This window comes from Poecilia mexicana, unplaced genomic scaffold, assembly GCF_051168715.1.
Source record: "Poecilia mexicana isolate PSO_F unplaced genomic scaffold, ASM5116871v1 scaffold_2, whole genome shotgun sequence".
Taxonomy (NCBI): Eukaryota; Metazoa; Chordata; class Actinopteri; order Cyprinodontiformes; family Poeciliidae; genus Poecilia; species Poecilia mexicana.
In genome coordinates, this window is record NW_028263371.1 from 39,887,883 (window position 1) to 40,125,146 (window position 237,264).

At 38.2% G+C, this 237,264-nt stretch overlaps 4 protein-coding genes across 8 annotated transcripts; 2 read left to right on the forward strand and 2 right to left on the reverse strand.

The window, feature by feature from the left end:
* Positions 1–6,802: 6,802 nt before the first annotated feature.
* On the reverse strand, positions 6,803–113,810 carry igsf3 (immunoglobulin superfamily, member 3). 2 transcript variants are annotated; one of them, XM_014990470.2, is made up of 9 exons: positions 112,420–113,810; positions 83,140–83,517; positions 49,429–49,848; positions 43,580–43,966; positions 37,738–38,145; positions 33,500–33,919; positions 15,876–16,286; positions 11,092–11,538; positions 6,803–9,303 (listed from the first exon to the last, which is right to left on the reverse strand). In XM_014990470.2, the coding sequence occupies exons 1-9, from the start codon at positions 112,457–112,459 to the stop codon at positions 9,053–9,055; spliced, it is 3,162 nt and encodes a 1,053-aa protein (XP_014845956.1). In that variant the 5' UTR covers positions 112,460–113,810; the 3' UTR covers positions 6,803–9,052. The 2 variants fall into 2 exon arrangements, with proteins under 2 accessions (XP_014845956.1, XP_014845955.1); XM_014990469.2 differs by having other exon boundaries at positions 83,140–83,520.
* Positions 113,811–143,822: 30,012 nt separating this feature from the next.
* LOC106919841 (immunoglobulin superfamily member 3-like) lies at positions 143,823–154,910 on the reverse strand. 2 transcript variants are annotated; one of them, XM_014990472.2, is made up of 9 exons: positions 154,550–154,910; positions 151,867–152,238; positions 151,358–151,777; positions 150,816–151,211; positions 149,165–149,539; positions 148,215–148,586; positions 147,733–148,125; positions 146,028–146,411; positions 143,823–145,934 (listed from the first exon to the last, which is right to left on the reverse strand). In XM_014990472.2, exons 1-9 carry the CDS (start codon positions 154,617–154,619, stop codon positions 145,741–145,743), a joined length of 2,976 nt encoding a protein of 991 aa, XP_014845958.2. In that variant the 5' UTR covers positions 154,620–154,910; the 3' UTR covers positions 143,823–145,740. The 2 variants fall into 2 exon arrangements, with proteins under 2 accessions (XP_014845958.2, XP_087872500.1); XM_088016374.1 differs by lacking the exon at positions 154,550–154,910 and adding an exon at positions 153,446–154,023.
* klhl6 (kelch-like family member 6) lies at positions 153,290–175,276 on the forward strand. Of its 2 annotated transcripts, XM_014990475.2 has the most exons (9): positions 153,312–153,351; positions 163,118–163,214; positions 163,299–163,596; positions 163,674–163,839; positions 167,328–167,777; positions 167,879–168,116; positions 168,586–168,788; positions 169,812–170,025; positions 174,648–175,276. In XM_014990475.2, exons 1-9 carry the CDS (start codon positions 153,349–153,351, stop codon positions 174,944–174,946), a joined length of 1,968 nt encoding a protein of 655 aa, XP_014845961.2. In that variant the 5' UTR covers positions 153,312–153,348; the 3' UTR covers positions 174,947–175,276. The 2 variants fall into 2 exon arrangements, with proteins under 2 accessions (XP_014845962.2, XP_014845961.2); XM_014990476.2 differs by lacking the exon at positions 163,118–163,214 and having other exon boundaries at positions 153,290–153,351.
* A 1,021-nt stretch (positions 175,277–176,297) lies between these two features.
* On the forward strand, positions 176,298–193,876 carry LOC106919843 (uncharacterized). 2 transcript variants are annotated; one of them, XM_088016382.1, is made up of 14 exons: positions 176,298–176,970; positions 178,478–178,783; positions 180,279–180,548; positions 180,787–180,882; positions 181,594–181,653; positions 182,037–182,159; positions 182,537–182,590; positions 183,031–183,207; positions 186,743–187,033; positions 187,731–187,784; positions 188,217–188,393; positions 189,221–189,511; positions 190,869–191,066; positions 192,056–193,876. In XM_088016382.1, exons 1-14 carry the CDS (start codon positions 176,922–176,924, stop codon positions 192,382–192,384), a joined length of 2,475 nt encoding a protein of 824 aa, XP_087872508.1. In that variant the 5' UTR covers positions 176,298–176,921; the 3' UTR covers positions 192,385–193,876. The 2 variants fall into 2 exon arrangements, with proteins under 2 accessions (XP_087872508.1, XP_087872511.1); XM_088016385.1 differs by lacking the exons at positions 188,217–188,393; positions 189,221–189,511.
* Positions 193,877–237,264: the final 43,388 nt, after the last annotated feature.

The following is a 237,264-nucleotide window of genomic DNA, read 5'->3' on the forward strand; positions in this document are numbered from 1 at the left end:
AGCAGAAAACCACATTTACTTATTTTATGTCTGGGGGAAAAAAAGGCGCAAAAACCAAACAGATGAATAAAAAGCAACATGAACTGATTTCTTGCAGTTAATCGTCACAATTTCGCTTCAGATTCACCATGTATTGCACTACCCATTGGGAGACACCGGAGTCAAACTTTGGCTCAAACGCATAAAGCTGAACTCAAATCCAACTCAAATTCCTTAGCTTTGTATGAAAATCCACAGAAAAGCCAAAGCAGTTTTCCTTTTCCTTCAGTGCGCTGTTTAAAACCTTATTACTTTCTGAAATTACAAAGTGAAAATTCTCAGTTCTTTATATTCTCTAATAAAATATCCAACAGGATAGTATCTTTAACTAACAAACGCTTCACTACACGTACTATGTTGATTGTGTTTTCCGACATAATCTACAAGGATGGCACAGCAAAAGAGATTTCTGCCCGCCGCTGTTACGTCCTCGCCAGATTGTAGGGCCATTTCTCTCAGAACAGTTTGTCTTTAATCATCACCAGAGAACCTTGGGTATTGCTTGAAACATGTACATTACGGTTTATTCATCAGGAGTGCTTCTCTGTGGTTTGACTCAGCCTTACATCACTCAGTGAGTCACTCCCGCACAAAGCGGTGTGGTATCATACTGTGGGTAGTGCAACAAGCTGTGCACACAGGCCTCAACCAGCAGTCACACTTCACTTGCTGATAATTTTGCCGCTCTGCCTCGTGCATCTCTAAGAACAAAGCAGCCCATCTGTCTCGCTGACGTGCAATGTGAGGGGGGGGTCAACGCGTTTTGGAACCCAAAACGATATTAACTTTACGGCAGTCCACTGCACAGAGTAAGCAGGGGGAGTCACCCGTCGAAACGCCTTCACCACATTCCCTCTCGTTTCGAAGTAAATTAGGCTCCCGTTGCCTGTCTGCTATACTGCCGTTTCGGATTGCTGAGCACTGTCTATGGGAGTGTGCCCTCTGGTGACTGCGTCCTCAGCAAGAAGAGCTGTGGATTTGTGAGCATTGCTTACTTTTATGCAAATCTTCTTTCCTCAGAGGGGGTGGGCTTTAAAAAAAAATGGAGGCAGAGCAAAAAAAAAAAAAAAAAATCAGCCAGAAAGTGAAAGGGAGAGAGCTCTTGCATTTTATGAGGATGTGACATCTTAGTCTAAAAAAAACCCCAAAAAACATCTGTAGTTAGCAGATGCTATTTCTGAGTATAGGTTTCTTTCAGATTGGAGAGCACGATGAGTCCAAGCTAAAGCACATGTAATTCAACTTAAATGGATAAAAGAACCCGAAAAAGAGCCATAAGGTGAGCGGTAGTTGCGGTGAATGAGGTTTCCCACTGTGATTCATTGTCTTAGCCATGCTGATTACAGTGCAGGCCATGTTTAGCGGCACCGCAGGCAAAGAGATGTAAAATACCTTAAATCATATTTTTACTGCAGTAGAATAATCTCATTGAAACACTTGGAAAATCTAACCTTCAATTTACGTTTTTTTTTTTTTTTCAGTAGGGAAAATTTTATTCGCAGTTATTTATACGTTACTGCGGAAATTAATTTCACTGAAGAAAGTTTCTTATGTATCCCTTTTAGAGTAAATTCATCATAGTTTCTTGGAATTAGGGATTCATTACTCTGTTTCCCTGAAGTATGAATATGATAAGACACAGAGGCACATTCCTCTGAGTCACTGGCTGCAAGGCTGAAAGAAGACCAGATTTTACTGCCACCATACTGAGTGAGGTAAAAGCAGTGGTGAAATCTCCACATAAGTGTGAAAACTCGTGGTTACCAAGTCTCGGGTAAGCACAAGCTACCTGAGACTTGTAATCAGGTTATCAAAGCTGCTGTTAGACTGTTTTCTAACTTCTCATATTTGCTGGTGTATCAAATAACCTTTAACATCCTTGCCATTTTTATTGTACCAATATTTGCATGTTTTTTTAAGATGGGAGGTGTGGGGGTGGGGCTTAATTTAGCATTTTATTGCTTCAGGACAGGATGCATTACTTTTACTGCGACGTCAGAAGCCTTTTCATGCTATATTTAGGGATCAACTTACCATCTGAGACTTCAAGTTTAATGTTCCAAATGATTATTCATAGCTTTAACCAGAAAGTGTTGAAATTTGTTATTACAAAGATTCAGTTATCAGGCATGATGGAGTTTATCCTGACAAAAACCCCCTTCAGAGTTCAACAACAAATCAGAATGAGACACAGACGATTATACCTTTTAACGATGTCAAGTCTTGGTCTATCCAGACTGACATAAGGAGAATTGACAAATCAGTTTGCTACAGCAGGAATTTTCGTGTTTTGTGAAGAAAAAAATAACATGTTTTGCTTTGCGTCTGCTGCTTTGGAAACAGATCGGTCAGCTGTGCATTTTAACATCTCCTTATCGGCGCAGACCCTTGGTGTGACCCTCAGATCAAGTTATTATTGAGTAACTGCTGACATAAATATGTGACTTACATAACTTTTGTATCTTCATTTGACACGGCTGAGATGGAAATGAAGTTTTGTATGAGGTGTTGTCCAATGCATAGCAAGAGGGAGCTGGAGAGGACGTAACCATAGGCAGTGTAGTTGCGTCCAACACAACTGAAATGTAAGGCAGGTAAGAAGCAGCGTGATGGAGGTATAAAATGGCATGTTATTCACTGAATGCCGTTTTAAAAGCTCACTAGCTGCAAGTTGAAAGTGCAGCAGAAAAAGTTTCAACAGCCTTGAGAGCCTAGGTGCATATCGCCCAACTCCACTGAAACACACGGCACCGTATAATGGACGTATTACACAGAGCTTTTCACCACAAACACTCCAAGTGAGTGTCTCCTAAAACAAAGGTTAACTTTGTGGAAAAACACCTCATGCCCACTTTTAAGCATGGTGGAAGATGTGTGATCATGTGGCGCTGCTTTTTTCCTTGAACCTTGTTCGAGTGCATGACATGAATATGTTTCGCCCCCCACTTAATGCTCACATTATTCTGTAAACACTGGATTTTTCTAGCATTTTCAGTGACAGCCAGTGCAGTAAAAGAGGGATTTATTAAAAGTGTGCTTCCCACACTTTTAACTGTGCCTATAAACGTGACAGCCACTGCTAGCGCATAGCGTATAAGTGAATATCAATTCAAAGTTGCTGTAAATATTACACGTAGATAATGCTGTTTGAGGCGAAAATCCCACAAAAGCAAAACAGTAGACGACGAGTTTTCACACCATTAACCATTGAATGTATGGGTTTGAGCAGAGCTGGGGGATTGAAAATACTGCTAGCGGCACATTAACTTTTGTGAGAAAACTCCATCCACAAACTGTTTTAAAAATCGCTTTCAAAATAAAGCCAAATAAAACACAAAGATGCATCAAATTAGCTAACTGAATGTACCTTTGTTGAATAGACCCAACAGATCATATCAAGTCATGCTTTTTTTTTTTTTTTTTTTACACCAAAATATGAAAGCTTTTCAGCCATGAAAATAAGGCTACAACACCGCCTGGAGGAATCTCAGGAGGCAGCTGTGGATGGTATTCATATCATTACCACAAAAAAAAAAAAGAACTCTGTCTGTACAGACCCAGTGACAGTGGTAGCATCGTGACATCACACCTCAGCCGCATTCTCTCCTTCCTGGCACAAATCTGAGGAGATGAAATGAATTTTACATGAACTCTGAGGGATTTCAGAGCCGCAGCTGAAGCAGCTGTTCTGACTGTGGCACAGTTTAACCAAACTGCATCTCTGGGAATGTTTAAAATTTATGAATTTTAAACAAGCTAGTCAACCAACAAATACGCTTTATGTAATTATTTTTCACATCAGCTTTCACTCAGCATTCCTTGCCAGTGCAAGTCAATAACGCTTCTGTAAAGCTGTCAAACAACAGTAAAAACAAATTGAGCAAATGTTCCCAGAGACTTTAAAATGCAACGTCTGACTGTTCTCTGGCTGGTTCCAGATATTTATACACCCTGTATCGCAGTTCTATTTACTGACATTCTGAGTCATTTCATCTGTGAAGTTGAGATAATGCTAGAATAGACAGAATACTAATATTTGTGGTGAACAGAATAACATGGTACTGAAATTAGACACATGCACATTTTGTCGATGCATACATCATAGATGTGAGAACATTTCTGTCATTGTGCATTTGTCAAAATGTGTATTACTCGAGATATACAGCCTTAAAGATCCATTATTCTTTCACATATATCAAAGGATGAACATATTGGCTCTTCATAATAAGGAGCCCTGCAGGAGGGCAATGTGGGCCGCAGGCACCCGGCATGCCTTTATTTTCTCTTGCACAGACCTATTTTCAAATACGATGGGGAAAAAGATGGATCTATCTTTTTCATATAAGGAAAAACTAAAGATTAAAACATACATGAAAAACGCATGAAAAATATGCACTCTGTTAATACAATGAAATATTAAAATGACAAATAACAAAAGCATCTTAATAGTAATAGCAAAGAACAAAATCGATTACAGTTATGGATACATAAAAATTCTCAGTAAATTAGGTAAATTAATGCAAGGGGAAAAAATATAATTTACTCTTAGTCTTATGTCTTATTTATGATGAAATTTAAAATAAAATAAGATTAAGGACAGTGAAATCTTTTAATACACTCTTCGACTCAAATTCAAGCAAAACTGAAACCCAGATAGCGCAATAGAATTATTTCTCTAAAACAACATAGACAAATTCTAAATGCAGTTTTTAAACACTTAATTTTCTTTTAATTGTGATTTTCATTCATTTTCAGGTCTGAGGGTTGCGCATTCTCAAGGTGAGCAACATAATGAAATACAAGGATCCTCTTATGTTTTAGTTCACACAGCAGGGAAAGCTAACAGCCCGTGTCCAGAAGGCCTGAGCTTTCTGGAGGGTTCATAACATAAGAAGAGTTCCATCAAATAAGACGGATTAACACCATTGAAAGCTTTGTGAACCAGTATAAGATCTGGAAATTAATCTTGAAGATCAAAGATGGCCACTCTAGGGACCAACATGATGTGTGCTCTTGTGCCTTTTGAAAAATATTATCACCACTCTGTTTCATCACTATTTTACGGAAAGTGTTTTTAAAACCATATAATATGAACTTATCACTGAGTTTTCCTCATCTAGCTTGAAAAATAAGTTTAATTTGCTCACCCAAGTATAGACCCAAATACAGTATATTTCATGTTTCAAAAATAATCCGCATCTTTTCTTTTCTTGTTTGTAACTTTGCATTGAAATTAGTGGCTTTTAGTCATTTGCAAATCCTGTTTTAAATTCTGCAAAAGCTTTTTGAAAATATTACTTAATTTATTTTTTCTGTGTATGATCAATTTATTATGCAGCAACATGCCATGAAAATGGCCAAAGGCGTGTCCTCCTCCTAACTACCTGATTTAGAAGCATCTGATGTGTAATTCAAGTTGTCTCCATATTGGCTTGACCTATAATTACAAATGAACACTTTATTAGACTATGAATCTTAGGAAACTATGCACAGCTAAAGGGTGGTGGCATCTGTCACAAGTGTTTTATCGTCCATTGTGTTCTAAATGTCACCCTAATTATATGCATTACCATCTTGTTATATCAAAGAAAACTCAAAATTAGCCAATAATATTCCGAGCCTTATAAGGTTATCCATCAAGGAAGAATGATCTATTAATAAACTTATTCTATTATAATAATGGTTGGCAGGCAAGTTGGCAATGTTCCTCTTGCTCTAGGACAGTGTTTATTTCTCACTTGAAGAACTACAATGCAATTTTTATTCAGTTTATTCTTGAGGACAAGGAAAACCTCAAATGATGTATGTAAGATAATACATAGTTTAATATAGAGGATGCCTGCTGAGAGGGTATTCATCTAAACTGAGGTGAACAGGGGAGGACATACAAAATGCAATGTGCTTGCAGACAGAAACTGTGGAGAATTCATAGCCCACCTCTACATAATATTCATTATATTCTTTTACAAACAGCTGGAACATGTTCCAGGGATCAAAGTAACAGCACCAGTCCAGATGATATTTGACAGATTCTAGTTTGTTAATATGATACATTTTGCTCAAGCCTGAAAGTTATGGAGCATCACAGGATTCAATGCTTTGGGCCAGTTCTCTGAGTTACATTGTTGTAAACAATATGAGTTTCTTATTTGAATTCGGAGAAGACAGACATTTTTATCTTCCAACCAGAGAATCTGAAAAACAAACTGCTTGGTCAGTAACTGACTCATTCAGAAACATTGTAAAGAACCTCAGGGTGCTGTGGTGGTGCAGGGGCAAAGCACAACCCACATATTGACTAAGGCCACATATTGAGGCCTTAGTCCTTGTGCCAGTGGTTGCAGGTTCGATTCCTGGCCTGGGGACATTTGCCACATGTCTTCTCCCTCTCTCATTACCCTATTTCCTGTTGAACTGTCACTCAAAATGACCCAATGCAGTTTCTGGGGTTCCTTAGAGAGAAAACCTTATGGCAATTGATGTATTACTTTTTAAAATTATTTTATTACTAAGACTGAATTGAAATGGATGTAAATCAGTCAGATTTTGTCCGTATACCTGTAGTGGTATTTAATTGAGGCTGTTCTGTTTGTGATGTTTGACCGGCTCTTATACTTACCTGCTACAGAAATGAATCACATTTCCAAGTCTTATATATGGGACCTGGAAATGTCCCACAGCTTCATTCAAACTCAGACATTGTCCAACTTTAAATGAACTAAAATCATGTCCATTGCATCAGTGCTGGGAACACAACTTGGCCTTTTTGACATAAATCTGTTTAATGAAGTGCTGCATAAAAGCAAAGCATTAAAAAGACAGTTATGAGCAATAATATCAAACACAGTCTCCACAACACCCATCCTTAAAATCAGCTATTTAAACAGGTTCAAAGGGCATCTTGGACTAGTAGTCAAATATTGGAGATGACCAGGGGCACCGGACACTGTGTCAACTCTTGGCTCAGGAAGTTCGGGAGGAAGGAGAGAGAGAGAGAGAGAGAGAGAGAGAGAGAGAGAGAGAGAGGGGAAGGTTGTCAGCTCCGTCACAAAAACACAAGGTTTAAAATGTTCAAAACTTTACAAAACATCAAAATTCCTCCTGTAATATTGTCATGCAATATACATGTTGACACAACTGAGACAGGTTTTTTTTTCCCCAAGAGTTCTCATGTCCAGTCTGGCAGTGTACGGGTTACGCAGAGGGATTCACCTCTCTGGGCTGACAAGGTGGCACAGCTTTTCCAGCCCTCCTGCCTTCCATCACGGTTATGCTGGAACCAGCTTCCGTGACTTAAAAAAACAAAAACAAACAAACAAAAAAAAAAACTAACCAAAAACATCTCAAGTTTCAGTTGAAACATCCTACATAGGTGTTACATCACATTTCACTAAATAAACGAGCAAAAAAAGCGTATAAGTGAATCAATTCTTGTGACTTATTTGTTCAACTATTGTACACATAAAGCCACAGCATATTATTATATGTATAGATATACAGTGTTCTGACACTGAACAAACCTGACAGCCTGGTAATGAAATGCTACAAACTGCAACGCGCAGGACGGATCTAGCATTTCTACTTCTACCACATTTTCAACACACAGGCTATTGATATAATGTGCTCAATGCACAGATTTTTAAGAAATAAAGAGGCAAAAATGAGAAAATCTTACAAAGCAATGCAAAAAAAAGTATAAAACAATAAATACAAAATATTGTAAACTAAACATTTATCCTCGTCAAATCATGTGCAGGTAGCCTTTTTGTGTTATATTACACCTACCACACTACACATTAATAATCTTCATTGTGGCCTTTGCATTAAAAAAAAATAAATAAAAGAAGTGGTGATACAGGGCAACTAAGGAAAAGGTGCAAAAATTAAATTTCATTCAGTAACTCAGTTAATTTAATCAAAAAAAGAAAAAGTTGAACTTATTTAAGATTTAACAGCCAGCAAGGCCCATAAATCCACAGCGGGATATATGCAGACATATTAATCGACTGCCTCTGAACCCATCAGCTTCCCCACTGTCTTTCAAAACTTCAAACATTAGCTGCAGACAACAGCACTGAAAAGGAGCACTTGGCACTGAAAGAAAAAAAAAATATAATAAAATCACTTATGTTTAAGTTCACACGTCTTCAGTAAAAGAGACCTTTCCCATATATTCCCCATAATTTTCAGCCTCCTTTACTTTCCCTTGCTGTCTCTTTTTGGAGAGAAGGGTGGAGAAGACGAGTGGGGCAGTCTTTCACTCGGGCCAGAGTGTCTGGCAGTGTTTAAGTGGCACACCAGGACTTGTTTCAGTCTGCCAAGGCGAATCCATTGTGGAGGCAGGTGGGCCAACACACATCCTCGCTCAGGACACAGACTTGTGTGTCCTAGCCTTTGTCTCCATGCAGCCTGGCAACGGAGCCGGCGGCTATGAAGTCAGTGGGTGCAGAGCATTGCTATGGGAACCAGCATAGTAGGCTAGGCTGTGGCTGCACTTGGATCAGTTTGAAGACTTTTCTGCATACCGCTTAACGCTGGAATCGCCTGCAGAGTTCACTCTCTTAAATATTCTTCCCAAGACTGGCCTAAGATCTTATCTGCAGTTTTTCTTCCACTCGCTATTGAAAAATAGATAAATATTTATTGTAATAAAACTCAAAACGCAATTATGGGGTTAGGCTTTACAGAAACCGGGAGAGGTTCACGGTACTCTCTCGCCCTTCAGTTTGCCCTCGCGCAGTTAATTGTGCTGAAATGGTACATCCATCCGTGTCAGCACGTTGACACACACACACACACACACACACACACGCACACACACACACAGTCGTCAACATAAAAACAAACAGCCGCTGGAGTAGAAATCTTAAAACTCATTGACTATAATTCAACACGGCATCGAACAACAGTAAGGTCTGAAGGTGGAGTCCTCAAAGGCTCCCTGGCATTGTGTCGGCTGAGTCCACAATGTGCGTGAGGCGGAAAAAAGGGCGGGGGTCCGACCCTCCCTCGCTTAGTCAACCGAGCCGGGGTGCAAGCTGAGCGCTGGGGGGTCCAGACAGGTGGGGGAGTAGCTGAGGTGAGGCTCCTTAATCCACAGCAGGGGGGCGCCATTTTTGCCCTCCTGGCTCTTGTTGTTGTTGCGACCTTTGTAGCGTACGACCAGCAACGCGATGAGAAGGATGCCAAAGATGGGGAAAGGGTAGAAGAAGAGGAAATAGAAGAGGGACTCGTTGGAGCACACCACTGAATGGATGGTGGAAACTGGGGGCAAAGAACAAACAATTCATAGCGGTTAGCATTTTCTAAACTTGCAGTAAAGTTAAAAACTTCCATTTTTTTCAGTTTATCTTTTGCCATCTTGGACTCCTTTTCATGTCCCCGTGTCATTTTTTGTTCATACTTCCATTTTGTACCCACAAAATAACTTTGTACCTGAAATCCACACAGCTTGTTTTTCTTTGTTCTTACGTATGTCACAAATTATAAGAATAAATAGTCAAAAGTCTGAAAATCTCATGAATATTAACACTTTATTGTGTGCATTTATTTTGGTATTAGTACCTAATCTTAGCCAACTGACTTATATAAAATGACAGATTAAACCAAATCAACCCTAAGCGACATCCTACTGTTAATATGTTTTTGTCTAATTAGAATTAACAGCATGTCCTCTGGTTCTGAAGACAATATGAGACATCCACATGGCGGGTAGAAACTGAAATTTAGAAAGAGCAAAATGTCCTGTGGCAGATTTCTCCATATTATATCTAGAAAAGTCAGGTACAATAGAGCAAATCTACTTCATAGACACAAAATGGAGGAGCGAGAGCGAGTGCACACTCTGGATAAGAGGTTTGAAAAGTTGGCATCACTGGGGGTTGAAATCATGACAAAAACAGAACATCATTTTAGAAAAACCCTATTAATGTTATAAATGTTACAGAGGTTTAGTTGACTCAGACCTGCTTGTCTACTCAACAAAAATAGTCAGGGTCACACGTGTTTCACCTTTTCGTTGGTCAGAAGACAATAAATTGGTGAGCAGAATTTTCGGCCTCTCAGAATCTACCTCTATATGTCCAGGAGAACAAAGACTCTCACCAAGAGTCTTAGATCTCTACAACGTTGACAGCAGTGACAGCGGTTGAAACTCAAAAGGGTAAAAAAAAATGCAGTCGGGTTTGCTGTGGCTGTGCAGGGGTTAAGTAGAACCAACATATAGAGGCCTTAGTCCTCGACGCGGCTGTCGCAGGTTCGATTCCCGGCCTGGCAACCTTTGCTGTATGTCTTCCCCTCGTCTCATTGCCCACTTTCCTGTTAATGAACTATCAAAAAAAGGCCACTAGAGCCAATAAAACTTAAAAAAAAAAAAAAAAATGAACAGCTGAAAGTCTTGCTCTCTTGCAGCCTGAATGAGCCATTAGGATGTTTCTATGACGACCTTGTGAATGGCTTTTTACATCCCTGTACTTAACATAACATCGTCTTTTTTGATTCATATTTAAGCATATCCCATTCATGGGTAATATCTAACTGTGGGTCTTCTTCAGTATCAGCTTCCATGTCTGAGTGTTGTTACTGTGACTTGATGGGTATGGTGCATTGCCTGACTGGAAAAGGTCCGATTTTTGAGCTTTCAATCATCCAAACCCTGGTCCAGTTGATCAAGCTGGAAAACGTTAAGACTTAACAACCCAAGAAGGTATCAGCCATGCAAAAGATTCAACTGGTTTATAAAAAATTAATATTTATGTGTTTTATGGTATTCGAATACAGCTAATTTGTTTTCTCTCTGACTGGTATTTGCTCACTAGATTGTTTTCAAATCAATTCTGAGGTAATTAGGAGATTTGCCCTCAATGTTAACTCTGCTTTTGATTAGCTGTTCAGAGGAATAACACAGACTGTGTAATTAACTACATTGTTTGAACTGCTTGTTTATAAATTTTCCTTCACCCTTTTCCCTGAATTAATCACCTACATTTTTTGCTTTTATCAGTGTCACAGACACACGCAGAGGCTCTGAGGATTTTGTTGCTAAGGACTCACCTTGCTGCAGTACATTGACGATGGTGACGCCAGAATTATTGGTGGCAAGACGATACCATTCATTGCGAGGGTTGAGGAGCCACTCCTCCACATGGCAATAGTAACGACCGGCGTCTGCTGGCCGGGCTCCGTGAATGGTCAGGCTGTACTGGTCAGAAGTAGTCCTCTCAAACTGAAAGCGGGAATTGGGCCCATTGTCGTCGGGGGGGCTGCAGTTTCCATTTCCAAAGATGGCGTCGTGGCCGATGGAAAACACACAGTCCCGCTTGTCGTCGTCTTCCCCCGGCTGGTCCTCGATGTCCTCGTCATCGGAGCGATCCACGTACCAGAATACAGAAAAGCGCGAGTCGGGAGACGACTGGCTGAAAATATTGCAGCCCAGCCGAATTGAGCTGGACTCCTCCACTGTCACGTTATTCTCAAGCTCATCAACACGCAGTTGAGGCTCTGCAGAAGTTCCCCAAGAGAGAAGGAACAAAGGAAGACAATTTATGTTAATAAAGGCACATATAGCTCAAACAGAGAAGGTGATTTACGTGAACTAATTCACAACTATCGGGCTAATTATGCAATGTTGTCAATTTGGCATTTCCAGAAGTGTTGCAAACGTGGATCCCGTTAAATTATACTGCAAAGCTAAGTTATTACAGTTATTAAAGCCAAAAGGGAAAGCTTCATATCATTTAGTTTAATTACAGAGTTATTGATGATGAGTACTTTGAGCTAATCAAAACCAAAAATAAAATGTCTTATAAATGACAATGCACTGCAGGGTATGCAGCATGGGATCCTTTTGCATTGATTGCTTCATCACAGGGCCGTGCCACATCTAGCGACCAATCGAGCACAGTGATACCATGTTTGGGCGTTTTGGCCATGAGTATAGGTGCCAGGTCCTGTCAGAAAAGAAAATCAGCTTCTTCATATGGCCCAGGCATCAGAGGAAAGAATAATATACCAGACAATCAAGTCGATAAAACACAGTGGACCCACAGCAGCAGATTTCATGCTTGAAGTCAAGGTGCTTGGATTATATTAATTTCCACTCTTTCTCCACGCTCTGGGAACTTGAATTTCATATTAAATTTAACATTTTCTTTCATCAGAAAAGTGGATTTTTGACCACTGAGCAAACAGTACAGTCTGTTTTCGTCTCAGCCCAGGTAAGAGGCTTCTGATGTCATTATCCGGTTTAGGTGAGGGTTGATACACGGAGCAACAGCTGCAGCCCAGATCCTGGATTTGGCTGTTGAAATACTAACGCCACACCTCGTTAAACTCCCCAAAACCTTTGCACCTTATTTTACTACACATTTCCCTTTCACTCAACTTTCTATTAATTAACTTGGACACAGCAGTCTGCGAAGCTTCTTCAGCAATTACCTTTTTTGTGGCATAACATTTTGTGAAGGGTATCAATAACTGTCTGCTGGACACCTGTCAAGTCAGCAGTCTCCATCATTATTGTGCTTGCCATAATATCATAGACTTTTATTTATAAGTATAGTTCTAATTTTCTGAAAAACTATATTTCGGGATTTTACTAGCTGTAAACCGTAATCGTCAAAATGAAAACACTTGACCTCAATTGTGTAATTAATCTATATAACAAAGCTATTTCATCTTTTGAACTGAATTATTCAAATAAATTAACTTTTCAATTGTTTTTTTTTATTTACTGAGATGGATGTATACAACAAGAAAAAAAAAACTTAAATTTTTAAATATTTACTTACAAAATAACAGAGATACAATAATTGCAGCCCTAAAATGAACCGATTTAAACATGTTAACATCATAAAATAGTCATTTCTGCATGTGTTACAGGAAGTGGAGAAACAAAAAGACAAAATTAAATCAGACTCACTATCCCTCCCTGCAGCGAGCACCAGTCTTTCCGCTTCCCAGCAGGGTTGGATCCAACCTCAAGGCTAGTTTGTCTGTCTGCATGGATGTGCTACAGCCCTTCAGGGGTGGTTCTATGACCCACTTCCCCAGCAATTTAGAAAAAATGGGGCAATAAAAACTTGGCTTTTAATGGTTCTCTCTCACACAATGTTTGGAACTGACTTCTTGTTAAACCAAAATGAGGTGCAGAAGGACAGCAGGGGTGGAAAAACTGCTAATTCCTGCAGCTTCAGAGGATGTTGTAACAATAAATTAAAACCCATCTCTCCCTTCAAAAGTTAAAATCTACAATAAATGGTTTTGTGTTACTGTAAGGCTACCATCCCGTTTTTACTTTTTTCTTCTCAAAATAATATGCTCAGCTCGAGCAACGTGTGAACGAATGAGTCCATACACAGAGTTGTAGATTCTGCTTCCCATACCTCCAGATTTCATTTATATGAGTGCTGCAGCAAAAAGAAATCTTCTAAGACTAGTGTTTGCTTACAGAGCATTTTACTAAGGAAGCATTTTCTTTACATTCTACTGAGCTGCTTTTTTGATCCTCCTATTTTAGTTATTTCCTTATCAGTGTTTTCTCGTTTTGACTTCTAAATAGATAAACGTGATAGAAAAAAAGGTTAGGGGGAAAAAGTCAGGGAAGACGGACCATTACTGAGGTTGTTCTGAAAACATCAGTCTACTGTTCAAATTCATTGTACTTCAATTAAGAAGTAAACCAAGTACCTATTCTATTAAATGGCTGTGGATTCTTGAGGAACAGTGCATTCACTACACGTTACTTTTTGCTTGTTACTTAACATGTAAGTAACAAGTGTTTACCAGTCATTAATTGGTTGTTTCATAAAATTGACACTACAATAAAACACATCTGAGTTTATCAGATGATTCACAATTCCACTTAACTACAGAAAACTAATTTATGCATCGTATTTCAGAAGATATTTGAAATTCTTTGCATACCACCGAAGGGTACCTGTAATTCTGACAGCTACTCGATGATAAATTCAGGAACAATGGGCCAAAAAGAGATATAACTTCTCTCAGAGAGATTAAGAGATACGAGCTGAATCATGCTCAAAATAACTCTGATGAGGTGGGATGTCACGGTGTGGGTGGAAGTAGATACATCATCACTTTAAATCACTATTTTTCAGTCCTGGACAAGTGGATTAGCTTGTCCATCAGTGACTGGGAGTTTTCTAATTTTTTTTTAATCTTCCTGAGCTCTGACTGGGGCAGATGTTAGGTTAAAGCCAATAAGGTGCAGAGCAGAACATGTTGGAGTCGGTTGAAAATCTGAGTGAAATAATTGCAACATTAAATAGGCCATTAATGTAGCACAATACTAAATATACTACATGTGCCAGAAACGTTTATCAGGAAAGAAGTTAATGTGAAATAAACCAAAGATCTCTCTCTGTTGTTAAATAGCGCTCTTATTGGTAGCGAACAAAATCTGTAAGCTAAAACGCTTTTCAGTCAGACTTTGACACTTTTTCTTTATACAGAAAACGAGTTCCAGCATTTACCACCTACAGTATCAGCTTGGCCTCTGTGTGCACATGTCAGTTTATGCTGATTAGTGAGGCAATTTACACAGTTTACATAAAGATGTGATTTGAAAGCAGTCCCTGAGATGCTGTTTCCACGAGTGGTGATGAGAAAAAAGACCCCTTCATCTTTCTGCTGCGGGCAGCCGCCATCTGCAAAGCTGTGAAAAGTTTTCTTCTGTGTTTTTTTTTTTTTTTTTTTTTTTTTTTGATGTCTGGCAAGTGACAAATTCAGCACTGTTATAACACTTAAGGAGATGATTGAGATTCAGTTCATTTCAACTTTTCTGTCCAAGGCTGTTTACTGTACAAGTGAAGTGATCATGTTGAGACAAAGCCATTTGTCTCATGGTGAGATGAATCAAGCCAACACCGCGCTGAAGGAGTGTCAGGCTAAAATGTGCCATTATTCCTAGCATACATGTTATGCTTTGTAGTTAATAAAAACATGAGCATTATTCGTTAGACTAGAGAATAATGATCAGATTGCATTGGGTCAAACTATGGAGGAGCAGAAACATGGGTTTGCATCGTATTCCTTTTGCAACACTGTTGCACCTTTTCACTTGATGCGGGCAGAAAATACGTTTTCCCAGGAAAAGAACAGAAAATCAGAAGAATGAAGTCACAGCTGAATGCACATCTCTTAAGACCGCAGAGTCACAGATGCACTTTCAACATTTGCTGTATTTATTTATTGAAAAGAAACATACACCTCATTATTTTTTCAGGGGTGCTGCAATCAAAATTTGACAAAGATCTAGCTGCATACTCAAAACCAAAACATCAAGAAATGTGAATGAAAGCAACTTTTAAGAACAAGAGCAAATGAAATTGATGGAAATGAGCTACCAAAGTCCACAATGCAAATGAAAGGAGATGACAAATAATGAATATGCAAACTGACAGATGTTCTAAGAATTATATATATAGATTTATAATATTAAAGATTTTATTGATTAATGATGAATGACAACTAATTCATCGTCTGACTGTGAACTCGATTTAGATTGCTTAGGTATAACTATGATTAGGAATAAACAATGAACATGAATTATTTGATTTTATTGCTCTTAACCAAAATTCTTAAAAAAGAGTGACTTGGCACAACAATTTTGATACTTTGCTATATTAAGTCTCTGCATACTGTCATGTGTAACCTGTGTCTTTGTTAATTCTACCTCTGCTTGGAACAAACATGATGGCGAGCCAGCCAGGTGTCAAACCTTGAATCTTCTGATCCTTGGAAATATTATCCATGGCAACACTGCTTCATTCACTCATTCAAACGACCTTGAACAAGAGGAGCACTTTTAGCCTCACCTGGTTGTTTGACAAGAACCCTGGTGTAGCCTGAGGTATCCCGGGAGAGTCGATACCAGGCTCCATCTGGGTCACTCAGCCACTCCTCCACCAGGCAGTAATATGTCCCAGAATCACTGCTCTCTGCCCTGTTCAGAGTCAGTGCGTAGAGGCGAGGTGAGAGCCTCTCTGCCTGGACCCGCCGTCTCAGTCTCTCCTCGTCTGCGTAGGCGCCGTATTCAAAGGCCCCTGTGCGTTCGATCCTCAGCAGGAGTTCATCGGTTTCTGACCCCGCTGCCCGTCTTATGTACCATAGCACAGCATGTTGGGAGTCCTGGCTGGTCTGGGAGGTGATCGAGCAATTGATCCTGACCCTGCTGTCCTCCTGGTACACCAGAGACTGGTTGTTCTTTTGCACCTTTAGCCTACTCTCTGCAAGGAAACAGAAAAAGCAGCGTTGAGGGGTGGAGAAGCCAAAGCCAACAGTCAACTCTCTGGTTATAAGGAATATGATCAGCAGTGACAGGTACACATTGAAATTTCTGTTTTGTGACAAATTACTTAAAATGCGGTGTATTTCTGGTGGCAGGAGGGCAGGAAATGACTGGCGATGCGTGGGCGAGTTCAAAAAGTTGACAAAGATAAAGACAGACAGTAAGAAGAGGTGAAGTGAAAGGAGAGGGAAATGCCAAACAAGTCAAAGTCAGGGGGATGGGAAGTCTGTTGAAGACGCAGACCAGAGAAAGAGACAAGGGCGGTAGATTGTAAGGAAAGATATTATTAGATAGGAAACAAGACAAAAGCAGGGCAGGAGGTCCTGTCAGTCTGCCAGAAAGAAAACGAAGAAGCAATGCATCTATAAAGTCAAGCAGGAGGGAGAGAGCAGGACGAGAGGAGAGGGAGACGACAGAGAGGTGTGACCAAAATGCCAGGAGGAAGCTGCATTTTTTCTGCGTGCTGTGACAGGATTGGTTACACTGACATCGGTTGCGGGATAGGATTAGCTGCAGGTACATCAGGTGTGACCGCCATGAGAGCCCCACTGTCAAATGCTCAGGGGGGAGAGGATTAGTTGAAAGCGTACAGAACACACAGAAGTGCACAAACACATACGTTCACACAGATACACACACACACACACATGCATACACACATCCTTGACACAAGACGTAGCAATAGAAGAAGGAGAAAATTAAGAGAAATTTTAAACAATATCTGGCTTATGATTCTAAGGCGAAATTATTTTCACCAGCTGTGCTTAGGTTTTGATTTTGTGACAGAAATTTTAAAAAAGTTCTTGAGGAGATGTTGGAAAAACAACCAAAATTAAAACATGAAACTTAATTTAAGTAGTGAATTGAATAATTGCAATAACCCAGATGTAAACTACCATGAGAACTTAATTAAATAAAGATGATCATATTTTTTAATCTTTACTTTGTGTAAAGCGAATAGGATTTAAAAAATACAAATATGATGACCTCCTTGAACTGATACAGAGTAACTTCAATACTGCGATAGGAAAGCATTGTAATTTAGTACTTTTGTCAAATCAGACAGCTGAGAAAAAGTTGTCTGCTGTCTGAAAAGAACTTCTAGATTTTAGAGCTCACACAGACACAAAACAGGCGCAGAAAAAAGAACACCTATCTTTAGAGCTAAAATATTATTTCTGCTACAACCACTGAAACAGACCTGAAATAGCACATTATTTGCATAAACATAAGTGGGAATGGGTAAATGTCTTACAGTCATCAGACTGTAAGACTGGCTGGTATTTTTTTTTTTTGTTCATGCAATGCATGGATTTGAGGTTTAAAGGTAAAATAAATAAAATTATACACCTTATTAGGAATTTATTGATAGATTATTATAAAGCAGTGGATAAATATCAAATGGAAGGAAAATAATAAGGAGGTTTTAGGTTTTCTTATGAAAGAAGAAGTGTGGCATGTGTTTGCATCCATTCCCACCACATCAGCACCTTTTTCCGCAGGTTTTTTTTATGGTATGTTCATACCAGCTGTTCAGTTATAAAAACTGAGTTTCTGCTCTTTCTTCTAAAAAAAAAACAAAAAAAAAAAAAAAACTGAAAATATGTAGACAGCATAAGTGAACATCAATCTCCAGGTCTTTACAACAATTCAGAGTTTCTGTCTGGACCTTTATAAGATCATACCAACACATCAGTATACTTTGATTTAAATCCTTCCATTGTAGCTCGGTCTGTATGTTTATGGTTGTTGTCCTGATCCAAGGTAAACCTCCATCCCAGCCTAAACTCTTCTGCCACAGCTAACATGTTTTCTTCCAGTTCTCTTTGTCTATTATTTTTCATTAACTCTGACCTGCTAAACAAACTCTGACCTGCTAAACAAAAGCTCCCACAGTGTGACACTGCTAATCTTGTTTAAATGTAGTGTTGAAGGATATGTTCACTGTTAGCATTCCACCAAACACAACATTTTGCATGAGCAGACGCCAGACTAGTGTGCCATGGCTCAGATGTTTGCCACGTGATCTGTGACTAACTGTGGCATACAGCCCTCTCTCAGCAATGGCTTTACCTTGATCCTCTTCCATAAAGGCTGAATTTATGATATGTGATATATCTCTCTGTACTATGTCCAGTGGTATCACAAATCTCTTGGCTGCTTCTCCAAACTCTTTCAGTTTCAGATGATGGACTGAACAGTATGCTCAAAGATTATCAGACCTGGGGATGATGTTTTAAAAACTAAAACTATTTTCCTACAACCACAAAAGTCAACTTTCAGTTGTGTTGGTTGGTCTTTATGCAGCTGCTTATTTAGCAATGTTATCCAACAAACCTTAGAGGCCTTCACAAAACAGCTGTATTTATAGTGTAAATACATTTTACACCGGTATATGTCGTATATAGTAATTAGATTACTTCTGATCAACTTGTGGTGAATGTCAGTAACGGAGATCAGGTTTAAGGGAGCTACATAGGAAGCTACTTTGAAAACTCTGTATCGACATTCCTTCACGTCACAGTCATGAACTACTTTGTGTTGGTCTATTTAAAGTCCCGGTAACAAGATGTGAAAAAGTTCAAAAGGTCTGAATACTTTTGAAAGTCACTCTAAATGCTTTGCTTGTTTTGCTACCTAATAGTTTCTCAGCTCCTTCTGCTGTAGTCCATGCAGGGTTTCGGCTATAACAGGCCGGCTGATCGACTGCCTACGGTCACAGCCATCTGCTGAGAAAACCTCATCTTTATCCACAGATTGGTGAGTGTGGTCGACTGACTCCTGTTTGTAGTGCTCCTCGTATATATATGTATGTATATATATATATATATATATGCATAGTGATAAATATTGCACAATTTTGGGTGCATTTAAAAGACACATGGTTACGAGGCATTGCCAGACCACCCTGTTGTGCAGCAGTATTTCAAGCTAGCATCTCAAATTACTCATCATCACCATTGCATCTCTACCCACCAGATTCAAGAAGCTGAAAACATCTCCATCTGGAAAATGTAGCACCCCGTGGAATCCTGGCAACCATTTCCCTCTTCTTTTTCCAGGAGAATTACCTCCGAACCTCCTGAAGTGAAAGCATGCAGAATGGGATTGGCACGAGACAAAGCAACGCTCTGCCGTTCCCATTTGAAGTTTGAATCCACAGCCAGGAGAGAAACTGGGGGCTGAAAGCCTGTTGCCGTGCACGAGTGTTTAAAAGAAATTCCCTTTCTAATCTAAAATAAGCAAATTACTTAAGCCTTATTAGGTGGCATCATGAGCTATTAAAAGTTATTATTACCAAGGACTCACTCAAGCACAGACTGATGGGACAAACTGAACGGAGAAACAATGAGCCAGTAAGCCAAGAGGAGACATAAAAGGGGAAGGAATGCTTTCCGTTTTATGCTCCAAAATGACTTCGGAGTCTCGGGTCCCTGCTGAATCCCACTGCTGTGAAAGCAGCTTCACAGAACAGCCTGTCAAATCTGGTGACATGTGTCCTTTTCCACAGAGAATGAAGTTTTTCCTATCAACTACAGTAGAGCCCATCAGCCCCTTACAAAAATGCAACTGTTGACAGGAGCAGCAATAACTCAGTTTGAAGCTAGTATAAATCCAAGTAAAGACTAGCTCTTCGTTATGATGAAGATGCTCCTAAAGAGCAAAATTAGCTCTGTTTTTGAAGGTCATCATGGCAGTCAATATCTGTTTCAGGTTCCATTGCGTGCATTGATGACTGTGCTGCTGTAGCATCCACAAAGTGACATCAATCCAATATCAACAGTGCTTGCTTTAACATCTAAAAGGTAGTTCCTGTGCGAGTCAAGCTTAATTAGACACATACGATGTTTGAAATGTACAAGCTTTGATACCTTTCAAGAAAACATTTTTTGTTTAAACTTTATCCTTGAGAATAATGGTTCAGAGCCTCCAGAATTGTTCACCTACTGTTTCCAGGGTAACCGTGAGTCTTAGATCAACCATTGCGAAGTAAGTTTGAGGAACTCACAGATTTCTTCCTCCAGCAGTAGAGAGGGAAGGCACAATTACCCAAGGTTAGAATTCAGATAGCATACGACAATTAAATATATACTTTTTATGTTACACAAAGCTGTTCACAAGTATGTTTTGAACAAGTCTCAAGTGTCTAATGACTAAAATTAGATTCACAGTGGAGGATAAATATGGGCTAAATAATAACATTGCATTCCAGTTGGTTAAATTTTAAAGCATGCAGTGTTTTGTACATATCACATCAATATTTAACAATTCTCTTTGTTTTCTGAATTTTTTTTTTTAACATGCAAAGAAGCTGTTTTGCATGTAAACAGACTTAAATATTCGTTTCCTGGCAGATATTAGTTTGTTTTGTTTAAGGCTTACAGTTCCACCCAATTCCTTTTTTTTTCTACCAAGGATTGTAGCACAACACTAGCAAAAAACACATTCTCTGCAAGTTCCAGCAGAAAACAAGTTTTCACAAGACTATCACCATTTATGCTCTAAAGTACGTGTTTAACGTCCATGTCATTATGTTTGTTTTAAAATAAACACGTTTTCATCAAAGACCATGATGCATTTACACAAGTTCTTAGTTTTGATGCATTTAATCAGTGGTGATATAAACAGTTTATAGACAATATGAAAATGCTGCTGCTTGTTATCTGTTACCCTCTAATGAAGCTAAAGTTAGCCTCTGGGAATTTTCCATCTGTGCTAAGCTAAAGGGCTATTTCACAGTTTTTAATGAGCTTGATGTGCCTTTGATCATCTTTCATTAAAAATCTAAAATAACAACACCAGACTGGTCAGACCTGAACCAGGTAACTACACTGAACAGAGATGATTTAAATCACAAATATTTATGAAACCTTTGTAACCTTTGGAATAAGACAAGCATAAAAACCACAATATATGGATAAGTCAAACCTGGACTAAGTTACCCAACACTGACAACACTGATTATAGATTATTTAAAACAAACTGTGATTTTTGAAACCCTTTTTTTTTTTTTAAATCCAATCTTAGCAAATGATTATGTACCTTCATCCTGTGAGCAGGATGTGTCATTATATCACTACCTAATTCATAAACTTAAAATACATCAGCTTCCTTTGATGGATTATGGGATGATTTAAGATGCAAAACATGTCATTATCCAACAACATTCCAGCTGCTTTTTGAGCTTGTTCCACAAACTTCCCAAACCTCTAATTGCTCGCTGAAGCTCGTCCTCACCCTGTTTTTATGTGTGCCTAATTGGTCCAGTGTAATGGCCGCAGAAAACAGCATGGCTGAAAACAAAGCCGTCCGTATTCCTCCTACAGAAGGAAAGAGCCACGGCAGATGCAAGCAATCATCTGCATTTGTTTGTCTGTGTGAAAGATTGCTTCAAAAGTAGCTGGTGAAATTTCGCACAACTGCTCTGCAAGGTGTGGCATCAACTGCAGAACAAAAACCAGATAGTTTCTTTGAAACTGAGAGACACAGTGTTCCCTGAATGCCTCTGTAAAAGCTTTATTTTATTTATTTATTTTTTTTATCAGAGGACTTGCACAAAATCTATAAATAACAATCCTGTCCGACTGTACCCAAACCTCAGGCTTATTGTTTACGAAGCCCAGTTGATGGAAAACAAGTCGGAGTCCTGGGGATGAAGAGGTGTTCTACGGTGCCACTTCAGAGCACACCAGTCACAGCTTTTACACTCTCACTCACACTTGTAACAAAATTTTAGGTTAACTTCAAAGGAGCTGTAAAACTTCCTGGCTGAGTGTTCAGAGGAGGATGTGGCCCGAAATGGTAAATCAAAGGCTGTGCTATCCTTTACTGTTTCCCAGGGAGGGGGGGAAAAAAGAAAAAAGAAAAAAAAGATTCATTTTATGTTTCTGTTCTGTGATGCCGCTACCGTTGAAATCTTTTAAAACAGGACAGGCTGTGGGTCTCACTTAAGCCTCTCATCTTTTGCCCCCATCACAGCCTGTCACTCTTGTCTAATCAGCCCTGCATAAATATTCAGGAGACTAACCTGTGGGTTCATGACTATTAACGAGGCCTAAATGAAGCGCGAACGTCAGAAATATGGTTCAGCGCTTCTAGTTTAATATGTCCTGAAACACCACGGAGCTGAAAATCCATCCACCGGGCAACAAATCTACTTTCATGTTTTCAATTTAAAAGATGAAATGACGTGAAGAACAAAGACGTGAATTAAAGAAAAGAAGAAAAAAAAACTGACAAGTTTTTCTAAAGAGGCAAAAATAAACAAAAAGTTATTCAAAAGCAAAAAGCAATGGGACAAGACCGAAGGTTTCAGTCACACCCTGATCCTCCAAGAGGACAGTTCACGTTGGCTTGGCGCTTACCCGCCGCAACTTCACACAATAAAACAAACAAACAAACAAACAAACAAACAAACAAAAAAGAGACACAATGACCTTACTGAACTTCTGAAACAGGAGGAGTACAGGGCAGGGCAGGCCGAACGAACGTCGGAAGTAATGAAAGACAGAGTTTCCTCTGAATGAAAAGTGGCTTCCTTTGGAGAGCTTGAAGTGTAATTTCTATGCTAATGACTGTGATGTATCTATGATCCCATTGTGTCAGAAGGATATTACCACGACTCATCGCCGGCTGAGTTAAATATGGATATCTAGAGGCCTTTTTCACTAAAAGGCCCCTTTTTGAGGCACCTCTGGTCATTCACAGACCACCAATCAAACTGCTCATGTCCTGTTTTGATGCCTATTAGACAAAGAACCACAGGAGATGCATAGCATGAAAAGTGTGTCAAAGGTCTTCTTTGTGTCATTCTGTTTTTGAAGGAATAATTCTGGATTGATTTCGTGTTACGATCCTTAAGTGACTGACTATATCGAACGCTTCAAATGCAAGCACATCTTTTTACCATTTGTAAAATAATTCACCTTATCTTCTCCATCTGGCCATAACACATGGTTGCTCACACTGAACCTGGTTGTGTACGAAGTTCCTCCATGTTAAAATGAGGCGGTTCATCTCCGGAGCCACCTGCTGCACTGTTGATAAGGATGAGTCATTGCTGAAATCTCAACGACGTCCAATCAGCCTTTTTACTTATGGGTATAATATGATCTGCTGAATTTGATGCTATTGTAGTATAATTTAAATTTATTGGCCTGTATGTAATTGGATCTTAATCCTGTACAAAGCTTTGTTGAAAGGACATGTAAAAGAAGCTGCCATCTGTCTTTGCAAGTTATAAATCCACTTGAGAAATAAAATGTAAGAAGTAATCCTCATAATGTCTGAGTCAAACTAAAAAGCTGTTAAACTTGATCAAATTTAATGAAAAATGCCCTTTTTCTTGTGTGTAGTCTAAAATCTTAACAAATAGACCTAAGAAATCCCCCCCACCCCTCACAAACATTTTTTATGCACTTTGCAAAAGGGATCATCTCCTTTGAACATTTTAAAGTAGTAGTCTGTTAATGCATATTAAAAAAAAGAGATAATTTAAAATTGTTTTGCAATTAAAATTGGGAAAGTATGGTGTACATTAATCCCCCATCAACCTGATACCCTGAAATAAAATTCAGTGCAAAGAAAACCCATAAGAAATTACCCCTTATTACATGGAGTCCATCTATACACAGTTCAACCTCAGTTTAACTGCAGCTGTTTGATAACACCTCAAAGGTTTGATAGAGAATGTCAGTGAACAAACTAACCAAATAACGGCAGAGATGTGAAGAATAACAAGTTTAAAAGAAAGTTAGGTCAAAACACCAACCCAAGCGTTGAACTTCTCAATGACCACTGTTCAATCCATTGTCTGAAAATAGAAAGAGTATGAAACAACGGCAAAACTACCAAGAAATGATCATCCACTTACACTGAAAGTCCAGGCACAGAAAGCATTCACAAGAATGCAACCAAGAGGCGTATAGTGTCTCAGGAAGAACTGTGGAGGCGCTCTGATGAGGTGGGAACATCTGCTGGACGATTAGTGATGCATTCAACAAATATGACCTTTATGGAAGAGTGCCAAGACAAAAGGCATAGCTAAAAAGCAACAAGAAGTCATGTTTCCGGTTCACCAAAAGCTACGTAAACATTACAACAAGCATACAGGAGATGAAACGCTGGTCAGATATGACCAAAATGTGACTCTGTTTGTGGTGGAAATCCAACCCTGGACATGAACAACACGTCCTTCCCACCGTGATACGGTGGTAGCAGACGAGGGGATGCTGTTCTTCAGCAGGAATGGAGAAGCTGGTCAGAGTTGGTGGTGACAAAATGGAAACCCTAAAAGATGAATTACATTACTGCCAAAGGGGGTGGAGTACAAATGCACTTTACTTTTTTTTTTTTTTTTATCTTTTTTATTTTTGTCTGCCAGTCTAACTGTTAGGATAAAGCTGGACGGCAGACGTAGAAGGAGTGGGCAAGAGGGAATTTTGCAGGGAAACTCTGGGAGACCCATGACCTAAATGAGGGGGGAATGTATTAGAGACAGATTAGACTGAGCTTGTCTGCATGACTTTTTGTGTGTTTTGGAAGGAGGTCTGCCAATAAGCATAAAACATAAAATACTCATTAATCACACAGAACAGTGGTTCTTCTGTCAGTGCAGTCTGCAGAATGACAACCACTGTGTGTGTGTGTGTGTGTGTGTGCTCAGGAAGAAGCTCTCCTTGCTCCAACCATTAGCCACTGATTTACATGGGGAGCAACTGTACTGTATCTGGCTCTGAGTTACGACTTCAATTACAGCAGCAGCAGGACTCAAAAACGTGCACACACGCACACTTAGGTGCTTAAGAGAGATAGAGGGGCACAGGGAATCTCATTGTGTTGGCAGATTGGGCCGAACAAGGAAATGAAGCCCAGATTGGATTAGCTTTGACAGAAAAATGTGCCTGTGTGAGGGTCATAACAGAGAAATGTTGGGGGGGTGGGGGTTGGTTTGGAGACAGGGAAGACACGACTAGGAAGGAACCTGACCTTGAATGCCTGAAACAGACATAATTAATCAAAAGCCTTTTATGAAATTATTTTCTGTTTCAGTGCACCCCCCTCCAAGCCTCTATTTATCACACGCCATGACCTTCTGTGCTCCTGTGCGCATGCAAAAGACTGACAGGTCTCTGAGTGCTTTCTGATTATTTGTATATGCGAAGTATAAACTGTAGGCAGAACAGTCAAGTGGTGTGTGCACTCGAGTGAACTTAGAGGAATGATAAAGAAAAACAAACTACATCCGTCTGCAACCAAAAAAAAAGAGAAAAGATTTACCACTCTGCCACGAACAATAACACCGGAGAAAAAAAAAAAACTGTATGACTGCAATACACTTATTATTCACGCAATAATGAAAGCTATTTGAGGAAAATGTAAATATAATAGAGAGAATGTTGCAGGGGAGGAGGTGGAGGAAAGTAGGGAATTATAAAATATTGAAAAATCACAGGAGTGAGAAAGAGGCTGGGGGCGTGAGGAGGGGAACATGGAGCTGAGTGGGAGTGAAGGGGAAGGAAGACATTAGGGAGCCTACAGAGGGAGTGAGGACAAAATATGGAAAAAGAGCGGAGTGGTAGCGAGCGAAGATGGAATAGATGAGGCCGTAATGAAGATCGACAGCGCCAATTCATGCCCTGATGAGCGGGAATCTCCAATTATTGCTTTGATGTAAACACCATCAATAAATGCTAAGTGGTAGCTACATCAGCGGCATGAAAGTAGAGCACATCTAGACGATATTATAGGAAGACACACTTTATTAACAGGGGAAAAAAAAGCATAAGAGAATCTGGGAAAAGATGGTGGGAGGATTATGTGACTAACTCAAAGCAGGAGTCACTCAAAGGAGAAGTAAAAAGAAGGCATCGTGATGTTTGACTGCGTGAGTTAAGGAAGTCGGCAGAGTGTAGGTGCGAGAGAAGAGATGAGAAAAAAAAAACTCAAAGTGGGACACCTCCCCCCCAGTTATAACCATCATCTTTCTAACTCAGCCAATAACCAGACTGTCTTAATATCTCGCTCCCCCTGCCAGACTCACACGCACTGACGTGCATTTGCACACACTCAAATGAAGATGAAAGAAAAAAAAACCCTCATTGATCTCCCCAAATCATCATTAATCCAAACGGTGCTTCTATTAGAGAAGATTCTGCATAATTAGTTTTGGGCATTTTTTTTTGTCTCTTGGTGTTCTTGTGCATCTCGGTGTGTGTGTGTGCGTGTGTGTGTGTGTGTATGCCTGTGTAGTTTGGGGTTATGAGTAGATGATATTAGATTGTGTACCAGAGACGGGGACTTCCCTGGTGATCTGCCATGCTGAACATGTGTTTGCCATTATTGCATTTCAGAAAGAGACAAAGAGAAAACTCAATCAGCTGAAATCTAATCATTCCTGCGCTGTATGTGAGGCTGCATATTGCGTTTCTGTGCATTTCTGGGTATCCTTTGGAGTGCTGGCTAATATTTAATCATCTTCCATCATGCTGGATAATTACACTTCTGCTTTACGAGGTAACCCCACCGTGCGTTTACACATTCTTGCAGGCAGATGAGGCTTGTACTCCGGTGTGTAATAGTTTTCTACAGCTAGCCTTTGGTGGATAATTCAAATGTCCAATTGCTGCACTAGGTTAACTTTACAATAACTGCAAAATAATTATTCAGTGCCTAGCACATGTATTTATATCCTTTCAACCTTTTGCTATATGTTACAATTTCAGACTTCAATGTGCCTTACTGGGAATGTATGCAACAGACAAAAAGCTGTGCATAATTTTGAAATGAAAGTACAAAGACATATGGTTTGGCTCACATTTGTATGCAGCAATTCTAAGTGAATCATTTTTTGCAACATAACACAAGTTCAGTAAGTTTAGGGTGTAGGCAGGCTGGCCATTGCCTGTCTGTGCTATTCTGCTTGATTCCAATCTCACTTAGAGCAAAGTCTGGGCTTTCTTACTTGGGTTCCCTCCTGAAGGAACTTCCACCTGGCCAATTAGTGAACAGAAGGAGAAGTTGTGAACAATGATATTGATTTTCTGTACCGTTTCAGAGTTGTAGTCTCTTCTCCCATTCAGCAATGGGATCAGAGAAAGTGAATGAAGTGGTTCAGTCCATGTTGGCCACTCTTCCAAATATTGAATTAACATTAACAGCAATCTTTATTATGTATACATCACAGGCAATTTCTGGTAAGCTTCATAGTATTGAATTGGCGCCTTGCATACTGGTGATTTCTGAATGCAATTGGCGGCACAGGTTTTTATTTAGGTGCCGGCTTTGGCCAGTTTGGTGCCCTCAGCATTATTATGACTTCACCAGTTTCCACCCACCAGAAATGTTAAAGGACAACATAATAAGAATCAGATTTATACGCCAGATTTGGCACATAAACAAGAAATCTGACATTAGTTCAGATTTCTTGTGGTAAATGTATCGGCATTTTTAACATAAATATATAAATAAACACATATACATGTTCCTTCCACAAACTTCATAGCCACACCTAATATAGTCTTAGTCAGTCACAGAAATCCCAATAAAGTATCCTGATATTTGTGGCTGTTTGGTGAGAAAATGTTCAAACAAGTTCAAGGGGTATGAAAACTTTTGGAAAGTATTGATAATGCAAACACAGCGGTGAGCTCCTCCTATATGACCCTTGGGACTTGGACGCAGGCAGTGTGCTGCTAATCCAATCTGGAACAGGAGGAAGCTCTGGGAGGCACAGTTTGAAGAAAATATTACGCTGACCAGCTGACTACTTTTGTGTGAGTTTGGTCCAGCTTTTATCTACATCCAGCACGTCTCTCCCGCTAATTTAAGAAGCGCAGATCTTTGGATCAGGGTTTCGGTTTTTAGTGCTTGTTTTCTCTGTTTGCTTTTGAAGTCCCATAATAATTTAATGAGGACGGTCATTATGCGATTTGAATCTGTATAATATTAGATGTATGCAACTTTCTCTTGAATGTTAGGTGGTGGTCCACAGTATGTGTTGAACCAGCATAACGCTGAGAGAAGCCGTTTGATTCTGGGTGTCGGGGGGTCAAAGAAGCATATGCACAGCAAGCACATTGCTCTCTGAGCCACATCCACAGGGCCACTTGCCTTTCTGCAATAAACTGAACATGCACAGTAATATGTATTTGCATTAACAAATTGCATTACCGTTTTTAAACTCCTTTTGTTAGCATCTGGTTACTTTTCCCTAGTTACGTTCTCTTTCTTTTATCACACAATTCTGAGAACAAGACAACATTTTAATGGCTTCATTGAGCCTGTACTGGTTTACCTTTGGCAAAAAAGCTAAACCAAAACAGATAAAATGGGAGACGCATGAGGCAAAGTGATTGATAGAGCGCCAACCTATTAATGTAAATATGGTTGTACTAGAATCGTGACCTAAGTACTAAAAAAATCAAAGTAAATCTTTCCTTTTATTTAAGAAACAGTTTCAGTGGAGAATACCTTCCACAATAAGAAAAATATAGTTTTATATTATCATCTGTGCTGCCTATACTTTTGCCCACAAGAAATAACTCTTAAAATTGATTTTACTCAGTGACATTGCAACAGTTTCTCTAACCCATCCTCTCTTATTCAACTTGTAACTTCAGTTCATCTCACAAGTTTCTGATGAGATTTAGGTCTGTGGCCTGCAAGGGAAATGAAAGAGTTTTAAATCCAATGAAACATTTCTGAATTGATTTTTCCACTTTTAAAATTTTGTTTTTTAAAAAGTCTCCTGGTATTTCTAAAAAATGTGAGGACCCCAAGTACTCACACAAGGTTTCCAATGGCCTTAGAAATGGAAACAGACCAACAGTGTGATAAATCTCCTGGGATGTTCGTTGCTGAAATATTCAATCTGAGTCTTATCTAATCAATGTACATGACTCCAGTTAGTCCAAGTAACTAAAAGGGGCATTGTTGTTTACATTCTTGATGGAAGGACAGAAAGGGCTTTTTTTTTTTTTTCAAAAATCCTTTCAACACAAGCATTTGAAGGAGTCTAATGCTTGATATGAAGACTTTGTTACTCATGAAGCTATGCTTTGCTGTACTTCTCCAACATTAAGCTTTGCAGACTTTGCAGCTTTTAACATTAAAATCACTATGAGTGGTGACAAGATGGATCTTCATCCGACCAAGTGGCCTATTGTTAAAAGGACTAGCCCTATATGTCATGTCATGTTTATCCCCAGGGAAACTGGAAGTAATGCCAAATACTCAGGCAAACATCAAAAAGTTAACTTCAGAAAGGACTTGGATACGGTTATTTTACAGAGATTATTATTGGTGCCAATGATTAATTTGTATGTGAATAATTACATCCAAAATAAGGTTGAATTTTTCCTGAAATCTTGCTGCGGTGACAAAAAGAGGATTTGTTTCAAAGTTTCTTGAACACCTTTACCCGAGGTAACAAATAATTGCATTCAGCACTTGTACTTCCTACATTTTGAGAAATGAATCACTCATATAATCGAAGGCTGAACAACAGAGGAGCACGGCACGGCCAGAACTGAACACGGCCTTGGTAAGTGTCAAGATAAAAGAATTACTCACTCACTCCCTGCTTGATGAGAAAGTGGCCTTACACACAGAATGATTGCGCTGTTACGGTAAATGATTGGATTTCTCCTGGCAACTGATCACATCGCCACAGAAACTGATGGCATTACCAAGGTAACAGATCACTTTGTCAAGAAGACAGACTGCTGGTAGAAAGGAAGGACGAAAGTCTGCCTGTGCGAGAAAATGTGCGTTTTCTTTAGATTTTTCTGCTTAAGATTAAACAAAGTAAGCTGTGTGTGTCGGGTTAAGCAGCGTAAATTAGCATTAAGCATGATTGCTCCTGAAGAGCTCAGAGGAGGAAGTCTGCTTTGGGTCAATGGTTTAGGTCAGCTGTTCATGAGTAGTGCTGTAGCTGTGGCCCTGTGGGAGTCTATTTGCATCCGTTTGTATGTGTGTGTAAGAATGTACATTGATGGGAAAAGTGTGAAGTTACTTGTCTGCAGGTTTTTATGTGAGGCATTGCGTACTTTAAATGTTAGAAATAAGTACAGCTTCTCATATTCAGGCTATCTGCAAAAATATTCTCCCCTTCGTTATGACAGAAAATTAACTGGATAAACCAGCAAAGCTTCAATCAAGCTTTCTGGAAAAAATGCTAAAAGAAGAGCAACTATCTGGTTGATCCCTTCCACAGTGATGAAGGCTAATTGTTTACTATGGTCTGCCTCCGAATGCTAAACATATTCTTGTACATACTCACTTAAATGAGCGCCACCATGTTTCACTTTAAGGATGGTGTTTTCAGTGTTGGTTTTGTCCCATAGATTTTTCTAAATAGCCCGAAAAGATTTCATCTGAGCAGAAAACCGTTCCTTCACGTTGTTTGCTTTCTATCAACAGTGAGCTTCTGCTTGCTTCTCTTCCATAAGAGCCAGATCAGCAGAGTGTACAACAAACACTTTTCTGGTGAGAGAGTCTCCAATAGTTCCTCTAGAGCCACCTTTGGCCTCCTTGGTTGCTTTTCTGATTCATTATCTCCTTGCCTGACCTGTCAGTTTAGCTTGACAACCTTGACATGATAGGTTTGCAGTTGTGCCTTGCTATTTTAACTTTAAAAATAAAATGGACTGAAGAGCGAGTGAAAGTGTTCAAATCGTGGGAAATGTATATATTACCCAACTTTACTTTAAACCACCTCTAAACTATTAACCCCTACTTGTTTGTTTCTTGGTCCACATGCTGAAAAGCTCTGGGTAAGACTGTTCAGGGTGAATGGCAAAGATTACAAGTACTGTACAGTTTGCCTTTATATTCCAGTCTGTTTGCATCTGCTTGAATCTGTGTGCACAGCCCAATCGATAGCAACATAGATGGGAGTCCTACCTTGGTGTCACACGTGACCAGACGGCCTCTAGTTCACTTCAAAAGTGGAATTGATCATTGAGGCCTGCTTCTGAAAGCTGTGCAGCGTCTTATACATCAGTACCTAAACATAGAGCGCCTGCCTGTGTGCATCGTTCTCGGTTATAAATAGAACACAGTGGGAAAACTGCTACATGACATAAATTACTGACATACTTCACACTAAATCCAACACGTTTAACCCCTACTACAACTGCAGGGGAGACTATTATATGCTGGTCTGATTTAAAAGCTTAAGATTTGTGGATATATTTTTATTAATAGAATGACTTTTTGCCCGAGGCACATTCACCTGAATAAGTGAAATATCACACTGCTGAAGCACAACAGGCTCTGCCAAATTGGGCAAATGTGAGTTCTGCAGCATGTTTTTGTGTTGTGTTCCTACTCTAATTAGGCTCTGTCTGTATGGGTTTGTGTGTGTGTGTGTGTGTGTGCGTGTGTCTAAAACACAGATCGCTCCCTCTCTCTTCATCACTCTTCCTAATTCTCTCTGTCTCTGTCGCTTGCTTCTGTCTTGCCCACTACTTTCGCTCAGTTTTCTCTTCCTGTGGGATATTTAGCAATCTATTCGCTGCACTCCATTAGAAGACTCCACCCTGCTCTATACACACAGGCAGACATCCAGAGACACTACAATTAGTTGCTAAACCAGAGACTAAGCGCAATTAGAGCCAGCAGAAATCCTCTGAGCTCTGGTAGATTCATTCTGTGTGTGCATGGGAAAGTCTGTGCATGTCAGTCTGTGGTTCCTGTGCAACCTAGCCTAACATTTATTGGTGAAGATCACTAAGAAAAGCAGCTTACCAATAATATGTTGATAACCAATAATTAAAGAGGACTACTAGAGTTCTGCTGCTGCTGGTGCTGCCGGTGCTCCTTTTAATCAAAAGACAAGTAAAATGTTCAGCTACAAAAAGCACTGAAACTGAATTGGTCTCAGGGCTGTTATTTAATGCTTTAAATAACTTTGACAGTGGTGCATCTAAGTATTGGATGTCAGGGCTGCATTTCTTACAGTTGATCATAAAATATTGATAGACCGACTGGAAAAGTGGGTAAGACATTCTGGTCCTCTGGTAAATACACTTGGTGGATTTGGAGAATTTAGAGCAATTCTTAATCTGAACTATTATCCTATGGGGTTCCTCAAGGCTCCGCTCTTGGATTACTATGCCCCCTGTGCTCATGTCAGATTACTACAGTATGCTGTCTCTTAGTGACTGGATACTGTATGTACGCAATCACAAAGAGGTCACAGTTGATTACATTTAGCCACTGTGTTTGTGTACATAAAAGCCTGCACCTTAATGCAGAAATATCTAAATTCATTTATTTTTTAAATTTTTTAATTAAAATAACTCATTTTTAAAGAGCAAGGATCTCGCTAGAATCAATGAGGTTAAAGAACACGGAGCATCCACAATTTATCCAAAATGCACCTAAAGAGACCTAATTAACACCAGAAAAATCAATCATATCACCCCAGACTCAATAAATCGGTCCCCTGTGAGAAAAAAGGATTCAGACACAGCTCAATGAATTGGAATATGGGTTGTGAAAAGACTATTTTGTTTTGATTAAAAGAACATTTTGAAAGTAGATTTGAACATACCTTTCATTAACCTCACATCTTTGTTTTAGAATATATATATATTTTTTTCCATTATTGTAATATTAAGATGAAATGTTCTAATCTCCTAGAAATGTGTTCTCATTAGCTGCAAAAGAAAAAAAAAAACCTCATCACAATTAACAGAAATAAAAACATCAGTGTGTTTATAATGAATTTATGTGTTTCACCAAAAACACATTTAAGTGTTGCTTGTCGAGTACAAACCATAAATACCTAATCAGTTAGATCATCAGAGATGTGTTTAGTGTTCAGAGGACCAAGTGAAAGTCTCATTTCTTTCCTATGCATCTTACTTCTGTTATAACTCCCTGAATACATGAAATGTTTTCAAATTTATATTGTTTCAGCTACTTGTTTTAAATCTGGATTTCTGTACTTTCATGTGATGCTTACTTTTTTCATATTTTTTTTATTTTCTTTAGTTTTATGTTTAGTTTTTATATTTTTTCCTTCATTTTACTGTAAAGAAACCATGTGTAAATTTGGCGTGGCAAATAAACTTGCCATGCCTTCATTACTGTTTGAGTAGCAGTTCTGTTCATTCTGCTAGACAAAGGGAAATAAAGCCTTACCTGGCTGAAGGACGTTGATGCCCAGTAGGTTGGAGGTGCGGTTAGCCACTCTGCTCCAGCTGTTATCATAGTTTTTCCTCCACAGGATGGCAGTACACTGATACTTGCCAGCCTCGCGGCGCCCCGCACGTGTCACAGACAATCTGAAGTTGGTGTTGGAGTGTGAGCGGTCCACAGTGGTGCGAGTGCCCAAACCAAGCAGTTGTTCTCCCCACTGCAGGGTGCCCTCGCGAGTGAACGTCACCAGGTCCTTGAACTCTCCCTGATCGTCATCTTGGGCACCTGTTGGCATGAAGCGCCAGGTGACCGATGTGGGGACCCTGGGGTTGTGGCGAGGCTTGACCAGACACAGGAGGTCAAAGGAATCTCCGAAGGAGATCGATGGCGTCCGCGATGAGGCCGACACCATAAAAGAAGATTCTGGGCAATGGGAGAAGAAGGGCACAGGAGGTTAAGATCACACATAGTCAAATGGCTTCTCTATTAGATTTATTGTTTCTGCTGAGTGGCTCTAATAGAGCCACACTGGCTTGTGCATGTAATTAAGTCTAGTCTCTACTGATGCAGGGGGTACAACCTCCTGCTGGAAGCAAGGATGCTAAAAGGCATAGGCCCCATACTGGAGGAACACAGACAGTATTGACACAAAGGACATTGACTTGTACTTAAAGAAGCTTTAAATCTTCACAAGTACTTCCCTATATTTTCATAGCCAAAGATTCTAGAAGCCTATGTACTGTCTAAGAGGCTTTTGTACTCATTTCTTAGTGTGCTTGAAAATGAATGGTAATGTAACAGAAGAAACCCGAGGGAGAGATTTCCTCTAAGCACCAATCTTCGATGTACACGCAGCTCCTGCCAAGTCTAAACTGTCCTCATTAGGCAAAAACATTTGCCCGACTCGATAAAGCCAAAACATACCTTTGTTGGATGCCAAGGTAGAGAACAAATAAATCAAAAGATAAGGCACAACAATGATAATAACACTGCTCTTCTCTCACTAGTTTTGAGTATGTTGACAGTTGCACGTTAAGTAAAGTAGATATATGGGTGAGAAAAAAAATGGGGGTGGAGCCAACTTTGGTCCTGTCAATGTACTTCCTTGAGACTTTGCAGATTCCCCCATTATGTTCTTGTCAACAGCCCTGTTGTTTCCTTTAGTGTGTCCTCACCCTGTGTCGTCCTCTGACAGCCATCCTCCTCGGTGCCCTTCAGGGTGTCTAATCAATGGCTCCCTGTCCAAACTTGGCTGCTGCTGCTGCTGGGACGACCGTCTGAGGCTATAATTCCCTAACAGACAATAAGTCTCTGCTCTCGCTCTATCTCTCATCTCCTGACAAACTGCTCCCATCCATCAGTCCATCTATCCACTTCTTCTATAAATCACTGTTGTGTGGAATATTGTATCTATGAGCACATATAATACAATAGGACATACCACTCGGTTGCCTGTTCACGTAGGTTTTACAGTGTCATTCTTATATTCAGGGCACCTGAATTTTTCCACATTTAGTCATACTGCAGCTGCAAATTTTGATATATTTGACTAGGATTTAAAATAAAAATGCTAATAAAATCTGCCATTGGTGCTAGGCAAACCACTGTGGTTGATCTTTCACATTGGTCTAACGTGGAAGACCAACACAAAGCAACACGACATGTTCACAAGTTGGTATTTAGCCTACTGGGTCGAAACTTTGTAAAACCAAATTTTTCCCTGCAAGTCTATGGTGGTATATCTCCAACATTTTTGCATATTCCTGTTGGCAAAATAGTTCAAGCTCAGTCAAGCTGAATGGAAAGTGGATTTTCAAGCTGTGCTACAGTTCCTTTCGGATCTAGGTCTGGATTTTGAGTGATTGATTTAGATTAATGAGCTAAGCTATTCTGTTGTAGCTGGGACTGTGTGTTTTTTGGCGTGCTGGAAGGGGAACCTTCTTACCAGTTTTTCTCCAGTTTCTTAAAGATTTTTCCTCAATGTTTCCCCTGTATGTAGCTCAATCCACCCTTCCATCAGCTCTAACCAGCATCCCAGTCCTCATTATAAAAATGTACTCCATGCAATGATGCTAACACCAACCTTTTTCAGCACTGGGGTGGTCGTGTCAGACCAAAGCAACTTCTTTTATGTATTTTCTTGTGGTAGACTGCAGACATGACATATCTTCAACAATGTACACAACTACTAATTGTTCTCTGGGCAAAAAGCTCTCCAGCTCTTCCAAGGTCATGAAGGCCCCCTAGGCTGTTTCTTTGATTAATGTTGTCTTGGCTGTCAGTTCTGATGGACAAGCAGGCCTTGAACATTTTGCAGTTGCGCCTCACTATCCATTTGACTGCTCATGGTTGTCGGTTTAACTGAATTTTGATTTGGGGAACCAAATTAAAAAAATATATAAACACACAGTATACTTTTCAGATTTATATTTCTAAAAAAAATGCTGAAAACAATATTTTACTTGTTTTTCTCTCTTTACAATGATCTACTGTATTGGTCTATTGCTTAAAATCCCATTAACATAGATTAGGAATTAAACAGGCAACCTCCAGACAATTCCCCTTTAAGCAAGTCAGCTGAGGTAAAAAAGAAAACTTTATGCAAAGCCTCCAGAGGATAACCCTCTATTCACCACCAGCAATCAGACAGAGTCCATTAATGAGGGTGCAGCAGCCATATATAAAATATGAAGATATACAGTCTTTAAGACTGGTTCACTCTGAGGACATGGTTAACATTGAGCCCAATCTGTGCTTAGACAGAAAACTTGAAGCAGGAGTTCTTTCCCTCCTTTTAGTAAAAAAAAAAAACAGGGACTAAAAAAGCATGCCAACAGTTGTACAAGAGCAGAAAGCTGGAGGAAAAATCAGACTTCTATTTGCATGGGAGGATTAGGTTCAATCAAGCTGCAGCTAGAGGGGTAAAGTGAGAAAAATGAGGGCCAAAGTAAAAAAAAAACAAAAAAACACATTGACCGTCACACAACAGTGCATATTCAGAAAATCCTTTGATCAACAAGCATGGAGGAGAAGAAGAGGAGGCACCGTTGAGGAGTCTAACTCAAGAACAATGAGCAGCTTTGGACTTCTCCCTCATTTGCATAATGTGTCTCTTGTTCCTCAGACTAATGTTGTTCTTGTTGCTCCAACTTGACAAATGGCCACTTAAAAACTGACATCTACTCTCCGCAGCGCCGCTCTGTGCTGCTGCAGGGAGTTAATCCCTCGATCGTGCGAGTGTGGGAGCGCCTGGTGCAGCGGCCTGCCAGCTCCAAACTGCTCCGCTCCAGTGGCTTCCTCTGCCTGAACTGTGAATGTTAAGCTTAACTCAGCGGTGACAGAGGAAACTCGCAGACTGTGAAACATATTGCTTCCGCATTTCCATTCTAATTATTCTAACTAATCCATATGTGTGTGTGTGTTAGTGTGTATAGGTTTATCCCTGGCATCATGGGAAGAGCACTGCTCTTGACATGAGGCAGGTAGTGTTAGAGTGTGTGTCTTTCATAATTGCTCCCTCCCCTAAACGGTGCATGAATAAACCATGGGATGTTCAAATGTGAGGACTGCATGTGTTTTCTGAGCCATTCACCAAATCACAAACTGCACGGCTCAGTGTGATTTGGTGTTGAAGTAGCAATCGTTGTGCTAGTCAGACTGTTTACATGCCTTACTGACTTCAAGACACTTTAAAAAAAAAGCAGACTATGTTGGAACTACATAAACAATGAGTTAACCTCCATTCCTGTAGCTGCACTTTGACTCAATCGGAAGGGAAAAAAAGTATAACATATTAAAGGCAATATTTTCCCATGTAAAATTTTGATGCCACATTTACTACTGCAATGTCTAGTTTAAAGTGTCTCACTTTTAATAGGTAAAAGTCATGTATTATATAGATTCATTGGATAAACATGAACATATTTCAAGTTTTAATTTATGTTATTCAAGGTTACTAATGCTGCTTTCAAATAAGAATTCCAAATTGTTACCCTATATATGTGCATTTATTGAATAGGACTAACAAATTGAAAATTGGCAGCCTAATAAGAAGCATGTCAATGTAATGAGCAGCATACACTGATTATTGGTCTTTTTCATTAATAACTCCATTAACGGGAGCAGCGTGGCTTGAAGTTTCACTTTTTGAATTGAATTGCAGATATAAATTGAACTTTTCCAATAATATTCAAGTTTCTCAGTGCACAAGTACACTTTGGGGCTTATATTGTATAACTTACCAACAGTCTTTACTGTGACCGTTTTGGTGGCTGATTGCTCGCCAACCTTCTCCCAGTTTGGCTCTGTTTCGGTGCCGATGTTAATCCACTGGGTGGCTGAGCAGCGGTACTGACCCTCGTCTCCGGGTAAAGCGTTGTAGAGGGACAGGGAGAAAATGTTGGCACGCACCCTCTCAACGCGAATTTCCCCATAACCGGAGCGCTCCCTGTAGCTGGGTCCGTGAGTAACAGTACCGTCCCGATCCACAGCGGCCACTTCCTGGATCGGTCCGGCTGATTGCCTGTCTGTCCACTGCCATACGACAGTCAGCGGGGCAATGGCAGAGTTGACTGAGCAGATGAGCTGGATCGGGTCTCCTTCTAGGACCTCAGAGGAGTTAGCAGAAAGCGACACTGTGGTGTTGTTCTCTGTATGGGAAGAAATAAAGAAAACACACAGACAAAAGGTTGAAGATGTGAATCAGTGTATTTCGGTATATGCATATACTGAAATGTTGCAAATTTACTAAAAATCATGATAAATGCCTCTTTGTTTACATGTGCACCCACAGTTTGACGCTCCATGAGGCTTACATTTTGGGTTTTGCTTGTCAGCTCAGGTTTACTACAGAGATAGTAAAAACTCACTGTAACTCAAGAAAAACCTTTAAGCTTTAGTAACACCTGATTACTTCAGGGAGACATAATTAGGTTTTCTGAATGATTAAGGAATTAGATGTTTTTAATTTAAGTTAGTAATAGATGACGGAATAGTTCAACTGAGACAAAAAGTCAAAAGGCATAATAAATGTATTTTTTGCAAAAATATCAGTCATGCCTCACTGGAAGAGAATGATTTTTTTTGTCTTCCTGTGGCAAAACCTTCACTAAATCACAGCCCACAGTATTTTTTTTTCCACATAGCCTGAGTGTCACAAGCAGCTCTTGTCTTTTTGAATGCAATGCTGTGTTCACTGGCTGATACTTCCAAATAACTACATAAACATGGGTAGATTTATTATAAATGTATCCATAATGCCTTACTTAAATGGAAGGCAATCTTGTCTATGCAAGTTTTTCTTTGCAGGCAGTTTGAGAATTAAACTCCCATATGAATTTTTGTCTTGAATCACGACGGATTTACTCGTGTCTGTCATTCAATCAGTGTAACTCAATCAATTACATCGAGTTACGTTCTATACAATCTATTTAAGACATACAACACTTGACTCTCACTGGTGATTGCTATTAATATGTGAATTGTTAATAGATTTCTGAATGTATAATGTGCTTTTAAAACTGTAAAATTCCTGCGTGTTTAGACTTCAAGGCCTGAGCTCCACATGATAATGAGAACAAACTACTTGCTTTTTAGAGGAAATGGCAACGTCAGTCTCTAATGTAGATTTGTTAACAGAGTGCATTCAACCTTAGAAAAAGGGGGTTTTGTGTGCAGCAGAGGAAGTGATGGCAAACTTGTGTTCATGTCTACTTCAAAGTGTCTCAGGGTGGCAGAGAGGCAGGTGTGAGGTGAAAATGGGAAACTGCCAAAAGCAGAAAATCATTTTGTCGCTGGTAATTTTATTGTGTCTGACTTCCAAAATGCATTATTCAGAGGAAAATGCTGCAATGCCTAAAATAAAACTGGCAGCTTTATTTCACTCTCTTCTAGGAAACATTCAATTTTATTTCCTTTTATCATATCTACTGTATATATATATATATATATATATATATATATATATATATATATATATATATATATATATATATATATATATATATATATATATATATGAATTAGCAGCAATTTAAGTAACAGCAACATTACTTAACACACAGTGCCAATGAAAGTTGAGTCTTTCATCGATCCCTATTATGATGCTGCTGCAGCCGTGCTTCATTGAGATACAGCTTTGGGTTAAGCTGACAGAACCAGATGGCCTTTACTGAACAGTAACGTTAGTCTGATTCAGGCCAGGGGACAAATTTGCGTTGATGGTTCTACTTTTCTTCAATTTTTTGGCCAATGGGCGTGATAGCGCCTTAAATCTTTTAAAGTGCTCACAATTTTTTTTTTTGAATGGATCCATAGAGCGGTCTGTGAGCTACAAGGCTTTTTTCATCCACATTTTTTCACAGAATACATTTTGACCTGTCACACTTCAGAAAAGCACAGTTAGCGGTAACACAACTGTAGATTTTACTCTGTTTCTTTCTGCTGGCCCCAAAGCCTTGATAAATGGAATTATAGTCAATTTTCTGTTACCTGGACATTGTTTTCCATGAAAAATAAAACAAAAAGCATTCCTTGAAATGAATCTGTTATTAAAGCTTGTGTAAACACGTGCTGTTCATGATTCAATTTCCAAGTATCAGGACTTGATTAAGGCTTTTTAAAATAATTGACAGTTGAGTCAGTAAGACCCAGTGCAGATGATGGACGTATTGTTTATATTTTTCTTTATCAGCTGTCCCCACAATAGACCATGTACAACCAATTTCACACTTGAAAGCAAAAGGTTGTGCATATCGTGCCTAAATAAAGAATTTGTGTTATATGAAATCTTCCAACTCCTATTGCCGCTGTCTACGTAAGCGAGACCTGCACGAAAAGCAGTTAAAATGCTGTTTATCAAATATTATGACATATAAAGCAAAGTTCTAAGTTCAAGATGCAAGAGAATAACTTGTAAGTTTTGGCACTACGTTTATGGAACCACAGTGAATTATCAATATCAATGAGTCATACCAAAGCAGTCAATAAACATGCTAGCATAAGTCTGGCATCTGAAACTGTTCTCAAGGAAAACATTGTGAGCTGAAGTGAAGGGGTGTTTTTGTAAGTGTTGAGTCAGACATATGTTTAAAAAGAAAAATGTGCCTTGCAAGCTCCTGTTGGAACAACATACCTTTACTAGTCCACCTGTCAGAATAGTGGCCTGGTGTCTTTAGCTTGAGGTATTTTGAATTTTCTATGGTGACCCGCACTCCACATTTCCTTTTGTTAATATGTCATTTTTGAGGTGGTTGGAAAATGGGCTGCATATATACTTTGCCATCCTGTTGGAACCATATTATTAACCATGAAGACAAGTCAAGTCAAGCTCCCAGTGAACACAAACGTCAACACTAATAACATTTTTCAGCAACAAAAACAAACAGAAAAAAACCGTAAGAGTACCTGAGGCCACCGTCAATAAAAATAATCACTTTTTTTTTTCTTAAATGGACAACAAATTTATGTAAAAGTGTGGCTCGTGTCCATTGTAATCCTTGTAAGTGAATATGGGAGCATGCATGTAGTACTAACTGGCCCCAGGCTTCTTACACTGACAGCTTTGAACGTGTGTGTGTGTGTGTGCGTGCGTGTGTGTAGGTGTGTGTGTGTGTGTGTGTGTGAGGGTTGAGATTCTCTTTCTGAACCCCATGAAGCTTGTTCACCGAGTCCACATACGCACAGGAAAGAAGACTCAGATCACAGGGCTCAGTGGCACTTCAGAGTGAAAGGTGAAAGGATAAAAGTCTTCTCTTCAGCTCTGTTTTTTTTTTTTTTTATCCTTTTTCTGCTTTGCCGAAGCTCACGTCACTTCTACGTCCATCAAACATCACGTACCTCTGGTTGGCGCATGACATCTCATCCCCCTGTGAGGAATTGCTTCAGTCTTGTGAGTGTTTCTCAGTTTTTTGCCTCCCCTTAGGCCAAGCTCTGCCTCATGCTTCTGCCATCCTCATTGCCGCTAATAAGCATGAGCCTTCACTGAAAATGGAATAAAATTGCTTCTTGTTTCTATCACACTCTAATGGATAAAGGGAAACCCTTTTATCTCTCTCTTTCCCTCTGTCTTTAATTTGAATAACTTCATCGCTTTTTTTCCCACAGCTTTATTGTATCACTTTTCCTCACTGATTTATAAAGTAAAGCGGCAAGTGAAATGTAGATGTATAATTTGCATCAGATAATCAAGTGTGCACTCTAGTGTTTCTTTAAAATTTTAGAACAAGTACTTCTTCAATAAACATTATGGTTTCCAAGGACAACTATGCTGTCATGTTTCTAAAAAAAGTACTAAATCAGGACTATTTCAGTTTGTTTTTACTATAAATTACTGTACAAGCTTTACTGTATGAGTGAAACTGGTTCTTTAGTATTTAATACATAAAATGGAAAATCCACAAACTCTAAGGAGTTTGTGAGTTTTTAAAAAAAAAAAGTGACAGAGCACGACAAAACCGGAAACAAGTCTGGTTTTGTGTTACAACAACTAGATGCAGTTAGTCAATATAGTGTACAACACTGCTAACTGCCTCATCAACAATATCTAGGTACCTTTTATTTAAACGCCTCATTACCAGCATGGATTGAGTGATGTAAAGGCAACTTATTTCTACTTTTTGCGTGAGGTGTCACAAATGTTTGAATTTTGATATGAGGATCACATCCAACACATTGGTGTTGTTTTGAATCTCGGGCAAAAATGAAAGATGAAATGAGTCGTCTTTTAATGTTTTATTTCTTAATTCTCTCTTTTTAACAAAAATAAAGAACGGTCGGAACCTTTCTAATGGCTACAAGCCGAGGACCCTTACGTATTTCTTCATTTACATTTTCAAGTCCCCTTTAAACCTTATATGTTTTAAATGTTCCTATTCTCTCAAATAACCTCTGTTCTCCACAACAGTCCATCTCTTCTAGTTTTCTTGAAACCTTGTTGTTCTATTAGTCTAAAACAGATTCGGTTGAGCAGGTGAACATGCTCCTGCGTTCCTATTGCAAATGTAAACTCATCCATCAGCTCTGATTTATCAGAAGCGTTTGCAGCTGTGTTTTTTTTTTTTTCTGTGCTGTCACCTCTGTCTACATCCCACTCATCAGCAGTAGCTCCTGCTGCAACCTAATACTAACGTGACGCATATTACACCAATTAGAGCAAGGAAGCACAAGCAAGATTGTACATGGGTTAGATAAATCAATCATTAAAGAATATTTTTTTGTGTGTGTGAAAGAAGACCCTCCCTCAACAGCCATGGATATTATCTTGAGTAAGCACAATAAACATCCTTTATAGGTCATTAGGGTCTTTTGTTAGAGAAGCTAACACTTCCCTTGCACATATATTCCCTCAGGAGCAACTGCAAGCTCCATACCATCTTTTTTTTTTCTCTAATTTAGCAGAAGGTGCAGCAGGAAAAGTAAGGTAACACTGGCTGTTTTGTAGGAGATCCCACTCAGTCTAAATTATACTTGTAGCAGCTGGCTCCATATTCACTGTTCCTGTCCTAAGGGACATGCAAGGAGAGTAAAAAAAAAAAAAGAAGAAGAAGGCAGCATATCCCCCCCCACCGAGATTAACCGAAGGAGTAGTCTCAGGGGCAGTTAACAGAATCGTCACCACAGTTTTAAAGGTTTTACTGTAACTTTGAATCAGTCAGCTGCAGCCCTGACACAACCCCAATGGGCAGCCCTGCTTGAGCCAGCTGAAGAGGTCTGCTCCAGCAGAACACATTAATTTAGCCAGGGGAACCACTTACATGGCCCTCGAGAACATCACGCCTTTCTCTGCTTCTTTTCTTTCTGCATACTTTCATTTCATGGCTGTTAGCTCTTTTTAGTCCAGACTCTACTGCTCTCCATTATCCGCCTATTGTGTTACTATCCTCCCATAAAGCCGAGCAAATGGGGAAGGACCACAGAGCAGCATTACCAACCCTAAACAATCCACTCAAGAAAACACGTCAGAAATAAAAGCAGCATTATCTTTTCCCCTCTTACTCAAAGCTGACAGTAGAGGCAGTGAGGCAGTCTGGTATAGATCAGTTTTGAGAAGAGAGAGGCGTCTTACGTAGTGGATGCAATACTTACTGAGTGGTTGGACTGTGATCTGGACATTGCGCGACCTTTTGCTGCGGTCGATGAAGTCTCCCGTTGGTGTCTTTTCCCGCTCCGTGACGCGGCAGATGTACTTTCCGGCGTCTTCTGTACTCAAGCGATGCAGCTTCAGCAGGTGAATATTGGGAGACTCTTTGCGCACGGTCACGAGTCCGGCTGCCTCACGGGCAACGTAACCCGGGCCCAGGACAGGCACGGCACTGGGGCCCACCACGGCCACCGGTGAGCTGCTGAAAACCCACGACACCGAGAAGAAACGCTCGGGGACGTTCTGCGCCTCTATGGTGCAGCGAAGCTCCAGCGACTCACCGGCCATGAAGGACCGCCGCTCCGTGCTCACCTGGATGCTGAAGTCTCGATCTAAGTAGAAGGAGGAGACATAGAGAAAGACAGCAGTCAGAAACAGACAAATATGTACTCAATTCTGATAAAGAAGCAAAAGGTGTGGGTGAGGTGAAGGTTCGTTCTCCAACATCCCAAACAATTTCCTTCTGATGTCTCAAACAAATTAAATATTTTATAATCGGCTACAGCTGAATAAACGTTTAAAGAAAAGAAACACAGGTGGGGAGGAGAGACTGGATGAAAAATGAAGCATTCAGTGCCCTGCTCTGAAGACAAATCTTTGGAACCATTTCCCATATTTCACAATCAGAACTAAGAATAAATATGTCTAATTAAAATATAATTTAGCCCTTCATCTTGCTGTTTTGCTCCAACCTCCTACACACACACCAAGTGAACAATTAGAGTTAACACTGATAGTTCCAACACTTCCACATGGCTAAATTAAGCTTGATCGTAGTTTTGTTTTGTTTTTGTTTGTGTGTATATGTCCATCTGTTCTGTTTAATTTGCTGTAATAATTTACTGCATCCAACTGACGTGGCAGCCTTGATTTTCTTAACTATAGTGAGTATAAACAGGGTTTCAAAAGAACACAATTATGAAGACAATTTCAAAGACTCCCCTGGTAAAAGAGCAATAGACATGGGAGTGAAAAATATAATAAGAGATCAAAGATAAATGTATTTGTTCACTAACCACTACTGCATAAAAAACACAACAGATGAGTGACCGACCAACTAGCAGCATCTGAACAAAAAGTATTGGCCAACTGACCAATAGTAATTAATGTCTAGAATTGCAATGAATGGAAAGAAATTAATGTCTAATCTTATATTTATAGCCAATGTTTCCTATTGATACCAACATGCTGATGCTTCCAATAGCATTTTACAAACTAAAGTCTTGCATTTCCAAGGTCAAATTATTTCCAATGCAGGTTCAGGATTCTCAATGGCCTTATTGGAGTCCAAAGGTTCAGTGGGTGAATAAGTTCCAGGGGACAAATGTTCAGGATAGAATAATGGAAACATGCCTTTAGCTGGTGCTTTACTATTTTATACATTGTTGTTTTATATTAAGTCAATAATACACATTATGTGGTGACCACGCCCACAGTGTGGTGGGTCTTCGGGTCCCCTGAGTCTAGTTTGTTCCCAATGTAGGTCACCATAAAGGAGACGGTGGATAGATGGCCCTACTAATGTCTAAATTAATAGCTCTAATGGCCTACTTAGAGTTGCATTATGGAAGAAAATGTTCAGTTTTTCACTCAAGTTCCAAAATTCAAACAAAATAATAAGGAAAAAAATAATTGAAGAAACAAACAGTAGTAAACAAGATATGCAAATGTATGAGTATGACATGATAAATTTAACATTTGGCTCATTGATTTATAGGTTTTTGCAATCTTTGCTTAACTGAAATAGACTCTAATAAGGTGATGTAAAGCTTTCAGCTCTATTAATGTGAGTGTAGACATTATTTATTGTAACCGTTCAACTTGTTCTTTTCACTTTTCACTACTGTTTTTTTCTTACTTAAAGTTTTGGGGAAAAAATGCTAAACTGACAGTGTGAGAGCACATAGTTGGCTGTCTGTGTGTTGACCCTGTGACCCTCTGCGAGATGAAGTGGACAGCACTAGCATCAAATACGCACACACACCACGCAACAGGAAAGAGAAGAACAACCAATGGATTCAAAAAATAGCTAATGTACTTCTATGAGGTCAGTGAAATATTTTGTTGGGATCTTTGAAATAGATCGATGTCATTGATTGGCAGGTGACCCAAATCCGGTCATAACTCTGAAAAGTGCTTCGATATTAGGAGGAGTTTACAGTAATGGGGCAGAGTACAGGGTGCATTTGGGGTGAGGTATTGCACTTTGTAAAGCAAAAGGAAACAAACATACAAAAATAATACGAAAAGTGTTCATTTGAGGTGGTCGAAGAGCAGCGAAGGAGGGTGAGAGACGTGAGAAGAGGAGATAAAATGAAAGATGCATTAGGATTCCGTCTGTTACTTCTCTCCCTGATGGCGGCTGTGGGTGATTAGCTAGTGATGAGGCTGTCTTGAGATCCACTCCATCTTTTATAATAGAAGCCTAATGGAGGAGCTGCTGCCTGTCTTGTCTATGTTATCGCACACACTGTCAAATATCCCCTTTAACAGGTGAAACATAAAACAGGCAACTTTACCCTGAAGGCATGCAAGCTGCACCCTCGTAATGCAATAGTCACACAAAAACAAGCTGAAAAAAAAAAAATATATATATGCACATAACAAAGTTTAAGCACTCAGATATACAGCTGTATACTGCCGAGCAGCTGCTTATTCTCTTTGTCGTGCAACAATAACTGCATCAATTATAGATTACAGGAAAGATGAAGCGAAGAAGTGTGTTGAGGGTTGAGCTTTTCATGCTACTTCCTCTCTGAAGTAGCATGATCTGATCTGAAACTCACGTAATGGAAGATCTCAACTCAACCCCTTGTTCTCATACATGTTGCACTAGCTGGAGCACCGTCGAGTTGCATCAGGCCACAGCGGATCAGCGTTTAATGGACAAAGGCAAAACAATCTTCACTTTGAAGTGATTTGCTGGCATCAGACAGTCACCAAAGCAAAAGGCAAAGCAGTTTATCACCCGAATCTTTGGCCTTTCCTTAGAAGCACATAGAGCCTCTTTATGTGCATGGAATACATTACAGTGGGTCTGAAGTGCTGGATAAGATCTATGTGCATGTGCAAAGCCATAAAGTGGCTTTTGTTACATGTCCTTCTGGTGTGTGAGGCGATTGATGGCCTTATTAGATGATTATCTAATGAGACATACTACAATGCCAGTCACCCAAACACATTCTTTGGCCTTCTTCGGTTTTCCAGAACACCCCCAAAGACAAATCCCTCTTTATGTCATCTCAGCTTATCGTGCTTCCGCCATATTGCAATGGTGTATGCCTCGGTGATGGTTCTGTAATCACGGAGTCTTAAAGTGCAATGGCCAGAACTTTGTCACAAGAAGGTGTGATGTTTCTTATCCTTATCCTAAGACCCTTTGGAAGGGCCATCATGATATACTTGTGCCTATTTATTTGATTGAGATGTCAACAGACTGCATGGTTGGGCAATTGTTAGTGTAATTGCTTTGCATAAAGCAGGTCTTTGGTGTAAACAATGTTCTTTTCTAATCGGAGTTTGCATATGTGAGGTACCTCAGGGTATCCCTAGAGGTAAATTGGGTGTGAGTCTCTCTGCCTTGACCTATATTGGGCGGGCAACTTGTTTGTCACCCCCTGACTTGTGGAGATCAATTATTGCTCATGACCAGACAAGATTAAGCAAGTACAGACAATAGATGGATTGACGGTCAGTGCATTAACTATTGTTTCTGCATAGTTAAATCATTCCCATCCCACCGCCGTTCACATTCCGACTCTGCCTTTATCTTATTTTCCTTCTCATTACTTTGAAGCTTCTTCTCTGTATGTATTTGCTTTCAACAGATTTGATGATGTCTACAATATTTCACATTAGTATGCTACTATGCAACTGCACAACAGAACAAAAAAATATTCATTTTGGCTTCTGAACCCTGGGCCATGTGCTGCCTGGGGATGTTGTTTATGTGTAAGCCATAAGTCTCCCATGTCAAACACCCACACTGTTTGGAGACATTTAAATTTATTCTTGGAATTGGTTGTAATGTTGCCCATCAAACAGACACAAATACAAAAGTGTGGAGTCTGTGGAGGTTTAACTAAGCCCTTTTTAGTAAGCTAATGAGCTTAACGTGAGATACTGATCAGCAATCAGAGGAACCCGGCCCACATGCAGGCGTGTGTGCCTGTCAAAAGGACAGAGGGGATCTAGACAGATGTGATTACCCATTTTTCTCTTTGGTTCCCACAGAAACGCTTGTCTCCAGTGTGTGGTTGTGAATCAGAAAGCAGAGGGGGCAGAACTGTTTACTGATTGGAGTTGGTGGTTCAACGGCCAGATTCTTGTGTCCATGTGTCAGTTTTCTTTGGTTAAAACTATGAACCACTAGTAGCTTTTGTAAGCAGGAGCTGCAAGGCAGTTCACATTGTTCTCCTAATATGACCTATTAGGGGAATAGGTCACATTCTCCTAAAATAGTAAGCAAAAGGCCAAAGTATGAAGCACTTACCTACTGAGACTGCATCTGAAGCAAGCAGGAGCCTTTTTGAAATCCATCTTTACATATGACTACCTTTTCTTCCTAAGCATGCCTCGAACCTGTATTAGGAACACAACCTGTACTATTCAGTTTCAACAATACTCATGTCCAGAGGAAAGTAGTTTTGTGGGTACGTTTTGTAATCATGACTAATCGATAAAGATTTAATAGAAAATGTTCTATTATATATTGTTCTAGAATGTAAAAAATATGAAGGGGAAGTGGGCTAGACTTTTTTTTTCCTTGGGAATACCAAATACAACAAAATAATCACTAGTCACTGAAGTTTAAAGACAGTGACTACAGCAACTACACAAACCCTAACAAACCTTGTTCTGTGAGCATAAATAGTTTTGACCCAAATTTATACCTATATTGTTCTCATCAAAATATTAAAAGTTAATTTGATTTAAAAGTAAGCTATTTGCAAGGTAAGCAGTGTAAAGACCTTGGGATCTTGCAGCCTTCCTTTAATGGATGTGCATGTTTTAAGTAATATATTTAAAGTGTCTGCCTTGTTTTAAAACTGAAGGGGATCTTTTATTACTGCTCATTAAGAATGAAGGTTTTCGTGTTTAGAAAGAGACCAACAGAAAACTTACTCCCACAGACAGTTTTAAATGCCTTTTAGGTGCTGCTATCGTGTCAGCTCCCTCTTCCAAAAGAGAAATTAGATCTCAACAATGTTTTTGTCTAGTTAAATAAAGATTATCATTTGATTCAGGTCCTTCTTTTGATGAATGAAAAACTTGAATTGAAAAAAAAAAAATCTATCTATTGTTTTGTCCATTAAATTGCTGAACTCTGCTTTAATGGCTTTCAGTTCACACAGCCTGAGTCATGGTAAATGGTAATTGGTCTGCACTTGTATAGCGCTAAATCAAGTCTGAGGATTACAAAGCTCTTTACACTGTAATCAGTCATTCTTCCATTTGTACACATTCACACAGTTATGGGGGTGAGTTGCGTTGTAGTCAGAGCATCACTGGGGCAGACTGACAGAAGTTAGGTTTCCATTTAATCAGCACCACCAGGACCTCTGACCCCTACCAGAAGTTCAAAGGGGTAAAAAGTCTTGACCACAGCCAAATTGGCAAAGTGGCTTAGACTGTCATAGCAAGTGTTTGAATTTACAACCCATTAATCACAATACATACCTTTACCTACTGAGCCACTGATATTAAACATCTCCTGTGTGACTTTGAAAAAGCTGCAATGGATTTGGTCTGGAAGAAGTCTTGAACCTCACATGAGGCTGGAGGGTTCACTCACCAGTCGGCTGTATGCGGAGCTGTGTTTTTTCACTCTGCTTGCGGGTCATTGCGAACCAGCTTCCATCTGGATCCTGAATCCACTCGACTGCCTGACAGTAGAGCAGCCCCTGGTCTACTGGCTGGAGCTTGTGAATGGTCAACCTGTAGGATGTGGCACTGGTTTTGTCCAACCTGAGATCTCCCGCTGCCATCCTCTGCCGATAAGGTCCTCCAGAGCGCAGAACAAAGTCCCTGGACAGAGTGACCAGTTCCTGAGGTGGGGCGGTTGCATTCTCAGGGGACCTGAGGTACCAACCGACCGACAGGTGTGTGTGCTGCATCGTGGTTCGGGACACCTCACAGTTGAGCTGTAATGTGTCACCCTCCACTTTGGACAGAGTCTGGGGAGGAGCTGTTACTGTCAACGAGTCAGGGATCACTGTAAAAAAAAAAAGAAAAAGAAAAAAAGGGAGAGAACGTTATGATCATAATCATTATAAGGCAAAAGATGTAGTAGTAACTTGCAAAAGTATTCACATTAATGTATGTGTGATCTTATGGGACAGACCAACAAAAACCAAAGTTCATTCGTAAAGTGTGAGGAAAATTATATGATGTTTACATTGTTATAATCAGGCTTGATAATAAAACATGCAAAACTTTCAATATCTCACAAGCATTATGTGATTCATGAATGCAGAGCATGGCACAACCGCAAACCTGCCAAGACAAAACCTTCCATCTAACTCAGGTCAGAGAAAATTTTATGGTAACCATTAGTCATGAACTCCACAAATATGGTTTTAGAGTGGAAAGTGCAAAGCAGAAGAATAACTGACCGAAGAAGATAAAGTCTTGTTTTCCACAAGCAACGTGGTGGACACAGGTAATGTGGAAGATGATACTTTGGTCATTTGAACCAAAATCCAACATTTTAGCTTGCAAGGAAAATGATATGTGTTGAACTCAATTAATGCTGCATGTTATTATACGACGTTATTATAGCACACAATCCACTATTATGAAACATGGGGACAGCATCATGCTGTGGGTAGGCTTTCTTTTTTGTTGATCGAAACAGGGATAGAGCAATCCTGACAGGAAACCTTTTAAAACTCAGCAGAAAGTTGAGATGGGAGGAGATTGACCTTCCAGCAGAACATCAGCCCTACAGTACAGCTACAATGGAATAGCTTAGTTAAAAGCCTGTTTAAGTGTTAGAATGAGCCTCTCAAAATCCAGATCTAAATCCAATAGAAAACCATTAGTTGTAAAATGTGGATTATTAAAAGTGCACGGATACTTCTGGAAGACACTGTACTTACAATGTGTCATTTCTCAAATCCTGAATGCTTAAATAGCATTTTTGATTTATCATACCATTATAGGGGTGTAAAAAATAAACACCCATGCAGCTCTAAGTGCCAAGTAATCTGATTCACTCTTAGAAGAAGGTGTGAGGAAAAGGCGTTAATGCAAATGGTCTTTGTTCAGATGAGACCGCCCTCTATTTTCTCATCCATATATGACTTTCAAATGACACCGCGTGTTGATGGCTTATTCTCTATCTCGCACAGTCAGATACCTCCGGGGATGCTCTTAGCATTGCTTTCAGACTGATTACATACCATATTGATTGCTAAAGTAAACACAACCCAAGATTCCACCTCAAAACATCTCAGACATTGTATTAATAGTGCATGAACTAAATATGCAAACATGGAGTTAAAAATGACTGTAATACATTCCGCTTAGTTCCATCTACAGTACAAGTAAGGGGTGGAGAAAAAAAATAGTACAGAAAACAAGCCAGATGGCTTGAAGAGAGGAGATGAGAGAGTGGGACACTCAGGTGCGAGGAAGGAAGAGAGACATCAAGATGTGAGAATTTCAGAAGGCTGGAAACGCTCAGCAGAGCGACAGAAATAAACATGTGAAGCTTTTTAAAGAAACACGTTTAGCTGAGCGAGTATTTTTGGACCGGTATCAGGGAGCCGCAGTATTGTATATTAAATGTGTGTGTGGAAGATGGAAAGGGAGGATTTCAGACAAGATTTAACTTCTTCCACTCCGGGGCTTAATGTATCATTGAGAGCAAAATGCTAGCAAGGTCAGAAGGTCGGCAGGTCACAAGGCACTGCATAAATATCAAGATTAAGATGTTTAAGGTCTGAAATTGACTAAATTTAGAAAAATATTAGAAGCTGGAACTCTACATGACAGTGATTTGATTATTTTGAGTGAATTTTCAGAGCCTGAAAACTAAAGTACTCCACATTTTTATTAACAAGTTGAATTTTCTTTTTCAGAGCTGTGTGGCTATTGGCACAATGACAGTGTGAATAATCTGCATGTTCTGCATTCTGCTCTTTTTCCATGTTTAACACTTGACCAAAGCCAGTTCAAGACATAACCAACTGCTTGGGGCCCTGCTGACCTGATGCCCATAAAGGTCTTGAAATAATGCATACAGGCTTAAAAATGTGCTAATTTAAAGACACAATGCAGATATGACAATGGATTAAAGTAAATGTGCAGACAGAAGTCCAATATATTGATCAGAATTGGCAGATCTTCAGGCTGATCTGACTCTGATCCGTAACCCAGTTGGAAGAAGTAAAAAATTCAGATCTTTTTTTGATCAATGAAAAAGATCAGAAAAAGGTCAATCACCAGATAGCAAAAAGACTTGCTGCAGGAAATAAGACAGATGAATAGAGTACAGCAAAAGTTCTCCATTTTTGTTTTATTCCGTGTTGAACTTTCAACTTTTGCTCATCATTAAAGAAACTGGATTTAGAAATATTGTCTGTGCTTTGGAATTTGCTGAAGAGGATTTACATTCTACACATAGAAATGATTGGTTTTGTCATATTAACTTTGCTGACAATGCTAATGGCTAAAATGATATTGTAATCCTTAACGAGAAATGTGTATCAGCTGGTCAAATGTTTACAGAAGCCATCAGAAATGGACAAAAAGGCAAAATTATTTTACATTTTCTTACATTTTCATGAAATAGTGCTCATGTAAACATTCAAGAAATTTTAGAGAATAGTTGTTTTATGGTGAAAGTCATTTTGCTCTGGCCTCTGAAAAGCTACTAGCTTCAGTCTGACCCAAAGTCTAAGTATGCATATATAACAAAAACAAGAAGATGGTAATAATGGACAAATAATTGAAATTTAGTAATATACCATTATCATGTAATTAGTATTATTGTTAGCATTACATAGTACATTGCATGATATCAGTTTGCAATAATACAGTAAAAATCCAATAATCAATTGTGAAAATGTAGCCCTTACAACTTTAGTACCAATTAGAGATGAAAGGAAAGAGCTAAATGCACCGTACTCAGTTCTAAATGTACATATTACACTAATTGAGATGAGAAAACCCCACATTTTCTTAAGTGTGTCTGGTTCTTAAAACACAGCGAGGTTTAATGACAGACGGATCAGGGATCGGTCACCGCTAATTAAACAATTGGAGGAACAAAGACAGGATGAAAGAAAACTCTGCAGCGTCTCGAGTGAAGAGGCTTGACATTTGGTTGCTTGAGCTTAACAAGCCTCTCTGAGACAAACAACATAAAGCAAAAGCAGCGGGAAATGAGCGTAAAAAAGAATCACGCGGGTCAGATGCAGTTGCACTCTAATAAGGTGTTGCACTCAAGAGATATATGAACTAAGTCAAGACAAGAGCAAACTGCTTCCTGCAATACTTTACCACATTCTTGAAAACACAGATATGCTCTGACTGAACACAATCCTAAAATTGCTCAAATTGAGTGTTTCAAAAGCCATCTAGCTGCAAGGGATACAAATGAAAGTTGTAGGCAGCAATAAAAAACTCATAAAACTGTCCTGCTGGTGCATTTATTTGTGGGCTACGGGATAAAAATGACTAACATGTGAATCACACGGAGATTGTGTTTGTGCCGTTTGAAAAGCTTTACATTTTCTACCAATTTGGGCTGAGCATTTGTTAGTAATGGCTGTGACGTCTGGGTGATAACAGCTCAATGCAATCTGCTCTTAAACTTGTTTTCTCCAACAGAATGATTTTAAAAAGACAGATCAAGCCTTTGGTGGTGTCGGAGCTGAAATTGAGCTACTCCCAAGCCTGCTGTTCAGCTCTTCTGAACCACAGCCGACTTTGGGTGTTCTTTGCTGCACTGGTGGTTTGCTGATGGCCTCTCTTTCATAGCAATCCTTCAATGCCCAGTGTGGTGAAAGCAAAGTTGAATCATGTGGCCTCAAGCCCTCTGCATCTTACCTCCAGTGGCAATCAATCTGCACCTCATACACATTGTCTGCCATGGGTGACTAATCTTTTATACTTGGGAGTATTTCTTTTCGAATGCCTTTAAAGGCCTTTCAGGAGTGGTAAGGCACAGTCAGCTCCAAAATTAAGTTGTGCTAGTTGAAGCCTGACAGAGCACTTTATTTAGCTTCAGACTAGCTGCCACAATGTGTTGTGGGATGAATTTTTCAGGGCTTGATTATGTTGTCAACTGTAATTTCCATCTACTGACGCATAATGGTATCTGTTGTTATGTTTCTCCACAATTTCAGGACCCTAATCTTCCATTTACTTTGAAAGTCGGTTCTGGAAATAGTGTCAAATTCAACCTGATAAAGTGTAAAAACAGCCAGTGTCATTCATCATCTTTTTTTTTTTTTTTTTTGTGCAATTTGATAGAGACGCAAATAAACGGTTTAATACTGAATCTATCACCAGCTCTTACAACCGGCGATAGATTTATGCATGAGGCAGCCAATGGATTTAAAAGTTGGGATTAGTGTGAAACTTTTGCAGTCAGATTATTTTCTGGGGTTTCTGATTGATTTTTATTGCTCTAATCACTGGAAACACAGCTTCAGAGTCAAAATCAAATGCAGCTTTAGTCCTGCTGACTATCATGTTAGAAGTCTGGTTCCATGAAGTCTTCATGCATCATTCATATTTATCCCGGCTACTTGGCTTACTCTCATTTCTCTTGCAAGAAACCATTAAAGGTCTTGTTTTTGTTAAAAGTATGGCCGCTCACATTTTTCACATAGACGTCATTCATTTCAGGTGGATTTTTGTCAAATTACTTGCGCTGCCAAAGCTTGAGGCGCAATGTTATAAGAGGGGACTAAATAAAGCTCAGTGTCTGCACACATTGTATAACAAATCAACATTTGAAAGCAGTGAAGTATCTTATGGTTCAATGACGTTGTCAGTAGTTCTACCTACATTTACTGTAGACAGAGCACTGCGTAATAAAGAGTAGAACAACTCAAAACAGCATTATAGAGATTTTAGTTGTTATTTTTATAATAAATTATAGTAGTTACGTCATTCAGCTCCAGAAACACTTATAAATGTCAAAGTACTAAGGTAACTCACCATTATCAAATCTTTTAATCGTCTGGTAAATATAATCAATTTGGATTAATCAGTTTTTAGCTATGTTTGGCATATCTTTCTTAAGCTGCTTTAAGTGAACAAGTCCCATTTAAAAAAAAAAAAGAGAGAGAGAGAGAGAGAGAGAAATATCCAGGTAGTAACACTGCCCTTGATATCAGTCTCTTCTGGCCAGCAGGTTGGACCCTCAATTTGCCCGAGGATTGACTCAGTTAGACATCAGATTAGCGTTAAGTCAGCTAAATCGATGTCAATCCAAGAGTCCAAAAACATTATATATTTTGTATATAGATTGTGATCTTAGTTTTTTAGTTTAGTTTTAGTTTTTAGTTTTAGTTTAGTTTAGTTTATTTCAGACAAACCTTTCACCGACAGTGAAAGGTTTGTCTGAAATATCTTGGTAAGGTTAAGGTTGTTAACTTCTCTCACTGAAGTCAACAATGAGTGAATGGCAGCCTCAAATAGACCTACAGTTACCGCAACGACACACCTACGTTACAACCTGCCTTTGCCATAGCAACCCTCCCACATGATGCTTCGCGGTGGCTGAGAATAGTCCAGAGTTACTATAACAACTATACCCACTAACACCAAGCTGATAACCAAACTGATTCACATGCCCCTCTCAGATACACCTGTGAAAAGCTAAAAAAAAAAAAAATAAATAAAACAAAAAGCGACATCACAATCGTTTGCTGCACTTCTTTCAAAGGATATTTAACACTTTTACTTTGCATCTTTGTAACAAAGCACTGCAGGAATCAGACCAAATCAGTCCATCTCTGCCTTTTTCTGACAGGCTAAGATGGATGGTAAACAAACCAAGATCCTCCAACAGCCCTGCTGACCTCAATCTGCAAGGGATTAGGAACAGCATGAGATGACAATCTTGGGCACTAACACTCATGTTTACCACTTGTGAGGACATTGTTGCGACTTATTCTACCTGCTGGGTGCTAAACTGTAACCATCAGAACAGCCTTAAAATATTACTTTGGATACATTTAATATCTGGCTTTGAGATGCTAAAAGCTTAATGTTGTGAACATTTTTGCCATTTCAAAGAAATTGTGAGTGCATGAGTGAATTCAATCTCGTCTGAAGTCTTTATTTATGCAACTTAAATGTGACTTGAGTTCACAGGGCATACTGGAATTTGCATCTTCACTAAGTTAAAAAGGACTTGACACAATTTCAAACAGGTCAAAAGCTCCTTTTTATGTTTATTTAAAATCAGCTTCACTTAAGAGAAAAAACCTGGAGATACTCCACTGGAGAGGTTTTATCAAATAATGATGGAAGCTGTTTTGATTTGCACATTTACAAATATATAATGCATGAAATTGTTAAGGTTATGAGAAAATGAAGTAAGTTTGTGATGTATTTCAGTGTCTTAACTGGAGAAACAGTTTCATCTGGAATAATGAACAGAAGAGCCTGTAAAGAGCAGATTGACACCGACATGTCAGGGGATTTGTTAACTTTGTGTGACAGATTGTAAATTCTATTGAACATATGGAAAACCAACAGAATTTTGGAGAGAAAAAAACTGTGGATAATTAAAAAAAAAAAAAAAAAAAAAAAAAGTAAATGACTGAACCAAACAGATCAACAAAGCAGAACCAGGAGATAAAAACAAAACAAAACAAAAAAAACTGAAACATCTATTTAGTTGAAAGGCATTTCTGTTTTCCACAAAAATACTCTCCAGTTTTTATAAAACTCATGCTATTATTTTAAGTTTTGTCAGTTTCACTTGAGATCTTGAATTTTTAAGTCTTTCCTCTAAAATTTAAAAGTTGCTCCAACAAAAAGATGCTTATTGGTATGCAAAAACTATCCTTCTGCCTCTCAAAAGACTCCAGCTTTCTGACTATTTAAAATCTGCTACTAATATCCAAGCTTTTGAAGGTCCCCAGAGACATCTTTTAAATATTGTTTACTTCTGACTTTAACACACAAAAACAAATGCATTTAAACTATAGTCTCTAAAATGTAATTAAATGTGATAACTGAAACAAAAACAATGTAAATTATAAATTGGGAATTGCACTATTTTAAAGAGAAAATGAATGTTTTCGGTTTCCCTCACTATTCCTGACAAATTCCAATGAAATGCAATGAACTTCCTTATTGGAATTACACATTTTAATGTACAGAAGAAAATTGCAACATAACAGTGTGCGCTTACAGATGCAGATCCAATGAAATTCAATCCAATAAAATGTTTTTTTTTTTTTATCCCAAAGGGAAATTAAATGATGTTGTAACTCTTGATATTCCACAATAACATATTCTGGATGGCAGCATCAGTTGTTCCCAAACACTGCTACTCCACCCCGTTTGCTTTTGCTGCTCCTCTTTAAATCTTTGTCTGGCTATATAGTTAGAAAGGAGGGCAGAGAGATGTTGGAGTCTGAGATTTTGCCCATTATGATTTATGAAAGAGATTGTTTAATTATAGAGATAATAGTGACTAAACCTAGCTCTAAATGCTATAGTTTTAGACTGGCTTAAAATATGAACATTTTAGACATTTTAATTATTTTCACTCTTTCTCACAGAGAGAATATGAGCTCAAAATAATGTTGACTGAGTTAGTTCACCAATAAATCAGGTGAAATCTGAAACTTGACCTGAAAACTCTCCATATTTATCAGTTATTTTGATTGGCACCGACACCGTCAGTTCGCTGTAAGTCTTTTAACCTTTCTTTCTGCTCTACCCCATCTTCAGCTTTAGCTTTCATCTCCCTATATTCCTGATCTTCCCTTACATTTTTTAGCTTTTTGAAGTGACTGACGCTTGTCAACCCTCCAGCTGGCCTTTTAAGTCTAAACACGCGAGGTGAGAAGTGTGAGGGGGCTAAAGGACGCCAAGACGAGAGGGGGGGGGTGGGGGGATTTTGCAAAAGATGACATGAAGAGGAAAAGATGATTATTCATGAAGTCTCATCTGTGCGCTCGGCATGCATGTGGCTCTTAGCATCTTTTCACACTGTGGCGTTACAAAAGCAGAAAGGATGGAGTAAAGTCAATGGAAAAATCAAATGGCTGTGTTGTGTTTTTAAGTATTAATGCTTGCAGAAATGTTGTGTTTTCCTTAAAGGATTGAGCATCTGAGAGTCAAGGTTAATCCCTTCTGTCTTCTCATAAGAGAGGTTGATTAGTGGAGGAAATGCTGTGACTCATGTTGGCTCTTTGCTGAGCTGAAAATGTTCAGCTTTTGTTGTGTTGGCTGATGCAACCTGCCTGTTCTTTCATTTAATAAGTAATGAATTTGTGTAATCCTCCCATAGTGTAGAGTAATATTATGAGTGGGAGTATTGGCACAATTATTCATAATAAAATTACTTTTCAAAAACTTGGTAAGAGATTACTGCGCAACATCTCAGCGTATGCAGGCTTTTTTCAGACTTTCAGGTCTGTTTCATGAGGTTTCAGGCAAAAGTTTATTGTCAGAAAAGACAACGATTGAGCTCCTTGGTCTCAGTAAAACAATAATAATGTGTGGAGGAGTTAAGGTCAGACTTTCATGTCTAAGAACACGGCGCCAGCTGCCATGCATGATTGTGTTGAAACTTTGCCGAGGGTCTGTTTCACTGTCAGTGATATTAGTGTGTTGTAAAAGTAGACGGTGCCGTGAAAGAGGAAGGACGGCCTCCAAATTCTCCATTCTTCATTTGCCGAGTGCAGTTATGACAAAATACCTCATAAATTTAAACAGGGGCCACCAATTCTTGAATTTCAACTTATTGCAGTTTTTGGTTGGATAATTATACCACAATAAGACAACATATTTAAGATAAATTATTATTATAAAATTCCCAAATTCTTTTGACATTCGCATTTGAGTATTTCTTACTTTAACTTTATATCCATATTCCAAAGTGACAAATATTCATATCTATTTTCTTTTAACCAATTTAACAGACAACCACTCCAGCTGTTCGGCAATGGTCAGACTGGGTTAAGGTCTTGAGTGTCTGTTGTGTGCATGTGTGTTGCTACAAAGCAAATGGCCACTTGGCAGAGCCAGCAGGGTAATTATTGTTAATTACTCTGTGAAACGAAGAGCACTACCGAGAGGAAAACAGAGTGAGTGGGTGAGATCCTCTGCTTCTACTTCATGTGAGTCCAGCCCCAAGACACAGCCGACATCACTCAGTGACCCAGAATGCCTGCAGCAAATGCAGATCTACTAGGTCGCAAGGTAAAACATAGAAAAAATAGGTACGGAAGCTCTGCCTACACCTGACTTTTGTAATCCAACATCATAGCCATTCACATCCTCCGTGGCTTTGTTATTTTCTGCGAGAGCTGCTGATGAGTCAGAGTGAGGGTTGAAGTGGTTCAGCTGGGATATAGGGAGAAAGAGGGAGGATGAAAAAAGACAGAGGAGGGAGACAAAGAGGAAGAAAATAACTAAGATGAACAAAAGGCCAATCTTTGTTTAGTTGATGCATCCGGTATGCACACAAGTCCAGGTAAAGGGGGAGGGGGGGGGAACACATTACACAAAGATTTTTTTATCACCTACATACAGACAATGTCCCTCACGTTGTCTGGAGAATACAAGAGGATGCTACAAATCTGTTAAATAAAAGTTTTTTTTTTCTCAAATCACAAGAAAAACTATTTCAAACATCTGAGAGCAAACTCTTGTAAGCTGAGGTCTATACGTTCTATGTTCCCAAGGGTGCCAGCTTAAAGCAAGGATAAGGAGGGAAACAAGAAAAAAAAAAAAAAAGAAAAAAAGGAGCCAATATCTGGATAATGACTTGGAGCCGCAAATAAGAGACATGTGGTAGCCTTCTGTAATAGAGAACAAAGGAAAGAGTCGGGGAAAAAAAGGACAAGAGTTGAACGGTTTCACTAGGGATCGGTGTCCGCAGCATGGGGTACATCCATAATAGAACATATGCATGTGATCAAATGCAGCCGTTCCCCTAATTTAATTTGAAATACAAAACAGTTCTTTTTTTTAAGTATTGCCCATCCAGTTGTACGAGTTTGTGTGTTGTTATGCAAAATATGTGCACAAAGGTTGATGTATGTGGGCCTAGAGAAACCACTTAAGCTGAAAGGAGAGGCAAAATGTTTCTTGTTTTAAGATGGCAACTGTCAGCTTGTCGGCTAAAATGAGGACTGATGTCAGCAGGTCTCATCAGTTGCAGCCATGCAGCAGCTAACAAGGCTCTATTAACGCAGAAGTGCCCAGAAAAACAATGCCACTGACCACTGATTATTGAGTAAAACAAACGCTCCCCTTTCAAATGCTGATGTCTACTCTCGGCAAGTTCGGCCCTCCACTAAATGTGCTTGTGGGCATTTTTCAAATCACATCTTCTTCCACGTGATTAAAAAACAAACAAACAATTGACTGTCATGTGTTGGTTTTCAGTTTTATGGAACATCACAAGAATATCACCCACTCCAGTTTCAGGGCTTAACCAGAGCATGTGCTGAAGCAAGTTTTAACTGATTCTTTCATCAGCTTGGCACAACTGATTACATGGAAGGAAACATACTCTTTTCCAAGCGTATTCAAAGAAAATTCACTTGACAAATATTGGATTGATGAAGGGGGATTAAAGAAACTGTTAAGAGGAAGACATTGAAAAAACAAACAAACAAACCCAATAGCACTGAGTCAGAAGAACCATCTGTAGGGGCGAGAATCACATCCGGAGCATCATATTGATTAACTTAAACTAATATTCAGACAGGACACTTCTACTTGTGGAAGTAGTGCTGCTCTTACAATAACATTTTTGGGAACCTCTGTGTATGAATAATTGCTTTCTTAATAACTCCTTTACAAAAAAACAAAAAAAAAAACAAACAAAAAAAAAACACCAACATAAAAAATAAGCCTTTCCACTGCTTTGGGAAACCTACCCCATAGAGTCAGACAGTCTGGGCCATGATAAACCTGAGAAGCCATGGTGGGCGTCCCTTATTTTAGTTTCTAAAAGGTGGCAACCCTACCAGTCAATCAGGTGTGTACATAAAATCAAAGGGTATTTCCACTAAATGTTTCTCTTGATTAAAAGAGGTCGGTTGTTTGTAATTTTTCAAAAAAAAAAAAAAAAGTCATAGCATTTTCAAAGTTGTAATTGTCCCCATCAGAGTGGCATTTGTAATCAGGTTTGACTGAGAAACAGCAAAGGTCACAATCAGAGTCTATTCAGGGGTACAACACAAAGACCACACTTCCTAAATTGTGCTGGTAGAACATAAAGCAATATATGATTGAGGGATGTCCTGTATTGTTGTCAGTAGACTGACATGCTGAGAAATTTTTCTCAGTAAATGATCATAATTTTCATTTCACAATTATCTCGTGATAAACTGCAATAAAATACGATGCAGAATATGCAATCAAAAAGAGTGCAGAAATGACCTTTAACTGAATATAAACCACAGCAATCAAAACATCAACAATCTGAGGAAAAACAATAGCCATTGTATATTTTGTTGAATTAAAATGTAATTATATATAACAAGTCCCTCTTTGACTCGGGTCTAAAGTTTGACACAGACGCAGCTGAAGGGTTTGTCAGAGTCAAGAGTAATTTTCACATTGCTGGATAGAAGTTTTAAAAGTTCTATTTTTATTGGCACAACATTCTCAAATGTAATTAAAACACCAGAGACCTGCATTTGCATAAAATCTTAGCTCTTTGCCATCTACAAAATTTCTTTGACTAATGTAAGGTTCCAAAATATGCCAGTCTTCTTATCTAATATATTCCATTTGCGTATGAAATCATCCAAGCAGAGGGCTGAGTTGGAAATTGGAGGTCTTAATTATGTCTCTTTCGTTGCATATTAAGCATTGCATTTTCCGTATGCAACTGTCAAATGAAGGTAAGACCACTGGTCAAACGGCAGAAGTTGTTTCTACTGTCTGAAAGCAAACCATTATCAGCAAAAGCGGGCGAGCGGGCGAGCGGGCGGACGGACGGGCGGATGCTAAAAGTACTTTTTATTTCACACTTTTCAAGAAAAACATGCCCTGCAACATTCTAAATCCTCAAGTAAAAAGCAGCTGGACTAGTTCTTTATTTCTTGAATCCATTTCACATCTCAACTCAACTCAGCTTTTTCAGCTCTAAATACAAGTTGGATTTATTGGGCTTAGAAGTTGTAGTTGGGAACAACCACACTAGTAGGGCTGTTAATGTCAGCACTGAGGTCAACAGGGTCCCATGACTCACTGGCACTGTCCACAATTTGGCTCAGAGTTTAGGTCTTTGTCACTTGAATATCCAAACAGGTCATCTTACCACACCAACAGTTCAGATGTCTCAAGGAGTGAAAAAACACACCTAACCAGACAAATCAGGATCAGGGCTGCATCCTCAGGCAAACCTGAGGATGCCAGCCCCTCAGTTTAGCACTGGGTTTTCATGCCCAATGTCGATGGCTTCACTCCAGCGTTAAACCCAAATTGAGCTCACTACAGTTCTAATTGCGAGTCTTGACCCACAGAGCTACCTATTTTATGTTGGGCCATTCGTTCTAGGTAGTTGTTTAAGTTATCTAGTATGCAGCTCTGAACCTTCCTCTCTGTTCTGGACAAATACCACACTGCTGAACTTCTATTTCGTTGTTTTATCCCTGGGGTGAATGTGTTCCTGTCAGAGAATGGTGTTATGTTGAAACTGTACCAGAATATTCCACTTGGAAAATATCCTTTTTGTTCAGTTCCCTTCTATTTGAAAACTTTGTTTTCAAATAGAAGGGATTCACGCTGGATTGTCATATCCCGCGTGACTGAGTATATATAATGCATCCAAAATTATTTTTTTTCTCAGTGGAAAATTGCAGAAATCCAGTCTCTGTACATGATTGTTTTCTATACACTGTTTTTAAACGGATTAAGAATGCATTTTAACCGTATAGCTAAAAGCAAGTCGCTCAAACGCCAGTGTTTTAAATGTGAAACTATAAAGTGAATGTCTGACGCTACGTTCAAATGATCAAGCAGAACTCCACACTGTAATATCACATGACTCCCAATCAAATCAAAAACTGTGAAAAAGAAATGAAACAGAAGATGTAGGTGAAGAGATGGGGTTATAGCTGAAAGGGGTGAGAGGATATGAGAGGTCTCAAAGTTGCTGTTATGAGATTTTAGCGTGAAGATGTGAAGTCTTCTGCCAACGAAACATCACTGCCAGTGGGTGCAAGAGTGTGTGTATATGTGTGTCCTGTTCTCGAACATGAAAGGTCACAGCAGCTGAAAGGGAAACTGGGCTCCACATTTAATAAAAGGATCTCCAAGTATTATTTTATCTCTTGTTGCACCGTCATTCATGCCCAGCCCACTTTTCTCCTCTCGTCAAGAAGTCCTTCCATCAGTCCGCCACCACTTAATGCAGTTCTTGGTTAGTGTATTTATTTTTTTTTTTTTTACTGTAAGTGAACTGACTTATCAGCTCCTAATTATCACTTCTTCTGTTTTTCATCACTTTCCTCCTCCAGTTCGTCATCCTCCTCCCGATGGCTTTGCAACACCCGATTCCATAAACACAGTGTGTGTTAAGGGAAAAGATGGGATACAATTCTCAATCTTGCTCTGTGAAGATAGACTGTTATAAAATCAGTACATTATATTTTATATATATTTTATAACAAATCTATGTACTGATTGTCACTGTAAAGACTCCTCAGTGTTGGAAATTGATTCATTCCCTTTAAATTTTTCACATTCTGTCACCTTACAGCCACTAACTTATACATACTTTAGATTTTACGTGATAGACCAACACAATGCAGAATGCCACCATAAGGGGTCCCAAGCCAGCGATTCCTTGTGCCAGCTCCAAGTGCTGATAAACGCAGAGGGTCCAGAGTCATTACTTACTATAAACACCTTTTTCTGCAAATACGGCCACAAATTTTGGGGGTATGTCTCTACCAGCTTTGCACAACAGCACCAACATTTTGCCTGTTCTTTGCAAAATAGTTCACACTCAGTTTACAGACTGGATTGAGAGCATTTATAAATATACATTTTTTTTAAGTCTTGACAGGCCCGTTCCTTCTAATCCGTTAATATGCTTTAATCTCCAGTTGAATTTTAGTTGTTTCGCAGCTTCTAGAGCCAGGTTCTAGAAGGAACCTGGCTCCTTCCACACAGTGACCAATAATCACTGTGTGATTATTGGTCCTCCAAGACAAAATATTTCCTTATAGAAAAATTGTGAGAAAATTTCAGGTCATGAGCCTACCTCTGTGATAAGTTGGTATTGGTATTTGTGAAGTTAGTTTTCCACCTTTTACATGGAGGGTAAAAGATTTCATTTCATCTGACCAGAGCGTTTGATTTGACCCCTGACATGGCAAGGGGAAACAGACATGTTGTATTTTTGCAGATGATCACAATATGGTCGACCCTTTACATGTGAAGAAACTTCTCGAGGTCCTTCAGTTTGTATGTGGGCATCAGCGACACTTCAAAGTTTGACTTATTAGAAATTTGATAAATCATGCCTCCTTTGTCCACTTGGCCTGTCACACAATACTTCATTAAAAGTCATGATGTTTGCGACTTTAGCACGAAGAGAAAATCTCAAACTTATTTTTGGGAAGCAGTGTCATCTTATGTTTCAGCAATAAAGAAACAAATCCAAGCTCCTAAAAGAGTCACAATAGGGATAAACAGTCAACCTGGGCGGTTTGTAAACCCAGCCAAACACACAGGTAGTTAAGTCTGAAGGAATGACAGCTCTCTGACCCACTCAGATTAGTTGAGTAGGCATTTCCACTACGGTGCAGAGGTATTCCCCCTTTTGCACACACACACAAACAACCCCTCACTGAGGGGTGTGAGTCAGCTACACTCTGCCCCACAGTCTCAAAGGATGTGCTGCTCATTAGCACAGAAATTTGGAGGAACACACAGGAGGTTAATAACAGAACAAACTGGAACTACACAGGATCTACTGCCATGCATTCCACTATAAAACAGTCAGGAGGCTGTACATGATCTCAGCATCACACGTGTTGTAAAGTGGTTAATCTTAATAAACCTATATTTTCTGAGTGTAATCTTAGCATCTACACAACCTCCTATACGCCTCTCTGACATAGATGCAAAGGATATAAAGTTGTCTTTAAAGAAAAATGCTACAATGATGTAGCATCTAAAAGACAAAAAGCTGTCTAAGAGCACAGATTAAATCACACACACACACACACACACACACTGAGCTTGGGAGGCCCGGGGGGGACCTTGAGTTATTGACCTGGTCTTTAAACTCCACAGATCTCCATCTGAAAGTGAAAATATGTGAAGTCCCAGAACAAGCTTGACCTAGACCAGTGCCAAATGATCCTTTGAGTGCTGTAGGAAACCTCCAGAGGCACTACTTTCTTTCCAGCCACGGATTACAGATTTTGCTGGCAGGTTGTTGGTTTATATCAACATGGCATTATAAGAGTTAAAAAAAACTTGAAGTATACAGGAGGGATCTTCAACTCCAGAGTTTGAGGGATGATGTCCTGCAGCTTTTAGATGTGTCTCTGCTTCAACAATAATTGAGTCAAATAATTAGGTCATTAGCACGACTCTGGAGAAATGAGGAGGTAATTCATCCATGTCATTCAGGTGCGTCGGAAAGTCCCTTGAGGTCTGGAGTTGAAGACCCCGGGTACATAAAGCTAGTTTAGCATTTTTAAAGTGATTTTTTTCTTAAATATATTATCAATACCTTCCAAAGAGAGATGCCATATCAGAGAGAGTTTGTAGAACATTAAAGAACTTCCCACAGCGATGGGAGGCAAGCCAGCCAAATTATCTCTCCATTAAACCAGATTTTTGTCACTTAAAAACAACTCAAACTGAAAAGGTTTTTTCCATGAGACCTTTAGCTGCATTGTTCTGCCTGTTTGGCTGATTGTCAGCCCAGCTGGATAGATTCCAAACAACTAGTAGACCAGAAAATGCAACAAAAAAACAACAACAAAAAAAATATAGCAAACATCCAAAAGTTTACTTCACTTTTGTCATGCCTCTCAGGCAGCTCTACACAGCCGGCTGCATCAACCAGCTTAACTTGGATAATAATAGGAATGTTGTTTGGCTTACAAAATGGCATGAAACTAATAGAGGGAGTGCATATGATTAATACTCATTGATACTGTGTTGTCTCCCATAGATATAGCATCTTCAGCTCCAGTTGTTTGAAATTGAAAGAATGCGCTAAGACAGAGGGTCCGGTAGGCTAGCTGGTAGCCTCCGAGAAGTTCTTTATTTCTTTACAAACTCACGGGCATTCAACATATTTTCACTACATTTATGATTTTACAGAACCTTATTAAAAAACAAACAAACAGTCAACTTAATATGGTGTAGCAAATAAGCAAAATAGCTCTGGGGTTCATCTAAATTCCTGGTCTAAACCAAAATTCAATGCAATCCTGTACAAATGATGTAAAATAGTCTCCTTATTCTTGGCTGCAAGCAGGGGGTTCCGACTTCCCATTAACTGCATACATAAAAGCAATAATTTTCCTGGTTGCTTCTGCACCCCAATTGCCACTGCCACCCTGGACAACTGCCCATATGACCCATATCTTAAAAAAAAAAAAAAAAAAAAAAAAACTGGTGATGTAGTCTTTCTTGTATAAGTTTTGAGTTGTACATTTTTTCCCATCAAGCTGTATACTTAATAAATTCTAAGAAATATAAATTCTAAACCAAAGAGAAATTAGAAATGATCCAAATATGTAAAAATGCCCCTCCAGAACAACCAATAAAGAACTCGGGGCTGCAGTGAACGTCTCCTCTTGGAAAGTCAAGATCAAGAGTTGGTGTCATGTCTCACCTCTCCAGCATCGGCGGAGTTGACTCTGCTCCCCAGGCAGTTTCACAGCTATTCAGTTGTGACAAAAAACAACCCACATGTTGTTCGGTAAACAACACGGTAATGACAACAGAAATGACTCACATTTTTGACAGGTGAGACGGTGACGCACAGGTTACTTCAATGACTAAGAGGCAAATGTCCTTCACACTGCTTTGAACACCTGACTTTCTAAACCACTAAAGTAGAACTGAAGGAGTTCTTTGAGATGAGATGGAACATAATGTCCATGTCTGCCTTTTATTCATATACTTGAGAGATATGTTCTCAGCTTTCCTCAGAAATAAACAGTTCCAGTTGACTGGTTTAAAGAAGCAACTTCCTTCCTTACACTGCGGATGGAGCTCGTTTCCATGAAACTCTACTGTTAAATTTAAATAATGTTAAAGTAATCTTGATCCTTGTTCTTTATTAAGCTCTTCACTGAACAACAAAATATTTTATTGTTGTTTTTATACACCGCACATGAGCCACTAACCGTGCAGAGTGCAACGCTTCCCAAATTGCATCAACTGTTCTCCGCGTCCCAATCCTTCTTGTAAAACAATTTTAAAAGTGAAATTGCTGGGAAAGTAAACCGTTTTTAATTTAGCCTTTAAAGAACACATTGTATTAAAATGAGGACAGACATTTGCAATAAGCACAATGATTATAAAGGTTTGTTTTTGCTCTAAGTGCAAATAGCATTTATAGAGTCAGCGTAGCATGCCAGTGATAAAAGGGAATAAATCTTTCTCGTGTGCCTCCAGAAATAACCTAAAACATAAAAGTAAACACACTTTACTCTTAAGAAAACAACTGCATTTACTCTTGCTTTAATATTCTAGCGGAGATGTCTACTAAGCAAAATGGCTGAGATTAATTATGATAAAAACACAATGCTACTTACATGAAAATAAAGCAATACAGAGCAGAAAAATCTTCTGTGAGGATGATCAACAATGACAAGACAGCGTTTAGTACACTTAATGGCAAGGGAAAGTTAATTATGGTAACTTAAATGGATACCCTGGATATGTTAAGCTTGTATTTTTGTAACTACTCCTTATGTATGAACAAAATGCAGATAACTTTGTGCTTGTGAAGCCTAGGTTGTCCTCGGTTTTATTAAAAGGAAAGTCAAGTAACATGATGTATTCTTCTTTCAATGGAATCAGCTCTACATTTGGTTGTCCTGCCCTAGTTGGACGATCCTGCACATTTTCTTCTACTGTTAACAAGTTATTTACTATCGATATAAACGACAAGGAATGCGAGATATTCTGACTGACATCCTGATATTTTCTAGCTTATTCTGACTAATAGTCTGTAGAGATGAATGGCAAACAGTAAGTACATCTTTTATACATGTCTATGCTTTTATGACTTTGGATGCTTTGATTATTATTATTATTTTTTTGGCTTCATTTTTACTCAAATAATGAAATAGAGAAATGTGTTTGTTGCGACTCTCTATGTCCTTGAGGGTTAGATTTAGTACCTGGAAAAGGCCAAATTATTTATAAGCCAAAATGCCAGGATTGAGAGATGTAGACTGAAAGTCATAAATGCCTTTAATATTATACAGCTAACCTTGTAAATTTTGTCTTGTTTCCTGCAGCAGCAAGCATCTATCTCATAATAAAACTTCACAGCATCAAACTGAGACTTTATATATATATATATATATATATATATATATATATATATATATATATATATATATATATATATATATATATATATATAGAAATGAAAAATAAAAATAATAATTCTTATTATTTTTAGACTTATTTTAAGAAGATTATCTCCAGAGGCAGAATGATCTAAATAAATACAATATATTAGCTGACTGTGCTTATTGAGCTGTAATGGGTTTCATCATATTCTCACTAATGCAGAATGTAAATACACAGAAATTTAAAAAGTCAAATCCTTTCATTCTAAGAGTCTTTGGGGTTTTACTTAATGTTTTAGAAATGTTTTCATTTAACCTTCCTCTTGATATAATTAATAATAATGGCGGAGTCTAGTCTAAATCATTTCATAACCTGGTAGAGCTTAAGATCAGTGTGACGGGCTGCTGACCTGTCTAAGGGTGTACCCTGCCTTTTACTCGATGACAATACATTTACATCTTTATAAGTTATAAATGTTTTGTTTTATATACACAAAATAAATGAATAAACAAAATGGAAAAGAAAAAAAAAACATATTAAGAATAGTTCTGCTACAACAAATATTAAGACTCCATTTCTTTTACAGATAACTGTCATTTTTCTTTTCATCATTACAATTTTCTCCTTTCTTAAATAGTCCACTAATCGGTAACACTTTATTTGAAAGGGGGTGAATAAGACTGTCATGACACTGTCATAAACATGACATAACATGTCATGAACATGAATAAGCCTTCATGAATAGTTATGACTGTTGTCATAAAGCGTCATTCGGTTAATTATGACACTTTTAATACAAAGTTGACATAATTCAAAATGTCTTTGTTATGACAACTTGACATTAACCAGGAAATCATTACTGTTTAAACTTTACCTTTAATAACATATAGTTACCTAATTTTTAAAGTGCAATCATATATAACAAATTTATATCAGTAATGATTTCTTGGTTAGGGTTTCTTGGCAGACCGCGTGATAAGGAAACATTGCTGCTGATTCCCTGATAACAGATATTTTGAACCTGAAAGTGAAGGAATTACAAGATTATGAGTCAAAGCACAAGCCCTAAACCTTTATCTGCTTTTATTAATCTCAAAACACAGTACATCAAAGAGAATGATGTCGGTGGGTTTTCACCTATGATGTCTTTAATGAACAGAAACAAATTTAAACCTTTAAGTATTTAACCTACCAATTACTGGGATCAAGGTAAACTTTGTCAATTTTCATCACTGACTAAACAGTAAATATGATTGACAGCTAATGTGGCAAAAAAAAGTAAAAGAAAAAATACTTCCACAGTTTTCACAGTGTATTTTACAGAGCTTTACTTTTGCATATGTCCATTCTTTCTCATTGTAGAAAACAATTCGACAATAGAGTCAACAAAAGCAAAAAAGGTGGGAGAGCAAAAGAAAAGAAAGGTAGGCAGTGAGTGAAGGCTTGAGCTTTGTTACTGGAGGACGGTGACGTGCAGTTAAAAGGCTGAATGTTGTGATAAGAGAGGAATCCGTGGCGAGGAGAGGCTTTCTAATACGAGACGCTGTTTACACAAAGGCAGAAGAGGAGGAATTAACTCTAAGTAACACACAAACACTTAGGAGCTCACATTCATATCTATACGGCATACACACACTCAATACGACACCGCGTCTCATTGAGGCCCAGCCAGGAAGAAGAGCTTGACTGAGTGTGCTGCGAAGATGGAGAGTATGCGAGAGATTAAAAAGGCAAAGTGTGAGAGGAGGGGTAGTCTGAGGAGAGGTGGGAGTATGAAAGACAAATCTTCCTAAGAGCCGTTGAGGAGTGCCGTGTGCCAAGCTATCGTTGACAGAAATCCTTTTGACTATCGAAGATGTACTCATCATACCTAAACACATGAAATATTCTTCCTGCCCCTCAAATCAGAATTGCACTCCTCCTCTTGCCCTCCTCGGTGTCTTTATCCCTCATTTCTCTTCATCGTCTTTTCAACTTTTCCATCATTTTTGATTATTTCCAGGATTCCAACTCATTTTTCACATCCAAAATACAAAGCTTTCTAGGTAATATGTTTGGTTTTTTTTGTTTGTTTTTTTTGTTTTTTTATTTGTATTTTGGCCATTTTTTACTGTAAAAGTTAACAGCGAATTATTGTGCATGTATTTCAGTTGTTTATGCTTTAAATATGCTCAAACAACTGGACGTTCGACTGCCTGGACGGAATAACCGTTTAGACATTAAAATACCGACTACAGTCTGCACATTATTTTTAGAGTTTCTATTTCCACAGTGCTCAGTTCTTGAATAAACAAATGCAGTTGCAGACATTCCCAGAATTCAAGAACTCTGAATACCCAATCTGCCCGCGTCTTTAACAAACACAAACTCCAACAAACACTGTTTACTCATAAAGACAGAGAAACAAACAGAGAGCTTCCAAGACACGGTTTATGTGTTTTCTCCATGACTGCGGTCCTGGAGGTTCTTATTACACGTTCTGCTCAGGCAGCCAATAACAGCGTGTATGCTCGCACAGAAGCACACAGATGCGGCCACGCAATACTTTGTCTACCTACAGGCACGGACACCACAGCCCAGCAATCGTTCATGCAGCCTCCCACTTGTATTATATAAACTGATTTTATCAGGTATACAACAGTCCAAATAATTCTTAGGTTATCACTGCCAAGCTGTGCAAAGTTGGATTTTCCTCTCATTTTTTTTCCCCCTTCTACACCCCTTCCAGGAGCTCTCACTCGTTACCTTCATCTCTCCTCCATTGTTGCTACAGCCCCAGATGGTAAAGCACTGTGACCAATTAAGACCTCCCTGAGGACAGGACCAGCTATAGCCCCAGCCATCTGACCATTTTTGTCAACTAGTGAGTGTGTGTGTGTGTGTGTGTGTGTGTGTGTGTGTGTGTGTGAAGCCTTTTATAGCAAATCACTGCATTTTAATCAGAGTACAAAGCCCCTTGGTTTTAGGCAAGTTCCACACACCTGCCTCCCTAAAAAGCGGCACATTGCCACGTAGATCCCAGGGCAGTCGTCGTAATGATTATAAAGCCAAAGCCAAGAGGATCTAGACTATCATTTCGTGTAAAGCTGAGGTCGAGTGTGAAGCCAGCCAGAGGTGGGGAAGCTAAGCGGCAGCACATGTGTTGTATCACTGTGAGAAACGGTGTCACCGAGGGACCGCGGCTAAGCGAGGGTGGCAGTGCTCTGTCACCAGGCATCCATCCAGCAGTACAGCAGCTGAGGGAGCGACTGTCTGTCTGAACTGCCAGCACTGTGGGGAATTAGGCATATGCCATCCCAGCTCCTCCCCTCTTACACGCAAATGCCTCGCTTTGACCACATAGCCCCTTGTTACCACTGTGGCATGACAGCACAGGTGCCAGCATATGTCTGCTCTCTCCCCCCGTCGTCGGTTGCCACGGGGTTAAAACTGGTTTTGCATCTGTCTGTGCGAAGTGATGTAACCACGCATCCAGGTCACAGAAGCTAAATTAAAATGTAAAGGTATCACAGAAATAAAATTGGTTCCATAAATGTGTGTTCTTGAGATTCTCTGTCTAGTAGACCTGTCCAGTTCGGGTTCAATCAGTTAAGTGTTTTGGATTTTGAACTACAGACGAGCAAAAGGCATAGCTGTCGAATTTAGAACCAGTGGGAAGGTGCAAAACAGATTTTAACTTTGGCATCACTGGGGGCTACCACAGAATAAGTTGCAGTATTTTCAAAGTGTTCTCACGGTATTAATAACTCGTCTGTCACTATTTCTATTTTCTTAGCAAACACCCAAAACACTGACGAACTATTTAAAATATATGGGAGCTTGTTAAAAACCTATATATATGAACGGCAAATAGACTGAAGTTATATTTAAACAGGTCCTTTTCTAACCATACTGACCCCTGAAACAACTTTTACACTGCAGTACATTAACATGAACCTAGGTGAACTCACAACACTGACATCCATTTACAATATGCAGATCAGTAGACCCTCTCGGTACCTTTCCTAAGGACACATTGACATGTGGTTGTGGAGGCTGAAAGCTTATTCACAATCTTCAGTTGGGTAGATGACTGTTATCCCCACTATCCCATAACCACCCATCTTTAACCAGATGTATTCAATCGATTGTACTAGATTAAAAAAAAAAAAACACACAAAAAAAACAGAGTAAAATAAATGAAACAAGGTGTCAAGCTTAAAGCACTCCTTCATCTCTGAATAACGGCTTTGGTTTATTTCACCTGGTAAAGTCACATGCTGATACCTACTGAATAACACTTCATGGCGAGAAATATCTGAGTAAATGTGTCCCTTCCTCAGTTCTTACCCACGTTTCAACCCGTCTTTCTTCGATTTCATTCCAGTAAGCAAACTATTTGCAGTATACCTAAAACATTTTGTGTAAATCTATTATTTATGTAGCCAGGTGTTTCATAAAATCAGTGAATAACGGACCCATAAACCCATACACATTATATGAAACTCACATATATTTTAATAGTGTTTGATTTTATTTTCTGCAAACTTTGTATTACACCATATTCCACCTATAGTGATCCTTGGCCAACATGTGAGAAATTATCCAACCCTGCTCAAACCTTATAACTGTGAGCAGCCACTAAATTGTAGACATTGTTTATAAGTACAGAAAATTGCAAGCATGATATAAAACATTACTTTAGATCGCTGAATGTCAAAGCGATGAGCGATACTGTCCCAAAAGATCACATGGTCAAGCAGAGACAAAGGTAATTCTTACTTTGGATTTTATTCATTTGCAGCAGCACCAGAACTTCTGACCCAGACTTTAGATGGAAATGTGACTTGCTTTCCCAGAATAACTTACCTTCCCGGGAGTTATTTTTATTTACCTTCTGCACGGCACTTTAAAAACAGCTTTTGGTTAAGCTTTACAGCCCACACTTAAAATCCTATACATCAGACATGTTAACTTAATCTCAGTAAACAGTGAGGCTGCATGTGTTTACTATGCAAATACGCTATGTTTGATTCTAATCTCTAAAGCTCAATCAGTGGAACTCTCTCCTCCTTGTGCCTTTCCCTTCCACAAGACTACCAATGAAGACAGCACGTGTACACCATGAAGACAACAGGGTGCAGTTGCAGGAAACCGGTGAGTGTGCAGATGTCCACGCAGAGCTGTGCAAAAACACTCTAGTGACATTTATGTCATGCACACACTTGCTGACTCTTGCATACTGGAAAACGCAAAGTCAATCACAAAATAACAGAGAAACTCCAGACCCTCAGTGAAATAACAAAAATGGCGCTGCACTTAACTGCAGATATCCATGGAATAGAAAGTGCTTACCACACTAAAGATCACGGTGGGACATAAGCCAGTGATAATGTACATCACTGGGGAAACTCGGGGATATCAGCAGCAAAGTGAAAGCAGACAGATTAATGAAAAATGTATATAAAAAAAAGCATACAAAAATAAGACTATTTATTTAAAAAAATGTTGTGCAAATAATATATTGCTGAGAGCATTGATGGTTATAGAGTCTCACACCTGCTGAGCAGAAGGACCTGAAATAATTCTCCACAACTACATGAGGACTAGTAAAAGCCAGACTACAATATTGTTTGCTGATTAGATCGATGATATATTTACTCTATTTGTGAAAACAACCACCCCACCTCCATATACTCATATTGTGTACCATCTTGTCTCATGACCCAGAAATATTGTTACACCCTTACTTCATAGCAAAGTGGATTTTTTCTGCAGCCTGAAGCCAACAAGAGAATTTGATTTATGTTTAATAACTGGCCCATTCGCTTCACAGAAGTTCTTTGGCCTGAGGACCCAAATTATTGAGTTTTGTATTTAGTGTTGCTGAACTTAACTAGCTCAGACTCAGGCTGTCCAAGGCTAGAGGTTAACCTTGTGTAGGACTTTACCACCAACACTGGACAACAAGTAAATATCTGCACAAAAGACAATACAAGTTAAGGCAAGAAAAGTCTGGTACTGGAAGCCGTCCCTCCTAATCGCTGCAGTCAATATTCCTTAGCAAAAATGATTTTTGTTGGTTTTTAAAAGCTTTGGATTATTTCTGCATATTTAACTTAGTCAAACTAGTCCTTAGTTGGGCTTGTAAATACATAAAAGTAAAAATTTTCATAATGAAAGTTTAAATAATCATAAAAAAAACTGTATTCTATTAAACAGATTTGTTTATAACAAGACATCATATCCTTATAAAACAACAAAAACAAGCAAACCGATCAAAACATATCAGGAAATCTAATGTCAAACTCAGGATTGGTAGGATAAATAGTTGAATGTCCTTCAGGATAACTTTTAATAAAAAAAAAAATCTTTTCTAACTTCATAGCATGACTGATAAGGTCAATATGGCTAGTTTTTTTTTTTTTTTTTTGTATTCTGCTAAAGTTAAACTGTATTTGCTTAATAAGATATTAGCTTAGCAGCAGAAACGAATACAAAAATCACCAAAGGTCCAACAAATTAAGACCTTATCTGAGCATCAAATCATGTTTGGTCCATTTTAGTGGGTTAAACTGAACACTTCTGTTAGAATAAAAGGACAAACATTTTGTTTTGAGATGACTGCAAATGAAGAAAAGTGTGTTCATAAAGACATTCTTTTTGATGAGGCCGTTTCTTTGCTTGTCTTTACTGTTGGCAGCGTTAATGTCATGTCTGCTTAAAAGCCCAGCGTGATGGATTAGATTTAATTATCTCTAAGCCTGTTACAATTGTGTGAGTTTTAAGATCCCGTTTTCAGAAAAGCATTTACTGATGACAGGTTCTTAAGGGTTATCAGTGGGTCACGTTTTTTGTATTTCTGTATTAAATTATAAAAGATTCAAGATTTGTAGCCTCGTTGCTTCGGTCCCCCATGACCTTTGCGGTATATGAACATCATTTGTTCAGTAACTAAGCTTCCTATTCCAGTGTTGTTTAGTGTTTCCAGGTCCCAAAGATGAACCACAGGAAGTCGTTTTACAGGAATAAAGGGGTGCGTATTTATCTAGCCATTTAAATGCATGTGATCAACACTGAATCTGTGCGCTGTACCCTAAGGAGCAACATAAAAAATCAAGTTACTGGTCATTAATGTGGCTTGGTGACTAGCCCTGAAAGTGTTTCCATTTGGATAATTTAACAAAAGTACTTAACTACCAAGATAAATTATCTGATATGCATTGGTTAAGTACTTTTTTTTGTTCAGTCAGTATGGGGGCGAAATGTGTAGTGTATGACCTGGACATTAGTTCAAGTCACTGCAGATAACATGAAGGAAGACCAACAGACGTCTTGAAGTGTCGGTGAGATAATCTACTCTAAGAAAACCACATTAGACTTTAAATCTCTGACAAGGGAAACCACATCTCAGAGAGTTAAACTGTAGCTGCCAGTTACAAATTTGCCGTAACATAACGAATAAAAAAATATATCAATTATAGAGTATTTTTAACTTCTCCCACCTTTTGGGTTATTTTTAGACGTCTCCCAGTGAATTTGGGCCACCGGCGAAGGGCAAAACCTGCACACAGCATTTAGGGCAGCTTGTTCCGCGGTAGTGAAGACATTAAGGTGTCTTAGTTTTCATTGTTCAGCACTCCTTTCTTCACAGCGCTACATGCTCTACCCAGGCGTTACATTGTCAACTACAGTGATCCACGGGTTGTTAAACCTCTCGTCAGTGCTGTTCCTTTGAAAGCGTGTCCTCCAATGGGAACACTTCAGCACCATCCCTCTTAGACTCAATTACGGGTGCGACATAGTTCCTGACTGACAGCTCACTGCTGTGTGTGACTGCGTTTGTGTTTTCCATTGAGTATAATTCATATATATCTGTGCATCTGTGTCCAGAAGGTTGAGTTGCATTAATGCTATTGGCAGGAAGCCCTTTTCTGCTAAAGTAGATGAGTTGTGCAAGGGAACAGCAAGCTAGACATGGCGATAAAAATCTCTTTCCATTTGGAGAGCTGCCTGGTCTGCAGCTTACAGCCAGATCGAGCAATCACACACACACAAACACACACACACACACACAAATCGAGGTAAAGAAAATGTAATTATAAAAGAAACTGAGAGGCGATTGTAAGGCCAGAGTGAAAGGTGGGACAGGAAAATGTAAGTGTCACTGTATGGAAAGATGAAAAAGATAAAGATGCTTCACAGACCTGTGCTGTCGATCAATAAGAGATACAAAAAATGTCTCGTCTCCTTGTTTTCCCGTTCTCTCTCTCGCACCTTCTCCTCTACTAATAACATCCTGTACGTCTTTCTTGCTAACACAAGGCATCATTGAAGATTTCTCTATTTCTCTGTCTTATTTAATCACTCCTTGGAGATCAATCACACTCATGTCTTTCCATTTCATTGACAAAGCCATAAACCAGCATGAGTAATGCCGACTTGGAGCTGATGTAAGGACCAAGGAATCAAATCCTGAGCAATAGGCTTAGGAAGGCAGTGGGATTCAGTGGAAACTGAAGAGGAAAACGGGAGGTGGGCTCCATGTGTCACCCGGTGTAACAGACAGAATGCAAGATGACAACTCTTCATTCGGCCCCATCTCATTAAGAGTAGAGGAAAGCAACTTTAACTCTCATGGGAAAAAAAAAAAAAAAAAGAAAAAGCAAGGGTGACACACAAATCAGGCATGAACACACGATGCTGAGCTCAGCAGAAGATTGTTTCAGCCTCTCTGGCTGGATGTTGAGAGGAGCAAAGCCGTGTCCATGCTAACTAAAAAAAAAAAAAACAAAGAAATCGCTCCTGTTAATTATCATGTTCAGAAGAACACGGATGTTAGCCGGTGATCTACAATATGTCAATAGACAAGGAAATCATTGAAAATTAAAGTCACTTCAGTTGTTCAAACGGTACAACTTGTATCAACTTATTCCACACGTGAAGTGATTTCAAGTGGTTATTTCTGGTCATGTTCATGAGCATGGCTTACAGTTGATTTCCATTAAAAGACAGTTTTTTAAGACAGAAATGTTATGGTCACAACAATGAGGACAACTACCAACATGGAGGTGGTTAAGCAGGCAGTTACCAGGAAAATTACCAAAGCTTAATAAAGAAGTTGGCAGTTCACAGAGTGCTGTATACAATAATAATAATGGAAAGCTGAGTGATAAGAAAAAGTGACCAACCAGAATTTGAACTATTTGACTCACACAGATGTCTAAGACTATCTCCTTCCTTAGCCACTTCAAGAACTGTCTTTCCTGGGTTAAGGAACCCAAGGCTGCTATTCAGTGGTTCATAATACTGATTTTTGTTGTTGTTGTTGTTGTTGTTATGAAAGTAGGTTTTCCATTTTATCTGGAAATCACAGTTCAGAAAAGATTGGAGAGACACAGAACCGAATTGTGTGAGTTGCAGTGTGAGGTTTTCACTATTGGAGATGATTTCAAGAACCTTTTCATCTGCTGGTTTTGGTCACACAGTTTTCTTTATCGAGTCCAAAGTCAGCATAGTCATCTTAGCAGGAAGTTTTAAGCTTCCCTCTGCTGACAAGCTCCATGGAGATGCTGATTTAATTTTCCACCAGCACTTTGTGCTTTCCCACACTGCCAACAGTATCAACACCTTATTCAATGAGAATGGGATCACTGTGCTTAATTGGCCAGCACTATAAGATTTAGGTAAAGAGAAAGATAAAAGACATCAAACTAAACTAGTGAGTAGCTTACCATCAGCGGCGTGCGCATGAGTGGGTGAATGACTGAATGTAGTATGAATGGCTACATTCAGTAGCGATGAATGTAGCAATTCTTGGACTTGATGAAGTCCAGAGATGTCATCAACTCTTTGGACTTGATGAATTGCTATACATGTATTTACCATATTAGCAATGCAGAAGAGCCGAAGGCCACTTCTTCTTTAATCCCTCAGCAGAGTCAAAGCCTGATCTCCTCCCCTCACACCACATTGCTGCATTAAATCATGCAAAAGTAGCCCCAGCCAAGAACTAAGTGTGAATGCTGCAGAGTACATGAATATACTATTCAGGAAGGTTGCATTTCTGTATTAAACATTATTTTTAATTAGTCTTGAGTTTGAAATAAGTGTTCTTTTTGTTCATATTACAACATATTTAAATTCTTACGTAAAAGTACCTGTTCAGAGTAAGGGCGTTTCACCAGTAAATTAAAACCCCCTTTTCTCTTCTTTTAGCAGAAGAATGAAATATGTAGGTCTTAAATGGAAAGAAAATGAAAACTAAGAGATGTGGTAATTTCCTGTGGCTTTTTCTAAAAGAAGATTTAAGTAACATTTTTTTCAGTATTGATTGAAATTCCTCTGTCTCATCTCACGCCTTTTTCCTCTGTTTCTTTCACCATTTCCTCAGTTTATGCCCGCTAATTGCATTTTAGAACATGCACGGCAGCGTGCAGCTACATTAACCCCAAGAGCCACATCAGGGAGAGAGAGCTTTTTAAAACGCACGCCAATGGTGCTAGCTGTCATGTGGGCTATATACCTGTGGGAGGTGTAACCAACCACAGTGGAGTGAGACCCCATCTTGTCATTTATTGGTCACAGACTCTATTTCACATCATTCGCCCTGCTCATCTCCAACGCTGTCACTTCTGTCCCCATTTCTCTCCTTTCCAATTTTCTCATCTCTGCCTCCTAATGCCATCCATCTCACTTTCTTTCTTCCACATCACTTTAAACCAAAGTTCTTTTTCCCCCTCATGTCTGACACCTGGAAATAGGGTTTCTCTCACTCGTCAGCAGTGAATAAGGAGAAGGACCAAGAATGCCATTACTGGAATTGTACCATTGTTGTCAGTCCTTTAAGGATGATATTTTTTAAAGAAATCATTATCGTTCAGGATACAGATAGCCTTACAATTCTTTCTATTTTCCATTAGAATCACTTTTATGGTGCATTCTTCTGAAGTGGGGGTTCACTAAAACGTCATGGTGTCTCTAGGCCGGGGCTTGTTGTTCTGCTAGCTGTTGGATAAGCTCAAACACAGGCTGGTGCGTAGGATAAGAACAACCATGATGGCCATGTCATGCTGTTGTCCTTTTTTTTTCTTGCAATCTGATGTGTAGGAGGAAGTCAAACACGCAAGCATCCACACAAACGTGCAAACATTACACAGAGAAACATACACTCAGACGGAGCAGATGGGAGCTCAGTCATATTTCAGCTTAAGAAAATTGATGTACGGACGTTGTAACTACAATAAGGCTTAAACAGCTATGACACTCCAAGGTTAAATGCGGACCGTGTATAGGACCTAACAACTTACACTGGACAACTAATAAATATTGCAGCGCAAGGACAAAGCAACTTACGGCAAGAGATGTCTGGCCTTCATAGGGATGTAGTCGTTATTGCTCTGAGTCTGGGGATTTAAAAACTCTAAACATTGTTTTGTTGCTACTTGCAAGAACTAAAAAAGTTTGCTCATCCATCCACTTTCTCAAATGGTTGCTGAAGTAACAAGTTCCAGCAAACTCTCCGACAAAACATACTAATAATGCTTAATTGTACTGAGAGGTGGAATGTAAACTGACCAATAAATTGAGATATTAGATCTTTGGTTCATCTCTATCTGTCCTCCCCCAAAGGCACTAAGTAGATTGAACCAAACTTTAATTTGTTTCAACTTTGCAACTTCATAGAGGGTGAAATACAGGGTGGATTCTGATTGCTGACTTTCTGTGAAAAGTATCACTGAGATACAGAAACAGGCGTCAGGCATATGGATGTGCAACTTCATGTAAATGGCATTACAACACATGACAGAAAGACAGAAAGGTGTCCAGGTGTGCTGCTAAAGCAGTTTTCCTCCTCAGGCTTCAGGTATTAGATTCCACGTGAAGATCACCATAATGACACTACAGAGAGAATGCAACAGAGGAGGAACTAGATCACTGTGAGTGAGGCTGAACCATCACTACAAACATCACTACAGAGACCTGAGCTAACCTAACCACACACAAACCTAAGGAAAAGTGAAATATGCATATACTAATATATAATCTGAAGGAGACTTTGGACCATTTTTAGCCAAAGAACTTCTAATATTGTCTTGTGTGCTTAAAAAACGTATGCAACAGTTGCAGCTCATGTCCTAGGTAAGCCTGTGTGGTGACTCTTAAAACTGAGTCCACATTTTGTGAACTCCTCCAAACTTTTAAATGGATTTCCTTCACAGTCCTCTTAAGAGTGTGGTAATCCCTATATTTTGATCAACCTTTTCTACCTTATTTTTTCTTTCCACTCAACTTTCCAATCACGTTTCCTAATTTTGCTCCGAACTTTGCCAATTCACTCAGCTTACCACTACCAAGCAGAGATACAGCATGCTGTGAGGGATCAACCTTTTATTGTAGGGGATGTAACCTAATTTTGACAGCTGTTCATGACAATTGTAGAAAAACTGTCAAGATCCTGTGACGTTTGTGGCCACAACTTGGCCATGAAACAACATTTCTCTCATGATATTGTTTTATTGGTCCTACATAGCATTTTAAATATCAGAGAAACTGAAACCTAGATTTGAATAAAAAAAATACAATAAAAATCACAAAAATTAAAACAAGAGAACACTTGATACAAATCTGTGTGTATGTAATCAAGCATGTTAAAAGATTCAAATAAATACATTTTTTGATGGTTGTGAAGATAGCTGCAGAACAGTCCTCTGGCATTGCCCTTTAAGTACTTTGTTTTTCCAAAAGTAAACCTTTTGCAAAAAGGGTCGACTGTGATGAAATAAGTAAGCAACCTCACAATAGGAAACACAAGATGAGTGGGAAAAGGAAGAACAGGGACAAGAGTGGAGGAAGGACAAGCTATTGTTTGCTCACACCATGAGCCACGGCTTCATGCATCCATCTGGGGATTCACAGCGGGTTTGTGCCATGGCACGGAGAAAAATATGGGAGAGACCCTGCAGTGGACCCCTGACCCTCGGAAGTGGGTTAAGAGGTTAGAGACACAGAAAGGAGCTTGGATAACAGTCCTTCAGTACCTCTGTTCACACACTCTGTCTAGCTCTCTCTGTCTCTCACACACACACACACACACACACACACACGGATCTATAAATACTGTGTGTTATCAGCAGCACTGTTTCACAGCGCCCTGCAACTGAGCCCTGCCCTACATTCAGATCGCACTGAACATACTAGAAATTATAACAGCTGAAGTCCAGGATCACTCATTCAAAGAAATAATAATAATAAAAAGAAAAAAAAAACTAAATTAATATGTAAGCCATATCATTTAATCACCTTTCAGACAGCAAGGACAGCTGGACGTGACGCTTGCCTAAAAAGAAAAGCATTGCAAATACTCATGTTTCATACGACTCCACGGATTTTTGTAATTCCCATTTTCAGCATGAGGCATTTGGTCTGAGCCTTGGCCTCAAGAACGGGGTCAAATATGTGACGGATAAAGCCATGAAGTTACGAAGGGAATGGAATCCACCACTGTGGCAGCTGTGACTTCAGAGCTGCCTTTTGTGGAGGGGGATTAGATCTAAGTATGCATCTGAAAATGAAGGAGTTGAAGGGGAAAACTTGTGCTGGCTGTTTGAAACAGTCACTCATCTTGCCAACACAGTGGGTATGCTACAGAAACAGCCCCAAGGCAAGAAACGAATAGGTGGGAAGAAAGTCCGTGTTGGCTTGTGTATGGATGTGTGTAAGATTAAGAGATTGGCTTTCTCCAGGCATTCGGGGCGGGACTGGGTGAAACTAGAGTGACAATTACATATACTTCAGAGAGACTTTCTTCTTTGTGTATTTCCCCAGAAATAAGAATCAAGGACCAAACAGTGCCAGGACAAAGTTTTGAACACACCGTCATTATTGAGAGTTTTGTCCAACATTTGCTCTTAAGCTTTTAAATACTAAATACCTCCTCAGAGAATCCTAAGTCCTCAAAGTACATTTACCATAATTGATAATAAAACAGAAGAAAAACTTTACACTTTCAAGATGAGTTTTTTTAAGACACTTAAAAAAAATGGCATTGATGTTTATTGTATAATAAAACTGACAGAAACTTGGAAATATTCTAATTAGCCGTTGACAATACAAAGGTTAGAATTGGAAACAGATTTAACCGAATTAAAAATAATTAACATAATTAACATTTTTATTAATACATTTGGACTGCATTTGATCTTCTCAAGCTCAGAATCTGAAATAACTGTGTCTGAAACCTACGCTGGATAATTGTACACCAAACAGCGACTTAAAGCTTTTGTGAATCCGGGTGTGTGTCGTGTCATCTTATGTGTCGGGTGTTTCACAACAACTAAATCCAAATTTCCAGTATCCCCTGAAAATGCTCCAATACAACAACTGGGGAAAAATGATGTCAAAAAGCGACAGGCTTTCACAAAGCCTTTTAAACAAATTTAAACAAATAACAATATTATTTGTTTAAATTGTAACTTTATTCTCCAGAATGTATTCAATTTCTGCAATATTCTTTTTTTATATACTAGTAAACTCTACTCAGAGCAAAGATTTTGCAAAAAGAATCTAATTTATAATTTATAATTCCAAATTCAGTGTGTAATAAATCAGTGTAATGCTAAAATTAAAATGTTTGCATGGCGCCACTAGAAGCTCAAACTTCCACAAGCTGCATATAGAAAAAAAAGCCATTTGTAAAAGTAGGCTTGTCATCACCTTAACAGTGGTGGATTTATTTTAGATTTCCTGTTTGTCACTTTGATGACAAATGACAATGTGTGTGTGTTCAGAGACTCACCGGTGAGGTTGGTGCGCGCGCTGTAGGATCCCAGGTACCGCCCGTCCGTGTTGGGGGTGTAACACTCAAACACGCCTTGGTCCCTGGCCTGCACTTTGGTGATGTGAAGAACCGCTGAGTCATCGCTCAGCCTCTCCACAAAAATCTCTTTACTGTTCACCCTCTGGGCATACACAGCATAAGCATAGTCTGACTGAGCTGTGCTTACAATCCGGATCTCCCGTTCTGGTACCGACGGCAGGTACATGGACCAGTCAAAGTCCTGTTTCACACCATCTTTGTAGCCTGTCACGTTGCACCAGATGGTCACATGGGAGCCTTCTGTCCGGACCAGGGGTCCGCTCTGGACTGTCACAACCCTCTGAGCAACTGCAACGCCTGCTGCAAGATAACAACGGGAAGAGAAAGGAAGCAAAAAAAGAAAGAAAGAAGAGAAGGTGGGGAGAAAAGAAAGGAAAACATGAGTTAAAAAGCTGCGATTTAAATATTTAACACTGACACAGTTTAGACGCCGTACGTCTCCCAGGAAATACAGAAAAAGACTGATGAGTGCAGCTAAGCCTTCTGGGAGCAGTTCTTGCTGAGGTAGAAATGCCCACAGACAATCACACAAACGCGGCTTTTAAAACGGCACTCGAAAAGATCACTGTGACTGTTGTCGCTCACTGCTATTACATGCACTCAGACATTAGCTCTTCACCTTACGCACACCAATAAGGCTGCACTACACTGAGGTTAGAGGGAGCCATCTGGGAGTAACGTGAGAGCTCAGCGTGAGCAGGTAAAACACAAACCCGTGAGACGCATTAAGGCTGTCAAGCTGCAAAGAGAACAGGTGCTTTTGAAGTGGATAATAAACAGTGTTTACCCTGATGCATCCCTAATCTTTTTGTCATGCCATGATTCCCGAGCACGGATGAGAACAAACCGTGGATTTGAGTCAAACTGAAACATCAGCCAGGCTGACACAAACAAGTATTTGTTTACTGGCAACACACTTGGCACAAACATGTCAACGATGAAATTCCCTCACAGAGTTCACTTTTATGGTCATTTTGGAAATGTATTTTATCAGGCGGACAGCACTGCTTCTCAACACAAGTTATGGAAATTGTCTTTTCTACATTTCAATATGGTATTTGTAGTCCTCAACTGCAGAAGGATTAAACTAAAGAGTCAATTTAAAATGATGTTGTTTTTTTTTATCTGGTAATTTCAAAACTTATTTTCTGACACAAAAATATCCTTTGTGCCCACAGCCCTCTAAAAAAGAAATGCAGTTTATTTTATGGATAGTGACTTGTTGTCTGAAACCACATAGCATAATTGTCTACTGCTGTAAAAGAATGATTTTTCTTACAATAGGACGCTAAATTGGTGTATGGCTTCTTATTGGCAACACAGGAACAATATGGAGCACTGTAAATTTCCCTAAAGATCATTGCTTTAGACAGCTCAATCCCTTGTTTTTACCTGTTATCTGTCCTGTGTCAAAATATGTGCTAACATACACAGACCTCATCATTAAACAAGTGCATTACTGTTATTTTTGAACACTCCTCCAATGATAATAATCTGCAACTGCAAAAGTCATTCTACTGTTTAAACCACATAAATGACAAGGGTTGTACGATCATGACCAACCCACATGTGTAACATCAGCTCGAGTCAAACATTAGCTAATGCTAATCTGTAGCATTAGCTCAAAGTGAAGTGACTTGAGAAAAGTAAATCGCATGAAAGAAGTTATTCTTGAAATAATATTTTGACAATGCAAACGGTAAACGGATGGAACTTATTTAATGCTTTTCTAGAAATAATGACCATTCAAAGCATTTTTACACCTGAGCAGCATTCACCCAAATGAACTCACAAATGAGCACACATTTCTTCACAGAAATGTGAATCTTTAAACAAACTGGGGTAAAGTGCCTTACTTGAGGCACATTGACATGTTGCTGGAAAGTTTACATGAACCAATAATTTCAAAAACCGATCAATAACCAATTTTAAGACAATTACGCTTCCCATTCAGCCCCAGTCGTCCCAAGGTAAAAGCTGATAAGTAAAATGTGAAATGATTATGTGTAGAAAAGTGGAACCTGTATCAGCATTACATAGTCTTCTAATATCTTCTGTGATATTGGTAAGTCAATCAATCAATCAATTTTTGACTGGGTCAATCAGAAATCGTTGACGTAGATTTTCTGCGTTGTTTTAGAATTGTACTCTGCCTGTAGTTTTAGCAGTGGCAGCGAAGGAAGTGGAGGAAGTTGTTCAGTCCACGTTGGCCACAAATTGAATTAACGATAACAGCTGTCTCGTTCAGATTGCTCCTTCTCTCTTTGCAGTGGAGGACGACTGTTTATAGCACAGGCAATTTTCAATACTCTTCTTAGGTCCAAACTGGTGCATTATATACGTCACAGGCAAATGTTAGCGACTGGGTAAAATTTAAAACCTTAATGCAGCCTGTGCCTCCGAGAAGCAATTGTTCCTCAATAGCCAAGAGCCCAGACTCTCTGTACAAAGCAAAGTCTAGTGCAAGTGGCTGGTTTTAACCAGACTAGTGGTAAAAAAAATAAAAAATAAAAAAAAGAGTGTACTTGTGCACATCAAAAGTTTTTGAAATCTTTTGTTTTTCAAATGATATTATTTTCAAGTGAGTATTTTTTACCGAGGTGAATTACAGACCGGCTGGAGTGCTTCTAAATCTCTGGGTAGGGTACCAGATTGTTAGGTCTCCAAAGTCCTGCTTCTCAGACAACACATTTCCTAACTTTCATCTTCTCACTGGACAAATTAGCATATAAAGATTCTCATCATCATGCTTCAGAGTTAAAAGGGAAAACTTGTAAAAATTAGATTATATTATCTTTTGAAAATTGCTGATATTGGATCTTACAGTTCTTTAAACTGTAAATGGAATAAAGCCTGGGCTTATCCTGAGAACAGACACAAACAGGCCGCTGTGTAAAAGCCCCTTTGTACAGTGATCATTACTCATCTTTGTAACCTATATTTAGGGATACAACATATGTGAATGTTGATTCAACCTTTTTCAAACATACACACACTCACACATCTACACACACATACACACATAAAATCCCCATTTAGGGAACAACTACAAACAACCCTCTGACTGAGGCCGGAGACAACAGAGCACTTACACATACCCCAAATCTAGACAGAGGGACAAGCGTGCCGTTTCCTGTCTGCACAAGCAACTGGGGATTGCAGCTGTTTAACAGTGTGTGCAGACGTGTGTGTGTGTAGGTGTGTGCATGTGTGTGTAGGTGTGTGCGTGTGCGTGTGTGTGTGTGTGTGTTTTAGAGAAAGAAAGTCTGTTTGAGTCTGAGTCTAAGTCTGTGGGCACAATGCTCAGGATTAATAATTCACCACAACAGCTTTTTAATGTTAACATCCTTGCCTCTCTCACACTTCCGCCTAAACCTACTTTGTTTCATTCAGCGTTTTTTTTTTTTAACTTGAGTCTTTTTCCATCCATGTAATGTGTGTCAAAGTGAGAAATGTCTCCATTTGCTTTGAGAAATACTTATGTTGTTTTAAGATTAAATATGCACACATGCTTTATTTTCCCAGTGTCAACAAAAAAACTGTAATTGGTGAAGAAGATATATAGTTCTGCATATATTTATGAGCAAATAATGTATGTGTTGTGTGTGTTGCTCTAACATTTTCTATTCTTTGCTTTTGAGATTCATGCAACTCATTGGTGAGCTATAAGGCATGTGTGTATACATTTTGCATAACACTTTTAAACAAGCTCTTTCACTAAAACATGACTGGGAAAGTTACAAAATCAATAGGTGAAAACTTACAGTAGGCATAATTCAGTATGATATGACTCAAATGTGATAAAATCAGGGCTGCCCATGTCGCCCATTTCAGAAATCGCCACTGATTGACTTTTTTTTGTTGTTTTTGTTTCAAGTTCCTCCCTCTCTGAGGTCTTTGTTTACTGTGAACCAAATTCAGAAAGATATCAAACCCTTCACATAAGTCATATCACTGTCACCAGATTCAGCATTATTATTGCAGGTTTTCCTAACATCATGCAGCCTCAGTTGACTTAAGCTACAAATGCATTTGATGATATTTCTGCTCACATGCACATTACTTCTATCTTCCATGAGGAAAATGCTGTTTTATGCAAAGGCACAAAGCAATTTTATTTTCATATTTTGTTGTTCCATAGAAAAGAAGCTGAAACAGATACCCCTGTGGGACATGTAAAAGAAACTGGGGATGCAAAATTAATTACAATTGATTTTATAATATTTATTCTATTTTCTTTCAACATGTATTCACAGTAAGAAAGACTTTAAAAATAAAATAAACTCAGCCATGGATGTCTCCCATGTCGAGAGTTCACTGGATCTTTCCACAGGATAATTCTTGTTTAGAAAATAAATGAAATTGACAAAAAAAATCCTGTATTCCAAAGGACATTGTACTTAACCCTCATATCTCTTTTTGCACTGTGTTTTCAAATAAGATATTATTTGCTAAATACTTCAATGACAAGAAATTCATTTAGAATTAAAAATTCTTCCCAATGGAGCAAATCTTGAACAATATTTATTGGTGCAAAAAAAAAAAAAAGCCTGAAAGGAATCTGGCTGTAAATGTTCTGGGATGAAGTTAAAAAGGACCCTGACTCTATCGCCTCTTTCCCTTTGCTGTATTGGCATCTTGCTGATCTGGCAGCGCCACAGCTACCAATTTCCAGCTCAGATCAGCTTATAACTGTACTGCTACATCACCGCTTCTCATGTTTCAGTCCATCTTCAAGACCTGCTGGAAGCCTATTACTCATACACCTCCAAAAAAAAAAAAAAAGAACTAATATTACTCATCTCTCACAGTGTTGGTGCTTTAAGAGCTTTCCCTCCGCTTGCCTGTCTCCTGTCATCCCTCTTAAAACGAGCCTCCTTACTTCTGATTACTCTCACTTTCCTTCCTCTGTGTTTCACCCGTCATCAATCCCTTCCCTTGTCCTGCCCCTGCAGTTTCTTTCTCTCCACATTCCTGTCTCTTTCCCCTGCCTCTCGGTTCCCTGCATCTTTTCAGGCGGGATTTAGGCAGCTCTGTGGAACTTCAAAGTGCCCATTGTTCTGCGGGCTGTTTAGAAAGGATGACAATGACATACCAAACCCTGCAGACCTTCAACTGATCTCTCTATTCCGCCACTCTTCCACAATAATCCTGCGCCCCCCCCCACACACACACACACACACAGCTTCTTCACCTCTGGCTGTGCCGGCTTGATCTCCAGGTGCCTGTGTTTGCTCAACAAGGCCTAAGTATTTTTTTTTTCTATTATCAATGCCCATCTCCATTTCTGCCAAATCGCTGATGTTATATGTTTGTACCTTTCTCTTGCACCCCACCTCATTTTTTTCCAGTTTCCCCCTTCCCCATGTCTCATCTCTCTTGTTTAACTGCCAGTTGCTTCCCACACACCTTCACTGGATGCAGGAAGTGTGATTCTAACGGAAGATGCTGCTGAGTGACCACAAACAAGCAGTCCTTGATGTTCATCAGTTGGAACAAACAGAAATGGGAGCAAATGATTTCAAACTCACAAACACAAACACACACACACACACACACACACACACACACACACACACGCACGCACGCACACACAAAGCTGCAAAGCGGATTAAGCTAAGTGGAAGTGGGGGTTAAACACTAATCCAATCATTTGTGGCCAGTGTCTTATTCTCAGCGGAAAAAGCAGCGAAACATGCCTGCTCCACAGACATCATCTCTACGCTGTGACACGTGATAATTATACACCTGGAAAGGTGTATAATAAAAACGCAGCAGGGGCAAAAGTAATATGGAAGACACTCACAGCAGCGGGGAAACGTGCTAACGTGGAGATTCAAAGTATTCATCAACTGAGCTCGCTCACTCACTCACACACATACATACGCACACTGCTGTTTTTTCAGATAGCTTTGTGCGGATTTCTATTAACTTAATGCATGCTGTAGTCCTTCATGATAAGTTTGACAAATGCAAATGGCAGCTAAAGTCCAAAACCTTAAAACAAACACTGACCTCAGTGAAAGAGTTCACTTTTTGCGCTCGAAGTCACAAAACTGATGGCACTTACATAAATAATGTCCCAAATTTAAGGCTTGGTGAAACAAATCTGAAGTGTGTTACCTTCAGTTTTTATTAAAAAAAAAAGGTAAAAAAAAAAAAAAAGCCATTTATGTCAAAAATAACTGACATGTAAGAAATTTGGACTATGCGATTGAAATCGGGACTCTGTTTCTTTTAGAAGCTCCTGCTCTTTCTGACACTCCCCTTTGAGCATGTCATCACAACAATGCTCCTCCATGATGCTGTTTACAACCATTCTTAGGAGCACTAGTCACTCATGTCACTGATGTCACAGCCTGAAATATCAAGTAGACAACATATTCCTACACAAGTAATATATAGGAATACTTTCCCCATTCCCAACTTTAACCCCCCACTAGATAATATAACCAGGTGGCCCAAGGATACAAGAGAAAAGGAAACCTAGGCATATCCACTCACTGGCCACCCTTGCTCTCAGAACCTCCTTCACTGTTTTTGGCCCAGATTCACCAAGCTGTCAAACATTCCTCGGAAACTGGGGTTTAATTTTAACACCTTTCTATCATCTCAAACCAGTCTACCCATTATCAGGGTTCTAACATCAACAGTGCATTTTCACTCACATCACTGCAACTCACTTGAAATATCCAGGCCATTTGCTCTAAACCTGAGAGATGGTTGTGGTTGAAAATCCCAGTAAATCGTCATTTTTGAAATGCCCAGGCCAGGCAGACACCAAAAACCATGACATAGTCAAAGTCTCTTAGATCTCCTTCATTCCCTTTTGATGCTCATTTCAAACTTCAGCATGTAAAGGTCCCTAACAGTGGCCATGCTATTGGTACTTAAAAGCAATTGAAAGATACATCTAGGTGACTGGAAGGTGCTCATTACCTAAATGGATGACACTGCCTTTGGACAAAAGCATGCAAAATGAAAATACTACCTTTAGCTTTAAACCTATCTGTTTACATTAAATGAAAACCTGAATAAAATTTGCTTGTGTTGTTCAAAACAATTAAGAGAAATGTCTAAAATGTCAATTATATTCTTATTCTACACACACAGACTGAGAAAATGAACCAGAGTGGCTTAATTATAATGAACTCATGTTACATAAAGTAAACAGTCAATTTTTCAAGCACTAAGTCTTTTTCACTAATCATCTCATTAATGAGTGCAATTAGCTCTGATGGAATACGACTTTTTAGCTCTTACTTCAATTTTGTAGCAAAATACTGGTAACAAATGTGTTTTTCTAGTGATTAACAATTTTTTTTTATTTAGCCATGAATATTTGATAATGTAACTTCATATTAATATGCAAGCTCAGCTGAGTTGTAGATTTTGTTTTGTTTTGAAGAGGTTCAATCCTGGCACACACTATTTAGCATGAACTACAGCAGAAGGCACATCCATTAATCTATCAACCAACTACTAACATGTCAAAGAAACATCACCGAAATAACGTCTGTTATTAAAACATGAACCAGTTTTGAATGGGATGAAATCTATTGTCCTATCTGCCCCAAGAGAAGTTCAAACTTATGCAGTGGTTCCTGTGAAGATTCCTAAAACTCAAGGAAACGGTGAAAAGAGCAGAGAAAGAAATTGCTTGGTTGGGGGGAAAAAAAGCGAAAACAGTAGGAGGCCGACAGTTACCTCCAGGGTCCCAACCACTCCTAAAAAGCACTGAGCTAAGTGAATATATGAGTGTGACACTCACTTACACTCTGCACATATGTAAACTGAGGGAAATAAACGGCACATCAGAGTATACTCCCCCCGCATCCCCCTCACTCCTCCAGAACCAGTTCAACATTCGCTTGCACCGCCCTTGATCTTTCTGCCCTCAGGCCACCGAAAGCGTTTGACCCCATTACCATCATTACCAGAAAGAGAAGGAAAAAAAGTCCAAAACAAAAGACAGATTCTGAGACGAGCAGAAAAAAAGATGAGACATAAAAAAAATAGGAATGTTAACATTCAATGATGGCCATATGAAACACAAGTACTTTCTTATTGACATGACAAGTGATTTTGTTCTTGTGCCAACATATAAGTGACAGGAAACGAGCTCTCGGAGGGTGAAAATGCCCATATTGTCTTTGAGGAACAAATGAGTCGGTAGATAACTCTGGGAAATCATGTCATCCTAATGGCTTGATGAGAATCCCCAGCATTTCTCTTTCACAGTGTTTTGGCCCTTTGAGTGGCTCTGGACAGCGTCAAACATTACAATTCAGGCAGCATCTTCCTTCTCTCTCTCTCTCTCTCTCGCTCTCTCTCTCTTTCTCTCTCTCTCCCTCTCTCCTTTTCCAGCCCTTGTCCTTCCTGCAGTGATAATCACCATCTGCGTCAGAATGTAAAAATCATTGTAACAGGCATGTTATTAACAACCCCTGACCCCGCTCCCAGCATCAGACTCCTCAACAAATCCCTTACTGCCTGACTAATTTATTAAATAGAATCTTTTAAATACACGTTTTGCAGACAAATATCCTTCTCAAGAGAGAAAAAAAAAAAAAAACCCTGACGTCTTAGGAGCTAACAGAAAACACTCGTCACTGAAAGCTCTGTCAGTTGAAAAAACAGGTGTGACAGTGAGTGCAACTTGAAGAAGGGCTGATACAAAGGGAGACTTAAGAGTTGACTTCCATTAGCGGCCGGTAAGACAGGCCGTCTGGTCACTTCAACAGCTGACAAACACTTGCAACAACTGCCCATTACACCCACGCAGCACTAATCGGAGCAAAAGCAACTGAGTACAAGATGTACAGGCAGCGAGTATAACAGTAATCATTGTCTATGTCAGAATACTGCATCTCCATATCAATGGAGCTTATAGAGTCTAGTCTGGTCATGTGTCTTTCATATAAATATTGGAAGTTAAGGTAAATATCAAGAGGATTTTAATTTTTTGGTATGTTTTGTTTTTTGTTTGCCAGCAGAATGACTCATCGTTGTACTTTTCAAAGCTTTCGAAAGCCAAAAACATCAGAAGGCATGAGATGAATCACTACATGTTAGACTGCTTTAATGTACTTTCTATTTGCTTCGAGACAGAGGGAAATGAAGTTTTTTCTTGTAAATACCTGAAGCATCCTTTTCAAACGTAAGACCTTGGTTTTCTTAATCTTTCTGTAGCTTTGCAGCAACTGGTAATGTAATACTAGCTGATGATGTAATACCTGCCTGTAGCATCATCATCTTTTTGGCCATTTCAAGAGAAAAATATCTTTCCTATAGTTATCTGAGTCAAAAACAACTTTTTGGGAGAGGGGTATTATTAACATTTCCACAATCAAGTAACTATGTCACCTTCAGGTGTTATAAAAAATACTGTAAACAATTTAAAATAAATTTGACTTATTTGACATATTTGACAGCTTGACATCGGCCTCTGCCTCTAAGAATTTCCTTCCCTTTTTGACACTCGCCCTTCATCATCACCTCATCACAACAATGCTTCAACCTACCATCCATTGAGTGCATTTCATGTCTTTCTTAAGAATATGACATTTCTTTTAGATATACGCATTCAGAATTCCCTTTATTAAGGAATAACTAAAGTGCAGTGTTCTTAGTAGTTAGGAAAAAATGTGCTAGAACTCAAAAAGAGAATAAAACATGTCATCAAAATGTTACCAACACAGAATATTACAAGAAAATAATTCAGTACAATCCATATCTTCTCTTTTTGAGCTTTTGATTCATTTGTATGTGTGTAACACACTCTGCTCTGCGGGACTTCAGAATTCATTCTCAAGTATATTTAACTATTTTAAACAGCATGGGCTCTGATTATGAAATATCAGCCTGATTAGCTGCTGGAATATATATATATATATATATATATATATATATATATATATATATATATATATATATATATATATATATATAAAAGAGAAACCTGAAAGCAAACTCTAAATAAGCCTGCTATACATACTTTCTACCAGTCATCTTTATCTCTGATTTGACACAAGGATGTGGTGCAGGACTCCTAATCTGGACACAAATATCCATCTTTGGGGTCTAAGAGCTATACATTTTCTAGCCAGTGACCTCAGGGAGAAACTATTGATTTGGTACTTCATGAGAAAAGTTAATGCTCCTTGAATGTATTTCAGACAGATATGCTAGATTTTACCTCTCCTTATATTTTGCACTTCAAAAGGCTCTTCACTTTAATTTCACATATTGCACCCACACGTAATCTACAGGGCTGGCACACAAAAAATGCCTGTTTCTCAAACTATTAAAAATGCTACAAAATTATCTCTGCAATAATTGTAGTATGTGATCCCATACTGGCCAGAGAGATCCGACATGAGATCAATTTGAATACCAAAATTTTTGCTTCAGTAGATCTGAATTTCTGCATACACCGGTCCCTTTTACTGATGCATTAAATTTTGCAATAAAAACAAAGCAACATAAAAATAATAAAAAAAGAAGATGCTCTTTAGTTTTAATGTCTGGCTTGTGACGCTGTGCAGCCTTCTGCCTAGTTTCCCATAATTCTGCATTTGCTGTCACCTCTAACGGTATTAGAAAACTTTCGACAAGGCCTCGAAGTGTAAGGAGAGCTCACGGCAGTCTGCAGAATGTCCAACTAAAGGTCCAAGCCAAAGGTGTGTTTGTGGAGCAATGTTAGATTTTTAAACTCCTCCACATGTCTAACATAACCTCCACGTTGTCAAGTCGGTTTATATTTTCTTTTACTGTGTAGCCCACTGCTGGAGAATCTTTTTATAAGACGAGACTGCCAAACTAACTTGTTTTTCCAGACATCGTTTACCTTATGTGACCTCGTTCCCTCTCCTCAGATAACTGCGAGCTTTCCAACTGAGGACCTCCCTTAAGATGTGCATTAAGAGCCCGCAGAAGAAAGCAAGGATTGCAACATTTCATTTAGTGATTCTTGAGAATAGGGACAAAATGGGTTTTAATTTTCCCATATTTTTTTTTTTTTATTATTTCTCAACCTTATGTATGCAAATATGACAAATAATGTTTAGAAAATATGAAGATGCTAAGGTACAGGCTCCCAGTTGCGAATTTTTTTTAAAAAATTACATTTTTAATCGACCTGACCCAGAACTTTGTCATCACCATCTGACAAAAATAAATCTAAAATGATTTTTAAAATACCCCATTAGTGATATTTTTACTCAATTTACAGACAAATCCTTCTCAGGAAATAAAATAAATATTATTTAAAACAAAAAACAAGAAAAAGTCCATCTGATGGAGTTGACAGTGCATGACGGAGTTGACACAGAACTGAAGGTGGTGACAAACTAGTGAGTAAAATGAAAAACTTGGTACATGTGAAGTAATGCAATTCATGTAAAATACATTAAAATGAATTAGTTGCGCAATTAAGTGAGATTTGACAACAATTTCACTGAAAGAGTCAGAAATTTTAACGGAGTTGGAAAATATCTAAAAATTATTTTTAATTCAATTTATCGATACTTTTATAATTATTTATATGACTACTTATACTTAATTGTCATAATATATAATTTTAGTGTTTCTTTAATTGTTTTAAACTATAAGAATGTGTTGAATTCTGCTCCTGGACAAGGGCTTTTACAGGCATCATCCACCGACTACAATGTTTAAAATAAAAAAATATTCAGCAAAAAAAAGAAAAATATACATTGTTGTGCTCACATGACCCAGGTTAGTTTAGTTAGATATTTGAAAAAAATATATTTTGTGTATATTTTATTCAAATTTCATGCTTTATCTATAGGACCTGTTTTGTCCCTATTCTCAAGAATCACTGTTATATGAATCACAAGGCGATGTGGATAAATGCCTTTGTTCACTAACTGGTGCCCTCATTCTATCCCTTCCTACTTCCATTGTGTTCACATAAAGCAGTTTGCACCCATAGATCAGCTTTTCAAATCCGTTTTCCCCCATTTAGTTATGGAGATCCATACAAATGATCAAATCAAACCATGATTTCACTTAGTTGTATAGCGCTTTGAAAAACTTTGTGAAACATTTATTTCAAATTGACTTGGTTCTCATTTCCATTTCAACCAGATGGCTTATATAATGTGACTGATTTGGATCTCTAATTAAACCAATATAACTCTGAGTGACCCCCAGCTAGTGTACAATGCTTCTCACAAAATAGTGAGAATCTCATTTTCTCTAGATCGATAGATCATCACTTGTCAAAGCAAACACAAAACATGTCCCTGGTGGGAACTAATTGATGCATGGTTGACAAGCCATGACAACTAGCTCAATTTTTGTATCTGAAAAAACAATAATAATAATAATAATAATAAAAATAATAATGAAAGGTCCGAAAAGGTGAATCAGTGAAGGAACCCATTGCAGGTTTTTTTTTTTTTTTCAATATCTAGTTGTTTTTACTTACATTTTTTTGTGACTCTTACCTACTGTTGCATGTGTTGTATGTCTTTTCACTGTTAAAAGCAGACTTTCTTCGGTATTAGCTGGTGCTACTTACCTTCATTCCAAAAACTAGCTCAGCCATCACCACTTCCATGTTTAACAGATAGAGGAGTTCCTCCTTCACAAAAAAAGCAGATGAACTAGAGCTGTTTTTTGAAAGCCTAATTTATGGCTTCCAGTCTACTTATTGTAAAGGCTTCAAGACATAAATTTCACTATGCCTTTTTTACCTACCTGCTAGTGTCCACTGCAACTTTCTACAGATGTCTGTGTGCATCTTAGACTTTTGAGATTGTGCCAATTCTGCACGCTGAGAGCAAAATTATTAGTTCAATTCAAAGGGAGACTCCAAGAATACGTTACTAGTGAAATCATGAGTACAAAAAAACCCGATATTGTCCAACTTTTAGGAAATGTCAGGTGGACAGATTTGCTGTTTTCTCCATTTTAACATTAAAGTTCTCTGTGAGACTGAAGTTTAGTATGTCTGTAAGTGAAACACTTTAATTTGGCTCAACCAAAAACAGCCTGAATAGGAGGCATGCCTTTCGGTGAGGTCCAGGCAGCTCAAGGCCATGGACAGAGAGATACATAAAGGCCTTACATTTTTTTTAAAAACCAGGAGGCACATTTCTCTGCTAAACAGACTCTCACTGCAAACAGGTCTATGCCAAATGCTTACATTCTGTCAGTCAAATCCAGGCCTCAAAAGCTTGCCTGAAATTGAACTCCCGCTGTGACTTCCACCTCGGTCATACTCGCTTCTGCTCTCACTATGCTAACCAGTTCTGATTTATGGCTCCCCTGGGCCACAGCAGTCATGACCCCACCTGCACTGTTGCTCATAACAGCTGGTGCACCCAGGATGGAAGCAAAGGGGAGTTTTCAGTGCTAAGTCACATGTCTGTGTTTGGGTTTTACTAAACACTATCCATTAGCAGTCATTGCCACAAAAAGGCCACTTACCGTAATGCCTTTTATGCCCAGTTTGGGACAATTCATATTCACTCCATTTTTATTCTTATGCTTTTTATCATTTTTTTTTCTTTTGTGTTAATTGCTTAGGTCAGATCACATCACTCCTCCTCTGTTCAACAGCTGACTCTTTATCCTCCCTCCCACACCCTCAGCTGCTTTGCCTTCCTGTTTGACCACAGAAAAAAACAGCAGCCTTTGGAATCAGATTTAATAAGCACGCAATGATTCCTCTGATCCATTCAAATAACAGCCTGAGCACAATTCCGATCAACATTCATTAGTTTTTCTCTTGCTCATCCTGCAAAGCAACCATTTATCAAATGCCACATGTTGCTTTATTAATCTGCCCTTCAACATGGAAATATTACAAAGTATGCAAGCTTGCTCTGGAACGCAGTTGGAAATACTGTGCACGACTGTGCCATTTAGCTTCGGAGCACTGCAGCAGAAGTCAACAGGGAGAGTCTGGGCAGAGCTGAAGCTCGTCTGCTGCACCACAGTCAAATGTGGCACAGCAAGAAAAACATCTTGTCATATAAATTTCATTAAAATCTAAAAAGTATGTGTCAAGTCAGCTCCTTACTAACCATATTGTCAATGAATAATTAAAAAAAAAAAAAAAAAAAAGAGTGAGTGACTGAGAAGCAGCAGCTTGCTAGTTAAGAAGAGCACCTCTCTGGCTCCAACGGAAATTTATTCAATGATAAAACAGACAGGCTTTCTGGGAGCTCGGTATGTACTCAAGAACATAACAGAGTTGTATATTTAATACAGGGTGTGATGAACCGAAGGACTGTTTATGCAACATGGTTTTGTTTAGGTCAGTGCTTAAAACCAGCAGTTATGTCTGGAGTCAAGGGTCGACTTCCAGGAGTAAGGTAAAGCAAAGTCTTAAACTGCTTCAAAATTTCACATTTATGCAACAAGGCAAATGTGGGTGTTTGGAAATGTTTTCAGATGTGAAAAAAACGTAAATATATTCTAAAGTAAACATCGATGAATCGCAGTCTGTCTTACCACTGTTTATCAAACAGAAAACATTTTTTTACGGGGATGGCTGATTCTCCATGGGAAAATCGTCTCGCCTTAGGATTATGACATTGATGCATGAACATCCAGGCAGCACTAGGTGTTACTTATTAGCATACATTTTTATCAGGTCGGAAAATGTAACAATGTTTCTCCGAGGCCAAACGAGGCTCAGACACCCGCGGGGAAACATTTGACTGCCCGTGCTGCTTTGGTAGTCTGAGTTTCCTCTGAACCACAGCATGTGTAGCATTAGCTTGAAGTGACTTTTTATGGCTGAGCAACATCTTGCTGTGACGAAACCGTGGACGGCCTTATAAAGTTGGAGAGGTTTGACAGACTGTGTCCGATGAGTGCCATTTTGACAGCTGCGCTGCTGTCGGGCTGTTAAACCCCCACGAGTAAAACACATACTGATTCCATGGAGAAAAGTGACACCTGCATAAAAATGTTTCTGGCATATGTGAAAAAAATGGGAGCGTTGACATCCATGAGCATTAGATTGACAGTGGAAGAGAGAGTCATAGAATAAACAATGTTGTTTATTTAATTAGCATCAGATTTTTTGCGTTTTAAGCTACAGCTTTTGTCACCAGCAGTCATTGGCCGTGGTAGTAAATTACATGCAGACTGGGCTCTCTACAGAGCTCTTTTAAATCCCTCTGCAGGGTGCTCTTTTGTTGCATCTCTAAGCTCCTGCATTCACAGAGCACCTGGACACAGTTGAAAAGAAAAAAGTTGTAAAATGGTGATGTATGCCTGTCAAGGCAACATTTTACAGTTTGGTAAGCTACACCCAGCATGTCTGTTAGGCTACTAAAGAACAAACTTCATCTAATTACCTATCTAATATCAGTTTAATTAAACGAACAGGTTTTCTTAAGAATGCTAACTTTAGCAGGTAATTATTTCCTACTTTTGTTTAAGTTTACATATTAAATAAAATGAAACTGTACATATTTTATTTTATTTTTTTAAATAGAAGCACCTAGCATCCTTTTTTTTTTATTTAAATGTACACAATGCTTTTTCTCATGGTTTTCACTTGTTAGTGTCAAATACTAACCGGAGATTAGTTATTAGAACTGGTAAAATAAAACAGTTTTAATGACTCGCTAATAGCTAGAAAGCTGGCAACACCAGTTTTGGTTTTATGAAGGGCTGATCCATTCATATCAGCCCTTTTACACATACACACACTGATACACGCGGGCACACACACACACACACTTTTCGAGTACATTAACAGCCTCCAGCTATACTCCCAGCACTTAGTCCATTAACTCTTTGTGGACACCTGCTACCCTACTAACCTCCAAACACCCCTTCCCCCAATAATCATCCTGACCTCACACACTTCCCCCGTATTTGGTCTGCTTGAATACTCACGCCAGTCCCACATCTATCCTAAACAAAAGTTTTGAGCTAAAGAATTAACCACCAAAATTAATCCATGTGAATAAATTATTCTAATAAAGGCAAGCAAGACCAAGCTGAGACGCAGCTATGTTCAGTCATTATCCATCTCAGGCTTGTGTACAATTATGTCTGACAGCTGCATCTACTTAATGTACAGTTGCTAGTTTTTGCATGATTGGCAACCCGCTTTCAGCCACGGCATTTGTACGTAAGGCCTCAGATTGGAAGACAAAAGTAATTAAGTATTAATTAGTCTACTTCAAACAGACTTTTTCTGCTTTTGTCTGTCATTTGCCTCCCCGGCTGTCAAAGAAACAAGCTGGGTAAAAACACGCATTCATGAATGCAAAATAAGGATGCACACACAAATGCATCCACCTTTTTTTTAGGGTTGGAGGAGTGAAGCGGAAAAAGGGATAGTTTTGGAAAACACAAAGAGAGCCAAGAGATTTTTGTTGTTGACAGAAAGTTAGGTGCACAGACTAAATGGGAAACGCCAGGCTGAGCGTTTGTCACCGCTCCTGGATCGGCAGTGTGTGTGTGTGCGTGTGCATGTGTGTGTGTGTGTGCTGGGAGCCGTAGCCATAGTTACGGCGCTTGGTGTGCATCCCACCAGCGTGGGATCTGCTTGGGTGTAGGATCAAGCGGGGAGCAGAGAGAGTGTAGCTGCATGCAGAGCTCTGTGTTTGTGTGTTGGTGTGGAGGAGTGAAGTGGAGTCCTCTCTCCAGCCAGCCACCATCATTGCTCCCACCACATAAAGGTAAAAAAAAAAAAAAAAAGGAGGAGGAGCAGACAAATTCCCAAAGGAGAAGAGAGGGGGGGGTTTGCTTTAATCTTTAAATCTTGAGAAGGTTGGAGATAAACGTGACTATTAAACACAAAAGCTCCCGTTTAAGGTGGATAAACCATCTAGTTTGCATCAAACTTACTATCAGTTTCTAATTAGTGCTCTTTGAAGAATGGGTGGGATGGGCCCTGCATTGTTTAAAAAAAAAAAACAGTGGGGGAGGGAGGTCAGGGGTTATTCACTGCAGAGGAGGGAGGCAGCTGGAGTGCCTTTAACGTGCACGAGGCAGAGAACCATGCAAATCAGCCCAAAAAGAACAAACCAGTTCACTAATAGCTAGAAGGCTGTTTTGGGGTTTGTTATCGGAAACACGCGAGATATAATCTGAAGAGATGAGCCGGCTCAGCAGCGAGATTCTGTGAATCTGTGGAGGAGTGTAAAGACCAGACGGTTAAACAGACGTCAGGGAGTAGATTCAAATGAGATACAAAGCAGAAGCTGCCCCTGTTCTGTGTCCGGCAGTATCTTCTTACTAAACTACTGCAGCAGGCCGGATGTCTCCTTCAAAAACTTAGGCCAGGATGCATTTCCACTGCATCCGTCAGGATAAAATACCCCACCAGTGAAGGTTGTTCTTTTTATTTACAATCAGCTTTTAGGCAGGGTTTCATGAAGGAAGGGACTTTTGAATATTTTACTTCCAACTCTCTGGCTCTGTGCTTAGAAGCAGACAGACTTTTCTCAATCAAACATGGCCAAAATGCCAAAAAAAAAAAAAAAAGCCTTGGAAAGGTTCTATTTGATGCGTTAACACAAACAGAATAATGGGTTTTCAAATCCCAAACTGTGTTTTAATCTAAATATTTTAGATTTACAACAAGAGAGTAACAAATGCAGTCAATATGATGAAAACATGTGAAATACTGTCCACAGTATGAACCAACAGTGTTTTCTTACAGCTATTACATTGTGTGTTTGGGGGGACTCAGTAGGGGGGAGCATTCCCTGTTGACTTGATATGCATATACACACATGATAAATTAAACAGTCACCTTTTTTAACAGGAATGCTGTAAATGTAACAAACTTACTATGCCAACTCAAGACATACACAGCAAAAAAAAAGAAAAAACACAAAAAAAAGAGAATGAGAAATGGTTTCCTTCACTCGATTTGCCAAGAACATAAACAAAGTTCTTGATGACTCAGTAAATATCACTCTTCACAAGAACTCAAATGTAGAACATTTGGAAATTGTTACGACAAAATGTCATAATAATTAGGTCAAAATTCTTGCAATATTTAAGCATGTGGCTTTATTATGGAAACTACAATAAAACCGCACACAAGAAACAACCAGGGTAAAATACAAGATTCTGGGAAAATATGTCCCTAAAGGAAAAACAGTGGAGGGCTCATGGTTAAAACCAGCCTTTTGTTTCTCGTCAGTCAATCATCTTCTCCATGTGAGGGGGAGAAAGAGAGAGAGAGACCACATCTCAAATCTGGGTCACAGGGGAAGATCATCATTTAAAAAGCAGACACTGTATGCTTGAGAAGACACTGTGATTACTCATAGCTAACTTTAGTTCAATCAGTTCCAACTAAAGAAGAACAAATGGCTTCATCTCTTCTGAAGCGACAACGGAACAACAGGTTACTGAGCTTTTAGCTTGAAAAGGAGACAGCGAGACGTTGGAGCCTGATTGGAGAATTCACCAGTAAAACCAGTAACTCGGTGTGAGTTTCAGTAGCAGACTGTGAAGCCTGTAGTACATGCCAGTTACTCGCCCTGTGGCTATTTGACACTAACTAGTATGTGCCTGAAGGTGTACCTGAAGCAAAAAAAAAAAAAAAAAAACCTTGCACAAAATGAAACCCCCCATTACTGCAATCAAACCCAACTGATAAAGTCCTATTGATGCGTACATGATTGGCACGGATAGATATTGACAAAGAGGGTTGTGCTTTTAATACGTACCAACTCTAACAGCTGTTTATTAAAAACTTTTTTTTTATGAGCTGACAGCCTTGTTTCTACTTTCCTATTGTCCTTTGTCAGTTGAGTCAACAAGTGGTATGATATGATAAAAAACAATAGCACAAAGGGGATGTTGTCATGAGGGTATACAAAGGCTGGTGTTTATTTTGCAAACCAGCATGTGTGCAACTACGACATATAGAAGACAGAAAAATAACAAGGAAAGCACACGGAGCAATAATCAGAGAGCAAGCTGCACGAGGCCATGATTCCCCTGACAGCCAAGAAGCACTGCCTTGGATTCTCATGACAACAACCAGCAAATCTCAGAGAACACGCACCAAAGATTTCCCAAGCCATATACAGAACACAGAACAGACGCAAACACCTAGACGGTGAGTTGTTATGTTCTGATATTGTGTAGACTGCAATATCTCATGCAAATGTCAAACTTGAAAAAAGCAAATAAACAAGAAACACATTGGAAGAGTTTTAAAAGTTGACCCAATAAGAGGACACGCTGGCTTGACCACATGTAGAATGTGTGTAATTTTTGGGCGGGACGCCTCCAGCTGTCCCTCTCATTTGGAACAGAGTAACGTCGGGGAGTGGCACCTCGGATGTTGGACCTTAAAAGCAGGTTTAAATAATTCAGCAACTACCAACAAATGGCCGGTAAAAGGTTGAACAAAACCTGAGATTAAACTAGTTTTTTTTATGTTTTGTATCATTACAACCACAAACTCAAAAGTATTTTGTGTGATTTTTACATTACACACAATAAGAGGAAGGAAAATTATTCTTGACTCTCATAAAACAAAAATCTCTATTCAGTTTCCTTTCATCTGAAAACGTGTGACAAACAACCTTATGAGTCACCTTATTAGTAAATAACAGTAGAGTTTACCTATGTGTAATTTAATCTCAGTGTAAACACAGCTGGTCTATGAAGTCCTCAACGGTTTGTTAGAGAACATTAGTGATCAAAAGGCATCATACAAACCGAGGAACAAAGCAAACAGGTCAGGGATAAAGTGCTGAGAAATCTTTATAAGGTAGAAGGGTTATCTCGTAAAACAAAAACTCAACTTTCAAATATCTTGGAGCACCGACCTGCCATACTGTTTCCATTTGAAAGTGGAAAGAATATGGCAAAGACCAACGTCTAGTCATCCAACTAAACTGACAGGCTGAGGAAGGAGGGCGTCAATTAGAGAAGAAAGCCAATGGGTGAAAGCAGCCGGAAACAGGAAACATTTAGGAGAAGATGCTCAAAAACGATCAGATTTGAACATTTTGGCCAACATGCAACTTATTATCTATAGCAAAAAACACTTAAATTGCTCATCCCCATAGAGAAACCCAGCACACATGCTAAGGGGATGGTATTTTTCAGACAGACAACAGTAAGCAACTCAGAGTTGATGGAAGCTGCAGTAGCAGAAAATAACAAGAACCTCAAAAAGGTTTTGATTAAAGCATATGTATGTGTAACAATACCCCAGTAGTCAAAGTCCAGAACTTAATCTAATCCATTTGAGACGATAGCTGAGCAATTTTGAAAAAAAAAAAAAAAAAAAAAAAAAAAAATCAGTCTTTGGAATTATAAAGCTGACAGATTTTCCATCAAAAGCTTGCAACTGTAATGGCACTTAAAAGTGGTTCTGCAAAGTATCGATTTAGTTGGGCTGATGCCCGTCAGACCTTTCAGTTGTCGTTCTCTAGAAATATGCACAATTATGCACTACTTTAGGTTGGGCCATCATATATAAATTACATTCTGGTTGCAACATGACAAAAAGCGAAATGTTCACAAGTTTGAGATTTTTTTTTTTTTTTTTAAGAACGGTTCATGTCAAAACTTGTTTTTATGCCATCTCTTTTAACATAGAGCTCCTGTCATCCATTGTTACCTCTCTCTAAAACTAATGCTCACAGTACCAGTTCTGTGCAGCAGATAATTAAACCAAATGCGACTGGTTTTTATTCACTTTCAGTTTTAATTATAAACTTGCTTCACATTAGGAAATGTACTAATTTAATGAGCTTTCCTGACAAGAAATGTTATTGTTCAAACAAAAGCCCTCTTAAAAATTTGTGGCATTTGCCAGAGAAAGACATAAAAAAAAAAATTAATGTATGCTTGAGTGGCTTCAAGTGTCATAACTTACTACACAGTAAAAATGTTTAGGAAGAGTACACATAAACACAGAGCAATAGACAGCAGCTAGTTATGCCTAGGTTGAAAATGAGCTTTTAACTACCGCCATGTTTTTAATTGCGCCAATTATGTAGCACTGGCTTTACACCTTGCTGATTTGCTCAAAGTTTGCTGGCATTACAACTACTCATAACTTTCCATTTTTACAGTCACTCAATAGCCCTGTAACGTAGCTCCTGTTTCAGCATCTTCTCTGACTTGAAACCAGCTATTAAATACACATGAAATGCACATTAAAGAAAGGCCCTCACATGTTATAATCAATCCAGTCTTTAAAGATGCATAATGTTTTTGAATAAAAGAAAGAATTCCAATGCAAATTCCGGAGTTTGTATGAATCCAATTTGGTTTCAAACATTGCACAAAGTCACGAGGCAAATTTCCTTTCAAAATATGCAGTTCCGTTTTTTTTTTTTTTTTTTTTTTTAAATGTGTGAAAAAGATATGGACTGCTAGGTCTCTCTGATCTAATATGAAGGCCAAAACACACTCCATAAGAAGAGAGAAATTGTTCTCTCTATCTCAGGGCAGCAGACATTCTTCTTTTCCTGCAGCCCTGGTTTGGGAGTTCTTGCAGCTTGTTATTCCAGGCAGAATTTTCTTCTTGCATGGTCTCCAAGAAATATGAGGTGGGTGTGTGGCAGAGAGAAAGTCCTGTGAAGACTGTCTGAAAGTTCTGCATTTTGGTTCTTGTGACGTATTGGCTATCAACAAGAAAATTTCTTGCTGACAAGGACATGTTAGGATTCATGTGGATAAATTTAGCTCGCTGTGTCTAAATGTGTTTAAACGTGCCAACCGTACGCTCACACTGATCCCCATCTTAAAAGTTGAAACTATTTAAAATCTGGCAACCAGAGTAGGAAGCTCTACTACGTTGTAAAGGTTTGTTTTTCTATCATGCATGGAAAGTTGTTTGTCTAACCATAGGGAAGACTTAAGAGGAAAATATTCACATTTCACTGAGGATTTACTTGGTTAGTCATCCCTGCTACTAAAACGTAGATAATTCCAATGTCATGTCCTTGTGTATTATCTGAAAATGTTAGAATTTGTTTGATAAAACTGAATCCACATTGAATATTCTACAGTATGTCCAGCTTAGTAAGAATCCTCACAATAATAACCTGAGGTGTTGAATTAGAAGGAGAAATATAATTTAAGAACAATTTCTCTATGCCATGCATTGCTTTACTTATATATACACTTCGTAGCTTGATCGCAGTTCTGCTAATATTGGATCAGACATATACTTTTGGTGAAAAAGCATAACGAATCAAAAATACCCTCCAATAATAACCTTGCTGCTCTAATGCAATGCAACCAAATGCAACACCTACCAAAGAGCCCAAGTCACTGCCACAGCGCAGCTGAACGTGCCAACATTTTGCCTTAATCTGCCCAACTGTCTTGGCTAGTACACGATCCAACACTATAGGTGTGTTTTGACTGCAGAAACCTTTTCCAGGAACCAAGGTTATTCCGAGGTCCTTCACTCAGCTGCCATAAATTGCGACAGTAGATACCATGAACCAAACAGCTTTGTGGAAGAAGTGAAGCTATTAAAAATGATCTTGGTAAGCAGAAAGTCTTGTTGACATTTCTCAGAACTTGTCTTAAAATGCTAAGCATTCATGTAGCTGAGCAACACTATTGTTTAAAACAGTGTCTTTCTTCCTGCATTGGGTCTGAAAACATGTTATAAACGTACATCACAGGAATGAGCATTTGTGCACACAGTTCCACCACATTGTGCTTTGGTTCAGGATGTGTGCAGCCTGGCCTTTGCCTTCCTCTCGCTTCTAGCACAGGCTGGCTTTCTCCGCTTTCTCCCCTTGACTTGGATTGTCTCTGGCAGATTTTTTACTGGGCCAATCAGCAAACAGAAGAAGTTGTGAACGATGACATTGATTTTCTGCGTTCTTTCAGAATTAAAGTCTGTTAATAGTTTTAGCAATGGCAGTGAACAAAGTCGTTCAGGTCACGCTTCCGAATATTGAATTAACATCAACAGCCGCCTTGTTCTGCAGGCAATTTCCAGTAAGCTTCATAGCATCAAAATAACACATTACAAACTTCACGGGCAGACGTTAGCAATTGGGTAAAAGCCACGCCTCCAGTAAGCAATCATTTCTCAACAGCTGAGAGCCCAGAGCCTGTGTACGAAGAAAATGGCATAGAAGAAGCGTCTTGCTTTTACAAGATCAGCATAGCATGAGAGTTTATATAGTGAATCTGAACAATATTGTAGCAATCTTGATTGTTTCATGTTTTTTTTTTTTGTTGTTGTTTTTTAGCCCATGTGCCCACAAACAATTTATAATTGTAACATTATCAACACTTTGTGCTAATACAACTTACAAGGGATGGCATTTTCTTAGATGAGGAACAGAAACTTAAAAACACAAGCAAAGACATACGGACGAAAAAAAAAAGTTACATAATGTGGTGTCAACTACGCCTTAATCCTAACAGCCATTTTATTAAGTTCACATTTCTAGCTCCACGTTGGACCAGATTTTGCCTCTTTTCATCCATACCGACTCCACAGCATCATGCAGTTGCAGCAGATTTCTCAGCTGCACATTCATGATGTGTCTCTCCCATGCCAACCTCATCTCAACGATGCTCTGTTGGAATGAGATCTGGTGACTACGGAAGGTTCAGTGAATTCATTGTCATGTTCAAGAAACCAGTATGAGGTGCTTTCACGTTTGTGGCATGGTGCGTTATCCTGCTGACACTGCGGTCATAAAGAGATGGATATAGTCAGCAACAAAACTAAAGTAAGCAGTGGAGTTTGAATGATGGACAATTGGTACAGAGGTGTTCCAAATATGTCAAGAAAATATGTTACACATCATCATGCTCCCACCACCAAGCTGCAGTTATTGCTGGGCAGGTTAGGCCGGTGCTTTTGTGTCAAATTCTGACCCCATCATTTGAACGTGGAGAGCCTGAATTTGAAACTCACTAGCACAGAAAACCTTTTTTTTTTTTTTTCCAGTCCATTATTGTCTAATTTTGGTGAGCTTCTGTTAATTGTAGCTTCTGTTTCAAGTTCTTAGGTACCAGGATTGGCACGGGGTCACTCACTATACCTGACATGACTCAAGTGTTGCTCTGTTCAGAGGTGGTATTCCACATACACTAATGTAATGGGTTACTTGAGGTACTGTTGCTTTTTCTATATCTCAAATCAGTCTGACCATCCTTCTCTGACTGGTGACATTTACAACACATTTTCATCCACACAATCACCGGAGACTAGTTTTTTGACCATGTTGTATAAACCAGAAAGATGGCAGTGTGTGGAAAATCTTCGTAGATCAGCAGTTTCTGAAATATTCAGACCAGGCCGTCTAGTACCAAAAACAATCCCACGTTCAAAGAGACTTAGATCCAACGTTATTTTTTTATTTTTTTTATTTCATGATGCTCGCTTTGAACTTCTGCAAGTCATCTTCACAACATCTACATGGCTAAATGCATTGGGTTGCCGCCATGGCATTGGAATATTTATTGACACAAATAAGATACTCCTTATTTGTGTCAACAAGTAACTGTGCTTAATGAAGATCAAAATAAAACAGACCCATAGCTCACATGCTATTCCAGGTCCCTCCGAGTTCAGGAGAGGCACTTCACTTCAAATGTATCCTGGCTTGAACAATTTCAGACCCCATATCTACATCCATGCTTTATAAACAATCCATCACCCTGACTGGCTGAAAATTGAGATGTAAATATGATGCTATCCGCAAGATTTTTTGCTGCATAGAAATACTGTGCTTATGATTCTCTTGCATATTACCAGCTTCACCAGCTGTGTGAAAAATGTTTTATTCTCTTATAAGTATCCACAACCAACCTTCTCAATCCAAGCCAGTAAGTAAACCTTGTCCTAAAAGTTGGCATATCTGGGCTGGCACACCATTATAGTGCCAGTAAGGGAAAAAAAAGTGCATGTTGTCAGAAGTAATCTGCAAAATCCTTAATCTGTATAAGGTGAAGCTGTCCTCAGACCAGCTGATATTCAGAACCAACAGCAGTCTACCAGAACTTAGAGAACTTCTGGCTGCTCTCTTGTCAGCCAAGTAAATGGAAAGCACTGATGCCTTTAACAGTTAAAGCAGTCAGCCACACACATCTTAAACTTTCAATTTAGTTAAATAAACTGGGACTTTGGGTTTGGCTTCCCATTTCAAGCCCCACTCTCACACAAAAGACACACAGTTACAGCACAGAGAAAGCGTGACATCTCTCTCACTCTCTGCGGGGGGAAAGGGAAGACATCCTGTTTGTAAAACTAATAACCATTCGTTCCTTTAGGCGACTCTTTTTATGTGCCTTATACCACACGCCCCTCTGCCACAAATAAACAGAAATGCATGCATGCGCTCTCACTTGCTCGCACCTGGTTGCAAGCTCAGCAGCACAAATAACGCAAAAAATAAGATTTACCTGCAAAAAAATAAACAAATAAAAACTAGAAAATTGCAGGTGACACCTCCAGGTCTAACGATGATGGATACTGTTTTCGACGAACGCAGCCGCCAAGAGCCTTTATTTTATTCATTCTGAACAAACAAAATTCAAGCACAAACATTTGGGTTGCCTGACGGGTGGCAAAAGAACAGGCAGCTGATCACACACATAAAGACTTTGGTACATAACTCTTAGAACCGTGTGCATGCAGTGCTTGGAAGATGGAAGAAAAAAAATGACATGGCAATTTATTGCAAAGAATTCTTTATATTTTTAGTGAAGGAAAAGCAGTGAGCGGTGCTATAGCTGGACTGCAGCAAGACTAAGACCCTGATGATCTCTAGCTGAAACATGCATATCTTGCCAATAAGTCAAACCCAGGATACTACTTTAAAGGTATTTATTCCAGTTGCTTCCATGAGCAATCATTAGTGAAATCACTTTGACTTCTGGAGATCATTTAAACACCCCATGGTTGGTGTTTTATGACCCACAAGTCGGTCTCAACTCCAACAACAATCTGTAAAGCAAGTAGCATTTGTGCTTGTTTTCTACAGGAGAGCAGTAATTGTGGAAATGATCAAATTCTCTGTTTAAGTGTAAAAGTATATAGTTTTCTAAAAAACTTAGTACTATAAGTACATTTATTCGGGGTATTCGGCCAGTTGATTTTTATGATCTGTGGAAACCAAAGCGACTTTTCTTTCTGCTGGCAGGAGGCTATGAGTAGAATATAGAAAATATCTTACATCAATGGTTGTCATAGCAGATGTGAAACATCAACCTTGTGGGTACAAACTGAAGCATCGTCTATTACAAAATATTTCACAACAGACGACTCAATTTGGTAAAAAAAAAAAGAAAAAAAAAAAAAGCTGAATAGGAAACACCCAAAACCAGGCAGGTACAAAACAGCAAAGTTGGCAAAGTGACCAGAATCTATTTGATTCCTTCCCCACTTTATTTCCTCTGTGTAACTGATGCGTAATATGTAAACAAACAAAAAATTGTTCTTTGTAGCCGACATTACCAAAACATTTTCAAAGTTGTATTGAGAAAATCTAAATTTAGAGTAACTAAAGCAGATTTGGATCTATAATGATGAGACACATCTCAGTCGCCTGTCAGAGGTTGGGACGAGAACAGTGTGGTAATGAAAACCATACATCACATTAATCAAATTCATCTTCATCCAACTCTCCATACTCTCCTACATCTCAGACTAGCTCAAGGATTCATAAGAATGAAACATTAAAGGAATAGTTCAGATTTTTCTTAAATAGATTCTATTAAAAACCTAAAAGCATAATACCTTATCTCTGTTATTTCATGCAGTATAAATCTATTGGTCCTGGAGGCTAATACCAATGGCAAGTCCAAGAGGGCCTAAAATATGACAGACTTATATTGATTTTAGCAATTTCAGTCTTAAAGATGTTTTTTTTTTTTTTTTTTTTTTTTTTGCAAATGATATCTTATGAATCTTTATTCTGTTGTCATGAATGCATTGCATGGTTCTTTCTTAAGAAGCTGATTATTTCTTAACACAAAATACTTTGAAGGAGGAGGGGGTGAACCACCAATGGTATTCCTGTCAAAAACACATAAAGTATCCAGGAACAGTCTAACAGAAAACAGAATGAAACTCAAAACAATACCACCTCACTTTAACTGGGATCATATTTAAATTTTTTATGCTTCCTTACTTTGATATCATGCACTTATTCCGACCTACAACGTTTTTAAATGTTCCATTCTTGGTAGGTTTACCAAGAATGGTGTTCCTGCCATTCAATCTATTTATGACAGTTTAAAGGTTCATAAAGTAGCTTTCACATAAACCCCTCTGACGTTTTTGAGACTGGAGTTGTTTTAAGACAAGAGAGGTCCGCTTTGGTCCTGGCCACTCTCTGAGTAGTCGTTAGCCTCTGCCTTTGGGACCAACAAATCTGGATTTACACCAAATGAGAACACTAAGTGAGTTATCCACTGCAGGTGAGACATAAACTGCATATAACCTTTTAACACACCCTCACTTCAAAACATCTGACACAATCCTTTAGTGCTTAGTGTAAAAGAGAGACGCATCTCTATTAGGACCAACAGATATTTGCACTTAAACAAAAGAAAAACAACTTTCTGTCGCTCCCCCTTTCTCCACCCCACCCCAGTGAAAGTGACTTGACATGCTAAAAGGGAGACTTGAGGCGAGGCACAGCCTGGTAATCCTCTTGGCTGAGTGGGGGCCTCCAGAGGGCCAGCTTCCACTCCCACCCCCAATCTCTGTCCACCACCCCCCAGCAGCGCTGACAGGCCACCCCATCCAGGAACAGAAAAGCCATCTGGTGTTTGTTTGGGACAGCTCACACACAGGATGTACGGCAAGAAGAGAGGCTGTGTTGTGTGTGTGTGTGCGTGTGTGTGTGCGTGCATGCGTGAGTGTGTCGGGGAGTCACGCCTGTGTGACTGTCACTGCTTCTGTGTGTGCGCTTCTGGGTGTGTGTCACCGGGATGCTCACGCTTCAACCCTGTATTTGTCCATGAAATTCAATAAATTACAGAAAAATGGTAATTGGAAACAGAACACATGGGAATTGTGGACAATGCTTTGCAAAATACTGATTGGACTTCACAATCCCAAACTTCAATACAATTTTGGATGATTTTATGCGATAGAAGAGCAAAATGTTTAAGTTAAATTAAAGTATTGATTGTTTTGGAAAGTGTAAATTGTATTTGTATTCAGCCTCTAAACTTTGTAAAACTACATTCCGCAGCAAAAAGAGCTGTCAGTCTTTTGGGCCATGTCTTCATCAGCTTTGCACATCTAAAGACCGCATTTTTGACAATTTTATCTGCAAAATAGCAAAATCAAAGTCGTATTGGATGGGGAACACCTGATCTGCCAAACTCACCTTTTAACTTTTGAGTAGCGTCTCAAATTACATTTAGGTCTTGACTTCGACCGGATTGCTTGAACACGTGCTTTGATCTACGCCAGTCCTTTGAGGTTCTGACTGTATGTTCAGGGTTGTCTTAAGTCTTTTGAAGACTAAGGGGTTTTCATCCAGGGCCACCCTGTATATACCAACTCCCATCTCGCCATCCTCCTTAAGAAAAGAATACTGTAATAACCTTATCATGATTCTCCCTCTACCATGTTTCAATGACCATTTGCCCATGCTGCCTCAGTCTGAAGTCTTTTGCAGCCCCATTCATCATCAAACCAACTATGACCAGCTTTCCGGTCTTTGGTAAAGAAAGACATCCCTATATCTTTGTGCTGCCACTACAATGTTCCAGCATGAAGATAGTGTTTACAGGGGATAGTTTTTTCAAAACCCCAATAAAATGTAGTTACATTTGGGGTTGTGACAAAACCTTCACAAGGCACTACACCTGTAAACATTTGCTCAGACTCTCAGATGGATTATGTGATTGTGTGTCTACCTTATTTATTTTTTTAAAGCAGTACCTGATTCATCATGACCACCGTCACCCATCTCTAAATGACCAGCCTTTAAAATCAGCGATCAAACAATATACCGGCTTAATGTGTGACTAAAGTCCACATGACATTAACCTACTTCACACAGAGACACAGCTGTTCTGAGACATCTGTTTTAATGCAGTGATCATAGATGTGATCTCTGCTGGTACCTGATTCATCATGACTACCGTCACCCTTTATCGTGTCTCATACAGGTGTCGTAAAAAGGATACAAAAAAAAAATCACAGAATGGTAACAAGATCAAAGCTTTTCTTTCTTTTTTTTTCTTTTTTTCTTTAGTGATCGGACTTACCAAGCAGCGCACAGGCAAGCAGGAGCGCACCGGTTGCCATTGTATGTGTTGGTCTGCGGAATCACCACCAATTCGCCCTCTTTTTTTTTTTTTTTTCTTTAGATGAGTATGCAACGGTCGAGGCAGCGTAGCCACTATCGCTGATCCTGGATCAGAGAGATGAAGAAAGGTGTACGGATCCCAGAAGAATCAGCTGAGGGGGGTGTCTGGACGGCAGAGTCTATAATCCAGAGCCGGCGAGTCCGGTGTGCGACTTTCTCCCCCCAACAACACACGAGCTTCTGGTGACGCGTATTCCCCTCGCCCTCACCCTCACCTATACGCTTTTCATCGCTGACGACGTGTGCGTGTGCCTGGCTCCAAGGCGACCCAACCCACTCCCCCGCTTACTACGCATCCGAGACTGCGGAGGCGACCCCCGCACACACACACACACGCACACACACACGCATACACACAGGCAGCTTGCTTGGAATAATGATATAAAAAAGAAGTCCGGCGTGACTTGTGCGTATTTTGGATACCTGATCCAAAAAATAAAAAGACTCAAAGAGCGTCTTGAGGGATGTAGGGAGTGCGAAGGAGTCTGGGATAAGTCCTCTTCGCTGATCGGAGAGCAGCTCTTTCTCTGGCTTTTTTCCACGGTAAATCCCGGAGACTATAATCAATCTCTCACCATCGCTCCGCAGAAAGCCTCAATGGGGCGGGCGCTCTAGACGAAGCAGATGCACGGCTTTGTGCTCTGTCATAACCCATCAGATTTATAAAATTGTAACACAGACTCAAAACCCTCCAACTATGCGACCTGACACAGTCTCCTAATTTATCCATCTAATTTCTAGCAACGAGTCCAAGAAAATCTGCGCGTTCGTTCAAATAAACTCGTTCAGTTATCTCTAATAAATGACTGCGTCCTGTTGTTATCCCAGTAGACGTACTTCCGATCCTGTTTTTTTTTTCTCTCTCTCTCTCTTCCAAGGTTATTTCCTTGTTTTTACTTTGGCCAGTTTGAAAACTTACGAGCGTGGCGTTTGCTCCCACCCTCTCGCAGAAACCACGCCCCGGCAGCGGGGGGTCAGCCACAGAATGGAAGAAGTTAGATTTGCATTTCTCAATTAAAATTCTGGAGCACGCTGCTCAAGGGCTGAATAAGTCACTGGTTCAAGTACCATCTCGGTGAGTAGCAAGTGCTCCAAGTGGACCACCACAGAGGAATAATTTAAACAGATGTGCAAATCAAAAAAAAAAAAGAAAAAAGTTATGGAGTACTGCAATAAGATTATGTACAGCTACATAAACCAAAATATAAAGATTTCAGTAATAAAAGTGATATTTCATATCAAAAATGTTGAAAAGGTTATGATTTACAAATAGTGAGGACCTCAGTAAGTTTTATTATCACATAACCCCAATAAGATAAATATATATTTTTTTAATAGAGAAATGCTATTCTAAGATCATGTTCCGGCCAACAATCACCAGGAAAGAATGTTGACTTTTCTTGGCTGTTAACAGAGCTGTGTACATTAGCATTTTAATGGAAAGTTGAGTGGAAGGAAAACTTTGTTTCTAAAAGGCACACACCTATCATGGATAAACTTCATCCTGACAGCATTGTGAAGGAAAGTTCAATAGTTTGGGAAAGATTTGAAAGCCATGACCTGCGGCTGGAGTCAGTGCTCTAACAAAAGCATAGTCTATCCCTACGTTTCATCTTTTGGGTCAAGCCACTCTTAAACTCGACACAGCAGAAATGCTTGGTGTCCACTCTGCCCTCTGATGTGTGTGGTGCCCTGCTGCCGTGCCTCAGCTCCCCTCCATTTTGCACATTTGAGTTTGTCTTTGTTTTTTGCACCTCAACACTTCCTTCGCACACATGCAACACATTCAAGCATTTGCATTACGCCACTGACACTGACTTTCACAATCCGTTGTAGTTTTCATTAATAAAATATTCATTTTCTCCACCTGAACCACTGCACGGTCTCCTGTATTTGTTATGACCTTGAACCAGTCCTAACAGTCATCCAAAGTTTTTTTTTTCTTTCTTTCTTTTTTTCTTTCTGGAGTAAAAGTGCAGAAACACTATTTAAAGTATTTAATGTATAGAATGTACAGTTGCAAAAATAAAATCATATGTGTTTTCACTCAGATGTGTACATTTTTGCATTTGAAGTTGGAAAAAAAACACAATCATCTCTTGAAGTCAGAATTCCAAGTGGGAATGTCAACCTCTTCCTCAAAATATAATATGGATGTCATGCATCCAGACAAAATTAGTTATGGCTAAATTTTAAAAACAGAAGCAAACTATCCACTCTTCTGACAATTTGCATCTTATTAAATTTCCCATACTTATAATGCTGGATTGTCTCCGTTAGTGAGTGTATGACAGTGTTTGATATTTTAAAATGGAGAAAATGTATTGCAATAGCATGTTTGCTAACAGTAGTTAGTATGGTCACTGAACTAAACATGGAGGTCGGGCACAGATTAGTTGGATTTGATGTCATCTCCAGGTCAAACCTCTGACCTTAGTGTTAATCAGAGCACAGCAAAAACCACCACCAGGACTTATTCCTGGTTCATTGCTTTGTTCTACAACCAGTGACACTTGTACCAGATTTTGAAAACCCTAGGAACAGGTTAACCGAAGCAGGGAAGCCTTTTAGTAAAATCTTTAAAGCTTACCATTTCTCCCATCTTTTTATTTGCAGAATAGATAGTAATCACCTTTCAGTGACAGCACAGATCACTTGCACAATATACTGCATATTATGTGCATGATGAAAAAGGATTCTTTTCATAAATGGGTTTCACTTGTCTTTCGCTCCTTGCAAAAAGTCACCTTCTCATACATAATTTGTCCAACCTTTTGTGATGCAGACAGGAAATTCCTAGCTCTATCCTCTTCGTTTATTCCCCCCTTTTATACTGACAGTGAACAGGAGGAATAAAGTGGAAGATGTTACAGACAAGTTGAAGCAAGATGAACTTTACCATGGACTTAGAGGATGATCCCCAAAGAAGAATCCACCGCCTCAAGAAAAGATCTTACTATAGTTTCTCTTCATCTTACACAGTAACAATATGTTTTTTGGGTGTTCTGTAGTTACATTTAATACATTAAGATATGTGTTCTAATGAAGGTTTGTTGTCTGCAAGTATCTTTTAAAAATAACAATCTGAAAGCAGGTATTAAACATAATTTTCATTCATTGGGTTAAAAATGTTTTTTTGTTTTTATTGCTCTGGTGTTATTTCTGTATCACATGTGTTTCACTTAGTGAATTTAGTTAGTGAAATGCATGAACTTTTCAAATTTAAAATTTATTGAATACTATTTTATACACTTGAACCTGATTAAAGTATTTGCACCCTGTGGGGATAACAGAAAAGTCCAACTGAATTCAAACACCTGCACCAAAGTTTTGTTTTTAACACTGAATTATCAGTTCAACCCACCCCGAAACGAGCCGTTGAATGTGACACTCATGTCTATGATGAGTGCGTGCAAACTTATGACCAGCACAGTAGCTATGGCTTTTTATGACTCTGCTGCATTATTAGCAAGATCTCAAAATAGACCTGCTAAAAGGAGGGTGGTTTGCAGGTAAACTGTGAAAAGCAAAATAATACTTCTTTGGTGTGAGGCTGCAAAAGGGAAAGGACAGACATAGAGAATGCAAAAGGCTGTAACTCTCAGACACAGAAAGTTCCTCTCTGTGTGATGCATAAATAAATGAACAAGCAGGCCTCTGCATGTGCCTACCAAAAGTAATTTCAGTAGACCCATCCTGTTTTCTCATTACCAGCTGGGAATTGCAAGTCCCGACCACTGCTTTAGTATGACATGGATGTCGGGGGGGTTGGGAGACAATGAAAATTATTATTTACCCTTTGCTTTGCTCATAGATTTTTGAGCTCAACTAAAACTTAAAAAAAAAAAAAACAAACAAACACAAATTAAAGCCAGAAGCACAGAGTGTCTTGTAAAGCTATTCTCTGTTTGGCTAAATACGTTTTCAGGGGAGTTTCACACAATATCCAAATAAAATTCTGAAAAGTCTGGCATGCATTAATCCGTTTTCTTCCACTTGAAAATTATGCACTACTTTGTTTATAAATCTCTATAAGATACTTAAAAGTTTGTTGTTGTAACATGGCAAAATGCATAAATGTCTACTATCTATGAACAGCTTAGGAAAAATCTATATTTAATCTGCCAATTATCCATGCAAAACTTAACTTAATAATCGATGGGGGTCAGAGAAAAATAAATTGTGTGCCTCCCTGTGCCCAGAAATGTGTCATACAATTGACATAAAATGAGAAGCTTATAGCATGTTTATATAAAGAAAACAAAGGCTTTAACAAGGAACAAAATGTAAATCTGAAAAGGGTTCAACATTGCAGGGTTCAGCCTCTCCTTAGTCTATTCAAGTCCAGTCCTGCTAAAATAAAAAGCAGCCAAACAAAGCTGCTAGGTAGGCCATGCTTGTCCACCTGGTCTACATATTGCTGCACCTAAAATTAGCTCAGTTCTCCACAGACCTCATATTGCAACTTGGCCTATTAGTGGCACAGTTTCCACATGTAGGGAGCTTAAAAGGCAATGCAGTATTTTATTTTTTTTTTTGTGTGTTGTTGCTATTTGATATTAGCAGATAATATAAGATCTAGTTTAATCCTGTGATATTTGTATACGATATAAACATACTCAGTATATTTGCTTAAAATGAAACGTATAGGTAGTCTTCAGAGAAACATATGGTGTAATATGTGCAACGGACCAAACAGGTTTCCATGGAAACAGAGTATTGCATTAAACATTTCATAATGGGATGCATCCTCAAGATAAAACATTTGTGTGATATCACACAGTTATTTGAGATAAATTAACACTTTGACAAGTTTAAAGCGACGCCTGAATGTATTCTGCAGTGACGTTGATCCTGCAGTGTGTCTTCACACGGAAGAGAAAGCGGTTGTAGCCATACACACAGCTCAAAATCAGAACTTTCACTCAGATGCAAGCAAATACTATTTTAGCTGCAGTGGTAGTTTTGCATTTTAACACATTAGCCTTAGACTGATGTTAATTTTGTTTTTATTGACCTCACAATGTCTGTGTTACATACAGGGCACAGTTGCATATGGTGAGACTTTTCATCCTGCCCAAAGAATTACCCAAAACAAAGAATCACAGCAATAAAACAATTTCTTTTCCTTTTTTTTTAGTACAGTAAAAAAAAAAAAAAAAAAAAAAAAGGATTTCTCGTTTTGTCACTCTTAAATGTTTCAGATACATTTTAATAAATACATCTTAATATCAGACTCCCCTAGAAAGGAGAATTTATGCTTCCCAATTACAAAAATTCACTATACCACCTGATGTTCTTTTTCTAAAATGTCACGTTTTGACAAAGTTCTCCCCTGTTAAATATTCTCCACTTATAAAGTTATTGGCTCTCACTTTGGTTTGCTGGGGGCCTAAAGCCTTAGAAATTATTTGGTAATCAGACTGATAGATGTCAATTACTTTGTTTTTTCACCTTGTTTGAGTAATTTCTACATGTCAGCCAGTATTCATGCCATGAACCTAAAATGGGATTCATTACAGCCATTTCATAAATATAACAAATGATGGCAGTTATTTTGCTCCTATTACTAAAAAATAGGGAAACAACCTCTTGTAGTTACTCAGGACTGTTTTTTGGTACCAAGGATTTCGCTGATGGTCTGAAACATTTAAATGTGACAAAAACAAATTACAGATGGAATCTGTAATGAGGCTATTACTTTACAGCACAAGATGATCTCTGTATTAGCCAGAATATGCAGAAGATGCTCTTTGGCTTGAAAAATGAGAGGCAGGGAAGTGAGAAAATGGGGCAATATTTTAGAGAAAACTCCAGAGAGAAAACAAGTCTACCTGGCAGTGCAGATAATTTAACTGTATATTCATTGCTACTAAATCTAGATTGTTATTGCTGCATTGTGAGGAACACGGTTAGAACATAACTTTAAGGTTATCCAGCAATAAGTGCTTTCCAGTTAGTCAGTGTGACGTCACATGCAACATACCCTTCAGTCTTAAATTGTACTTTTAAGGGTGATTCCTTCTGTTTGTGAGAATAAAATACCCAAACAAGGCTCTTGGAGATTGTATCTAATGATTTATAATCTCATGTGGCAAGCAAGAGAAAAAACTTCAGGAGCATAATAATGCGTTAATGCTGCACCCATTTACTTGGACTTTATGATACTGATAAAACACATTATAGTGACATTAATGTTGATCATTTATTGCTCTACTGCTTACCCCTTTATATATGTGCAGTACTTTTAGTTTTAGCCTACCAAATTAAAAAAAAGTAGAAAGTATGAAAGGACAAATAGGAGCTACTTTAACCCTCGTGTTTTATGGTTTCAGAAACCAGTTTGGTTGTGAAGGGACCACAGTGTCCTGATCATGATGAAAATGACCAGTCATAATATCCAGGTAAGTCCAGGTAGGTTTTGATTGGGATGCAGATATGAAACTTTGGGTCAGTATTGACGTTTGATATGATTGCTGTTCTGGCCAATAACTGATATTCACTGACGATAAATCGTATTCATGTCTGAACCATCTCGACAGTGAAAAATCTGCCACATCATTGGCATTGCTTTATTGCTTTAAACACAATCCTGTGTTGAATCACTATCATGCAACACAGCTAAACTAATACCTCCTGTTCCCGAAACACACACTCACACACCCAAAAGGCAACAAGAAGGAAATTAAAAAGTGTGCTAATAAAATATCCCCCTCACCATGACACCACCAGCAGCCTCACTTTTTTGTTCGTAGCTGACAGGAGTAGCACCAGATGTGGTCCTCGACCACTTCACCCAATCTGAACCCAATTTGAATCGGTCAACAACACAACATGTGTTGACAGATGTGAATCTGAATATCTTGGTTGTGACAAACCAGTTTGCCCGTCCTCTTCAGATATCAACAAAGCATTTTCACCCATGCAACTGATGCTCACTAGATGTTTTTTTTTTCTTTTTCAGAGCTTTCTTCATAAATCTGAGAAGTATTGTGTTAAAATCCAATTAGATGAAAAGTTTCTGAAATACCCAGACCAGTCCACCTGTTACTGATAACCCTGCCATGTTCAAAATCACTTAAATTCTCTTTTTTTCCCCCAATCCAGACGCAGCAAGCAACCACAGTTTGTTATTTTTAGGTGTTTCTTTTACGTTTATATGACATTCTGTTTTAGATACTCCGTATGGGATCATATTTTACGTGCATACATGTTGGTATGAACATGCTCTCCGAATCTACCCTCCTGCTATGTGAGCGCCACTCACCAAAACAATAGAACAGATCCCCTCTCAACAGGATCTGAGCTGTCCTTCCTGATGCCAGATGTTATTCACAAGGACAGAACGGCAGGCATAAATAATACTTTTTCAGTTGGTGATGACCCATGTCTACAGAAGGTAAGAAAACAACTTCTGATAATAATAATAATAATATTAAAAATAGCACAGAACCCTTATAAAAGTCTGGGGTAAAATATTTAATATAAATATGACTGCAAATCTAATAATTTAATGTCCTTGTAGCACTCTCTGTTGAGCTACTAACATTTAATGGATAAGAAGGGAAAAAAAAATATTTGTTCATTTATTTTATCATCCAAACATCCCAAAAGTACTTGAATGATTTATGGGATTTTTTTTTTCTTTTTCTCTTCTTCACATGACTGTTACATTAATATGCGGGGGATACAACAGAGACAAATCCCAAAGAAATGACTGTGCTTCCAGCATTAGATGTTAAGTCTAAAAAAAAAAAAAAAATCCCCCACCAATTGTCACCTCTGGTTCCCCATTCACACATCTTAAACTTTATGCTCACATGTACAAAGACCTAATGGATGAATATCAGCTTATCCTGTAATGGCACTCTTCTACCGGATCCACTCAGTGTCTTCCCAATCGCATCCACACAGCATGATGCCTCGCATACATGTTTTACTAAAAGATGCTCAATTCCAGGACACAGGCCGATCTCCTTCCTGAGCAATGTGAATGCTGCAAAGTCATTTGTTTGAAAATTGTACCAAAGTGTTAATCATACATGTAGAAGTCCACAATGTTTCCATTCCCAACAATGTCACACAAGGAAGCAGCTTGTTCGACATGTTTGCAGGTTTGCTTATAAAGACATGACACCATCATCCAAATTGTTTGAAAGCCTGGCAACACTGTCCTTGTGCATATATGTTTCTGAAATTGAAGAAAGTAATAGAAAAAGTCCTGAAATAATTCCATCATTGTTCTGGCATTTAGCCGAGAATACGTTTTGGAAACTGATATAACAAATATTTATTCTGACTCTATTTCAGGCATTGAACAAAAAAATGTTTTAAGCATACGCAAGAGTGTGGTTTCAATTGTCTTTTACAATATCAGTCTTCAATCATTTTTACAAAACTGCCAATTTAAAATATTTTGCAGGTTTGGTGACAGCGAATCTCTTAGATGTGCCTGGCTCTCTTTTGTTAAGGATCTAATGTGAGCCGAGTCACACGGCAAAAATACTTACTGTTTAACTTCTAACACCTCCTCTCATATCTGCTTGACAGATTAAGCAGTGCTTTGTCAGATAAGCTGCCATCATAAACAAAGCATACACCTTCTCAGCTAAAGATGATAATTTATGTCAAGCGCAAATCTTTTTTTTTTAAACAGATGAAAGTCAAACTCGGTTTCGTAAACTTAAAAACGCAACTTCAAAGTTTGTCTGTAAACGTTCATGATCAGATTCCCACATGTCCCGTAGCCTAGCTGGAGCATGCGGATCACCACAATTTGCCAGTAGATTAATTATTCATCATAAGCACTCCTGATGTGGAATATTAATATGAAACGAGTGTCAAGCTGATAATTTTTGGGGTCTTTTTTTTTTTTTTATCTGTATCCCCCTCTGCTTTCTGATTGGACATGTCGCTCCCTTTTCTTTCTTCTGTGCAGAAAGCTGATTGTGCCACTTTATGTTGTTGTGCTTCTTTACACCTGAGAGCTCTGATTAGGATGATTGCTTGATAATTATGTGCGCTGAAATATGTGGGTGTGTGTTTGAGGCTTACAGGGACACTTTCTGGCTTTGCAGGTGGTTAAAATACCACATAATTTAAATAGTATGTGCTTCTTTGAATTCCGCTTTTGTTGTCAAATTATAGCCAAGCTGCCACAGAATCAAGTACTAAACATTTATGTTTATTTTTTTATAATGGTTAACAGACAGGTGTTTATGAAAAATAAGCAACGGTAAACTGTAAAATGCAACGCTGACTCAATGTGGTAATTAAGGGCTTTAGAATGAAATATAAGAATGCTTGAACAGTGAAGAAACAATAGGCTCTTTCACTCTACCTGCCCCTGCTTACTTCACCCTATTTCCTTCTGCAACTCCTATGTATTCCTTATTTTGGAGTTATATGACCTCACTCTTTGTGTCATTTTCACAAAAGTACACCTGGCTCTCTGCTTCTCTGCTTAGTTGCATGTCTTTCCTATACAGTCACTGACAGCTGCGGCTGCTATCAACTATGTGTTACTCGCTTTGTTTTTTTTGTTTCCTAGTAGAGGCTGCTCTTGACTCGGTTCATTTATGTTGCTGTGTGTGTGTGTGTGTGTGTGTGTGTGTGTGTGTGTGTGTGTGTGTGTGTGTGTGTGTGTGTGCATTTGTTTGTAATACCTTGTGGGGACGATTTTCCTGACATATACTACGTTGTGGGGACCAATCGCTCCTCGTGGGGACCGGAGCCTGGTCCCCACGAGGGGAAACCCTGTTTTTGGGTCAGGGGTCAGAGTTAGGGCTAAGGTATGAATTGAGTTTTGGTTAGGGTTAGGGTTAGGTATGTGATGGTTAGGGTTAGGAAAAGGGTAAAGGTAAGGTTTAGGCTGTAGAAATGAGTAGAAATGAATGGAAGTCAATGGAAAGTCCCCACAAAGATAGCAAAACAAACGTGTGTGTGTGAGAGAGTGTGTGTGTGTGCGGGGGTGTGCGTGTGTGTTTTTCTGGACAAAATGACCAACAGAGGCTTTTGCTGTCATTACTTTCTTTTCTTATTATTCTTTACCATGGTAAGCACACCCAGCCTAGTGCTACTATTTGTTTTGTTGCTTTTTTCCTCGGGAAGAGTCAGTGACAGGGCTTTCACTGCCATAAACTCTGTTTTTCTCTTCATCAGAAGTATGCCTTGCTTAGTGCTTCTATATTCAGCATTGTCTTTGATGATTTTTGATTGATTTTTCATGTAATTTCTTTGTTTCTTTCCATATAGAGAGCCATCCTTGCTCAGTGCTTTTGTTTTGCCATGATATTTTGCTGGTTAGAGCTATTGATGGAGCTTTTTTATCAGTAATTCTGAGTACTTTTCTTTTCTTTCCTATAACAAGCACACCTGGTCTATTGTGTTTTTGCTTAGCCCTATAGTTTTTAAGATTCTCTTAAAATTTCTGCTAACATTTGCTGTTTGTACTTTCAGTTTTGCTTTCCTTTAGAACGTTCTCCAGGCTTAGTCCTTCTGTGTTCAGCTCCATCTTTTTCCTATATGCAGCCATCAAAGAAGCCACTGATCTTTTTTGTATCTAGTTTTTTGTTGTTTTTTGTTTTGTTTGTTTGTTTGTTGATCCCCAATAGAAAGTACTCGTGACTCTTTGGCTTTGTTGCTTTTTTTTTTCCTGTAAATCGTTCATGTCATCCAAGCCCCCAGCATCAGTGGTAGATGGTCATTCATGCTAATCCTGCTTGTAGAAGTGATTTAGTCTGGTTTAAAGTTAATTGTTATTCCTCCACTGTTCCCACATATTTTTTTAGGATGAGGAATTGCTGCTAAGGTAACAACTTAAAGCAATCAGCTGAGCTTCCTTAGAAGATATTTTGTCTGCACGCCGTACACGTTCTGGGTCAGATGAAACTAAAAATCAAATGTTAAAATTAAATCTTGCAGAGAAAGTTTTTTTTTTTTTTCATTTTATTTCTTAAAATCTAAATCAAAAATTTGAAATTACAAAAACAATGGATTTTTTTTATTTTTTTATCAGATTCAAAGTCAGTGTTTTGATCTGGTTTGTTAAACATGGAAAGATTGAGCACTTCACTGATGATTATAGTACAAGTGTTCATATTGACTTCTTGACAGTCCATAAAACAATTAGTTTGTGCATACAGATAAAACTCATTCGTTTTTACGAAAATGACTGCTACATATCTTTTGCTTCAGACCAGGAGAATAGTATTTTTTGGTTTAGTCATGTCTTAATTTTAGTAAGTGTCATGCATTTGAACTGCAATCATCTCTCCACTTCTAGCTGACTCCGTCTTTCTTCTCTTGATTAAGTGGGTGTTGCCCAACATGCAAACACAGATGAGCATCATGCATTATTCATTCACAGCTCTCTCTCTCTCTCTGTAACACACACACACACACGCACACACGCACACACACACACACACACACGCACACACACACAGTGGCACAATATTCTCAGGGAGTTTTGCACGGCTTGCTACTTGGATCGTTCATCTTTGTGTCGCAAAACAGCAACAACGTTACACAACACGTGTCATCATCATCCCTCACAGGTAGAGGGCTCGTCCTTTCTGCTGTTACCCAATAGCAGGAAAGCAGATGCTATCTATCAACTGGAGGCTTACATACATTAATTTTACAGTATGGTCATGCTTTCTAAAGCTTTCGATATTCAGGAGATAGTAACTCACTCACTCGCTCTGCCTCCTCATGTTAAACTGACATGCTTTATAAATGGAAGAGAATATGAGTGGCTAAAATACAGGTTTTAGATGTGTTTTTAATGAAGTAGCAGATTATTGCATGCATTGTCTTTGTTCTAATTTTACCGTAAACATAGTTAAAATCAATTTATGACTTGAAGACTTCTGTGATGGACTAAAGGCCTATTGAGGATGTGTCCCACCCCTCGTCCATGACCATAAGATATCGACACCAGCTGTGAATATCTCACAAATGGGAACCTACCAAGACGTGCCTGTCCATCTAAAATGACACGGCAGGCAAGAAGAGGAACCAGAGACACAGACAAAATCACACATGCAATTTGGCAGTAAGCAGAGAAAAAAACTGTATTAATTTAATTGATAATAAAAGAATATTTCCACAGACAACTGTTAACTTGAAGGTGCTATTTATGTGGCTACATAGAAAACTTATGCCAGACCGGATTTGGTCCCCAGACCTAGAGGTTGACCTATAGAGTAAGTATATACAACATCCTTGTCTATATGCAAAAAAAGTTATGTCCATCTTTAAGGCTGAGTTTCTTCAGCACCAATAGCAAAGCTGGCCAGTGCTGATAGAAAAATCGATACAGCTAAACACAGGAAAATCTTTATAGAAATCTTGTTAGAGACTGCACACAACTTGAAACTGAACAACAGACCTAAACATACAACCAGAGTTACAAAATCAAAGCCTATTAGGATTTATCTCTGAAAGCCTAGACCTGAATCCGTTGAAGAAATCTGTCAAGAGTAATTGAAATGTTCAGAGATTTGGAAACCTACTAGAAATATATCTCCAAAGACTTTCAGCCGTCTTTGCAGAAAAAGACGGTTTTACAAAGTGTTGATTCAGGCGTGGTGATTTCAAAATGTTGACTCGCTTTTCTTTTTCTTTTCAATTGGCATGGAAATGAAGAAAAAAAATATTCATCTAGGATTTTCTGTTGTGTTTTAATAATTAGTTATAAAAACTAGAAGACCAACCATTCATTAACTTGCAGTAAATCTGAAAAAAAAGTTTTGCAAAAGCCAAGGTCTAGAATAACTGAGCTATTTAACAGTTAAAATAGCTGTAGGGAACAATCGTGGGCATGAAAGTAATGCTGTTAACCACTGACTGGATCCTAATTGGTAAATGGGTCAAGCTTGTTTCATAATATGCCATCAAAGAAGGAGTCTGAATGTGAAAGTTGTTTACAGGCTGGAAATATGGCTTTAATTTGATAGCGGGGACATTAAGTAGTAATTATTTCCAACCAAATTGGGTTATAAATGGTGACTGTGAAGTGGAGGTTGGGTTTTTATAATAGCAGACTAGTTAGCTTTGTGTCTTTCTGTGTTGGGTTTGGATGTTTTCCCTGTGCCGCCTGCGTAGGTTTTCTCTGGGTGCTCTGGATTCCTCCCACAGCCCAAAACAGCTATGCTATGTCAGGATGTGTTGAAGTTGCCCAGAGCTGTAAGTAGAAACATACCATTTGACCCAGAAACTTGCTTAATACTAGGCAATACCACAAGACAGATATTTATCAAAACATGTCTATGTACATAGTTATATAGCAGGGAGATGCAAGGAGCACCCTGGCCCCGGAGTGAAATTTGTTTCCAGTATCGTACACACTGGGTTGTTTTGTCTGCATGGTGTATTTCAAGGTTAAAGAAAACTTAGGAAAACAAGTTAAACTGTTGGGCATAAATTAAATGCAGAATTCGATTAAAAAAATCTGCATACCATCTCTGAAGCATAAAGCGGGATGTCCTGGTTTGGGAATAATTTACTACAGGAGGACCTGGAAGTTTACGATCACAGAATCCACTCTGAAGTCCAAGATGCATGCTCAAGGAAAATGTGAGGCCATCTGTAAAATAACTGACAGAGGTCTTAGTTACATCTTGGACCTGCAACGTCTAAGTGTTGTCTTTCTTATACATTATTGCTTAACACCTGGCAGCTACTGCAAATAACATAATTTATTAATATTGTTAGCATTTCTGTTAGTGCTCCTTAGTAAATGTAATAACTTGTTGGAATCTTGTACAAAAGTTTTATCTTGGCCTGGTCATCCTTGTAAAGAAGGATCAATGGATTTATTTCCTGGAAAATGAAGGTAAATAAAGATTAAAATCGTATGAGGGCTAGACACTGCAATATGATAATGACCCAGTCAAAACATACCAGGGAATCCACCATGCACTGGATGAAAACTAAGATATCAAATGCGCAGGCTGTCAAAACCAGCCAGTGTTGATTCTTGCATGACTTGAAATATTCTGGCCATGCCAGAAACCCCTCAAACATCTCACAGATGAAAGCAAGGTTTTGGAGCAAACTTTTCTCAGACACATGTCAGAGGCTGCTGGAAGGATACAAGAAGCATCATACTGAAGATTTTCAGCTAAAGAGGTAAGAATAGATGTTAGGGACTAGGTTGTCCTATTGTGTTTTTCTGATAAAATATATTTTTTATTGTTTAGCTGAAATTAAACTACTCGCTTTTACATAGATAAGACATCAGCTTAGTCACTGACGTGAACATTTCTTGATAAAGAACTGGTTAGTGGGGTGCCCTCATGTTTTCACACAACAGGAACAGCCAATAGCTGAGGGGCGAACAACACTGCTGGAACTTCAGTCAGAGTGAAACAACCAGCCTATTAACATATCAACAAGCAAGTCTGAAAATGTATCAATGTCTTATTTTAAATTTTTACTTATTTTGAGGAGACATGCTTTAAAGCAAGCAGGTAGTTATTTAAGTGTGAATGCTGTGGTCAAAGAGAGAGATTCAAACCTCTAAAACAAACAGGACAAAATAGTAGAGTTACTCTTACTTCACGCTTCTGTATAGAGTAGTAGGCTAAGCAAATTGCCTTCCAGTTCTTGGTTTTGTATGTCAACAAAACCGGTATCTATTTTCCAATCTTCCCATCGCAGCAAAGAGGATACTCCTCAAAGTTGTCAATCTGTTGTCACCTTAAAGGTAATGCTGGTTGTCGCCGATATTCTTGTCGTTTCATCCATCCATCCATCCATCCATCCACCCATCAAGCTGATCCCAGATGACATAGGGCGAGAGCCGGGGTGCACTCCGGACAGACAACGCATCAATCAAAGTGCTGACACATAAACACAGGCAACCACTCAAACTGGCGGCAATTTTGAGTCACTAATCTACTTATTCACTGAGCAAGAAGCTTTTAGCCCTGAAGAGGTTGAATCAACCCCATTGTGACCTGCTCTGCCACCCTTACTTTATTTAGTTGGGTCAAATGACAAGCAGCCCTACTGTATATAAAGCACTAGTCATAATCAGAATCCAGTCATTAAAGAAAGCACATTCCACCTGGATGTCAACCTGTGACCCAGTTAGAAGAGAAATGGATTTCCTAATCTGCTACGAGTGTCCTTCATCCGGAGGAACTAATTGGTTGGAGATGAATTCTTATGGCTGTGTGTCTGCATCAGCACAGGAAAAAAAAAAATGAGAAGATCAATCAACCTACTGTGTCTTGAAGTTTTTCTACTCCTTGACTTTTCCCACATTCTTTTGAATTACATCAACAAACGTCAATGTATTTAATGTAGAGAATAATTATACATTTACCCACCTTTACTTTGATGAATAAAGTATCTATCTAGCTGATATTTATTGAAATGAGTCATATGTGTACAGTGGGACTTAAGTTCTGAGTTGGTTGCACGTTTGCTGGCAGAGGCAGAGTCCGTGGCTTCCCAAATGCTCTGGTCAGTTCGATCTTTCCTCTGCTTCCTGCCAGAAGAAACGTGAGCTGCCTGCCTACCTCTAGCTGAGTCACGTACTCCACTCTCTTACACAAACACACTTACATATTCATCGGTGCGGAGACACAAAGAGACACATACGAACACACACGTGTTTGGATGCACATAATGAATATCTACAATGAGCAACAGAAGCCTGTGACGCAAACTCTGTCTCGTGGTATCACGCCCAGGCAAAACACTTTCCCTGTCATACCTTCCAGCCTCCTCTGCTTTTTGTGTCCCTCTGGGATTAGAAACGAGCACGTGGGGTTACAGCTTTGTTCCTGGAGGCTGTAAGACCTTTGTTGCGTATACATAGGCTGTAGGGAGAGATGTAACAAACACCCTGCAGACATACAGACAGCAACACATGAAGGCATGTACTAGTATGTGTTGACTGTGCTGTAAATTTCAGCTTGCCTGAGCAAACACACCTCAATTTTCAATGTCCGTGTAAGCTCATGGGAAACAGGGAACCTTCATTCAGTGGATTATGACATAAAATACTTCACAAGTCTTGACTTTCTCCCTTGGTTGCATAAAACCACTAATAACTCTGGTGGCGCTTAGCTAAAGTGCCAATTTAATCTTGTTGTGCGAACACAGTTACTTTGTTATTGCAACATTTTTGTTTTGACTGTTAACTGTTGCTAATATTAACAACTTACATCAGACTTGTCTGAAAATTATTACAGCTGCAATTACAACTTTATTTGGTTGAGTTAGTCTTGTGGTTTTGGGTCCCATCTTTCCAGAAACAACCTTTTTGAGATTCTTTTCTTACAATTGTAGAAATGTGACTCTGTATTAAGTTTTAAAAGTAATGCTTGCTCCTTTAATTTGCATTGTTCCCCAAAAATCTATGCCATTTTTGTCAATCAAAAATTAATAGCAAACTATATTTCTTTTCTGCCTTTTTGGGCTGGTAAGTCTGGAGTAATTAGGAAAAAGTCCAAGAATTCAAAAGCTCGTAATTGTCACTGAAATTGTGCTACAAAAAAATGCATCAAATTTCAAAAGCCGAGCTTTCACATTGATCCAGCTGGACTACATTTCACACACGCACGTTGATTTGAGTGAATGTGGCACACGTGAAGTGAGACTCATTTTGCAGCAAAAGTTTCTACATTCAAGACTTTTCTCTCACTCCCTCAGGACCTCGTATCTCCACTCCTCCTGGTCCATATTCTTCAAATGATTTGAGCGTAGGTCTCAGGGAGAGGGAATTACTTTGGCTCCTTTTAAACCAGGCAGTGGCTGTTTTGCGAAAGGGTTTTAATTGATTTTGAAGTAGTAACTGTTGGGAATGCCTGTCACCGCCAAAACACACCAGACACACAGAAACCAAAACATCCTATTACCACATCAAAGGGCCAAGCGCCCTGCTGCCATCTATGTAAACCGAGGAGCCACTTTTGATAACACGCAGCGTTTAATATAATGTTAATTTATTACCTCCCGTTCAGTTAATGACATTAAGTATGCGACAACTATTATCCTTTTAGGGGGAGGTATTGTTGCTTCGTCGTCATACAGAGATGCTTCCGCTGCAGGACGTGTGACACAGACTGAACCAAATCTCTGCCAACAGAATGTACGATTGAATTCTGTTCCCTCTCTCTTTTTTTTTTTTTTTTTTTTTTTTTTATCACGGGAGGTGTTTGTCTGAGTGATAAGTCTCTTGCTGTAAAGGCTCAGTCAGGAGTTCTTTGCAGTTCTGATATCAGTCTCCAGCACAGCATGGAGCTCAGCTCTGGCAGGAAGCTGCTTACCAACAGAAATACCAATTACTGCACACTGCATCATGACGTCTAATGGGCCTGCTGTGGCAGAGAGAGATGCACGGGATGAAAGGCTTGTTGCGATTTCTCTCACTGTGAAACCTGTATCAGAGCTTCTTCTGCAGCTTGTTTAGACGGTGTGGTTTCACAGGATCTAATGGCGATGCAGCCTTTTAAAATGGTTCTTATTGTATCATGATCTTTTTTCAGCTGAAACACTGCCCTATAAGCCAACATCTGCCGTTAAGTGATCGTAAACAAGGAATTAAATTAGCATCCTGAATTGCTGGTGAGCTTTCTCCCAGACTAGAATAGCTGGGAGCAGAGGTAGGTAGCAACAGATTTTACTCAATTACGAGTAGCACTACTTCATTATTCTTTTATTGAAGTGGGGTAAAAAAAAAGGGTAGTCATCTGAAAATCATAGACAAAATATAACATTGTGTGCAGATTCTGGTGCTGTTAATAAAATGTAAAAATAAACCATCTCTTAATTCAAAGAACCCTCAAATCCTCAGTTTTTAAAACATTTGAAGCAAATCTTTAAAGGAGGTAATGCATGCATGTTAGAATAATAATACTTCCAGAGTTTGACCATCTTTGTATAAAGCAAGCAAATTCATCATTTTGTGAAGTGGGTACATGCAACAGTAAATGCAACCAGTTATTAGCCCTCTGCCTGACTGACTGACAGTTGCAGGTGGTCTTGAGGACTTCCTGAACATTGAGCATTTAATGTTGGAAGATCCTTTCCTGATGTTGTCATGTTTATGCTTAGAAAGGACCCCGCAAAACAACGATGAGTTGCTTTGCTGGGAAACTCAAAGCAGGAGCTTAAATACTGACGGAAGGGTCGGGAATGACAAAGGAAGCAGATTAACTAATCAGAGGCAACGAGGAACAGCTGTGACAGGAGGGAAACCGGGAAACTGAGGGAAAGGGACTAATTAACTAAAAAACAAATGAACTAAGACTCAAAGAAACTATTATAAATTCATATTTATTAGGAACAGAATGCAAGAATAAACAAAGAAATGAAACAAACGGATGGGTGAATGTGGAAACACATTTCTAACAGAGAGAAATTGGATGAGTTTGGAAAGATTCGTGCAACATAATTAAAACAAGGAAATAATCAAAACACAAATGAAAATTCTAAAGCACCCCTGGATCGTGACACATGTAGACTGATAATCAAAAGCTAAAAGCTCGATGAATAAAACTAATCAGTTGGGAAGTTATGAAAATGCTATAATCTTTGCAGCTTCTGAAAAAAAATAGACTCAAAAATCTGTTCAAATGTATTTTTTTTTGGTGATGTTTTTTTTAATAACCAATTACCACCGATGTGACAGGGAAAGAGGACCTGGATTCACAATCAGCCGCTGCAGCTCGGAAGCATGCAGAGTTGCCCCTAGCAGAGACTGCGTGACATTTTAAAGATGCAGGGACATCCTGAGCAGCAGCCATTTACAGGTGGGGGAGATGAAGCAGAGATGGAAGCATGTGTGGCAAGACAGCAGAAGTGAATGGCAAATAATAAGGTTTTCTTCCTCATTTTACCCTATTTTGAAGTAGTGTTCTGTTTTTGCCTTTATATTTGAAGGTTTTCTCCTCCAAAAAACAAATCAAGGAAAACATAAATTAAAATGTTCTTTTTACATCCTCAGCAAAAAGAGAAAACATAACACTAAAGATACACCTTTTGTGACATTAAAACCAAAAACATCAGCGCTTTTGTCTCCCTTTTGTTGTATATTTGGGTATTTATCAACCACTGTTGACTTTGTCAGCTTTGGTTGTTTTTAAAAGTGCTCTTGGATAAATATTGGCTTGACTTCAATAAATGTAATTAGGATTTGATGTGATAGATAATTAATTGCATGGTTTTATTTTGTTTGTAATATAAATACATATCTGAAATGTGCATCAAGCATTGTGTATTCAACTAGCCAAAGTCTGTACCATCCTTTCTTAAAGCTAAAGATGGATTCTTTGGGGCACATTTCTCTGAGCTTTGTACACCCAGGGACTAACATTTCCTGCCTATTGTTTTATTCAAAGCATGTCAAACTCATTCAGATTGTACTGAGAAGGGGACTTATGTGGATATGTTTCAATCTAAGCCATTACATTTAAGCTCTAACCCGTTTAGGGCAGCTGGAAAGGAAAACCAGTGTCCCACTTTTAAGTGGTTTGCAGATTTTCTTCCGGGGTTGTCCAGTATCTAGCTCCACCTGTCTCCCCATCATCTTTGATCAGCTTCTCTGTCCCTGCTGAAGAGTAACATTCCCATAACATTATGCTGCCGCTACCATGTTTCACTGTTGGGATAGCGTGTAGCATTAGTTTAATGTCAAATATAGCGTTTTGCATTCCCGCCAAAAATCTCAAATTTGGTCTCATCTGTTCAGAGAACCTTCCTCCACATGCTGTCTGTGTCCCCTACATTTCTTGTGACAAACTGCAAAGAGGTCTCCTCATTTCATCAGATATTAAACTACTACTTAATTTATTTTGTGTCTGTAACATGAGAAAATGTGATAAAGTTTAATTGTTCTGACTAATTTCGCAGAGGCTTGCTTGCTGCAGTACTTTTAAATAACACTCTCAGCGTCTGTTTCTCTAATTCTTTTAGATGTAGATGAGACACTAGACAGACTTGCAGTCCCTGACAGTGGAGCGGAAAAAAGGAAATGAACAGGATCAACAGAGGGGAAGCAGGAAAGGAGCAAAGGCATCTGTTGTTGAGTCATGCTCTCAATCATAAGTCTGTGGCTGGACCGAGTTCCTGAGATGTTGAAAGATGGGTGAAAATGTCAAACATCTGCACCCTTGGTGATAACCCAGTTAGCTTTAGCTTTAATTTCAATTAGCTGCAAAAAAAAAAAAAAAAAAAAAAAAAAAAAAAAAACCCACATGCATTTACAACTCAGAGTGCAGTGTGACTGGAGGCTTGAAACGATTCAAATTTTCAGCGTACCAGCAATTTTCTGCCCAGCTGAAATCGGAGTGGATTTTCCTTTGAATGGAAATTATGACAAATAGAGCAAAAATTGATTTATTGTGTTCGTTATGGCAAATAATTACAGTTTATAGTCTTCCAGTGTAGCTTGCATTCAATTTATTGAACAAAGAACCGCTAAACACTAAATAGCCTAATTTTAGATCCAAATGAAAGAATGCAAATTGTGCTTGTAGCTAAAACAGCTGTCTCTTCAATGCCTAGATCTGTTGTGAATGCAATCAACCAGAAACAGAGTGATGAATAGAAGAGGAAAAAAAATGCAGTATTGTGCAGATTATTGTTAGCTTCATTATACCTCCTACTTTGCTCTGCTATAGACCTAAAAATTAAATAAATAAATAAATAATACACCTCCATGCGGACTTGGACCAGACTCTGGGTCTGCCCTGAAGGCCCTTTCGGTGTCACCCTGCCAAACCTTTGCGATGTGACAGCCCTGCCTGCCACGGCATCCCACAAACCAGCTGCTCACAAAGAGCAGGAAGGTTGCCTGAGTGAGAATGAAAGAGACAGAAACGCTGACATTTCAACATGTGCTGTTTTCACCTGCCTTGATCGGTATCGTGAATGTCAGTCTTATCTGACGAATTTACATTCTGAAAATGTATTTTCTCACAAACTTACTTTTAACATGCCCATGGAGTCGGTTACCATGGCAACCTTGGAGGTCGTAGTCAGATTCTCCAGTAAACTGACATAAGCCTGACTGTAAACTGACTAGTGGGACAATATTAGGACAGGAGGCTCAATCTATTGCACCCACTTGTAATTTTTTTTTTTAATTACAGCTATCCCAAAACCTTCTAATAATGAAAGTTATAGTTCCCTTCCTTATTGTTGACAGTTGTCATATCACTGATAGCTTGTAGGAAAGTGAAGAAATACTCATAATCCTGGAACCAATAATCAGATGGACCAAACATTTTAAATGGTGAATCTGTACTTGTATAGCACTTTATCAAGTCCAGAGCACCGCATAGTGCTTCACACTACATTCAAGTCATTCACCCATTCACACGCTGATTATAACCAGTTCCTGGACAGCTGGCCACAGCCTCCCTGGGGCAGTCTGATCTGGTCCTCTGACCATCACCAGCACACGACACAAGTGAAGTGTCTTGCCCGAGAACACACTGAGAGAAGCGGACGGAGTGGGGATCAAACAGGCAACCCAACGATTGCTGGGCAAACTCCGACCATCGTCACCATCATTGTTACGATTGTTTAGTTCATTTTAGGTATTTAAAATAACGCAAATTGAATGTTTACGTCCTTGGAAAACAGTGCTATGCTAGTAGACGTTGACCAGCTAGACTTTCAGTACAATAACAGGTAACACACACACACACACAAAAATCATCTTTGGAAGAAATTAAGAAATTGTTAAATTGCTAAAATCACCAAAATTCCTTGATCTACTCTGAGAGCTTCTGATTTTTCAATATTACACTCTTCTACACCAGGAAAGTTAACTGTTAATGGTAATAACTTCACAGAGCTTCACTCTGAAAAAGTGGTGCTGCTACAGCGATCACAGCTGGTGTCACTATTAAGGATTTCACATTACTACGTGCACTATTGATAAGGTAAAAGCCAATAATATAAAAGTCAAAAAAATAAAAGCCGATCAAAGTGCAGGTACTAAAGTACTTATGCACATTTATGAACAAAACAGTCATTTTGGATGTTACAATTTGTTTGTATTTGTTCTTTCCAAATCCAATTTCTGGATTCTGAGGGGCAATTTAGGCAATTGTTTTAGACTTAGATTTTTTAAAAATCTCAGCAGAGAATATGCACGGCAGAAAATAGTAGAATCTACTGCTGATCACTTAACCCCAGTTGGCTCAATAAAAAAGTGCTTAAATGCCATAAACCAAAGTTTGAACTGCAAAAACAACGTCTTGCCAGAATCACCTTCAAGCATATGAAAGGTTTTGTGTGTCATTGTCTTCCAAATTGAGTATGTGTACACTTTAATTGTGTCAACTGTTCTAAATCTAATTGTTTTGGGTTTGTGTCAAAACAAACTTTGACAGCACTAAGCTGTTATTTATTTTTATTTTTATTTTTCTGAGAATCAGTATTTTCTAACTCAGAAATCATTATCTTTGTTATTTTCATTGGATTTATGTCACTATATTATCCGAAGTAGAAAAAAAATAAATAAATAAATTAGCATAGTACTTGCTGTTTATTTGCTCCTGCAAAACTTGCAAGAATAAAACACATTGAGATGTATTGTTACCATTGTCATGGCTAAACAGATGTTGACCCCTAAGCAAAAGTTTTGTTGATGTCCTTTCGATCTTCTCATTAAATCATCTTGAAGTAAAAGCAGATCTTATGTAGTGTTTAAGGCACGCTACCTCTTATTGCCGTATGAGTGCACAAAAATATAATGTGTTAAATCTGAATGCATATTTGCATATTTGTTAGCGGTTGCCCAAGTATACAAATATTATTGTGGTTAAATTGCCAGCTCCTCAGTGGAACTGTGGAGTATTTGTCAGCTAATTAGCAACATGAGTTAGTGCTTCAGCAGTTGGGATGGCGCCTCACACACAGAGTGAGGCTGATGGGCGCAGCAGAGCGTCGGTGCTGCTGGTGGCTCGGGAGGGAGGAAGAGAGATGCATAATCTAAAGCAGTGCTAATGAAGACATCAGCTATCTTATTTGGAGGCTCGTTGCCTGTCAAAACGGGCTTTATGGCGTGAATAAATTGCTCAGACAACAGAGAAACTGAGAGACTCAGCCGGAACAGTGAGGAATAATAATAATAATAATAATTAAAAAAAAACTTTAAATCATTTGAGACTGTAAATACACAATTATCCCACTCCTATTTGGGGTAATGAAGACTTTATGGCATCGGACAGCTATTCAAATGTACAGATCAGAACTAAAGAAAGCAGCAAACACAAACACAGATTGGTTCTGTTTGTTTGATGGATCTGTGTGATTTTAGCTTTGAGCTGATTTGTGTCATCTTAGTCTTTCCCTGCATAATTTGGCTGTGATGGCAAATACAGTAATCCACAGTAGCTGGGGGGGGAAAAAAAGTGGCTTAAAGCAGCAAAGGCAAGCTAGAGTTTGTATTCCTTTTTATTTTTCAGTCTTCTTTCATTGGACTTTCTTTTTTTTACTAGGGCAAAATGACAGATGCAGGACCAAAACAAGAAGCTGGGCTGAGATATTGGTCTACAACATCTATTAAAATAATTAAATGCTGCCATGCAAGAGACAAAAGCCCATTACAACCTCGAAAAAGTAGGGCACAATTGTGAAGTAGAAAAGTACACATGGTTTGATTTTTTTTTTATCAATAAAAATCTGAAGAGTATGGTGTAGATTTGTGTTCAGCACATTTGTGTCAAAACTCTGTAAACCCTTGTTTTGCTACAAGTTTTTCTGAAGTGCATCTCTACCAAATTTATGGCAGTTTGTCTTAGCAAGATATTTCTTGCTCAGCCAGACAGCAATTTGGAAGTTTTGCCACAGATAGTTGAATGGATTTAGCCTAGGACTTTGTGGACTGAAGGGGTACCAGTACTTTTGGAAAATCAGCGTAAGGTTGATTTTTCTTTTGCATGTTCCTTTCTTTCTGAGTCCTGCCCCTCTGTTATCACATGTAATCAAAACTAAATTATCTGTAACATTACTCTTTAAAAAAAATAAATAAATAACATGATGAATGTCAGAATCCCTTCAGGAACTGGCCAACCAGCCGCTTGCACTTGCACCGCAGATGGATTTCCCCTGCTTGCCAACATTTGTTGTCCTGCTCCTGATAACACAAGAGAAAGAATGAATTGTTCGGAAGCCGCTGACATTTTCCTCTGCTCTTGTCCCTTTCGCTAAGAGGCCTCCCGTTTGTGGCAGCTCTGCCAGATTCAAAACAAGATAACATCAAACTGTGCACAAACAGTGTTGGATCGGCTTAACTAGCAGTTTTCCCATTTCCCCCACACAGGAGAGTTCACATGAGCGGCTTCAGTCAGAAGTCACGGTTTATTTAAAAAAAAAAAAAAAAATGTTCTGCTGCGGGTGAAATCTCACACATCCTTTCAGAGCCCACTGAAGTTCTTCATATATTGTCAAAACAACAAACTTTCGTGCACTTTGTTCATATTTTATGGAATACAAGTCCTCTGAAATGTGTGACTGTAGTGTAAGACGAGCTAAAAAAGAACCAGGGACTCTTCATAATTTTGGAAGTCTCCATAGTGGTGCTGTATTTAGGTATGGGAAGTAACTCCCACCATGAGTCAGCTGGTATTCACACTTTTCACATGTTGCCGTCAATGTCGTGCCTTCGCTTCTGGTATGTTGTTATTCCTGCATGATGCTATTGTGAATTAAAACTGTTAACGATCAGAACAAGCAACACAGGAAGGCGTCGATTTCATGCTAAGAGCTTCAGCGGTTCTATAAAAGAAGCGCAGACAGGTTGTTATCATTTTATCAACTCTGGAGACTTGCTTTAAATCCCCAAATGACTAATCTGTTTCGTGTTTGTCAGCTGGATGGAAATATCTTTCCTGTCTTGTTAAGCTGTGTGGCCTCTGGAGACTAGGCAAGATGGAAGGAGAAATATGCTCAATCAAGACTCAGTTTAGCATCGTTGCTGTTCTTTTTTTTTTCATCCACCCACTGACACAACAAAGACAAAAACAAGAAAATAAAAAATCGGAAAAAAGGATAGCAGCGGAAAAAAGAAAAAAGATGTAGTGACACGTCTCTGTGCATGCGGCATGATACTGAGATTTGAACATTTGTTTCCTGTCTAGGAAAACGTGACAAAAAAAAAAGCCAAATTAATGAAAAATTTGAGTGGCAGCATGTGCATGTACACAGGTAAATGTAAAAGATGTGCTCACAATTGGGTCATCGTGACAGGAGGAGCCCAGACAAAGCAGATTCATTCAGTTTCCATCCGTGTAGTTGCGTCTGTGAAGACCAAAATTTTTTTTTTACTTTATTGAGAGCTCCCATGACAGCGAGGAGAACAGGCTATTACTTCATATTGCGCCATTTAAGGCTGTTTTTATTTTGGACTCTCAAGCTCATTCTTGCCACACAGCAGCAGCAGCAGCAGCAGCAGTCCTGGGGGATAACAATCAGGCCTCGACAAGGAAAAGCAGATGGCTCTGAACAGTTTATGGAGTAGTCTGTGAATTCATGAACTTGTGTGTTGTGGTGGAGTTCGACAAATGAAGTAATACTCTGGAGTGTTTGCTTGAACAAACCCGTCAGTCATGCTTAGTCCTCTCTCCCAAATGCCATTGTTTGAAATGGCATTTTCTCTTAAAACAGGAAGATGCGGGATTATAAGGCTTTTGTTATGACTTTTGTGTATGATCCCATGTGTCCAAATGTATGCAATTGTGAAGAGTAAAGCATAAAACAACAAAAAGCTTGCTATAAAAAGGACTTATCCAGATTTTCATGAAAAGTTTCTGAGTCCACAGCATGGTGGTGGCCTCATGCTCATCTTAAAGTAACAGAAGTTACTTCTTAGTTATACACAAATAGTAAAAAAAGAGAGTATGTGTAAGTTCAAAATACCTGAGTTTGAAGGTACTTTTACCTGTTTTTACCCATTAGTATTTGTACTGAGATACTTGGTTTGCTTCCTGACGCCACTTACGTCTTCCCACATCTCCTTGTGTGGAGTTTTTTGTTCTTTCTTGTGTTCTGGTCTGTATTTGGTTTAGGATCTTATTAGTTTAAATTCTTTTTTTTTTCTTTGATTAGCAGATTCATTTGCTCTGGTTTAGTCTGCTCTGTTTTTTCTAATTTTAATCACCTTCCTTCAGATTTCCAGATGTGTTTCTTCCCCAGCTTCACCACATTACCCTAATTAATCAACGTCTGCACTGGATATTTTCTGTTTCCTCACCTTCCCACCAGATTCTTCATTGTCGGTTTCCTCCGTGCCAGTTTTCTTGTTGCTTTGCTTTATCCGGTCAGTTATTCTTCAGGCCTCTCACACCAAGTCTAGTAGTTTAGAAACGACTGCAAGTAGAGTTCATTTAGTAATAAGGTAATGTCTGAAGGCAGTTGCAAAGGTATTTACTGAGGAGTATCAGAGGCTGAAAACAACTGCACACCACACGTTTTTAGATTATTTTATGTTAGTTTTTAAATAAATTAAAAAAAATCAAAAAATTTTAATTAATTTGTTGTTGTTTTTTTTACTTACTTACACATAATTATTCACTATTCTTTTAGTGACAGCATGTGATGACAGTGTTTGTTAAAACAGAAGGAACTGAAAACATTTCATGGTTGGAGAATTTTAAATCAGATGCAAAAAGTCAAGCTGGGAAACACTGGCTGCTTTTCTGTGGTTACAGAGCGTCAGTGCTTTTACTTTGGGAGAACAAGAGCGCCATCTGGTGTTCAAAAAAATGATGGAAGTGAAAAAAGTAAAAAACTGCAGCTTCTCATTCACGCTAAGAGCGTTGGGGAGTACTTCTAGGCCTTGTCATTTCTTTTAGAGCAAAAGTAGCATCAGAGAGAAAGATAAACCTACGAGGAAGCAGGATGTGGGTCTGAGTTTAAAAAAGAAAAACTGGATGAAGTTGAGGTAAGAGGAAGCAGCACCTCTGAGAGGCAGACATTCAGAGTTTAGCAGACGTGTTATGTAATTCACACAGATGGCAGATTGGGGGTTTCTCCTCTCTGAATGTTATATCACTATGTCTGCCTTGCATTATGCTCTATTTCAGAAGACTGTTTAGGGCAAACCTTGGTCGCTCATGTTGGCAGTGGTGGTGTTTGTCTAAGATGTGAGTTGGACTGGTCATTGTTAAACTAAGCTTGACTATATATCCATAACCAAAATGTCTTTTGAAAAGTGAAGGTTTTTCTCTTATCGCCTTTTGAATCGCATTGCAACCACAAACGTTAATAGAAGTTTTTAGGAAACATTTTACCCCATATGGGTCATGAAAGGTCAAGGGAAAACTTATTTCACTCATTTTAATTATATGTACATCATATATTTTGCTAGTATCAGCTTATGCAGGGCTTCATGGAGGATGGAGATGTTCTTAGAATCGTTGCCTCAATGCAGGACAATTTAACAAATTATTGCTGAGACATTTTAACTGATGCACCACATGATGGCGCTTTGGGAAAAGGTAGTTGATCACTGAAAAGAAAGTAAAATAGTTGGTACCATGTTCCTATCAGATAGTTCATCTAAACCAGATGGACAACTTCCAAAAACAAAACCTACCTGACATGTAAATCAGTTTTGCTTCCTCTGTAGCAGAACCTGTGTGTACTTCCTGACGTCATTGTTTTCTTTGTTTGAAGGCTTTATTTGCATCAGTGATGGTAAAGCGTTAGGTGGTTAAGCTGTCATTTAAGTTAGACCTTTGCTGTGTTTGAATTGAGATTTAACATTAGATTTACTGAACATCATTTTTGGTCTCGACACAGAGAGTTAAGAAATGTATTTTTTTGTATGTTTTGCATTTGGGTAAGATTTAAAAATTGTATTTCTTCCTACTGTGTTCCTGAAATTTACATGAACATTCAGATGAATAAAAAAAATAAGAACATATAGAAATACATCAAATAAAAGATTTCTTTTTTTTTTTTTATGTTGATCTAAACTATATATGTGGCCTCCTTTCTGAAGAGCATAAAATAAAAGGGTGTGTCCAGCATTTCTTTTCCTCAGGAAGACATTGACAGACATGAAAGAAAAGCCAATTTATCTGTTCCAGCTTGAAAAACTATTTCATCACAGCTTTCACTGATGATCAATCAGCACCTATGGGGCAGAGCACCAAGCAGCTTATGTGAAATCATATCTGGAAAGAGATCAGCAGAGATAACAACTAACCCGGTTACTTACCAGAAACATTCATGGGTTTAGAAAAGATGGCTATTACTGACACAGTGCTTTGTAAAATAACTTATTTTATTATATTTTTCCATTGTACAACTAGAAACGTCAATGTGTTTTATTTAGATTTATTGTGATAAAGTGTACAATTATTAAGGAGACGAACAATGGTCAAATGTTTGTTTGTTTGTTTTGTTTGTTTAAATATGAATAGTGTGGCATAGTTTTGTATTCAGTCACAATCTTTTTTTGAGCTTTCAAAGTTTTTTCTTCCGGAACAGCACTGAATTTAGTTCACACCCTGCTCTGGCAGGCCATAACCAGAGATTGTGGGCCACCAGAAATGGCATTTATCTGATTGTATGCAGTCACAATTCCAGTCGTTAGTACAAATGTGCACAAATCTTTATCTACAATGTCGAATGTCGAAGTTTCACAATTGTGGTGTTTCCATTTACTAATAAATGAAATTAATATCACATGTGAATAAGCTCGTTCATCCAATAAATCATACAAAAATCATGGCAGAGACAGATGCAAAAAGATATATAAAATATAGTCATAATTGAGTCAAGGTGCTAGAGCTCATCATCCATCAGCCATTAAAGGAGACACTGACGTCGTAGTTTGGGTTTGTGTGATGTTTTGGGGAAGTTGTAGTCTGTTATTTTACGTAAGAGCTATGGATTAAACAGAACTTTGCATTGCACAGTTCAAATAAGTTTATGAACTGTGCAATGCTGTGAGAGCTCTGATGGGGCCAGCTGCACATTGTCTGAAAAACAAACCATCATCCTCCTACTACTTGTTAGTATTGTTTTTGCCTGTAGTGACATCCGGCTATCGATCAAGTGACTCGTGTGTCCATTGCAGTTTTGAAAAATACATCCATTTTGATACGGTCATAAAACCACCTCATCTTAGCGTAAAAAAAAACATTTGATCAAAAAAAGTGAATTACTTCAAAATTGGTGCATTTCCGTTAAAGAAATGTATTTTTGTAATTTCAATTTGTGCAATTTTATCGTTAATAAAAGCCGTGGATAGTGTATAGGCCATAAATATTGATTATTGTCTCATCTGTCTGAGTTGGGATTGTCTCGAATAACCATAAAAATCGAGTTCAAATCTTCAGTCCAATTTATTAAGCCAAATAGGTGATAACCTTGTTTTGGAACAACAGAGAAACAGTTTATGGTACAGCGCTGGTCCATCACCATGCTTCCTTAAGGGACACACAGAAAATGACCCAGACAACAGTTTCTGGTTTCTTTTTTACTTGCAGATAAGCTATGACCTAAAGATGGCATTCTCCTGTGAAGTAATTTCCTTGCCTTTATGTGTGTGTGTGTGTGTGTGTGTGTGTGTGTGCGCGTGTGTGTGTGTGTGTGTGTGTGTGTGTGTGTGTGTGTGTGTGTGTGTGTGTGTGTGTGTGTGTGTGTGTGTGTGTGTGCGTGTGCGCGCGTGTGTGTGTGTGTGCATGCAAGCAACTAAAAGAGACAGAGGAAAACACAGAATCATTTATCCATGATGACCAAAGCAGTTTCTCACTTGAACTGTGGATCTCTGCATCTCCTCCAGAGTTACACTATGTAACAGATCTACTGAAGCAGTGTTTTGTTGTCTCTAAGGAGATAAAAATAAAAAAACTAAGAAAAACCACAGAACACGCTCTTTGTGTAGTTTCTCACATTTTTCATCTTAAAATAGAAAATCAAAATTAGAACTACTAGTATAATTCTCTCTGCTTAATATGCAATAGTTATGTGGTGTCCTTCTCCTTCTTAGCAAAAGTTAATGCAATAACTAAGCTGTTTTACTTCCTCACACAAATGGACTGATAGAGCTGCTGTCTGGAGAAATAGAGCAGGGAACTTAATTATTGACTTTAATTTGCTTGCCCCACCTTATGCAGCTCCCTTAGTATGTTTGCAATTATACACAACAAATGGAAACGTGCAGAAATTCATATCCCAGATCACATGGATTTGTTTTACATTTACTAAAAAAGGAACGTGGCTTGCCACAAATAAGCAAAATTGTGGTGTTACTGAAATTTAAATTAAATCTAGATTTTTTTTAAGTTGCTGCAAAAGTAGTTCTTGACCAATGTCTTCCATCTACGGTGGACATTCCTTTATGAGGAAAATAAAACCTGAAAAAATGTGGTTGCACGCTTCTGGACACCCTTAAACTCATACTTTGTTGGAATTGGAATGACTTTTGATTTTGCTTAAACATTCGTGATATCTAGGTAAGTGTGTAGCAGAATGCCACATCTTAACTTGGCAATCGTTTCACACACTTCCATGCAAAAATTAAACAGATCTATCAAGTGCACCTCCTCCAGATTTGTAGTTGAATTTAGTTTCTGTGAGAAGCTTCATTTCTTTTTGTTGGTTTTGATGTTAGCATTTGATTCTTGTTCTGCAAAAAAGAAGATAGCCCTCTTCCTGTTTGCTGTTCTATAAACCACTCAATGTTCTGCTTACTCTGAGTCGTGGTTGAAACTGTTCTCCGCCTTGACTAAGGCAGTAGTTTCAGTCGAACAAAATCGACCCTAAAGCATTATGATGCAGCCATCATGTATTTTTGCACCAAAAATACCTTTTGAAATCGAGTCCAAAAAGGTTACCCTCTATTCCATAAGGTCATAATTTCACCACATGCTTTCAGGAGACCATAAAAGTTTTTTTGCACAATTTTGTCATACCAGCTTGATTTTATCCCCAGAAACAGATTCCATTTTGTCACCCTACCTACTCTTAAATGTATGAGTATAGACAACTGTTGTCACATTTAAAATACAGCTCATTTTAGGCTTGAAAACTTCCCTGATAAGCATTTTATTCATCAGTCTTCACTGGTCTACTTTAGCATTTTTGGATGTCTTTTTATACCGTTTTCCTGACAACTGATAACTTTCGTCAGGGAGACCCCTCAAATGTTTTGGAAATCTCTGAGGACCACGGCGTTTTGCTGTGAGACACAACTGAGCAAAATGTTCCGAAAAATCTTACAAAAAAAAATAAAAAATCTTGTTTGGAGTTCATCAGAGGCACTTTTTTGTAATTTAACCAATATTTTACCAGAAATACCCTTGAGATAAAATCTCTTTTTCAAATCAAGTTTATTTGTATAGCAAATTTCAGCAACAAGGCAGTTCAAAGTCCATTACGTCATAAAAACATTAGACATTGACCAATTATGAAACAAGCAATAAGTGCTACATGAAATGCCATCATCAAAATTATCAAGGATCATCATGAAGAATAGACTTCAACCAGAAGACCTGAGTGGTCTTAAAGGAAAATATGTTGGGGATTGAAAAAGAGGCTAAAAAGCGGCTAATAACAAACAACACAGCAACCTTCAATTCTCGTTGAGAGCAGGGCACATTTACACTCCAATCTGTCCATTTATGTGTATGTGCAGTTCTCAGCCAGTCCAGTTTGCTCTTTGTTTGACACAGATCTCTTGACTTGTGTTTTGCTGTAACTCTATGAATTTTCCAGAACCGTCCAGGCGGAAGCTCTCAAGATTTGGCTGTTTACAGCAATTAAGCAATTTGTTATTTCCACATCTCTAAATATCTGAATTCCTTCCTGGCTTTCCAGATCAGAGTGGAATTCAAACACAGTACATTTGATTTTGATTTTTTTTTTAAAACATGCTGTAGTGCAAAACAGCCAGACAACATAATTATTAACTATTAAACATAATTTTAATCCTCTTCAGATAAAACAGCAACTACAGATCTTTAATGTATCCTGGTGATAAGCCATTCAGTGATTTTATAATCTAGTAAAAGTATTTCAAAGTCTATTCTTGGAGCTACGGGGAGCCAGTGTAAGAACTTTAAAACTTTGGTGATTTGCTCTGTCTTCCTGGTTTTAGTGAGAACATGAATAGATGCGTTCTTGATCAGCTGACGCTGTCCGAGTGACATTTTAGGCAGACTTGTGATAATGCTGTAGCAATAATCAATGCAACAATGTAACATTAGTCCTTAAAAAAAATCAGATATGATCTCATTTGTTTGGATTTAAAAAAAAAAAAAAGAAAACTAGTATTGTAACATAAGCATGCTGAGTTAACATGCATGTAGGCACCTGCAAATGTTGGCTATTTTGACAGAAGCTGCTGTTTGTGGGTTAAACCAACACGGATGTGAAAACTATGCTGTGTCAATTCCAGAAATGCTTTTATTTGAAAAAAATGTAAATATTAAATAAAGTCCTTGCCACAAGAAACAGGTTACACAAACACCCACTCTGTCTCTCAGCAACACAGCGAGCTGAATGACTTGCATAATAAATGTTAACGTCATGAGATTTGCTCATCAGAGTTGCAAAATAAGAGAAGCGATAATGTGCACACATGCAGGTTTTAACCCACACTGCCTTGCAAGCCTGGGTCTTTCTCAAAAACAAAAAAACAAAAATGTAACGATTGTGAGAATGTCTGTCACAAAAGCTGCTTGCATAATGTCTACCATCATATGCACAACCGCAGAAAACTTCCGCTTCTTCTTTTTTTTTTTTTGCAAGGATTTCAAATCTTACCACATTTCATGACATGCTGCTGGTCGGGACATGCAAAGTTTCAGATGATTTCCAATGAAAAAAGAACAAACAAAAAAATCCAGTTTTTACACTTTGTAACATAAAATAAGAAAGTTTTTGAAGCTGCACAACCACAAACGAAATCTGCTGTCTACCTCATCTTCCAGTTTGAAACTGAAAAAAAAAAAAAATGAGTGTGTAGAGAGACTTTAGCTCCAACCTGAGAAATGCTTGTTTCATTTCAGAGTAGTAACTCATTTTAATTATTCATAAAAGCTAAGATATCCCAAGCAGCATAGAAAGTAAAACTTTTTTTTCTGTAACAATCATAACAGATTTAATAATAATAAAAAAATGTTCAAAATAAAAAACAAAAATTTACATTTTAAAAACTTTTTCATATCCTTCTTAGACTTAATAAGAGATTTATTTGTCTGTACATTGCTCTAGTTTCACTGATTCAGAGCTAAGAGTTTATGTCCAGGGGGACCTGTTCCGTCCAGAGAGGATGACCTGATTTCTTTTCTCCTGGAGTCTTTTTCCTGCACAGCTTGCACGAGAGAATTGTTATGATGCATAAGCCGATTAAGACAGTTATTGCATATATTGGTATCCAAGTAGTGGCTTGCCATGTCAGATCAGTCGTGGCTTTGGCGTGCCCTGGAAGAAAGTGGCAATAAAAGAACAAGTCTCAACATTTGTGATTTTGCAACACCCAAGAAGAAAACTAGCTCAGTGGTAAAGAGAGCTTACCCTCTGCAGCAACAGTCACGTTCAAATTTCCAGACTTTTCCACTGCATGCTTCTGCCACCCGTCACCAGGAGCGTGAATCCACTCCTCTACCTCACAGAAATACATGCCGCTGTCTTCCGCATTAGACTTTAAAACCGTAAGGTCAAATTGGCGAGGGGAGGGGTGATCATATCTTACAACGGCATTCTTGTCGCTGGCTTTTAAGGTAGAATTTCTGTAAACTGTGAATATGGTTTTATCTTCGGTGCCTTGCTGCCGAAACCATGTGACCTGGAACTGGGATTCGTTGCTGGATTGTTGGGTGATGTGACAGGGAATGGAGAAATCCTCTGCAATGCTTATGTTCATCTCTGCCTCCTCTTTTCCAACGGACAATTTTTTTTCTGTGAGAAAATGCAGAAAAGGATACTTTGAGCAAATACTAGTTGAATGCATTAATAAGGCAAAAACCTAACTCCCTGGGGAAAAACAAAAAGTTAGGGGGATTAAATGACTTTGCAACAAAGAACACGATAAGAGAAGAAAAATATACATAGGCGCAGTGAGAAGTAGATTGTGCAATGAAAAAAATACTGAGAGAAAAGTGTTATAAGACAACAGTCAGAAAAGAAGTGGTCATCTTGAAGAAGTAGAAATACAGAAGTCAGGTTTTGCAACACAAGTAAACAAATGTCATACTGACATGATCTACAGATAGCCCTTGTGGGGAACCACCTGTGAATGATTCTCAACAGTACACCTATCTTTTTTTTTTTTTTAACTCTACTCATGTTACATTTCTAGAGAACAAAAGCAATATTGTATTATTCAGGTACATATTGTACATTAATCTACTCCATCTTCAAAATGTAAAGTATGTCGCAGAAACACTCTTGCAATATTAATTTACATGCATTTTGTATCATTAGAACTACACAATACATTTTATTATATTTTGTGTGACTGACAAAACAAATATGAGCATCAATGTGAAGAAGGTAAAGAATACATGGGTTTAAAGTTCATCATGGTCTAGTATCAAGCCCTATTTACACCAAAACCCCTCAATTAAATCCAGTTCTGCTATTTGCTTGTTTTCTTCAGTAGTGACATGGGAGATGGTTTGTTGATGGGAAGACAAACTGAGGTGAACACAGGTTAGACATGGAAGGGATTTTGTTCAGCGGTTGTAAAGCACTTGAATCTGGATTTTCACCTTACAGCTGAATAAGAACCCTTAGTGTATAGTCAGAGATACAATGGAATGGTTTAGGTCAGAGGTCATGGATGCGTCAGAATATATAGTCCAGACCTATTTTCTATTTAGAATTTGTGGCCAAATATGTTCACCTGTGCTCGCCATCTTATTTGATTGAGCTTAAGCTATTTTGCAGAGATGAATGAGAGAATATTTCAGTCAACATCTTTGCAAAGCTGGTGAGAACATGTCTCAGAATACTTGCAGCTGCATATGCAGTTTATGGTAGTTTCACTTCACAATTATGCTCTACTTTCTTTATGATTATCACATGAAATACCAATAAAACACATTAAAGTTTGTGTTTGTAATATGATAAAATCTCTCTCTCTCTCTCTTTATAAACATGAAGTGTATTTTAAACTTTTAAATGCAGCCATTGGATATAAATAAGAAGGGACGAATGTAAAGTACACCAGAATCAGAAATTATTAAAGAAAATTAAAATTAAGAAAATAGAAACTTACCTGGTTCAATGACATTAACGTTTGTGGTCGAATTTTTTTCTGAGAGTAAATACCATTCTCCCCAGGGATCTTGTTGGTACTCCTCCACCTTGCACATATAAATGCCTTTGTCTAAAATTCTGACTTGCTGAATAGTTAGTTCAAAAGTAGGTCCGTCAGTGTGCTTCATGCTGATCCGTTTCATGTCACTCTCTTTGATCTGTTTCCCAAACGTAATGATGCCATTAAGGTCTGAGGTCAGAATGGTCCTATTTCCAGCATCTTGTTGGAGTTCCCAGGTGACAGCGTATAGAGAAATCTCAGATGTTCTTGAGGTAACTTTGCAATCAATTTGTATGTCAGTATTTATTCTTTGGACAATGATGTGATTGGAAGATATGGCAAGTTTGCTTGCTAGAAAGGTGAGAGACAAATAAGTACAGGTACAAAGGTGAAAAGCTGAAAGCAAAACTACAAAACAAGTCATCAAATTTCTGCGTTACCTGGATTGTGCACTTGCACATTCACCAGATTGGATGGAGAAAGCTTTTTGTAAACGTTATGCTGGAAAACTGACACCATACATTGGTATTTTCCTGCTTCCCTGTGGCTGGCACGAAGGATTTTCAGATTGTGCATGACGGTGTTACCCTGGTTGTCCACCTGCACTTGGTAACGGTACTGGTCTCCAGACCAGCTGATGGAACCATTTGAGTATAGTACCACTATGGTATTTAGGTTGGAGTCTTCTGTCTCCTTGCTCCAAGTAAGAGTCATCGGCACACGTGGACCTGATACTTTGCACATTAATTGTACGTCGTTTCCCACAGTCACCGTAGGCTCTCGATTTCTCAGTGCCATCTTTACCGCTGACTCTAAGACACACATTGAAGTGGAAAGAAAAAAAAGATAAATCAAATTGATAAAGTAATATTAAAATTATGTATTTATTTTTTTGTATTTATTTATTTATTTTTTTTACATTTTCTTGTGTGATATTATAGTTTGACCAGATGTTGGCAATAGGGTAATCACTAGAGGAGTTATGAATGACTAAGTTGAGCAACCAGGGAACCTTGATAATTTATTTTAACCTAAAGGCAATCTTGCAACAGGCCATCCAGGATCTAACCGTGTCATGATGAGGTCAGAATACCCCCAGCATTACAGCTACTACACCATTTTTAGCTGTGGTGGTTAAGTATGGTGCATCTCCACATTCATATTTGCACACGAAAAGTTCAGTCCTAGGCTCATCTGACCAAAGTGTGTGGTATTTCTGGAACAGTTGGTATACTATGTGACCACTAAATGTCTCTTTTTGTACAATAGTTTGTCTGATGTGTCACAGACAGAAAGTATATCTTTATTAATCAGCTGTCTTAAAATAAAAATGTGTAGGTTTCATCATTTATCTTGAATAAACTGTGTAAAACAAACACACACGTCTTACCAATAGACTTCACATTGACGTTGACATTTGTCGTCTGGCTTTGGGTTTTGCCGTTGGGTTGCGTTTCAGAGACAGTGCACTCATAGGTACCCGAATCAAGCTCTGTAACATCAGCCAGCTCGAAGACAAATTTGTTCGTCGTCGGACGCGTCACTCTCACCTCACGACTTGTAAAAGCCCCTGCTTTTTCTGTGACACCGTTCTCATTTAGACTGATGATGGTGGCAAACAAAGATGACGTGGAAAGTGAGGCCTTGCGTTTCCAGGTGACAGAGAGCTGACCTTTGACCCCATCAGCTTCACAAATAAGCTTTAATTTCTCTCCTGGTGCAGGAGGTTGCGTCACGTTTTCCATTTTGACTGAGAGTCCACTTTCTGTAAGCAGATAAGGCAGCAGATGTGACTGGGTTTGACAGAAAATGATGATAGAAAGCAAATTGTTATCAACTTTGTCATCAGCAACCTCTCATCACTGAAAACTAATGTATACTCCTTTGCAAAAGAATTTATTAACTTTGAATACTTTCACTTTTTCACTTTTTATTATCTTAGAACCACAAATTTGGAGTATTTTTAATGAGTTAAACAATTTCAATCAATTCTAGTTTGATAGACACAAGCAGAATAAATTGGAGGATTAAAGAGAAGTAACATGTTTTCTCAAGTTTATTTTTTTTTTAATATGGAAAACGTGATTTATCTTGGTATATACCTGAGTCCCCACTTTGTAGGATAAACTCAAATATCCATATCTGAGTGCATATTTGCCTGTTTGTCTTTGCAAAATCAATTAAACTGAGTATAGTTGGATTATAAATCTCTGTGAATGGCAGTTTTTAAGTCTAATCACAAGTTTTTGTAATATGATGAACTATCTATTCATCTCTCTCTCTCTGTATGTATATATATATATACTTATATATATATATATATATATATATATATATATATATATATATATATATATATATATAAGTATATATATATATATATATATATATATATATATATATATATATATATATATATATATATAAACATACAATGTATTTTAAAATTCACCTGATTCGAATTCTGTAAAACTAATCTCCTATTAAGCACTTTTTGTTATCCAAGTATTAGTCAGTATATCCAAACAATAATCAACTCGCCCTGCGCTGTGTTGATGTTAAGTCAAGCAGAAAGGGTTGAGCTTTTAACAAGTTGATGTTGAAAGTATGTTTTTAGCTGCAGACACATCTGTTGCTATATATACAGCTTGGTACACATAAGCCAGAAAGTTCAACATTTGGTTTTTTTTTTGTTTGTTTGTTTGTTTGTTTGTTTTTTACCAAAACACATTTTGTCATGTTTGCTGTGCATTTCTGTTTTATATACTTCAATTATATTCATGTTAAATGGGCTGAAGACAAAGGCAGGTCACCCTTTCAGATTTTTTAATTAGCAAAATGTTTCACACCATACTTCACATTCCAGCTACATCACAGTCGACTACTAAGTGGTGTTATCAGTTAAAATTAATCACATTAGAGTACCTTCTTGTGCAAAAAACAGCGTGTGAAGGGGCATGAATCATTTTACAAGGCACTGTCTAGGAGTTAAGGATAATTTATGCAAAGATTTAGTTCAGCTTGAGTTCATCTCAACCAACCTGGAGTATAGATGTTGATGTCCATGGGCTGGGAGTCTTGAGCTGCTCCTTGATTAAAGTTTCCGTCTTCTCTCTCCTCTGGCCATGCCCTGCAGCTGTAACTCCCTTTATCCGTAGTTTTCACTGGCTTTATCCTGAGTTGGTAGTTATTATTCAAAGTCCGCGTGGCTTTTAGCTCTCCATTTCTCTCTCTGTCGATATATTCTTGCCTCACAGTCAGAATGCCTGTAGGGCCGATTTTGGCCACCTCAATTCCGTTCCAGAGCCACGCTACGGAGAAGAACCGTTTTGCGAGGTTCTGTGCATTTATGCCACAAGAAAGCAACAGCTCCTGCCCCTCCTGGACTGCATTCTGTGCCGAAATACTCACTTGCACAGCCGACATGCTTGTCACCACTACAGAGGATAAAACAATACAAAACGCCATGAACTTCTTTATTGAGAAGCCACAAAAATATGCTAATGAGTGCTGATTCATTTCAAGACATGCCACTTAGTTCAGGTCACGAATTAAAGTAGGTTAAATGGTTGCTTCATCTTACCTTTAGCTTTGACTGTGAGGGGAATTTTCTCTGCATCCTTCTGAGAAATCTTGTACCAGGAACGATCAGGATCTTGGATCCACTCCTGAGCTTGGCAGTAGATCTGACCCTGGTCTGACTGCTCAAGCTCAGCAATATTAAGCTTGTACGTGGCCTCATCTAATTTGTCTAATCTAATGGCTCCATCTCTGTAGCGCCGCTCAAAACCCTCACCTGGAGCCAGTGTGAAATCTCTGTCCAAAGAAATGATCGGTTTAGCGTCTTGTGCCCCTTCTTTATGGAGGTACCAGGCGAAAGCCAGATGGACGTGCTGGATGGTGTTGGTGGAGGCTTGGCATGTCAAAGAGAGAGCTTCCCCTTCATCATAGCTCAGTGAGGTGGGGGGTTCACTGGATGTAACACTTAGGGAATTGTCAATCACTGTAGCAATGCAAGAAAGATAGACATTGTACCATTTACATTTTATAGCCATGCTTACAGGTGTTGCAGCTAAAAGAATAACTAGTTACCTTTAACAACTGTCTTTGCAGAGTAGACTCCATTGTATGTATATTCTGGATTGACTACGGTGCATTCATATTCCCCGTCATCCTCCTTCTGTAGGTATTGTATTTCAAATATGATTGAGTTTGAATCAACATGTTTGATAGAAATCTCATTTTTTTGTATACGAGACGAAAAACGAGCATAGCTAAAGTGTGAGTCACTGGTGCTCATGACATTGATTTCTTGAAAGGGCTTTGCAGGATCTGTCATGCGAATCTCAAAATCTTTTTTAGAATTGGGGTTGGAAAATCCACTTGCGTTGCAGGAGATGGAGAGCAGAGAGCCGACCACACGATACAGGGGCCCAGCCTGAATCTCAGTGTTCACTTGGGCCTCTAAGGAACAAAGCAAAGGCAAAACAGAGACAATGAAATTAGTAATAGGTAATGACTGAGGGTTTGTGAAACTAAAGCTCTAGTGGCTACATTGGCTTGTAAAATATGTCTGCTTGATGATATAATGAATGGACAGATGTGAGGCAAACGTGTACAAAAGACTTGTGGACTTGGAAAGGCATAGCTCTAAATTTATTTGCAATTGCATTCCCTCTAATTACTTCTATAGGATTTTTAAATAATGTTGAATAGGAAGTAATATGATCCATGTTTTTTTTCCAACAATAATTTTTTAAGTGCTATTTTCATTCACCCCATTTGCCCTGGCATCATATAATTCTTTGTAAATACGGTCTAACTTTGTGCAATTTAATCTCAGTATAAATCCAAGAGATTTGAGAAAGTCTTGTAGGTTTGTTTGAGCAAACAGCATCATGAGGATCAGGGAACAGGGCAGACTGGTCAAGGGGTTAAGTTGTAAAGATGATTAAATAAATGGTAGTTAGGTTATATAAACAACATCCTTCAAAACTGGAAACCATAAGACACAAGACATGGCTAAAACATGGCCATCCACCAAAACTAACGGTAAGAATTAACCACAGAAGCAACCAAGAGGCCTATCTTAACTCTGGAGCAACTGCTGAGATCTATAATTCAGTTTAAATAATCTGTCTACAGAAACTATTAATCATGCTCTTCACATATCTGCCTTTAATGGAAGATTGCAAAAAAAAAAAAAAAAAAAAAACATTGTTGAAAGAAAACTGAAAAAATAGTTAAACATCGGACTGTATAACAGCTTTCCCACAGCAGAGACAGGGTAGCCGGTCAAAGTTGATGGGAAGAAGGATGTTAGAGCAGGGGTGCCCAAAGTTGGTCCTCGAGGGCTGGCATCCTGCATGTTTTAGTTCTCTCCCTGGTGGTAGCAACAACCTTTTCAGCAGGTCAATGTTCTTCTTAGGCCTTCTAACGAGACATCATTTGATCCAGGTGCGTTAAACCAAGGAGAGAACTAAAGCATGCAGGATGCCGGCCCTCGAGGACCGACTGTGGACACCCCGTGTTAGAGACTCCGAAGCACTTGAGACTGGAGGTGAATGCCCTTATATGGTATGTACACAGACTTCTCAGCAAGCATCATAAACAAGACACGGTCATTTCTGTATTTCAACAGAGGTCTGAAGCAAGCTTGACTCATACAGACCTTTTTTCAATTATTGAGGTGATGAGTATGCATGATACCATCAAACAGGAAGTGCTTGGCTGCTGGAAGTCCAATCTACCAAAAAACAAAGTGACTGACTTCCCTCAGCTGAGGATATCAGCCACAGCAGGTAGTGGAGTACATTGTCCCGCATATTGAGGGAAGCGTCAAACCTATGACCTGGAGACAGAAGGCTAGGCAGCATCAAATGTAGAACATTTGACTGAAACTTCCTCCCAAAGGCTTATGAACTCTCTGCTTCACTGAATTATCCTTTTTTGGTATTTTATCTTTTTTGCCTGTCCTGTGACACCAGCTCCCAACATGTTATTTTATTTCTTGATACCTAATATTTTATGTTAGTTTTATTGACTTTATCTATAGGTGTATTTTTTGTTACCATCTTGCTTTAAGAGTACATCACTTGTCTTCTGTCGACTAGTTAAAAACTGAACATGAACATTACAAGAAATATGAGCCTCCACATTTACAGAGAATGTAATGTTACAGTACAGTAACACTACTACTATCACGACTACCACTAATTATAACTATAGTAATCATTATTATGATTCCTATGGAAACAGAAAACATTACTTATATATTATTATTATTTACTTAATAATAATAATAATAATAATAATAATAATAATAATAATAATAATAATAATAATAATATGCATATGTATTGCTGTTCAAAGTCTTTAAATATAAAATTACAATTACAAAGACAGGGGCTTAGTAAGATTCAATTTAAACAATGTTTTTCTGTATTAAGACTATTATCGGAAGTAATTCATTAGCTTCAATTTACCTAATATGAATTATTAAGAATAACGACCCAAAACGAGACTAAATATTAAGTGAACTCGCTCCCAGAAGTCAAAAATGTTTTCAAGGTAATCACAGAAACACGCGAAGCTTATTAGAAACTTAAAACTGGGTTGTAACTTTTTACCTTTTAGGTGGCTTATCTAAAATAAGAACTAGTCAATTCAAGTTGAATTCATTAATGATAAATAGTCCCAATAAGTCTCACATTACATATTGACTTTAACGTGACTTTACGAAACACAATATAAGTTCAATAGTTGTCCTACTTACCGCATAGTAGAAATAAACCCAGTGAAATCAATAAGAAGGGTCTCCACGGGGAGAACACCGAGAACTTCATAGTGAACGCATGCAAGACGTTGTTCGCAGCACACACTAGATTGTGTGTCCCTTGTCTAGCGAATTTGGCTGCGTTAGTCTTCCCCTCGACATTAGGCAAGAGGAAGAAACATACATTTCCCGGTACAATGTCAAGAGAAAAGGTACATGCGCAGCGAGCAGGTAATAGAGTTAAGTGGGTAAAGAGCGACTTGCTGTTGCAGTTCTGCGTAAGGACTTCCTTTGGTTGATCTCTGTGGTCGGAACAAAAGACAAGCCGCGAATGCTAAAGCTACAGATTAGAGGCGTTTATTTTATGAATAGTTGTGGAAAGTCACTGTACAGTGGACAGTACTGCTGTGGGCAACACCCACAGAACAGATCATACCTGTTCAGTTAGTAGTATAGCCATGATAATAACATTAGTATATTTCAATGTCTTTTTAAAACGGAGCGGGGTTGATAGACGTTGCTAAGTAACAAGTAACATAAAAAATGTACCTATTTCTAAGCAGCGTGAATTTGGTCCTAAAACGACTTCAAATGCGTCCTTAAAACATTAATGGGACAACACTGCCGCCTAGTGGTAAGTTGTCAGACCTACAGATTCGTCTCATGATCTAAACTCGTGCTCGTAGCACAGACAGCAGCGTTCTCCAGCTTCCTGATCCTGTATTTGTTAGTTTTAATTTTTTACTTTAAATTGTTAAAACATGGACTTTTATGTACAAATCATTAGCTACATTATAATATGAAGAAGTTTTTTTTTTCTGAATTTGTGTGAATATCAGCCCTAACAAACCAAACTGCTGAATTAATCGTCGTTAACATTGATTAAATAGTTCCCATGGTTTGTGTTTTAAGTGGTTTATCAATATTTTTTATTATCAAGTATGCACAGGTCCTGATCAGCAAATTAAAATATCACCAAAAAAATTGCTTCTGAAATTCAAAAGGTAAAACCAAAAATATAGTACCTTAGGGAAGTTAAAAATTATCTAAAAACTAAAACATTCTTATGTAGACTATGAATGTTTTATAACGATCATCGTATGCAACAAGGAGGGTTAAGCTATGAAAGATAATGACAAAAGAATGTGGGTCTTCATACAGTACTCAATCCAGAGCATATTAATAGGAGGTTGAGTGGAAGAAAATGCATGTCATTAGTAACTGTAGCCTATAGGAGCACTGCGAAGAGTTTGAAGGAGTTTGCAAGGTGTTGCCTCCAGCTGGAGTCAGTAGTTCATGAGGAACCACATTCAGATGAATCAAAGACTTGGTTACAAGTGCTGCCCTTTTCAGATGAATGTAACGTTTTCATTTAATTAAAAAAAAAAAAAAGAACAAGGTCTTTCAATGCTGTAGTAGCTTTGATGGTTCTTTTTACAAGAATCAAAGGATACATGAACGCCACAGTGACAATGTGCCGCTAGATGCTCCCTACCGTCGTAGCCCTCCAGAAATTTGCAATAAAATGCTAGGTCTTGGCAATCCTATGTAGTTTTTTGATTGTTTAACATTTGTCACTCATTACTTTTGATTTTATTTGACTCTTGTAAACGTAATCTCACCCCTTTGTAGTATCCATTCTCTTGGACTCGTTCCTTATTTTCATAACTCCTAACTCCAATTATAATATGTAGAATCTTTACATATTGTACAAATTAATACACAGTTCGTTTGTACTGCATTACAAATTAATTACAGATGCATATGTTTTTAAGTTTGTTCTCTAAAGCATTGATTGATTTTATTTTATTGTTACATTATTTGAAACTGATAAATTGAAAAAAAAAAAAAAAAGATTTTCAATTACTGTCAACATTCCAAAAGTAGGATTGTTTATTACATGACTGCATCTTTGACTCATGAACAAACCTGGTTTTTACCACCTGTAGTTCCTGAAGCCTCCACCAGAGGGGAGGAGGTAATTGCTGAATTTGACACACCAAATTCACTATCGCTTATTTAGGGCAGTTTGCTGGCGAATGAAGCACAGTGATAGTATTATCGTTAAACCAGCAGAGGGAAACATAAGGTAGTCTAAAACTTCCTGCTGTGTGGTTGTGCTACCGTAAAGTTTGATGATATTCAGTGAACCAAAACCATCAGATGACATGCTTCATGTTATCACTGACAGTTGAAACCTTGCACTATTGCCCAGGCAGCATGGATTCTGTGTCTCTCAACCGGGGACATTGGTTTCCAAAGAAAATACAAAACTTACTGAAATCTCAGGAGTAAGTAACTAGGAGTTACTGAGGAGTAAGTAGGGGAGAGTAAGTATCTACAGACCACTGAGCCATCATAAGATGCTTCTGAAATTGTCTAAAGGCCAAGTGTGACTTAAGAAAGAAATACAACAGTTGTACCTCATGTCTTTCCTACACCTGTGTGTAATGGCTCTTGAAACTTTTACAATGCTGAATCTCTTAAATGGGCTGTGCTTTTCGATCTCCTCTACTATAGTAATCCATGTTGCTTGTGAACCTTTTTCTACTCATGTTTTCCTCCCACCCAACTTCCTGTGAATATACTTTGACAAATCACTATGTGGACAGTTTCTTTAGCAATGACCTTTCGAGGCTTACCCAACTTGCTGAGGGGGTTAGTGACATTGTGTTGAAAGCTGTCAAGACAGCGGTTGTCGCCATGTTTATTTTGGCTATGACAATGTTTTTGTCTTAATTATTCTTTTTTTTATTATTACTTGTTACTATTTAATATTCAAATTTTTAAAGAAACTTTATTTTGGATTTTAATAGCGATAGCTCGTAATTCCTTCAATTAATTGATTTGCTTTAGTATCCCTCATTGTGCAATGAGTTTTTTACTTATGATACACAAGTTTCACTTTAACCTTTTTCAAAGATATTGTAATTTATTGAGATTCATTTGTGACAGACTATACCAGTGAATGTGTCCAAATGTCAAGCTCGAACGTTTGTTGCTTTCCAGTTGTATAAAAAAGCATTTTCCTTTTTAAAAAAAATTTCAAAGAAATTTCATCATCAGACAGTGATAAGCAGAGTAAATGTAAAACACTGATTTCAAATTGTGATTTTAGGTTATCTTTACCAGAAAATCATAAAGGAGAGTGTCTGACTACAGTTCATGGTTCAACCAGGAAATCAACCTGCAAATGATTAAAAAAAATAAAATAAAATACATAATGAAGGTTTTGTTGTGGCTCAGTCAAAGTAAGAATCAATTTCTAATTGTGGTTTTCTGGTATGATACTAAACAGGATATTTATGTGGAAATAAACTTCATAGGTGACCTAATTTGTGAAATTTTACAAAGAGGATTGGGCAAAATATCCTTCAAATAGATGTAAAAAATCTCAAATCTTTGATTATCACTGACTGTTGAAACATTGCATTAATGCCCATGCAGCATGGATTCTTAGTTGTCATATAAAACCAAGATCCCAGGGGAGCACGTTTTTACGCATTGTAGTTCACACACTGATGCAGCATAAGACTAGTTGTTCACTCTGCCAAAATGATTGGAATTAGAAAGATTAAGACATTTTCAAATTCGAAGCTATGCCTCGATTTTGATAAAAGTGGCAGTAAAAGTACAACTTATGTACATCTCTCATTTAAAGTATAAGCAGGTTTTCCCTGTAAGTCAGCCAGAGTAGAGGAGAGTAAGTACACTGAAAAAAATAACTCTTTGGATTAACATAAAAAAATCATGGAAAGATTTTCCACCTGATTACTTTGCTTTATTTCAGCACTATGTAATTTTGTTACTCCGATTTAAAGGAAATGTGTTGGTTCAACTTAATTTATTAAGGTTATTCCAATTTAAAGCAAATGTGTTGGCTCAACTTAATTTATTAAGGTTATTCCAATTTAAAGCAAATGTGTTGGCTCAACTTAATTTATTAAGGTTATTCCAACTTAAAGCAAATGTGTTGGTTCAACTTAATTTATTAAGGTTATTCCAATTTAAAGCAAATGTGTTGGTTCAACTTAATTTATTAAGGTTATTCCAATTTAAAGCAAATGTGTTGGTTCAACTTAATTTATTAAGGTTATTCCAATTTAAAGGAAATGTGTTGGTTCAACTTAATTTTTGTGGTTGATTCAACTTATTTACTTTAGTTGGACCCAATGTAATTTAATAGAGCCAGCCTAACTAATTTTACACTGATAACTTCACACTACTTAATTACGTTGATCCAACTCATGAAAATTAAGTTAGCTGAACAAACATGCTTCATGCTGAAAGAAAGCTATTTAATCGTGTGGAAAATCTTTCCATGATTGAATTATGTTAAATCAAAGACATTTTCTTAAGTGCTATTAAATTAAGTGTTTTAAGACCACACTGAAAGAAGAAAGAACACTCAACAATGAGAAAAAGTACAACATGAACTGTATTTTCAAAATTGTTATCCATTTTCTTTTTACACAGCACAAAAAACAGCTGAGTTGAAAGTTGAAATAAACAACAAAAGGTCAGTTTTGTTTTTCCAGAAAAAAACTGGGCTGTGTTTAGTATAGATCAAATTCTTAACAACATAAAAAGTGTCAGTAAATTCGCTCAACTTTGCGAAATGTAACAGTTAAAATTTAGTTTTCCATTGCGGTCTTTAGAAAAACATGTAAAGATAGATTGCCCAAGTTGTTCATCACTTCCACCCCGTCCAGGAGAATCCCAACATCCTCAATGGCATCGCCAGGCTCTGCACTCTCCGGTCGGATAACGAAGATTCCACAGACGGTCTCGGCCATTTGTGCACCTTGATGATGGGAACAAGGGTGGGGATTTGGGGAGGAGAGATTTCACATCTCATTAAATAAAAAAATAACTTTACACTTGTTTGGCTGACTCACCAACAGCTAAGGTCCATCAAAGACCTGTCTGTGTTAATTGTGAGTCCAGTGGTAAGATTTCCCATTTAGAAAAGGTACCATATTTTCTACATTTTCACAAAAATCGTCTTATAATGCGGTGCACCTTGTGGTGCGGAAAATACGGTATATTGTCTCATATGGAAAAACATGAAGAGAAGGGATGAATCCCAAAGAGGCCCCATATTCCATGGCCTGTTCTCCTCAATTGAAATGACAGTCTGAGGATCCACCACACAGACTGTCATTCTAAACCAGTCCAATTTATGTGCAAGTACAAAGCCCTGACTCTGTACACAAACCAAACATCTTATACATGAAGAACCTGTCTTATTTCCTGGATGGAGGAAATGTCATGACTATGTGTGGTAGTTATTTCCAAATAGATCAGTACTAACATCTTAGGTAAAGTTAGTTCATATTTTTGTCTGCGTATGAAACAATGCTGTTAGAAAATAAGGCTAAATAAAACAGGCCAAAGATCTTTTTGTGGAGTTTAACTCACCTAAAAATCCTCATTTTAAACCCACTTAACAATAACTGTAATTATATCAATCTTACTAATGATTATCCTTTTCTGTGGGAGAAATCTAAAAGCATCTCAAAAGTCAAATTAAAATTGAATGTACCCAAGTGAAAAAAAAAGTTTTAATGATCTTCTCTTACTTTAAATTTATTGGTAATTCACAGGAAGTCCAATTAACTCCAACTATCATCACCTCTTTTGTGGACACAAAGATAAATTAACATACCATGTACTCTTTCTCCAGCTTCTCTGGATCTTCATCCAGGTATGCACCCAGACCTTTTAGGATCCACCCTCGTCTGACTTCAGCAGTGTTTTCCTAAATATGCAGATCAGAAAACAATGAGAACAACCGCAAAAATCCAGCAGTATACTATAGGGTCACATACTTGAAAACTTAAATTCAAAGGAAGTCACAACGAAAGTGATCAGTGGCTTGCAGTCTATTTGAAAGATCTTTAAAATTGTTATTCTCCTTTCATTATGCCATGACTAAAATTAAGTTTAACATTTTATTTAAACTTCTAACTGAAGCTGTCACTCCTTACAGTTCCACATCCCCACGCAAATAAAGACAAATAAAACTGACTTGCCAAATACAAGTTTAGCTGAACCCTTATAATCGCTCTAACACTAGATTCAGTCATTTTAGATCTGGCAAAACTTATCATTAGCCACTGCAATCTAAAACTTGATGGCCGATGACCCCCTTCACCAGTGCTTATGTAGGTGGATAACAGACGGGTGATGTTCTGAAAGAGATCAGATTTTCAAACATTAAAATATGTAATTCACCCTGAGCAGAGTTGTATCTGAACATTCAAACTTTTAGTACAAGTCTCTTGAATGCATCATGAATCAATCAATCAAATTTTATTTGTACAGCACATTTCAGCAGAAAGGCATTTCAAAGTGCTTTACATAATTAACAACAGAAACACAGAGTCATGCAACATTTAATATACAGTGAAACAGATAAAAAGTAAAGTCAAAAACATTAAAAACATTGAAGACATTAAAACCGCACTAAGGCTAATTTAGCTAAGCAACTCTAAACAGGTGGGTTTTAAGTTGAGATTTAAAGGCACCCAGTGTTTCAGCTGTTCTGAAACTGAATATAACCACAAGCATGTATGTACAGAACAGTGGTGAATTGAACATGGTAGAAAGCAATGAAAATATAAAACATAAAAATCAAAACAAAAACCTCAACATTTCAAAATTAAACCGATAAACTTAAAAATTGTTTTTGAACTACAATTATTTATGGAAAAACAAGTACAATAACAAAATACATCTTTAGAGCAGAGGAATATATGTATTTAAAAAATAAGAAAGCTCAAGTCTGTTCATGGACTAATAGGAATAATGGACAATCCTCTGAGTGTTTCAGCCAGAAAAAAATACTAGAAATCCATAGCTAGCAGGTGGACATTTATGTGGACATTGCAAGCACATTTAAAGCTCTAACAGCAAAGGTTTCTGCAGGTTCCTCTGACTCAAATTTAATACTTTTTATTATTAATAAATGAAGAATCTGTATTACGATATAAAGCCACAAAAGTGTGTGTGCATCCAATGTCCACTCTGCATTTACCTACATAATAACAGTACTGAAATTAAATAATAATAAAAAAAAACATTTAAATAGACTTATGTTTGGCCCCATTGTTTACAATCCACTAAACCTCAGACTTCAGAGTTTGTATGGCACCAGATGCTGAATTTACATCAGTCCAACTTTTTTCCAGGGAGTTTTAACAACCTGAGGAGGAGCAAAACTGTGACATTTATGGGGTCCGTTTTTTGTCTTGACAGCAGCTTTGTGATCCTTACACTGCTTCATGTGATGTTAGCATGATTTGAGTACATCAATTACATAGAAACGTGACCGAACATAGAAAAAAATGTTTTTTTTTTAAGTCTGATGATTTTAATTTGCATCTTTTTATTTCGATTTTTATTTTGATTTAGACGGATGAAAATAGACTGAATCTTACCTTTTTCAAATTAAGCAGATCCAAATCAGGAATCTTCCCGCTTCTCTTGAAAGAACAGTTTGAAGTTTTCCGACACAAGATCTCGCGTGATCTTCCGTAATTTCGCTAGCATCTCGCGTGATCTTCCATAATTTCGCTAGCATCTCGCGTGATCTTTCGTAATCTCGCCAGTGTCTCGCGTGATCTCCGGGTCTCGCTAGACCCTCTTCGGCGGGAGATTAGTCTGACTAAATTGAATCACGTTGTCTCAACTCGAATACATTTTATTAACGCTAGGTTGTTGAATTTTATGTTTATTTGACGTGATTTTGTCATATTTGCATTTGAAACATAAAATAATTCTGTTAAACATGTTATTTTTTATAAATGCAATAACCACTTCAATTCAGTTGTGCTTTGACACAAGCATGGAGCAAGCAGGAAATGGTGCAAATGTTAGAAAAACGCTGATTAATTACCAGCTAACCATCACTTCATGTGATGTTAACACATGTTAGCCACTGACATGAGTACATCATTTACATAGTGTGAAGGTATCACTGTTAAATAAGTTGGTTTCAACTAAATTTGCATTCATCTTAATCAAGTAAAGTCAATTATTTGGTCCAAAACATTGCAAATTAGTTGGTCTGGTTCTATTAAATTACATTGGGTCCAACTAAAGTAAATAAGTTGAATCGGGATCTGCCGTGATCTCGCTCGTCGCCTCCAGCACAAGATCAGTCTGACTATAATGAATCGTGTTATCTCAACATGATTCAATTTCATAAACGTTAAGTTGATGAATTTCTTGTTTGTTCAACATGATTTTATCACGTTTTTGTTTAAAACATGAAATTATTGTGTTAAAAGTACATGATATTTTTTTATTAATCTAATAACCCCCTAAGTTCATTTTTTTGAGTGTAACTACAGAGTTGAATAAAAGGCATCTGCTTCAAGCTGCTGATTGGCTTTGTTTACTATTATCTCTCTTTGTTGAGGTCTACAGCACGAGGTCTAGAATCGTTTTTTTTTTTTTTCTGCAAAAAGAGGAATATTAGGTGAGCTAGGGGGAATTTGATCAGCACATTTGAAGAGGAAGTGTTTAGAAACAAGTATTGCTACACACGCATGTTCCCCACAGAACAGGAATAGGAAGTATGAAGAGGACAGAAGAGAAAAAAAAAACAACAAATCCTCATCTCAAAGCGTCACAACTGCTCTCACTGTGAACCACAAAGGTTTGCTTTTTTTTCTTCTTTTTTTTGTCTTCTCTCTTAACGAGCCTTGAGGTGCTTCTGAAGCTGTCGACTGGTTTTCTTCAGTGGAAACTTTACCTCAGTGGAAACTGCTGGTGGAAAGAAAGATGAGCGACTCACTGGAAAGGACGACAGACTGTCCAGTGTCGCCACTCGCAAGCGGGTCCAGTCTGACTGACGAGAAAGAGAAACCAGGAGGTGCAAGCGAGCTATGTTGGCAAGATGGAGGCCTACCTGTGGAGCTACAGAGAGGGATGGAAACCCTGAGGGTGAACAGAGAGCTGACCGATGTGACCCTATGTGTTCAAGGGCAGGACTTCCTCTGCCACAGGGCCATTCTGGCTGCTGCCAGTCAGTACTTCAGGTAAAAGCAATCCAGTTCTCAGTGAAGGCATTGTGGTGGGACTTCTAGCTTCACTGACCCAATGTGTGTTCGAACAGGGCCATGTTTTGCAGTGGCCTCAAGGAGAGTCATGAGGAGCGTGTGGAGATAAAAGGCTTGGACAGCGGGACCATGCGCTCTCTCTTGGAGTACACCTACACCAGCCGAGCCCTCCTCACGCACTCAAATGTCCAGAGAATACTGGAGGCAGCCAGCCAGTTTCAGGTACAGCAGCTTGATATTTTATAAAGATTCTCAAATGTTTTTCTCAAACAACTTTCACAAAGGGGCTTCATGATTGACTTTTTCCCAGAACAAAATGGTGCCGTCTACCGCCGAACAACCAGGCGTCAGTATATACCAGACTGTGGGATATTTGTCGCTGCTTTGACATTCAATAATTTGAAGTAATTTTCTTGACTACTTATTATAAGTCAATTTAGTTATTTGAGGGCTATGAACATTATCTACCATCATGAGGTTGTAGGGTTAATTAGGGGTCATTCTCTGTTAACCAACTGGAATTGGAATATAATGATATAGGATGTTATGATTATTCATCTTCATAACTCACAAAACTAAACACTGGAATAAAAATTTAAAAAAACACTCAGAAATTCTGCAAATGCGTTAAAGCTGTAAAAGAAACTGACCACATTTTTATTCGCCATTAATAGAAATGATCATTTTAAATCAACATCAAAAGCTTACGTGTTTAGAGCTCTTAAGTCGCTGAGTCTGGTTGGATCAAGGGTCTTTCTCTGTCATTATTTACGAGAGTCTTTTGATTCAAATGGAAATTGTAGTAGGGACAATACAGAGTTTGCAATTACGTTTTACTATTTAATTTTGTTATTTGTCACGTTTGAGTATTTTTATTATAATTTATCCTCAAAATTTGCAATAAATTTGAATTACAATGAGAAAAACCTTGATACACCAAGGTTCAAGGAACTAGGTATTAAAAAAAAGGTTGTTTACAGGTTCAAAATGCAATAGTGATGAAGTGGGGCTAAGAATTGGTGAAGGGACAAAATGAGTGGGACCCATGAATAACACAAAGACTATTATCATAGCCCATTTGTCAGTATCAAGATTGCAAGCCCATTAGCGCATTCAAAAACGTTTTATTTGACTTTTTGAACCTTTACAACTAAAGGTTATGCTTTGGCATTTTAAATGGCTTATCGAAGATGGCTTTTGATGGCTTCATTATGTATGCTTTCCAACACTCATGTTTTGTGTGGTTAAATAAATTATAGCCACAACATGCAAAGGAGGTAAAATACTATTTATCTCTGTAAAGCTTCATATTAACAGCCAGCGGCGCTAATAACCACGTGATTCATTTAACGGCATGTTAAAACAGACAGTGCCGAATAGTAGAAAACTAACAGCAAAAAAGTGCACTCAGGAAAGGTAGCTGTAGTAATTGAACACTGAACATAATTTAAACTCATTTAAACAATAAATTGTCTTCTCACTTCACAAAACCCCTTTCTACACTTTTATAGGATACACACACTTAATGGGGTAAGATCTCAGTTACTCTAAGAGGGAAGTGAAAGTTGGCTGTTGTTTACACTCAGGATCAGTTTTCCATTTAGATTTAAATTAACTGCACAGCTGTGCAGTTTGCACAGGAGGCAGGTGTTTGTGTTTTTGTGTTTCTATTTTTGCAGAAAGCAATTTGTGCATTAGAGTTTGAAAATAAACAAGTCAAGAGTTTAGGCTGATTCCTTTTGCCGTTTTAGCGATCCTGCAGCCGTAAATGTGGCTAAAGTTGGAAACAGACACGACTTAGATGTGTTGAGAGTTATTATAATTGTTAAGATAATTATGTATTTTTCTGTACCACATTATGATTAAAAATCAGATCAAAAAGTATTTTCAACATGTTTGTCAGCCTAACAATTCAAATCAATACTTTTACTTAAGAGCTAAATTTATTTTCCACTTTTGTTTTGATGTCTGTCCTCAAACAAAAATATACATTTATTAAAGAAAATGCCATTAGCCACTATCAGTGATAATTTTTTCCTATGCGTTGATGCATATTAAATAAAAATAATACTAAACAAATATTTTCTTCACTCAGATGGCTAAACTAAACTAATGTGAGTTCATGATATTATTAGGAATTCAGTGAAGTACTTAGAAAACCTTATGATGCATACAAACAGAACCATGTACAGGCACAACGGCCGACAAACAGAAACAACGAAGACAGTCACTCGGGTGGGCAAATGGATGGAAATAAAATAAAAAACTTTTTCCATAGTGAAGCTAATCAAACATAACAACAGTTACATGGTGGAAATCAGTGTGAGGACTAGAACATTTCCAAAACACAATATACACCCATCATAAATACAAGAAAAATGCCTGAAGTGCATACAAATGTTAGCCACAAGTGCTTCTGTTTTTAGGGACTTTGTAAAATGAATGAAACGGGAAACTTTCTTGTGACGTAAAGAAATATCTCAAGGCATGAGTGACTTAGCTTCTATTTAAAGCATGAGTTTAAAAAAGTTATAGTGGAACACAGGAACCATCACGTCTTTAGCTAGCCTCATAATGGAAAGTGATTCTGTGTTTCATTTTCCACACACTAAAATCATGTGTTTGGTTCTACAAAAGTGAACGACTTGTCATTTACATAAAGCAGTCTGAACACGGACAATTAAGGATAACTGTCAACTTGTAGCTGGGCTTTGTTTTTGCTTCACAAAATGTGTAAGACGTGTAGAGAGGAAGCTTTAGAGAACATCTTTAATATGACTAAAGCAGACATCTTTACAGTTATAAAGTTCAAGAGTTGCAGTGTGCAAACTTTTCACAGCCACCATGTGCTTAATATTGGAAAAATGTTGATAATTTATAGAAATTAATAAACCCTTCCCTCCCCCCACCAAGATAAACTACATGAAAAATATGTTCATTTTTGAATATCCAAAGACAGTCACCAAAGTATCCAAGAAAAGTATATTTTTGGATAATCTCTGATAATTTATGGAAAATAATAAACTACTTTTTTTTTCTCCATAATAATGGACATGTGTAACAAACTAGGAAACATCCAACTGGTCAAGTCAGGATGCACATAATGTGTGGTGCTTGTAAATGGAGGCTGGGCAGCAGAACTGTAAGCTGATCTTAGGGCTGAGCTGCATAAGATGAGTACACCATCAACTTTTCCTGGTTATGCTCTTCCACTGGATAACAGGGTCAATTACAGCAGCAAATCTACAAGCAGTATATACACTTCTGAGAAAGAGACTGCTATTTATTTTTTTTTTACCTATTTTTTTTTTTACCATTACCTACTGAAAATATTAGTCATTCTGACATCTGAGTTCCTTTCGCCAAGATGACACACAACTGAGCTAAAATGCAAAGCGATACAAGAATTAGTGGGAACCACTGCCACACTGGCCTGTACAGCAGCTGGATACCTTGTAGACTGAAAGCAGGCTCTCTAACAATCATTTTCCTGTCTGACGACTGTCAAAAGAAGGTTACTAGAGCAGACTAAGCCTCTAAAAAAATTTATATTATCACATTATGTTACACAGCATAAGAGAACTGTTTTAAAATGACATAAAAAATACATCTCCTCAGTTTTAAGATTGACTACTTTTATTGTAATGAGTGTTGTATCTGTGTCAGTTAGGAGTGACTGTAATAAACAAAAAATGTCCTCTGTTTTTCAGTTCCTCCGTGTGGTAGATGCATGTGCAAGCTTTCTCAGCAACTCTATTCATCTGGAGACCTGCGTAGGGATCCTAAATCTGGCTGACAGCCACGTTCTGCCCACCCTGAGGACCAGGGCTCAGGACTTCATCACCTCTCAGTTTTCTCAGGTAGTGCAGCAACAGGACTTCTTAGAGCTGCCTGCAGAGTCTCTGGAGGCCATCCTGCAGAGGGATGACCTCAGTGTGAAGTGTGAGGAGTGTGTCTTTGAAGCTCTGATGCGCTGGGTGAGAGCCCAGGAAGATGAACGCTATCCATTACTGGCCACCTTGCTGTCACATGTGCGGTTGCCATTGTTGGAGCCGGCGTACTTTGTGGAAAAGGTGGAGTCAGATGAGCTGATACGTCGCTGCGCTGAGGCTTTCTATTTGCTGCAAGAGGCTCGCATGTATCATCTTTCTGGTAGAGAGGTTTGTATCCATTAAAAAGACAAATTTATCTCACTTTTCGGAATTAAAAACAGCTTTGAGAGCTACACAAATATTTACCTTTATCACTGACGTATTTGTAGGTGGTCTCAGAGCGAACCAAACCACGAGTGCAGCACTTTCTGTCAGAGGTTTTTCTGATCATTGGAGGATGCACTAAGGACGAACGCTTTATTCCCACTGTCACCTGCTTGGATCCTCTAAGACGCAGCCGACTGGAGGTGGCCCGGTTGCCAATGACAGAAATGGAAGATGAGACCCAAATCAGGAAGTGGGTGGAGTTTTCTTGCATCACTTTCCACAATGAAGTTTACATATCAGGTGAGAAATCAATCACAATCTTATGCATAAAGACTGAAATCTGATGCCACCATCAACTTTTAATTGATATCTTCCATCATAATTGTTGCTTCTGAAATATACTCTCTTTACTGGAACTGAAATGTGATGGCTGAACTGATAAAGTTTGAGTTTACTAGAGAACAAAACAAACAGGAAGGCGTGGTGTCATCTGCATTCACAGTTACTGTGGTTTTAGGCGTTTCCCAACCCAGGAACTGACATTTTAGCTTTGGGTAAAATGGTACGTCAACTGCCAAGGTTGATGCACGCTGCAAAAGTTAAAAAAAGGTCATGGGCCTGTTGGCACTAAACCTAGATATGACCACAATGCTCCAACGCAGGCATCCAGACTAATCTTTAGTCTACATGTTAGGATAAATTAGTGCTTAGAAGGACATAAAGTCTTAGCGAGAGGTGACATTTTCCTCATATGATTTGCTTGCTGCAGGTGGTAAAGAGACCCAACACGATGTTTGGAAATATAACGGCGCCCTGGACAAATGGATCCAAATTGAGTCAATGTCGAACGGACGCTGGAGACACAAGATGGCAGTTCATGGCGGAAAAGTGTACGCTCTGGGTGGATTTGATGGGATTCAGAGGCTTGCTAGTGTGGAAGCCTATGATCCTTTTCACAATCGCTGGACACAGGTAAATACACATTTAACTCAAAATTGGCTTTGATGTCTCTTGAACACGGATGATCTTAAAGAGTTCCTCAGGTACATCAGAAACACAGTAGAATCCCCAGAGCACATCCCCAGCCATATTTCAAAGTTTTAACCTTATTACATTATCCCAATAAGTGGCAATGCCACTAGAAAAATTAACGAAATGCAACACTCACTTCCCCAGCATTGGTATGCAGCGCAAAGGACAAGTGCATACACCTCCGAAATGTGCATGTTGGCTGGCCGCTCATAGACTGAGGAATGTTTTGTGCAGTTAAAAGATGCAAGATGTATTGCGGTCAAAAATGGAATTTAAGACATGCAAACGGATTTGTACTGTGCTCTGTAAAGCCACCCACCTTCCTCTCGCTGCTGATAAACTGATGAAAACAGTGATGGAGTCTACCACAAGAAAGCTCAAAATGATGTTGGAGGTGCATAGATCTGAGGTTTGGGAGGTTTCAAATCTCCAATATGCTTAGAGAAATTTTATAAATTGTGGGGAAACATCTTACATATCATACTTGTGGTCACTGTCATTATGATAAAACGGGGAAGAGAAAAGCAGAATTAAACCCATGTTCTCACTACGAAGTGTGAGGCAGGTTTATACTTGCTTTCCTTAGAATTCCCGAAATAAAACTCCCTTCCTTCACATTTTTCACATTGAAAGTCCATTAAAAATGCCAACTTTGCATGTTTTTGTAAATGACAGTTTAATGCAAAGTTGGCATTTTTAATGGACTTTTAATGTATCTTTTAGAGCAATTTTGCATTAAAAGTGTCATTATTTACCGAATGACACTTCATGACAACTGTCATAAACATTCATAAAGACTCCTTCATGTTCATGACAGGTGTTATGTCAGTCTTATGCACACCCCTTCAAATAAAGCGTTGCCTGAAATGTTACTTAAAAAGAGATTTATGTGAATCACTATCATATTATCTCCCTTTTCTGATATTATCTTGCTTAATGGACTTTTTTATGTATTTACTACAGGTGACACCTCTTGCAGTGGGTGTCAGCTCCTTTGCTGCAGCAAGCTTTGACAGATGGATTTATGTGATTGGTGGTGGTCCTAATGGAAAACTAGCCACAGATAAAGTTCAGTGCTGGGAACCAGGAACAGACAGCTGGGAACTGCGGGCACCCATCCCTATAGAAACCAAATGCACCAATGCTGTTACATTCAAGAACTGCATCTACGTCGTTGGTAAGTTTGAAGTATCTAAAAATAAATAGTTAGATGTTACTTGAGATGCAAACAAAGATATTATCCGAGGTGTGAAAACTTAAACAGCTTAATGTGGCACAAAGATAATATTCCAAATGTTTTTTTGTAAAATGTTTGGTCATTATGTATTTGAAACCAGTACAATGTAAAAATGCTTAAACAGGGTATAGCAAGACTGAGAAATCCTGAAGTTTAAAATTAAAAATTAAAGGCTGTATGAAAAAAGAAAACTGAATTCTGCAATTATTTGCAATGCATAGAATGCAATGTCAAATTCTTCATGTGCAAGGCAAAGTCCCTAAAACAGTAATGTTGCTGCTGAGAACATGGCGATGTGTGAAATTTGCTACTGCATTCAGAACTGTTATTTAGCACTTCAGCATGCAGATTCTGAAGTGCTGTGGCTGTTTTTAGCTCATTTCTGTGAAAGCTGTATCAACATGGCTTGATGTTGGAAATTGCTTGCTATCTTTCCCAGATTGGCATAATATTGACAGTGTAAAAGCCAGCTTAGACTTATTTCAATGCAAACATTTGGCTTAAATTGCAGCAAAGTCAGACATATTAGCAAAGGCTACATTCCCCTCAGAGGAAGTTCTGCTTTTGCATTTGCACTACAGGACAACCAGCATGCACAGGTGCAAAAGTGGAACACAGCCTTCACAGCCTCAGGAAAGGCAAACCATTATCTCACCAGTTATATGCCAAACCACATTCTCTGCAAAATTTGCAAGAGTCCAGGCACCGAGATATCTTACTTTCAAATGAGAAAAGTAACCCAACCAAACATGTGTGTAATTAACAATGTTCAAACATTCTGCAAAGAACTTGTCCTTCAAAACAGCTCAAAATTTCAAATAACAGAGAAGTTATCCATATCTTTATTGTGTTGGTGGCATCTAAAGATAAGAACACACAAAAAAAGTTAAAATCTGTTTGAACATTTAAGTATTTTTATTACAGTTTTGTTTCATTTGACTGTAGTACTTCTGCTCAACTTTTGCATTGTGCACAAAAGCAAGAAAATAATATTTATACACTACGTACTGGCCAGTTTCTGCAGCTTTATTAATTTTATTCAGCGGGTATATTGCAGAGCAGAGCGTAAAATAGGTATCATTGCTGACTAGGCTTTTTAAAATTATGCTACACCAGTGGTTCCCAAACTTTTTCTCCTGGGCCCCCCCAGTGATTTCCAAACTATTTCTGGGCCCCCCTTATGGCTTACAAATAGCTGTCTGGTTGAACGATGTTTGTCAGTGAAGGAGGTGTCAGTTTGGGAACCTCTCTGCTACACTGACTGGAGTCACAAACTTTGACATATTGTTGAGACATTTTTAGATCAGTGGAAAGTAACATATTATTTTGAAGTGTAAGAAAAATAAAACATGCTTTTCTAATTAAAAAAATAATAATTATGTGAAAAGTGCAGTTAGCATTTTCTCACTTTCACTCTTTCACCCCCAGCCAGCATGCCTATGTGGGACCCATGTGGGGGAAAGGAGGGCAGACCATATGGGTCCCATATGGGTTTGTCCGCGGGTTCCACGATGGCCCCACATGGGCCCTACATGGGCCCTAAATGGACAAAACCATGTGGGGCCATTGTGGAACCCGCGGACAAACCCATATGGGACCCATATGGTCTGCCCTCCTTTTCCCCACATGGGGCCCACCTAGGCATGCTGGCAGGGACCGTAAATGAAATTTAATGGCAGGTAAATTATCTGCCATTAAATTTTAGATTAGTTTATAAAATATCACAAACTTTGAGAGCATACCTTGCGGCACTGTTGAATACATCCGGTGAAAATGACAAGAGAGCAGTAAAGGTGAAGGTAATTTTATTTATATAGCACATTTTCAACAACAAGGCTTTACAAAGTGCTTTACAGAAATTAAAAGGAAATACAAGCAAAATAACAAACCAAAGGAAAGAGAAGAACAAAGAGAAAAATAATCTAATGTTGATCTAAAGAATTAGGTGCTCCTGTTCAGGGTTGCTAGTATCCTCTGATCTAATTCCATTTCTGGGTTGGAAGAACAGGAGTCTAAAAAGTAGTCTCGATCCAAAAGTGTCTCTGCATCTAGATAGTGAGTTTCTGAAAAAATAAGCTGAAGAGTGACTAATTCTTTTTCTGGGTTAAAAGTGAGTACTCCACAGTTTCTAAATAACTGATAATAATCTAAAGATGAATAGCTAAATTCTAAGTTTGTTCTAAGTCCTTTTCTGGGTTAAAAGTGAGTAGTCACAGTTTCTAACAAGTAGTAGTATAAAAAGTAACTAAGTGGTGACTGTTCCTGTAATTCTGTAGCAGTATGAGTCTCTCTGCATAAAAGTTATCTAGGAAGTGTAATGTTGATCTAAATTGTGCGTACTCCACAATTTCTGATATTACTAATAAACTAAAATAATCTTTTTCTGGGTTAAAAAGTCAGTACTCCACAGTTTCTAACAAAATAAAATAAAAGAAGAAGAAAGGACACGTTAGGGCAAATGGCAACATTCAGCCAAAACAAAAGGCAAAATGAGTGAAGGCGGTGACATCACAGGGCCATGAAACCACGTTGCTCAGTCCGATAGTGGTGTTGTTATTGAGGAACGTCCTTGGAAGAGCTCAGCTCCACAGCTGCATGGATAACAGGAGGGGGTGAGGTGGGAAGAAGCATTACGTTTACATATCTTCAAGGAGATTAGAGATATGCAGCCCTTCTAAGGCAACATGGGGAAAGCCAATGCAAACACAGAATGTCTTAGGTTGGGCAGATTATAAATTTCAATCTTCCCTAAAGTCTCTCCGATACATCTCAGTTTCCAATCATCCAAAGTAGTTTGGTCGTTCCACTGAACCGAAACTAGCAACTTCTCCAAGATCGATTCCATCCTTCTAGTGAGTTTTAGAGACCTCAGCTGGGCTGCATGTCTCAGCAAGACTCGCATCCATCTTGCGTCTCTGTCCAAACCAACAGTCTGAGTGTTCGCTAGTTCGGCCAAGTCAGTCACAAATTTGTCGATAAGCCAGGAATCCGCAATCTCCAAACAGCAGAAATCCTGTTGTCATGAATAAATCCAGGGTGAATCCCACCGGGTGTATCCCCGCAGGACAAGAGGCTCTCCTGTGCCCAGACTTCTCGTCGAGAAAATTTGATCAATTGCATTGAGAGATCGGTTGACAAGATCCATAAGTTGTAGATTTGGAGGATGTGCAAAGACTGAAAACAACAACAACAAAAAAAAAAAAAACAGAGCAAGCAGGGCAGGCATGGCTAGGGAGGGAGCAGAGGAAAAATGTGGAAGCAAACCAACCATGAGATTTTGATCCACCTCACCTAACTTTCCATATATACCCATGGTAAATATAAAGGATCTGCAGAGATGCACAACTCAGATGGGAAAATTCTTTGGTAGGACAACTATTAGTCATGCACTCCACAAATTTGGATTTTTTCTTTAATGAGGCAAGATAGTTTAATAGGTGATAGAAAGTCAAAACAATTCCCCTCTACAGTTTGCCACTGGCCATTTAGAGCAGCCAACAAACATGTGAAAGAAGCTGGTCAGATGAGTCTAAGCTTTCCATGCAGAAGCTATGTGTGACCCAATGTGAGAACATCTACAAAACTGTTAAATCATGGGGCTGAATGCAAATGTATGGCTAACTTTGTAGATTTTTTTTTTATTAAAAAAGATTTTAAAAAATGTGAAAACCATCTATCCCCCTTCTTCCACTTCAAAATGAAATACTCTGTGTGGGTTTATCACACATGATCCCAATTAAATACACTGACATTTGTGTAAAGGTTCAAGAGGCATGAAGAGTTCAACAATTTATTAATTTATCAGTACATAAATCCGTATGTGGTTATCAATAACCCACGGGTATTCATTTCAGTTTAATTATATCTCATCTATGTTGCAATCTAATTCACTAATAGAGACCCAATTCACAGCAAATGCAATTTCATGGCTCTTTATTAGACTAATGGCTCCATTACACATAATATCCAGAATACATTTCAGTCCAAATTCAGCTAATATTAATCTAAGTTTTTCTGATTTTGATTGAGTTATATGTTGTCCGATTCTATGCTGATTTTAACACAGTACAAGTTAAGTTATGCAATGTAAGTTATGCACAATAAGTTATGCAATGTCACTTGGTAAGCTGAGAAAGGCCATCTTAGCTTTGCACCAATGCTTCTGCTTGAGTAAGCATGGGACTGCAGTGGAGAGAAACATTTTATTTAAACAGGAAGAAAGGACCTGTAAAAAAAACTGGTTAAGGTTAACATTAACCTAGTTAAGGTTAATGTTAACCAGGTTACTGTTAGGTTAAGTATAACCTTAACTTGGCTGGAGGCCAGCTGCGACAGCTGGCTGGAGGCTGAACGAACATGGAAAAAACAAGAAACACAGAAGCAGTGGTCCAGGAGAGTATGTGTGTCAGCACACACACACATGTGCTTACAAATAAGCTAAGATAAAAAAAAATAAAATAGTAGACATAATATTCATTAAGATTTAAGTCACCAATTTAAGTAGCTCATATGCTTTATGACATAACCTTTAGCTCACCTTCAGTTCTTTATTGCTCTTCCAGGTGGTGCCATGCACGCCATGTACTGCTACTCCCCTCTGTCCGACTCCTGGTCCCTGGTGGCTCGTCTGGGGGAGAGGGCAAGTTGTGCCATCGCAGCCTGCAACAACAAACTTTTCATCACAGGGGGGAGGGATAACAAGAACCAAGTGATTTCCACGGTGATGTGCTGGGATGTGGATCGAGGGGTGTTGACAGAGGAGTGTGTCCTACCGCTGGGCGTATCCCACCATGGCAGTGTGACGCTCATGAAGTCTTACACGCACATTCACAGAGTCACACCTTCGTCAGAGTGCCAATGACACAAGCTTTCATGAACCAGACTTTAGTTTTGCCACAGCAAGTAACATATCAAAACGATACGGGGAAAGTGTTATCTTTTTCATTCACTTGCCACTTTACCATGAGATATCACTGTGTTTGTACTAATGTAAGCAGCGAAAGCCTAAAATATAAATATATATTTTCTTGAGCTCTACTCTGATTAAAAATAGCTGTTATCTTTCCTTGACTTTGTGTTCTCTGGGGTATAAAATATGTAATGTCACTTCAGCAGTAAAGATTTATCTTAACACATTGAATATGATTGAATATAAATATATTTCATATATTAAATTCAAAAGACAATTTTACTTTAATTTTGGTCTTTGAATCATTGAGCAACAATCATTGTCCTTTTTTTCAGTGTGTTTTTCTCTTTCCTCAACTTTTACTGTTGACTATGCCCCTTAATTTACTACAAGCTTTCTTTCCACTTAACTTTCCATTAATTTGCTTAGATACACGACTCTGTGAGCAGTCAGCTGCTTTTGCTCTGACCTTATGTTGCTTACTGTCTGCTGGACATCTGTCAAGTAAGCAGTCTTTCCCACGATTGTGTAAATCATATGTTAGGTTCCTGTAATATATAAACAGCTATTTTTTTTAACCTATTTTTACTAAATAAAGTCTGTCTAGAGTTATGAATAACACTTGATACTTTGAAAAAATTCCATATCAAGTGTTAAACTAAAATGACAGAATTGTATTTTTTTTTATCATGAAGCTGAAAATTAATATTGCTTTTTATTATTATTATTTTACTTTGAAGAACAAAAACAAAGATTATAGTCTTACAACACAAAATTAAATAGTTTGTGTAATCAGGTGATTACACCATTAAAGTTTGTGAAATATTACGAAAATTTTGAACTAAATAGCCCACTTGGAGTAAAACATTTTAGTATTTATGTCGTTGAAATTATGTGCACATATTAGATAAACACAGATAAACAAATTGTTAAAGTTACTCTGTTTGATTAGCATTGAGTGCATCACTTAACTGTGGCCATAACATAACATTTATGTGTTAGAAACTTATTTTGTGGTTTAATGCTACATCTGAAATATCTGAGAAACTGAATTTTGACTTTTGATTACTGCAAACCAAAATAAGTAAAACTGACAGAAATACTTGAAATAGGTCCACGTTTTGGTTAGAATTACTGCAAATGACTTCTCCATTACATTTTAATTTACTGAGATGCACATTTATGTTCACATTCATGACTGATTTTGGACTACACGACATAAATTGATGTAGGTGCAAACACTGAATTAACAGTAGATAATGCGTGCTTAAAAAAAAAAACAACACACAATTGAATTTTTTTTTTGTCCGTAAGACAATCGTAGTCCTACGAAAGGAATGCTCGAAGCTTTTGCTGTCTGCAAGTCTTATCTTTTCTTATAAACATTCTTTCCAACAAGGACACGTCAAGCTGGAAAATACACGTTTAATTCATTTCCGGTTCTCTTACGGAAAACGTCAAAGTAAACTTTTTTTTCCTTTTTTTTTTTTTTTTTTACATATATCTATGTTTCATGTTTTCCATCTTTAACCATCTAAGGTATTTATATTTCATCTAATAGAAATGCTTATTTAAGGAGCAACTATCGATTTTCCCAAAGTTACTAGTGAAAGATTTTTAATAGTTGAAGTAATATTTACTCATTTCCGGTCCAAAGCGCACCACACATTCAGGTGTGACAGGTGAAGCAATCGAAACCTGCACTTTGACGGGATGTTTCGTGTCGTTCCTTGTATTTAATCTTAACTTTGACTTTAAGATTATTTTCAATCCTGTCCACACTGGTTTTAGGTAAAATGATCGACGTTGTTTTTCTTTTTGTACCTAACCGGCTTCGGTAACCTTTGCTGTCGCTTACCTGTTTAGTGAAGTGAAAGTAAATTGTGAATTGTTAAACAACCACCTGCAATTTGATACTGCTCCAGAAATGAGTCTTTGGCGCTTCGTCGTCTGCTTCTCTCTTATTTGCTGCATGGGTAAGTTTAACTATAAATGAAAAATACTTTTCAAACTACTTTGAACATTTCTGTAAACGTACAGTGTACATAATGACAAAACAACACCGCACTGCTTCCTTAACATTACAAAGACGGCATTCTGGCTGGGATTTGTTCCGTCACCTAATTTGTACACATTCTGACTGCACGTCTAACTTGCTTTAACGATTATAACTTAAAACACTTCATCACCTTTTATTAAGGTATTAAAATAGTCGTAACTATATGGGGTTTTTTATGTTTCTGATGTCTAATAACTTTCTTAAACGTTTTTATCATCTTTTGATCTTTGTGTAGCAGTCTCTAGGTGAAGAGACAGGAGAGTATGTTCACACAGAGTTTTGCAATTCCACCCAAAGACTATTATGTTCTGTTACACTGCAAACACAGATATTTGTTTAACATGGAACTTCCCAGACGGGTCAGCTATAGAGTTGTGGAAAAGTGTAACAAAGGTTTTTGTTGTTAAACAACATTCTAAGCTTTAGGCCTCCCACTGAACACTGTCCAACTCATCTGAAAATGAAGGCGGTACCATCACCTTGTGTAGGTCTCTTAATCCTAACAAAATAATTTTCAGAGAAATTAAGACTAAAAACCCAATTTTTTCAAACTGTTTTCAACCTCTTCTGTTAATATTTTGTGTAGTTAGGGCAGCTAGCATTGCTGATCTTGACAGCGTTGTCTGTATATTCTAACTGTAAATATTGCTATGTTTACGTGCTATATGGAGGGTTTTACCTGTGACAGGGTTAACAGTTTTAATGATAGAGAATCTTATCCGACCTCTCATAACCAAAATATATTTTAAAAACATCTTCAGAGGTGGGCAATCCAGAAGAATAATATATCATGCTTTTGTTTGTTTTTATTAATACATTGAAGTTTTCACATTTATGTGAAAAACATAACTTTTTTTTTTTTTTTTTTTTTAAAGGGCATTTAGGCCCCATAAGAATTAAATCTTGCTGACTTTTTGGATGATGTTGACAATAGGAGGCAGGACATGTTTTGAGTTAGAAATGACTGGTTGAAGAGCTTACACTGCAACATGCAATATCTTACCAAGAAGTTCTGCTCTAGTTTCTAGTGCAAATATCTGAAGACGCTTGAAACAAAGGAAAACCAAATCATTTTTCAGCAAGATCTAGGAGCTTGTTTTAAGTAAATAATTGTTTTAAGTAAATAATTCATTGATTTTTAAAAAAAAGTACTAGTTTCGCTGGTGGTTTATTTAATTTCTAGGTTTAAAACCAACTAGTCCAAAAATTTTTGGTAATATCTTCTGTTTTTCCACTGTGTGGGCCATATATTTTTTTGAAAGGATAAAAATCTAGGAATGTCATTATTTTTTTTTCTTCCCAATGATTGAATGAACAAATCATCAGGGGTGGGCTTGAAATTCTACTTTACTACATTGTTTTGTATAGTGTACTAATCTTTTTACATTTTAACATGTCTACTCTCACTTAAATTCTCTTTGTAGTTTCTGGACAAGATACAATATATAAACCGGTGGGGGGGGGAGTCGACTTCCCAGGCTTCAGCAACAAAGAATCCCCTACTGACATTCTGTGGAAGCGTGTAGAAGGACACAACGTTCACAAAGTGGTGCATTTTGATGGCAGCGAAGAAAAATCCTTTGGGTCATTTGAAGACCGGGTCACTCTTGACTGGCGTTCTGCAAATCTGTTCATCAGCAACCTGAGATATGGAGACAGCGGATTTTATGACCTGGAAATATTAACTAACAACAAACATATGACCAAAAGATATAAACTGATAGTCATTGGTAAGTTTTTTTTTGTTTTTTTCTTCCCTAAAAATAAACATTTCTGACAGCAGTTTTAGATTGGCATTGAGTACTCTGTTCTTTTAAGTAACTATTTAATGAGAAGCCATAAAGAAGGTTTTTAGTGTTTATTTTATGCATAGTTTGCGTTATTGTTATGAATAGGTTCTTACAGAGTTGAATCGCAGCATGGGTAACACATAGCTCCAGGAATAAACAAAAAGAGAAGTTTAAAGACATTCGGATGTGAAGAGCCTTTTCTCTCAGTCAGTCTTTTTAAACATTTTAACAATATTCTGCTTATCACTCATTTAAGTGGTGGTCAGCAGTGGTGCTGGTGCATGACGGCCTCATGCCTGTCAGCCTTTCCCAGGGCAGTTGTGGCTACAATGTAGTAGCTTTCTGCCATCAGTGTGTGTGTGTGCGTGTGTGTGAGAATGGGTGACTGATTGAGTTCAGTGTGAACCGCTTTAGGGTCTTCCTGACTTCATAAAGCGCTACACCACATACCTGCCATAAGTGTGGGATCTCAGCTAATGCTACCATACTTACTATTTGCTTTTATTCACAATTAATTAAATAATTACTCTACAGAGCACAAATGGTTATAATCTACCAGCCAAATATAATCTAGAAAACAAGCAAAAGGGACTTAAACTGCATTAAATTCTGTAGCTGTCCTATAAACAATGTATATTCTCAAGCCTGGTCAGTCAAGCCAGTGCAGAAGAGCCTTTAACTTGTAGTCTGTCTAATGGATGTGGGAGGTTTGTCCAGTTCCTGTAATCTATAATCCAGATTGTATCAAAGTCTCTGGGCAAATGATCCTACTTTGCACACTGTTACCTCATAATACTCCATTACTAACTTCAACACAAGATTAGTATTAATAAACCATAAGGCACATTTCACTAAATAACTTTCCATCAAAGGCAAATTTTGCAACTTATTTTTTCTGTAAGTCAGATACCTTATTTGGTTTCGACAGACACTGGTATGCAACTCTCTGATATGTTGTTTCAGTTTCTCTCTTAAACTTCAAGTTGTGTTACAGTAGATTTTATTGGTTGCCTTGGTTTCATATTTGATTCCTTGGGTTTACAGTAGTTCACTAATGATTGTTTGGATGCAGTAGTCTGTAACATGTTAATTATATATTAGCTCACTTAGATGGACTTTTGCTCTCTTTTCTATCCCAAAACTGATAGAGATCTTTGTGACTGAGATCATAAAACTCAGGGAGATTGTTTCACTGTATTAGATGGCTGATGTAACAGGGCAATACGCTGCTGAAATCAATTTGTTTTAACATTAATGTTAAAATTAATTCAATTTCTATTAAATAATTCAAACAGTTCCTTTGTAGCAAACTCTTAGTATTTAATATTTTGTCAAATATTCTTTTTTATGTTGATGAATCAGTTAGTATGGATGAAACAGTTCATGTATCTTTCTGATGTTGCAGTCACTTGTTTGCTCTTATGCTTTATTTTAGACAAAGTCACCAAGCCTACCATATCCTGTGAAATAAACAATGCAAGCACCTCTGAGTCAGCAGGGAAGGCGACTCTGCTCTGCTCTTTACCAACCCATTCTGATCAGTCCTCACTGGAGTTTCAGTGGAGCACAAATGGACAGATTAATCTTGGACATGTGTTGAAGATTTCCCTTGGAGGGGAACTTGATGATCATCAGTACAGCTGTACTGTAAAGAACCAACTCACTCAAGAATCAGCAGTGTTCACTGCTAACGACTGCTACCCTGGTAAGATATTTGTTTTACACTTTTATTCTTTAGTAAATAAACTTAGAGGCTATTATTCATATTTCAATGGTCATGTGTTTAATGCAGAGATAACTGGTGAACAAAAGCAGATACATGATCAATGCTTATGATCAATTTTATTGTAATTTCAGACCGGATTATCCATTTTATCTATTGCACTTTAGTTCTTTTTTAACATGTACATTTTTTTATTTTTCACTTTGTTTTATCTTTACAGAGCCAAAGGCTCAAGCCGGACTGATTGCTGGTGTTGTTGTTGGGCTTGTTGTTCTACTGCTGATTCTACTGTTGTTCTACATTTGTCATAAAAAAGGTACTGTTACAAATAAATTGGTCATGAGTAATAAAGTCGAATAAAATTAAATAATTGGGTAACCCTAACCCTAAGCCATGGAGATTCCCAAGACGTTGACTCAAAACACACAGCCAATGAAATTCAATTGGTTCTGAGGAAAAAAATCAAACAGACCTGCTGGAATGGCTCTGTTACTAAACCCATATGAATCCAATTGGAAAAACTATGGAAAGAATAGATTATCAGTGTGCATAATATAAGTCTCCACGAACTTTAAAATTTGTAGGTCATTTGTTGGATTTAAAAGTCAAAATCCAACCTACGCTTTTCCTGCAACTAATTTCTCCATGTCTTGCAGCTGTCATCACCCACCAAGCTACTTTTATTAAGTATTTTATACATTTTAATGAATGTTTTAAAGGTACTGTTATTTTTATAATATTGTAAAATATTGTAGCATTCTACAATATTACACATGAATTGCTCCTTTTAGATTTCTTCATACTGTATGTGTAAATTTCTCAGATCGTTACTAGTATCTATTGTAGATTGTTACAGATCGTTACTAGTATCTATTGTAGATTTCTTGTCAGTACCCTCATTAGAAATATATGCACAGAGAAAAATGTTGATTCTTTCTTCAGTTATAATTTTTTTCAATGATTTGAATAAGTAGATTGATAGACAGTTCTCTGAAACTTAATCATGATACCGTTTTCTTGATTCTAGTGCGCTCAAATCCTAAGAAGTCTGATTTGGAAAGTCACTCAAAACCTGGATATCCAAACGGTATGTCAGTATTTTGTCTGGACCATGAATACAAAAGTCAAACAGAAACATTGTCAGTTTTTGTAATAATTTATTGGTGTAAATGACAGAAATATTTTTTTGCTTGTCATCTAGAAGACTGATATAACAATCATTGAATTGATAATGCAATTTACACATTTAACATTTTGAAGCAGCATTTTCTTAAGCAGCTCATAGTAATTTTTAAATTATGCTCTGCTACGAAACAAAGAAGCAGGTTTACAGTTACAGATGTGATTTTTCTCTATATTAGCTATTTCTTAGTATCATGAATTATTTGTTAACAGTGACAGGTTTTAATATCATTGTGATAATTTATTGATTTCCAGCTACATTTATTATGTCTTTTCACATTTTTTCAGTAGCGGCATCTGGAAGTGAGGAAATCCGGGTTCTTCTGGACAGAGCACCTACATTTCCCTCTAAACATTCTCTTGGACACCTAAAGCAAATAAATGACGCCCGATTGAATCCTCCCCATAAGGGTAAACTCTACCCAAAGATTTACTCAATTAAAGAAAGTGAAGCATAACTGTTTCATGTAAATTAAAGCAAAGAATTTACATGAAAGAACTTGCAGTAGGAGAAGAAATATATATATATATATTTTATTTATTTTTTTTCTGTATAAACAATGGCAAAAATGCATAACGTGAAAAAAAATCACTTTAGGCATCTTAAGTTACAAAGTAAAGTTTAATATGCTGTATCAGAAGTCAGACTTTGTTTTTTACTCTGTTTTGTCTCAGAGCAAAATAGGATCTCAAGAAAAAGTGGCCTCAGAAGCCATTGTATGTGCATATAATAAAATACATATTTTCTTTGTGCAATGATTTTGCTGATAGTAATTAACTTTTTACAGATGAGGCTCATATGAAGGAGCTGAGGGAAAGCATTTGCCGACGTTCATCCTCAGGTAATCTGTTTTGCTGAGTTTATAATAAAAATGTTTAACATTAGAAGATCTTAGTTTTTTTTTTACTAATTTAGCTATTAAAAAGCATATTTTAGATTTTTAATCTAATTTTGGTAACTGTATGAGCAGTTATTTCTGGTCTACAAATTATTTGATTGTATTTAGTTTTCAAGGTTCTATTTTTCAATAATTTACAAATTCATTGACAACTGAAAATGTAAAAAATAAAATAAAATAAAGCGAGTTCCTAAATTGGTATGGAGAAGACCTTTTTATCCTCAAACGTTATTGAATGAATAGCTGCATTTTGTTTCTTATCTCCTACTTATATTTTACAAGACATATTTTTTTAGACTAACTGAATGGTTTGAATTCATCTCACTACACATGTGGATTCAGTATTACACTCTGCTTTATTTTTTTATTATTTTGTGGTTTAGATTCAGAGAAGCCATACGATTTGACAGTTAAACAACGTCGCAAGATCTTTGAGAAGGAGAATGGACAAGCTAATGAAGCTGAGCCCAGAGAGGTTGTGGAGGAAGAAGTCTTGGAGAACAACCCTTCAGATCCTGAGGCTATGAATCCAGAACTAACAGCTTCGTCATCTGAACGTAGTGAGTACACATGGATTAAATATTGCATTTTTCCCTACTGCTACTACCCGCCATGAACATGTTTAAAAGTATTTTAGACATAAAAAACACTTCACATAGAGCTGATATTTGCTACTTTCTCATGTCACCATAAGAACTATTGTATTATCGTAGAAGTATTTTCCACTATTTTCTAAATTTTTGTTTTTAAAGTGACTCGCTCCATTTGTTTGAACAAAAGAGCTGTTATCCCCTCACCAACTCCTCCAACCCCTATTAAGTTTGCATGGATACCCAGGTTGCTGAAAAACAATTAAAGCCTAGACAAATTTACAGTGGTGTTTAAAAAACATTTGCTCCTTTCCTAATTTCCTATCTCTTGTATGTTTGTCACATTTCATTGTTTCGAAAAATCTCAAGTAATTTCTTGGATGGTTACTCTTTACTTCTACTGGATTAAAAATCTATTGACCCGGTGCTATGCTTACTGAAATAGGTTTTTTGGATATTCTCGTCCTGTATGAATGATTGCTTTCTTGATCTTTTTTTTTTTTTTTTTTACAAAAAAATTTTAAAATAAATAAATAAATCTTACCACAGCTGCAGGCACTCTGCCCCTAAGACATTGTGACAGCCCTTCAGGATCTTTCAGCTTTTGGGCCTCCTGGTAAATGACGGCACTCGTGGGAGAGGGCCCCTTTACAAAGATTTGCCTTGGGCCCCAAAATGGCTCCGCCATTGGAGAGGAGCAGTCACTTTTTCACACAGGGCCATGAAGGCTCGTTTTCTTCTTCTAACCTTCATTTAAAAACTTCATTTTGTGTTTACTTGTATTTTTCTTGATTAATATTTAAATTGGTTTGATGTTCTGAAACGCCTAAGTGTGACAAACATGCAAAAACATAGGTAATCAGGGAGTGGAAAACAGTTCTTCACACTGCTGTAGAGCTATTTTTTCCAAAACAAGCAGTCACTGTTTTTGCTTTCATTTATGTGACAGCATGTCACACCCACTTGGGCTAGTGAGTCTCTGACAGGCACATTCTGTCAAGTAAAAAAAGAAGGAAAAGCACCTGAAACTTCACGTTTGACCAGTTTGATTACAATAATGGAGTTTAATTTTATTCAAACGGTTGTACATGTTTTCTTGTATCTAAAGCAAGCTGTGCTTCTTGTGGCATAGTCATTTTACGCAGTTCGACAAAAGCCAAATGTTCATGTTAAGACAAATCCCAACTTGCCTCTGCAAGTAAACGGTAATGTTTACAGCTCACTTTTCCACTCAGTATTTCTTTTTTTTATGTATTGAATATCACACTTGTGTTCACATGCAACTTTAGTTTGAGAACATCTGAAAAGTAAGAACTGGGGCTTATGTATTTTCCCTTTTGATCCCTTGATGTTGCCAAGGAACAAATATTATGACATTTATGTGGAAATACTGAAGCAACTTCTAAAGGTATCAGCCAGTAACTTACTGGTCTGGATTTTCAATTGGACAAAGAAATTAGTTATACATTGGCTTAAGGAAAGAAGAAGCTTGTGAAAGGACATGTTTGGCCTTTTTTGGGGGGTTCAGTCCTTTCTAATGCTCTTGAATAACAGTCATTACAACTAATTCTCTTAAAATACTAATTTATTTAATCTTAGTACAAATACCATCATTCTATGATGACCTCAGGGATTTATTCGTGAAAAAGCAGCATTAATACTAAAGAACACACCAGACAGGTTAGGGGTAGGATTTTGGAGAAATATAAAGTAGAGCTAGCAGGACTTTCACTGAGTAATCGGGGTATATAGCGAGTCAAAACTATGAGGTGCATAAGGACATCCTCTCCTTATGCACCGATTCTGCAAAGAGAACGAGTGTTGTTGTAATCTAGGGGTTATGTCATGTGACTCTTATTCAGTTTTTAATAGAAACTGAACAGCTTCAGTTTCTATAAACTATGCAGCACATTGCAGGATTAAGAGTTCACTCATCAATCTGCTGTAATCAGTCCTTCATGGTTAGACGTCCACCAAAGTCATGTTTGAAGATGGCCACAAATGATAAAGAAGTGCATCAAACATTTAAAAGAAGGTGTCTGGTTAGATGAGACCAAAATTAAACTCAATGGCCTAAGTGTGAAAATTATTTGTGGGGGAAAACTAGCACCTTTGCATCACCTTGAAAACTCACAGGGAAACATGGTGCTGGCAGCATCATTGGGGGGATGCATTTCTTCAGCAGGACAGATATGCTTACTAGAGCTCATGACAGATGGATGGAGATAAATGTGGGACAATTTTGGGAAAAAAAAAAAAACATGTAAAAGACTTTTCTAATAAAAGCCAGACATTACAATGTCTGGTAATAAATCAAACATTGTTTGGAATTTCTCTCAACTACAAAAAGTGACTGAAAATACGAAACCGGAAGTTATCAAGAAGCAAGGTTTAGACGACCCTGCTGATTCTGGAAATCCAGATGAGGTGTCAAATGATCAGACTGAGTACAAATAAGGTAATTAACCATATTTTAATATACAAATTCCTTTTTAGAACAGCAATTTGTTGAATATTTAAAAATATATTGAACATACAAAATAACTCAAATAGTATTTCCTATCCTAAGACATGGTGGACTTCCTTATATTTTGTTTATATTTTGTCATTTTTGTTATTTCGTTCCTGACTTTATCCGAACCTCAGAGAAAACATTACATCTGGTTTTGGCAACATTACGTTACTGAACATGTCTGTCTCATACCTCTGTTTGCTCATCAACACTCCTTTTAATTTATTATTGTATCGGCTTTATAAGAATTGTGACTAAACCACTTTATGTTTTAAAGGTTTTGTAAGACATATTGCAAAAAAGGAATAACATACCTCAAATTTTGCGGTAGTGCCTGATAGTAACATCCCTTCATCTCACACTGCACTATGCAGGTGATTTTAACTCACTTTAGAGCTGCAATATATTTAAAACAAAAATGAAACTTAAGCAGTCCCTTACTGTCTGATTGTTTTATCTAATAATTGCTTGACCACTTGGAGGCACTCATGGAGCATTGAAAAAATCCCTGATGGTTTAGCTTTTAGTATGGGGGAAAAAAATATATATATAAAAACAAGGCAAGGACATCAGGGAAAAGTAATGTTTGCAGTAATTGTGTGCAATTTTGATTAGTGCCCACCATTGATCAAAAGTACATGTACATTTTACAAGAAGAGAACATCAGAAGCGAGGCATATTTCAAAGACATGACAGGATTTGATGTCCCACAACATTTCCTTGAAGATCCTTTATTTCATCAAGCTTAGAGGTTGTAGGTTATTTTTCAAAAAGCAGATCTAGCAAGATATGAAGCAGTGTCACCTGCTGAATAATGAGCTGATATTTTTTTTTTTTTATTTTAGCAACCAATTTACTTCTTCTAATCTCACAATTTTGACCATTTTGTCTTTTTCTAGAGTTAATATTGTTTGTGGAAGAGTGGCAAGAATCAACATTTGCTTGCCTTGAAAGAATTAGTTTTTCTTTACAGCATTTCTGTCTCTTTTATAGGTTTAAGTGAAAAACCTGAAGGTAGTGGATTTTCATCTCCTCCTGCGGTGTCACCCAATCTTAATCATCCTTGTTCAGATGATGAAAAATCAGGGGATGAAGAGAAACCTCCAGACGTTTTGGAGAATAATCCTGTAGAAACTGAGGAAACTAAGGATGCTTTACCTGGTGCGCTGAATGGCAATAATGGCTACAAAAAAGCGACTGAAAATACAAACCCGGAAGATAAGAGACCAGTTTCAAATGATCCTTCAGATTCTGGGAATCCAGATGAAGTGCCAGAAAATCAGAGTGAGTACGAATGACCTAACAATGTAATTTTAAACACAATGTTTAAAATGTTTACCACATGGTTTTTTTTGTTTGTTTGTTTGTTTAGTTTTTTTATTACAATAAATGTTTTATTGTATTTTTTAAAAACATCTGATTGAACATACAAAGCATTTTTTTTTTCATGTTAAAACTGATATATAGTCTATTCTGTTTATTCTGTCATTGTCATCTTGGTTGTTTCACAACGAATGTTTTCCAGGCTTCAAAGCAAATATTACGTTTTATATCCCTATTTGCTCTCCTAAGCTATTTGTTTTAATTATTAATATAGCAGTTTTACAACAATTGTTAGTATCACCCTTGTCCTCTTATTTTATACACCCTTATGTTTAATGGTATTGAAATACATGAAGAAACAGGAGAATAACACACCCTCTGTTGGCTCAGAAGTTGAACGAACAATGTAATATTAACATCCCTTAATTGACAATATACTGGTCAGATGGCTTGCTCACCTCAGACGAGGCAACTTAAGTTACAAAGTGAAGTTTAATATGCTGTATCAGAAGTCAGACTTTGTTTTTTACTCTGTTTTGTCTCAGAGCAAAATAGGATGTCAAGAAAAAGTGGCCTCAGAAGCCATTGTATGTGCATATAATAAAATACATATTTTCTTTGTGCAATGATTTTGCTGATAGTAATTAACTTTTTACAGATGAGGCTCATATGAAGGATCTGAGGAAAAGCATTCGCCAACATTCATCCTCAGGTAATCTGTTTTGCTGAGTTTATAATAAAAATGTTTATTAACATTAGAAGACCTTAATTTCTTTTTTTTTTTTTTTTTACTAATTTAGTTGTTACAGAAAGCATATTTTAGATTTTTAATCTAATTTTGGTAACTGTATGAGCAGTTATTTCTTGTCTACAAATTATTTAATTGTATTTAGTTTTCAAGGTTCTATTTTTCAATAATTTACAAATTCATTGAGAACTGAAAATGTAAAAAAAAAATTGCATGGAGAAAACCTTTTTATCTTCAAACATTATTGAATGAATAGCTGCATTTTGTTTCTTATCTCCTACTTATATTTTACAAGACATATTTTTTTAGACTAACTGAATGGTTTGAATTCATCTCACTACACATGTGGATTCAGTATTACACTGCGCTTTATTTTTTTATTATTTTGTGGTTTAGATTCAGAGAAGCCATACGATTTGACAGTTAAACAACGTCGCAAGATCTTTGAGAAGGAGAATGGACAAGCTAATGAAGCTGAGCCCAGAAAGGGTGTGGAGAAAGAAGTCTTGGAGAACAACCCTTCAGATCCTGAGGCTATGAATCCAGAACTAACAGCTTCGTCATCTGAACGTAGTGAGTACACATGGATTAAATATTGCATTTTTCCCTACTGCTACTACCCGCCATGAACATGTTTAAAAGTATTTTAGACATAAAAAACACTTCACACAGAGCTGATATTTGCTACTTTCTCATGTCACCATAAGAACTATTGTATTATCGTAGAAGTATTTTCCACTATTTTCTAAATTTTTGTTTTAAAAGTGACTCGCTCCATTTGTTTGAACAAAAGAGATGTTATCCCCTTACCAACTCCTCCAACCCCTATGAAGTTTGCATGGACACCCAGGTTGCTGAAAAACAATTAAAGCCTAGACAAATTTACAGTGGTGTGAAAAAAAACATTTGCTCCTTTCCCCATTTCCTATCTCTTGTATGTTTGTCACATTTCATTGTTTCAAAAAATCTCAAGTGATTTCTTGGATGGTTACTCTTTACTTCTACTGAATTAAAAACCTATTGAACTGGCGCTATGCTTACTAAAATAGCTTTGTTGGATAGTCTTATACAAAACAAAAATAAAACTTAAGCAGTCCCTTACTGTCTGATTGTTTAACTTCCAGACATTTTGAATAAAGAGGATAATCCTGTAGATGCTGAGGGAACTAAGGATGCTTTTTCAAAAAGCAGATCTAGGAAGATATGAAACAGTGTCACTTGCTGAATAATGAGCTGTTTTTTTTTTATCTTAGCCACCAATTTACTTCCTCTAATCTCACAATTTTGACCATTTTGTCTTTTTCTAGAGTCAATATTGTTTGTGGAAGAGTGGCAAGAATCAACCTTTGCTTGCCTTGAAAGAATTAGTTTTGCTTACAGCATTTCTGTCTCTTTTATAGGTTTAAGTGAAAAACCTGAAGGTAGTGGATTTTCATCTCCTCCTGCGGTGTCACCCAATCTTAATCATCCTTGTTCAGATGATGAAAAATCAGGGGATGAAGAGAAACGTCTAGACGTTTTGGAGAATAATCCTGTAGAAACTGAGGAAACTAAGGATGCTTTACCTGGTGCGCTGAATGGCAATAATGGCTACAAAAAAGCGACTGAAAATACAAACCCGGAAGATAAGAGACCAGTTTCAAATGATCCCTCAGATTCTGGGAATCCAGATGAAGTGCCAGAAAATCAGAGTGAGTACGAATGACCTAACAATGTAATTTTAAATGCAATACCACGTTTTTTTTGTTTTGTTTGTTTGTTTTGTTTAGTTTTTTTATGACAACAAATGTTTTATTGTATTTTTTAAAAACATCTGATTGAACATACAAAGCAATTTGTTTTGTTTTTTTCATGTTAAAACTGATATACAGTCTGTTCTGTTTATTCTGTCATTGTCATCTTGGTTGTTTCACAACGAATGTTTTCCAGGCTTCAAAGCAAATATTACATTTTATATCCCTATTTGCTCTCCTAAGCTATTTGTTTTAATTATTAATATAGCAGTTTTACAACAATTGTTAGTATCACCCTTGTCCTCTTATTTTATACATCCTTATGTTTAATGGTATTGAAATACATGAAGAAACAGGAGAATAACCTTAACCCTCTGTTGGCTCAGAAGTTGAACGAACAATGTAATATTAACATCACTTAATTGACAATATACTGGTCAGATGGCTTGCTCACCTCAGACGTTCAATGGTTAAACTTGAGCCATTACTTGCCGTCTTATTGTTGTCTAATAATTATTCGACCACTTGGGGGCACTCAAGGTTCATTGAAAAAAAATCCCAGAAGGTTCGTTTAGCTTTTTTTATGATAAATAAAACAAGAGGGTGACATAAAGGAAAAGTGATGTTCATAACTATAATCTAGCAGTACACTTTGAATTTTATACCATTGATCTACAGTATACGTGTACATTTTACAAGAGGAGTGCATCAAAAGTGAGGCATGTAAAACTTGATGTTCCACAATATTTTCCTGAAAATCCTTTACTTCCTCAAAGGAGTTGTAGGACATTTTTCATAAAGCAAGATATCAAACAAGGTGTCACGTGTTTAATGATGAGCTGATTTTTATTTACTTAAATTTTTAGTAACTACGTTACTTCCTCTGTCACAATTATTTCTGGTCTACAAATTATTTGATTATATTTAGTTTTCAAGGTTCTATTTTCAGATTACAAGATTATGTCTTTAATTTTCAATAATTTACAAATTAATTGGGAACTGAAAAAAAAAAAAAAAAAAAAATATATATATATATATATATATATATATATATATATATATATATATATATATATATATATATATATATATATATATATATATATATATATATAAAGTGAGTTCCTAAATTTGTATGCAGCAAACTTTATCTTCAGATGTTATTGAATGAATAGCTGCATTTTGTTTCTTATCTCCTACTTATATTTTACAAGACATATTTTTTTAGACTAACTGAATGGTTTGAATTCATCTCACTACACATGTGGATTCAGTATTACACTGCGCTTTATTTTTTTATTATTTTGTGGTTTAGATTCAGAGAACAAAGTCCAAGACAACAAAAGTCCTTCATCTGCGCTGGTTAAACAACGTCGCATGTTCTTTGAGAAGGAGATTGGACAAGCTAATGAAGCTGAGCCCAGAGAGGTTGTGGAGGAAGAAGTCTTGGCGGACGACCCTTCAGATTCTGAGGCTATGAATCCTGAACCAACAGATTTGTCATCTGAAAGTAGTGAGTACACATGGATTAAATATTGCATTTTTCCCTACTGCTACTTCCCGCCATGAATATGTTTAAAAGTATTTTTAGACATAAAAAACAAATCCAGCAGGACACTTTGAATTTTATACCATTGATCTACAGTATACATGTACATTTTACAAGAGGAGTGCATCAAAAGTGAGGCATGTAAAACTTGATATTTCACAATATTTTCCTGAAAATCCTTTACTTCCTCAAAGGAGTTGTAGGATATTTTTCACAAAGCAAGATATCAAACAAGGTGTCACGTGTTTAATGATGTGCTGATATTTATTTACTTATATTTTTAGTAACCATGTTACTTCCTCTGTCACAATTTTGCCCAGTTAATGTTTTTTTTATGTTTGTTTTTTTTTTAGGTTATTTAGCACATATTTTCTTTTTATATGGTTGCTTTGAAGGTTTTTCTCACCTGTTTCTGCATTTCAAAGAACACTTACAAAACTGTCATTGTTCTTTCAAGTGGAATACATAAAGATAAAGTATAAACCCAAAGCAACATTATTATTTTTATGATGTCCTCATCTCCAAAGCTTCCAGATTAAATGATGTCTTCTATATTCAGAATATGGAACCCGACACAAAAGGTTTAGCATCGGTGGTTTCGTTATTGTTTATTCATGATGTTCTAGTATTTTCTGATTCAGAAAAGAAAAACACTTATTGTGAATGACTTTTTCCATCTTTAGGAATGACTAACATTCATCAGTTTTGACAGGTTAAATTGTATTTACACAAGCATGTCACAACCTGGAAGAAGGACTCAATTTGATTACCTTTAATGCACTCCATTGCTTTATTTGGAAGTGACTTTTTTTTTTTTTTGGCTTTGCTCAGTCCTAAAAAGTGCATGCAGGGAGGATTTTTTTGTGTGTGTGTGTTACTTATAATGAACTGTTCAACATATTTGCAAATTCTTAGCAGATGGGTTCTAGCACAACTGTTGCTGTCTGTTTCAGATTCGGGAAGTAAGAAAGAGGAGAATGAGTTTGAAAAATCAACCCCTGAAAATGATGTTCAGCCACCGCCTGTTGCCAGGGAGAGTTCTCCTTTGAGCCAAAACTCTCCAGAGAGCGCACCAGAGGCTGAACGTAAACAAGACATCAACTCAGATGAGTGTGCAAAGGCAAGTAATGGAGAATCTTCATCATCATCCTCAGAAGAATCAGAAAACGAGGAGCAAGCTCCACCCGCTTCCACTGCCAGAGAGACTGATTCAGAAACGACAGTGGATGAGAAAAGCCTCTCTGAAACAGCATCTGAAATGGAGACCCTACAAAATAAGTGACCAACACCACCCAAACTAAGACAGCAAATATCCGTCTCCCCCTTCTCACAGAACTAAATCAAGACCAAAAAATAGACACTAAGCAGCAATGCAAAGACTTTTGAGAGTAGCCTGATCTAGAAAATACAGTCTGAGGAAGAAGAAAAGAACAAGAGCAGACGTAGCGCTATAATCTGCTGAAGGCGAAGATTAACCTACGCAGACAAAAATATAAAATAAGAGCTTCAGTGAGAACAAAGATGGGCAAACTGTTGGAGCTCCACATTATCTGCTGCCTCTCAGGCAACATGACAAATGGGCACAATTCCAAGAGAAACCAACGAATAAAGAAGAGCGATGGAAAGGAGCAAAGACCAAGATAAAAAGTAGCAAGGAGTTTTATTCTGAGATAGTCAAGTTGAGGTATTTATGATAAGCTGAAGAAAGATGGGTGCTCCATCTTTTTCTAAATATGAACTTGCATTGACAAGTATCAACCACAAGCTACACAGTATGTTTCGAGGAATTTTTAGTGATGGATCAAGACAAAGTGCACAATTTCTTAATCAGAAGGAAAACAATACAAAGTCTTTTTTTTTTCAAGAATGAAAAATTTAGTGTGCAGCGTGCATATAACTTCATCCTGATGATATAGTTTCATAGAATCATCTTTTGCTTTGTGCAGCAGTACACTAAAATGTTTCTCATTCTGGTTTTCAAAAGCTCAAGGTCATTCAGTTTCAGTTCAGTTAAGAAGACATATTTAAGTCTTCTTACTAACATTTAGGTTGATTCCACTGTAACTTCCTGTTGGGAGATGAATCTCTGCCCCGTGTCCATCCATTTACGTCCTCTATGTTTATTTTTACTTATTTTCCCAATAACTTGAGCAGCATCTTGTCTTGTAAAAAGTTTCCACCAAAGCATGTTCAGGGGTAGTGTTTTTTGCTTTAAAATTTCAAATTGCAGCATGCAAGTTAATAATAGCTAATTTAAAGTTATTGATTGTACACATGATAATATAAAATTTATGGTTGTAAATGCTATACTTCCTGTAGTTCAACACACACATTTGAGGAAATGTATATATTTTTGTACATTTAAAAATCTTAGTGATCTTTCCACTGATAATTACACTTTATACTCTCAACTTTACATCTGAATCTTGAATTACAATGTTTAGTTTAATTTGTTTTTCAGACATTCAGAAAACTATAAACTTGATAATACCTTATAAAGTGGTGTATTTATAATACAATGCAACAATTAGGCCTGACATCTAAAGTCTAGTATGAACATCTGGATGCCTCTGCTGACCAAATCTCTCACCTATAGGCGAGGATATTGTTCATGTCACTTATCCATGGTCATAATCTTATAATAATTGTATAATAATCTGATTGATGTATGTCAATTTATATATTTTTATAGCAACAAAATAGAATTTGCACCACCAAGTTTTATCCATTTTTGTATTGTTCATAACAATAAATGTTATAATAATTCTAACAAAGGACTTCTGAGGGTTGTTTTTTTTGTAGTTCTGAATTAGATTATGGACGTGTTTATTAACTTTACAGGTGCTTCTCTTCCTTCAGTTGTCTGTAACTGTATTAGAAAGGTACTTTTGTTGTTGGGGTAAAGCTTAACAAATGAGGTAAATCTAATTTTGACTTGTTAAAACACACAACCTTAAATAAGTCTGTGGTATAGTAATAGCGATGTGAATCATTTCTGTTAAATAGAATATGATAGATTTTCATATTAATCACTGTTTTCTAATAAATACTTGCATTTGGCATTAGTTCATTCTGATCTGCTTAATCATTTTTGTGCTTTGCACCTGCCACAGCAAACCATTTCCATATTTTACCATATTTTATGATCACTAGAATTTAATGCCTATGTGAATGCAAAGTGATGTTTCTGCTTCTATTTGCTTCATGTCTCAAGGGCAACTCAAGATTTACTGGAAGGCGGCCATATTTGAACCTTTATAAAGGCGAATCTCAACAAATTCAAATATAATTAAGAAGTAAAATGATTTAATTATTCAGTTTTACAGGTAGAACTAGTTTATTATATACATCTATTCTACAGATTTTATTAATTAGGACGATTATGTCTTTAAAATCCAGATTTAGTTAGACACGTTACAATTCAAAGCCAATAAAATATAAACGTTTTTCAAACATGACTGAAAACTATCCATTCACTGTGAAGTTCATTTGCATTATTCCTGCCAATAATACATCCATGTGTAATGTGAGGTGACCTTTCAGAGATGAACTTTTGAAATAATTTTCAAACTGATTTTCTGATTTATTATGATGCACATGTACACTTGGAGATTCTGTCAAACAAGAATGCAGTGGATTTTAAAGATGGACAACACATATTTTGTAAAATAAAATGGCATAAGGCATCACCAAAATAAGAAAAAAAAACATTAAAACAATGTGCTTGATGGCTTAAAATTGCAACACAATAATCTGTACTGTGCACAAGCATGCCAGCAGGATAATGAAATGTAGTAATATTTGCACGCCAGTAGGGGGCAGTGTTTAACAGTCATTACTTCTTGAAATGGGCTTTTTTCAAGAGGTAAAAAAGCCTTTTTTTTTGTTTCCCCCGTCAATTTGGACATTAGAAATTAATTCTCTTTTAATTACTCCATCAACGGTTGCAAGATAGCGTCTATAAAAGCATTTTGATTGAAAAACATTTATAGAAAGCAGTGTTGAAATCTCCCATTTGATGAATGTATTATTTCCAAATGGAACCTTCAGGTATGAGATGCTGCCTTGAGCTTAAGGCTGTGTGTTGATGGAGTGTTGTATAACTGCATTATGAGGGCGATGTGTGGAATCCAGGACATCATTTTGAGATGTTCAGACAAATTTCTCCTGTATGCCTTAATGAAAGACTGTGTGTCTTCGAGTCAGACAATTTTATCACATCTTCATAATTAATTATTGTGAATGGTCTGCACAATTAAACAAGGGTCCAGGCTGTATAGAAGGGGCGTACAACACGGAAAAACATAACAGGTCAGTCAACCGGACCGCTGTGTGATATCAGTGCATGACAAGCTGGAGTAGATTTTGGGAGGGCAGTAGTTGGGCCGTGTGAGAGAGTCGTGCATGATTAGTTTAGCCTCCGAGTCACTGAGAAGTCTGTGATCTGCTACCACCTGCCCTGTGGGTTCAAGGCACACGAGCAGAATGAACAATATCGTATTTCTGTGGCCACAACAAATACCGAGGCTTTATTGGAGTATGGAGTTATTTGTGGGGCTCTGTCTCCTCGGATCCCAGTCTAGGAGCAGTGCTGCAGTTCTATTGATCAAAAAACCTTTTTAGTTAGTTTTTAAGTGCAAACAATGATCTGTGGTACACAAACCATTACGCAGGAGTGAGCTATTTAAGATCAGGTCAAGATTACACTTCTTTATATTGTTTATGCCCTTTCGTCCTTGTTGCAATAGAGAGAAAAAAAAAGAGTGCTAAAAGAAGAATGGGCTCCCCTCCAGAAATGCCTTTTATACGGGGGCTTATTAGCATGCTGGGTTGTTTAAACTGCCTCCTGGAGGGCTGACGTGAAATCGAACAATATCCCCTGGCTTTAGAGACTACAGCCCCACGGCTTCTCATTTATTTTTATGCAGAGTTAGGACAGAGCTTTGGCATGGCTCTGCTGAGGAAGCCGAGCCCAGGGAGGCCAGGTCTGGGTAGGTCAGGACAAATCAATTAATATCCGCTCGGTAAACGTTCTTGGCTATTCCCGGGCCATTCTTCGCTGTGACAATGCAAGCTGGGCACCAGCGTAATGATGTGGTTGTGCTGTTAAATTTTTAAGACATTTTAATGGAAATAATAACCCTTTATTTCCCATCTCTATTAAAAGGCTTGATTTGGATTTGGATTTTACTTCTAAGGACGAGTACGCCACATTGTTTATTATTAATATTATTACAGTTTATTAAAGGTCTCCCTTTTGGGTGATGATTTTTATGACTGTGTTTTTCCCCCTTCCCCTGACTCTATACATTTATTTTTCTGCAAATATTTGGTCATGATGTAAAATTCAAGCATGCCCAAGGCAGAAGGATTATTGCAGCCATAGGAGTAGCCAACACAGTGGAAACAATCGCTAATAAGTGCTCCAAATGGGACAGATAAAATGAGAGCGTAGGCTCGAGAAGTGAGTTATTTGTATGATCTCAGTTGTCAAGAATAATTATAGTCGCCATGAATTTGGGTCAGGACATTAAGTGAATTTTTACACAAAGTGAGGACTGCAGTGGACAGCGATTCAAAAGCTTCACGTGTGAGTGTTTGTCACACAGCTGCACATAAGCCGCCACTTTGGACGTTAATGTGTCGCATCGTACAATCCACTTAATGGCCAAACGGTGTGGGCATGGGCGTAGGAAGCGGGGGGGACACGGGGGACATGTCCCCCCCAATATTGGAGAGAGCCACATTCGTCCCCCCCAATAATTTCACTGCAGTTGCGAAGAATTTTAAAATCTTCCACTCCCGTGCTTTTATTTTGAAGGCGCATAACAGCGCATTCAGCAGAGCGCTTCCTGCCCCTCCCCCCTCTGAACGGCTCAGAGTAAAGGCAGCAGCAGACAGAGTCAGAAACTCCGTTTGAAGGAGGTAAACTGTCTGTCAGGAATGTTGCCATGAATATCGCTCGTTTATAACATCTTCTTGTCAGTTTACTTTCATATATAGAACTAAATCTTTTTGGTTAAGCCGTTTTAATTCTGGAATAGTCACATGTCCAAAATTTTACCACTAACTTTAACAGTTGGCTAGTCTAGTCACAATGATTTAGACTGAAACAGCAGCAAAATTAGCCTTTTTATTATTTAAACTGAGCAACACCTGATCATACTCGACCACTTAACATGTATTTATATATTATATTATATTATATTATATTATATTATATATTTAGGAGAACAGCAGTGCTAGAATGATGTTGAAGAAAGGTGAAGAAGCTCTGGTGAGATCTTCATTTAGTTTATTGAAATATGTATTAACTGTTTTTAATTTTTAAATAAACTAAACTATTTTATTATGAGAGGAGCAGGTCAGGGAAGACATCGGAGAGCCAGTTGGCGTTTCAGGGTGTGAAGATATAAAAATTATATTAATTATAATAGAACCAGAAAGGAGAACAGGAGGAGACTGATGTCAGGTTGATTTCTTTCAACTTTCAATATTTTTTCATTATTTCCAGTTAATGGTTAGAAGACAATAAGAAAAGTGCTTGAGGAGAGGTTTAAAAATAAATTAGTGAAAATTTTTGCTACACAGTAAATAGAGTTGAGATGTATAATAATGTATACATCTGAAAATTAAGTTGTTTAAATTCTCATTCTGTATGATAAAAACATACGTTTTATATTTAGTTCACATTCTGACACTGTACATTACTGTAGTGTCTGTTGTAAATCCATGAATCCATGCAGAAACACATATCCGTAGATATTTTAGTTAAATGTTTGCGGCTGAAAATGACAGGAGAAAAAAAACATTTAGTCTTTTTGCCTTGGTGTTTTTCTTGGATCTTTGGTAAGTTACTGAATGCAGGGCTGGGAAGTGAGACTGAGTTAACAGTGAGGAGCTAAGGTGTCTGTTAGACGTGAAAAGTATAATTTTTGTTTATTTTGTAGATCAAACTGTTGCACTGATGTAGAGAGATGTTCAAGAAGAACAAAACTTGTTTTTTTAGATTTTATTTTTGTTAGTCAAACTGCTGTATTGAGTTTAAAACTGTTGTGTCTTATTTTATGAGCTGTTTTCTACTTTGGTTTTAGAAATAAGTAGAACCTGTTCAATTGCCAGTCAATTTATATCAATGCATTTTGACCAATAAGATACATCAGAATCTGGTCGGCTCTGTGCTACCAGAGTATTTATCTTGCTAGTTGTGAGGCAAATGCTAAAGTGAGTGTTTATCCTGGAATGACAGTCATTATATTATGCATAACTTTAATCTGACTATTGGATTGTAAATAGTAATGTGTTAGAATACTTGTTACTGAAACAAGGGTCAGATTAGAGTAACGCGTTACTGATGTGTTGATGGCATAATTGTTTGACATTTCTGCTCAAGCTATTTACTCATCTGTCAGGTTTCCGATATGCGTCCCCCCCAATGACAGACTCGTTCCTACGCCCTTGGGTGTGGGCACATGATAGTGACGGCAGCATCGCGTAACAATGGAGGATTGATGTTACAGGCGTTGATTTAATGTTTGGAGAGAATTGTCAGTCATCGTTTGTCCATGAAAAGTGGCATCGTGCGTCTTCGTGCCTGAAAGCACAATTCCCGATAATACTTCTACATTAGTTACTTTTTTTCTGCAGTTTTTGGCCGTGGGAGTGCAATTTACAGTTTTTGTGTTGATTGGAAACAATGGGACAGCAACTTTACAGTTAAGACTACAATACCCTGTCCGCAGAAAGACATACAGGGAACATTATATAACTTATATCCAGGTAAAATGAAGAAGGTGCCGCTGACGGTGCCTATTTATATCACTCAGAAAAAGGAGGCGTGACATGCGGGGAATTCTACTTCAGGAGGCTCGACGTGAGCCATGTTTTAGCTCTTAAACACACTTGAATCAAATACATGATTTCCAGGGCTTCAATGTAGGTTAATTTGGAGGAGTAACACTCCTGAAACATGCAGTACATCAGCCCTCAAGGAAGACGCTGATGGGAGCTCGAGATGCTGTAGATCATAAAGGGGCTAAAGACACCTAAGACAAAAGACAGCAAGGTATCAGATGCTATAGGAAACTCAGAAGCTGTTTTCGTCTAGGAGACTTCTTTCCTTACTTATGATGTCAGATGATTTGAATTATTTTTCTATATCTATGAGTTCAGTTTATATTTCTCCTTTTTGTTTGCCGTTGACGACATCTATATGTCTTAAAGCATGAAGGTCAAAAACGGGGTTAAAATTTTTCTACATCGTAGAAATTTCTCAAACATGTGGCCGTGTTAGTTCAGTAACAACATGTGATGGTTTTTGCACAACATATCAATCGTTTCTTTGTAAAATACACATTTCATATTTAGAGTGGAAAGTGAACACGCTTTTATCTGTACGAGTTTAAAGTAAATCATGAATGAAAACGGGTGAAAACAAAACTTATCGAGGCTGTTATAATTCAGGCATGGAAGGGTTAAACTGCTCAGATTCACCGTTATCATCCAGTGTTATCGTAGTGAGATGCCTCGTTTTAGGATCTCGTCTGCTGTGCAGTAAGTGACTAAGATGGCGCTTATGAAACGCACCGCTGTTGCCAGGCTCATATTGGGTGACCACAATGTAAACAGGTCGTTAGACCTCCAGGCTAAGTGAAGGTGTGCACGGTGGCAGCCATGTTTGCGTGACTCTCGTAGTGCATTCCTTCACATTGTGACGGCCTAAAGCTAATTAGAGGGAGTCTGCGTGTGGCCTGGCAAGAACTGGAACGCATATTTTTCTGTCATCTGTCTTCACAATTGTTTCCTCCTGAAACATCAGTGCTGTAGTCAATGAGTAAATATTATTTTCTTTATGGTCAAAAGGAGCGTTTGAAATATTTACTTGTTTGCCTTAGTGGTTTGTCTTGAGTATTTGCTTTGTAGACACCTTTCATCTCTGTGGTGAGGGCCAAGAAGCAGACCTGATGACATGTTTTTCTCTGAACAGAGCGTTCACACAGTTGAGCATTAAAAGGTCTGGTGTTAAAAATGGGCAAGGCTCCTGGTGAAGAAAACATTAGTTCAACATTATGGTTATTTATAGTGATCAAGAGTAACATTATGACCACTTCTCTAATAGCGTGCAGGCTTTCAAAACAGCTCTGATTCATTGAGGCATCGACTTCATGGCTATGGCATCCGGCACCAAGATGTTGACAGCAGGTTGAGATCCCAACAATTTAGAGACCAAATCAACAACTTAGAGTTTGGTAAATCCTCAAACCACTGCTTAGCTATTTTTGAGCCACCAGGGAAAGCTTGTAAATGACCTGCAGCATTGCTGAGGTTAGTGAAACGTACCAAATTAACATCCAGGGTTAGGTTTAACACCCTGACTGGTCTGCAGCTATATAAGAGGCACCATATGCAACAAACTGCAATGTGCTGTGATGGCACTAAACCACTAAACCAGCATTAGTTGTCTGTTGCATAATAGTGACTTGAAATACTGTATGCTGAAAACACGTTATATATTTTTATCTCAAAATTGCAAAGTTGCCACCTGTAAAAGATCGACTTTTTGACAGGTGATGCTGACAGTTTTATTATTGCAAAGCATGGAAGAAACCTAAGTACATCCATGGAATCCAGGAATTTATAATATATGACAATATGAGACTATATTGCCAGAATTAAGGCATTCATTTTATTTTTTAGTGATTTAGAATAACAGGTTTTGATAAACCTCCTGGGCCTATCAACACACTATTTTGTTTTTTTGAAATGGGTACATTTTTGTGTCATTTTTTTTAAATGACAGTTTGTGTCATAGTGTAGCAACTTTGTTCCATTACTGCATTTTTCTGTTTTGACTAAAAAAAGTTTGCAGTTATTATTTTGGCATATTTCTTATCTGTAATATACTCTTTTTTTATTCATAAAATGAATGTCACTTTAGGGATAAACTTACCTTGTCTATTTAAAACAGAAAAGATGGCCCTTTGTCCCTCAAAGTTTATTGAATTAGAAAAATTAATTTATAGCTTTGAGGTTCACACTTACTGCTGGCATCAAAGTTGATGGTGTATTAGTTTGACAAATAATCATTGTCAAACTAATTTTAATTCCTGGATTGAAGCAAAATCATAACATGTACTATGGTTGATTTTTATTTTTTCTCATGGTTTCACTGGAGCTGAACCAAGCAAATGTTCCAGCATCGCCTCGTCGCCTAGAGGAGACTTGTGATTCACAACTGAATATCACTTTCGTTCAATCATCCACAGTCATGTCTGATTTTCTTTAGCCGTGATATTAAGCACTGGAACCTTGTTGTGATGGTTTAAATTGACTTATTCTAAATTTAAACCCAATCTCTACAAATTTCTTGAAGCTTGTTCACAAATTTTGACTTTGGTTTCTTCTCACTCTATGAGCTAAAGTTAAATACTTCTTGGGAGCATATTTTCATTAGCCAGGTAGGTTTAGGTGCCTATATCTCTGTCACACTGCTCCTTGTCTGGCAGGTCTTTTTTTTTTTTGTCACCCATATACATATGGCGTCACATAAATAATTGTCTGATCACCTTTTTATGTATTTAATTATGTGGAATATATAATGTGATTTTTGGAAAATTAGTTTTTGGACATAACTGAGGATAGTAACTCTGTAGAGATGCTTTATACACAGACACAGGAGGCACTGACAGAATTTATGTGAATATTTCTAAAACGTTGTGACTAGGATCTGATAGTAACATTATTATAGTTATTCCCATGCTATTATATGTTTGTGCTCTGTCTGCACTGATGAAGACAGAGCAGGCACAAGTAGTCAAATCAATTTTCTGAGAATATTAATTAATATTAATCTGTCTACTTTGAACATTCAGCCCATAATTAGGACTTTATGCTTTTTAATGTGCCTAATTTATTCACTTACAAGGGAATTTCACATTTTCTCTTCATTATTAAATCCCTTTTCAGTCTCTTCTATTTGTTTTAATTAATGCCAGACTGTACCATTCTCAAATGGAAATAAATTCAGCAAAAATAAATCAAATGTAACATCTTTTTTTAAAAATTGTGGTTTCCAAAATCCAAATCCAAAATCTTTTCCTGTAGAGCCAGGAACAGGTCAATAAATTGTGATTTTTTTTTTTTTTTATGCTGTCAAATTTTGAATGAAGATTTGCAATAGTGACCTGAAATATTTTCCATGAACTGTTTATTTATTAATGCAAACATGGAAAACCATAGAACATCCTTTTTATTTTAAGCATTTTTAGTTTAATATATTGATCAAATTCTTTCCAAGAATAAACACATAATTTAACATGGATTTTTTTTTTTAAAAAAAACTCGCTTTGCACAATAATTTACACACAGTACCCGTGTAATGAGCACAACTCATCATTATCTGCTCACATACTCTTTTAGTCTGCAAACCAGAACCATATGAGTCCATTTGTCAAAGATAAGCCCCACCCAAGATGTTGAACATTCTGACTTCTTGAAGAAAACACATTTTTAAACAGCTCTGTAACCGAGAAGGAATGATAAAGCTCCAGCAGTTAGAAATGCACGCTTTCAGCACCACTGACAGTTTCCACAAGCCAGCGGAGGGAATAACTTTGTTTTTGTTTTCAGTTGTCATGTGTTTCTGTAAAAAGCTATTCTCAGCAGTCGAGTTGCGCAGCCTCGAGCCTTTTTTGTCGGCTCTTTATTCAAACAAGCTGCCTGTCAACGTGCCACGCTGACGTATCTGCGCTCGTGCACTTGCGCAACCTGACACAGTTCTCCCGGGGGCCCCAAAATGGAAAACACTCGCAGCACATCGCTCGCTTTGTGTTGTCTGATGGGAAGATTAAAGCCAAACAAAATTCACCGTCTTCGAGTGAGAGCGGGTCGATGGTGGGACCACCGGAGGGGAACAGCTCTCTCAGCAATGTCATCAGATGACATTATCATTGATCTCCCACTCTGGTCCTCTGTCTGTCTTCTTGGGTCTGCCCTGAGCTGTCAGTAACATTTCCCGTGGCTCCCTGCTGCCTATCGTCTGAGAGGCGAGATAAGACATCCTAATGACTTCACCAGAAAAACAGACTGCTTCCTAGCAGTGATGCACCTCTGCCTCCACTGAAACAAAGATGCAATAATATATTAACTTCTGGTAATGATGGACAAATCTCATGTTTTATGATGTCCCTGAGACATAGGAATGGAGACTTAAAAATGAGTGATATTTCTATATATATTTTTTGTGTGCTTGTTTTAGTACATTTCTCCTAGTAGAAATGATAGCATCGGATAGTCCCTGTCTCCATCACGAAGCCAGTTCAGGTGTATCCATCACAAACAACCAAATATTTCAGCAAGACAGATAAAAGAGTCATAAGTAGCTTTTTTTTAATCTGTTAACTTGACAGGTGTCATTCAGGTGATTAGTTTCTCTGGACATGACATTTGGAGTTAGAGCCAAAAATATGTATTGTGCTTTCAACAGACCAGTGGTTTAGTTTCACCTGGTTTGACAACATCTAAGTTGCTTTTTGGCGGAATCGGAAGCAGAATGAAACATTGAACTTAATACATACTTTTCAAACTTTAATAGTTGTCTCGTGAGAGTTTCCCCACATGTGGGTCAGACATCTGCATCAAAACATGATGTGCAGATTTGTGCAGGAGCATCTTAACTATGATCAGTAGCAAAAAAAAAAAAAAAAAATGCACCAGAGTTAAACTTAGATTTTAAATAAATTTTACAAGATATCAATATCACTTTGTTGTGACATGCAATTTTTGGATGACTTTTTTTTTTTTTTAAGAAAACTATTCTAGAATTAGTGTTTAACAAAATGTAGACAAATTGAAGGGGTGAGAACGTTTTCCGCTGGCAGCTTCTTTTAAACTATCCCCCTAAACTATGATGTAGCTGCGAAGGAATAGTTTGGATTTTGTAAAATGGGGACATGCATAGAGGTCACGAGTAATGAGTTAAGCTTTCTAAATAGTCCTATTGAGAGAAATAGGACACGTTTGGGCTAATGCCTCATTATGGAGCCTATTTTAAAGCACATTTCACTCTGTGATTATTTACAGTGACAAACATGTTCTGTCTGTGGTTCATTATTATTTGTTCCATTTAAAACAGATGTTGTAATGTGGAATATGTCAAGCAAATTAGGGCAGAGTAATAACCGGTCAAGTCTTATTATTTTATTGTAGTTCAAACAATTTAAAATAAAAGAATACAGTGATATTTTTAGAGTTGTAGCAGTGCTTTCCCCTGATGAGATAGGAAGTTCAGAAAAAATTAGATTTTGTGACTTTTAGGCCAACTTTAATAAACCCCCTTTGTTTTTCATAAAGATCTTATAAAGCAAATACAATTATTAAAAAAAATACATTGAAAAAGTATATATTATATTAAGGTCTTTCAAATCTGCCTATTTTCCTCAATTATTTAGAGGAAATTTGAGAAAGATTATATGAAAATAGTCATTCTCAAAACTGTTCAAGGTCAAGTTTCATTTTTTCATGCTGCTCCAGAAGCAACGTGAAAAAATAACAGGAATTGAGTGAAATCTCAATTCCTGTTATCAAACAGCCTTTCTCATAAGCTGTGAATTGGCACAGTCCTTCAAAATTATTATAAAGTTTATTAAATCCTCAACATTCTTTGAAAGAATCTGCGAGTCTCGAACATAAAATGTGCACTTTAGATTGCTCACTATGAATAAGAAATCTTAAAACAGATGTTACCTTTGGATTAAAAAGAAAGACAATTTGGATCAACTGTCTCTCGAATAATTTAAAAGTGTTGGCGGTCTTTCTCAGTGTCAGGCATCGAACAGCAGCTGGTTAGTTACTTTCCAATAAGTATTAAATTGCAAAATTTTGAATCACAAGATCTTGTAACATCCATATTGTTTTTTTTCTTTTTTACTTCTCACTTTTCTTATTTCTGTTCTCCAAAGTGCTAAAAATGTTCAGTTTCACCTTCAAATGAAGCATTTTGCAAAAAGGGCACAGACCATTGTGTTCTTTAGAGTAAATAACCATAGACTTCTTCGTAAACAGATAATTTAAAAGTGGTGCCTGTGTAAACGGTAATAAAAAAAGTGTTAGGGGTAGTTCAAGTAGAAGTCAGAAATCTGCTCTGGATCCACTCCCAGGATCCCATAAACTCTGGTCTCTGCTCCAGACTTTTTTTTCTTTTCTTTTTTTCTATCAGTTCAAAACTGAGCCCATTCCGAGCAGATTAGCTCTGCTCCATGTTAAGCAAATCTTTAGAAATACGTAGAATTCTTTCATATTTCTAGTTTCTGGATTTAAAGAGTCTGTTCGTCTCGCTTCTGTGCTAAACCTTAGAAAGAGACCATGGCTCTGTGGATCTCCAAGTGCTGATCATTCTGATATTGGTGAATCCTTATCAGTGCAAATAGACTATCTGTGTCGCACAGTAGGAGGTAAAAAATAAAATTACTGTACAGTAGACCCCGGTCTATTTGCAGATCAGGATTCACAGATTCACCTATCAGCAAATTTTCCTGTGAAGCGTAACCCCATATTATTTGCAAATAATTTGCCTTTTTGCAGATTTAACTATGGAGCATGCTTAATCATAAAAACACAGTATTGGCTCTCTTTTGCAAAGCAGTCAATTCAGGAGAATCATTCATTTTCCTTGGCGCTGGTTGGCTGTACCACCAAGGGCGAAGACGAGGATGACCTTGGATGTTGGATTCTTTGATGGTGCCAAGACAGTTTCCACTATCTATAAATTCATATTCAGGGTATTTTGAAGTCTTTCGTATCCTTAATAAAATGTTTGTGACCTAGTGAATATTGGCAGTCCACTATTTTACTGAGTCATTTAGGCAATGGAAGAGTTGCATTTGTACAAATTCTGTTGCAGTGATGCATATGTGTGCTATATTCACTCACTATTATCGAGACGCACCAGGCTGACTGTTTTAATGCTTAATCAATGTGTGAAGTTTAACCTAACCAAATCCAAATGCACTCCAAATAAAAGCTGTGCCTATAAAGCTTTGCAGAAGTTTTTATTCCCCTTGAACTTTTTTTCATTCTGTCATTTTACAAGAAGAAAATCGGCAATGTATTTTATTTGGATTTTATGTGATGGAACAACAGAAAGTAACACATAACTGTGAGGTGGAAACACTACCCCCTAGGTGAAACACAGGAGTAGCAGTATTAATCTGTTGGTATACTCTGTAAGCAGGAACAAGGAGGCTTGCCAAACTTGTGGGAAAGACGGAGGGAGATAAATACAAGGAGATCCAGAAGAAAAAAAAACTACTAAAGGTAGCAAAATATCTAGGACTTGACGTTTTCCTTGCACAGGTTTCAGTAGAGTAAAAATTCAAGAACAATCGGAAGATCTGCTACAGCAGCGGCCTTCAAATTCAGGGCTCCAGGACTGGCGTCCTGCAACTTTTGATGTGTCTCTCCTTCAACACACCTGAGTCAAATAACAAAGTCATTAGCACAACTCTGGAGAACTCTACTGTGTTACTGAGGAGGTGATTCAGCTATTTGATTCAGATGTGTTGGACCAGGGACGCATCCAACAGTTAACAGGATACTCAAGGCACTTGAAGCGAAGCAAATCCTTAATTTATTTAACCTTTCTTGCCTGCCGAAGACTTCTTTATGCTCTCTATAGTGCTGCTTGGATCTATGGGTAAAAAACCCCTCTAATTTATAGGTTCACTCTGTGAGACGGAATGTTTCTGTATGTGAAAGCAAGCGTTGCAGCCAAACGTTCTAATTGTTTATTTGTGTCCGTTTAGCTCGATGGCAGCATGTCACTTTGGCTTCTCTGATCGGCCAGTGAAGGAATGATTCCTGCTGGCGGCACTGCAGATTGTGCTGGAGATTAATCAGTACATGCGTGTCGCATTGTGCAAGGTCGTTCATGCGTGGATGCCTGAGAGAGGACTGCATGTATGTCCCCGCACGCATGTAAATGCTTGCTCCTGTGCTCGTGCGCACATTACCAGTGCGAGTAGAAAGGGGGATCTGGCATGCCTTTCTGCACCCACGGTGGGCCCCTCTCAGCCAGATGGATGGTCTCAGCCAGTGTCAGCGAGGTGACAGCTGGCTGGCCTGGTCTTTCCTGGCTACAGGTCTGGATCCTGTCCTCTGACGGCTCCTGACAGCTTCTGATGGGTCTCCCCCTCACCTCCTTACTCAAAAGGTTGCATCATGGAAAATCCCAGTTTACGAGACAAATCAATGGCGTCTCGCAGTGGGCTTTTAATGAAATGTAAATGATATGAGCCACTCCCCGGTGGGATGACGCCTGAACTCGTAATGGCTCGAAAGGAAGTAGCCGACCGACACCGGGTTGAATAATTGGGCAGTAAAACGTTCTTCGCAGAGGGAAGGAGCAATACCTGCAGGAAGATAACGTGTCATGGTTCAGAGTGAGATGCAATGAGAGTGTTCTGTGTCATGTCGAAAACCTCATTAGGTAAGTTGGAGCCATTGTCACAGAATCCCTGATGAAGGTCATAAATTAGACTTATCCAGGCGACTCCTTTCACTTCTCCTATCAACCCAGTTCTACCTCTTGGTTCCGTCGCTCTCTCTGGGTCTTAAGTGGCCTCGGCTTTGCAGGCAACTTGTTAGAGAGCCCGACTGTCTGTGCCGCAGTAAGCCGGGGGACTCCGCGTGGGGACTTCGTCACTCCACGCGAGTCATTATTTTTTTTGGTCTCCATGCAGCAGGCTGCAGGTTTCAGCAGGACAGAGATGGGAGGTTGGGGGGGGGGCATGATAAACCAAACTCGTGCTAATGAGACAGCTCCACAGGGATGAGAAGAACACACACGGAGCAGCTCAGGAGACGTCTGCTGGCCTCCCAAAGGTAATTCCCTTAAATGAAAAGCAGACCGCGTACTAGTCATTGTTGCACCGAGGGGGTTAGGATGAATAGTGATGGGGTTGTGTTTCAACACACCTCCCTGTGCTCTTGTTACAGGGCTGAGATGAGCAGAGGCAGAGGTACAGTGCTCATGCACTCCCTGCTGATGTCCTTCATTTATTTATTTTTTTACCCAATTATCCTTGACTAAAATGACTTGTGTTATACCGGCCATGTCACGCAGCTCTGGAATGGGTACTTTATCCTATCAAGGCTCTTTCATTTTTCAAATTAGGCGCTGCCTTTTGTTCCAACCAAGGACGCCAACAGAACTGAAATTCTCCACATCTGGGAGGCATTAGGGACACATTGAAGAGGCTCATTTGGGGCTCTTGTTAGCTCACCTGGTGCTTTAAGTAGGACCATTAATCCCATGCTACTTAAAGCATGATCCACACTTCACGACTTCACATGCGTACGTTCGATGAGAAAGATGCTGCTTCCCTGCTCCAGTTATCACTATCAAAGTGTCAGAAAAATGTGATGTGGACCTAATACGCTTTCCAGATGTTCTCCCGCTACATTTCGTTTAATCCAATACTTCTGCAGGCCACTGTCCAGCCATAAATCACTGGCTGCATGCGACAGGAGGAGAACAAGGGGATGTGGCCTCGATGCAAGGGCTACATGCTTGATTCATGAGCTCACAGCAAATATCTTCAGAGCACAAGTGAAACAATTAGCTGTTACCTTAACTCCCGAGGCTACACAGTCTCTTAAAGGGCTTTGGGCTCCTAGTTATAAGCTCCAAAGGCCCAACTCGGAGCCCCAGGGACAGCAGGGCTTCATCAGACTGGTTTGGTTTTATATGGTATTCTTGGATGACAGTCTACCACAAGTCGCTGCACAGTGTTGGTAACAGTTCACGGCTTTATTTGGTCTGACGGGTGTCCGAGAGCGATCACGTTGAACAGATGTCCGATAAAATGCGGTGTTCTCATCCATCTAATGTTGATGTGCTGTGAGACAAAGGCTGCTATTAATCTCAGGAAAGCGCTGGGAGATATTATCCTTTAGCAGTCCAAGCCAGAATGAGATCCCAGTAAGAACTGTGTCTGCATTGCCTTACACTTGTACAAACCCAACTACATAATATTTTATTAAGACTTTGTGTGATAGACCAATCAAAGTAGCATGCGATGCTGAAGTTGATGGTATTCTGTCACCTTGTCCTAAATACCTCTCCCTAAAAAAAAAAAAAAAAAAACTGCATGACCAAGTAATTTCACAAGTTATTAATAAGTAAAGCCCATCTTTTTGGCCTGTGTGTCATACTGTTGTGAAGGTGGAAAATTTAAATTTTTACATCACCCTAAACACATCATCACCTTGATGAAACATAGTGGTGGTAGAGGCATGCTCTGAAGATGATTTTGAAACCTTTTAGGAGCTGCAAAATATACAATATAAGACTGTGGCAGCAGGATAAAGGCCTTGAAAGGACAGACAGAGCTACAATAGACTGGTTTAGATCAAACCTTATTCATGTGTGACCAGTTCAGTCATGGTCTAAACCTAAATCCAAGCTTTTATACTAGACTTTAAAACTGATTCTCCCGGACGATATCCTTCCATGCTGACCTGTGTTGAATCTTTTTCAAATATAGAACGCACCTGCAGCTGTTCTGTTCTTCCTCAAGGGTGTGAGCAGCATGTACACAATGCTGATTGACCTCCAGCTTCTGATTGTTTCTGAAAGAGTATATGTATAATTTTTTTTTTTAAAAGTTGCCTATCCATTCCACTTCATAGTTCTGCACTACGTTTTTGGTCTTGCACATAAAATAATTTAATATGACAAAATATAAATATAAAAAAGTTTAAACCATTAAAACTTTATTAATTGTAATAAAGTTTTTATGAATCAATGGCATTGATTCATAAAAACACAAGCATTTTCTCACATGCAACCTAATAACCTGACATAATTTGCTGATCCTCTTCAGCCATGCTGTGAGAACTCTAACCCAGGTTTACTTTGCGTTCCAATTTTACGGAACCTCAACCCAGATCCAGAACAAATCAGACAAAGTCAAGATGGATATATTTGACTAAGTTTCCTCTCCAGCTGCGCTTCAGTTACAGAGGCCATAGGGAAATCATGTCATTCTAAATCTCTCTCCTTCCTGAAAGAATGTCACCTCCATCCTACCTTCTTTTTTTTTTTTCCAGTTCTTATAAACGGCCACTGGCAGGCCTGAGATCTTTTAATGCGCAATCCATCTGTTCCCCGCCTTGTGCACAAGAAATGAGCCGATCCATAATCTGTAGCTTCGCTGGGAAAGGTGTTCTGACTTGGTGGTGAGGATGACAGAGTCGATGTTGAGGTTTTATTTTTCTGGAACAGCTCTGTCTGGTTTTGATATCTCACTAATGGAGGGAGGGAGGTGGGGGGCGGGGGGAAAAGGGGCATAAAAGCAGTTTGTTTTCCAGTGATCCGTTACTCGCACGTTATTAGATGTTTCCTAACTAGCTCCCCGCCCTTTACATGTAATGATGTGTGAATTGGAAGTTTAACTGTGTGAGTGTTTTCACACCCGGCTCTTAACCCCCTTGTACAGCAAAGGAGCTCTGAATCATATTTGTCTGCCATTCGGGTCAATACATATGACTTGGGAGGTGGTTGTTGAGCTTCAACCTACGCTTAGCAGGTCAGAATATTAATAACAACTAATCTCAGGGTTTCAACTATTATAGAGCTGCTCTTTCAAAGCTTAGAAATCTTAATGAAGTTTGAAAACCAGTCAAGCAACACTGGATCGCCTTAGCGACAATAAGAGGCTTGACACCGTTGTCTCCAGAGAGCCCCTCTCCTCTCTGCCGATAACAAACCCCAGAGCGGCTGCACGTATCGTCACGAGGTCGTCCTGGTATTTATTCTATACAGATGACTCGCATATGTTCACCACTGCCGTGCCCTTGAGGTTAAAGCTCTCATCTGCTCCAGCGGAGGGAAGGAGAGAGTTGGCAAGAGTGATAGATATCCTTTCAGTTGCAGCCACTAAACGCTGTCTCTTGTTTCCCATCTCACACCTTGTGGCAAGGTCCAAACACCCGCAGCAAATGACTTCCAGAGACCCTCATGTGAGAGGTTTTTGCTCTTTCTCGTCCTGTTTGACTTTGCACCTCAGATTAAAGCAAAAATCAGAGGTAACTCGAGGGAACGCATTCGCACAACAAATGGTCACAGTCGGCACCGATGTGAAGCGAATGCGGTGATGAATGGCCTATTTTCCATATCAAAGGAGGGGCCTTGGTCATGGGGATCACTGTACTTCACAGGCGTGTGGTGAAGGGTCTGGCTGATAAATGAGGAAACTAATTAGAGGAAGTAGTCCTGGGGTTCTACAAGGCAGCCGGACATCGAGGTTCAGCTCTCGTGTCACCAGGTTTGCAACTCGGAGCTATGTGGACGCATGGCTGCGTTGACCCTGCACTGACAGACGGCAAGGGATTCTCAGCTCTCACTACATGTGAGAAGAAGCCCATAACGGCCACTCACAGTCGCCGTGCGCCCAGTAAATGTCAACACAGGATCTAGTGGGGAAATGGCATGCAAACAAAGGTGAAGCCAAAGAAAAATAGGCCGTAACCTGAATTCTATCACCATCTTCCTGCCTCACATTCAGTTCAGTCTGCTTTGGCTACCATTGAAGGTTCATTTGCAAGAACCTCTAAAGGTTATCTGCAAGATACAGAGCAAAAAAACATCCCAACCCCCCTGAACCGTTTCACGTTTTATTATGTTACAAAAAAAAAGACTTCAATGTATTTTTATTAAGATTACATGTTTTGGACAAACATTATAGGGAAGAAGAAGGAAATTATACACAATGTTGTACATTTTTAACTAATAAAAGTTTTAAAAAGTTGTGGGTCAATATCTTGTGGAGCCACAGCTGTGCAGGAGCGTCTCTGCCAGCTTTCCACATCTAGACACCGACATTTTTGGTCATTTTTCTTAACAATAATAGCTCTAGCTCTGTCTGATTAGATGGAGACTATTTGTGAACAGCAATTTTTAAGTTAGAACTTTGACTAGGACATTCTAATATTGATATGGTCAAACTATTCCATTGTAAATGTGGTAGTATGTTTAAGAGTCAATCTCCAATTCTTAGGAATGCCCTGTAACCACGTTTCATTTTGAGTAATTATGTGTTCATGGGTATGAACAGTGTTGGCTTTCCACCAGACATAGCATGATGAGCATATGATCTCTGCTTCGGCCTGTTGGCTGCTCGCCTCGCCACACCTGTTTCTTCACTAATATTCTCTGATTTCTACGTTTCTGTCCTTTTCTGTCGGTTGCACTATAATACCTTTAAGGGTCTCAGAATAAAGGAGACCGGGTGCTAAGTCAAGCCACAGTTATAATATTTTCTTTGTTTGAATTTGCTGAAAGCTTTAATTTCACATTGTTCACTGCTATGTGTTGGTCTGTCAGATAAATCCAAATTTTTTGTGAGAAAAATGGGGGGAAAAGTTCAAGAGGTATGGAAGTTTTTCCAAAGCAACATATACAATAAGTCATATTCTTAACAACACAGGCTCAAAAAACAGGGACCCAGAATACCTTTTTATTTCACTTCCGAGTTATATGCCAGGAACAATTTTACAACATTTCAGGTCACTGGCACGGTTTGTTAGAGAGCTGTTCATATTTAATCAAATATACCAATAGCAAAAGCCATTTAGAGGGGAAGAGTGGAGCACATTTGTGTCTTAAAGTCTGGACAGTTCTGCTGGGAATAGTATACCCGCGTTCCCTTTACTGACATTTTCTTTTCCTTCTTTACAAGCTCGCAGAGACACATAAAGCTGGGTTCATCTAGAAGAAGGTTGATGCAAAGCTCTGGAATTCCTCCTGATTCTCAGAGAAGAAACCATATTGAGAACTAATCAACATAATATGTACAATGACTTCAAAGTTTTACGAACACACGTGCTTTCAGGGAGATTTATCTAAATAAATTGATTCTGCAAATATATGCTAAGTCTTGCTCTGCTTTTCTGGTATTATTACATCATAAGGTTCCTCTTGGTTTTTGTTTTTTTTTGCATTTCATCCAGCTTATTTCCTCATTGTATCATCATTCATAAACATAGTGCTTTTTTGTAATAAATAAAATAAATACTTTGATGGTTTGCTTTTGCTTAGAAATACGGATCTATTACAAATGGGCTCCCGATGAATAAACACATCCCTGCGAGATCCTCAGAGACTCCGAGAGCTCAGACAGAAACAAAGCCACAGCGGTCACAGAAGAAAGAAGCAAATCATCCACACGTCATGTGCTCTCACCGTATCCATCAACTTGAAAAGGCCGTGGAACAAAAGGTGAATGAAATATACGCATTTGGTCCCTGGATTTGACATGGAATTACTTGAACCCATGCCGAAGCATAAATCCATCCTTTCCTAATCCTGTGGTAACACGTAAACAGTCTCCTCGGATGACACACCTCACACACACTGGAGTGTTTTTTTTTTTCTTCAGTTTTCTCCTTTGTCTTGGAGTGTGCTACGCTTTGAAAACCTGCTTTTGTTTAATTCTGTTGCAGAGTCGATGAACTGTGTGTATTTATTTATTTATTTATTTTTCTTTTAGCTTATTCTGCACAGTTGTTTGTGTTTACTCTTTCTCCTCTGAAGCCAAGGGTGACGGTACAGGATATTTTCTGGACCCTTACTGGCTTTTTTGTGCGCTGCCAGTAGAACGTTACACTCAATTGGCTTCTTTAATTAGATCGTGGCGCACTACTGCTGCTAAAGATAAGGCAAGGCGAGAGAATTTTATTTGCATAGCACATTTCAGCAGCTTGGCAATTGAAAGTGATTTACATGATAAGAAGGAAAACAAAACAACAAATAAAACAAAAGAAATGTTACGCTGTGGTGACACGTAAGAGAACGTAAGAAAAAAAAAATGACAGGTTGATAAACAGACTACAGTTCATGATTTTCCAGTAGTTATTAATCAGAGACAGCACTAAACAAGAGTTTTCAGTCTTGATTTAAAGGAACTCAGAGTTTTAGTAGTTTTGCAGTTTTCATTTTCCAGATTAGAGGAGTGTAATAAACTGAACGCTGCTTCTCTATACTCTGGGGATGAAGAGTAAACCAAAAGACCTCAGTGGCCTGGAGGGTTGATAGCAACAACAGATCTTGAATATATTTTGTTGCTAAGCCATTCGGTGATTTATAAACTAACAAAAGTATTTTAAAGCCTATCCTCTGAGCTACAGGGAGCCGGTGTTGCTCTGAGAGCTGGGTTGATGTGCTCCATTTCTGGTTTTTTTGTGAGAATGCGAACAGCAGCTTTCTGGAGCAGCTGCAGCTGTCTGACAAAACCTTTGAAAATCGTTGGAATAAAAATGTGTAACGTTTAACCACTTCTATAGCTTTGCTGAGTGAAGCGTAGAGTACAGAGTACCTCTGTGGCTGCACACTGCTGAAGAGCTGGCTGAAATAAATTGTAGATTTTGATTGAGTTAACTCCAGAACAATGTTTTTTTTGTTGTTTTTTTTTTTTTTTCATTTTGTCTGTCCATCTGTCTGTCTTCATTTTCAATGAATGGGAAGATGTGCTCTGACGAGCCATGGATTTGGGGTTGCAATTCACAAACATGCGGAAATTCATCACACATTTTTGCTTCATATTTAAACAATTTCTAAGCAGAGAAGCAATAAAATCACCAACAGCAATGAAAACAGAAAAAAAAAACTATGTAGCAATTAGTCAGGGTGATTTATTGCCGGTGATTGCAAAGTCTTTGCAAAGATGTCTAATTCCTCCTTTGATCTTGTATAGTGAACAGTGTTCGGTGGTGATTCGAGAGGCGCTTGCGTGCGTCTTCATGTCAAAACGCTTTGGCACATTTTGCACCTCCATTCATTTAAGTCAGAAAGAGCTTTTTTCTTTTTCCACTGAATGCTGCTGTAAACACAAAAGAGCTGAACTCAATTCAATTCTCAGTTTCTGTGGACTTTAACTCCACATCAAAGGGGAAGATTTTTTTTTTTTCTTTACTGGCAATCTTGTATAGGTGTGCACTGAGGTAAATTATTCCCACTGACATTATTATTTCTTCTATAGAAGTAAATAAAAGGCAGAGACCCCTTAACTTCACGAAGGCCTGAAGATGAACCACAGCAATTCATTGCTTTTTTTTCCCTGGTATATCTTGATATTTTCCTCTCATTGCCTCACACTGATTTTATAAAACATGTCCATCAATTAGGAAAGCAGTGACACTTCAGACATGCCCTTTTTGCAGAGCCAGAGACTCAGATTAGATGCATCATATGCATCATTTTTTTTTCTTTTTGTATATTGAACAACCTCGACAGTAGGGACCCCTTTACCCTCATGAATATATCCAGAAGGAAGTTATTATTTCTCAAGAGGTGAAGATAGACAACTTGCCAGTTTATAGCTCTTTATGAGTGTTTTGCCACGACAGCCTGTTCCATTTCATTGTTTGAAGAGTTGCTTATCCAAGTCACCCAGAGAGCCGGGCATGCATATCACCTTGAGCCCAGCAAATTGCCCCGAAAAGACATGGCACTGTGGCTTTTGAGTGTTTGTCTGCATTTCAAGAAAATGCCCCGTATCAAGTGTCCCCAAATTAGTAACAGTATTGCAGGTCGTAAAACATGGCATCTCCTGTAATCTGCAGTGACATGCACCATGCCCATGCTCTCTCATGTTGCAACATCAGGAATGCATTTTCGACTAATATGGGGCTTCTCGGCCATGTTCGTGCATTTTTGAGGAGACCAATTTGTAAACCCAGATTGTGAAATTCTGAGATGTAATAAATCAGGACGTTCGGCAGGGATGTAATGAGTGGTTGAAGTGTGGGCTTTGGAGAGGGATTAAAAAAATATGTGCTTACTCATAACAAGGATTTTTCTTTTCTTTTTTCTTTTTTTTCCCCTTTTCTTGGAAAGGACCTCTGAGCAAATGCCAAGGAGAAAGTCGGCAATTTAAAAAAAAAAAAAAAAAAAAAAAAAAGCACAGATGAACTTTGATGAGTCAGTTATCTGGGGATCTACAGCCCTCCTTGATCCTTTTACTTTTCCGTCTTCATTTAAAATATAATTGGCCTAATGCTTCCTACTGTCAAGATAACAGATTTTCACGTCATGATCCAAAAATGCCTGCTTGATGTTATTATTGCAAAACTTCTGTAAAACGGATTGAAAAACGTAAATTTGCACACAAGGAAGCGCTTATTCACACTTTTTTTGTTTATGGTGGATTTTGTTTCTGTTTTGTGCACAAAATATATCTGCAGCTATGTGACTTGATTATATTTGTTGTCAGAGGCTGCTTGTCAAGTTTTATGTTTGTGGTAAGGGTTTAAAACTACCTTATAAATTTCATTTTTTTTACACTAATCATCAAAGTGCAAGTTTTTTTTTTTTCCCCTGAACTTAACAGTGCCACTTCCTCTTCTCCACCATATTACACCATATTACACCATACAACATATTACTGTTAAAATGTACCAGTTTTTCAGAGGTTAAAAAAAAGGTAACACTTTATTTGAAAGGGGGTGAATAAGACTGTCATGACACTTTCATAAACATGACATAACACATGTCATGAACATGAATAAGCCTTCGTGAATATTTATGACTGTTGTCATAAATCATCATTGGGTAAATTACGACACTTTTAATACAAAGTTGACATTATTCAAAATGTCTTTGTTATGACAACTTGACATTAACCAATAAATCATTACTGTTTAAACTTTAACTTTAATAACATAAAGTTATCTAATTTTTAAAGTGAAATCAGTAATACTTTTATAACAAATTTACAACAGTAATGATTTATTGGTTAATGTCAACTTGTCATAACAAAGACATTTTGAATAATGTCAACTTTGTATTAAAAGTGTCATAATTTACCAAATGATGCTTTATGACAACAGTCATAAATATTCATGAAGGCTTATTCATGTTCTTGACAGGTGTTATGTCATGTTTATGAAAGTGTAATGACAGTCTCATTCACCCCCCTTCAAATAAAGTGTTACCAAAAAAAAAAATAAATAAATAAAAAAAATAAAAAAAATATATATATGTTGGATTTTATCCCTGCTATTAAGAAACAATGTTTTTAAACTTGCATTGCTCATGGAGTTTTTGTGTAGTGTAGTGTTGTATCCAGAAATACACCAGATCCTACCCACACAACATAAATTGGTAAAACCTTAAAAAAAAAACCAATCTGTGACAAGCTCACGTTCAACAGTTCCAATAGACTTTTTTGTTACAATAATGTAGAAAAACTCATTGTTTGACTGTTTCAATTTCTGTCTTTCTCACTAGTTGTGGAAGAAAAATAAAAGTAGAATCCATTGTTTTTATTAGTTGCCTTATGCAACGTTTTTTTGAACTCAGTGTCTCATTGGCTAATTGGGTCTCCGTGACGACTCCTTTCCAGGAACCTGCTGGCTCTGTTGAAAAGCTGAAGTGTGAGATTCACACACAAGTGAAACCACAGAAACTATCTAACTTATTTAATTCATTCACAACATTTTCGCTTGCATTATACTCTTTGCTACATTTATCTAATTCCTGAGTGAAGTTCCTTCAGATTTTCATTTCTCTCCAGCATTACCTCGGTAGCTTTGTTTAACCAGGCTACTTCATTCCAAAGATGGGAGACTTGGATGTTCTGAAAGTCGGTACAGATTTGATCATTGCATACAATACTTTTAGTCGTCTAATATGGAAGATATCCTATCAAACCAAAAGATTGTTACATACTGAAAGAAATTAGCAAAAGTTCCCAGATAAAAAAGGACAAAAGAAACCTGAAATATCTGCTTTCGGCTACCGTTGTTTATTCATTTTTGCCAGAGAAAACCCTATATGCTTGATCTATAATTGTTTTACTTTTTTCTACTTAGAATATAATTATTGTTTTCTGTATTATTTATTTATTTTTAAATATATTATTTCCTCAAATATATACATTGTTTCACCTTTTCACACAATGAAATCAATCCATCAAAATCAATCCGATAAAAAAACTATATGCATGAAATGTTTTCCACTTTGCTTTAGTCAAAATGATGCGTATTTCTTACACTGCTCACTTTATAAAGGAATAAACAAGCAGAACCATGTAGGGCCCTCAGGTTTCACCTTAAACACCCGTAGTTTGGGTACTGCATGCAACTACTGGTGAAAATGGTCATTTCACCAGTAGTCTGAGTTTTGTTCTCTTTTTATTAAACCGTTCTCTGATTATTAAAAATTTCCCAGAGGCATTTGATACTTCTAAGGCAATAGATAACCTGATCAGTGTTAGATGGGTGAATGGAGTTTGGTTTCAAGTAAAGCCCAGATAGAAGCAGCACATTTTTTGCAATGTGTTATCGTGGGGTTCTTGGACTGTGGAGTGTACGAAGACAGGATAAATGAATTTTACCAAATGTAAAATAAAAATATCTCCTTTGTTTTGCTTTTCTTTCAGTGTAGCTTAGACGTTTGAACACATAAGAACTAAATGTCGTCTGGAAACTGAGTGCTTGATGGTTGTCTATTTATCATTTTTGAAGAAAAACACTGGATTGGACCAAAAGTGTGCAAGAAACACATCAAAAATTTCATTTTGTCGTTAAATTGGCCATGAAGTATACTCTGTGTGTTTTTATTATTTATATTATCTGCTGTGTCTTTATTAATGTTCCTTGAAGTCAATGAGACTGATTAATTAAATCATCTGCGCAGACCAACTCGGAGTACCTATCAGTTTAATTACACTGGAGAGCGGACGCTGCTGCCAGAACTATATGAGCAGAATCAGTCACACAAGACTGGGCTTGGGAAATGTTTATTTTTCCCAAATACTAAACGGGACCCTGGGGATGTTATGCTTCGTACACCACTTTGTCTCCCACTTCAAAGCCGCTGCTGAAAATCAACTGACATGTTTCTCTGAGCTAACTGCTTGAAACTGAGAGGGCTGTATTTTATATAAATAGGTTTTCAGGGCATCACTTGAGTTTAATTATAAAAGAAATAGTTCTTCTTCGAGAGACGGTAATCAGAAAAAAAAAAAAAAAAAGTGCCGTAATTGCGTGTGTGTGGATCTTTTTGTTCCCCCCTGGTCAAACGCTAGCTCCATCTTCACAAGCCTTATTGATACAAAGACAAACTGTGCATAATTGAATTACGTTCGCTGACAGATATATGAGATGTTTATTTAACAGACTTCTGTTTGACTCTCGGCTTTTTAGAACCAAGTGTTTCTTGCCATTCTGCTGCTTTCCTACTATTTCGCAAACAAACTCTCACATTCGCTTAATTAAAACCTCCATCAAAAATGTGCTTGTGGAAAAGTAAGGTGACATTCGGAGTGGAAAACACTCCTACAGGCAATCCAATCCCATTTGTTTTCCCAGAGATGAGTCATTTTGGTCACTCTAAACGAAGATTGTGTTTTCAGGCTCAAAAGCAGCACAGATTTGCTTCCCGGAGCCTTTTCTCTCTTGTTTCTGAGTTTTCCGAGGCTGCCACTGGAGTTTTACGCAGCAGTAAGCTGACAATCAAACAAGACCTGGGGTCAAATGAGCAATTAAAATTGCTCATGGCAGCCAGGATTTTCACACCTGACAATGTGCAGGGGTTTTTACAACGCTAATGAGGCATCCTTCGTGCTCTGGTCAGGAGGTGTTTGCCTGGAACTGCTTTCATGGTTTATTGGCAGCTTTCACCACCTCTAATGACTCACATCTTCAGGATGGTTGTTTTTAAGTCCAAGGATGAAGTCTGGAATTTTAACACTTTTTTTTTTTTTTTTTTTTTTTTTGTCAACTTCAACACCCTTGGAATGAAAAGACATCTGCTGATGATTCACTTTTGACTTACAATATTACCTAATCTTATTTTTTGTTTATTTGTTTGTGTTCACTTCCCCGTATTCCTTGATCTGCCGTAGTTAAAATGTTGTGATCAGTGGTTTTTAAAAATGTTCCTTGTAATAGGGGTGTAATGATAGATTTGGCTAATGAGCCAGTACTTGACACTGGTTTCACAAGAACAAAACAAGATGAGATTTTAACAGTTTCCTAGTCTAGATTTACCTAATCTATATGTTGCATTTTAGTTTTTTTCCTTGTCTAAATTTGAGGTTTCTAATACCAGCGAAATAATTGAAACTCGCCCGTTTTATGTTTCCATAAACAGCATGAAGGTTTTACAGACTTCATAAACAAACTATTGTTCAGTATCATCATCAGTTCCGATTTTACCAATTTAAGACTCATTCACAAATTTGAAAAGACGAAAAGCTGAAACAGCCCTTCATCTTAGAGCAGCAATAAGGTGCTACAAAGCAGATGCTAACTTAGGTGATGCTAGCAGTAAGCAGCTAGCTGCCCATGGATTTTCCAGTACTTTAAAAAGTGTTTGCATCTTGCCAAGCATTTCAGTTTAGCTTCAGTAGTATGAACCAGGCATTCAATGTAAAAATACTCTAAAAGTTATTGTAGCAGACATTTCATCCTCAATGTCAGTTTTCACTCATCTGTCCAATATGTATCTGGAGACATGTTTTATTTTACTTTGAGGAACAAATTAAAACAACCAGGCGCCTTCTGGATTACTGACAAGTTTCAAGGAGACATAGTTCCCCTTTGTGTTTATGATTGTTCGGGCACATCTTTTAGACTTTGTTAGATATGTAGGAATACATCAAACCCTGGGAAAAGGATAAGGATATAGTTTTGCATTGTAATCGCTGGGAAATAAGATGTTTATGGCCAGAACACTGGGCTTCAATCCCGACAGCAACCTCTTGTTTTCTATCAACTCAATAGGGAAAGCACCTTCACAATTTGTTACATGTAAACCTTTCCATTACGTTTGTAGTCAATCTATGTTGATTAGAAGTTATAATTGGTGTAACAGAATCATCATGTATGGTTTTACGGCTTTTAATTCCACAACTGTAGCCTTGTTTTCACACACAGTCACTGACTGAGCAGGACTTTAGTCAGCGTGGAAAGAGTGGAAAGAGTTTGCACTTAATGTCTGCTGACGTTATATTCCTTCTTTAGACTACAGTGGAAAAGCTCATAAAAAGCAAAAAAAAATAAACAAGAGTAAATGATGGCTGTAGAACAAACGTCTTAGGTCATTTTTCTGCCAAATGCCCAAAAATGGTTCCGCACGAACAATTTAAGTGCGACGCTTCTTCAGTGCTAACAGCTAATAGGTGTTGTCAAATGACTTAACAAGCCAACAGAGTCAATAGTGACTATTGTGTGCCATGAAACTCTAAATGGCAGCATCAGTTAATTTGACTAATAAACAAGGTACATTTAATGAAATGGATGCCACTCTAAAGTACTCGTTCGTTACTGAGAAGAGTTTTGCTATGTCATCAAATTTCCTAATGGAAAAAAAAAACGCTTGGTTTTCTTTTTTTCAAAGTGAGTCTTCACAGATGTCTGCACGCTAACTAAATCTGGCAGCAAGTTTGCTAAAATGGCAACAATGTTCCCCAACTCTCAGTCCAACAGAACAACTAAATAGCTTTTTCCTTCATTACTTCAAACTAAGAGTGAAACAGACACAAGATGTCAAGCATAAGCACGCGTCTTAAAATCACAGGTTCGTATTAACACTTTACACTGGACAGCGACTGAATTTTGTACAGTGACAAGAAACGTGATGTTTAAACATCGCAAAACCTTGAAACACAAAACTTTTCACACCCCAAGTTGTTCATTCTTTTCGTGTCATGAAGCGCACCAGTCATTTTGCCCCTTCAACAATTTGTACTTTCGCAGTCCTCGTTATTTTGTGCCAGACTTCTGTGGGAAGCAAAGGCAATCTGGCATTCGACGTTTTGTGCCATTAACGCAGCAATCATCAATCGAATCCTTGGGACTTCTTATACCTGCTTGTTCAACGGCTAATTTAAAGTATTTTTCTGCAATATGCTCATGATTCACTGTAGGAAACTGTAATTATGTGACTTCAACAATAGCCATCAGTGGTAATTTAGACTGTAGTTCATATTTTCCAAGAGTCAATTGGCAAAAAAGGGAAACAGAAAAGCAATTAATGGAAGAAAGATGGAATATATCCAGCCGCTTTGGGCAGCTCCTCTGGGGAATCCCAAGGCGTTCCCAGATCAGCCGAGAAACATTGGTCCTCCAGCGAGTCCCGGGTCTTCCTCTGGTCTCCTCCCAGATGTAATGTGGAATATTTTAAAGTAATGCAGATCATTTATGTGAGATTTAAAGCATTTCTCTTTTTCTTTTTTTTTCCAGAAATTCTGCAAGAATAGTTTTCTACATAAAGAAATAATTGCATGCATTAAGTACATGCAGTTAAAAACAATTTGATTACTCGTGGGTTCGAATTGCCAAAGGATCAAACTGGAGGCACCAAAAAATGCTGATTCAGGGTTAAATTGGTTAAAACATACTTGACATTTCTCTTACGCTGTATTAGTGTGGGAATTGTTTCGGGCCCGATACTAAATCATGCATAATGTTGCCTTCTTGCATCTGCTTTTGGAATATTTTTGGCACAAAACAAACAGAATCCATGGCAACATCTCATGGGGGACATGCATGCATCCTCGAAGTAACACTTGTGTTGCAAACAGCATTTTTGGCACTTTCCGCCTGTGCAGGAAAAAAAAAGAAACGCGAAACTCGGTGAGATACAATGTCAGTGGTGACTTTCATGCATTGTTTATTACATATATCGAGGCTTGTCGCAGCAGATCAAATCGTCTGGAGCAAAGTGCAGGAATGCAGACAGGGATGGTAGCTCTGAAGGCGTACTTACTGTAATGAGAAGCAGACAGGCGAAACTCTGAGGCGCATTGTTGTGCGCAGGTTGGCTCTGGATTCCTGTCTCATCCCTGCAGGCTACAGACCCATGAATATTTAAATGGTAACGGGACTTCCTCTTAACATCAATCAAAAGCCCATTTATTCAATTACTGGCCTTTAGATCTGAGATGTTCAACCAACAGCAGCTTCTGATGAGATGGGGCTGCCCGTGGCACTGCCTGGGAATAATATCCCAACCATGTGGACAGTCGGTCAATTAAAACCAGCTCCTCCGTGGGCTGGCAAGGCATCAAGAGAGGAAAGTCACTGGATATTTATCCGGTGATGTTACACTTGGATGAAACTTTAAGCTTATTGAAATGGGACCGGGATGCAGCAAAGTAATCTTACTAAAAGAAATATTACCCCTTCCCCTCTTGTGAAACAGTTGCACTCAGTGTGTGAAAACGTTTCTCGCATAGGCTCATATTTAAAGCTCTTTCTCTTCCTCAAACGTTTTTGTCCGCGATCGATTCAAGAGGCCGGCAAAATGTCTTCTTTTATTTGAAAATTGCAGTAGAACCAAACGGAGAGGTAGACATTTGTTTGCATTTATTTGATTTTTTTGAAAAAGAGAGCGAAATAAACGATGAGAAGAGAAAACAAGTATATTGGACACCTGTTCAAAGGAGTTCTGTTGGGATTCTGCCACAACAAGACAAATGACTCAGCCTGGCAGAGGATCAGTTGATTGAAGGCGTGTCATTTGCAGTCGTCCTGATGTCTCTGCCGGTGAGCAATTGCACAACGTTCGTGCAATCTTCTTCTAACTGCAGCGAGGAGCGGCTCGGCTTGCAAGAGCGGCTGTGCTTGACACAAATCTATCTTGTGTTAATAAGAGCCAGACGCATCAGCCAGAGTGCTATTGTTGGCAGGCAACGCCGGCCTGCACATCACACGGAGAGGCCGAGGGACCGCCGGGGGTGGGTGGGGGTTTAAAGAACACAACAAGTTGTTCCTCGATAAGAGCTGTTTGCTTTTGTATCATCTTAATTCATTTCTACTTCCTGCTCTTGATTTGGTTATACTAATGGGGTTAAATGAAGGATCAGAGGGTTGTGTCCTACAGTGAATGTTGATGCAGTTATGCGAATATGAAAGCCTGTGAAAAGGGTTAAGCCAGAGCAAATGGGACGGCCGAGAAGAGAAACATTGCATTAAATACAGTGCGCTGATTAAAGGAGTAATTGGTGTTTTGGGAGGTATGTGTAATGGGGTTCTTTCAGAGAAGAACCCACTGTAGACAAAACATTTGATATTATCAACATATCTGCGCTGACTGATCACTGAGATTATGAATACAAACACAATTAGATCATGCCAATCAGCAGCAAACAGGTGTGATCTTAACATCCTATTTCAAAACTTTGATGATGCAGGTGTTCTCCAAAGCTTCTCCGATGCTCCCTTTGCAGAGTTATTATGTAAAGCATGAGGTCTCGTCATCTTTAATAAAGCTACATAAAGGCCACTCTTACTGAGGCCTTCTTTTGCAGAAATGTAAAAAATCTTTACAAAACGTTAAATTGTGCTTTGCGTACACCTCTGACGTGAAAGGTCTGATGTGCGAAGATCTGTAAGTAAAGAACGACGCCTCGTGAATCATCTCGATTTGCTAATAAGTGAAATAAACGAAGTAGAAAAAAAAAACACAAGCTTCAGGACATTTATGAGGAGCAGCAGAGATCCACACCTTAAGTGTGGATCTCTGTTCATAGGTCATCTGTTCATAGGTCAGATGGCAATATCGAGAAAAATTCAAGGGGCATTCACTATTTCTCAAGACCTGGTGATAAACCTTAGGGTGAAGTGGTAATATTGGACTAGGACGAAACTATGCAACCTTTATACAAAACAGCAACCACTGTGAGATAGAATAAGCCACAAAGCTGAAGCTTTACTGTAGAAGATCACTGGGAAGAGCATAAGCTGAATGAAAACAAAAAAAGCTAAAAAGAGAGTGGAATTTCCAGAAACGGGCTTTGAGTTAAGACCATCGATTCCATAACATTTCTGATGTTCGGTGGGAATGTCTGTGCCCTTTGTTATTTTAACTGTTCTAGATTAATTGTTTTCCCAACCAGAGACTAAGACTTCAGTGGGGGGCGGGGTGCGGATGGCAGCTTGGTTTGTATGATTAAAACAGAGAGGCTCTCTCCATGTTTGAGAACAACTGTGATTTCACGGCACATACAGGCACAATGCAGGGAAGCCATGTGGATTACATGCACCGGTTCAGACTGGAAACAACAAGTAAATTATATCCTTTGTCATTTAAAAAAATCTTAAAGCATAAGATAAACCCAGACATTGGCAAATATCCTGTTTGGAAAACATAAAAATGTCAGGTAAAGGTGGAATATTTGCAAAGTATGCCAATGTTCAGATTAATATAGCGTTTTTGAAGCGTGAATCTGCAAGTAACAAGGATAAGATAATTATAAAATAGCACGTCAATCAAAATAAAACCAAAGATACAACTTATCAAGAGATGAAGAGACACATTAGTTACATGTTAAATTAAAAGAACATCATAAGTAATGCTATCACTTAAGTCGTAACAGCAATAATTTAATTTATATGGTTGTTTATAGGACGTTCTACAACTTTTCACATTCAGATTATCAGTTTTTGCAACCAGGAGTTGATGTAGTTTGATGACCTTTAATACAAAAAATTACCACCCTTTTATTGTGTTGTGATATTAACACTTAAATACATTTGAAACAGAAAAGCAACATTTCCTGCTGCTATGACAGCACAGTATATTGATTGTTCCAGTTACATTAATGATGTTATTGATGTTAATTATCAAAAATATATTAATTTATTAGTTTTCAAGTGTTTATTGCCCATAGTGTTGGTGGGCAGGGGGATAGGGGGGTGATCTGCTTCGGTCTGTGCTACACAAAGCTGGGAGAAAGCTCTGGTCCTTGAAAGAACTTTGCACTCTAGGAGAGTGTGATGGAAATGTTTCTGCTTTTGAAACATTTTACAACCTTTACCGAGAACTGACCCGGAGGGAGAATGTGTTTGGTCAGACTGTTTGTAACATAGTTGGAGGGTACAACACGTTGCACAGCTTCCATCATCTCTTCTTCACATACTGAAAGCATAACAAGATCCCTTACCCGATCAGATAAGAAATGCAGATAATTAAAATCAAGGTGATTTATAACTCAAGTATGTCTTTCTGTTATTTAAAAATAGAGGTAAAGAGGGTTCATTGTCCAGGTCTTATTTTTGGCCAGGCACCCAAACTTGTCGGAGTGACTCCAATCGTCATATCTTCATAGATAAAACACAAAGTGACAGTGGTATTAATCTTCTTATCTGACTGTCAGCAAGAAAATGAACATGAAAGCGCTAAAAAAAAAAAAAAAAAAAAAAAAAAACACATAGCTGAGGTTTTGTTTTTCCTTTGCACTTCTTTGTAACAGCTGTGCAAAACAAACGTGGCTCACACATTTCTTTTCTCAGCATTCTCATATAGTTTCAGCATTCTCATATAGTTCACCATATAAAATCTATGGTCTAGTATTCAGCTTGTGTTACATAACAGCTTCACAGCGTGATCACACAGAGTGTAAATGGTGTATTTAATTTTTTGACAAAAAAAAGAGGAGAAAAGCGAGTTCATTTCACGTAAGATTAATTGAAATCCACTGCAGATACACTTTAAAAAGACGACGGTAAAACACTGTCAGAGCCCAAGGAATCTGCAACGCATTAAGAGCCTCGCTCAGAGGAGCGGATGAAAGGCGCTGCCCTCATATTAAAAGGAACTGCTGGGGAGGTGAAGGATTCTCCTCGAGAGAAATCAGAAACACTCTTTTCCCACTGGCGCACTGACAGTAACTCACAAGGCTGTCAATCCATTTTAATCAAATTACCGTGAAGTTTCAAACGGTCTATTTTAAAGGCAGAATGACATAAGTCTGAGAGATTGCGAGGCTCACATGATGGGGGTCTGTTTTCAATCAGATCTGCACGATATTTCATTGTCTTTGGAGTTTTGCTTGAGAAGCACTGCGAACACGAGGACGCACGGTGCCAGAAACGAAGTGAGTTCAGCGAGATCATTGGCTCGTTGCGTAACGGAGCGACGTGCGGTGGGGTGGGGGGATGAGGGGGGGGGGGTGAAGAGTAAACAGGGCACAAATCAGATGAAGCGGTAATTTTTTAAAATATTAAATGATCTTTAGTTCGAATGACTGTTGGAGGACCTTTCGGGACAAGAACTCAATGTTCATATGTCAACTGCGGGTCAGACATCAACGCTGTTTCCATGGCTTTTTTTTTTTTTCTTACAGGTTTTCAGGCAAAAAAAACAAACATTTGCTTTGTGACTGTAATAATTACGCATGAAGCAATTAGAAACCACAAAGTGTGTTGCTTATTTTGGCATCAGGTTTATTATAAGAAGGAGTTCCATATTTTTTTTTTTTTTTTACACTCAGATTTCCAGTAAATAAAGCTCAATTTGAATTAAAGTCAGACGTTTTATTAGATGTCAAGCTTTAGATTCGGAATTTGGAAAATACAGGGGCAAGAAGGAAGAATGGACGGATTGATGGGTGGGTGGGATGGACGACAGAGTGCAGTGAATGCAATGATTGGAACAAACAGGGGGGAATACAGTGTTGAAATGCAGGTATTTTAAGGGTGTTTGGATTGAACCGAAGATGGAAAGTAGTGAATGGTCCAGAGTTCTGCCACATAAGAAAATCTAAATTGTCCAGAAAAGCGTCAGATAGATGATAATGCAACCTGTCCCAAAGGTGGATAGTAGTAACAACCACTTACCATCAAAGCGTGGAAAAAGGATGATTGTTCCTAGTTAAGCTGTGCCGTAAAAGCCTTTTTAACATGTATACCACATGTTTTTCTGCCTCTCGCGAGTGTCGTAAACATGTTACAGGCTTGCACGGGGCACAGCGCGGCCTGCCTCGACACTGAATCACGGGATTCCCTCGACTCACCTAAATCTTTGCTCCACTCAACACCTCAACGCGAGCGGAAGTGTTTATGTTGCAAACAGGGTTGGAAAAGCGCCGCCGCAACGGTACGTTTAGACGAGGGGATTTATGGTCAGGATGTCGCAGCTCTTCTTTGTTTCCCTAAGTCACTTGGTGCAGGTTGGACACGGAGCCTCCCGAGCGTCTCTGCTTTCTCGCACATTTCAGTCTGGTAATTATTTAGTAAATTGGCCACTTCAAACGGCTTCAGCTGTAGATCTATCGTGTTGCTCCGTTCATTCTGTTCTCCCGAGTATGCTGAGAGAGACCAGAAAGCCAGCAATTCCGCCGTAAATCAAAACAGTGGAAGTATTGAATGTTGTTCACACTGATCATGTTTAATTATTAAGACAGAGTTTTGTAAAGGTCTCAGAAGTTACATCTAGCATCCTTGTGTGCGCCGGAATCATCCTTCCCATCTGTGCAGTCTGACATTTGAGGGAGGTCATTCGTAAGATTGTTTATGTCTAGACGTTTAGCATGGATTAAGGTCATTCAGACTTCAAAATAAAAGAAAACTGCATGTTTATTGTTACTCCAGTCCAGATCCGTCCTCATTGCATTTTAAAGTGCTTTCAGACGTCCCAAAAAATGTGTACTGAAAATATGTTTAAATCCATAGTTTAAAAGGGGGAAAAAAATGTAGTGAACCTAGCTTAGTATTGTAAGAAATATATTAAATATGCATGCTTCATGCATAAAATTAATAATTAGGAAGCAGGAAAAACAATTTTAAGGTGCTTTTTGTGGGTTTGTGATTAGGCCAGTTTTGTTTTCTTTAACAACCTGCTTAACTTTTATCAGAATGTGAGCACTCAGATATATGCAGACAATGCCATGATTTTTATATATCAGCTAAAAACTCACCCTTGGTGTAATCATTTATTCCACCTTAAATTAAATCTGAAAAGTTTTAAGGCACATTAGAGAATGACAGAGAACGCTGCAATGCCATTCTAGTATTCGTTGATATATAAAACATTGTATCAAGTCCCTGAGGTGCCTGCTTACCGTTTTGAGAAGAAAGCGTGTGCTATAACTGTCTTGATATCCTCGACAAACATAGTTTTTAATCTCTCACAACCTTATTACCTTTAAAAGATGACTTGCAGTGTAAAATGTTCTGACTTTAGGTAGCTATATCAAAGGAATAACTGGCTGCAGTTCCCTATTAGGGCAACTGCAATTTCCTTCACAGATAGTCGTTTATGAAGGATCCAAGCACAGGCATTTTCTTGTAGATAAAGAAAAACAAAAGAAATTGAGTAGGAGAAAGCAAAAAAAAAAAAAACTGTAAGGAAGACATGAAGATGGGTAAAATCTGGATAGTAAAACTGAATGTCAGTCTTATAAACACAGACGACACCAATTGCATGACCTTTCCAGACAAAAACACCTTTGATAAGGACATTTTTTCCAATGCGTCCCACTGGTATGCATTTTTGCAAAGCATAATTGGGAATACTCATTGTTATGTGCATATTTATGAAGCACTGTAGTAGTTAGAAATGGAAAAAAAAAAACAAAAAAAAAAACAGCTGTCTCCTCCAAAGTAATGCTTATATCTGTGCGCAGTGAACATGATATGTTTTTTAAACGTTTATCCATTTTTCACTTCAGCGCGTAAGCTAAGAGCCAAACCTAAAAATTCATCACAACATTATGCTGTTGCTACTGGCATAGAAACAGTCATAACTTAAGGGTAAAATTACATCAGATTTATATTACATTAATCACAACAAGCATTTCCACTAGGATATCTCATGTAGTATCTGTTTAAATGGCTCACTTTAGATAAAATGCTAGATTTCGCCCAGGAAATTATATTTAAACTCTGAATCACAACAGAAACGTTTTCCAGATATAGATTTTTGAAACGGCACATTTTCTATGTTGTTGTCGCATAAATCTCTGAAATTGTTTACATATAAATTCGCAAACTCAGTACGGTGTGATGAGTTTCTGTAACGTGTCTTGCGCGACGTAGCATTTTAACATCGGGGCAGGAGGAAGACGACTTATAGTTAAGTGCGCAATATCGACTTTGTGTGTTTTGAAACTAATCTGATCTTCGCAGCAGGAGTCACTGGGTTCCCAGCGCATCTGTCAAAAGATGCAATGACCAGATCAGGAGCGAGGAGCCGTTGACTTTCATCAGGTAGGTGCTCGATTTGACATCATGTTTTCTTAATGAGAGCCAGCTGCCCGCAGCGTCAATGTTCAGCTTCATACCAGCATGAAAAAACATGAAAGTTGGAGCCCTAAATAAGTCCAGATTCACCGTACAACACGGGCTGAACCAACATTCCCCTCAGTGTTACAATCAATGGTGCCTGTGATCATCAGGAGTGGAAATGAGCTCTTAGCCTTTGAGCACACACTCGCGCGCGCGCGCACACACGCGCACGTATGCACATGCAGGATGAAATTCTGCAGATTCATTATATAAACACTGCGGTTTTTGAGCCATGTGCTAGCTTCTTTTTTTTTTCTTCCATTTCCTAGATCTGCATTTCTACACAAAATGAAATAAGAATGTGTTTCTCCTGGTGTTAATTTACTTTGGGAGAAGCATTTGCCTTTTGTGGCCACTGATTGCTGATATAAGCTGGTCTTTTACAGCCTAATCAATTTCATGCTCCCTCCACAGCACATTTCTAATTTATGATTTCTATGAGAGTTTGAAACAGTTCCCGGTGCTTTTTATGCGGAGCGATAATAAACTTTGATGCCATCCTACCATGAAGCACACAAACGTTTATCATCTGAGGTATCGAGCATATTTAGGTCCTCAAGAGTTCTTTCATGTAAAGTCAAAACACGGGAGGCAGATGGTTGTTGTTTTTCCGAAAGAGAGTTTTTATATCTCGACCAATCAAGAAGGAGACAGAGCATGGCGCTCTGATATGAACAACCAGGTGTTTGTTTAATGGAAAACTGCGAGGAGCGAAGTCTGTGGATTAGCAGTGTTTCAGAGATCCTTTCACTTCTTACGCTTTTCTGTCATTTAGTCGTTTTAAGAGAAAGCAGAGGCGTTGAAGCATAAAATTACACCTGTCATAATATCCTCTTACGGACATAAAACACTTCAGGTTGCATATTATTTACACGTTACGGGAAAAGCCAAGAGTCGGGGGGACGTGTCTGAAAGTGTGCGACTCCGTGCCTGCCTGAAGGAAGCTCCGTTCCCCCCACGATGATCCCTTTTTTCCAACATCCTCTGTGTGGATCCAGGCTGAACTCAACCCCGTGACCCCCTCCCTTGTCCCCGTGCCCGGGTCTTGCCCTCATGCTGCCGTCCATCCTCCTGGGTACAGCTGACCTGTGAACTCTGCCTTGCCTCTGAGAAGCAGCTACCGACCCCTGGAACAAAGACTTCACAGGAAATAAAAAGGAACACAAGACGGAAAATTTCCCTTCGCTTCTGGTCGGGCCTCGGGGGGCGAGGGGGGATTGTTAGTGGATTTCATTGTGAAAAGATGACAGCAGACTATGATGCCAATTTAAGTGTCAGTTGTTGTAGTTTGACTTCTTATCATTAAACATATAATTAAGAGTTGAAGCTATTCTTAGAGTGGCCAGGGCCGTGCTGAAAGGATTCTTGCACCAAACTTCCTTACCTCATTAATTAGGAGGAGGGTCACTCAGGTCAGTGTGTGTTTATTCCCAGGAAGGAGCATAAAGGGGATTAGCAGTAATCAGAGGGGATTAAAAACAGCTATTACCCAGATGGATGGTACATTCCTGCCTGATCTTTTCACTTTTGCTGAGAGGGATGTTTGGTTTGAAAAGAGGTGCCGAGATAAGGGATTCCTCTGGCGACAGTTTCTTTATAGACACAAAACACGCCGGGTTTGTTTCTCTTGCCTCTGGTGCAAGTCTGTACGTTCACTTCTGCAGCTGGAAGTGTCGCACAAAAGAGAACCTCGAGCCTCGAGGTGTCATAAATTGGTGATGAGGAGCGGTGCCCAAGTGTAAAGATGACAACTGATATGTGTCGTGATGCGGATGATCGGGAATGGAGAACAGAAGAATCTGGTAAGGAGGCAGAGAAATGGGCCGACTTTTAACTACCGGGAAAGGTGGACGAGCGGTAGAGAAATCAGGTGTGATTAATTAGACGGTTTCAATCGAAGCGATGAAAGAAAACGACGGAAGACGAGTAATAAACGCACAAATGAACACAGAGGGAATAAAACAACAAACATTAAGCTAATGACCTGAAGCTATGGAGCAACACTGAATTTAGCATCTAAAGCGACATAAAAATCAGAACGGAACAAAGAACCAAGACACTCAGCTCAAAAAATGAAATATGCAGAATGTGAGACTGAATTATCAGCACAAAGATGGAATTTACAGTTAATGAAAGTTTTATTGTTGCTATAAATTGGAAACTGAACCGGCCTAAGAACAGAGCCCTGGGTAACACACCGTGACTTAATGCTTTATTTGTTAATACACACAAATACTTGACAGACTATGGTTTTCATGGAGTTTCAGCCATTTCTATCCAAACCTAAACTGAAATCTGCTGGTTTTCTAAAGCAGAAGTCAAATCATGTAAAACCAGGATGGCAGCATCACTGTCGCTAGTTTTTGCACGATACCTGGAAACTGAGGTTTTATAAAGTTAAGATTTTGTTTTCGAATCCAAACCGAAATAATAAAATGGATTTCATCACGTTGCTTTATTTGTCCCAGCATTTAGTTTTTGGTCCTGCCGGGATTTTTAATTTGATATACTGATCTGTTTTGTCAAATATTGCTCGGTTCTTCACTTTTTTTTTGTTTTTTTACATGTCTCTGTACAATAGTCAAATATATCTCCACTACAACAAAATTGCTACGGATTCTTATTGGAGAGTTATTGGACGGAGCTCCGTTTAATTGCACATCGGTGCTTCATAAACTGGAAGGTTTGTTTATTTGAAAAACAGCGTAGCCGCTCAGCACCAGTCACTGTGTGCACCAAAGTCACAAAAGTCACACTCCCCGTGGAGAGAAATGAACTTGTTTGCTACGATAAAAGGAAGAAAAAACACAAGTGCATTATTTTTCTTTTATTTTATACTTTTGTTTCTTTGGAGGCGACAGCAGTTTTATGGCGCCGTCCCGGTAATGATGCCTTTTTTAATCACATCGCCGACACAGCCGTCGAGCTTTTACACTTTGTCGGCCTTTTAAAGAGCAGGAAAAGAATGCTGCGCTTGTCAACAGCATTGTAGCTCTTGTGCTTGTATAATGTGTGGTATGCATGTTCTCGGGTCTGTCTGCGTGCTCTGGTCTTTATTAGACTTCCACTGAACATCTCTGAGGACTGACACAGAGATCCTTTCATGTGTCCTCGGCCCGGTCCCGCACACCAGAGCTTAACCAAAAACATGCCACTGCCCGGGGCAAGGTCAGATTTCTCACCATACCACAGCATTAAAGCAGCGGTGCTCCTCCTAATAGAGGGAGGGAGGGGCTGGAGGGGAGAGACACTCTGGTTATTTTTCATCGATCTCGCAAACGATATATTTCATCTCATCGTACTGGAGGAGCAGCACCGAAGGAGGCCATGTGGTAATGATTTCTGGAGCGAATGCCCTCTGCCGCTCAGTGATCTCACTGACCCGCAGCGTGCACGAGGGTGAAATTTGGACTTTTCAAATCATCCAGGTTACGACTGGTGTCATGTCGAAAGAGGAGAGTAAAGCACATCTTTTTTTTTTTTCTTTCCTCATTGTTTCAAAAGTCAGTTCATTATCAGAAACAGAATTCCAGCCACGTCTTAAAGAAGTGACGTTTCGGCCGCTTTGTCAAATACTGTGAACCACGAACATTAAAGAAGTCTTGGTTAATAAATATTAAAGGGAAAAAAAATCCCATCGTTAAGCTTCTTTGGAAAATATTATGGTTATATATATATATATATATATATATATATATATTTTTTTTTTTTTTTTGTTTGTTTGCTGTGAATATGCTTGCTTAATTCCAATATTTAGATTGATGAGGTCGAATATGACGATTCGAATTGTCTTTTTGCAAAGACTTGCAGCAGATAAAGGACATGCTGCAGCTTCTTTGACAGATGTAGATGTACTGATGTATGATTAAAGGCCCTTTTACTTATCAAAGCTTTTATCAGATTTTTTTTTATTTAACTGATAAAAGTGCATTATTAACATTGAGTGTTGGTTGATGCATTTATATACTGGAAAGGCAGTCTTTTGTTTTAATGCATTGAATGAAAAGAAAAAAAAAAGAACATTAAATTAAATCTCTGGCGCATGGATTATGATTTCTTACTGCAGAATATAATCCTCTATTGATGATTTTTGGGTTCTATTTGGTGACTGGCTGATTTTGTTTGAAAATGTGATTTGTAATTGTTACAAGTCCTTTCTGACTTGTACTCTACACTTGCTTTTTGCACTGCAGTGAAACTTTCCGTACAAGTGACCTGCAATTTGTTAGTTTCATTCTTGAAGGAATTTAAAGAGGGGTTTAATATGTCATACTTTAAATCTCAGGCTCTGCTATGCAGAGACTCTTGTCTGCTCCGATGGAGACCCCACTTGCTGAATCGAGGGACTGAATACGAAGAACTAATAATCATTTGACCAAGTAGCAAAATTTGCAGGGCGTTAACCTCGAAACCAGTTGAACACAAAAGCGAAAGTACAAAATAATAATGTCAGATCGTGACATCAAAGCAAAACTTACAGACAGCGACATTAAACTTTACTCCGTTAATACACAGAGTAGACAGCAAGGGGGTGCATCAGAAACAGTAAGCGTACGTCAAAGATGTGACAGGTGTTGAGTTGACCCATGATGCATGCTTCTTTAAAATGTTCCTAGAATGCTCGTAGGATAATCTCTGTTTTCAATTTTCTTCCATCCGTTTTTATTTGTCTTGTTTTTCAAAAAGAAAAAAAAAAAATCTTGATATGAGCTTTTATAGATCAGAGGACATGTTATCCTTTGTTTACGCCCCACTCAGATGATTTGCTGTCATAATTAACCCAACTCTAATGGGAGCAGGAAGGCGGGTAAATATATACTGACTCAGATAATACAAAGGGCTAAGTGGACAGTGTTTTCTGGAATATGTATTTGAATTTGAAAGCAATATCCCCTCTCTGACTTGGACAATAGGGATGTAATGTCATGCAAAACATATAAGCCCAAACAGGCCTTGTATCATCAGAGACAAAGCTTTTGTACTGACAACAGGCCCCATTATTTAGTTGTTGCATTTTCTCTGCCTTTCTTTCCTGCCCACTGGGTCTTGGACGTCTTGCAGCATGCCTCAAAAAGCTGGAGGTCCTCTTTGTTTTGAGGTTTTCACACTTGAGGGCCATGCTATTCTCTGTGTGTACAGAGAAAGAGACCGGGGGACAGCCTGAAAAAGGAAAAGGGCTGGGCCGGCTGACACAAATAGAAAGGAGCCTTTGCTAAACATTTGCCCGGCTTCATGAAAAGGGAAAGGGATTAGCGTGCACAGACCGAGCAACTAATCTCTCCCAACATAATGGGACTGTACACAAACAACATCCGTGAGAATTGAGCGACTGAAGCGCAGGCTGACTGGAGAGGCTGAATGTGTGAACACGAGGGGCTCAGAGCAATTTGTCAGCATCGGTGAGATTGGAAAGCTGAACATCTGGGCGGTGTCATCCTTTTGAAAACATGCACCTAAAAAGGAAAGCATATGTCCACACAGTTTGCCAGCACCGCAGTCGATTCGTAAGGAAGCGCGTGACGAGGAGCCGAGTGTTGACGTTTTTTTTTTGGTGTTAATGTTCTTCGCACGTGCAGATTTGTTGAGTTTCGGGAACGTAGCGCAGCGCTGTCCTGCGAGCAGTCGATTTTAGACTATGTAAAAATGTGAGATTTTCATCATAGCAGAATAAAGTGGTTTTGATTCTTCTAAAACACTTTACGTGGTGTGTTCAACGGCTGAGGACAAATAACCCGCTGTCGTAAATAAAAAGTGGAGAAACTTCAGCAGTGGAGAACTCATGCTCCTCACTGTGGCTTCTGGAAGCAAAAAAATTATTGTAATGAAGGCATCGTTTACAGTAAAAAATCAGAAATATTCATACACACGCCCAAGCTTTGATTACGAGTGAATTGTCATGTGATTAATGCTTCCACTGAAATCATGTTTTTATTTGCAATCACAGCAATCAAGCGGTTCGTATAATTGCAAACAGTCATAACATGTATTAATAACTAATTATCTGTGAAGTAAGATTTGGCATCCTTGCTGTTACTCTTATCTTGAGCTCTCTCCACAGGATTCAGGTCTGGACTCACTGTCTCCAAAATGTTGATATCACTCTCTATTAATCATTCTTTAGCTGCTTTGGCTGTATGTTTTAGATCATTGTCTTGTTTTTTTCTGCAAACTGCCTGATGTGTTTCTCCAGAATCCAAGGCCCAGCTCCAGTTTCCCCCCCCTTGGCCTCTTGACTTGGCCCTTTTGCTTTGCATTGCATTCTGCCAAGAAGGGTATGGTGCCTTTGTTGGGTATCAAGAACTAGTCATTGTTTATCTCTTCAGCTGTGTCTTAATCCCCAGAAGAACTCAGGATCACCACATTTTCTTTTTCTTTTTTTTTTGGATAAAAGCAGAAAGGGTTGGCCTTGCAAAGATGATGGTTTAAACTTTTTAATATTTGGAAATCTGACAGCGGTCTAACAATGTTGACGTATTTCACTGGGATTCAGATAGTTGTGAAGTGGAAGGAAAAATTTACTAAGAAGTTACACTAAGTGGGCTGCTGAGCACCGGACAGTACACAGTACCTCCACTTTAACGTTTTCAGGCGTTAATGCGAGACTCCCGTCGATACGTGTTCCCTCTACATCTCTGCACCGCCCAGGCAGCTAAAAATGCGTGAACTCACCCTGATGCTTAGAAGAAATATATTCCACAGAAGGGAACTATGACAGTAGCAAGCTTATTGTTCATGTTTTTATTTCATGATGTTGACATTACCTTGTTTCATCACTGGGATGCCGGGTACTCACTGTTGACAACGTCAAGGGCCGGACTTGTTATTTTTCATGTTCACAATTAAAAACTTGTCCTCTCGACAGATTCGTCCACCGGAGCTGTGGATCTTGATAATGAGCCTGATTCAGAGAAGCGTGTCTCGGTGGTTTTACAGTTGTGACAAAATCAGTTTGTTTCCAGACAATGGATTAAAAAGTATAGTGATATTTTTCCAAGCCTGAAAATTGGCTTTATAACCTAGCTCGGGTTTAAACCTTTGAACAGCTTTCTGCCTGACCTGTCTGCCGAGTTCCTTTGTCCTTTGTGATGCT

What these genes read in the sequence shown, in the direction of transcription:
- klhl6 (XM_014990475.2), top strand. An exon ending in AGGCAGCCAGCCAGTTTCAG is followed by an intron (nt 163,840 to 167,327) that starts GTACAGCAGCTT and finishes TCTGTTTTTCAG; the next exon opens with TTCCTCCGTGTGGTAGATGC. An exon ending in GAACTGCATCTACGTCGTTG is followed by an intron (nt 170,026 to 174,647) that starts GTAAGTTTGAAG and finishes TTGCTCTTCCAG; the next exon opens with GTGGTGCCATGCACGCCATG.
- igsf3 (XM_014990469.2), bottom strand. Translation starts at nt 112,459, where the DNA reads ATGGCAACCGGTGCGCTCCTGCTTGCCTGTGCGCTGCTTG. An exon ending in CATCAACGTCCTTCAGCCAG is followed by an intron (nt 16,287 to 33,499) that starts GTAAGGCTTTAT and finishes GTTTCCTTGCAG; the next exon opens with AGAGTAGGCTAAAGGTGCAA. An exon ending in CGTCAATGTACTGCAGCAAG is followed by an intron (nt 9,304 to 11,091) that starts GTGAGTCCTTAG and finishes CTTTGCCCCCAG; the next exon opens with TTTCCACCATCCATTCAGTG.
- LOC106919843 (XM_088016382.1), top strand. Translation starts at nt 176,922, where the DNA reads ATGAGTCTTTGGCGCTTCGTCGTCTGCTTCTCTCTTATTTGCTGCATG. An exon ending in CTCTCTTATTTGCTGCATGG is followed by an intron (nt 176,971 to 178,477) that starts GTAAGTTTAACT and finishes TTCTCTTTGTAG; the next exon opens with TTTCTGGACAAGATACAATA. An exon ending in AAAACCTGGATATCCAAACG is followed by an intron (nt 181,654 to 182,036) that starts GTATGTCAGTAT and finishes ACATTTTTTCAG; the next exon opens with TAGCGGCATCTGGAAGTGAG.
- LOC106919841 (XM_014990472.2), bottom strand. Translation starts at nt 154,619, where the DNA reads ATGAAGTTCTCGGTGTTCTCCCCGTGGAGACCCTTCTTATTGATTTCA. An exon ending in CATCAACATCTATACTCCAG is followed by an intron (nt 149,540 to 150,815) that starts GTTGGTTGAGAT and finishes ATCTGCTTACAG; the next exon opens with AAAGTGGACTCTCAGTCAAA. An exon ending in TGTGCAAGTGCACAATCCAG is followed by an intron (nt 148,126 to 148,214) that starts GTAACGCAGAAA and finishes TCACCTTTCTAG; the next exon opens with CAAGCAAACTTGCCATATCT.